This window comes from Calypte anna, chromosome 14, assembly GCF_003957555.1.
Source record: "Calypte anna isolate BGI_N300 chromosome 14, bCalAnn1_v1.p, whole genome shotgun sequence".
NCBI classification, from domain to species: Eukaryota; Metazoa; Chordata; class Aves; order Apodiformes; family Trochilidae; genus Calypte; species Calypte anna.
In genome coordinates, this window is record NC_044260.1 from 349,739 (window position 1) to 581,009 (window position 231,271).

General features: G+C 47.5%; 6 protein-coding genes across 30 annotated transcripts; 2 read left to right on the top strand and 4 right to left on the bottom strand.

Annotated features, from left to right (window-relative positions):
* The first annotated feature begins 12,057 nt into the window (after window positions 1–12,057).
* USP22 (ubiquitin specific peptidase 22) lies at window positions 12,058–99,601 on the top strand. Of its 14 annotated transcripts, XM_030459800.1 has the most exons (16): window positions 12,329–12,615; window positions 13,138–13,218; window positions 40,849–40,981; window positions 49,462–49,575; window positions 50,142–50,186; window positions 55,008–55,109; window positions 72,695–72,864; window positions 79,428–79,575; window positions 82,929–83,018; window positions 86,457–86,562; window positions 88,233–88,391; window positions 90,311–90,437; window positions 93,360–93,451; window positions 94,857–94,919; window positions 96,793–96,942; window positions 98,676–99,601. In XM_030459800.1, exons 3-16 carry the CDS (start codon window positions 40,870–40,872, stop codon window positions 98,716–98,718), a joined length of 1,521 nt encoding a protein of 506 aa, XP_030315660.1. In that variant the 5' UTR covers window positions 12,329–12,615; window positions 13,138–13,218; window positions 40,849–40,869; the 3' UTR covers window positions 98,719–99,601. The 14 variants fall into 14 exon arrangements, with proteins under 14 accessions (XP_030315658.1, XP_030315660.1, XP_030315665.1 ...); XM_030459798.1 differs by lacking the exons at window positions 12,329–12,615; window positions 13,138–13,218 and adding an exon at window positions 12,058–12,076; XM_030459805.1 differs by lacking the exon at window positions 13,138–13,218 and having other exon boundaries at window positions 12,599–12,615.
* Window positions 99,602–104,569: 4,968 nt separating this feature from the next.
* On the bottom strand, window positions 104,570–108,178 carry TNFRSF13B (TNF receptor superfamily member 13B). Its single transcript, XM_030459984.1, has 4 exons — window positions 108,070–108,178; window positions 106,660–106,776; window positions 105,775–105,993; window positions 104,570–105,146 (listed from the first exon to the last, which is right to left on the bottom strand). The coding sequence occupies exons 1-4, from the start codon at window positions 108,176–108,178 to the stop codon at window positions 104,872–104,874; spliced, it is 720 nt and encodes a 239-aa protein (XP_030315844.1). The 3' UTR covers window positions 104,570–104,871.
* An 11,303-nt stretch (window positions 108,179–119,481) lies between these two features.
* MPRIP (myosin phosphatase Rho interacting protein) lies at window positions 119,482–195,070 on the top strand. Of its 8 annotated transcripts, none has more exons than XM_030459965.1 (25): window positions 119,482–119,645; window positions 130,481–130,558; window positions 132,554–132,619; window positions 151,022–151,173; window positions 153,658–153,742; window positions 157,905–158,115; window positions 159,111–159,627; window positions 165,372–165,513; window positions 166,021–166,137; window positions 168,145–168,201; window positions 169,553–169,621; window positions 169,879–169,968; window positions 170,236–170,345; window positions 174,500–175,085; window positions 176,014–176,130; window positions 179,149–183,015; window positions 185,927–186,074; window positions 186,721–186,838; window positions 187,693–187,852; window positions 187,945–188,064; window positions 188,565–188,651; window positions 189,310–189,472; window positions 189,916–190,001; window positions 191,164–191,229; window positions 193,874–195,070. In XM_030459965.1, the coding sequence occupies exons 1-24, from the start codon at window positions 119,526–119,528 to the stop codon at window positions 191,194–191,196; spliced, it is 7,299 nt and encodes a 2,432-aa protein (XP_030315825.1). In that variant the 5' UTR covers window positions 119,482–119,525; the 3' UTR covers window positions 191,197–191,229; window positions 193,874–195,070. The 8 variants fall into 8 exon arrangements, with proteins under 8 accessions (XP_030315825.1, XP_030315823.1, XP_030315826.1 ...); XM_030459963.1 differs by having other exon boundaries at window positions 191,164–191,225; XM_030459966.1 differs by lacking the exon at window positions 191,164–191,229 and having other exon boundaries at window positions 159,111–159,270; window positions 159,391–159,627.
* Window positions 195,071–200,864: 5,794 nt separating this feature from the next.
* PLD6 (phospholipase D family member 6) lies at window positions 200,865–202,805 on the bottom strand. Its single transcript, XM_030459985.1, has 2 exons — window positions 202,379–202,805; window positions 200,865–201,867 (listed from the first exon to the last, which is right to left on the bottom strand). The coding sequence occupies exons 1-2, from the start codon at window positions 202,803–202,805 to the stop codon at window positions 201,626–201,628; spliced, it is 669 nt and encodes a 222-aa protein (XP_030315845.1). The 3' UTR covers window positions 200,865–201,625.
* Window positions 202,806–205,318: 2,513 nt separating this feature from the next.
* On the bottom strand, window positions 205,319–216,159 carry FLCN (folliculin). 3 transcript variants are annotated; one of them, XM_030459785.1, is made up of 12 exons: window positions 215,677–215,767; window positions 214,884–215,162; window positions 214,239–214,385; window positions 213,342–213,563; window positions 212,721–212,881; window positions 211,869–211,960; window positions 211,001–211,191; window positions 209,989–210,102; window positions 209,467–209,590; window positions 208,991–209,122; window positions 207,538–207,643; window positions 205,319–206,739 (listed from the first exon to the last, which is right to left on the bottom strand). In XM_030459785.1, the coding sequence occupies exons 2-12, from the start codon at window positions 215,130–215,132 to the stop codon at window positions 206,538–206,540; spliced, it is 1,740 nt and encodes a 579-aa protein (XP_030315645.1). In that variant the 5' UTR covers window positions 215,133–215,162; window positions 215,677–215,767; the 3' UTR covers window positions 205,319–206,537. The 3 variants fall into 3 exon arrangements, with proteins under 3 accessions (XP_030315645.1, XP_030315646.1, XP_030315647.1); XM_030459786.1 differs by lacking the exon at window positions 215,677–215,767 and adding an exon at window positions 216,007–216,159 and having other exon boundaries at window positions 206,333–206,739; XM_030459787.1 differs by lacking the exon at window positions 215,677–215,767 and adding an exon at window positions 215,886–215,970 and having other exon boundaries at window positions 206,333–206,739.
* A 2,822-nt stretch (window positions 216,160–218,981) lies between these two features.
* Window positions 218,982–230,426, bottom strand: COPS3 (COP9 signalosome subunit 3). Of its 3 annotated transcripts, none has more exons than XM_030459790.1 (12): window positions 230,302–230,426; window positions 228,132–228,261; window positions 226,873–226,985; window positions 226,731–226,780; window positions 225,794–225,954; window positions 224,886–225,065; window positions 223,514–223,654; window positions 222,406–222,579; window positions 221,470–221,556; window positions 220,897–221,010; window positions 220,245–220,325; window positions 218,982–220,011 (listed from the first exon to the last, which is right to left on the bottom strand). In XM_030459790.1, the coding sequence occupies exons 5-12, from the start codon at window positions 225,842–225,844 to the stop codon at window positions 219,958–219,960; spliced, it is 882 nt and encodes a 293-aa protein (XP_030315650.1). In that variant the 5' UTR covers window positions 225,845–225,954; window positions 226,731–226,780; window positions 226,873–226,985; window positions 228,132–228,261; window positions 230,302–230,426; the 3' UTR covers window positions 218,982–219,957. The 3 variants fall into 3 exon arrangements, with proteins under 3 accessions (XP_030315650.1, XP_030315648.1, XP_030315649.1); XM_030459788.1 differs by having other exon boundaries at window positions 225,794–225,886; window positions 230,302–230,423; XM_030459789.1 differs by lacking the exon at window positions 223,514–223,654 and having other exon boundaries at window positions 225,794–225,886; window positions 230,302–230,422.
* Window positions 230,427–231,271: the final 845 nt, after the last annotated feature.

Sequence of the window (231,271 nt, forward strand, 5' to 3'; positions counted from 1 at the left end):
GCTCTGAGGTCCCTTCCAACCCAGCCAGTTCTAGGATTCTGTGATTGCTGGTGACCAAACCCTGGCTCTGCAGCACAGAGAAACTCTTGGAAGAAGCAGCCCCAAAACTGCAGGGCTCAAACTTGCGAGAAGTGGGCACAGTGCATTTCCTGACATCCATGAGATCTGGAGAGCAAACCACTCTCCCACTCCCTCCTGCCTGGGAGGGATTTGCACCATCATTTGCACAGATTTTTTTTATTATTATTTTTTTTGTCTGAAATGTGTTTGTTTTCTTGGTTTTGGCTGCTGGAATTTGCCAACGTGTCCCAAGCTGTGTGGTTCTGCAGCTGCAGGCAGCATTACCTGCTCAGGGAGAGGATGAGGGGTTTTCAGTGTGCAGCTTGGCTCTTCCCTCCCCTTTTCCCCACGTCCCCATGTGTTACAGAGCCAGCTGCTCCAGGAATAGTTTGGGAATGAAATGTCACCCTTTGAAACTTGGTGAGTCACACTTTTCTTCTTTGCTTTTTTTGTGGGGGGGGAGGAGAATCTGAAATCCTGTGGTGTGGCAGAGCATCTCCTGGTGAGTCCAGAGAGATTTTTCAGCCCACAGCCTCCCTGAGAAGCAGCTGAGGGGCTGCTGGGTGTGTCCACGCTGCTTTTCTGCAGGAGGATCACAAAACCCTCTGCAAACTTTGTCTCCCTTAAGGTGGCCACTGCAGCTGGAGCCCAGTGCCTCCTCTGACAGGGCTGGGTGATATCTGGCTGACAACACAACTACAGTAACTCTCTTAATTAAGTCTCCCTGCACTGCTGTGAGGTGTGTAATTACAGTGAGACCTGACTTCAGCAACCACCCAAGGGAATAATGAAAAAAAAAAATTCTTTACCAGGGAAGGAAGGAGCAGAATTTACTGAATCCGTTTTCTTGGCTATTTTAGGGGAAGTTTATTACACAAAGGGGGGGTAATTCTGCTGGTTTCTTCTCTATGTACCCCATGATGCCTTTAGTATGCTGTGTGTTAACATAATCAGGGTGGGTTTTTTTTTCCTTCCCAAATGATACTTGAACACTTTTGTCTGCCAACAGAGATTGCTATTAAGAAACAAACAGTGTCAATTAGTGCAAATGGTGGCACTGCTCTTGTGAAATGAACTATTGTTTATCAGGACTCCAGGGCTGTCCCTCCCTGCCCAACCCCTGGCCAGTGGTATCAATATTTAGTCAGAGGGCAACATTCAGGGTTCCAGCTCTGAGGAATTACAAGCACTCATTTTGATGGCTCCACAGGGCAGCTCTGCCTAGGAGGTACCAGGAACTGGGTGTGACATTTCCACAGTAGTTGGGATACTAATGGTGTCTCCTGCACCAGCAGTCCCAGATGGACTGAATTTGGGTGTTGTTGCCCCAGCCTCTTGTCAGGGGTCTCTCTGTTGGGTGCCCAAGGCTGGACTCTGCCTCAGCACTCACAGCCCAGAGCATTCACCTCACCTGCCAGCTGCTCCAGGTTGAACTTTTATCCCCAGAACTGTGGTGGCCACTGAGCAGAGAATGCCACCCATTTTGTAGCTTCTGCTCCAGCAGTAATGATCTCCAGCTGAAGGAGAGGGAGAAGCTGGAAATAGTCAGACCATTAATAATCCCAGGATGGGCTGGCAGCCCTTCCCTTGAGTCCCACCTCCAGTGCCATGCTGAACACAGGCTGGGGAGGAAAACTCCCAAATCCCAAGCCCAGCTATGCAGCCAGCTTGGTGGGGATTTTGCAAGCAAAAGCCCTGAGGGGATTTGATGCCATCTCTGCCTGTTCCATTTGGAAGACTGAGCTAGGAGCAAGATTTTCTGAAATGTGCATTTCTATCTCAAATTTGAGATCGTGTTAACTACAAACCCACATACTCTGTCCTCATTGGATTTGACCAAAATAAACTCTGGATGCAGAGATTTGCTGCAGAGCTGAAGATCTTGTTCAGTCCAATATAAAACAACCTCAGGGACAACCTTGAGGAGTCAAATCAGGCTGACATTCCACGTGGCTTTTCCTCAGCAGCAAAGGCTACTTATCTGCCCCCCTGATTTCTCTTTTTGTGTGTCATCGTTGCCCTTTTTTCTTCCCTCAGACTGTTTCAGAGATTTGGTTTGCCCTGAGGGTCTGCAAGGAGCTGATCCAGCAGCGCTGCAGGAGCTGGAAGTTGCAGGTAAGAAAAGGGTGAAACCCTGTGGGTACCTTCTCTGCCACCACATCTGAACTTTCAGATATTCCTGGACACCAGTGGATCATCAGCTCTAAAACAAAATGACATTATGCTTCAGTATTTTAGTGTTTTTTGTCTTCTGAGCCTCTTTCTTCTTGCCACGGGTGTCTGCCTGGCCTCTTTCCCTCCCCAGATCCCTAATGGAGATTCCTTTAAGGTGCAGTTTCCTGCAGGTAACTCCCCAGGTAACAGTGGCCACCGAATGCTCCCTGTTAAAAAGTGGCTGATTGCTTAGAATGAGGTCGGTGTCATTTCAAATGGAGTAACAAAAGATTAATTTATTGAGTATACAACTCACTGAAGTCCTGAGTTCAGTAAGCTTTGGAAGTTTCAAAGATAGGTGATGATTTGTTCCAAATTCAATGGTTTGTTTCAAATTTAACCAAAAACAAAGGGTTTTCCTTCATCACCTAAGAGGGATTTCCTGGTGTGCCTGAGACCACACATCCTCTTAGACCTTGACAAAAGGGATACATAACATGGGGAAGTCTTCCCAACATAGACAAGCAGTTTAGTTAATTCTGGAAGGCCAGGATTACTACTGGTTTGGTTTGGAGAGAAAAAGACAACCCAAATGATGTTGAACACTCATTAGTGAAGCATTGTCAGAACACAATAGAAGAAGAAGACAAAAGGCAGTTCAGATTCTGTGGTATTTCCTAAAGGGCTCCCTCTTGCACATGGCTATTCCCTGCCAATCCTTTGGTATTGTTTTTGATAATTAATAGAAGCTGAACAGATGATTGTTGCATTGTTCATTAAGTGATTCATTTACATTAAACAGTCCTCAAAAAGTAGGCTCTGGGTTGACTTTTTTAGCCAATTCAGTTATTTATTTGTACGTTTTAATTACCATCTTGTAAGTCTCCACTGTACATAATTGTTTCCTGATTGCTTCAGCTAAATCACCCAGGGTATAACTCCTCTGAAGTCAGGGGGCCAGCAAGCCCTGACATAGAAACAGCATCTCTGTGTTTTCAAAGATGTTTAGTTTTGAATGGCCACTTCTGGAATAACCTGCTTCTGATTCAGGAAGGTGCTGAGCTTCTTAAGCAGCTGCAGGTCCCTGGAATATTCTTGCTCCCTGTCTCTGGAAGCTGGGCCAGGAAGCAGAAACTTTGCTGCAGGAGCCATCAGAGTCCCAGTGATTTCCTCATTAATCTCTCAGCTCCTGCTGCATGTCTGCACCGAGGTTTCTTTATGAACCCAGGGCTCCCATTACAATTTCAGGCTTTTCTTGCAAAGGCCAAAAGTTTTGGGTTGTTTTCTTTTGTATTGTTTGGCAGGGTGTGACAGATGTGAGGTGCTGGAGGGCACACTGACAGACTGCAGTCAGAAGAGCTTCAGTGGAAGTTATTTAGCCCCAAATCCACACCCAGAACTCCGGGTCCACTGTTTGGGATGTCCTGATGGGTGGGGGCAGAAGGACACAGCCTCAAGGGCTTTTTTTGCTGGTCAAGAAGCTAAGGAAATCTGCATTCCAGGCCTGTCCATCTCCAGCTGTCTGAGAAGCTGCATGACTGTGTGTTTGGTGGTTGCCTGCAGTTCCAGCACAAGAGCCCTGATTCCCTGGTTATTCCTTTATCCCTGTCTGGGTTTCCAGGAAGAGAAGTTCCACGTGGGCTTTTGGTTCTGCCTGTGTGAAGAAGCAGAGGCTGGGGCAAGGCAGCAAAAGTGCAGAGCTGCAGAGAGGGGAAGGGAGCAGTCCTGATAGTGCTGAGCTGTTCATGTCCTGGGGCTGAGGTTTAAACCTCCCAGGGCAGAACACAGCAGCCTTCCCAGTCTTTTCTGCCATTTTCTTAGTTCCTTCTCTGCCCAGTTAGGAAAGATGAACTCCACAGTCCTGTGCCTCAATCTAAAAGGAAGAAGTTTGTTTTGAAGAGTTTATACATCTGTCCCTGCCAAGATGAGGCAAGGAAAAGCTTGACTCTCTGCAACCAGTTTCCTGTCAACTCACGAGCCAAATGAACAGGGAGGACACTGGAGCCCCCCAAAACCATGACAGGGATTGCACTGCAGCTCTCTGCCACTCTCTGCAGCTCTGGGCAGAAGCTGCCAGGTGCCTGCCTGAGGTTTGGGTTTCTCTGTGTGCTCTGTGACCCTGCTGCAGAAACTGCCTTTGCCTGGGCTGTGATTAAAACAAAAAACCCAGCCCTGAGGATCTCCCTGAGCTGCTCCTGGGTTCTGTGGCACCTTCACCAACCCAGACAGAACTCAGCAGACACAAACCCAGCCCTCCCTCTGCACCAAGCATTGGAGGTTTCCCCCACTGCCTTCCACTTTAACCCTCCAGTGCTGTTCTCCTCATTTTCTTGCTCTCCCAGGAGCCCACATCCCTCTGTGTTTAGTGGCAGGCAGTGAAATCAAACCCTGCATTAGCAGCTCCATAATAGCTTTGCTCAGTGGAACCCAACTTCCTTCATTAATCCAGAAAATGAGAGTTGTTTTCCTACATTTGAGAAGCTAATTATTTAAGTGCTGGGAATTAAGGCTCATCAGATACTGGAGACTGATTGTGGGTTTGCTTCCCAGGGGATGGAAGATGGAAGGAAGATGGTTTTGCACAGGTGTGCTATCACTGCTTGGAGTGGGCAACAAGAGTGTGCAATCCTTGTCAACCTTTAGCATAAAACCCCCTCTCTTTGTACATCCCTTTGCTTCCAGACATCATCTAATGATTCTTCCCATTCAAGCAGATTTTTTAAAATCACCACTGATCAACCAACTCCACAGTTTTGGGGTTTTTTTTCTACCATAAAAAGATGTACCCCAGTCCAGAATTCTACTGGTGGGTGACCTGGTCTGAATATTTTGCAGTAAATCAATAACCCCTTGACTCAGCTGGGTTATTAGAGAGGGAAACAAGCTCACATCAGATGCCCTCTGGTCAGTTCTGCTTCAGTCTTACTTTTGATCATCATACTCACAGAGGGGTTTAGATAGATCAGCTGCTATGTAACCTCCCAGTGGCTCAGGACACAAGATGAACTGGGTGAAAACCCCCCGTGTCTGTGGGAAACCACAGAGAAAGATAGATCTGTTGTTAGAAACAAAGTTTTCACAACAAAATGGCTTTCAACAGTCAATGGTGCTTTTGACATTCTTCCCAGAAAGTGACAGAGCCCACTGATGCCACTGCCAGTAACTCCATGCTAAGGAACAGGGACTGGTTCTGATAGTGTCACTGGATGGATCTGCTCCTCACTGCAAGCAGCTTGCCAAGAAGAACATTTTCATTTTTCTTGAGGTACCCAACATCCTGTGTTGTCTTCAGAGACTAAGGGAGTGAACTTTTCTCTGTGTTCAGTTGAAGCCAGATGTTGAAGTATTGTCTGGGTATAATTGTCTTGACAAATAGCAGGAGTGACATTTTAGCTCCATGGAAGTCAGTGCAAAAATTCCCTGGAATCTGGGGCCAGGATTTCATCCTTTGACAGTGCTGATGGGAAATCTAACAAATGATCCTCAGAAAAATAAGCACAGGCATTCTGTTTGTCTAGGATTCTTTTCAACCTATGGGCTGGGAATCCTTGGAATTCTGTGCACTAATTTGAAGAGCTCTGCAAAATACCACAAAAGAAGCTTAATTGTCAGAGTTTAATTAGCTGTATAGGGCTCCACCATTCCGAAGGAAAACTTTAGGAGTCAACTACAAAGTTCTAAATCAGCTCAATCCATCGAAACCCCACCTGTCTTGGTATCTTTGTACTCTTTTTACAGGCATCCCTATGGCAGGAGCTGTGGAGCTCAACTATCCCTTTGTCCTTTGTGGATTTCTTGGGGCTGAGCCCTGTGCAAGGCTCCAAGCTGCCACTCCTCAGGGTTTTGTTTTGGTTTTTGCAGTGGATTGGACTGCAAACAACCCCCTTGTTTTAGAGAAGGTGACGTAGCTGAGACTAGACAACCAGTTCAGTTCTGTAGCAAGGTTTTGTCCCTGGGGTGACAGCAGGCACAGAGTGTTCTCCCTGCAGGCTTCCAGGTGTCTGAAGGATCTCAGATGAACTTTACAGGGAGCTAAAGGCAATCAGCTTCTGGCAGAGTCATGGAAGAGATTCTGCCTCTGGTATTTCCAGAGGTTTCAGCCCTGCAGCCAGACACACAACTCAATGTACTGTAAAGGCTTTGGATTAGGTAATGGTAGCACCACTTGGGTGGAAGGTCCTAATGCTTAGATGAAAAAAAAAATAAAAAGGTTTGAGCTAAGGAAAAAAAAACAAACAGAAGATTTAAAATAGTAATTTTAAAGTGTTAAAAGTGTTCTGTTCAGGGTTTCAAAAGGTTTTCCATGTGGGTTTTGGTAAGAAGAGTTGTTCTGGAAGTTCTTTCCTGTTAAACTGTGGGAGAATTTGTCATTTTTAGAGTGCCTGACAAGGTGCTGTCAGTTCAGCGTGCCTGAAGGGGTGCTGAGGAATTTTCATGTATTATTTACTGGTTATTAGCATGGAGAGTCCTTGTCCTTGCAGGAGCAGCCAGGATCTTTGTGATGGGAACAAGATACCCCAGCTGGGCCTGGCACTTCAGCCACATGCACACAAACTTCTCTGTGTCTCTCAGAAAATGAAATGGAGTTTCCTTCCTGGAGAGCTGGGTCCAGGGGGAGCCAGAAAGGGTTCAGTGCCACAGCCCAGCATCCACCACACAATATCCAAGCCATGCTTCTCCCCTCTGTGAGGAGGCATCTCCTAGGGGTCTGCTTTCACTGCTCTACCAGAAGCAGTGTCACAGGATGACACTTCAGGAGTGCTGCTTTATGGCAACAAATTCCTGAGCTCTTTTCTCAGTTCTGCCATGTGCAGTGTCAGGGATTTCTCAGACCATTCAGTCCTTGAGTTTCAAACCCCCAAGCAATGCAAGCTCCTGTAGAGTCCCTTTCAAATCCAGTTTTGGAGCCAGAGTCTTCAGACTCTTGTAGGTCCACACTTAAGGCAGCTTCACTTGGAATCCAAGTTTCTGTGAGGAATCCCAAGTAAATCCTTGCTGTGGCTCATGCACCTGATCTAAGGGAAAGGTTTGTGTTGAGCTGAGGACTGAACTGGGTATCTGAACACATATTATGTGGAAAAGTGTGTCCAAATGATAAAGTATCAATTGATTCATGGCTATCCTGTGAAGTCTGGAAGTGCTGCCTTGGGATGATGTGGATGGAGGATATTTACTCTGCTTTCCAATGTGAAAAACTCTGCTTCTTCCCAGCTGAGCTATCATGTAACATGGATGACTCTCTGGAGGAAGTTTGCTGCACATTTGCAGTATGTTTTAGCTACTATCAACATTTATATTCCATTGTCATTTGGGGGTAAGCACTAATTAGCATAATCATCAATGCTTTAAAATTAAAAATTCCTCCAAGAGATACAGGGGGGATTGAAACAGTTTCCTGCCCCTAGAGGCAAATCCTTTCCCAAGCTATCTGCTTCACCAAAAGGTTTTATTCTAGAAACATTCCCAAGCCATGCCCAAGAGTAAATTAGACAACAGGAAACTTGCAAACTCTTTTGTCTCTGTGTAGCAAGCAGGCCCTGAATTGACAATTATTTTTCACTCCTATTTTGATTTGACTGCTGCTCTGGGCTGGTTTGTCACCTTTGCTGTGTGGGCTGGGGCTGGAGCAAAGATGCTGCAGGGTTTTGTACTTCACAGGCAAGATTCTGGTGATAGAAAGCAAAGGGTTTAATGACACTTCCCTCTTCTCTAGAGCTTGCCTCGAGGTCCCCAAGTCAGGACCTGGAACAAAAAAACAAAACAAAAAAAACAACCCTCAAGAGCTTTTATTTCCTCCAGTATTTAGGATGGATTTTTACTCTGGTTCTAAAATTACTGCCAAGAGATTGGATTTCTGGCTTACAGAGACTCCTCTTTGGGAGGGAGGAGTTTTTAAACTTCAAGTTCAAAAAGGTAATGCTCACACCTTGGGAATGTCCCTTAGATGTCCTTTAATGTCTGGATTCCTGCCTTTGGGAGGTGACAGGTGTGGTCAAGGATGTTTCTCCTACCTGGGGGCTCCTTGTGTCCCAAAGAATGTTTCTCAGACCTCAGCAATCTTCAAGTGGTGGGGCATGAAACCTGAGGGAGCAGAAAGAGGTGAAGGTTGTAATTGTTGTACTTGTTCTTCAGCTGAGCAGGGGGAAAAACTCATGTATTTCTGTGAGAAGGGCTGGGAAATGGAGGTGTTTCTTGAAACAAATGGTACAAACTCACAGTTCTTGTTATTTCTGCATGAAACAACCACCACACCCTACACTGAGTGAACATGGAGACTCTGCAAGAAAGGGTGGCATAGAAACCTCTGTAAACATGTCAGAATCTGCAGGGCACTGAACATGTGCACTGTCTTTTGTGGTGTGCTCTTTTTTTCAGAGAGATGGACTTTAATTTAATTGGCAGAAATTCTCTCTTTCATCTTTATCTCTTGGTTTGATGTGGTAGCTATGGAGAAATGCCCAAGATTAGTAACAGTAGGTTCTTGCAGAATAAGAATAACTCTTTACTTGGATTTAAACTGTACTAGCACTGGGGGGTTTGTTTAGCTGAAAGTGCTCAGCTCACAAAGAAGAATTCCTGGCTGCTCTTAGGACCCTGATTACCCATCCCAATGAGTTTCATCCACCCCTAAATACACTCCCTCTCTTCTGAAGGGTATTTCTGTGGCTTTCCCAGGGTAGGGGGTTGCTTTCTATGCCTGCTGCTTGCACAAACTGTGGTTTGTTCTCCTGAAGGTCAATCTGTTTTTATATTTGTGCCCTGCTAGAGATATCAGGGCACCCAGGCCCTTGGAACTTGCCTCTGTTTGGCTACCACTGAATGGAATGGGCTATGCCCTGAAGCTGGGGGGCCTCAGGCTCCACAAGAAAGCCAGATTTTAAAAGAATATTAATTTAACAGCAGTTTCTAGCAGAGCTTTTTCTCTGTGAGCCTGCAGTGAGGAACCTGAGAGAAAGGGTGGAAGTGGTCCATCTTTTCTCCAAACACCTTGGTGGTGAGGTGGGCTGAGAAGGTGGGAGAGGGGCAGGAACAGAGAGACCACACCTTGCTCTTGGCACAGGAGGCTGTGGGAATGATCAGTGAATTCCTGGCCACAATTCCAGCCTGATATCCCTGCTGGCTGCTCTGGCACTTGCTTGGCCACTCCACAGCACCTCAGTACCCTCATGCACATCCCCAACGTTTCTGGAGGAAAAGGATTTTGTACTTAAAAGCAGAGCTCTTGCAGCATGATGAGGAAGGAAGGATTTGGGAGGGCTTTTGCTGGAGTGACATTCTAGGATGGTAAGAGACACACAGAGATCCTGTCACACAGTTCTAGTGGTCAGTGTGCTTTTACAGCATTTATCTCATTTCCAGATGATCACAGCTCATGGTTTGATCAGGTGGATGGAAACTTGTTGTGGATGAGCAACATCTCATACAGAGAACAGGCAGATTGTCAGAGACAGGGGTCTGCTGGTAGAAATCGTCAGTAGCTTCCTTTGATGGTCCTTTTTCTGGACGAGAAAGATCCAAGAAAACTCATTTTTATTACTTATTTCCCTCCTTATTTTTCTCAGATGATGTCAGAATGCCATCGTGGCTTATGTACATTTTGGTTTTGAGAAGATAAAAGAGTTGTTTGATTAGTAAATGTAAAAGATCTGTATTTTCTGCTGGATTTTCATTGCTAAAGATCTGGTAGATCTTAAGATCAAGGCTATTAAAAACAGTTTGTGACATTTCCTAGCTGAGCCACTTTTCACTATGTCTACTGTCTGTTTGGTCTTAATCAGAATGATATTAAAGAGTGTGGCAGATCATGGCATGTAAGAAGTTTCTTTGGCATTGTCTTTGTGAAGAGATGACAAGTGTGCAGCATTTAGAGTACAATCCTGTGACAACAGAATCAGTAAAGAATATTAACAGTGGCTTAATGAAAGCAGAAAAGGATCATCCCCAAATCTGTGAGGTTGTTTTTTAACACTGGGAGGGCCTCCTCACACCTGAGGTTTCAGTTTAGCTTGGTTATTACCATTTATTATGACACTTAATAACTCCCACCAGTTTGCCCTGGCCAAATAATGAAAAAAAATAAAATAGTCCCTGCTCTTAGCAGTTTAGGAGCTAGGAGGAGATGAAAGGGACATTTTGAGAGCAGCAGAGTTCAGGGAAAACTACTGATCAGGTAGACACTGCTCTTGGTATCTGAGTATTTAGTGAGCCTCAGCTTCTTCCTGTGCACTGCAAGCAAAGGGCTCTAATCAGGGGTTCAAAGAGGAAGCTGGGGAGGTCTCATCAGGGAGCTTGTCCCAAGCATGAGAGAAAACAGCTTAATTGGCTCACACTGTTCCTTATGTTTATAAAGAAGCCATTCAGACTGCAGGGAATGGCTGTTTCAATAAGACATCTTTGCTGCAGGAAATGCTCAGCACTGAGGTCATTAAACTGTACCAGTAGCATCAGGAAGGTGTCATTCATCTGCAGGGATCTTCTCACAGAGGACGAGGGCCCAGGAGTCCTGTGAGGGCTTGGAGTTTCTCTGATGCATTAAATGACTCAAGTGAGGGCTTGGATTCATCTCCTGGCATTTTGGTTTTGGTCCTGTGATCTCCAAACTGTGTGGAAGAGGCACTTGAGAGCACAGCTACAGATGTGGCAGGGCACTTTGTAATCTCAGGGTATCAGCTCAGCTCTTCACTGGACACATGTTCCCTCCTTGCTTTGCCACCAAACTGCTCACTTTCAGCTTCCCTTTCTTTTAAAAAATGTCAGAACCTCTGAAGAAACGGGAAGGGATTCTGTCCTCAGGAGGGAGCTGCAGTTGTCTGTAGGCCAGAGAACTGGACAGGCCTAATGAAAATCTGCCAGGCTGTAACTTAAAGGTCCTGAGAAAGAATGTGAATGGCAGGTAGAGAGATGGCTTGATAAAACTGCAGTGGTGATGAACCACCACCTTCCTGCTGCACTCCTTCCAGGGCTTGTGTAAGAACCTGCCTCTCTGCAAAGCCTCCTGCCTCTTCGTGAGGAACCATGGCAGTACTTCCATTCTTTTCTTTCTGCCTCACTACCCTGTGGGGTGGGACTCAAACCGGCTTCAAAATTCAAAACCTGTTTTGCCCTCTCATTCCCCTGTACAGCCATTTGAAGGAAAAAAGCTGAATTAACACCAGTCCTGGTTATACCCTGCTTTTCCTCCTTCCCTGTGGAACCAGCAGCAGGATGGCAGGACACAGAGACCAAATACGGTCCTCAGGGCAAACCCCAGCACTGCACAGCTCCTTCCCGCAGACCCCGACCCGCGGTGAGGCCCAGGCCTCCCCCCACAAAGCCTCACTCGGCTTTTTGACCCTGAGACAACGAGAAGGAGGGGCCTGCGTCTCGACTTCATGTTCTCCCCCGATCCCAGCAGACCGAGCCGGGGCCGCCCGGGAGGAGGAACCCCGGGAGGCGCTGAGGCGGCTCAGAGCCCTCAGCACAACCGCCCGCCGGAGGCCAAAGTCGCTGGGCCGGGCCTCTGCCTGGCACACAGGGGCAGGGGCAGCACTGCCCGGGGAGGGGGAGCCCGGAGCCCGGCCCCGGGGAGCGGCCCGACCGCCGCCGCCCCTCTCCCCTCAGGAAACCACTGAGGGAGCGGGGAAGGAGCCGGCACCAGCGGATGTGACAGCAGCGCGGCCCCCGCAGCGCAGGATGGTGCTGGGAGGCACCGCCCCCTCAGCCGGCCGGAGCCAATCGCCTGACGGCTCGGGATGTGATTGACGGTGGCTTCAGCCAATGGCGCGTCAACATGCGATACATCGTCCCCGCCCCTTATCCCTATTGGCCGAAAAACCTGTCAATCGGCCGAGTCCTTCCCGCCCCTTTCCGGCAGGGGGAAATGGTAGGTAGGAAGGGAGGGGGGGGAAGGGGGGGGGAGAAGAACGGGAAAGGAACCAATGAGAGGCCGGAGAAGGGCAGCTCGGCGGCTGAGTGACAGGCGGAGCCACCAATTGCCGCGCTCCTTTCCCCCTCCGGCTCCCACCCTCACACGGGTGGCGGGGCAGAGGGGGTTGCACCCACCGCCCCTTCCCCGTTGGTCTGTCCCACTCCGGGCCTGGCGGGCTAGGTTGAGTTAGCGGCTCGGACCATTGCACAGGGCGGGCGGAGGGGGGTGCGGGCGAGGGGGAGGAAGGAGACGGAGAAGGAGGCGGGGGGGGCGGTTTAAAGAGACAAGAGCCGAGCGGGCGGCCGGCTGGGGGAGCAGGAGCGGCGGCGGGCGGGGACTCGCCCCCTTCCCCACACACGCTCGCTCACACCGCGGCCAGGGTCGCCGCCGCCAGCGCCCCCCACCTTCCCCCCCCTCCCTCCTTACCCCCCCCCCTTCTCCGCCTTCTCCTCCCCTTCCCCTCCGCCCGCCGACTCCAGAGCGGCCTCTATGAGGTAGAAGGGAGCGGCGGCCACTCCGGGGGCGGCAGCGGCCGCTACAGCCGCCGCCTCCTCCTCCTCCTCGCCTCAGAGAGCCCCATCTTTGTGTGTGAGGGAGAGGGCGGGCGAGAGGGAGTGCGCGCTGCCCGCCCGCCGCCGCCGCGCTTTGTTCGGAGCCGGGGGGCCGTGGCGGCGCGGAGCCCCGGCTCTATGTGCCAGCCGCTCCCCGCGCCCCCACAGCAGCCGGCGGGGGCGGCGGAGGCCGCGGGGCAGGCGGCGGCGTGAGGGGCCGGAGCCCCCGAGGGCGGGTGCGCGGCGGAGGAGGCGGCGGCGGCGGCGGGGGGGCGGGGGGGGCGCGCGGGCGGGCGCGCGGCCGCCCCGGCCCGTGCCCGCGTCGGTGTCGGTGCGGTTGCTGCGGAGGGGGGGAAGGGGCCGGCTCGCTGCCCGCCGGCCCGGCCCGACTGCGGGCGGATTGATGTGGGGGGGTCTGACATGAGTCCGCCGGCGGCCGGGTGCTGCCATGTGACCGGCTTCAAGGTGGAGAACTGGAAGCAGAACCTGCGGGCGATTTACCAGTGCTTCGTGTGGAGCGGCTCGGCCGAGACCAGGAAGCGCAAGGTACCGGGGGCGGCCCGCATCCACCCCCCTTTTCCCCTCCCGTCCCTTCCCCTCCCTCCCCCGACCCACCCGCCCGCCCTCCCTCCGCCGCTCACACGCACTCCGCCGCCTCGGCCTGGCCGCGGGGAAGGGACGGGTCCCTCTCCTGCCCTCCCTCCCTCGGTTCCCCCCCTCCTTCCTTCCTTCCCTCCCTCCCTCCCTCCCCACGGTGGGCCCGAATTCCCTCCGGTACCGGCACCGGAGGGGCCGGGGCTCCGACACGCGGTGGTGGTGGGGGGGGGGTGAGGGGTGGGTGTGAGGGAGGAGGAAATGCTCGGTGTCGGCCTCCGGGGCGGGGGAGAGGAAAGGGGTGGATGGGGTGGGGGTTGCAGCGGGGCCGGGCACCGGGATGGAGGAGTCGGGGAGTTTCGCCCGCCGCGGTGGGGCCTCCGTGCCTGCCACCTGCCCCGGCGGCGGGGAGGGCTTTCCGCAGCGGGGCCGTTCCGCAGCGCCGCCGCCTCCTCCTCCTCCTTCTCCTCCTCCTCCTCCCGGAGGTGCGGGAGGCACCGAGGGTTTCCCGGAATACGGCGGAGAGGGGGAGGGGAGAGGGGAGGCCCCCGGGGCAAACGGGCACGTCCGGCCTGCGGCGGAGCTTTGTGCCGCCGGGGTGCGGCGGGGGAGACCCCGCGGGGGCGCGGCTGAGCCCCGGGTGGGGGCTGCGGAGGGGCCGCCCGGAGCGGAGCGGAGCTGATCGGATCGGATCGGGTGTGTGCGTGGGGAAAAACGGGGGAAACACAATGGCTGAGAGCCTGTCTGCGGGTCCCGGGGGCGGCAGGGTGTTTCTTTAGTTAGTTTTGCTTTCGAGGGGAAGAAAAAAAGCTAAAAAGAGGGGAAACAAAAAAAGGGGGAAAAATGCTGCTGGTTCTGATAATCCCCTTGGAAAAGGGGGGTTCCTGCTGTAGGGAGGAGAAAAAGGAACTGAGTCGGTCTGAAGTAGGCGGGAGAGGGGAGTTGTGATTGTGTTGGTGCTTGAGGTATGCAAACAGCAGGAAAAAAAAGAGAAATCCCTGCTAATGAGGCAAAACGCGAGGGGAAGAGGACTTTTTCCCACGTAGCTTCCACAGCTGCATCCCCATCCACGTGCAGGTTTTGGGAGGACTTCTCTTTCAGCTATGCAGCTATTACTGCTGTCCCTAGAATCAACTAGTTTCTACTTCAAAGTGACTTGGCAGATTTCTATCAGGCATCATATTCAGGGCTGAGGAGGGGAGTGCAAGAGCTACATGTAGCAAAACTTGTTTTTTTTGGGCAGCACAGATTGTTTTGATCTTGAAGGAACCCGAGAAAACTTTCTGATCCCGGTTACTTTGCATTGAGCAGCTCAGCTTGTTCATAAGAGAACTGGAGAATGAGAGATGTACGTCAGGGGTGAGGTGGTTCACCATGTTTCTGTGCTCAGTGTATGTTCTCAGGACAATCCAGTCTTCCAGGTTTTTACCTAAAGAGGAAAAAAATGGAATCTGAGAAGAAACATATTTTAAATCTATTTAGTTACCTGATAACCCCACAAAATGCAGTCAGACTTGTTTTTGGTGTTTATAATTGCCTACAAGTCAGTGTTATGAAATATATTAGTCAAAGTCTGGTTTTATTTGGCCTTTAGTGTGTGAAAATAGAAACTGGTATTTAGTATGTGGTACTTGTAGCTTGAATGGAAGAAAAAATATACATGTGCTGTGGAAAAAAGCAAACAAACAAGCGAGGTAGGAAGATGTCTCAGATAAATATAAACCAAGCTTTACACGGAAGAATGAAAATAAATTTTCATTAGGAAAATTACCATGTTAGCTACCCCCTGTATGGAGCATCCTTTGTGGCCTGCCTACCATTTGTATGCTGCAACAGCTTGGGTTTTTTCTTCTGAAACCTAATGATAGTGATGTGTTCATCATGGCTTGAAAAAAAACAGCTGGAAATAAATAATATTGCATTGTAATCAATCTGTTCTCACTTCCTCTTAGCCCAGCCAGGCTCATAAAGCAGAACAGGATTGTTGCAAAATTATCTGCCATCTCATGGAAAGCATCAGTGTTCTCAATGCATGCTAAAAATGTTTGGCTTTTTTTCCCCTGCCCCCTTTTTTTGTTTTTTTTTTAAGCAGGTTTTCAGTCTGAAGATAGCTGGGCTCCTGAATTCAGCCAACCCAAAATGGTCACATGCAGGGAACACATATAGGGTAACATTTTGGCAATTGAATTTATGGTACAAAGAATGGATATAAATGACAGTTATGGTACTTAACTCCTGCATATGGACATGAGATCTGCTTCCCTGACATTTTTCTGTACTGAGAAATTCTCTGTCCATATGTATGCCTTGCAATTTCACACATAAAATCTGATAAATGGGCTTTTTTGTTTGGAAGCATATTTATAGTGTAATAACTAGGAACACTCCTTTGTCCTTCAGTGTTATATATGTACATATGCTTTGTATATGTATATATAGATATTTTAGGAGTGTAACTCAAACTGCTTGAGAGCATCTGTTTATTAGTGAGGATTCTTATTAATCCTAATCAAAATGATGAGGTCAAAATAAAGGTTTGTTAAAAGGTGATTTTATGCTGCAAACCAAGGACGTTTATCACAGATAACGTTCAACAACTGGAGTTGATTATTAATGGGAAGTGCTGGGTCAATTTACCTGATAATTAGATGAATCTAGCTGTAAAAAATGTCTGGCATAGCCAGAAGTAAATTGCTAGCTTGCTGGAATGGTAACACTCTCCCTCATGAAGCTGTCTTAAAAATCTTGGTAGTGATGGGAACTGCAGGGGGCAGAAAGTGTCCATTCCTCCTGCTTTCCTTGCACTGCCTGCTGCATTATGCTTCAGAAGACCATTTTAATGCTGTTTGCTGTTCATTTTTAATATGTGCCTTTTCTGTGAATAAGCTTTTATGAGCTTCAGTCTGCTTTACAGCCAGAGTTTTGAGTGGAATAGCTGTAAAGCACAGTTTATAGTTGGAAAGCAATCTACTGAAACCTGGATTTGGATTCTCAGTCAGAAGCAAGAGGCAATTATGCAAGTATCTCTGTGGACAGTGGAATTCTGATGAAGGTTTTAGGAGTATGTTTGCTTCTGAAAGTGTTGTCTACACTGGGGTTTGAGCTGTCTTCACTGTGCATTATTTTATCTGAGGAAGGCTGTGGCTTGCCTCACCTCACTGCGTTTTGGCCAAAATAGTGAAGTGCAGCAGCCAGAGGACGTGATGTTCCAGGCACAGGCTTTGCCAGTGGTGTAAATGTGTTGCTGATGGTAAAGCCCAAGCCAAGACAAAACCTGTCTGTGACACTGTTTGGAGAGTGAAACAGGAAAAGGTAGAGGAAAAATCTAAATAATGGCTCTTGAAATTGTAAGAGTTGTGATTAAAGTTGGATTTAGTTTTCGGGGCTTAAGTTGTAGGTGAAGTGGCACAAAATGAGGGTTTGCCATCTTGCCTTCAGGACTTTGACTTGTAACTCTTGGTTTTTAATTAGTGGTAGTTAGACTCTGTTTAATAAGCTGATGGCAAAGCTCCTGTTTCTGTAGGTCGTGGACTTTCCCTTGAATATTTTGATGTGGAACTTACCTCAGGCTTAATTAAGTAACAATGTGTAAGTGGTCCTTGAATTTGACACCACCACCTCCTGTTGAGGAATTGTGGAAGAGAGAGAGGATGCCTAGAAGTGTCATCTTCTTCCATTTTTCTGTTTTGCTTGTTCCATTGCAGATGAGAAAAATCAGTTTTGCAGTGCTGAATATAGCTTTGGGTTCACATCAGTGCTCAGTTAGATGTGCAGATGCATCTTTGTGTCCAGGAGTTGATAAGTGATGGTTTCAGTGCTTGAAGGGCAGCTGCATTTCCAGCTACATTGCATCTTCCTGGGCTGGACACCTTGGAGGAAAACTGCCTTTCTCTCCCTCAATTGTTCTCCCTGTCACTGCTCTGAAAAGGTTCTGGATGATAAAAGTAATGCTGCTCATCATGACCAGAGTCATGATATGCAGAAGGTCCTATCTGCTATTTCAGAATGTTTGTTCTCTGCTTCTGCCAATAGATCAAAGAATAATTGCCTGTCAGGGGCTGCACACTGGCACTGACAGCGGGTGCATTCTGGCAGATTTCTTCCTGTTTGAGAGCTTCTGTTGTTTTTTCCATTATTCTCTCTTCACATGGACCCTCCAGTCGGATTGATGCTTTCAGATTTGGATATAAATATATTTTTTTAGAGGTATTGACCTTTCTCCAGGTATCCTTCTCCCCCAGTGCTTGTGACCTCAGCCCTTCATTCTTAACACCTGATAGGTGAATCATAAATACTTCACACTAAAATGACTTTGCTTAATTTCCTAACTTTCAAAGTAGAAAAAGCTTAATAATATCTTGGCAAATAAATGCAAGGTCATGGTTTCAGTTGCAAGTATTGTGGTTCATAGTCTTCAATCAGTGTGTAAGTTCTTGCTAAAATGACCTTGCAGTCATAGGGTAGGTTAATGATGGAACTTCTCATGCCATGCCTGTTGAGGCTTGCTTGCTGCTTTGCTTCCTCCCTGTGCAGGAACAGGGAAGTATTGCTCAGGTGATCTGCTTTGTACGGATGGACCCTTCACAAGGCCTCTCCCCTCTCTCAGGCTCAGTGGTTTTGGTTGCTTAAATGAATAAGAAAATTTAGCTTGTTTTCCTTTAACACTTTTAGCATACAAACCATGCTTCTGGATTACAAACCTATGGAAAATTGTGGAACAAGAAGCCCAGGATTGAAGAAGCAGATCTCTTTTTTTCAGCTGCATGCTCTGCTTTGCCTGTCCAGGTGAACTGAGATTGACTCAGGAAGGATGATGTTCTTTGTGTTGTGGGGACCTCCTTTTCCCTGGAAACCCTTAAGCTTCAAAATCAACTGCAAGCTTCATTGTTCAGGACATCTCCAGTTTCCTAAGTTTCATCTTCCTTAGTTCTTAACTTCTAAGGAGCAGGAAGGTCTTAGACCTGCTGAAGGTAATGTTCACTCTTCTCTTGGTGTGAAGATCTTTGGTGTGGGAGATCCAGAGGTGGGGTTTTAGCTCCATGGGTGACATATGTGGGACAAGCCAGAGTGGAAAACCTCCCCTGAGTTTATGTTTGGTGCCAAGGAAGAACATAATAGAAGACTTTCCTCTTCCTAATGGTGTTAATCCCTGTCTTGTATCCTCTGCCCTGTTTTTTATATACATGGTTGCTTTCTGGGCCAAAGGTTAGGAATTAGACAAACAAGCACAATAAATGCAGTTTTCCCTGTGCTTTTGTTTGTTCCCTGCTGCAGAGAAAGAACTTGTATCTTCGTGAGCTGATGAAGGACAAAAATAAGGACATGCTGGACAAGAAGGCTTCTTTTAAATTATTTTCTGTGGTCTTACCAGCAGTCAGAGTTTGTTAACAGCCAGGCTGCTTTTTGGGAGCCATTGTAGCATCTCTGATTTTGTCTGCAGTCAATGACTGTAGTTGTTTGGTGTTGAAAGCTTTCAAACTAGAAAGACATCTTGTAGTGTGAAGGGGAGCAGAGTGGAATGGCTTTGTTTGATATGTTGGACTATCTGTTGAGCTTGAATTAAAGCCATCAAAGCTTGAAACCCCAAACAAAGGTTAGCTGATAGCCTCATTTTTGTCTCAGGCCTTAATCTGTAGCGTTAACATGAAACCAGAGCTGCAAATCGGCTTCAGACCTTCTACTTTCCTTCTTTCATTTGGGGATTTTCTGTCTTAGTAACTGAAGTGTAACAAATGAGCAGGTAAATGCTATTGACTGATAGTGGAGGTTGCCTGATCCTGGACTGCTGACTCCCTGTCTCCTCAGTTACTGCTATTCCAGTCTCAGCCAAATAAAAAAAAGAAAAAAAAAGTGTTTTCTTTTGGGACATGCAGTGGGGATCTTGCTTTGGAACAAATGCTGTTGCAACTGCTTTATTCTCCAAGATGGGTGTGGTGGCTGATTTGTTTTAAACCAGAGAAAGATTAACTCAGTTGAAAATCTTGTGTAAACCAACCACCCATTGGTTTTGCTGTTTGTGATTGACTTGGAACTGTGGTTTCTTGATGTCTTTTTCCTGGTGGATGTAGGGCCTTTTATAAGCCTTACCTTCCCCTCTCATTTGCCTGATAGCTTGAAAAGGTTGGGTTTGACTTCTTTTAATTCTTGTGTTTCCATCTTCTCCAGGTATTTATAATGTACCCCTAGTGCATGGCAGCATCTGAGGTGAGGAGATACATGGGTACTCCTGCTTATATATTAATTACAGTGGCATCACAAGAAAGGCAGTCTGAAGGTGACCTGTATTTGTTTTTCTGGATTCACTAGACCTATAGCTTAAAAAAAAAAGTATAACTTTATTTTATTTTAATACTCAAGAAGCTGTCATTGTTACAACCTTCCCAGACTTGGAGAGAAGGAGGTGCCTGAAGCAGCTATCTCCAATCTCTTGTTATCCTGTGGGCAATGGAGCTAAGTGAGTGAAATGCTATGATGACATTACAGTTTATTATGTTACCCTGGACTGTGTTGTCAGCAAGCAGTGCTGGAGTGTAGGGAGAGCCATATGTTATCTGAGAGGCCTGAATTGGGAACCTTTTCTTAGCAGAAAAGCTGAGAGATCTGTTCTGACTGGGTGAAAGCTCTGTCTTGGTAGTTGTATTCTTTTACATATTGATTTAGCAGTCCTTTATGTAAGCTCTGCTTAATTCAAGATAAGAACTTTGCTGCATTAGCTAGGAATATAATCAATGTTGTAAAGAGTTACTCATTGCCAAATTAACCTGCATTCTGTTGGGTTCAAAACTTGCAGAGGTACCCCAGGAGGATCTGTGCTTTGCTGTAGTGCTGGGACAGCTTCCACCATGTTGATACCTCTCATTTAGGAGAAAGAAAAAAAAAAAAAAAAAAAGTCTGTATTTCAAGATATATTTAATGATCAGTAAAGTGAACTCTTACCAGACACCAGTTGACTCAGAGTAACCTGAGACTCACTTTATCAGCTGGTAACTGATTAGCAGTAAGCATCTGTCTTGTCATAGTCTTTAGTGTAAAATACAGCAAATACTTGACTTTTTCCAGTTCTCTACTAAAGTAGAATGTTAATCAAGGCTTTTTTAAAAACCTCTCAGTTGTATGTAACTCTTATTTAAAATTCTTATTTATTTTTCCTGTCTATCTCTGCTGCTTTTCCAAATTGGTAAAGATAACTTCTTCCCCCTCCTCCTTCTTCCTTTTCTGTGTTTAATGGAGCTTGAAATTAACATGGTTGCTCCTGTCTCCCTTTTGCATGGTATCACTGGTGATCTCAGCATATCCCTGGGAAATATTTCTCTGAAGGTACTAAATCTGTCATTGAATTAAAAAAAAATTGGGGTGTTAGACAAGGTGAGACTCAAGAAAGCAAAGAAGTGGATGTGGTACCAGAAGTTGTTTTCAGTGCACTTTACAAGTCTAGTGTCTTTTTGGTGTAAATATTGGGGTCAGTGGAAGTTCTGATGTCCAGTAACAAATTGTGACATTAAGCATGTAAAATATATTAAATATCTTCATATTAAAAGTAGCAGTGAGCAGCAGGTCACTGAATGTGACACTGCCTTAGTAGTGACTCTGAAAAGAGGACCTGGGTTGAACTGTGCTTAGGTGGTCTTGCTCTCACACCAGTGTCACAGCTGAGTTCTGCACATACATTTAAGATGTAGAAATACAATTATTATAAATTCAGTGAGTTGTATTTATGTTGAATAAAATTGTAGAGATGATTAATCTACATTGTAGTTAAGAGGTTATTACAGTATCTCTTCTTGCTCAAAGCATCTTAATCTGGGGCTTTGTGTTGCAACTCCTGCCTTAATGTATTAAACCAATTGTTTTTGTCCAGATGCATACGTGAAATATTAAAAAAATTAAATCCAAAAAGTAAAAATTATAAAATTAATAATAGGTTTTGTCTAAACACATGAAAGACCCAGTAGTACAAGCATATAGCTAAATGATGGGGATGATGGATTATGATGTGAAACTGAGTTCCATTTGTGGTGATTGCCTCACTTGTCACTCAGAAGTTCATGCATCCAAGTAGCCTTGTTTGAAATAGGATTTGGCTTTGGGTTCATCTTCCTGAACTGGCCACCAGGACTTTTATCTGTATGTTTTGCTTCTGGTTTTCAAGTGCTTTTGTTTTGCATGAGCTACAGACTTAGAATTCTGTTGCTTCAATATGTGTTAGCACAAGGAGAGAGAACAGCAGCCCTAACCTTTACTTTTGCCTTCTTCCACCCCAAAAATTATCTGTTGTGTTTAATCTTTTCTTAAAGATGAATCCTCTTGAGTCTGTGAACCACCTAATGTTCTATCACAAAGTTTGGGGCATAATTTGTACTTGTGCATTCAGGCTTGTGATTGCATGCAAGTCCCATTTTAAGGCAGATTCTTTATACTTGGTAAACAAAGGTAAGATTTATTGCACAGCAGATGTGTGATGGCTTCATAAGTGAAGACAGCTGAGAGAGGTGACTGTTTCAGTACCTCATTTATGTCAGGTGAGGTTTTGTGACCCTGTGCTCTCTCCAGTGACAAATGCAGAATTTGTCTTGAGGCTTTGTTTTTATTTGCAGTGCTTAGTTATCTCCACATTTCTGCCTCCTTTTCTTCTTTAACTGGGTTGCTCTCCTGCTTGGCAGTTAGTAACCAGGGAGAAATTCTCATATAATCTTCTTTTCTGTACATTGCTGGCTTTTGTTTTGTTCTTTTAGGAAGTATCCTCCTCCAAAGCCAATTACTGGATATGTTTACACTATTTCTTTGGTCATTTGGGACTTCGTTTTGTGCTTTTCGTTGTGGGGGGGTCTTGAACAGTGATCTGGAGAACAGAATGAGGAAAATGCAGCAAAAATAGTTTCAAGAGTTATTGCAGTTATTTGCTTAAAGAGAAACAAGTTCTCACTATGAGGTTGTGCCTTAACAAAATTGATCTTAGCTTTGTCCAGCATAATTTTATATTAGTACCCTTAGTGATGTATTTCCTTGTCACACAGTGATTCTGTTTCTTACACCTTTCTTTGTTGCCCCAAGACATTAAATTTTATTTTTACATCTCTGTGATAACTTGCAGAAGAGTGACTGCCAACCACTTGTTTGCTAACTGAAGGGATCTCAATCACTAAGTTGCAGAGGAATGGTACCAGAGTTCATAACCATATGGACTGAATCACTGTGTAACTGAAATAGTGCCAAGTTTGAAAATGAAAAATACACATGGAGCATTAGAGAAATTGCTTTATGATGGTAAGAAGATCTTTTGTTCCCCCATGCAGTTAAATCTCTTGTGAAAAGGAAACTGAAGGGGAGGGATCCTTCGAAGTCTGAGGTCACAGGGACATCTTGGAACTGGAATGGAAGTTTCAGGCCCTTATCCAAGGATTCCAGGCTAGAGGAGGTGGAGGGTGTTTGTCTCTCTGAAGCTGCTTACTACAAAAGTCTCACTGTGGAAAAGCAACTCCAGTGTAGTGGTAACCTGAAGAATGACTTTATTGTAGCAATCCTTTATAAAAGAAGCAGCTGAATTCTGTAAGCACTTTGTACCTGTAGGCTGAAGCTGTTTTGCAGACAAATTGTTTTAAGAACTTGAAAAAAAAAAAAAAAGAAAATTAAGGAGGAAAAGGCAAGTCAGCAAATCTAAGACTTTAAAAGCTGCAATTTATATGTGAAAAGCAGCTGTGTACAGGGGTACCAGTGAGACCAAAGTGTCCAGCACAAAACCCAGCTCTGGCTCTGTGTCTGCCTTTCCACAGCAGCTGAAGGAGCTCCCAGCACTTCATGCCTACATGTTCCTCCTGCTGGGCCATTCCCTGCATTGTGTTGGTGCAACTGTGCTGTGAGCCAAAAGGAACAGATCTGGGTGACAATGATGCTTTTTCTCATATTAATAATTTTTCACCTGACTTGGCTGTAGGGCACGTATGAACTTGGGGCTGAGGAAGCAGCTGTAGTGCTGGGAGCTGGAGGGAAGGGGAGCCTGGGGGATGGCTGAGGACCTGAGTGGAGATGCTTGGAGGCTGTGTAAGGCAGTTTGGGCAACAAATGCTGCCTTCCTCTGGACTTTGCCACTGGCAGATTGACTGAGTTAGTGTTCTCCATGGCATAATGGTTTCTTCTGTAATGTGTTCCTAATGCTTCATTTGAAATATTTAAAATGTGCTGTTAGAGTGGTGTGGTTGGACCTGTGCTGTTGGGAGCAGCTTCACAGAGGTGCCAGTGGGTGCTGAGCCTGCAGTGTGAGATGTCTTATGTTTGCAGTCATTAGAACTTATTCCTGTATGCAAATAATTTGCTTCTACTCCAGTTTCCTTGTGGAAAATAAATGAACCAGAGAGTGTACAATGCCTGTTAATCTGTGATCAGCTATTACAGAAAATCCACTTTTCACATTACAGTTAATTTAATGAAATGAATAGTGTTTTTCTAAGTAATCAAGTTATGAGCCACTTGTTTCACTCTTTAAGCAAGCCTGTCTTGAAGTTAAGATTTCTGTCTTCTGTAACGGAACTCTGTTAAGATATTTTAACTTTGTTTTTGTTGTTTAAGATCATCTTGGCACAGGGCATGTGCTTAGGTCATACACTGCATAGAGCTGAGGATGGTGGGGTAATGGGATTGAAAATCAGCTCTTTATGGTGCTGTTCTTCATCTAACCTCCTCTCTTGGCCAACCCCGAGGCTGTTACGAGCTGTGCCAGCAGCTGTAGCCCCACAGAACTGGTGTGTCAGATGGAAGAGCAGCACTCCAACAAAATCTTGACAGGATGGATAGAGGTGATAGCTCTGCAGGCCCATCAGGGCATCCTTGGGCAGGTGGTTCTGCTGGTACTTGGGAACTTTTGTACTGGTGTAAGCATGGAAAGGACTGGACCAGAGGGTCCTGCTTTATTTTGAGATGCACAATGCAGGATGCAGCTTTTGAAACATTTCAAGTATGTTAGCATCTCCTTTTTCCTAGTTTTGTGCTTCCATACTGTGTCTGTGAAATGTTAACTTATATTAAGCAAGGGTGATTTTTACTAACATGTTGTGCTGCTTTTTTTTTTTCCCCATTACTGAAAAATGCTGCCATCTATAAGATACCCAGACAAGAAAAAACTTGTTAATGCTGATGGCTTTTTTTTGTTTGTTTGTTTTTCATTAAAACTACCAAACTTGATTTTACTGCCCAAGAATAAAATGTGTAAACCTGCTCACAGTGAAAGCCATCAGAAGTTTTAAGCCCTTCATTTGTTGAGGGTCTTAATGGTTTTTACAAGAAGACATCTATCGTTTATTTCTTAGAATACCAGTGAAACCTGTTGGTGTCACTGCAGAAGATTCAGGTAATCCTCCTGGTATCCCTCAGCCCTTTGGTCTTTCTTTGTGTTCAAGAACCAGGTTACTGAGAGGAATCTTCCAGCAGCAGAATAGCCTCATCTGCAGGAAATCTACCCTGCAAAAGCCATGCATTTGAGAATTTCCATTTTGTGGAGATGAGGACAGTGAATGTGTGAAATACCTTGAAGAATCAGGTTGCCTGGTGGCTGCTTGAGCAGCAGACATTTTCTAGAGGAGCTGACATCCCCCAATTTACCTTGGTGTTTCATCACATTCTTGCCACAGAAGACTTTGTTCTCATCGCCCCATTAATGCAGCTCACACTTGTAATCCAGCAGCCCAAAAATAGCTGTCAAGCCTGGATTTTACTGTGGTGGCATTTGCTGCACAGATAGTTGATACAACCCAATATGCTGAACAGTAGCAAAAATCCAAATGTAAAAGAAAAAAATCCCAACTGAGGCACATAAACCTCTTCTAGGGAGATATTTCAAATATCTGATTTAAATAAGCTCAACGTGATGGTATGTAAAAGGCCCCTCTGCTCCTCAGAAGAACAACTTTGCTGCTTTTTAGACAGAAGGTATGTGCCTGAAATAAAGCTTGTCAAGGCTTTAAATTTTTCTTTTGTCATGCAGAGAGCTGTAAACCCATGCTCCTCCTGTGCCTGTTAGACTCTTCTGACACTTTAAGCATACTTAAAGCATATACCCAGCTACTACTAACAGAGAATGATATTGATTTTTATTTTTTTTAAGAGATCAAATGGTTTTTTTCCTGGCTTTCCTCAGTGCTGAATCCCTTAACCTCACCTATTCACATGCTTCAAGTCACACGGCTTGACCTGATAAAGTATTTTCTTCACGTGGCAGAAAGTGGAATCTGTGGAATAATTTTTGTCATTATTAATGTTATTTCTTCTGGTTCACATTAGGGGTGAACCTGATGATGGATGGAACTTCCTAATTGCCTTTCTAGAAAAAAAAAATCTAGCAAACCAGATCAAACAGCAGAAGTCATGCTTTGCAGTCCTATCAACTCTGCAAAGCAGGAGGAGGTCTAAGGATGGTCCATGCAGGAAGGAGGTTCCACTGTGTTTTCCTTGGCTTCACGGCTTGCTTCATCTCCCCCTGAAGGTTCTGTTTGAAGAAACTTGTTGTAAGGAGCTGAGTTTTCAGATTTCTTCTCTTGAGTGGTGGGTTAGCTGGAAAAGTAGAATGGATGTCTCTGAATCTGCCACACAGGAACCCTCCATGGAGCTGGTTTTGATGTAGTCTCATCTCTGACCTTCTCATGACATCAGAGCTGGGTTTGAATCTGCACCTGCCTGGCAGGTAATGGCACAGAGCACTGGGAAACAGGAGATTCTACAAACTGCAGGATGAACAACCCAAGTTGGATTCAGTAGCTTTTTTTTTCCCTACTATTTGCCTATAGCTTTTAGAGTAGCTCATTTCGTGTCAGGTTGGTTTGACTGGATACTCCTGTGTTAAACATGAGAAATCTGGTAGGCTGTTTCCTAATTTTTGTTTCTTTCCTCCTGTCTTTTGGAACACATTCTCCATCACAGGCAGTACCTTGTTTTCTGTAGTTGTGGAGGTGTTTTTTGCTTTGGGTTTTTTTTTTTCTCCACTTTTATTCCTTCCATACCTTGAATTTTCCATGCTGCTTTTACTTGTTTGGCTGTACCCCCCTAGAAATTATCTGTTTGTTTACAGTTCAGGCAAATGTCTGCATTTCTGTGCTCTTAATTTTTTTCAAGTGGGCCCACCCTTTGCAGTCTGATGGAGGAGCACTACTCCTGACACACTATCTGCACAGACTGCTCTTCATGCCAAGGTTGTAAGTGTTAATCTTGCTGCAGACTGGGGTGATAATTCATTGCTGTCACAGCAACACATGCTTAAAGTTGCTTCTTGCCAGATTTGTTGGCTATATGCTACACTAGAGAAAATCATTTCAAGAGTCTTATTGCATAGCCAGATGCTGGAGAAGGAGTGCAATCAACCTCCCCTCCCCCCTTTTTCTGACTGTTCTGACTGGAGAGAGGAAAACTATTATATAGTGAAACACATTCCTGTGGAGCCCTAGGAAAGAGGCAGATGAACTTCAGTTTTTCTGGGTTTTTTAATTTTTTTTTTTTTAGGGAAGTTCTGCTTGGTGTTCTGGTTATAAAGGAAAACTCTGGCAGTGTGAGGGGAATTAATAATAAAAAAAAAAAAAAGCCAGTAATTAAATAGTGTCCCCCTTACTGTTTTCCTTATGTTCTCTGCAATGCTTAAGTGAACTTTTATTTAAGAACATCTGCTAATGGCTGCAGTGATGGGATTCTGAAGAACTGATTTCTCCTTCCATATGTAGGATCTTTCAATAGAAAGAGAAACTTTTGGAACTCTCACTTGCTGCTGGCCAGCATGTCTAGGCACTGGCCTGCAAGATGCTGTTTGTTTTAGTTACAACTCCTTTAGCTGGGCTAGGTGGTTCTAATTTTACCTCACTTGGAATTTTTATTCTGTGCTCTTCTCTAAATGCCTGAGGATACATCTCCTGCTCCTGGAACTTGTCATTTGCCCTCATACATGCTGTAGAAAATTTTAATTTAATTTAATTTTATTTAATGCCTGTCTTCTGAAAAAGCTTCGTTTTGTGCATGTTGGTGTTTGATTACCAGGGAAGTGAGATTTACTGATAGTTTAGTCAGCCATTAACTTGTTATATGCTTTTTCCAGTGTGTTTCCAGCATAAATCTCCCAATGTCCAGTGCAGCCATTGTGTCACCAATAACTTTGTCCCCTCTAATATTTTTAGGAGGACTTGTCACAGAAGTTAGTGCTGTGAATGTGTTCCCACAGGTCAAGATCCCAGGAAAAACATGACGTGGGGAATCTTGCTCTGGCAGCACCCAAATCCCATGAGTCAAGCAGCCTTCCTTACTTTACATTCTTTGTGCCTTAATTATTTGCCTTACTGCATTATAGGAAACTATCTTGAAAACCAGAAATAGGAAGGACTTCCTATAGACCTGAGTAAATCACCTCTTTACTTGGCAGGAATTGCCTTTAAGCAAGTTGAGATGCTCTGAAGGAGGAATCAGGCAGTGCTCTCAAATTCTTTTTTTAATCCCACTGTGAAGTGTGTAGGCCATGAATTTGTCCACAAAGCACTGCATGTATTTTGCAAGCTAGAGAGAAGAAAATCACACGTATTTTTTTTCTTGCAACATAAAACCTGAGCTGGTTTTAAGAATCTGAGGGGATATTTACAAATAACTATTCCTGCTTACTTGCTATCATGGGTATTATTTGGGGAGTTAGTGTCTTTGTTTTCATGAAAGAGTTTAAAGGTTGGAGGACAAGCTGTGCATCTTATGTAAACCTGAAGATCATCTTGTCAGGAGTTGTGAAACCATCCTTGAGCTGCACTAAATGCTTGTGTGTCTGAAATGCAGTAGTTGAACACTGCACACAACTGGATTTAGATAAACTCCATGTTTCTTGTCCCCAGTAATAAAGGAATTGCTTGCAGTAGTGATACCTAGGAGGCTGTGACATTAACTGGAGTTCTTTTTTTCCCCTTTCTCCATAACATTCCCAACCTGTCCACTATGAGAGTTCTTTCCTTTTGTCTCTTTTTAGTGTCATCATTTCACTGCTCTTTAGCAAAAGTATAGTGATGTGTTTGCTGTGCAAAAACACTTGTCCCAAGTCCCCAGGGTCACATGGAATATGAATGTAAGATATATCTTTATATATAAGATACATCTTTATTTTTTCTTAGGTGGTAATTTTCATCTGGGATTGGTCAACTGGGGAATTGTCATGCAGATCTGGGTGTAAATGCATGTGGGTTTGGACTGTTCCCCCACTCCCTCATCAGTTACCTCTGTTTCCATTTGATTCTCAGAAGCAGGCTGTCAGGAAATCTTCCTCTGATTAAATCTTTTGGCACTTTTAATTCCAAGAATTAATTAATTACTCAGAAAGAAATGCCTGGACACGGATTCTCAGTACTGATGAAAAACACTTGAACCTGCCTGCAAACTTTCAGAAAAATTTCCCCTCTCTTAGAAAACCTTTTCTCTGCATGCTTAATTTCTGTGTGATTAATCACAGAATAACTGGAGTAAGTCATTAACTTTGACAGGCAGGTTGTCTTCTACATCAAAGTGCTGTTCTTCTAGCTCTCTGGCACTAGGCAAAATTAAATTTTTAGTAGAAATCTACATCTCTTCACCAGAAAAAAAATGGAAAGTGTTACATGTTATGTGGCATGTTACTTACAGGACACAAACATAATGACTATCAGAGCATCTGAAAGGTGAGAGTGTTTTATTTCAGTGGTTTCACTGATCTGACATGTAGCAGTAGGTGAATCCGTTCGTGTTGCTTTTTAAAACCAGGTTTTTGTCTTTCAGTGAAATATATAAACCTTTTTTTATTTCGGATGTATTTTTAAGATGTTTTTCAGCACCTTTAAACATTGGTGTTTGCTGTCTTGTAACTTGAACTCCAGTATTTTAATTTAAATTAAGAGCATTGCATTGTGAGAATGTTCAGCCTGCATATTAAATGTTCTGAAGTATTGTCAGAAAAATACATTGTAGAATAAAACTCTGGCATTGTGTTGAAAGCATTCTGTCTTGATGGTTCCTGTTCTGTAGAACTCTGAGTAGTTTCAAGAACTGGAATAATTTTGGGATTTTTTTTAAAGTTAGCCTCAGCTTTTCAATGGTTTAAGTAACATCTTGTGTTCCTTGCAAGAGTGCACTGACATCTGGTTGGAGCTGGTTACCAGAAATGGTTCAGAACTCCCCAGTTGCTTTGTAAGATAAATCTTTGACCCATAGAAGTGTTGTGTTGTTGCATGGTTTTGCCATGAGACTTATGGTTTTGTTTGGTCTTGTTTGCTGGTTTTTGTTGGGTTTTTTTACTTTTCACTCTTTTCTGAAGGTTCTTAAAAGGAGACTCAGCATTTGCTGCATTTGGTAGCTTGAGGGTGGATTGGTTTTCATCCTGCCAGGACTGGGTAGTGCTTTGGCTGTGATTTCTTCCTTTCCATCTTTCATATTTTAACAGAGCTATTAGAATGTTATGAAATTTAATTAATTCAGAACGAAACTGATGTTTACACAGACAGATTGTGTAATGCTTCCAGCTCTGGGTATGCTTTCATGCTTGGTATCAAGGAAGCAGGGGATGTTTTAGGTCCTGGAAGTAACAGTATCTGCACTCAGTTATATTTCCAACCTTTCTTCTGCAGCCCTTCCCCAGCTTCCTTTGGAGCAGTAGAGGGTAGGTGAAGTTTTTCTGGGGGACAGGATTCTCTTTAAAACATGGCTAGCAACATGGCAAAAGTGGAGGTGCCTTTTTAAAATTTAGTTTTCATTTTCTTTTGATTATTTCTTTTTTTAAACAGCAAGGAAAAGAGGAAGAAAGATCTATTGTTGATCTGTTGTTGATCTTACCAAATAAACCTTCACTGTAATTAACAGCTTGGGTATTTTTCTGCTTGCTTTTCTTATCCCAGTGTTGCCAAAGCTTGCTGTCCTGCTGGGATTTCCTTTTGGAATGCAGAGGTGTGTTCTAGCTAAAAGCATGTGCTTTGCCTAATAAGCTTTCCTAGCCATTGAGCCCAGCTGGCTGCTGCAGTCTGTGTTTGTTTTGTCTTAACTAATTTTTATACCCATGCTTTAATTTAAACCACCACTTTTTGCATTAAATGACAAGCCAAGCACAATGTCCATAAATGAAACCAAACACTATAATCTACTAATTTTTGTTTTCAATGTGCAGCATCGTGTGATCAAGCCCTGCTAAAAAGGAAGATTGGGAAGTAATACTTGGTGGCATGGAAATGGTGCTAAACTGAAGTGATCCAAGGGAGTGGTTTTTGAGAGTTAAGGGTATAGCACTGAAATAGAGAAGATGAATGAAGAGAGCAGGGTCTTGGTGGTCAGCACAGAATATTCTTGTCAAATCTTCCTATATTTTGCTCCAGGAGATGGTGTATTCAGTCAGCATGTAGCACTTGGTTGAGTCTCCTAAGGGGTTAATTTTCAGGGTTGCTGCAGTCTTGCAGCTCCCTCTGAAGCTGCTGGAAGTTCCAGGTATTTCCTGAAATTCAGCCATGCATCTTTCAAGTTTGCTCTAAATTATGAATGAGCAGAATAAATGTTTGAAGATGAGGGGTGAAATAGCAATTATTTCAGAATTGTCATCAATGAGTGTTTACAAGTCGGCAGCACTGGAACTGCTGCTGCAAGCTTGCTCATGGATCTCCAGAACTTGAAAAATGCTTTGCTTTTTTGTCGTTTTTCTGTTGTTTTTGTTGCTGTGTCTCAGGTTTTGGAGTCCTTAGTGATGGAAGATGTTGTCTCGATAGGAAAACACTGGCCAGTTGGAGAAGGAATTCTTTGTATCTCCTGTGATTGCTCACAGCTCTTGAGACTTATGGATGCTACAGCCTTATCTGTAGACAGAGACTTACTGGGGGTGATCCCTGTAAAAGATTTGTTACTGTAGTCTGGGCTTCAGGCTTGGGAGCCACAGAGCCTCAGCCAGGATCCTGGCTCTGCAGCATCCTCAGGGCTCCTCTGCTGCCTTGGGGGTGACCCAAGAGCTTCTGGCACAGTTCCCCTCACCTCCCCAGCCCCTTCTGCTCCCTTTCCTTTTTCTTTCCTCCAGACTCTCCCTGCCCAGCCCTGGTTTGCAGTTGCCACATTCAGGGCAATTATAAGCATGGGCAAGAGACATAAAGATGCCTCCTCCTTGGCTTTCTTGCTGAATAAGGACATTTTTCATGTAGTTTCAGTCAGATGTACAGAGCTGCCCATCTCCCATCTGCTGTTAGGTACCTGAGCAGTTTGTTGGTTTGGTTTGGTTTGGTTTTTTATAAGATGCAGCAGCTTTTTTGAAGTTAAACTCACACCAACAACAATAACAAGAAAAATACCTATCTTTACCCCTGTTTGGATATTTACTCTCACAAGTAGGAAAGACTTCTTTCTTCTTGTGAATTAGTGTAAAGCTGTTACAAGTAGAAGCTTCTCCCTTTGCTGTGCTGGTGAGGGGCATTTGCCCTGCCCCACAAGTGCTCTCTTGCTTCTCAGTCATTGCAGGCAGAGCTGGGTTAAGTTGAAGATTTGAATCTATTTGGTAATTCTGTGTTGCTCTTTCAAGGCTTGCATTGCAGTGAGGCTCTGGACCCTTTTTTCTTTACACAAATGTCAACAGACAGATTGAGGGCCTGGATGTCAACTCCACTCACTTGCAGGTTTGCCTCGTGTTTATTAAACTCTGACTGATCCGAATCAAAGCAAATTTCCTGAAGTCAAAACTGCTGCTGCTGACACCTCAAAAAGATACAAATAATTGCATCTGTAATTACACTCTTAGAGAGGGGCAAACTTTTGCATGTGGCTGAATAAAAAACATCAAGTATTTTTTTCCTGATAGCATTCCTTCCAGTAATGTACAGAACAGACTACTAACAACATCAGCATGAATTTCTCCCCACAATTAAAAGATCTCAATTCAGAAATTTGTCTTTTTAGGTCCTCTGAACAAAGCAATGACACTAATACATGAAATGTAATCTGTTACTGGTTTACAGGCATCTGTGATAAGAGGATTTTCTTACTTAATGCTGTTGTTTGATACATTAAACAAAACAAAACCAACCAGAATCCACAATGAAATATTATTGAGTGGTTGGATATTGTTGGAGAAAAAAAACCCCAAACAACAAAGTATGGGAAGGAAATCTCTTTAGCTGTAGTCAACAAACTACAGCAAGGAAAGAAATGAGAACTGTTCCTGTGAGGCTGTCATCTGACACTTCTCAGGGGAAGGTTTCAGCATTATAAATAAAACTTCATTAAAGAAATAGGAAGAGTTGTGTCTTTAGCAGTCCTGACAGCAGTGATGGAAATTCGGAAAGTGCTTCTCAGCTCCTGTGACTCTCATGGCATTGAGCCTGTCCAAATTGGTCTGTGGAAGGAGCATCAGCCAGTGTTCTGTAGAGCTCTTGTAAAACAAAAAAGAAATTTTATTGCATTGTTTTGTTATGGTTTTTCTTGTAGGCACTGTGAGGGGACTAGAATTTGTCTTCAGCTCCTGTTAGACAAAGAGAAAGTTTTATTCTTCTAGCAAGAAGTGTTTGGCTTGACTGCCTTATTTTTTTGTTGTATGTATCACCAGTGAAACCCAGTTTTCAGAACAGCTGTAAGAAGTGAGGTTAATTTCTGTACTACTAGTTGGCTTTGCTGCAGTAAATCTAAAAATGTCACGTAAAAACTTCTAAAGCCTTGACAGGATGGTGTGTAACTTGGGAATCTTTTAAAAGCAGGATGTTTTCTACCAGACAGATGCTTTTGGGTTAGGTTCAAGAGTGGATTTACCCCATTTAGTGTGGCATTGGTTTGCTGGTTTATTATTATTATTAAAATAAAAATTGCTGGTAGATGTATGGACTCTGTTACTCTCTTGCAGCTCTTTTCTTACCAGTCTCCTTTTTTGCTGAGAGTACTGGTCTCATAAATAAGTCATGCCCCAGAGAGTCTGTGCTGTAGCATCATCCCATCCATCTTTCCTACAGAATTGCTTTGACTTTGATGTGGACTAATTAAGTTCACATCTTTTTATGGACATCTTAGAGTAGTTAAAGACAAGATAGCTGCAATATCTGAAATAAACGAGGCCATAGGACTGGTTAGGGTTTTGATCCTCTGTATCCTGAAGCTCCTTCTTCCTTTTTTTCCTGGAAGGATGGTGTCTGGAGGATTTCCATCAAAATGATGTGCCCAGCTGTCCAAGTTTACACCTGGTTTCAGGTGAAGAACCTGAAATCTTTGTTTTAGGCAGGACAAAGTACAAGCTCTGCAGCATGGGCAGGGTTTAACAAGGCTCTGCACAGCATCAGGGCTGCTTGGCTTGCTCCTTGAATTCCTTCCTGGGCCACGTGCTGACAGGTTGGATCAATACATTACCTAATAGGACGTTTTAAAACATTTCCAGGATTTGCTGACTGGGGGGGAATGGGGAGGGAAAGTAATAGATTTGGTACCAGATCTTAGAATACACTACTGCAGTATTGGCAAGCCCCTTGTTCTCATGTGGAATTCACTGCTGCAGTGGTGCATTGCAGGAAATAGATAAAAATCAACACACAGAACATATCCACAGATTATATATATATATATATATATATTCAGGGAAAGAGCCAGGGCTTTGAACCTGAAGCAGTTTGTGTTTTCACAAGGTGGAGAAGCTTTCTGCTTTTAAAAGAATCTGACCATAGGAGGACACTGGGCTTCATTTGAGCAAGATCCATTATTTAAATTGCTTAAAAACACAACAGGCCCTAAAATGCATCTTTTATGGAGTACTTGAGAAACCATTTAGATTTGTAGATGTTAGGAGTGGGGATGAGCACCTACCAGAGGAGAAGCAAGTAAGCAATTTCAGCATAGTCATTTGAATGCAGGAGAATTGCTTTGTTTATGTTGAAATCCAAGTTTTTACCAGTGTGACTATATATGGCAAAACCAAAATTGCATCTTTAGAGCATCCTCCTATTTTCTTCTCCAGCTTATGTTGTCTGTCTTTTAAATTGTGCAACTTTATTATTCTCCTGCCAAGTTTCATGTCAGCCTTGGATCTGTTTAGGATTTTGCAGTGAAATAAAAATTTGGAAAAGCTTTGGGTTTTAATTTATTTTTAATTAGAAAGATTTAAAGCCCAGCTCATGGAATAATGTAGCACTAGAATAAGGAGAGCTGGAAAAAAAAGTCTATGTAGAGGTTAAATGATTACTAGTCAGGTCACTGTTTCACCCCCAAATACACCTGTAAATTGGATCTCATTTTAGATGGACTCGGTGCTCTCTTGAGAAGAGCCCTTAAACCAAAGATGCCTTTTTGAAGCTTGAGTTTCGTATGAATGTTACTTTGCTTTGTTGAAAGACAGGTGGTTTGTGCCCTTGCAGCATCTTGAATAAAGTGTAATGAAAAAGTGTTACCAGTTTGCAGGGGGAAAAAGGAAGTTTCTTCAAGTTGGTTCCTAGCATCTTCTGCAGCTTGTTCAGTACTTTCATTTTCCCCTCTTTCACAGCTGTTTAACTTCTAGCAAAAGTAGGATTTGTTGGAAATAGCCTCGGGTGAATTCAGCCTGTGGAAGGACAGCAAGCTGCTCAGATGGTCAGGATGGGATAGTTTTATTTATACTCCCTTTGAGAACTATGGTGTTATTTAACAGTTTGGCTATTTCATCTTTCATCTGTGACATCCTTGTCTTCAAACTTGTGCTTAGCTGGTCAGAGGCCAAAGTCAAGTTCACAGCCCAGAAATCTGGGTGGGCATCTTCTTCTCTCTGCAGTGTGGAACCAGTGAATACACTGGTGCAGAGCAAGTGCCTGAGACTTCATGGTTGCTCTTGAACTGAGCTGAAATAATAAACTTTTTTTTTTACTGCTGCCTAAGCAAAAATCTAGAATAACCTAGTTTAGGAAGTTACCTGCACTTGGGTTTGTTTGTTGTTTTATTTTAAGGTGATTTTCTGAACGCTTGCCAAAGCACAGAGTTCTGTAACTAGTGCAGAGGTTTGCTTGTATTTTACAGTATTGGTGATGTAAATTTTATTTTTAAAGGAATATCTTTCTAATTGGATGCTCTAGTAGTTAAGACTTGGTTGCAGGAAGTGAGTGAACAATACTTAGGTAGGTTTTGGTGTGTTGTTTTTTTTTTTCTTTAAAGATGATGTGTCAGAATTGTGTGCTGACTCAGAGCCACTCTGAATCACCCTACCAGCCTCTGGAGGAGTGATTTATATGGCACCCAGCAGAGAGCTGGGGAATCAATTCCCTCCTTGTTTCTTGAAACCAAGGAACGTGGCTTTGAAGATTTCCATATTTAAATTTGTGGAACATCCCAGCCACTGTGCTAACAGCTGATGGCTCTGTGGCATCCCTGCCTTGGGAGAGCAGTGCAGTCACTCTTGGAGTAGATGGAGATGAAGAAGCACAAGAAATGTTGTAAGGCAGATTTGACCTAAATTTGTTACTCTTAAGGTGCAAAGAGTACTCGAGTAATAAATCTTGTCAGCTGTGATTGAATATTGGCTTCCTCCTCTCACATGGCAGAAGAAACTCAGCTTTTAGAATAGCCACAGGGTGTCCATCTTCAGCAAACCAAACAGCAGTGGTTGGTTGTGTGGCCTTGCATCATTATCTGTCCTTTTTTCTTTCAAAAACAGGCTCAGGGAAGCATCCTGTTGGTGGCTGTACCAAGGTTAACTTTTGAAATAGGTTTGTCCTAGAAGTCCTGCCTCAGAATCCAGCAGCCACGAGTGGGACTCCTCAGTGTCTCCATGTGCCTCGAGTTCCCAGCGTTTCAAGTCCACTTCAATTCTGCTTTGGAAGGAATAGTTTGTCTGAGCTGAAGTCATGTTTCTGCAACTCAAATGTTTGGAGGCAAGGCAGATTATGGTGGCAAAGTTGTGTGGAGGGAGAATTCCCCACATCAACCTGTATTCTGTAGGTAGGCCTGCTTAGAGCTGCACAACAAACACCCTAATCTGTGTAGGATGAAATTAAAGTTCTTTCTGAAGAATTAGAGTTGGTTTAGGGCTGGAAAGTGAAATGTACCCCTTCAGAGACATGAAATACTGGTGATAACACATAAGAAAATTCTTTCTCTGCTTGTTTCTGATGTGTCTAAATGTTATGTCTGTTTTACAGAAAAACTTACTTTAAAAGGTGGGGAAATAGAAGTTGATTCGTATTGGGAAACTTTTGCTTTCCTCAGGCTAAGGATTTGGATGTGGTCAAACACTTGCAGGGATCCATTGCTAGTGTATTTACTTGAAGAGTACCTAAGGAACCTGCTGCTTTGGTTTACTTGTGAACATGTACAGTGTGGTGACAGCTTCCTCGTGATCTTTTAACCCCCAAAAGCCTCCCACTGTCTTGTCAGTGTTCCCTAGTTCATCTTTTCCTGGGAACCTTTGTGGTGAACATGGTTTGCAGACTGTGAAAGGTAGGAGGTCTTGGGCTTATAAGCTCACAGCTGACAGCAGCTCTGTTCTGGAAGTACTTCGATATATTTAGTGTGAGCAGAAGAGGCAAGGCTCCTTGAGTACCCTCGTGGAAAACTTCTTTAAAAAGATGTTTTCCACTTTTGTATAAATAAAAATGGAGTTTCTAAAGCTAGTTCTGAAATAGCTGGAAATACAGAAGGATTGTTTGCAGTAGCTGAAGTCTGTTGTATACCTCTTATTTTTTCTGCACAGTTTGCTTTGCAGGGTTAGTGAATTGCCACTCAAAGCTGCCATTCATTGATTTGAGGAGCCAATATTATGTGAATTTGAAACAGGTTTGTAGGTTTTTGGAACAGTGGATGCTAAATGGTCAGTGTGACTGCCTTGCTTTAGGGAAGCTTGAGCTGGCCCAGGAAAGGAGAGCAGGAGTGGGAAATGTCAGACACAACTAGGGCAGAACACTGCCAGCTGGATGCATTCATTTTCTCCACTGCTGTTTTGGTGGTAGGATGGGTAAACTAATAATAAGCTGTTCTGACAATTTGGGAAGAGATGTGAAGTGTCAGCAGTCCAGTTCACTTGACCTCCTGATGCCTGCTGCTTTCTTTTTGACTCCCTTTGTATCATGGCAATCAACAATGCCAAGAGCCAGGCAGCCTTCAGAAAATGGGACTCATCAGCTGGACCTCAGGTCAACATACAACCAGTTCCCTTTTCTGTGTCAGGCACTAGTTTTTACATCCTTGTTTGCTAGGCTGTTCAAACCTCCTTGGAAAAAGGTACAAAGGAAGTTTGAGTAGCAATAAAGGAGATGAGTAGAGGGGAAAACCCCAGAGAGAGGGAATGAGGGTATCAAATGCTGCTCAGTCCTGCAGGTTTATCAGAAATGTCACTTACTGTCTGTGCACATTTACATTGTGCAGGACCATTCTTTCCAGTTTTCTATCATTTAAAAATTGCTTATAATCTAAAAAGAAAATGTTCAGGACCTCTTCTGGTTTCTGTGTGCAGTTTGATGGAATCTCAAAGCAATATTGAAGGGGTGGACAGAGGTTCAGGATGGACTGAAGGAAAATTGTCTGGGGTCATAAGGTGGGGAGAGAGGATAGGATTAAAGGTGAGGGCAGTAAAGGAGAAAAGCAAGAAGGGGACAGAATAAAACGCTGGAGAGAGCAGGTTAATAGTGGGAGAGGATACAGGCAAAAGAAATTTGTCTTAGGATAAGGAAGTGGTGTTCTTTTTCCTAGGAGAACATAGCAAAGAAAAGCAGAAGTGACAGGTTGATTGTGCAGCTGAAATGCTGTTTGACTTCCTTAAAGTATCTGAACCATAAGCAAGACCTAGGTTGCCTTTTAAAAAAGTTGGATTTTGTGTTAAAGCAGGCTTGTGACTTCAGGGATCCAACTGATTTCTGATAACTCATCTGCAATATTCTGGTTTGTCCCAGACTGTAGCCTCAAGAGATGGGAGCAGGGGTGGGAGTGTTATGAAACAAAGTACTTTGATTATTTGGGGTGGGGTGGGAGGGTGGCAGCTTTCTTTTAACTTAGCAAATTGTTAAGTACAGACATGAGAAGACAGCTCATCTAGTTATGAAAAGCCTCCATGGGTTTTTTGGTACTGATTTCTTTCTTCACTGTCTTGTCTTTTAACCTTGTTTTCTACAAGTTTAGAAGAAATATCTTGAGCTATACTGAACATAGAGGAGGACATGGATAAATAGCTTCCTTTAAGGAGAGCTTGAACTTATCTTGGATAAATAGCTTCCTTTAAAGAGAGTTTGAACTTATCTTTTGATTTACCACTTGTTTTGGTGGTGGTGTTTTGGGGTTTTTGTTTTTACATCCATCCATGTCTCTTGGTTTTCATTGAAATAAAAACTCTTTGAATATGATAATGGCTTACATGCTTGTTATATCATCTGTTTACAATACATTTAATGCTAAAAGATTTATTTTTAGCTGGCTAAGTAAAATAGCTGGTTGTTAGAGTTGTTGTCATAGCAGCAATCTTAACAGATAGGCTGATCCTGTTCAGCTTTTGCAGCCAAAGAGCAGCCGACAGGCAGCAGCTTTTCTGCAGGGTTTTTCTAAAGATGGAAATGATGCTGGTGATGGTGAATTTTTTAGGCCTACTTTAAAATATTTTGCCTGTAGGTGAGTGGAGTTTGATTCAACCCATTCTGTTTTCATCTGACAGAACTTAGCAGAACTCCGAACGCATGGCATGTGAGGTTCAGGATTTAAGTCTTCATTTGCAGAAGCTTGGCAATTACTGACACAGTGCAGCACATTGCAGGCTTCTTTGTTGGTTGATTTATTTTTTTTTTTCTCTTAACAGCCATAAGTGTTCTGAAAGGAAATTGCCAGACTGAAGAACAGGATTGTGTAGTATTTATTCAGCACTAACTTGAAGTTGTGGCAGACTGGGCAAATATTACTGGAGAACTTTGGGGGTTATTTTTGATGAAATGCTCTGCCTGGGTTAGATCATGGCTTAACATTTTAGTAATTATGATTCTTATTTTTTTAATATGCAGAAATGAAAGGTGCTTCTATATTGACAAATGAAGGAATGGTATATTCAGAGTAGTCTGTAAAATGTGTTATATCTCTAACTCTGAGCTGTTCCAAGGCTTCAGTTACTCTTAAACATCCATCTGAATGCAGTTGCTGTTGTCTGAGATGAGGTGGGAATTATTGTGAGGAATTTCTACTGTCTATAGCTTTGAATCAAATGGTATTGAACTTCAGTTGGTTTTGGTCTCATTGAGCAAACACCCCTCAAATTCTTTTAAGTCTCTTACTAGGCAGAGTCATTTTTCAAAAGATTTGTTCAAGTACCTGAGTTTAATGCTAAGAGAAAATTTTATGTGGCATTAGCTGAAAAAGTGCTTCAGATGTGATTAAGAGTAAAAAATGTCCACTTAATCTTCTCATAGCCTGTTAGGTTTTTTTTTCCTCTCCAGAACTGCTTGTTAAAGTGTTGTTACAGGAATGCAAACAGTCACGTTAGGCTGAAATGTCTCTTAGTTTCCAATGAATCCCAGAAGCTTTGATTGCACACCTCCCTTTCTGGTGAACAGACAGCACCTTGCTTTTCCAAACTTGATGCAGAAATGACTTTCAGAGCACTTTGGCTAGTTTGGAGTTGATGTTACCTTTCTATTTTGTTGGTTGGTAGAGAGAAATCCAATGAGTGAGTCTGGCAAAACCTCCCAGCAGAGAAAGGAGGTGCCTTAAACCCACATTTTGATGTTTAAGTTATGCTGCAGCTTTTGAGTGGATCAAGGAGCTCAGTGCTGTGAAACAGCTGAGCTCTTGCTGTGGTCCAACCACCCAAACCTCCTGCTTCCTGACCTCTTTTTACCACCCTGTGAGCCATCTTGCCTTCCCTGAGCTCTGAAGTCTGCCCAACTCCATCCCCCCAAGTCCCCCAAGCTGACTGACCTGACAAAAGAGGAATTTTATTCTGGCTTTACCGTATAAAGCTGAACCAGCTTAGGAGAAGGGGCTGTTGAGAGGCAGAGCCCATTGCTTCAAGGTAGGGACTGGTGAGTTGGGGACCATTCTGAAGAGCTGGTCAACAACAGATACAGAGAGCCCTCTCTTCCCTGGTCCATCAGCCCATGTCCTGCTGTGATGTTCAGCCCAGGCTGCACCAGCTGTAGCACCCATGGGTGCACCAAATGCCTGGATGCCTGACAAGGAGCTGGATGGAGGAACCAGGATGGGTTACTTCGAGGAGGAACATCAGGTTAATTTCAAACAGAGCTGTCTCCCAGCTTGAGCACATGACTGTGGTGGCTGTGTAGGTTGTTCTCTTGGTATCTGGTTGGTGTTGGCAAAGAAATGCCCAGGTGGAGTGAGGGGAGTGGTAGGATTGTGTATCCTGGCAGCCCTGCCTGCCTACCCTGGCTTGAAACATTCAGTAAGCTCCTGGCTGAGAGTCATAAATGGATTTACTGCCGTCTCCTCTCAGATGACATCTGTTCTCCATCAGGACTTGGAGATGGATTGGGTGAATGGAAGAGTTTTCTCCATTATGATGTTTTAATTGGTGTTTGTGTCACGTGAGGGCAGAACTCCTGTTTCCCTCCTGCTCTGCAACACCGAGTTGCAGGCAGTGAGTAAAAGGGAAAGCAGTTTAGATCTGTGCCCATTCAGCTGGACATTTCTGTTGCTCATGTTCTGTTGTCTTTTTCTCTGTTCCAGGCAAAGTCGTGCATTTGTCATATGTGTGGTGCCCACCTGAACAGACTCCACTCTTGCCTCTACTGTGTCTTCTTTGGCTGTTTTACCAAGAAACATATTCACGAGCACGCAAAGACAAAGCGACACAATTTAGGTAAGCTGTCCTCCTGATGGCCTCACTGCTGCTGTTTGACTCACTGTATTATTATCATCCCTGCCAGTTCCAAGCCAGTGAGGTGATATTTCTTGTAGCTGCCTCATTAGACAGGGAGAGCAGTTCCATTTGGGTTTTGGGTTAGTTTAGTGACATTATTTTCAACTTGGTGCTCAAGCTTCCCCTGTGTCATAGATGTTTTGGTTGAAAAAGGTGGAGCCAGGGTCTTTTCAGTTGTGTCCAGTGATTGTACAAGAGGTAGTGAGCACAAAATGAAACATGTGAGGTTCTGTCTCATCACCAGGAAACACGTTTTTACAGTATGGATGAGCAAGGACAGAAAGAGCTTGGCCAAGAGGTTGTGGAGTATCTGTCCTTGGAGACGTTCAGATGCTTTCTGGACATGGTCCTGGGCAACCTGCTCTAGATGGCTCTCCTTGAGCAGGAGGCCTGGGCAAGGTGACCTCCAGAGGTTCCTGCCAAACTCAGCAGTTCTTTGAAAATGTTAAAAATCAAAACATCCCTATATGACAGTGTTTTATTGCTTTTTACAGGGTGTAGTCTCAAAGGGCTTTTGAAGTCAGTTCATTAGCTGAAACTATTTTTACCAAAGCAGAAGTATAAATTACCTTATGTAAACTCTAGCTAAGGATTTCTGGTAAAGTGTGTGTATGTACAAAAATACCCTTTTGTGCCAGTAGAATTCAGTGGCCAGGCTTAAGGTTTAAAAAACTAGAGTGCTAAATTGAGACCACAGACAATATTTGCCTGTTTTTCTGTGGATACCATGTAAACACTGTGATAATTTTACTACTGAGCTTACATTATTCATGGGGACCCTTTTAAAAGAGAAACATAATTGCACATGTTGTGAGCTGCTGTTTAGCTAAATATTTAGGAAGCCTAAATGCTGGAAGTAAATTTTTGTGCAAGAGAGATTTTGCTGTTTTGTGCTGTAGTGTGGAATATCTTCTCTTTCCTTAAAGGAAAAACAAAACTGGACCCAGAAGAGGTTCTTTGAAGATACATTCTTGCTTAAAGGCTGTGTAGTTATTTTCATGGTACTAGACAGTGAAGAACGTGTCAGATAAGGTACTTCCCAAAAGGAATAGCCTTGAGATAAAAAGGGTAAGACTTAATTATACAAGCCAAAGTACAGAACACAGTATGGTATCATCCCAAAGAGGATTTTTGCAGCTAAAAATAATGTACACATTGCACAAATATATGGAATGTGAAGACTGATAACTGACTGCTTGATTTCTAGTTTTGGAGATTTGTCTCTTTTTTTTTTTGTATTGTATGTTTGGTGTTTCATTTCCAGCTGCATGTGAAATGATCTGCAAAAATATTTTTGTAGTTTTGTTAGCACGTTTGGGTGCTTTTACTGCTGCAGTTTTTGTTGGGGAAATAACATCTGATGGGCAAAACTGAGTTAAGTACTTTGAAATTTCAAAACGAGCAGGAATTATTTTAAAACACTTGGTGACTTTTTGCTGAGCCAACATCAGTCTCCATGGAGACTTAACAGAAACTGCACACTTAATCACAGTTCTAAGAAATATCATAGATTTCAGCTGTAGCAGCTGCCTGAGCACTGGAAGTGATGTGTGTGCAGCAAAGTGCTGTGTGTTTTAAGAGCCTTCAGGATTGTAGTCCAGAGTGTTCTTAAAAATACATTCCTTGTTATCTCTGCTTCCCTGAGCAATATAGATGAGACACTCACACTCTGACCTTACAGTGATACCTCTGCTCTTGCATCTGCTTGCCTGCTCAGTTTGTTAGCAATACTCTACTTATTTTAATATATTCCTTGAGCTGTGGATGTAGGTGACAGGTAGGTGAAGCAGCTGCATGAGCTGCTTTCTTTAACTCTCTACATTGCACAGTCTCTGTTAGCTGATCACCATGGGCAGCTGATGCTGCAATTGGTTTGGGAATCATTAATGCAGTGTTAAATCTTCTAAAACAGCTGTGAAAAACCTTTAGAAAGAGGTAGATAAGAGTGACCTTTCCAGGACCTTGAAGACTTGGTACAGTCAGGCTGGCATTCCTCTTCCAGTGCTGTTCATCTTGAAAGCATAGTAGTGATTCTGCTACCAGCTTCCTGATAAAGGGACTGAAATCCCTGAGCAGATACCAAATGAGGGTTTAATAATTCTGTCTCAGGGAAAACTTTCTGTTTGTTGCATAATGATTAACACTTTTTTTGGGGGAAAAAAAGCCCTGATTTTGGCAGTGTTTATGTAAATTTGCTTGGGAGTTTTTTATGCTATGCTTCTGTATATTAGAGGTGCTGTCTTAACACATAAATAGCATCTCTGGAACAGCACATAAGGCAGTTTGTGGTTGAAGTCTTGGTCTGCTGTAAGTGCTATTTTGGACTTCAAGAATAGAGGTGGGTGTCATATAAGGACTGAGGTTCAGTGGTTAAAAGGCTAAATAAGAAATGGTTGAATGAAACACCCCTCACTTTCTAAGGAGACTGGCAAACAGTGGCTTTCAGAATTAGTCCTGTTAGAGTGCATTCATTATTTATTAGGTCAGAAGCTGTTTGTTGAGGAACTGTTTTTCTAAGTATGTGGAGATGTGAGGTTCAGTCCAATAGATACATTTGTGGTGAGAGGATCTGGATGGGTGAGCCTAAGGATAATGCTCATGGATTAAGTAGAGAATTTTTTGTTAGAATTCAGAAAGCTTCTACTTCCCCTAGAAAACAAATGACTGAACTTTTTTCATCTGATTCAGAGGAAACAAGGCAAAAAGCTATTTTCTATACTTAAAGCCAGTCAATGGAAAAAATCTGGTTACTGCTGCTAATACAAACCTGTCTGAAATTTAATATGTAGAAGGAGAACAGTTACATAAAGAAATGACAGTAAAAGTTATTTTCATTTGTGTTGGAAGGTATTGACTGTAGTGTTAATTCACTGTGATGGCAGCAGAGCTGAATTCTTTTGTAAACAGCTAAGACTTTCATTATCCTCTGTGTTGGAAGCAGCAATTAAAGCACTTCCCATACCCTGAATTGCAGTGCTAGACAAGCAGATTGGTTTTGCCTTTTGCAAGATTAAGTATGGGGTGTTTAACAGTTTCTCTCCTTTAAACCTGAATAATATTTTCTGAGATCAAGAAAAAGGTGCTTTATCCAGGAGGATTTAATCCTTTCTACTTTTCAGAGATTTGCTACAAACAAGGGAACTGTTGAAGTTTGTAGGGTCAGGGAAGGGCAGGGAGAAGACTGAAAAATGGAAAACATGGAAGTAATATCTGTGTGTGTGATATTTGTATTTCTGACTGAGGTCAAGGAGCTAATGTGCATATTCTGCTCATAATAAACACAAAATATTTTGACAGATTGATTCATCTAAATTAACAGTTAAGAACATTTTGGTATCTAGATCCACATTTTTCCTTCATCTGTACATCTCTAGCTCCTTGTTTTATTTGAATAGCTTGAGCATGGTACTGGGTCCTTGTCACACTGGGATTGTGAGCAAACCAGTCCCTTCAAACATGCAAATCCTGGGCCTGGATGGGGCCAGTAAACACCTTGAAGACTGCAGAGGACAGCTCACAAAACATTTATCATCTGGGTGCTGGTTTAAAAGAAGAAAAAGGATCACTTAAAGACTAGAATGGTTTTATTTCAGGTATGAAGAGAAGAAAATACAATTGCTCTTAAATATGGAATGTGGGAGTGAAGGATAATGCTTAACTGTGGCCATAATTCTTTATGTGTATTAAAAGTATCTGACACAGCATTTTCTGCTACAAAAGGAAGTTCAGGGTTCTAGGTAGTTTGGATTACCATTTAGCAGGGGTAACCTTTTATTTATATATAAACAAATAAAAACTAGGTGTGCTTGTTTTGCTGCTAGTAGAGATAATATGGTTGTGATTGCCTTGATAGAGAATGAAAGGATAAAAACCTTAAATATGTGAAATGATCAGTGCCTCAGGGGCTGCTAGTATATTTTAGTAGATTTATTGTTATTTTCTTACTGAAATTAGTAAATTTTTCTTAGTCATATCATTAAACCATGTTATCTTGCCAGTTCAGGAATTCTGATCTGTGATGCAGTTTCCAGGTGCCAGTAAACCAGGAAGAATGAAATCAGATACTGGTTTTTACCAATATATCAGGTAGAAGAACAGGTGGGGAGGTGGCTGAAGTTTTGAAAATCACTTTTTGTGGACTTGAGACTATTATCTGAACCTGGTTTAATGATTAATACTTAATGTGAGAAATTAGGGAGTATGAATTAGGTTAGGATGTTGAATTAGAAAATTGGCTAAATTATGAATTTAGTCTTTTCTGTTAAAGCTGAACAAAATGTAGGTGACTTGTACAGAATATGAATGTGTGTTGATCTGGGGTTGATCACACACCAAGATTGACTCACAGAAATTAATTTCAATACAGGTGAAAACTGACCAGAATTCTGTGTTGTGTGTTTCTGTGTACAGCTTTTGTTGTACCTGCAGTAGAACCAGTAGTTTAAGGAGGAAGATACCAAAACCTGGATCACAAGTGTGTCATACCTGATGGCAGGCTGGTGGATAATATGGTGAAGTCTCTTCTTTTCAACTGAGCAAAGTCAGATCTGTTCACCTGGGTTTACCTGGGTGAGATGTGTGTCCCAGCACATCCACACTCAGGAGGCAGCTCACTTCTGATATTTGTTATTTTTTACATCTTGTTGTTATTTTTTACATCTTGTTGTTATGTTCCCATCATCTCAGCTCTCAGCATTTCACAAGGACATCAGTGGAGATGTTTGGCAAAGTAAAGCACTGGAGCTTAAACAAAACACTTCACTTGGCTCCCCAGCAGAGTTTGAAGACCTTTTGCTGCCTAAATTTAAACTTCCCCCCCTGAGCTGTTGTCTTTTGAAACTTACTGTCCCTTGAACCAATAAAGCTGCTCTCATAGCCACGTCATCTCTTGTGGTGCCTCATTGTTTCTCCAGGCTTGCAGCTTTATTTTTAAGTGAGAAATGAGAGATCTTTGGACTTCTTCTCTCCTGTATTGCAGCTGTTTAGAATTCTGTATATGACTCAAAAATAATGGTATCTTCCTGTTAGCATAAAGGTATAAAAGTAAAGAAAAATGTTACGTTCCAAGAGGCCCTTCCATTGCTAAATTCACTTTGTATGTGACCCACAAGAGTGGGTATTTTGAATTGCTGGAAGCTAGACTGATCAAATTTAAGAAAATGACATTATGTGTCTTTAAAATTTCTTCTCATTCTTCCCTATGGAATGAAAAAGGAGACCTTCCTAATGAAAGTATGTTTTATTTCTCAAATGTTACTGATTTTACATGTGTTAAGGTAATGATCAATTCTTCAGATTTATTAAGATAAAACTGAATTAAAGTAGTGATTTCACTCCCCAGTGCCCTCCTAAGATGTGTCATAGTAGTGTTAGGAGAACACCTGGAAGGTAGGAGGAGTAGGATCCATTCTGGAGGAGCCTTATAAAGGGGTGTTTGTCATGAGGAACGTGGGGCATAACGATAGAGTTGGTTGTGGATTAATCTGAAGCATCTAGGTATCATTTTTTGGTTAGTAGTTCCCAAACCTTTTATGAATTTGAGGCTTGTTCTGTTAATTTTGTTACCCAAATACTAATGACTGTTATATTAGTTATGCTCACATTCTTAAACTTCCCTGTCAGAGTATTTCTTACTGAGTTTTCTGATCGTGTGTCTTGAGTGAAACTGTGCAGCAGTTCAAAAGAAAAAAAGGAAAAGTCTTGGCATGTTGCTATTAATGAGGTGAAATTAGTTTCCCAGTCATTTGAGGGAGAAAGTTTTGTCTGGGCTTTGTCCAGTAACTCCAGTTACTGCTAATGAGTTGCTTGCTTTGGAAGAATTCTCTCAAGGAGATGGTCCCTTTGGTGGGTCCTCCTTGGGGACCTCCAGCCCTGTGTCCCCCAGACCCTGCAGACCACAGCTCCCTGGGCATGGCAGCTCACCAGAGTGGCTTGGGAGGGGATAGTTTGCATTTTACCCTAAAAATAAAAACAAATCCTTCTTCGTGTCCAGACAACAAGAACAAGAGTTAGTGTGTTTCAAGGGAAAAATCCTAATCATACAAGTTAGAAACAACTTAAAAATGTCATTAGTGGGCTCCTTCAGGCTCCTGAAACTGAGCAGCTGTGTTTTGGCTTTCATGAGAAACTCCTGCCCTTCCTTTGTGCTGGAATCAGGTCTCTGTGGCTGCCTTCTCACTGGTGCTTGAGGTAATTTGTCCAAAACCTCTTGCAATCTTTTTAATGACATAAAAAGTGTTGGCATATATACAACTGTATTGTTCACTAAGTGCACTGGAGAGGGGACATTTTCTCAAGGGTGCTTAATCAGGCACTGGGCAACTACAGCTTTCACTCCACCACCATTCTGTTAAACTCTCTGATTCTTTACAGCAGAAACTCCTCCTGCTCTGCACAAGTGGTTTGTGTAAGGTGGTCTCTTGTTGGTCTTGATCTTGACATCATCACTGACATGTGTAAATCCAGAAAGCTGAGAAAAAAGTAAGGAGTCCTCTGAGCACAACACGTTCTTTTTAGATGGTAGATTCCCATCCCTGTGGTAGATGGAAAGTATTTAGTGAGTCCTTCTGATTTAGTTTTCTGCCTGTATTTATTATTCTGCCAGCCCTCTGCTAGTATTTGGGGGATCTTTAAAAAAAAAATATGGAGAACAATATTTGATTTTGTGTCTTTAACAATACTTTGGATTTTCAAAAATTCTTTGTTGCAACTGCTTACAGCTGGTGGTGTAATACATATGGAGTAAATACTCTACAACTCTCCTACTCCTTAGCATAATTGTTGGGGTTTTTTTTCCTTTCCCCCAACATGGTATAGTGTTGTTACTGATCTCTACTGCAGCTAAGATTTTTATCCCTTTTTGTGATTTTTTTTTTTTTAACTTTCTGCTAAAGGAGTTTATTAGAACCTCTGGGAGCACCAGGGTGAAAACTGCAAGCAGACCTTACCTTCTTCTGCAAGTTGGTTGAGGTCTAGATGGACAAAACAAAAGAGTAAATAATGAAGCAAGATGACAGGCACTAGATATTGTGCAAACTTGTTTCAAGTAATAGTCCTCTTTATTAAATAATAGGAGAAGTGACAAATAGTTTGACATAATCATGGAAAAAGTGATTTTGGAACTGGAGGCAAAATAGGCTGTGCAGGACTAAAGGAGAAGGGAGTCAGGTTATGAGAGGGGTTGAGGCTTTAAAGGATGGATGAGATGTGGTTCAAAAGAAACGTCACTAATCTTCCCAACCTCACTGAGGAGCCTCACCAGGAGCACTGTCCCACTAATGAGGGAGCACAAAGTCTTTATGAGCAGAGCAGCAGCAGAATTCCTGCTGTGCTGTTTGGCATTTTTATGACTCCAGAGTCATTCAGGGCTGTTTCTTACCAGGCCACCTAATGTGGTAATGGTTTTCTTTGCTTAAAACAAATTTCCACTGTAGTGAGATTATTTTAATAACTCTCTTTAGCTGGAAATACAAAAAATTGGGAAATAAGTTTCAGTCTCCTGTGAAAATGTGTGTTCCTCAGCTCTCTGCTAGGTGCAGATTGCATTTCAGTGGGTGGCTAGGTTTTTCTAGTGCCCACCAGTTTTTTTAAATCCTTTTTTTTTCTATTTTGTGGCTTTTCCCCATATCTACATACTGAGAATCAGCAACTTGCTGATAAGTTTGCCCTTACTTCTCCCTTGCTGTATGGTGAAGCAAATGTCACTTCCCACTTAGCTCATTCATTTAATTTCTTGTGTTTCTTTTGGTAAGGGTTGTGTGAGAAAAGTATTTTTACCACTGGTCAGTGATTAAATGTCCATTTTAAAGGGGGGTGTGAAATGAAAAATTGAGACATGCAACCTGTAGAACAAACTGCTCAGGAAAAGCATTCCCCTGAACAAGTATCCTTCAGCTTTCAGTGTTGTCTTCTGTTTGAGCCTCCATTTGAATTAGGTGCTTTCTAATTATTATTAGGTGATGATATTATTACTATTATTATCTATTAGGTGCTTTGCTAAATTATTTTAATGGCTTTGAATAGAAATACTGAAGTCTTAGACAATTCAAACTTGCATATCAAATCTAACAGCACTTGTTCTGCTTGTATTTAAGTCACTCTAATTATGCCTTTTGGTTACTTATGTCTTTTGAAGGTATATTGTGAATTACAAACAACTTGAAGACAGCTTAGGCTTTGTTGTCTTGCACAATTTTCTTGCTGTGCCAGAAGCAATTGAATAACTCACCCTGTAACTGGAAAAATTTCCCTGTTCTTTGTCTTTTTTTTTTTTTCCCCTCCAGATTCTCAGGTACAGATTTCACTTTGTGGACTGCTGAGAAGAAAGAGAGCCTGACTTGGATGCCTGCTTTTAAAATGTCTTCTGGTTTATAAACTCACATCTTTTTTTCCTCCTCCCCAACTTCCCTTCTGTTTTGCAGCCATAGACCTTTTGTATGGGGGTATATACTGCTTTATGTGTCAAGATTACATATACGACAAAGACATGGAACAAATTGCCAAAGAAGAACAACGAAAAGCTTGGAAATTACAAGGTTTGGTTTCCCTGCCTGAATTTCTTGTTTCTGTTTTTAATCATACCTGTCCCTCCCATTTGTAAATTGCAAAAAAAAAAAAAAATCAAACAAACAGTAAGGGGAAGAAAGAGCTCTTAAGAGATAAAAGTGCAGGCCTTGGGAGAGAGAGATGTGTAGCTGTTGCTTTCCAAGAGTTAAGACTGTTAGTTTAATGTCTGCACCACACCTAACTGTAAAACAAACCCAACAACTTAATTTTTAATTGCAAAAAATATAAAAGTATCTCACATGTATCCTGCAAAATATGCTTGATACCAGAGTTAGGTCTGTACTAGGTAGAAAATGTAACAGTCTGCTCCTTTAGGCTAATCTAGGTGATAGAGGCAGCAAACCTGTTCCCCTCAGGTGCAGTGCCACCTTTGTGATTTTTTTTTTTTTATTTTTTTACTAGAAGAAGCCAGCTTGCTTACACACCTCTGCTTTCACCCTACACGCACAGTGTCTATGTAGAAATATTTACACACAAATATCTGTACACACATTTGTTTTATTCAGTTTGCTTTCCCTAATTTTTTCTTTTTTAGCCTTCACCCCAACAGTGGTTTCTCACTACCAGTGTACAATGACAGGTAAGAGGCGTGGGCTGGCGACGCACTTCACTAACAAGCGTCCCTTTGCTGATGATCCTCCCATTTTAGCCATGAATCCCAGTTAAGAATACCAGTTTGATCGTGCAAATTGTTCTCCTCCTGTTTGGCTATGTTCCAATGATTGAATAATTACAGCAGACTTGATTTCATTTGCCCTTTCCTTGATAGAGCTACTCCAAAAGAAACCTTTTCTCTCTTTTTTTTGTTCTTTTTTTTTGGAAAGGAAAGGAAGTATTGTTGCTTTTAAACTAAGTAGTTTTTAAGCATCAGTTCCAAAAGCTTCTCATCTTCCATTTCCAGTGGCCTCTAGGGGGTTTGTTTTCTTAAAGTGGGGAAGTCTGTATTTGAGGACAGATGACTTCTGCCTAGTAATGTCTCTGACTGAGTCCATGGCATCCTGTTTCAATGTGACAGCCTTAGTCAGGGCTGATATGGCTTCAAACCATTCTTAACCTCATTTCCAATTTTAAAAATAGCAGCTAACATCGTATTAACAAGAGTTTTTCTGATGGCATAGCAAAAGTACAGCTGCTTTTACTCAGTTCCTACTACAGATCCCATTCCACTTTCTGCTCATTCCCTGTTTTGAGGGAGCTGGAGGAAAGGAGGGCAGTGAGATTGTGACTGAGTCCTAGGACAGGCAAATGCAGCTTAAAATGCTCTAGCACAAAGCATTGATTTTCAAACTAAGACCAAATGGAAATATCTTTTCAAACCTTGTGTCTAGCCTATGCACCTCTTTAAAAACTTCTTCAAAGCCTTCTAAACTTTGTGGTGTTTTGGGTAGCAAACTAAACAACTGCAACAACTTCTTGATGTAATGGAAGAGGAAACTTCCCCAGTTTCTTACTTTGGAACATGTAAATTGGACGAGCCATTTTTTAATTGTGTTGTCATTAGCAAGTGATGTATTTGGGTCTTCTGAGCTGAGATGCTGCTGAGCTTTGTCCTGCAGTGGATGTCAGGCTGCTGTAGTTTATATTCTGGGGTAATTACAGGAATAAAATTGTTCATCTTGTTTTCTTGAACCACAAAGTTGTGCAGTGAAGAATCACTGAGAGGAACTGCCAGGCAGAAAACCTTCTCTGTACCTGGTTAACTGACTAATGAATGGCATATTTATATATGTATATGTATATGCATGTTATATGAATATTCACATTGCATCATCTATTCCCAGAGGCCAACTCTTTTAATGACCAATGAAGATATAATTGTAGGAATAGACAACAATAGCTTTAAATTACTTGAGTATACAATATTGAGAGCTTAAAAGACAGGGCCTAGGATCTCTTTTATTTTATGGCTTTGCATTGTGACACCCCATGTGCTTCCCTGAATATTTATACAAGGATTGAGAAAGGGAGATACACAGGAGAAACAATGAAAAATTACATGTGTTCTTTTTCCTTCTTTCTCCATTGTTTCAGTCTGTCTCTTCCTTCCCATAGTGATTTATATTATCTGAAAGATTAAGTAAAAAAGGGGTGGCAAAAAACCTTAAGTGAATCCAGTCTGCAAATACTGAGATGGGCTCAAAAACCTGAAGTGTCTGTTGTGTGTCTTCAAACTTCTGTCCACAGTGCTTGAAGGGTATTAGCACATACTTGAATAGATGCTCACATAACAACATGATGCCTGGAGGAAAAAAAAACTTTAAGAAAACCCCCAAATGTCATGAGATTCATTTCATACTCTTGTGATATTAACTCTTAGTGTGCTGAGTTCCCATGTCCAGCTGTAGTTCAGGGTTATATGGTATAACTCTGAACAAGTTGCAACTCTTACCATTTTTTTCTTTCCTCTGGCATTGAATATTATTCTTTAAAAATAAGAGAAGTGAGAATACGTGGAGCCCTTCATTTATAATTAATGTTTGCATTTTGGGGAGGGAGGAAGTGGGGGCCTGCTAAAATGTAGTGAAGTAAAGAAGCTACATTAATGATTTCTTGCAAAACTGTGACTTGTGTAAACTAGAGCTGTCATTGCCTTTTCCATCACTCATCCATATGTCCCTGATAAATTATCTAAAAAAAAATAATGATTTGTGTATTTGAGAGAATAAAATTAATTCTTGGATGGAGATTTCTCATGCTGACTTGAATCTCTGGCATCATTTTTAGAATTATGAGTGCTCACTCCAATAACACTGCTTTCCTTTACTTGTAAAGGGTAACCTGTGCATGTGTTTAAGTTAGTTTATACTGGAGTTCTTGGCATGTTTGTGGGTGTTATTAAACCTTTTATTAAACCTTTTTCCTTCTTTGGTTTGCTTCTTGTGTTTGTCTTTTGGTTTTATTTTGGGGTTTTTTTGGTTGGTAGGCTTTTGGTTGGTTGGTTATTGATTTTTTTTTTTATTCTTTTAAACACTGAACCATTCCTAAAAATGGTTCAATGGTTCTTTTTCCAAGCTTTGAGTAATAAAACCTCAATATTCTTGTTGAATTATGTAACTGGAACAAAGCACTTTTTAATTTCTGTCTCTGACTTGACTTGGGCTCTTTCTAATGAAAGGCTTCTGTAAGGAAGTGTCCTGTCTGGTTTGTGCTCTGTTTGTTGTGGCATTAACTGTACCTGGTGTTTAGTTTGCTTTCAGTTTTTTTAATTGATCAATATCTGATTCACACAGAATCCTGCAAAGTCATCCAGTTTGTCATGCTTAGCTTGCCTTGAAGAGTTGCTCTTGTGAATTGCTTTGGTCTCCATCCTCTATAAGCATTTCAGCTATGTAATCATATAGATCTATATAAAGATATTCAGAGTCCCACTGACATATGCAGAACTATTGCATGCCCTAACATTGAGTGCACATGTGTTTCCAGGTGTGAATTTTGTTACATGTTGTTTAAATCAGGATTTAAACACACCCAACTTCTGTTGTTGGATTTGGTTTGGGTTTTTTTATTTTTTTTTTTAATTATGAGGCTTCATCCCATTGAGAGATGGGTTATGTTTGGCCATGCACAGTGAACCCCAGTGCATGGATTCACATTTACAGCTGGTCATTGCAATAGCTGCTCCTAACACAATGCTGAAAATTATTTTGAGCTTTTCTGGGAGCCAATGTACAGAAAAAGGGAGTATTACAAATATGAAGTGGGGTGCTGGAGAACTCTAATGCAAAACTTGTTGGAAGCCAATGTTCTGTCATATGTGAACTGTCCATATGTGAGTCTCTGGAGCTGCTTCATTTGTTTGCCTCTGCACAGTGTATTCAAAGCATTGCAGCTGTTTTCTCTGCTTGGTCAGTTTGTTGCACAGTAATTAGTTTCCTTTTCTGTTTTCCTGAGTGTGTAGCTTGATGCTGAACCTTCAGTAAAGGAAAGGGACTATATGCTTCTGGTATTCTTTCTTATGCTTCTTGCATAATCTGTTGCTGAATTAAATTGAGAGCTGGATGCATCCATGTAAATACGAATTTTCTAGTCCTCAAGAATCAAAAAATGAGACTTTTATTGCTAGAACCTGGAGGGTCAGTGGTAACTATGAGTCGAACATTTTTGGGTGGGTAGCTTCTGACAAGCATAGATATTTCTGAAAATGAAGATGAAAGAGCTATTAAAATTTAATGTATATTATGCAGAATGTGTAAGCCTCTAGCTATATTTTCTACTCTCCTTCTTCTAATATATATGATTTATAATTTATTTTCTGTAGCTCAGCACTGCTTCTGCTCCATGCGTTTGGTGAAAAATAACCCTTAATTGACTTTAATCCTCAGTTTTAGAATAGATTGCTTGTCATCTTATTATTCTTTATTTTTAATGCAAAAATGCTTTTGTGAGTCCCTACAATTGACCTTGCATAGTAAATTCTCTGTGCTACATAGAGAGAAGGCTGCAGCAATACTTAGCTGGTCAGCACATGAGTCTTCACTCCTGTGTTTTTCTTGTGTCAGATTTACTCTGAACAAAACTCAGTGCTTACTTCAGATCTGTTCTCCCTTCTTTTACTTGACTCATTTCTACTCTGCTTTACTTTGAACTATAGAAATGGATTAGAAATGCAATGTTGGTGTTTATAGAGAAAAATGACAGATCTTAGCTGCAGCTCATGAGAAAGGGTAGCTAAGTATTCAGAGTTTTGGTTGCTTGGTGGGGGGAGGGTTGTGTTTAAACCTACTGTTAACTGTCTGGTTAGTAAATACTAGATCTGTCAGTAAAATAAACCTCAAGTATCAGAATTTGCTTATTTTTAGTCCTGCATCAGTGTTTACACCATACTCTGTAATGGTGTACCCTACAATCCACATAGTAACTGTTCAGTATATTGAATTACTGCTGTTATCTCTAGAGATTGAGCCTCTGTCTGTCCATTAAGTTGGCTCAGTTTTGGGTTGTTTAACACCTTGTCAGAGTTCACTGAAGTTCTTGGTTATCCTGGATCTTCTCCTAAAATCATATGGTGGTTTTGTCATTGGATCTCCTCTGAGCACAAGGAAATGCATTTTTTGGTAATTATGGATTTATTCTTGTGCTGGAGTTTCTTTGTAACCAAAAAGAGGTTTATAATCCAATAATGAAAAATTTGGCCTAGGTATTTTTAGTAAGAAGGGCTTTTTTTTAAATCTTCCTTCTAGCTATTTGTTGGGAGGTTGGCTGCTGCCTTTCTGAACAGTATTTTGGGGGAAGGGTTGTCCTGGTTAAACCGTGACAAAAGGGTAACAAGAAATCAGTCTCTTGCAGTTGCCCTTACATCGAATCCAACTTAATGGACAGCATGTTGAAAAGTTTTCACTTGAACAGAGGTTTGAATCCTTTTACTAAACAACTCCCTGAAACTTTCTTTTCATCTGCTTAGGCATTGGAGAGAAGTATTCAACCTGGGAGCCAACCAAGCGGGAGTTAGAATTGCTACGACACAACCCCAAGCGGAGAAAAATCACCACAAACTGCACCATAGGTGAGTTCCAGAAATCCTTTCCAAAGCTGATGGATGTTCACAATTCTGTGGTGTTTTTCCATAAATATTTTTACCCTGAGGTAGTGGATTCCCTTAACTGTTAGAATAACAAAGTTAAGTTTATTTTGCACTAGTTTTTTCTCACTGAAGGAGGATACCTGCTCGGTCACTTCAGGTACTGATGATGATTCATCTAACAGCTGCATAACAACATTTTCTATTTTTATTTTTTTACAAATATTCATTTAAAGACTTCAGCAGAAATCAGTGCTGTTACCTCAGCTCAGTCTCTACCAGAGATCCCATGCAGATGTGTGAAGGGAAGTCCTGTAGTTCAGATATTTCCTTATCTCAAGCAGTCTGGTGGAAAATGGGCTTTTAGCAGGCAAAATAAGCACAGTGTTGTCTTTGTGTGTCATGTTTTAAACTCTAAATGGGGCCTCTTCAATTTCATATTGACACTCAGAAGATGTAATTTGTTCTCCATTGTGTGTCAAATAGCAGTTTTGAAATGCACAACAAATGTTTAATGTTTAGAATTCAGTAGTCTGAAGCAAAGAACTCAGAAATGCAGACCTCTCTACTTTCAGCTGGAGAGTAGTTAAGTAAGGGTGATGAAAATAAAATAAAATAAACAGTTCTCTAATTTTTTTCTACTGCCTTTAGGCTGGGGGAGTAGGGAATTAAACCCAGTTTCCTGACAAGCTCTAGTGAAGATTATTGGGCACTTTTCTCTACTGTTAAATGCACGGTGACATTTTAATGGTGAAGGTACAAGGCTGGAGCTGTAGCTATAGACATTGGAAGTTGCAAACTCTTTAAAGGTTTTTTTCCTGGTGTTTCAGCTACTTGCTGCTTTGTGAGAATACATCATGCTTTCAGCACGTTTGTTTTTGTCAAAACACACTGAACATAATCACTAAAACTTTCCAATGTCATGTTTCTAACAGTCATATTTAACCCAAAATCTTACATTTATTTGGAAAAATGGGTGGAGAATTAGAGTAAATTGTAGTGAGCTGAAAATTGGTACAGAATGGTAATTGTACAAAAGGCACCTGTACATCTGCAGTAGTGGAGCTGGAAAGACAGCTGGGAAAACATCTGGACTTCAGAAACTTCAGGTAACCTGGGGAAAAGTAACTAGACAAAAATTGCAACATGTTCACACTGGGGTTTTGTGTTTCATGGAACTCCAGTATCTTTTGTACAGACTGTTACAAATGACTTAAGATAATAGGAACTGTGCAGGGAAAAAAAAGTTTAATGAAATTCTGAAGGTGAATGTGACCTTTCTGAAGAGCTGAAGCACATTTTTGTGTTTCTCGTTCCAGTTTGAAGGAATGCTGTGCCTACTCTTAAAGGATTTTAAATTTTTCAGTCTGTTTTAGAAAGGCCATGTCTGGTTGCATGAGATCTCACACAACACTGCCTGGGTGGGGGAGTGCTCATGAAACACAGGGGATAAGGGAAATGACTGATCTCTTTACTTCTGCAGGCATGCTTTTAATAATTTCTCCTACTGAGCCCTGGAGCTGTCTGTGTGCTGAGATTTAGAAAGAAAAAAAAATCAAAGCACCCAGGAGACATAATGCAGTTTTGGGCTACAGTTAAAAGCAAAAGACTAGCTTTCTTTTACAAAAATACATTGGGGGTTTAGCTAAAGGAAGAAAAGACCTGCCATTGTCCTTGAGCCTTTTCTCTCCATCTAACCTGCTGCTAAATATATATCTGCTTCAGAGTCCTTTTCCCTTCACTTTCCTCACACTGGCTTGTCTGTTTGCAGTTTCAGATCAGTGAAGAGCCTATATGCAGACTGAAGTGCTGCAATTATCTGGACATTGCCATTTCTCTCTTTTTCTAATACTCAATTATTTTGCCATCAAGTTTTTATCAATCCCATAGCAGATAATAGTGAATCCAGTTTATCTTCTGAGGTAGGTAAATGGCTCAGAGAACAGGCATAACATCCAGTTTTATTGGTTCTGAAAATAAAGATGATGTTGATAACCATCTATAATAAGCATTGCAAATTTCTTGCTCTGTCTTGTTTACAAGAGTCTGATAAAACATAACTGGCTGTCTCTTACCTATCAAATGCTCTCTGCAAAGCTGATTTAAGAGGAGGGCTCTGGCTGTTTGCTGCTTTCTGTCTTCCCTCCAGAGGAACACTGGTGTCAGCTGGGAGGCAGCACATGTTTAGCTGCCCTGCCATGACCTCCTGGTGTGGTTACTGTGCCAGTCACAGCTCCCAAAGTTGTGTAAGATGAGTGTAGTGGTGTTACAACTAAAGCAGGTGAGACAGTGCTCTGAACCCTGGACAGGCATGGTCTGGGAAGGTTATACTTAAACGTCAAGGGCTTGCAAATGATTTTGACCTCTAATAATAAAATACATAAAACTTGATGCTGCTCATGTAGAAGTGTTTCCTGTTACCTCTGTGTTATTTGGGTGAATGTTTTATTCTATGGCAGAATCTTCTTTATATGTAGAGGGTTTCTTTTATTCCTGGATTTGTAGCAATCTTGGGATGCTTCTCAAACAGCTGGATGCAGCTGCTGCTTTTGGAGTTGTTTGGACTTCTAAACAGCTGTAAGATCCTTTGTCTTTCATTGGCACCATAAGTGAAATCTAAAGAATACTTAGTGGTGAAATGAATGTGTTGTCATGGAGGGTTGAACTGGTAGTTCATTAAAGGAAATATTGTGTGAACTCCTAGCTTTTGGTTTAGTGAAATGTGACAGTGTTTCCATTTAGGCCACAGTGTGAAATGTGCTGGAGAGGGAACTTTGTGTTCACGTTCTCAAGAAACCAACCAACCAAACCCCCCCTAAACTCAACAAAAAAACCCCACTGAAACCTGTAAGTTTTGCTAGATTCTCTTTTGAAGTGGTGAATGTTTCCATCTCATATTTTTCCAGGTAGTGAGAAGATAAAATAGGTAACTATGATTGAATCACTATTTTGTCATTGAGCAAATTGATCTTCAGATGAAAATCGACACTGGAGACTGCTCCAGGCTATAGGAGCAGGGCTGATCCCAGCCTTCTGGGATATAAACAAAGGGCTGTTCTCAATGTTGCACATAAACATCTTCAGAGTGACTTGGAACACACTGTTAACCAAGTGGAAACACTGAGCTATCTCCATCCTGTTTCTCCATGATGAAAAATCCTCCCACAGTGTGGGGCTTTCACGTGGGGCATTTCATGCTTTGCTGTCCTAGCAGATTTGAAATGTTGATGGAATTCCTGTATTTCAGGACATTCAAGAAGAGTGTATGCTCTGTTCAGACTGTAAGCACGTGCTCCGTGGTAGGAATATCAGCTCAGGACATTCTCAGACCTCCTGATGCCCTTCTCACTGTGCCAGCACAGTTGTTCTCAGGTGAACTCCATCAGGCTGAAGGCATTTTGTGGGGAATGCAGAGGGTGAGTGGAGGGTAGAGAAATGTCATAAGTTTCTGCATGTTGTTCACATCAGCAACACTGAATTGTGGCCTGGATTATTTAATTCATAGAATATTTCAGTTAAGAGAGAGACTTTTCTTGAGTTTGGGTTGAAGTCTGTGTTGTAAGCACCCGATAAACAGCCAAACCTTTATGTGGAAAAATAGATAACAATTATAAAAATAGATTCTAAAAGCATAGGAGCAAAATGTACTATTTTGTGTCAGCCTCTTGTCTGTGGAGAGGCTGCCCTCAGCTAGTCAGGGCAGTAACCAAGCTTCAAGTTGACAAGCAAATTTTTTATTACAGGGTTGGACTAGAAGTGCCAGTGATACAGAATCATTCGGGAGCTGTTTTCCAAAGCTTGTCTTGCTCAGCTATCATTAATACCCCCAGCAGATTAGTTCTCCTGAGTCCATGAAGTATTAGCTTGGGATCAGCTGGTCTCTGATTAGCATATGAAGTGACTTTGTGGCTGAAGATTGGTGTATTAACAATAGGAAGAATTAGACTCCCAAGGCACATGGATAATTAGCAGGAGCCACCTGGGATTCCCATTTGCAGTGTTGCAAAAAGGCAGAGGGGATAGCCTGGAGAGGAGACTGAGCAAATCCTTCCAGAAAGAATGATGAGGTGGGGGGGGGAGGTGGCAAAAACAATAGCTCCAGGGGAGTAGCAGGTGGGTTGTGCAGCTGCACAACACTGAGCAGTGGGATGTGCCAGAGAGCAGCATGACTGAAATAAATATTGCAACAGAGCTGCCATAGAAAGGTGGCAAAGGAAGAGGAACAGTGACCTGGGAAGTATTTTTGGTTCTCCACAAGCTACCAGGACTGTTATCTGCTTCTGCAGAAGCAGCAGTAGCTCAGAGGTGTTTAAGACTGCATCAGTACTTGGAAGTTTTAATGAAGCTTTCTGGTGTGCTTTTTCTGGTTGGATGCTACTTAAGGTAGCTCAAAGGGAAAAGGTGGGATGAAAACATGGCTTGGCACACCATCACGTTCTTAGCTGTAACTTCTGCCTTTAAAAGGCACTGATTTGTAAGGAGTAATACTTCTATATTTGAAATCACAACCACACAAAGTGCATCTTGAATGGAAATCTCTGATTTTTCAAATGAAGGAAAGGCAGGCCTCCTTTAAGACTATTCAGGTGAATGTTTCCTCTGTTATTCTTCAGTTTTTAATCTAATTTCATAATTAGACTGGTTATCTGGTTGGACAACTTCTTCCAAAAGGGTTGGATTAGTAAAATCTATCTATCCTTGTTCTGTCAGGGAGATCCTTCTGTTCCTCTTTTGCCTTGTCATGAGCTCTGACTATTGGTCTGAGTTGTGAAGAAAAATTCTTCTAGAAGCTGGCATCAGTGATAATGTGGCTTAATATTTTTTAAAGTAAATATTACATAATGACATTAATTCCTTCTTGTCTTCCTAGATTCTAAATTCAGTTGTATTTATCAATTTACCTCTTTTTTTTTTTTTTTTTTTTAATTCAATCAGAAGTAAGGCTGAAATCTAAACAACCTTTTTGGCTTATTCCATTTTCTCTTCCTTACGTAGTGTATATGGATAACCTCAAAGTTTGACTCTTTCAGCTTTTGTACACATTCCCCTTACCTAGGAGGAAGAAAAAAAGCATCTCTTTGGAAGTAACTAGTACAAGATGTTGGCCCATCCCCTGCTTGGTGATTGAAGAATAGTTGAAACCTGCAGAGCATATTTTTTGAGCTTGTAAAGATGAATGAAAGAAGGATACCAATTCCCTTTATGAAAAACCTTTTCCTCCCCAAGAGTTTAGTCCTACTTTCAAGTTAAAATGCTGTAACAAGTTCAAGTATAAACCAGTTAACATCTTTTCTCCAAGGAGCATCAGGCAAATAGTGATGGGATAGCTTGGAAAATAAAATCATGCATTTAAGGAAGTCATGGCTAGTCTGGTGTTTGGCTTCGTGGTATTTTTTGGCTGATCTTTTGCAGGAGTTTTGTATGGATTGTGGAAGAAACAACCAGTCCTAAGTTTCTAGATCAGGAGTATTCTTAGCAGTTCTTACAACGACAACACTTTGAGATTATTTGGGGGTTTATTGGCTTTGTTTGGGTTTCTTTTTGGCATTATCTGTGCACAGAATAAATGCCATGCCTTGACTTTGTTTCCAGTAAAAATTAACAAACTGTCAAAAACAGTTCTAAGGAGAAGTTACCTTGAAGCCTGAGCTTGGGGTTGGTTGGCATAGGAAACAGCTTTCCATTGATGTGCTAAATGGATTCTGGAGAAGATCCTTGGGTTCAGGGGTCTGCTTGAGAGGTTCAATTTGTGTGGCTGTATGTGAGTAAGGTTTAGTTTAACAAACAGAAGAGCAAGCTGAACCTTGGGGTATATTTCCTGTCTGAGGAGTTGTGGGTTTTCATACAGATTTTATAATTCCTTTAACAGTATATATAAAAAATTGTGAATAGTTTGACTTCTCTTCTTCCTTCCCTGTAAAGCTTGTTTTGCATGTTTTATTAGTGGGGGAGTAAGAGCAGGGAGAGACCCTGATGTATGGGCATGTGTACAGCTGTGAGAATAGAGACATAAACACCAAAGCTTGGAAAGCTGGAATCCTAATCCAGGGATTCTTACCTGAAGTACAACCCCTGGAGACTGCATGAAGCTGAAACTACATGAATGTCAAGTCAGCAGACTGCAGTTGGGGTTGAACTTTTCTGTTATCCTGGCTTGGAAAATTGCCATTAATATTACTTGCATAGAAAATATTTTAATTTTTGTAACTGTAGGTGGCTCTTGGGGGTTTGAGACAAAGGAAGATGCACACTGTGGGTTCACAATGTGAAATTCCTTAGGAGACAGGGTCCTTAATCCTGGCCTTGCATCATGTTCCAACCTTCTAACTCAAACCTTATTTTCTTTCTCTGCAGCTTTTAAAGTGGATCCACGACTGTTAGTGATCCATACATGTAATTTTTAATTTGCAAATAATGTTTAAATTTGTTGTTTCTAAAATTGTGTTCTGCACTTCTTCAGCTGAAACTTTATAATTTGGATCCAGCTGTGGAGCAGCACAAAAAGGCTTCTCCTCCATTTGTAGCTGCTGATTAAGTTTTCAATTGTAAATTGTTTGCTGACTCACTGACTTTGTCCTACCTATCTCTCTCTGATATTTTTTTCCCTGTGCTTTCTTCACTATATCCTTCACTGCATTATGTAACTCAAATAGGCAGTCAAAACATTAGGCTTTTAACATGAAAAATGCAGTAAATGTTAGTCAGTTGTCACTTGCTTGAACAGGTTTGCATGGGAATGGGTGGTTTCTTCTTAAGAAAAACCCAACAGCAATATAGAGCCAGAATTTCATTTTGACCCTTTAAGCAAGATACTTTTATTTAGACAAAGCATTCCTTGTTTGTTTGTTTAAAATAAAAGAAAAATTATCAGGGCATATCTTTAAAGTGGTGTTTAACTGGCTTCAAGGAAAATAATCAAACCAGTGGATGCTTACAAGAAAATGGATGTGCTTAAAAGTGCTTGGCTGTCTTATCATTCCTCAACAGCAAACCCTGAGGTCAGCAGGTGTGTCTGCTGGTTTCTTGACCACACTACTCCATGCTACAGACAATTGCTATTTTTGTCACCCTTTAGCATGAGAAGCTGCTTCTTATTATTAATAAAACCCAAAACAACACCCAGCCCAAAGAAACAAACTTTGATTTACCATTTCTTTACCTGATTCACTCTGTGTCATTAGAAAGAGCACAACGTTTGTAACAAGGCCACTCATCTCCATCTCAGTTTTGTTCTTTTGTGGATCACTTTTGGACTGTATTTACTATGACCTCCCGTTCTGCTTTCTCATGTCTGCTTCTAGAGTTGGGCTTTGTGTGGACAGAAGGTAGATACAGTATATACTGAAAGTTGGAATATGCATAAACAGCATGTGGCATGGTTTGTGTGTTGTGGATTGTTGGAATCACTGGGTGCCAGTTCACCAGCAATAATTAGTGCACATTAATACGTTTGGATGCAGTTTGTTTCATTGGATGCATTTGATTTCGCTGGCAGTTAGCCTGCTCCTGAAGTTATTAATTTCTGAAATCTGTTTTGAGGATGGGTGAAACCTTGGAGGCAGCATATGGTGTGATATTGGGGGGAATGGAGGGCTGCGGGTGTGAATTTTATTTTGTCAGCTTAGTGGGAGTACCTCTTGTTCTTTAAAGTTGCCATCTGCACAGGATTCTCACTGAAAGTCTTGTGCTTCTGTGCAGATCAGGCAAGATCTCACTGAGCTTGTAAGTTTGGCTGCTTTGGGGGAGGGCAAAGAGAATATTTTATTCTGTGCCACTTTTTGAAGTATTTTATTTTGAATAAATGCTTTTTTTCTTCTTGCTGTATAAAAATGCCTTGAAGAGTCTCAGGGCTGGTTGTCATAATGCTCTGTATCCATCCTGCAGCCAGCTTGACAAACACAATTCCTGCTCTTTGCCTTGCTGCTGTTCTTTTTTGATACTGTTTTCTGTTCTCCCTGACCTTCCTGCAAATACCTCTCTGATTCACAGGACTTTAATGTCTTGAACTTTGCTTTCTAGGCTGTGTGAGACACTACAACTGCTATTTCAGTTCTGCAGTTGCTTTAGCAGCCTCTCCATACCTTTATTCAGTCCTTTAAATTCACAATAGGCACCACAGTTGTGAGGGGTTTGGCTTTGTTGTTAAACCAAGGCATTTTGTGCAGTGCATGTATTTGTAAGTGACATTTCATGCCATGTTTTCTGCTGTACAGAAATAGGCACCTTTTTGTTTCTCTAGCTCTTGATGTCAGACGTGCTTGGGCTCCATGGTGTCTCATCTTTCTCCTTCAGCCAACTTCATGTGCTATGAGGACCAGATAATCAAATCTGCTAAGTTTCAGAGCATTATGTGATTATTTCCAGTGCTGAATATGAAAAATGCCTTCTTCTATTACATGTTCTGGAAACTTGAGATCCAGATTGCATGTGTGTGTTCACTCAGTGCTCAGAGATCCTGACAGGGATTGGATCAGGTTGAAGCACAACAGACAAAATTTGTTCAGTGGGTCTTGATATGCCAAGATAGGAGTTCAGAGAAGTTTGGTACGAGTTCTGCTGCAGAACTTAATGTCTTTTGCAGTCTTATTCATTTCAGATGAGAGAGTTTAATAGAGAGAAATTATATGCTGTACAGCTTTCTGGTTTGGAGAACAGGGTTCATCGGTTTCTTCTTGAGACACCCAAGAGAGAAAAACAATTATACACTGTGGGTGGTCAGCAAAAGTGCTGAAGATAAGAAATTATGGACCAAAAACCCTGACACTGCCTATACTCTTTAAGGAAAAATGTCTTTATTTGCAGAGTGCTCCTGCATCCCCTTCCTGCCCTGGTGACTTCCAGGAGGTTCAAAACTGACCTTGCATGTTGCAGAGATCCTTGGCTGAGGTCCCCTCCCACCCCACATTTATTTTAAGCTTAATATTTTAAACTTAACCTTGGCTATAGGAGACAAATTACACTTATATTGTAACTCCACATTTTAAAGGCCTTTCCCTGTTTTTTTTATTTATTTTTAAATTGCTGGTAATTCTTTACACTTACAGTACAAGGCAGCCCATTGCTTCAGCAGAAAGAAAATTCAGCTTCAGATTTTGGCCAGGAAAAGTTGGTTCTGGGGTTTCTGGGGTATTTTTTTATCTTACCTAGATGAAAACTCAGCTCTTGTCACTTGAAAATTGGTGTGGTTCTATCAGGACTCTTGGCATCCTCTGCAGCTACAAGGGAGTAGAATATTTACTCTTGAGGGAAGTATTTTCACTTGGCTTCTGATCTCTTCCTTTTTACTATTGTGAGCAGTTTGGGGGCACACTGGCTAGAACTGTCCTACAAAAGGCTTCTAACAGCGTGGCCAGCAGGTCCAGGGAAGGGATTCTGCCCCTGTGCTCAGCCCTGGTGAGGCCACAGCTTGAGTCCTGTGTCCAGTTCTGGGCCCCTCAGCTCAGGAAGGAGCTTGAGGTGCTGGAGCAGGTCCAGAGAAGAGCAAGGAGGCTGTGAAGGGATCCAGCAGAATTGCTGTGAGGAAGGGCTGAGGGAGCTGGGGGTGTTGAGGCTGGAGAAGAGGAGGCTCAGGGGAGACCTCATCACTCTCTGCAACTCCCTGAAAGGAGGTTGGAGCCAGGGGGGGGTTGGGCTCTTTTCCCAGGCAACTCTCAGCAAGACAAGAGGGCACAAAGGGTCTCAAGTTGTGCCAGGGGAGGTTTAGGTTGGAGATGAGAAAGAATTTCTTTCTGGAGAGGGTGATCAGGCATTGGAATGGGCTGCCCAGGGAAGTAGTGGATTCTCCGTGTCTGGAGATCTTTCCAAAGAGCCTGGATGTGGCACTGAGTGCCATGGGCTGGGAACCACGGGGGGAGTGGATCAAGGGTTGGAGCTGATGATCTCTGAGGTCCCTTCCAACCCAGCCCTTTCTATGATTCTGTGATTCTATCCTGCTGTTGTTTTTTGTCCTCCAGGGAAGGCAGCATATGGGGAAGTGAAGAGGCTCATCCCACCTGAAATCTCTACTGCAGAAAAGCAGTGATACCACAGTGTCTTGACCAAGTCTCCTCACTCATTCGAGGAGTTTTTATAAAGCTATTTCTATTGGAAATGTTAAAAATGAATTCTAAGTCAGAAGCTCTAATACTACAAGCAGAGGAGCTTCTCTGTAGATGGCAGATTGTGTGTGTGTATCTTCCTTATCAATGTTGTTGCAGTTGTTAAACTGCAGTTTATTTACTGACACTGCAGAATAGAAGAGCACTGAGGATGTTGTGGGGACTCATCACTGCAGGGTTCAAAGAACAATTCAGGCAAACATCTGTCAGGAATAATACTGGAAGCATTGGTTCTGCCTTGAGGTAGAAGGTCAGACCAGGTGAATTCTGAGGATTTTCTACAATCAGGTTTTCTATGATTTTCGTGGGGGATTCAATGCACTTTTCAGTGCATTTTGGTTTTGTTTTGGAAGCATATTTCTTGATTTAAATCCCCAGGGGAAAAAATACTTGTCTTGCTTGAAACAGTTTCTCTGTTTACGTGGGCTATATGCAAAATGAAGCTTGGGAGGTTTATTTGTGTGTATTGTCAGAGATTTTAGGAATGCTGACTCATTTGACCAGGCTGAGGGTGTGCACACATTGTGCCAATGACCAACGAATCAGAAAGATGAAAAATTAAAAGCCATGGAGTGCTTCTACATCCTCTGTGTGCTTGGTCATAACAGGCATAGTTATCCCAAGATAAATGACAGGCTGGAACCTCCCAGCCTGCCTTACCCTGCCCACACCATTAAGGGAGATCAGTTGCCTTTTTTGAAGTACTTTAAGTCTGGAAAAACAGAAATACAGAATCAGCCTCAGTGGTCAGTATTCTGGAGAATCAGGCACATGGTGCTTGCACACCACTGAACCCACAGCATCTGTAAGTAAATGAAGTGATGGGGAGTGTGCTCTGAGGCAAAGACTGGAAGGTTCTCTGGACTTTGGGATATTTTGGCATCATTAGTTGGTGCAATAATTAGTTGGTGAATTGGTTCAAATGTAAATATTTTAAGTACAGTATAGAGAGTACTTTGTCACTTGGGAAGTGTCTGGTTTGGGGGGTTTGTGCCATAATCATATGAAATGCTGCACTACTTGTGTTTGGTCATGCTCCTGGTAACTTGGTTGCTCCATTTGCTCCAAGGATGTGGCTTGTCCTGAGGTGTGGCCAACAACACATGGCAGAGCAGCATGTGTGGAAGGCCCATCTGTTGCTCTGTGGAAGAAGCTCTAGTAAAGCCTTCTTGGGTACTACTTGTGAAGTACTAAAGTGAGTAATGTGCTGAGCCACAAAAAGCTGATATGCCAAATACCTGCCTAGACCAAAACTGACACTGAGGAGTCAGCAGCCCTGATTCCAGCAGCAGCTGCTCCCTGGTTCCTGCATCCTTCTCTCATTCTGGCACAGACCTTCTGGCCTGACCCGTGCTGAGCTGGGTGAACCTGCTCAGAGGGGCCCAAGATCTATCCCTGCTTGCAGGTGGTGAGCTCATACACTCAAGGTGAGACCATTTTTTCCTCTCAGATGAGCAAGGTGAACCATTTCACCATGGAGTCAAGCAGATGCCAGCTCAGTGCAAGGAGAACATCATCAGTGAGCTTTTCCAAGGGGCTTATTTGTCATGTGAAACTCTTCTCACCTTTCCCCTGCCTGTCAAAGACAGTTCCTGGGGTTTGCATTGTGCTGTAACATTAATCTGGATGTGTCATGGGGGTGAAAAAGTGGAGGGGATGTTACACACCTCTTGTGAATCAGGGTCAATGTGCTGAGCTGTTCCTAACAGCTGCCAGAGCTGCTTTTGGAGCTGCTCCAACAACTGGAAGTCCCAAACTCCCCTGTTGCAATGTTTTCTAACTGTGAGACAATTATTTTTAATATCTAATTAAATCTCACTTCTCGTGATATCAGTTTTTTTTTTTTTATTACAGCTTTGGTAGGCCATGAGTTAATTACAGTCCTCTTTGCAGTGGCCTGTAACATCCTTGAAAATCATCAGCCTGGCTGTTCCTCCATCAACACTGTCTTTTTGTAATTAATTAACTCAACTAGTGGGTTCTCCAGTCTCAAATCTTAACTTTCTCCAAATTTTCATTCATGTTCTTGACTACTCTCCAGTTTGCATAGATTGCTCTTAAAAATGGGTGCTCAGTTCCAGATGTCCTCCAGCTGATGTTTTCTGTCACCAGAACAGAGCAGTTACCTCCTGGTCCTTCTTCTAGTCCTCTTAGGTTTTAAAGTGCTGTTTGTCTCAGAACTGCAGCACAGTTTTTAAGTCATTTAAGTTGAGCTGCTGTAGCCATTGCTCCTTATTTTGTCTTTGTCCACTTAATTTTTCTTGTTTCCTACTTCATGATTGGTTTTATTGGATTTAATTGATTTCTGATAGTCTCTCCCATTTAACAAGTTGCTCTTGAATTATTGTTCTATCTTCCCATTATGTTTGAGCTATTTTGATGTAGTTTCTCCCTTCTGCAAGCATGTTGTGTTGTCACTGAAGCTATTGAATAAAAAGAGTGAATGCAATTGATTCCCTTTGAATCAAGAGGGGCTGGGGACAAACTGGGTGCTGGAAAAACATCCTTGGTGTCCTGATCCACACTTAAGTCCATGCAGTTTCAGCTTGGAGCATCAGGAATGTGCAGAGTCTCAGTGTGGCTCTGTAAACACTATGAAGATGTTCACATGGTGCTGTGCCCAAGGTAACCAAGCATTCCAAGAAGGACTGGGAATGCAGTGCAAAAGCATTAAATCTGCATAAAGAATGGAACCACATTTACTTGGTCTGGACTCATACAGAACCAGCTCTGTTGTTTTACATTGTAGTGTGGACATGCTAGGTTGTATGTTTGTATCTGCTGCAAACAGATGCTCAAATATTGCTGGGCATGTATCCTGCCAGTGTAATGTAGGTAAGTTCTGAGCTGTTGGTAACTACTCACAGGTTTTTATATATATATATATTTATATATATTTTAAGAGACAAAAGAAGTAAAACCAGTAAGAGATTCAAATAAAAGCAATAGTAAAACCAAAACAGAGTAAAAAGCAATCCTAACCCAGCATAAAAAATAAGGCTCAATCTATAATAAAGTCTGCTGTGGATGTTGGTCACACAATGTCATGCATTTTCCTATGTAGACTTGTAGTTTCACATGTCTGCATACCACTGCCTTCTGAAATGAATATTTTTAAGTGGTTATTTCAAAGGGGATTATCTTTTGAGAATAATTGCTGTCACTAACCCCATTAGAAGAACTGCTGCAGGTGGAACAGTAGTGTATTGGCCTGGCTGGGCCAGTGTTTCTAACAGGTCCATGCTGGTGATGTGTGTCACAGTCTGCACCTGAAACTGAGAGCTGAGAGCAAATTTGCTGTTAGGTTTAGGTGCTAAGATGTAAGGCATTTATCCCTTGAAACACATTTCCAGAAAGATGCTCTGAAATGATTTTGCAATTGCTGTCGTGATGAGCATAGCATGAGAACCCACAATGGTTCTTGAAATCGTCATTGCCATGCTGCACTGTTGTTTCCAGGGGTTATGTTGAACTCCCTTTAAATAATTCAGTGAGTGCTTCCTCAGCTTGCACTGGCTCTGATACTGTGTGATGGAACTTGGGGGAAACATCAACACCAGATGGGGAACTGGGAGGGCCTGGGGGTAGGGGACAAAAATTTGCTCAAAGGTGTCACCAACCTGTGTTCAATGTGAAAAGGATCTCAAGCTGGCTGTGCTTTAGTGCATCCGAGTGATTTCCTGATGGCCTCTCAGAGTTGCCTTATACAGTGACCTGTGCTCTTGCTTCCAGAACCTTCATTCAAATAAATCACAGGTTTCTGTTTCCTGTGTGGTAATATTTGTTCAGACTGGTTTGTCTCCTGTCTTTCCTATCCCAGCATGAAGCCGAAGTTTAGAGACAAACAGAACCTCTTCCAGGAGAGCAAGATAAGCACCTGCTTGTTTTTTCTGTATTTTGTATTCTTGTGTGGTCCTCTCATTTCCCTGCTTCCCCACCTTTAATAGCTGTACAGTTACATTTCACAGAGAAGTGGAATTTCCTTATCTTGTTTTGGTTTTTTCATCTCTCCTGCGTGGGTGGACTTGCAGAACCAGTGTTCTGGATCTCCCTGCATCACAACAAGTGTTACCCAGTGTTGCAGATTTCTTGCTTTCAGCATTTGAAAAAACAAAACCTGTTCCTGGAAGAAGATGGAAGAACTGAAGCTGACAAAGGTAAGCCAGCTGCTTAGAACCTGGTTTTGAGCCCCAAATGTAAAAAGACTCTCCCAGACAGGTTTAGCTGTGCTCAGAGACATTGCAGAAGTTGATTTCTTGCTGCTTTGCTTGCACCCTGCCTGTCAAGCCTGTGACAGAATTAGAGCAGTGGTCCTACACTATGCCTGGTGATTAAAGGGTATTTTCTTTCTTGACTATACCATGCATGACAATTTTGTCTTGACAGCAATATCAGTTTATTCCAGTAGTTACATTTATATCATCCAGGTTCAGAACCAAAACAGTTCTTTTCTGTTAACTAAACCACAAGAGCACACATCTGTGTATAGAATATATTGAGTCTCACTGTTGCTCTTGTTCATTTCAAGAATAGTTTCTAAGAAACAAATAAAATTATGAAGCACAGCAGAAGTCTGCAAAGTACCCCAGTGTTTATTACTGAGGTAGGATCCTCCTGGCAGTCCTAAACCTGCTCCTCTGTCCAGATGCTCTCGTCCACTGTCAGATGCTCATGGAGACAACTGTTGATGCTAGGAAAAGTGGACTGCTGCATTTGAGGTTTTGTAATACTATATTTCTGTTAATATATGACCCACCTGTTGCAGTGCTTAACTATTCCAGTTAAATATTGCCAGGCTTTATTAATGGGGTGTTGGGCAGACAAAAGTCTTTCACATTCTTAATATTTTATTGACCAGAATGCTGTACAGCCTCTAATTTATAGCCATTTATGGGAGAAAATGAGTTTTGTTGAAAAGTTAAGCACAGGAAGATGTGTTACTCTTAATTCTGTCAGCTCTTTAGTTTATATACATCAAATTTCAGCATTTCCCAGTATGCTACAATTAATTACACAGGATCTTAGCTGTAGCTCAGTGCCTCAGACCTGTTTCAAACATCAGTTTAAGAGACAGTATAGGAGGGCAGCCAGTGCTCCCTGGAGGGTAAGGTTGCTGTTATGTCCTTCACATCTTTCCCTTTTCAGCCAAATAAGTTCTCAGGTTTTGCTACATTCACCACTGTAATTTTTGTCAGGGTTTGGGATATTCATGTTTCAGCCTTGTCTGTTTTGCAGGTTCTTTCCAGTGGAGTCAGAGCCTACGAAGCACTCCAGTTAGAGCCAGGAAAACCTGACATCCAAAGACCAAGCAAGCAGAGTAAACCAAGAGAGCCTCCTGAGTTTGGTGCCTAGAACTATAGCCTTCTGGTGGCAACTTTGAGGAAGATTTGATTCTTGTGGTCACAGGGAAAGAAGGTCCAGCCACAGGCATGTAATAAATGATGCTATCATAATAAATGATTCCAAAAAGCTGCCTTTATGTGTTTGCTTTTACTTGGGATTGCTTAATTAGCTGTGAAGAAGAAAAGTGCTGGGGTGAATGAATCTCTAGATGTTACTCCTGGTTTTCCACTGGTCTGTGTCTGCAGGGTGACTTGGAATTCTGGTGCTAACTAGAAGGACTGAGCTATCCAAAGGGAAATAGGGAAAAGACTCCTCTGCTTCTCAGAATACCCTGGTGCACTCAGACACATCCAGGGAGCCTTCCAGGCTTCTGTTGGCACGGTCTGTGATTTAAATAAGTTTTAAATGGAAAATAAGAGGGGAAAGGTAGGCAAGAAGTACTGAGCAAACATTGATGCTCGCTCAGCATCAACTCCTTTCTGTTGTGTCATTGTTTGCAGAGACATGGAGATGGAGGTTTGCAATAGGCTTGTGTTCAAACCTGAAGCATCACACCATATTTCAAGCTGCTCCAACAAATTAACTATTTAACACTTGGCTAATGGGTGTACACTTGTTGCCTCCCAGCATGAAAACACAGCGAGTAACTGCAGTAAGCTTTCTGCCCAGTAGAAGCAACTGTAATACACTGAGAAACTCCACCCTGCATTATGAGTAAGTGGAAGCAATGGGAAGCTGTGTTGGAAGGGAGTTGGTGTTGCATTAGGTACAGGGGGAAAAAAGAAATAAATTGGAGAGAGCTCTGTGTCCATCGCTGCCAGGTCAGTGCAATCCAAGCTGCCTTTCTCTCTGGTAACATAGCAACCACACCACACCTCCTCCTGCTGAAAGATGCTAAAGAGCCCTTTGAGCACTATCTGGTGTACTGCAAGGGAACTGCACCATTTTTAATTACCACAGCATTGCTAGCTGATACTTTTTTTTTTTTTTCTCTCCTTCACACGGAATGGCAAGGAAATTCTTCATTCTCAGTTGGGTAATCCTGTTTTTTCCTTCATGTCTCTGTAGTAATCCTATTTGTATTACAGAAGAGGACTATGTAAATTTTAAATTAATGCCAGACTTGTATCTATCAGTGCATTTTATCCTGTTTCAAAGTATGTTTTTGATTAAAAATTAGCATTCTTGTCCACCTGATGCTCTTCTTTAGCACTCCTGTAGGGTGGTATTATGTTAACGCTTTGGAAGAATACTCAAGGATTTGAGCATGTTATTCTTCTCACTTAGACTTTGCAAATGACTGAAAAGCTTTCCCCACTCCTAACCTCTCTTCTGTTGTACAACAAAAGAGCTTTCCCTTAAGCATCTTGGTTTCCAAGCACAAGAAATCATCTCTGGGCATTGCTGTTTGACTTCAGGTGTGATGAATCCTCTTACGCCAAGTTGAATTTTTTGATGTGTAATACAGATTAAGGTTTAACTTAGCTAAAACAGGTGTGGAACTAGTGTTGTTCAGAGTTTCTCTATAAGGTTGTCTTGTTCAGATCTTGGTTTCATACAAAAAAAAAAAAACAACCCCAAAAGGATGTGCCAAGCCTGCATGGGATGTCACAGCCTGGCTTGGTTTTGTTGAGGCTGTTGCCCTTGCTGCCTCTCTCACATGGTTGTTGCACTATAATAGTTCAACAACCTTATTCTGGCTTCATGACCTGCATGAGGGAAAGCCTTTTAAACAATTTGGGAACTCATTTATTGATTTACATAAATGTATTGGTTTATACTAGAGTGGCTTAAGCAGTTGTTGTCATTGCACTAAGGTATCGGCTTGGGGATGGGGTGAGTTTTGATGTCTGGCAGAACAGCCATTGCAGAACAAGGCTCTTGGTGTTGCTGTACTTTGAAGTTTCTTAAAAAAAAAATCAAATCCTAGTGTAGGTCCAGAAGCTTGTGGCAGCTTGTGCCTTGAGTACAACGAAACCAAGAGCTTAAATCAACATAAAACTCTGTACTTGAAACCTCGGAGATTCAGTAAATCTGTGGCAATGTTGTGAAAACTGTATAAAAATGCAAATAAACCGTTTTGTTAACTTGATAATGCTTATGCATCCCTTCCCCCTTCTGTCTTTATAGGTCTACGAGGGCTAATCAATCTTGGGAACACATGTTTTATGAACTGTATTGTCCAGGCACTTACCCACACTCCACTGCTGCGAGATTTCTTCCTCTCCGACAGGCACAAATGTGAAATGCAAAGTCCCAGCTCATGTCTGGTCTGTGAAATGTCTACGCTTTTTCAGGAGGTGAGTGCTGTTTGCTGCAATAGCAGCTCCTTTCCTGGTGCTCTCTTCCCTCAAAAGGGATTGTGTTCTATTTGCAGGCAGATAAGGGAATGCAAATTGTGCTTCCCCTCAAGGTGAAGCAAACCAGAGCAGTAAAAAATGGAGTGAGTGCCTGCAATCAAAAATAGGTTACTGAAAAAGAAACTTTTTGCCTTTTTAAATCCTGTTCTGAGATCATCTTTGTTTAGGCAAAGCTGGTAGTGGAAATAATTAGAGTCCTGCCTGCTCTTGAGACTGATCTGCAAGTCTAGTCTTAAAACTGAATGTGGGCTTTAATTAAAGGTGCAAGTTGTAACTGAAATATATGTCACGGGCTGATAATGGGAATGAGGCAGGTAGCATTGTGGTTTAAGGCACTGGGTTATGTAGGTCTGTATAAATATTTTAAACCTCTTGATCCAGTGCTTTCTAGCTGGGTGAAACATCTTTGCTGTCATCTCCTCTCTGGAAACCCATTAATGGCCAGGAGGCTGGAGAAAAGTGAATGTGTTGATACAACTCCTACCTTGCAAATAGGAGCTGTTCTTTCTCTTTCTCACTCAGGTGGATGGCTTTGCACTGTGCCTTCCTCTGTAGGTCTGTTCTGTGCTGGATGAGAGTCTTTTCCTTAATAAATAGTGAAAGAGCTTTATTAACTTACCTTTTTCACATGAGTAATGGAAGGGCTCTGGCTACACAAGGGCTTCTAGTTTAAAGATAAGTGTTTAGAAACAAACAGAAAAATCCAGTTCTGTGCCTTTCCCTCAGTGATCTGATTTTAAAAAAATAGCCAAACCACCAACAAAACAACCCCAAAAAAACCAACAACAAGAATCTATGGTACATGCTGTCAGGGAGCATTTCAGATTGCTGGAGATGCCTGTGAGCAGAGCAAAGCTTTTGTGTAAATCCTGTCACAGCAGCTCATTCAAACTGAGAGCAACCTAAACGTGTGTTACCTGTATCTTATGATCTTTAATTTGGTTTTACTTCTGTGTCTTTTTCTCTGAGGATTATTCTTTTTGATCATTGCAGGTGAGTTAACCACAGATGGAAAGTAAGGTCTCCCACAGCCATTCCAGTGCAAACTTCTCTGCTTATACCCAGCACTTGTGTGAATTTGCAACTTTTCATGCTGCTTATCAGTCATTAGTTGCAGGTTATACTTCTTAGGTTTTGATTTATTTTTCAATTATTGCTGAGTCTGTCAGGAAAGGAGGTACAAACAAAAGACAGGCATGCCAATAGCTTGCAGCTGCAGGGTTATTGAAAGCAGATGTGCAGTTAAATGGGGAAATACCAGTCTGCCTAGATTTAAAAAAAAAAACACCAAACCAGTCATGGTATAGAAATGCCAGTTTCTGTACATAGGTAATATAGAAACCTGTTTGTTTATTTAAAAAAGGTACTATTATGGTCCTGATACCCTTTCACCAAATTGTGGTATAAATCTCATTTTGATGAATATCACCTCATTCTGTTTACATGTAGGCATTTTTTAAAAACATCCCTTAGGAAAGGGGAAATGAGTATTACCTTGCAGACTGGGGGGCTGGAGAAAAGATTAAGCCTGTCTAGGTAATGGGTTTTATTTCCATTTTTTGTATGTGGAGCCCTGTTGATGAAACCTTTTTGTTAGACTGTGTACAAGCAAGTAACAAAGAGTGGGCTCTGATCCAAAATGGGGCTTAAATGCAGCATTCCCATTAGTTTCAGTTGTAATCAAGTTTAATTTCACACACTTTGGGAATCTCAGCCTTCTTTTCCCTCAGTCAACATTCATGCCTGTGCTTGCATTAGTTCTAATAATTCAAGTTCTGCCACATGGGGCTGATGTGAATGAGGGAAGACCTGAATCTGTGACATCAGACAGAATATAGCAGTGGAGTAGTCTCTGCCTTTATTTCATGTTGAAATATAGCAGTTATGTGCTGTGGAAATACAACTTTTTAGGAACTGCACCACCTTGAAGTAAAACTACAGCTTAGCCCTCCAGAGGCAGAACTGGAATGTCTGCAACCAGCTCAGTAGATTTTAACTTGCAGGCAGTAAATACCACGTTATGTTGATACCTCTGTCATCACTTACTGTAAAATGGTTTCCCAATGAGTTTTAATTTCCCTGCATTCAGGATAAAACCCCAACTCTTGCACTTTTGGATCAGACTGATTATCTTTCATGCCCCAGCTCTCTGCAGTGGTAGTAATGAAGAATCCTTGGCTGTCTCTGCAGAGGTGAGGTCTGAAGGAAGGAACACTAAGCAGTGGAGGTTTGAGTGCTGTGGTTAAGGATTCCTTTGTAGCTGAATTGTTGGGGAAACTTTGGCTCAGGTTCTGTCTTGGTTTTATGTAGTTTTCCCACTGGGATTAACTGATGTGCTTATCCCAAGGTTTCTTACTCTGTGACAAATGATCAGGGTAAGGGTTAACTTCATCTGTCCTCCACCCTTCTTTTCTGGAGGTGTGATCTTAGGCAAATGGAATGCCAGGGGATCTGGTGAATGCCTGCCAGTGAGAACTCTCCAGGAGAGAGACCGTTTTGAACCTTAAGTTAAGCTCCCTATACATAAATAAGCAAGTTTTGCTATTTCACTTCTTAAATAGAAAACACTTGGCCCCCTCTTTTCTTTTTTTTTTTTTTTTTTTAAAGATCACTGAGTTATAAGGGTTGTGTGATTTCTCTGTGATAATAGGAAGCTATGAAGTTCTTCTACCTTGATGTAGGTTGATGGTGAGTAATGAGTGTCAGATGGTTCTCAGAATTTAGGGGTTTTTTTCCTGGTAGCTTTTCTTTCAAACATGCCAGGCATTGAATCTCTGATTTAAAAATATCTAACTGCATCAATTAACATTCTCATTTCTGCTACTTGAAACCTGTTTCTCAATAGAATCATCACAGGAATTACACTGCATAAGAAAAGGAAGGAAGAGGATTTGGGACTAACAGATAGTGGTGAAAATGGACAGAGGGAAGATAAAACACAGGGAATCTGTTCCTTGAGCCTTTTGGCTGAAAGGGTTTGTGCAAGGCTTTTTACCTACTGGTATTTATCTTCTGGTCTTGCTCCTCCAATTCAAATTAATTTCAAGATGGTCCAGACTGCAAGGTTTATCTCAGTCCCTCACAGAGTGTCCATTTGGGATGGCAGGATTAGTGGATCTGTATCTCCATGTACTCTGTGACTGGAATAGCAAGAATACCTGGGAATACAGCAGAATGCAGTGGATGGGAAGAACAAAGCCTCCTTTATTCCCATCATTACTCATCCTTATGAGCACTGCAAAGAGCACTGCACAGCTTCAGGGAGAGCTGAGAAGTCAGGATGGAAAGGAAAAAAGAATGAGATGATTTATGGCTTTGGTACCTCAAGCTGGTGCAGTGTTGAAATGGCTTGGGTGTAAATAAGTTACAGCAAAGGTAGAAGGGAGAAAAAGTAGTTAAGGCTCTTGAGATAACACACAGGGGCCTTGCATTGTGTAATGGGAAATACAGAATTTGTGCTGTTTTCATGAAATCCTTTCTCTGAAATAACTAGAATCTACAGAGTGTGTGCAAACAAGCTGGGTTTTCTGGTTCCTTGAACCACTGCTTTGTTGGGATACCTCCAATAGGTTGTTTTCTTCTGAAAGACACATGTATTACCCTCTCCTTTTATCTGTGGTCAGTTTTCAGGATGTTTAAAACCTTCATTGAGAACCAGTTTCTAAGAAGAAGTTTTAGAGTCTTAAATTGTACTGGAGCCTGGGACAGGGGTTAGCCTTCAAATTCATTATTAATAAGCCTAGAAACTGTTTATTTAATACACATGCAGGATAGATCAAATGTATCTTTTTGTTCAAAGAAATGTCCATGGATGTCTTCTTTTGTTCTGTGGTTTTGTATTTAAAAAAAACAACAAAACAAAAAAGCAACCTTGCTGGTATTTGTGTATTTTGGTAATAATAATGGAAAAAACAAAGCCTTAAAATCTTCTGGGTACCTCTAGATTCTCCATTTAGGATCCAAGAGTAGCTGTTTTAAGTGCAAAAACCAGAAATTACTGTTGCTTGTCTTGTGTGGAAGGATGGAAGATTTGAATTGTGGTTTCCTTTACAGGGTGCATTACCCAACGTTTTCAGATTGTTTGAAGTTGTTCACTCCAACATAAACAATTAATCCTGCTGAACAGAAAACAAATTTAAACAAAAATTGGTTTAAGTCATGTTAGGAAAAACTGTGCCATTGAAGTGTGTTTTAAGGCTGACTTGCAAATACATAAATAATTATGTTTGCACACTTGAATGAAGATTTTTATAGAAGTGTTTGGGATAAGACTTTACATGGAGGGTTTTTCAGTTTTGTGGATTGGAACAGCTCTGGGGCTGCTCTTCCCAGCAACAAGGAAATGACAGAGAGGGGATGGATGTTTTATACATCCCAGTGACACTTTTTCTGTTGATGTGCTCAGATATTTTTGGTTTCATTTTGGATTTCTCAGACCAGTGCATTTCCCACCTCCCCCATATTTATTCAGCAGCACCCACACCAGGTGTACTTCTAATTTCTGTGTTGATAGTAGCTAATAAGTTGATAAAGCTTCTCGTTAGATTCCTCTAATCTTAATGAAGCACTGGAGAAGGTAAAATCTGTTGGCAGGTCTCGTGTCTGCAGTGGAGTAATTATGGAGAGTGTTGTTGGTTGAAATGACTGGAGAGCTCTGGGACTAATTGGAAGGAGTGACAGACCAGAGAAGTTTTATTGCTGCAGTTCCCTGAATTATGTTGAGCAGCAGCTGTGTCAGCAGATTTCAATTACTCTGCTCCTGCTCCAGTCCCTCGGTGTCGTTCTCGTTGGCATCAGAGTTAACTATTGATCTTTTTATTTATAGAAGCATTTTGTATTGTTTGGCTGCAAAGGTAGAGAGCATCTTGTTTGGAAAAAGCAGAGCTTGCAGCAGAGAAATTTCTTTTTAAGGAACAGGCTGAAACCCTTTACAAAACCCCTCCAGATGTGAGGACCAGATGAGAACTTTGGACTCCCTGTCTGTTAAAATCCAGTATGTTTTAGCTTAGGCAGGTTTGTGGCACAAGTGCTTGTGCTTCCACTGATCCATAAAATGCTCAGACTGGATGGGGAGAAACTGGCTAGAGCAGGAAACCCACTTTTGAGAGTGAGAGCTTAGATACTGCTGGGATTTTAAATCTTATTATTGTTCTCTGTGTTTGCTGCCCACTGTCTTCTGTTTGGGAAGAGTAACTGAAAATAAACTGCCATGGGTTTGATAGGATCTTAGCAAAACATAATCTTGGGGTTGCAGGCTGCCTTTACTGGCAAATAGCTTTTGCAATGGTTAGGGAGGGCAAAATGACTGAAATTTTCATGTACTAAACCCCCAAATGTTACCCTGTTGAATACAACCTAAAGCCTAAATGAATAAACTCTTTGGGCCTTTTCTGGCTCCTTGCAGGGACATCCCAAGCATCTCTGCTTTGCTTTTAGAGCTGGTATGGTATAGGGGTTGGTGAAGATAAAGAAGTCAGTTTGCTCAAGAAGGGATTTAGCTTCAGTCTCAGGCTCCCAATGCCAGAATTGGAAGCAGAAGTGAGGACCCAGGAAGATGTAAGTAGAAGAGTTGCAGTAACAGCACTTGGATGGAATTGAGGGGGGCAAATGAAGGAGCAGAACCTCAACCCACAGAAACACACAGACCCTTGGAGTGGGTTTCTTGGGTTCATTTGGTTTTGTTGGGGGGTTGTTTGTTTGTTTTTCTTACTTTGTGTTGGTTGGTTTTTGTTTTGTGGTTGGTTTTTTTCAATTGGGACAGGTGCTTGGTTTTATTTTTAAAAAATCACAACAAAACCAAACCAAACCAGACAGACAGACAAACAAAACCTCACCAAAACAACAGCAACAAAACCCTGCAGGAGCAGTAACAGGCAGCTGACACCGAGGAGAGAGGAATGAAGTTTTGCAGAGAGCTGTGCTGAATAAAGTTCTTTCTAAAGCCTTGTGCTGCTGGAGCTGCTGTCCTGCTTGGAAGCTTTTCCAAAAGGTAGGGTCATGCACAGCCATCAGATGGAGCTCCCCTTGGGTCAGAGGCTCAATGGCACCTGATATCTGATATTCTCATCTTCAGGGTTTGTCCTGATTCGGGTGGGGGGTCTGGGGGGTTGTAATTTGTCAACAAAATCACTGATCTCTTGCATATGTAGGAATTTTTTCTTCCCCTGGGCTATTTTACTCAAAGCCAGTGGTATCAGTAGGGAATTTCTGAGTGTTGCTTGCCCTTTTCTTCTTCTTTTAAAACTTATTTTTTGTTTAGGGCTTCTCTATCACAAACAAAGGAATTTCAAGGGCTAAAATTGAGGTGCTGAGTTCCCAGATCACTCCTTCAGTGTCTGTGACAAAAAGCTCTCTCTGTACTTTATTCTTAAGACCATGGGAACTAAGTGGTGTGAATTTATTTGACTTAATTGCACTCATTTAAGTTTTTTTTTTTTAATAATGAAATGCACTGAGGCTGTGTAACTTGTTAACAGTCATGTCCTTTTCTTTGCTTTGAGCAGTTTTACTCTGGGCACCGATCTCCTCACATTCCATATAGGTTATTGCACCTGGTATGGACTCATGCACGGCATTTAGCAGGGTACGAGCAACAAGATGCACACGAGTTCCTCATTGCTGCATTAGATGTGCTACACAGACACTGCAAAGGTAAGGCTTGTACCAAGTCTTCAGTCAACAAGGAATATTGGATCAGAAAGAGGTAGAAAAATCTCTTCTTAAATCAAGTGTAGCATCTCCTGGTGCAGGGGTCATAGCAAATCCCTTCTGAAATGTTTGGTGGATGTAAAGGAAAAGGTTTAGAAAGAAAGAAAGAAACCATTCCCCCTGTCAGAAATTACCTGGAGTTAGAAACAGACAAGCCTGTACATCGATTTGAATCACCATTGAGTCACTGTCTTTTCTTTTAAGTTGCCATTTTAATTCTATTTATACCTGAGGTAGTTAGAACTCAGTGTGTCATGGGACTGATGAAAATAACATAGGGAAGGCTGTGGCTGTTCTGCTTGAGTATTATTGTACTGTGTTTATTACACCCAACTGCATACAGAAATGTGAATAAGAAAAAAGAGTATTTAGGTTTGGTATCTTCTGTTAGTCTGTGTATAGAAATGCATAACTGTACAATGCAGTGAAAATACTCAGTGACATGTTTTTCGAGGTGAATTACCTAAGTCTTGAACTGGATTGGTAACATATGAAATGATGTACATCATGTTAGTTAATTGAACTACATCTGAACTGAAAAATTCCCAGTCTACCAATGTTGGATCTAGCTTAGTTCATTTAAGCACAGCTATTTTTACTATTCTTTGGGGTTGATACTGGCAGAACAAACAAACAAACCCTTACTCACTAAATACAAGTTTTAAGGCACTCAACTTTCCTCCAGTGCTCTTGGGAAAGGCACTTAGAGGTCCATTTTTTGGTTTATCAGAGGACTGTCAAAGGGAAGGCTGCTGGTGCTTCCTTGAAACATTCAAAGTCTTGCTTTTATCTTTCAGATAGTCTTATGTGCTTGTTCAGATTCATAATAGGTGTCCTCCAAAAGAGTCTGCTTCAGAAAGAGTATTTCTCAGAACTGAAGTACACAGAACACTTCTTCTGTAATGATTAATATCTGTCATTTGGCAGTCACTAACTGGACCTCAATAAAGTCCATAAGCCTGATGAAACCAGTGCTCTGTGAGGAGCAGTCTCTCCAAACACTGACCTCTTGCTTCTTAACACTGGCTAAACTCAGCTGCAAACAGCGTTCATGCTTCCTGTAAAGTTTCTGAGTCACTGATTTTACAAATCCTGAAGCTTTTTCATCATCTTCAATACAAAATTCGTTTGCATTTCTTGTATACTTCCCAATTAGTTTCTGAAGGAGAACTGTTGTCTTCTAGAATCGTAAAGAAGAAACTTCCAACAATAAAGGACCCACACTCTTTTCACTGATAAAGAATCTGATTTTTTTTTTTAAAGTGTGGTTTAGGTTTAAATGAAGAATCTATCTGATGTATCTTCTGCAATTACCAACAAAATGAAGCTTTCCCAACAATTTTTTTTTTTTTTTTTTTGGCTCTCTTGGGTCTGTCTATCCTAAATCAAACAGTGAGCTGTCCTGAAACTTTGAAATAATCTGCTAGAGGTTTTTTGGAAAGAGCACTTGCATGTGTGTAGATTCTTTTACTACTGGTTGGTTATCACAGACGTGTTGGAAACACTGGCTTTTGAATTGCTCTGAAGGTTCATGATGGTTTTAGCTTGCTTGTGTTGAACTTGGGGTTTTTGCACCTTCAGTTCTGAGCCCGTTGGGGTTGTGGCAGAGGTTCCATTTATACTGAATACAAGAACTGAAATTCAGTTATTTAATGGATAGCATTAAGTTTGAGCTACTTGCAAGGACCTAAGCTACCACAGCACTACTAGTGGGAAAGCTTCTACAGGTCCTTCACAGGCTTTTGAATTTCTGTCTCTGAATAGACTGACTTTTATTAAACTGCAGTAAATTATCTGTACCACATCAAGGTGATTTAAAAGAAGTGGTTGTGCAGTTGTGTGGGAACCAAACAGCTCATTTAAACCAGAATTTCAAGTACAGTTGTGATAACCCACTTTTGGAATAACTAGTTTGCTGTGTAATGAGAAAGGTTCCCCACTTACATGCTTTTCTGCACGCACAAACACACATGAAGCATTACATATGTAAAAATATTATTACTAATAATGAGAATATGTTCTAAAGCTACAAATAAGCAAATAATGCCTCCCCTGCCAATACTGAATATGTATTTTACTGAATCAAAAAAAAAAAAAAAAGCTTTTAAAGCTTCCAGTCAGTAGTCATGAAGTTTAACAACACACAGTGAAGTAAAATAAAGTATAGGGAAGTTTTTTCCAAAAGTCCTGGCTTTGGAGTGTTACTCATGATCTCCAAAGCTTCAGACACCAAAGTAAATGAAAATGTTCATTATGCTAAGAACTGTATAAATATCCAGTGATGTTTGTTTAGCTGACATTGGTAATTTGTCCTTTCTCCATAACATTTACTCTGCTTTCTAGGAATGCAAGTCAGGGAAGTCTGTCAGTGCTCATTTTTCTGTCATTCCCAAAGTCAGGAAAAACAAATTACTTTGGTGGGCATTTAGTGCTGAGCTTGGAACACTGCATCGTGCCAAGTGTGAAATTGGAGAGAATCATTTATAGGCTTGCCCATCATTGTTTTTTACATTCTGTTTGCACAGATCTGTGAAGTTTTGGAAGCCAGGAAGCATCCAGGATACCTGGATGGTTACCCAGACAGATGAGGTCTCCTTGTGCCAGAGATGCTGTGATGAGCTGTGGCATCTGGAGGGCTCACTCTGCACACAGAGCAGGGCTCCTCTGCTGCTGGAGTAATAGGAAATGGTTCTGAAGAAAAGGAAACTAATGTGTCATGCCTCTGCTTCACTGTTTTTCATTCCAGCAGCTGGAGAAATATTGACTAACTGCAAAGGAGTATTGGGGGAGAGAAGTTAAGCTGTAAATCACTTCTCTTCCTCTACTGCTCACCCAAAATGGGCACAAGTTGTGTCCTTAAATGCATTACTCCAACTGAAAAAAAAAATCTTGAATTGGAATTCTTTCTCTAACATCACTCCTATAAATGACATTTAAAGGTGTAACTGCATTTTGTGCTGTTTCCATCTCTCTTGCTGGTTTGACAGAGTTCTGCAGCATCATTGTACCCTGGCATTTGTGGTCTGTCTCTCCACAAAAGCTTCTGAATGAGATGCAGAGCTCACTCTACACCATAAATTAGCTTTTTTCACCAGAGTAATGCTATGAACAGCCTCAGTGTTTAGGTAATGGCCACCTTTTTTTGTTCTGAAATCTAGCCTGTCCTTTGGCATGTATTGACTTTGCTCTTTAAAATGCAGGATGACTCTGCTTTTCAGTCTCTGAGTATGTTTGGATTATAGAAGATGCTGAAAATGATCAGACATTGATCTCTTGCTTCTTGCATGTTTTCTTAGACTCTTCTATCAAGAACAAGTGCAAAGCATACCTCAGTCTTCGTGTGAGATCCTTCAGGAGTTCCAGGGCTCTCCATTTCTTAGAGAAATGTAAATAATAGGTATTTCTGCCTAGTATGTAAAGCATTAGGTCAGCATTTTAGTCAACATACATCTTAATTGTCAGTGCTCTGAAGAAATTCAGGGTTCTAATTCTGCAGACTCCCATGACAGTGAGGTTCCATCATCCAAACACTTTGTAGTTCACTAACTTTGTCTCAAATATACTCAGCCTGGGAGAAACTTAGGCCAGAGTTGTTATTTTCTTCTATGGAGCAAGGCAGCCATTTGAAAGTTATTATTCAGCCCAGTGAACTCCCTGCCTGTGAGGTTTGATTTGGGTTTTTTGTTAATTGCAAGAGCAGCAGCAGTCAAGTGGCAGAGATGGGCATTTGTCCACAGAGGTTCAAAAAGCAAAACAATAATAATAATAAATTTAGTCCTGCATTTTCATCCTAAGCTTTATTTCAGCCAATGTTGTTGTCTAACAAAGAGTAATATTTCAAACCTGATTCTTCAGCTATCTTGTTTTTATGAAACATTTGTGTTCATCTTCAACAAGGGTTGCTACAAAGAGGATTTGAAACTTGGTGCTGAGTGTCCTGCCAAGAAAGAATGCTGGGCTGAGCTTTGGGAGCAAACCAGGGCCCTGCTCTGTGCATTCTGCACACTACTCTTAGAGTTACACTCCACTATTTTGTCATACACTGGGGCCCCAAGTAAAGCAGAAAAGTCAACATTAGTGTCATTTTGATAAATGCCCCTTTTAAACTCCAGAAGTCCTGAAATTCCTTTTCCTCATTTAAAATGCATAATGGAAGTTAGTGGCAAGGCTGCCCGATTTTTATTTCAAAGAAATGCTAAAAAGTAATTGATAGCTGTTCTTAAAGTTACTACATTTGATTTGCCTTTAGTAGTATGTTAAATGCATATATCTGAATACAAGTTAATATGTGTGGTGCAGTAGTAGTAAATTCTTTTTTTCAGTTGCATTTAATTTGAATCCAAACTTTTAAACTCCATTTTCTGCACTCTTATGATTTCATTGGTGTTTACATTGATGTGTTTTGAAGTTTTCCTCTTGGTCTCGTGCTGACCAGTCTCTTTCAAGAAGCTTCTACTTTTCCCAAGTGGGAATAATGAACAGCTTGAAAAACAAAAATGCATAAAAATTAAAACCTACTTTGTAAGACAGAAATGTAGAAGGGAACCTTAACTTGAGCACAGCAATCTAGCAGCTTCTAGTTCTCAGCTGCATAATATACCTCCTCTCAGCATCTGTTACACATTGACAAGTGTGAGTAGGTGGTAATCTTTCTTTTTTTTCTCCTCCTCTCCAACCAAATGCCATGGGAAATAACACTGAGTGGGTAATGCCCTTCTGTTTTGCTGGGATCAAGCTTGCAGAAGAATATTCTTTTGAGACCCTCTTGTCTAATTGAACAGGGAGGGTTTGGTCCCTCCTGTAGGGCAGAACTGGCCTGGAAAAGGTGTCCAAGAGGGGTGGTACCTGTGGTCCAGTGAAAAACCTCTGGACACTTTCTTTGCTTCTTAAAAGAGAGGGAGATAACATTTCAAATGGTGAGATGTACAGGGCTGTGGCAGCAGTGTGCTGCTGCTTTGAAAAAGGGAAAGTGGAGTTTTAAAAACAAGGGTAAAAAACCCTTTAAATTCCTTTTGGAAAACCCACGTGTAGTCCTCAAAGCTCAGAAGTGATCTTTTCTGTAAAGGTGAAGAATATCTTGTTAGAGTCTCAATACTCCATGCTCCATTCATTAGCTTAGCGTAATTGAGACCTTAAAAAGATCACAAGTTCAAGTAAGATTTAGCTAAAACATCAAGAAAAGCCTGAGCCTGGGTCTGATAACCCCCAGCTTGAACTTGGGACATTGGAAATCTAATTTTAGGGTGTTTTGTTCAGGAGCCATTTTAAGGAAACAATGTGCTCTTCTTGACAAGTCAAACAAAAAGTTCCCAAAGCAGGCAGCCGAAGTGAGAGCTCTTCTGAGGCATTTAGGATCCAATTAACTGGAGTGGCTCATTGCAGCTCAGTAGGTATCACCCATGTCTATTTTTCCATGCTTAGTTTTGGGTGGAACCTTTCTCACTTTACACAGGATTTTCCAACAAACTTCTAAAGGAAGAAAAAATCATTCCTTTCTTCTGCAAGAAGGCTCCAGCCAGAACACCTTAGGCACAAGAATAGTGCTGTGGTTTTGCTCTGTTTTTACCTGGGTGGGTTTTTTTTGACATTCTTGACTAGAAATCAATTATTTTTCAGTAATAGTTCTGATTTGAGTAGACAGCATCTTAAGAATTAATTTCTAAAGGTGAAATACTCACTAGTAAGTTAAAGATACCAGGAAACCATGATTCTGGCTTAGCAGTTTCTGTCAGTCACAAGATAATTAGCCTGGTTCTTGCTGGGAAGATGATTTGCATCTGCATCTCTGTTTACAGAGCAAAACCAATTTCATCCATCCTACCCAAAGAAAATAAACAGCAGGGTCTTGGAAACCAAAGAAAAAGTGTTTCACTCCCAGCTTACCTGGTGGGAATGGGAGGAGGAGTGTGCTTTAAAGCTGAGAACTGTGCCAAGAAGTTTTTTGGTTGTTTTAATGCTCTGGTTAGTCTCAGGAAGCTGAATTGGCCTCATCTCAGCACTCAGATGATAGAAATGAATTCCTCTGCTCCTGAGCTCTGCAGTGACAGCTGATTATACCTAAAAGATGGGGATGCATTCCCTGTGCCCCTTGGGAACCCAGAGGCTTTGCTGTGTCTCTGCAGAGGCTGGGGAAGACACAGCACTTATCTTCCCCTTCAGATAAGAACATCTTTCATTTTCTCACCACTGAAAACTTGAAGGGAAGGTAAAATGTTTGTGTTGAAAGGACAGGCTGCAGGCTTGGGGGTTAATGGGGCTGAACAGACCTCCTCCCCTCACCCTACTCTCAGAAGTTGACTGGGGAGGGAATTAAAAAGTAGGAACTGCTGAGGTTTCTCCTCTTGTGTTCATTGGGAAAAGGGAGGTGGTATTGAACACTGCCTAAGCATAAATTAAGCTCTGCTGTGGTAAAGACATGGCTGGTTTCTCAGAGACAAATACTGCCTGGTGGCACTCTTAAGTGAAGCTGAAATGGTCTTTTTCATGAACTACCTTGGCAACTGAACTGATCTTTACACCAGATAGTGCAGAGCAGGATCTGTAAAGGGAGATGAGGCTGTACCCAGAGGAAGGGGCTGGCTGGCAGCTGGTATGGCTTCAAGCTTCCCCTCTCCAGGCATCAACTGCCTTCAGTCCCCTTCAGATCATATCCTGGGTATTGCCAGGAGTTATTTTTACCTTGTTTTTGTTCAGTATTTTCAGTGTGAGCTCGTAGTACATTTATAGATTTATGTTACAAAGAGTTACTGGAGACACAGTCCAAGACAAACCACTGTTCCCTCAGAGGATTTTTGACTTCTGAGCCTGTGTTTGCATTCCTCCAGGTGATGATAATGGGAAGAAGGCCAACAACCCCAACCACTGTAACTGCATCATAGACCAAATCTTCACAGGCGGGCTGCAGTCTGATGTTACCTGTCAAGTCTGCCAGTAAGTCCTTTTTTTCTGGTTCTGCACTTTGATTTCAAGTTGTACAGCCCCCACTGCAGCTGTGTACTGACTTGTTTCTTTCTTGACTTCTGATAAAACACCAGCAACATTCCAGCAAGACAGGAACTGTTTAAATGTGGCATCAGCTAAAGGCAGTCAGTTGCTGGTTACCTGGGATACAGATTTAGGCATGCTAAAAAAGCTACCTGGAAAGGACCACAGGCTTATGGACAGAAGGTTTTTAGTTGCCTACAAAAGGCTGTTCTTTTCCAAGTTCATGAGGAAAAGACTCCCAGAAACTTCCCTGGTTTTGAATTTATATAATTGCCACTACATTTGAGGAACATTCTGATAGGCAACCATGTTTTCTTCCAGTTAGGAGCCTCATGTATCATCAGGAGACTTTTCAAAGAGGCTAACACTAATATAATCTCAGGTACCAGCAAGTGAATGTTTTACAAGAGTAAGGAAAAATGTATTTGTTGTACTCCATGTGCTGGAGCAAGTTGATTTCTCTTTCAAGATGTGTAGTGTTGCCATAGTGCAGAAGTCAGAGTTCTTGTTTTTTGTTCTGTCCTGCATACTTTATAATTCCACAAGCTGTCCTGCAGACAGGCTGTTGTGCTGTGCTTGTTGAATCTGCTTTTATTCTCCTTCTCCTGGAGAGATTTGCAGAAGATCTGCTGTAGGGAAAATTTGGGAATTTATGTTCTTTGCCTCACGGAGCCAAAGAAACCTTGCATGATAATAAAAAGCTTGGTCCTGGCCTGGCTCAAACCAGGACAATGTGTTATGACACAATATTAGCATTGATGAAACTTAAACAAAAGAAGTTTTCTTTTGAAAATTGACAACTTCTGCTCAAATGAAGCTGGAGAAAAGGCAGAATATTCTGGGCTTAATGAGATTGCAGAATGAAAGACATTGGTTTTAGAGGGAGAGAGAACTCAAAAACTAAGTGTAATAACTACAAACAGAAAATGCTTCCAGATGAGGAGCTTAGACCTCTGAAGTTCTTGACTCCTCTTAAAAATGTAAATGCTGGAAGAAAAGATTTGAGTCACATACAAGGTAAGATTTTAGAAGCTTTTTCCATAGTCTGGCTTTTGGCTTCTCTTCAGCTGTTTTGTAGAGAAATCTGATTGAGAACATACACTGCTACTTAATCCAGTTATTCTTTGGCCTCATCAAATGCTGGATGAGATGTGAATACAAACTTGAAAGCTTAATTCAGTGCAGTATTGTATAGCCAAAATATTTGGCTCCCTTTATCAAAGAAGCCTTAAGCACCATCTTCCATGTCTTGACCAGAGCACCAGCTGGGGATGCAGGTAGCTCTCATCATGGATGTTAAACTGGTTTATAGTGGTCAGTTCCTCTGTCTCCGCTTGTTCACTCCGAGTCACAGATCTTCAGAGGGTGGGAGGTTGTAGTAAATGAATGTATTTTGCATTTGGTACTTAACATGAGTGTCCCAAACCATGCTGCTTTTACATATCCAGAAAGACAGTGGGGGGAAAACATTCCAGAGCAACTGTGTTTTCTGTCAGCTTTGAGTGCCCTCTAGGGGTGATGTAGATCCCAAAGCTCTAAGAGTGTCAGTGCCCCTTCAAGTGGGAGGGACTCTTCACTTCTTTTTAACATTCCTGAAACTCTTTGCTTTCTCCTAGTGGCGTTTCCACAACGATAGACCCCTTCTGGGACATCAGTTTGGATTTGCCAGGCTCCTCCACCCCGTTCTGGCCCCTGAGTCCAGGCAGTGATGGCAGTGTTGTGAATGGGGAAAGCCATGTGTCAGGCACCACCACGCTCACAGACTGCTTGCGAAGGTATGGGACAAAAGAAATAACCCTTTGGGTGGGATAATAAAGAATTTGGCTTCATTCTCTTCTTCAGGTGGCACTGGACAGTTGAGGGAAATGGTTGAAACCACTGGTGGCTGACTCCATAGTCTTGGTTGTGTCTGCTGAGCAAGCACGTGGAAAAAGTTCACAATTCACTGAATATTGCTTTAAATTACAACCCCAAGTATGGATTTTGCCCTAAGCAGAGCTGAGGGTCAGCCACTGTCAGCTTAGTTGCAGGGATGGCATTCAGAAATACAAGAATAGAGCTTTCAGAAAGATGAAGGTAATTCTGAGCAGGAAACTTGGGCATCTTGGAAACAAGTCACTGGAGTGGATGTGATGGCTTCATGTAATGTTAACTTGGGTCTCTTAGCAGATCTGCAAGTCATTCACATGGGGCAAATGCAGATATCTGTCAAATGTATTTGAGGAAGAGGTTACCTGGAGCCTGGGGCAAAGCTCATCCTCCTGAAATAAAAATTCATAGCCTCCAACATCTGATTTCCAAGGTTCTGGACACTTTTTAAGATCATCAATTATAAGAAAACAAGGGAATTAGTACAAATGAGAAAATGCTGATGCAAGAATATATCAGGAGGCAAAGCTGGTCAAATTTTGGTGATTTTCTTCAGCATGGGAATTACTGGAATCAGAGAGAGATGATAAGGGAAGGAGAAATGTCCAGGTTTGAAGAGAACCTCAAAGAGTATGGGTTCTGGGAAGAAGTTGAACTCTTAATGTCTCAAGAGGATGGATCTAGGGTTTTACCCCAAAATTAGCAGAGAGGTTGAATATTTTGCATTCAAATAAGGAGGGGATGTGTTAGTCTGTGTGGCCATGCAACCTGAAGGTGGCTTGAAGAAGGAAGGATTGAGCAGGAATATGTCATTAATGAATAAAAAAGAAAAAAAACAAGCCCAGAAAGGAAATTTTGTTAATTAAACAAGAGGGGAGACCATAAGCCTGTGATGATCATTTAATGCTGGAGGCAGCACTGGCCCTAAACAGAATGAGGCAAAGCAGTTTTAGTGACCAGCTGACCCCATGTTGCCCTCACCTGCTTAATGTGTGCATTGGTGAAAAATGTTCACTTATAATTCAAAATGTTTCATCTCAAAAGCCCTACTTGTAAAGAAGCCTCTGGGGAGATGATTTATTTGCCCCATGGAAGTCTAAATTTGGAGGAAGGGACTTAGCAGTCCATCCTCCTGGCCTTTTCTGTGCTGGCAGCTTCAGAAAAAGGGGGAGATGTTTTGCTTTAGTGTGCTGTGAGAAGACAGAGGTGTTTTCTCTAAGCAGTTCCCTGTTCTGTAATGGCCTCTTCCCACAGCTCCCTTGAGTAGTTCTGTCTGAAAATTTTGAAAGAGATTTTTCTAGTTGTCAACACTTGGGTTTTCATGGAAGTTATCTGTGTTTTGAAAAGAGCTTTGTGTTTACAGCCCTTTCCATCTCAGAGCTTTGATCCTAACCCTGGAGGGCTACAAGCTAGAGGAGCATCCTGTGGATAGCAATGCAGCTGAGCACAGAAGTTGTCATCTTGCTTTGGCACTTCCACATCAATTTTTTTTTCAGTTCTGAAAAGATCTTTGCTTTCTATCTGGAAATGAGCTGTCCTGTTGAAGGAGGTGAACCCACATTTAGCTCTTTTCTCAGACACTGAAGCATTTTGGGTGCAATGTTGTGCAGTAGAGTAGTGATAAATGTCAGATTTGGATATCTGAACCAGAGCACTTCACATTATTATAGGTGTTGAGTTTCTTCAAAATGAGATTTAAATGCCATGAGCTCTGTTGTGGTGCCAGTGGACCCACAAGTTAAAGCAGAAGAAGTGCTTTCAGCAGATGTAGAAAATCATCTGATTGTTTTGTGCATCCCTTATGCTTGTTGATATTTTTTTTCAGGTTTACAAGGCCAGAACATCTAGGAAGCAGTGCCAAAATCAAATGTAGTGGTTGCCATAGCTACCAGGAATCTACCAAACAACTCACTATGAAGAAGTTACCCATTGTGGCCTGTTTTCATCTCAAAGTAAGTTCATAGGGGGCAGGCAGAGCAGAGGATGTGTATTCCTCTCTGGGAGGATAAGTTAAATCTCTGGACATATCATCTGCCTTTCAGTGACTAATCTTTTGTGATATAAATTAATATAAAGAACAACTTGCATGCCCACCTAGATTTCCTATTAAGATATTTTATTATCTATAATACAGGTTTGCAGTATGTCTGGGGGAACCCAGCTAATCAGACTCTAGAAACAAAATTGAAAACTGGTGCAGAACCTGAACCAGCACAGAAACCAATTTCCATTTGCTCCTCCTGCATGGTAAAATTTTGACCCTACCCTTCTACTTGAAGATTGCCACAGAGGAATTCTGTGTTGAAGAAAAAGCATGCAAAAGTAACTGATTGCAATGGAGAAGGCTTCTTTTTATCTTCCCAGTTGTGATGTGATGCTCAACATTTCCAATCCAGATTGTGCCAGATGCAGCACTGGGAGATAATGTCATAGGTGGTGTCCTCAGAGTTCAGTCCTGGGTGCCTAAAAAGAGCTGAGTGTGGTGCAGGAGGAAGCTGAAGGTCATTCTGTGTCAAGAGGGAAGGGGTCCTTGAAACGTGATGGCCCAGACCTTTGTGGGAGCAGCCACCACAGTCATTTAACTGCATCTTTGATCTGCTTGAGCTTTCCAGATGCAGCCCTCTCAGGCCTTGAGTGTCTCCTGAGCCAGAATGCCAGAATCCCCCCAGTGCTGGGCAGCAGCTGGTGATCACTGGCCTCTTGCTGTGACCACTGATTCAATAAACTGCTTGGCTGCTGATGATACTGGTGCCACTTGAGCTACTAAAGAAGAACAGCACTTTATTGGTGACCATGGTGACTGGAAACAGATATTAAAATGCAGCCAGCATGCTGTGTACAAATGGGAGCTTGTATTGGGTAGTGGAAAATGCAACAGGTTGCCCAGGGAGGTGGTTGAGGCCCCATCCCTGGAGATGCTCAAGGTGTGAGGCTTGAGGCTCTGAGCATCCTCATCTAGATGAGAGTGTCCCTGCTGACTGCAGAGGGGTTGGGCTAGGTGACCTTTTTTGGTCCCTTCCAACCCAAATCATTCTATGAAACTGCTTCTCTTCCAGCTGGGGAATGGTGAATTGAATGAACACACACTCCAGGATTTTCCTCCAGGGACTTGAGTTGTTTTGTTTCTTACATGGTTTCTAAGCTTTGAACTTTGATAAAACACCTGGGTAACTTTAATACTGGTGGAATTAGACTTTTATCTTGTAGCTGTCATGACAAAACACTTGCTGAACTTTGCTGTAGCATGCAGGCAGTTGTGGTTTATTTTCCAATAGCCCTGTAAGCTGGGTCAGTACATTCAGACTGGAAAATCTAATAATCTGTGTAGCTGGAGTGTCATGGTCTCATTGAGCAAGTCATGGGCTGGATTCAAGACACGATTATAGTTTGGCATTTTTAAATTACATAGCAGCTCCGTGTCCAGCATAGCAGCAAGTTAAAATTTATTTTCAAAATCTGGCTTGTTCAGAGGCTTGTTAAGGAAATGGAGAGGTCTTGACACCAAAATAGAATGCCATAAGAAGGTGTATTTGGGAGAAAAAATTGATTCTGCTTTCTACCAGAAAAAGGTGTTAGCAGGTGGAAAGAATTTCCTCTTCTGTAATTCACAAGCTTTTTCAGACTGGGACAACCATCCCTTCAGCTGGTCACCCCCTTGGACCAGCAGTTCTTCAAGTGCATCTTGAGTGGCATAAATAAAATCTCACATGCCACAGATATTAGCCTGGCTGGAACACAGTTGTGCAATCCCTTTCTTCTCTGGCTGTTGTGGTATTCCTAAAGAGTGTTCTTGAGGTCTCAGGGTTGTTGACATTTTTTGAAACTTGAGTTTTGGGGGTGTTGAGCTCTTGTTTTTCTTTTTAGTTGCTTGTTGCAGAGTAGTTAGCAAGATACACCTAGGTAATTCTGCTCTTTGGGCAAGGAGCCTGAAGGTGCTCAGCCCCACACTCACTTCAGTATTCAGTATCTGTGTTACCTGGAACAATGGCACATTTTTTGAAAATAAATTGCTTTTTCTAAGTGATAGTATTGTCCTGTCCATGCAAATTGCAAATTTCATTTTGTGTATTAAAGCAAAAAGGAAACACAAAAGATAAGAATTACAGAGTTCTCAGCTTGTCGTGTCTGGATCTGTTGCTAGGGAATTGTTATGGCACCACAATTGGAAAATAATTAACTTTAAGTGTAAATAGAGCAGAATTTCTGAGAAATGGGGAGAGAAGCTGCCTTTAAATAGAAACTCATTCATCTCTTTCTGGTATTTGTTCCTGTTTCCATTTAATGTTCAGTTGAGAAGATGAGGAGAGGCTGGTGGGTATTGCAGGCTCCTTTTGGCAGAGGGAAGAGGCTTTTCCTTTATCATATTCCATTTTTGCCCTGATTTGAATTGGTATTCCTGTGTGGGCTTGGATCCTGTCACTTGAGGTGACTGGATGGGTGGATGAAGTGTTGTGAACTTATGGCAAGCTCTCTTTGTCACCAGGTTTGTGTGCTGGTGTAGGCAGCAAGCATCTATTTGAGCAGAGTGTAGTACAAATGAGCAATGATTGGGGTAATGGCTGAGTGTTCCCTCTCTGTTGAATAATTTTTTTTTAATGTGAGTTGGGAATAAGTTTATATGTATAGCTGTTAAGGTAAGTAATGTAATTAGTGCAGGATTTTCCCTCCACAAACTCTGCTTCATTTTCCTGCTAGAAATGTGTTAGTATTTATTACGGGGCTCCACGCCCAGGTAGCTGGTGGTAAAAGATCCCTGGGTGCTTACTGCTAATGTGCTTTTGTGTTCTTGTTCCTAAGCTCAGCACGCTGATAAAAGACAGAAAATGTAGCCTTTCTCTGAAGAAATAAATAAACTTTTTCCTCTTTGTCTGCAGCGGTTTGAACACTCAGCCAAACTGAGGCGAAAGATCACTACGTACGTCTCCTTCCCACTGGAGCTGGACATGACACCATTCATGGCTTCCAGGTCTGTACCAAGTCCCAGATCCCCCAAAGACCTGGACAGAACTGTTTGCCAGTTCATCCACGTGCATCATGCAAGATGGGTGTAAGCTGCCCCTTGAAACATGGGTTTTTCTAAATGAATTTTTAGATAAAGTATTGGATTTTGTGTAGCAGAAAAGGCTTTTTATTGAAACGTTTTTTTTTCTTAATCTGTGTTAAATTTCTGGTTGTATGCTAAATTTATAGACTGAGATCCATCATGCCTTCACATACCTACTTTGGCCCCATTACCTGAGCACCCCTATCAGTCATCCTGTGTAATTAGGCAGAATACACATAACCCAATGCCCAGCCCAGTTGTCCTGAAGTTATTAAAATCCTTCCTTTTTATTCCTGCACACATGCAAATCTGGGGGGTTTTGTTTTGCAACTTCTGTTTCAAGAATGCAAGAAGGAAAAAAATAAACCAATCCAGGTTAAAACAGGTATTTCTAATTGGCATTTAAACAGAAACAGTAAGACTTCTCCCACCTCCCAGGTTTGTGAAAGACATGACATTTATACAAATACACCTTTTTGAAAGGAATTTAATCAGCTTGGTTAATGAGTATTTGTCAGGTGTTCCATTCAAATATGCAAGAGGTGATTCAGATTTAATTTGTAGCTGAAAGCCTCCAAACATGGCAGCTTTTAACACAGGGGCTCTACTTGGTGCTAGAATGTTAGTAGTAATTTCAAGCTTCACCCACCCTGCCCCTCCTCCCTCAGAGAAAAGTAGATGATTCTGCCAGGAGAGAAAGGAGAACCCTGAAGCTTTGTTAAATAGTTTTCTATTAAGAATATATGGTTTATTCCAGTATATTCTGGGAGATTTTGAGACTTCTCTGTTCATCTGTGGTGAATTCTTCCTGGATAGAACAGGCTGTGCTGATAAAAGGTATCAAGTATGACAGAACAGAGATTGGATAATCAGCAGGCATAACTCAGTAATCTGAATTTCATCAGCTATGAAGTCAACAGCATAATCCTGTTGCTGTTGTCAAAATACAAAATGAATTTACAAATCAGAGCCAGGTCAATGGCTTGATGGAATGAGATATTTTTCCAGTTTCAAAATACACATCCTCACCTATTTTTAAGCTTTTGGGATAGGACATTTGATGTGAACAGATCTGTATTTGCAGCCCTGGAGCCCTGACCAGGAGGAGAAGTGGTGTTTGCTTCTGTAGCACTGCTGCAGAGAAACAAATGAACAAATAAACCCAGAACAAATAAAGCACCTTTAGCATCCTAATCAGCAGCCCTGCTCAGCAGTGCTGTGCTGCTGGTGAATAAGGGCCTGGATTCAGCCAGCAGGCTGTGTCATGTAAAACCTGTTTCCTTGCCTTGGGAAGCTTTAAGTGACTGGATTTTTGTGTGTGTTGCAGTAAAGAGAGCAGAATGAACGGGCAGTACCAGCAGCCGACGGATAGTCTAAACAATGATAATAAGTAAGTGGTACATTCCATGACTCCTATTGGGAAAGGTAGTTGGCTTTTGGAGGAGAGATGCAGTCTGCTCTGTATCCTGCAGGGCCCTATTTTTGACAGCACAGTAAGTCTGAACTGTTGTCATATAAAGGTTCCTTCCCTCCTGTTGCTTGCCCCTCTGGGGGCTTTGTGGCAGCTGACTTGCAGACTGGAAGGTGATAACCCCAGCAGTCAGTCTGTGAGCAAAACTAAAAGCTGTGGTTACAGTATGAAAAGGGATGGGTGTTGCCTTTAAATAATCCAGTTTCTCTTGCAAAAGCAAAGGGAGCTCAGAGGACTGAAAGAAAGTTTACATGACACTGACACTCCAAGTCCCCAGGAGGAATGAACCCAGTAATTCTGGGGTCTCTTGGTCAGCTGTTGGTTCCATCAGAATAAATGATGGGCTGGTGGGATTTGCTCATGATTGTAAAGGCAGTGTAATTGAAACCAGTATCTAGAGCTTTATGGGAATGGAGATGGCCACAAACCCTATTTTTTTTTTTTAATTTTATTTAAACAAGGTCACAAGTTTGGTTGCTACAGTCATGTGCTGATGTTGTGTATTTAAATTCTTCAAGGCACTTCCTTCAGCACTAAGATAAGAAAGTAAAATAACCAGGGCTTAGTTGCAGGTACCAGGCAGTGTTACACATGGTCCTGTAGCAGCTGATTTGTTAAATGTCTGATGTTCAGTGGTGTTAGCAGAGATCAGAAGGGAAACACAACTGATCAGAGTTGTGGCTTGCACATGATTGAAGCTGGAGAAGTTGTCAGCAAATAAGAGGGTCAGGTAATGAATGGGGCATCTGGGCTGCTTGGTAAACTGGGTGCCAGTTTGGAGCAATCTCAGAATCCTCCAGGCTGGGGGGTGGTGTCCACCCCAGCTGGATTGAAGTTCTCTACTAGGAAGAGAGAGACTTCATAAATCCAGGAGCTCTGCAGACAATCAGCTGATCAGTGCCTTGCTGCAGCAGCGTTGTGTAAAAAGAGCTCTGTGGATTTTGAACATGATTAGAACAACATCAAGTGAGAGCAGAGATGCTGTGTTACCATTCTGCAGCTGTGCTTGCATCCCAGTTTGAGGAGGGCATTTTAAGAAAGAGTTAAAGAGAGTGGAGAACATCAGAAAAAGATCTGCAAGTCTATTTAAAGCTGGAAACAAAATCTTACCTTAGAACAAAAGCACCCAGGACTCCAGTCTTCTCCTTTTTAAGAAAAGAAAAGGAAAAATGTTAGGAGCAACTTGATCAGTCTGTCAGTATCTTTGGAACAGAGATATGGCTGCTATTTTTCAGGCTCTCAGGCAAATGAACAGCAGCATCTGAAAGCTGGAAATAAAGGCTTGAAGGTGTTTGGTATTTCAAAGCAGGTTCAGACTTTGTAGATCAGGGCAATTAATCAGTGCAGCAGGTTGTCACTAGGAGTAGTTCAGATTAGCTCTATTTAGGATTAGCTTCTTCCCCATCCCTGTACCTCAGATTAATTTTTCTGATTCACTAGAGTAACTAAGTCAGGGAAAGAGCAGGTCAGACCAGATAATCAGTGGTCCTCTTCAGAAATGCAGCAATATTGATCTGGTTTAGAATAAAAATATTTGGAAGCCAATATTGATAAAGCTGATGGCTGTCACCAGGCTGGAATCTTGCAGTAAAAGCAAGACAGACAAAAAAAAAAGTGATTCTTTTCCCTGGGTAAGGATGTCCCCTTCCCAGTTAATGTTAATGTTTTATTGATGGATCAGATCCTTTACTATTTTGATAACATGTTTAGGAACACAAGCTTCTGCCTGTTTAACACAGGAGTTGGTTTTCTCCTTTTGACCCACTTATTCATTAACTCTTTTCCATCCCAGGTATTCCTTGTTTGCAGTAGTTAATCACCAGGGAACCTTGGAGAGTGGGCACTATACCAGCTTTATCCGGCAGCACAAGGACCAGTGGTTCAAGTGTGATGATGCCATTATCACCAAGGCTAGCATTAAGGATGTGCTAGACAGTGAAGGGTAAGTTGTGAGCTGGACTGGGGAGAGGAATCTTTTTACCTTTGTTGGGATTTCCTGGCTTTACATTAAATACTCTTTCCTCAGAGAGAAGACTTAATTTCTCTTGTGGAATATCCAGAGTCTGTGTATGAATCAGGGCTTTGGAATCCTGTATTTGCTGAAGGGAGAAGAGAGGGAAGAGGATGAGGGACATCATCTGCCTCAGCAGTGCCTGTAGCTGCTGTGCTCATGTCCAAACCTTTGCTTGCCAATGGAAGGGACTCTAAAAACCAAAGTGATGCAGGCTCCCAGTGTAGGAACCTGGGGTGTTCCAAGTGTTGACCTCCAGGACACAAGCCAGTCCTTGCTGCAGAACCTGGGGATTACTACGAGTGTAAAAGGTTTGAAGAACAGCCATTACTCAGAGTGTGGTGTGTGGCATCATGAGCTGTATCTGAGCTCATGGCACTAAGTGGGTTTCAGATTTGACATTATAGTTTCAGCTGTTTGCAGTAGGCAGGTATTGGGAGTGCAGAGCAGGAGTTTGCAAGGGAAGCATCTTGGGGTTCCTCATTCAAGGGCAGCACTGGTGTGACTGGTGTATGCTTCAAGAATAAGGTAGCTTAAAATCTGAAGTCTTCATTTTGCATTTTCAGCTCTGGACTTGGTACTAGAAAGATAAGCCTGTCTTCTTCTTTTAATTATTACTGACATTTCCATGATTGCTGCAGGCACAGATGTTCAGCTCATAATTTTTTTGACAGATTTTCCCATTTTTTCATTTTTTGAACTTTAAGGGTGGAAGTAAAAAAGATATACCTGATAATATCTGAATTTAAGTGTTAAGTGATTTGACAAGAGAACTTCTACTTTGAGGTCAGCAGAAAGACTACTTTGTTTTTATTCCATAACAAGTGGCTGGCTCTGGTCCTCAGGTGAAGCATGGCTGAGAAAGAAACTGCCACAGGCAAGGACAGAATGTGTGATGGAACTGCTGCCCATCCCTGTCCCTAAAGGCTGGTTTGATCTCTGATCCATTTTGCCTGAGATCAACACTGTGTAAGGGAAGCTCCACAGGGTGTGGGATGGAACAGTAATAACTGGAAACTCTCAGCAGTGCTTTGAAGCATTTTGGAAGTCGTGTGGTGACCTGGTCAGTGTGTGGCACCTGAAGAGTTGACAGAGATGAATCCCCTTCCCTCTGATCTGTCCCTGCTGCCTTAGGTAGCAGCTACATGTAATTAAAAATAAAACAGGAAGAATTTCATCCTGTTACAGCATCAGAGATGAGTACATTAGATATTGGAGTTGTATTTGGTAGGGACAGAAGTGTTCACCCCCATGCCTGGTTCTTCATTTTGCTGCTTTAGCAGTAAACTGCAGAGGATTTGCAAAAATCCCAAGTGTCTGATGCTTTGGCAATAGAACCCTAAAGCAACAGTTGTACCTGAAAGCACCTCAGTTGTGTTTTGTGCCCCTCTGGGACCAGTGCTCCAGAGCTTTCAAGCTCTGGATGGTCCAAGAAGTTTTGACTGATGTGGAACTGTTCAGTTTCCTAAGTTGTTGGTAAAATAATTTCATCTGGCTTCCTTGCTCTTCCTCCATGGTTATTGTAGGGAACAGGCATGTCCCTGGAAATGCTTCAGAAGGAAAAAAATGAATAGTTCACACATTTTCTGGTCACATCAGTGGGAATAATCCTCTGCTCCGAGGCACTGGCAGGAAGCTGAATCTGTACCTCTGCTTTCTTACAGATATTTGCTGTTCTATCACAAACAGTTCCTGGAGTATGAATAGCCTTATCCAGCAGCTTGTCAGAAATAAACAAGGAAGAAAATAAGCAAGCCTTCTGAATCGACACACAAACCTACCTGAAATGAAAAGACCCTTTAAAAACCAACTAGCACTGAGCTGTAACAGGACCTACTTGACACTGACTCAAAGCCTGGTGGAGTAAGAAATGAACAATGTCCAACGTGTTTGTGGTCCTGCAAGGACAGAAAAGGGGCAAAAAAGAGGCTGCAGTCAGTCACTTACCAGAGGAAATATAAAATGAAAGGAATGCTCTGGGTGGGGGAAATGGGAGCAGAGGAGTCCGGGCGCTGGTACATCTCCTGAGTTTCTCCAAAATGTGTGTGGGAAGGCAAGGGGTGATACCCTCATCTCCATAAAGCATCTTCTCCATTTGGTGCTTCAGCTCCAATGACCAATCATATAACAGTTACAATTAAAAAACAAAACAAAAAAAAAATCCAAGCCCATTTTTTTATGCATATGGGTCTGAAAGCAGTAGAGTGGAGGAGGAGGGGATGACACAACTAAAGGACTTTGCAAGTATCTTTTTATTTGTGAATTTTAGTTATTAAATAAATACAGTATGAAACTATTAGGCTCTTTTTTTTCCAACAACCATGAAAGAAATCCTGGATTGTGGAACTGAAGCTACAGTACTGACAGGTTTTCAAGCATGCCTGCTTGCACAGGTAATGTTTAATGCCATCGGACTGCTCATCAAAAGCATCAGCACAGATTCTTTTCTGTTTGAGCCCTTTTTTTTGTTTTGTTTTCTATAAATAGCTATTTTCTTAATTTTTTTTCCTTTTATTCCTTTTTTTTCACGAGAATGAAACTCATAAATGCAACCATCAGTAAAAATGAATGAATTGGTGTGTTTATACTGTAAGAGTGGTCTTGGTTCCTTTTTTTTTTTTCTGTTTTTTTTTTAAATCTTGTGAATAAGGCTGAATTTCTCAAAATCGCTTGTTTGGTTGTTGCTGGTTTTTTGTTGATTTTGTTGGTCTGGGTTGGGGTTCGTTTTTTTTGTGGTTTTTTTTTCCCTGTTGCCTTCCCATGGCAAATCGGTGACACTGGGAAGAACCTCGGTGGTGAATGATGTACCATCTGCTGGAGGCTGCTGCTGCTGGGGGCAGCACTGAGCGACAGATCTTGCTGCTATTGAGCACTTCTGCAGTGCACTCGGTTTTTAAGTAAACAACACATTTTCCTGCTATGTGCCAGGCTGGTATTGGTTCCTTGTATCCTCCCTCATGGATTAACTCCTCTCGTACTCCTCTTTTCCTTGCAGAATCACAGCTTTGGGCCTCAGCTTGCAGCACTTGGTGCATCAGCTGGGGGAACAAATGTGGGTTTGCTCCTTTTCTCCCCCTCCACCTTGTAAAAGCAGCTCCTTGGCTTGGTGAGCTGGGGGTTGAATTGCAGCCTGGGAGAGAAACCACTCAGAACACAAGAGCTGACAGGAGCAAAAATAGCTTTGTTTTCCCCTATGGAATCTATAGGGAGCTGTGTGTAAGAGTTTGGCACTGTATAGATTGCTATGAGCCACACCAAGAAAGTAGTGAAGCTCTGCAGGTGTATCCAGACAACTGGTCTTGGAATTTCCCCATGGGTGGGCCTGACCATTTAGGTTCTGGTGCTCGAGAGATGAGTTCCAGGTGTCTCACCTGCCTGGGGAGAGGTGGAAAAGGGGCTGAGAAACAGGGGGAAGATTGGAGGAGTTGGGTTTGTAAATGAGCATCGTAAAGAGCAGCTGAACAAAAGGAAGGTGGATCCTGCTTGGTTTGTACATCAAGTGGAAGAGCACAATGCAGCTGTGTCCATCAGGAGATGCCTGGGACACTTGGACCTCTCCACAGCACCTCGAATCCCAGATCCCCCCGAGCAGCGTGGGAGTTCCCCAGGCAGCTGGATCCCTGCAGGAGGGAGAGCACCCTCTGCTTGTGTAACCTCTCGGCCCTTCTCCTTTGTGCTTGAATGAATTTTCAGCCGTAATCGGGTGCAGCAAGATAAAACCTCAGCCTTTTTGTGGCAAATGAAAAAAACCAGCGGAGCAGAGCAGCCCAAGGTCTCTCCCGCAGGCTCCTCCTTCCCTTCCCTCCCTCCTCCCCGGGCTGAGCAAGGAAACGCCGCTTTCTGCTGCCTTTTAGTGATGCAGCAAGCTTGCAGGGGAAGGCAAAAAGCAGCTCTTCATTATTCCCAGGGCTGCTGCAGTCGTGTCCCGTGGCTGGAGGAGGAGCAGTGCCACCGCGCGGTGATGCGCTCCGGCCGCCTTTCTGCTTTTTGGAGTTTTCTTTTGATGCTGGAGCCTCAACAAATGAATTCTGTTTGCCACCAGCACAGGCTCGGCCACCCGGGCTAATGCAGGCTGTGTGGTTAATCCTTGGGAAACAAGTTGCTTAGGGAAGAGGCCAGCCCTATCAATCAGCCTTAATTTTGATTTTTGTTGTGTTTTTTTCCCCACCCTCCCAGCCCGGAGCAGAGCTGAGCTCTGTGCAGCTGCACTGCTGCAGATGCTTCCAGTGGGAGGTTTCAGTCCTCTGCCTTCGGGATTGAAAAGCAAAATTCCTGGTGTATAAAATGCTCTCCTGCCATCTCACCCCCCTGTGTCCCTCCCTGAATTGTACCATTTATTACAGCACCATAATCGTTTTATTTCCAGCCCAGGTTGCTGGAGGAGGAGGAGGAGGGAGTGTTTGCCCTCTTCCTATAAAAATGGAAGAGCTGCTCCCCCTCTCCCTGCTTTCTCTCAGCCACAACCCTTCCCTCACCTTTCATCTCTTCAGAAGCAGCCACACAGCTCCTGCACTGGGTTTCTTCCCTGCAGAACCAGGAGGTTTCTCTGTGCAGAGCTCTCCTGGCAGTGCAGCAACCCAGCAGCTGATGAAATTCCACCTCCCTGATGCTTCTCCCCTGAGGGATGATTCTGCTGCTCCAGCTGCCAACCCCCCCTCCATTTCGGGGAGCAGTTTGGGGTTGGTTTGTGCATTTTGAGGTCTGTTGTGAGGAAGCACCTGCAGAAATGCCTGGAAACAGATCCTGGTGTGGGGATGATGCAGCCTGACATTGCAGCATGTGTTCTGTTATCTGTCAGCAAGGAACACAGCTCTGGGTGAGGCACAAAAACAGCCAGAAAGTGGCTGTCAGGGGAATATTTTCTCCTCCCTCAGCTGCTTGACTAAAGATGAAGATTTACCTGGTGCTGGTACCTAATGAACACCTGAGCAAAAGCAGAAATGTGAGTGTGGGTTAAACCTCCAGGTGGATGCTCTGGCTCAAAATTTGGTGTCATTAGTACCATGTAATCTGTCACTGCTGTCACTTCTTGTGTCCCAAAGTGTCCCTCTGGCCTTCAGAGAAGGCTCCAGGTAAGGTTCAGCCTCTGTTGTTGGCCAACAGCTGCAGAAGTGACGCCGAAGCCATTGATTTCCTCCTGGTTCTCCAGCACCCAAGGGCTGTACTGAGGAACCTGTGTTTTGTTCTCACTGCTGATCTGTTCAAGTTGCTCCCTGTAGCCTTTTATAATTGATAAATCACCTCCCCTGATGGAGGGGAGGGGTGAGGAATGCTCCCCTCTTGTGTGTTGGTGGTGGAGGGAAGGACTTGGCTCCTGAGGAGGATTTTGTGGCACACAACCCAACAGCTCTGGCTGCTGCGGGGGCTGCAGCTTCCTCTGTTCTGCAGCAAGGGCTGGAGAAGCCAGAGCAGCAGCAGCCTGGGCAGTCTGGTGGCAGGAGGGACAGTCCCAGCTTTCCCTCCGACTGAGAGAGAGGGCAAGTGGCCACCAGGGCCACCAGGGCCAGGCTGGGTAAGCTCTTGTGTTGAGCTGGCTTTAACTCTTCCCTGAAAGCTCTTGTGTTTGAATAATTGATGCTGCTCGATCCTCCAGAGATGCCCTAATTGCTGAACTGGTGCCACACATTCAGGTGTTGCTGTCCTGGGTTTAAATAAGGCTCTGAATCTCCTCACACAAACCATGTGGCTGGGGGTTCCCACGGGTGACAAGTGGCTGTCCCTGGAGGTGACACTTGAATGTCCACAGGGCACCAGAGCTGGGCTGAAGGTGGTGTCCCTGTGCTGGGAAGGGGCAGTGGGATGAGATGCTCCTTCTGCTGAGGAAGATTCTCCTCCTCCTCCTGCTTCTCCTGCAGCCCCTGTCCTCACTTGGGCAGAGCTTGGACATGGGACCAGGGGGTCTGGGCTGGTGCTGCCCCAGGGTAAGTGCAAAACCCTTTCCTTCACCTTGGGGAAGCTGAGAAGGGGAGGTTGTGGGGAGGGGAAGCTGGGAAGAGGAAGAGGAACAGCACTTCTGGTGCTTGTGGAGGATGTGATGGTGCAAGAGGCCACAGAGGGAGCAGGACAGGGAGAAGAGGGACAGGGCAAGAGGCTGAGGAAGGTGGGAGAGGATGAGGATGAGCAGAGGGTGAGGAAGAACGCAAGTGGGGACTCTAGGGGAGACTAAAGGGAGAGCAACAGCAAATAGACAGTGGGTGGACAAGGAAGAGTTGAGGCCAAGGTGGGATGGAAACCAAGAGACTGGGGGATGGTGGTGCAGAGATTGGTCTGCAGTGAGGTGCAGAGCAAGGAGACATTTGAGGCTGAGAGGGGCTGGGAGGCTGAGGAAGAGCTGAGGATGAGAAGGTGTAGGACAAGGTGTCTTCTGGGGCTGAAACACCTGGGAGGTTGAGAGGAATGGGGTCACCACTGATGCTGTGGTATTTGGGGCCATGGAGACTACAGGAGCTGAGGCCATGGGAGCTGCTGCTGGGAGTCCAGAGGCCACTGGAGCAGATTCTGCTGCAGGGAAACAACAGATGGAAATGAAGCACAACAGAAAACTGGGGTGAGTTGTCAGGTTGGTTCCTGAAGCAATTCAAGAAAGCAAAACTTTGCCTCATGCTGGACGAAGGGGTGGGCTCTTAGTCCTCACCTTAAACCACCTTTTGCACTTTGTTTCCAATGGGGTTTATGTGCTTGGTGCCCAGACACACTCGTGGTGCCTTCGTTAGTGATAAGAAAGCACAGACATCTAAAGTACACGATAGGGAGGGGACAGGGTTATAACCCTGTGCTCATGTTTCTCTCAGTCTGTCCCCTTTGCAAACACCAACTTGTACATCTATTGACTCAGATTTATTTTTCCAAGTTGGAAGCTCTGGTTTGAGAGTGTGGAGGGGATGAGCTCCTACCAGAAGTGATTTCTCACCGAGCAAAAAATTCCCATGCTCTCCTTTAGTGAAAATGAGAACTTAAGTGAGGTGTTTAAAGCCACAGGTTCCCACAGTAGCTTTCAAAGCCAGATCAGATGACAATTTTTCCCCCAAAGCAGCTGTGTCTCTAGCTGGTTCATCATTTCCACCAGCTAGTTTGAGTAACCCAGAGCAAGCATACAAAAATTCAGTCTTTCAGAAAAGTTCTCAGACTTGGAAGAGCTTTCACATTTAAACCCAATTGCATCAGGGATTTTGGTGCCTGTCCCAGCTCCCCGTGTCCCGTCACAAGAAAAATCTTTGCCATCACCATCATGTGTCCCCCCCCTCTCAGGCAGTGTTGAAAGTGGAGCTTTCCATGTTGGTTCTTACCACATATTCTGTCCTGTAAAGAAGCTTCTGTTAAATTCAGAAAATACTCCAGTCTTGAGAGCAGCAACCTGTGGGCACTGTAACTCCCACGAGTAACTTCCTGGGTCTGAATCCATGTTTAAGATGCTTACACCTCTGTTTCTGTTCCATGGTGGGGTTTTCCCAGCAGGTTCAAGGTGTGCTCTGCATGGGGACCCCTGAACACCCCAGCCTGGTCCTGGCCCTGCACCAACACCCTGTGCAGGAACAAAGTGTGGCTGATGCTGGAACCAGGATAAAAACCCCCAGAGGAACATCAGTCCCAGTGACACAGGAAGGAGTCAGCAGACATGAAGTGCAGTGATGGAGGCTCTGCTAAGTGGGAGGTGAGTTCTGTCACTGGGAATGTACAAGAATAACAAAAAGTTTGACTCCCTGAGTGGAAGAAAACGATGTTGTCTGTAACCTGCAGCCTTCAGGCAGAGATGGTGCCAAGTGCACCAGTCCTGGTAGAACCTGAGAGTCACTGGATGGAGAAGGTGAAGCAACTGTGGTCTGAGGGCACAGCCTCCCTCTTCCTGTGTAGGAGCTGCAGTCATGGCATGGGGGTCTTCTCTTGTGAAGGAGAGCAAATGATTTTGAAGTGGCCGTCGTCAGGGCTGGGGATGGCCCCGGCGCTTCCCGTGTTGCACATCCTGGTGTGACAGGCAGCAGCCCTTTCCCCCGGGTGACAGCAGCTGCTGTGGAATGATTTGGTTTCTTGTACAGCAGAACCATGTCCAGGGAAGCAGAAGCCACAGGTTTCCACTGGCTCTGGGACCCTGCCACCAGCAGATCCATCAGCATCACTGCCTGCTTCCACCAGCCGATCTGCAAACACACTGTGTTAGCTCAGAGCATGGTTAGGAGCACCTTTTACCCAAGAAATGTTTTGCAGAGCTCCAGTTACAGCCTATGACCTGAACCTGGAGAGGAGATGCACCTGCCAGCACCTTGCTGAAGCTCATGGCAGTGTATGGAATACATACATCACCTCGACCTCACACCTGGTCCTGCAGCCCTGGGAGGAAAACTGGAAAGTGCTGGGACAGGAAGGCAGCAGGTGATTCATTTTGGAAGAGGCTTTTTGCAACAACTCTTCCCCAGGTTCAGCCTCTGTACGGAGGCTGAAGAGTTGCTGGCTGAGGATGCAGGTCCAGCCCTCAGCCCAGCCCTTGCATGGAGGTGAGGGAGTGATGGGGAAGGGGCTTATGATGGAAAATCAGCATGGGAAGTCAGTCCTGCTCCTCTTCCAGGCTCAGACCGAATCCATTGCATGTCATTTCCTTTCTCTCCCTACCTCCCTTAGGAGCTCCCTTAGGTTAACAGTTGGACTCCATGATCTTGAAGGTCTTTTCCAACAAAGGTGATTCTGTGAACTTCATTTTTTCCCTCCCAGCCCTACCTGGGAGCTTCCCACGAGCTCCCCATCCTCTCCCAGCCCCCCCCCAGCACTCACCCTTGGAGGAATCCTCCCTGCAGTGGCAGGTCCCAGTGCTGGCTTGGCAGGAGACCACCTCCCCCTTCCTCCTCAGGTGGGTCCAGCCCAGGAGCAGGGAGCAGATGAGGGCACAGAGGCAGAGCCCCAGCAGCAGATAAACCACCAGCCATGGCTCCAGCTCCACACACGACTTCTGCTCCAGCACAGCCACAGGGGGGGTGGCCCCCAGGGCACCTGCTGTGGGACAGGCAGAAAATGGGTGTGCTTAGAAACCCCTGAGGTACCCACTTCATGTGAATGAGTTCTTGATAGGGGAAGAGCCTTGCTGGAGGATGCAATCTGCTTGGAGAGGGTTTGAATGCTGCTATGCACCACTGCTGCTTGCATTTCTCTTTCAGAGAGAGGTAAAGGAGACCCCTTCCCCCCCCCCCCCCCATTCTCCCTTTTCTCTTTTGGTCACATCTCAAATCAGTGCAGGATTTGCAGATGTCAGAAAATAATCTGTCCCCTCCCTGAGAGCTGGAAGGTGGAAAACGTGACTGTAGATGCTGGCCCTGGCTGGTAGATCCAAAGGATGGGACTGGAAAACACTTAACAGGCAAATGGGGAACCTCACCATGTGCTGGGGTTGTATGATGGAGAAAAGGGGAGACAGAGACATGTCCTGGCTTACTTTTCCCTGGTCCCAGTGGGCTGGAAGCACCCACACAACCTCCCAGCATGAAGAGAAAGGGGGGGTTTGCTGCCCCTTCCCAGTGTTTGCTGCCCCTTCCCAGGGTTTGCAGCCCCTTCCCAGGGTCTGCTGCCTCTTCCCTGGCTTTGCTCCCATAACGTGGCTCCTGCTCCAGCCCAGCCCTGGGGGTCCTGCCCCACATCCCCCCCATCCCTCTGGGGCAGCCTGACCTTCACAGGAGGGTGCACACTGCTTGGGGTGCTGCCCACAGAGGGTGCTGCAGTCGATGCATTCTTTCAGGAGCTCGTCGTAGTAGAATCCCTCTCTCCTGTTGCAGTCCATGGACTCTGCAGGGATGGAGGGAGGGGGATGTCTGGTTCTGTCCTTCACCCTCCTGTCATTTGAGCAGGAGATTCCCAAACTTCTGCCCTCCCACCACTCCCCAGGTCTGGGTTCATGTGAGGACAAGGCTGTGGCTGAGCTCCTGGCTGCAGTGGGTGCCAGGCAAGCCCTGCTCTAAGTGTTGAGAACCTCTCCAGGACTGGCAGGGGGACAAATCCACAGGGATGAAGGAGGTGTTTGGCTGGATGATGGATCCTGGGGGAAGGAACCTGCTGGCACCTGCACAGGGAGGGGATGGGATGGATGCAACCAGATGTGTGCAGCAATACCCAGGAGCTCCTGCTCCCTTCTCTTAGAGCTGCTGCTGCCACGGGACTTTCAGGGGCTTTTTGGGACACACCAAAACCTGCCTGAGCACTGGTTTGGGACTCTGGGGATGGCATCCCACAGGAGAGACATTGCTGGTCACTGCATGCAGGGCTGGGTCCCCTGGGTGCAGCCATCCCAGGGGATGGGGAGGGAAGGGACCATGGACGGGGTTGTTTGGGTGCAAAGTGCACCTGTCCCTCTTCCTCCTCCTCTCTTGCTGTCACTGCACCTTGTAGAGAGACATTGTCAACCAGGTGCCTCGAATTGCCAGTGAGTGGGTGTGAGTCCACCTGTGCCTGATTAGGACAGGCCCCTATTGGGCATGAGCAAGGCCAGGGGGCCAATAAAGGTGGAACACACACCCACAGAGAAAACCTCAGCTCCCTCTGGTGCAAGGCATGGAGAGGCCAGCAGCTCGTCGAGCCTCTGGAGCAAGAAAGGCTCTTCCTGCTACACTTCTACCCTGGAAGCGCTGTGTGGTGGCTGGAGTCCTGGAAGAGACCAGCAGCTCGTCGAGCTTCAGGAGCAAGAATGGCTCCTCCCGCAACAGCACCTCCCTACCAGGGCTCTGGTACAACCCTGCAAACCCAGAGCTTGAGTTCATCCACATGGACTGAAACTGATGGACCTCCAGGGTGGAGAGGGGACTTTGGAGGGTGAGTTGTCACCTATGGAGGGATGTGAGTGCTCACACAGCTCTGGGAAGACTCTCTGTGACCCCAGGAAGGTGAGGTACAGAGACAGGGACAAATGGCTCCTGCACATCACTGGGAAGCTGTCCCCTTCCCCAGAGCTTTTGGCCTGAAGCTCTGTGAAGCTGAGCTGGCTCAGAGCCTTACCTGGTGGTTCATCCCATGACCCACCCACCCTCCTAGCCCTGCCCCACGGCCACCTTCTGGGTCCAAGGACAGCCCCACAGCAGCACTCACCACAGAGCTCAGCACACCTCCTGGCCAGGGGCTGCCCACACACCATGCTGCAGGGGATGCACTGGCAAACCAGGGTGTCCCAGTACTGCTGGTCGGTGCAGTTGTTCATGGTGTCCCATCCATGGCTGCAGAACGGGAGGTGAGAACAGGGGTGGCCACCAGGAGACTGCCCTGTGGCCACCTCGTCCCTTTGCCAGGGCTGGGACCTCTTGCAGGGGGATGCCCCAGCCCTCTCTGGCCTCGGGTGTGGGTAAAACATGCACAAAAAATCTGCTTAAGACCCAATAAGTGAAGCTGTGGCTGCCCTATCCCTGGAAGTGTTGGAGCAGCCTGGGCTGGTGAGAGGTGTCCCTGACCATGGCTGGGGTTGGGACTGGAGGAGCTTTAAGGTCCCTTCCAACCCAAACCACTCTGGGATCCTGTGATAAATCTGTTTGCAGCCTCACCTCCACCACCTCAGGGTTCAGCCTTGGGGTGGCCTCAGCCCCAGTGCTCAGTGCCATGCCATGCCATGCTGTGCCACCTCTGTGCAGGCTGTGCCACAAGGGTGACCAAGCCACTGCAGGATGCACTCACCCAGCACAGGGATGGCAGCAGTGGCCATGTCCCATTTGCTGAGCAAGAAGGTTCCTGGGTGACCACATCCCCCCATGGAGCCCTGCTGGGAGCCCCAGCTCTTTCCTGCCCATGCTGCCAGGACCCAAAAGGTTTAAAACTCCCCAGTGCCCCAGCACAGTGTTGGCCTCCAGCACCCAGAGCATCACAGCCTTATCAGGGCCAAACTGTGAGTTTTATACAGAAACTCCCTGTACCCTGGTGGGGATCTCTCCTCTCTGGTACTTCCCATGTCTGTCTGTCTGTCCTGCCAGTGCCTGCTCTGAACTGGCTCCTGCCTGGGGCTGCAGGTGTCCAACCCTCCTGCTCTCAGGGTTAGATCCCCCCTGCACAGCAATGCTGCCCTCGGAGTCCCAGCTGCTCAATTAATATTGCTATAAAATTAAATAATTACTTTCCATTGAGCTGACTGAAGGTGTTCCCCAGGGCAGAGCAAGGCTCGGGCTGGTGCTCTCCTCAGATGCTCTTTGAAGATGTTTTTTACCCAAAGAGAAGAAAGAGAAGACTTCTACAGATCGTGGTGAGCACTGAAGGTGTTGGTGAGCCCTAAAGGTGTTGGTGAGCCTGTCCATCCTTCAGCTACATCTGGGGATCAAGCTGCAGGTTGGGCAGCTCCTTCCCCTCTGCTGCTCAGGTAGGTCTAAGCTGGGTGTTTGGCCCCATCTAGGAGAAGTCCTGCCTGGTGGGTGAGCTCCTCTCCCTGGGGAGCCCCTGGTTCTATGGGGTTCTCCCTGCACCCAGGTTTGCAGCCACGCAGTTCCTGCAGAACTGGTTGCATCTCCTCCTCTACACCCCCCAAAGTCCAACACCTTGAACTCCCCTGGGCACACCTCATCCAAAGCATTAAGCAACCATTTCATCTCCAGCCCCACAGCAGGGTGGAAGCCCCTTTTTTTTTTTTTTTTTTTTTTTGGTGAAAGCCTGGGGAGACTGCTGCTCCCTGCCAGCACTCTGCTAATGTCCCTGTGTCCCCGAGCCCTGCCAGGGACAAGCCCCTCACCCCCCCCCTCCCCACACAGCCCCTCCATGGGGTAACTCACGTTTGCCTCCCCGTGGTGTTTACTCCCCCTCAGCTCCTGCCATGGCACTGCCAGCTCCTGCCCCTCACCCGTGCATCACTCGAGAGGTTTATTATTAGAGAGAGATTTGATTAATGCCTGGGCCACGCGTTTCCTGGGGGTTCCCCTTTTCCCTTCGATGCAAATCACCTGCATGCACCACACCTTGGATTGGCTCAGCCTGGGGGGGCAAGGGAAGGGTGTCCTGGGCCAGGCAGCCACGTGGCAGAGGGGCTTGGAGGGCTGGAGGTTCTGCACCCCCTGCCCATGCACTGTCTGGCTGCAAGGGGATGTTTTGGGCTGCAAGGGGATGTTCTGGGCTGCAGGGATTCTGTCCCACAGAGCAGACAACCTCTGTGGGGTGGGAGAGCCCTGGGTGACCCCATGGGTCAGTGCTGTCCTGGGTTTTGCTGAGAAAGAGCAGCAATGTCAGGGCCATGGAGCCATGGGGGATGTCACTGCCTGGGGCTGCAGGTGGGAAGGAGAGAATCCTCCTTGCTGGGGCTCTGTGTCACAGCCCCACAGGTGACATCGCATCAATGTCACACAGCACTGAGGCCACGCTTGCTGCTGGAGCAGCCACTGGATGGGGCTGAGCATCATCTGTGCACCCATCCTTTCCCTGCTGCCCAGGGTGGGGGGTGAATCCCCATCCCTGGAGGTGTTTAAAAGCTGTATAGACATGGTGCTGAGGGACATGGCTTAAACACTTTGTAGAAGTAGGGTAAGGACTTGGTAGGGTTGGGCTATGGTTGCACTTGATGATCTTAGAGGGTTTTTTTTCCAGCCAGGACGATTCTGTGATTCTGTCCTCAGGGTGGTCAGCCCACACCACTGCCTTGTCCCCTGCTCATGGCATGTAGAGCATCTCATGAGCCCCAGTAAGATGCTTTAAACACTGCTTGTCTCCAGTTCATCTCAGAGGCAAGAGGGCTGCAGGAGGGCTGTGCCATCCTGTGCTGCCCTGTGTGGTCAGCAGAGATCCTGGTGTGGCTGAAGGCACAAAGCATTACCAGTACAGCTTGGTTTGCCCAGAGGGAAGGAGCAGCCCCTGCACTGCTGGCAGCCTCCAGGGATACAGCTGGGGCTTTGGTTTTAGATCCCACCTCACCCTGCAAGTGGAATGGGCTCCATCAGCAAACCCGTGACTGAGAGGGATCCCTGGACCTGCCAGGACCCCCAGAGCTGCCTCAGCAGTGGGATCCAGACCACGCTGTGGAGCTGAGAGCATCTGCCCTGCCTCTGCTCTGCTGCCTCCAGCCAGCAAAATACCCTCAGGAGATCCATCCAGCAGCACACTGCTCCGTAAGGTATGTCCAGGGAAAGCAAAGCCAGCTGTGTGTTTCCTGCCTTCCCACTTTCCCGCTGGCAGTGCATTCATTTTTGGGGGGTTTATCCCCCTTTCTCACAGGTGCTGGGCAGAGCTGTGCCCTGGCTGTGACGGTGCCAGCAGAAGGGGTGAGGAGCATGGCAGGACAGTGACTCAGCTTGATGTGCTGGGACTGCTCTGCAGAAGCAGCTGAAAGAGGAAGGAAGAAGCAATAATACCTGGTACTTTCTATAAACATCAGCATCAAGGCTTTTTCCCTTCACTTCAAAAACTCCTGTTTTGTGTTTACCACAGTGACCTGCAACTGAGAGATGGCCTCTGGCAGGATTCAAGGCTCTGCATCCCCAGCAGTTCAACTGGAGGTTGAACTGGCTCATAGGAACAAAACCCAAAGAAGAGAGAAACCCAGCCCTGCATGGCTGCTCAGCCCCCGTGCCCCACCATGTCCCAGCACCCACGAGAGGGAAGGAACCAGCACCAGCACCATATGACAGACCACAGGGCTCGGAAGATCCAGTACATTATGGTCACAGGGCCACCACAGCACCATGGTGCTGTGCTGTGTGTGCCACGTGCATCTGATGCAAAGGATGAGAATGTTGTTGGGCATGAGTCTTCTTTGCTGGAAAAACCTGTGGAGGGTCCCAGGAGGGAGCAGAAAGGCAGAGGCATGGCTGGAAAAGGAGGCTTGGAAGGGAAATGCACCTTTGAGTGCACAGAGCTGGTGGCCATCCATGGGCAGACTCATCCCATTTGGGCCCATGGGCCATTTGTTGGTAGAGCTGAAGCTGATGGAAAAAGGAAACCATGGTTTTGGCATTGCCTGCTCTGCTTGAGCGTGGTCCTGGAGTGATGGCCCCAGCCCTGCCCGATGGCTCTCGGGGTTTTGCAGGGGAAATCTGCCTCTGAAAATAGCAGTGAGACACTTGCAGTTTCTACCCTGGTGGAAACTGAGGACTCAAGAGGGAAGTGAGAAGCACTTGGGGGTGGTTTGTGCCTCCTCACCGAGCAGAGATCAGGCAGTGTGATTTCATCTTGAAAAGTCCTGGTGTGTGCTGTGAGCAGAGCTCTTGGTGGTGTCCCCCAGCCACACCACTCCTTCCCACAGCCTCTGAGGACCTTGTGTGCCTCTCAGGTGCCTCCAAACATGGTCCCCTCTAAGCTGCCATCTCACAGCCAAGGTGATGGCTGCCAGCCTGCCCTGGCTGGGGTCATTCCTGTGCTCTGGGGCACAGGGAGGAATCTGCAGGACCCTGTTCTGGGTTCCTGGGTTAAACCCTTCTTTTGTTGTGCTGGTGGGAGAGCAGCAATCAGGAGTTCCCTGTGCAGCCTCCAAGCGTGGTGCATCCCCTTGGCACCCTCCCCACATCATTTTTCATCCTTCAGCACCCATCTGCATATGGCTCCAGAGGTTCCCTGGTCTCTTTGGGGTGATTGAGCCCTGTTTTGTCCCAACACTAAAATCTTCACTTCCTCTGAGCTCTTCCCCGGGGGTATTGCTGTAAGGGGAGGTGGAGGTAACAGGCAGGGTGGGTGGTGTTTGGCTCGGAAGTCTTTGGGGGGGACGTTTTGCCTTCCCTTTTTGTGCTTTGCTGGGGTCTTTCCCCCCCAGGATCCCCTCAGCCCACCTGCAGTTTTCAGTCCCTGTGCTGAGACAGAGCTCAGGCATTTTCTCATGCAGGTGCTGCCTTTGGGACCTGAAAGAAGAGGCTGAGGGGGGAGGGAAGGGGACGAGGAGTCATTTTGGGTTGCAACCAGCAACTGAGAGCTGGGCTGAGCACAGGTGGCTCTGAGAGCAGCTGCTGGGGACTCCCTCACCCCTGTTCCCTGTGGATGTCTGCTCTTGAAGGTGCTGGGGTCAGGATGGGCCCATCCCACCCTGGGTAGATGGGTAGATTTAGACTGGAAGTTAGGAAGAAGTTCTTCCCCATGAGGCTGGTGAGACACTGGAAGAGGTTGCCCAGAGAGGTGGTGGAAGCTCCTGGAAGTTTTTAAGGCCAGGCTGGATGGAGCTCTGAGCATCCCGATCTGGTGGGAGGTGTCCCTGCCCATGGCAGGGGGGTTGGAAGTGGATGAACCTAAAGGTCTCTTCTAACCCTGAAAACTCTATGATTCTCCTGCCTATCCCCTTGTCCTGTCACCACCTTTTGTTCCTTTTCCTCCTGGCCAAGCCCGCAGCTCCAATGTGACCAAGGTTGTGGAGCTGCTGGCTGCTGCTGCCTTGTTTTTTGGGGTGGGCAAGGTGCACATGGCAACCCCATGAAGAACCCCCCTTGAAGAACCCCCGACCATCCTTGCCTGTCCCGCCATGGCCCAGCCGGCAGCGAGGGCTCAGCCGGGGGGGTCCCGGGGAGCAGCTGCAGCCCCGCAGAGCGGGATGTGACCCAGGGACCAGCCCTGCTCTGGCTGTTCGGGACTCTCCCCAGGAGATGGCACCCTTGGCCAGCCCAGCCGGGAGCTGGGTGCTCCGGACGCCGTGGCAGGTCCGACACCTTCTCCTCCAGCCCGGCCTCTGGAACACGGGGCGAGCTCCTGCCTGCTCCCCGGTGCCAGCCGGGACACAGCCCCTCGAATGAGGTGAGGTTCAGAGCCCCTCCTACACCCCACACTGCTCCATCCCCCCCTTGGCACCACAGCATCATCCTACCACTGCCCCACGGGGCTGCATCCCAAGGATCATGGAATCCCAGACTGGGCTGGGCTGGAAGGGACCTTAAAGCTCGTCCAGTTCCAACCCCCTGCCATGGGCAGGGACACCTCCCGCCAGCCCAGGCTGCTCCAAGCCCCATCCAACCTGACCTGAGACACTGCCAGGGATGGGGCAGCCACAGCTTCTCTGGGATACCTGGGACAGGGGCTCAGCACCCTCACAGGGAAGAATTTCTTCGTAAGATCTCATCTCAATCTCCCCTCTGTTCCTCCTCTTCCCACCCCTCCATGTCCTTGTCCCAAGTCCCTCCCCAGCTTTCCAGGAGCCCCTTCAGGCACTGGAAGGTGCTCTAAGGTCTCCCCTTCTCTTCTCCAGGCTGAACAACCCCAAATCCCTCAGCCTGGCTCCAGACCTGCCCCAGATCACCTCTGAGGGGGACATTGCAAGAGGCACCTTGGCAAAACCCAGCACAGCTCAGGAGAGGGAAGCACGGCTGGAAACCCAGAGGTGATCCTGAGCCCCAGACCCATGGAGAGCCGGATGGAATGGAGCTGGCTTGGCTGAGGACTGGCATGGAAACCAGCATAAAACCCTATAAATTCATGGTGAAGGAGCAGGGAAAAGTGTCTTCAGCTCCTGGGCTGTGTGCTGAGGTGTAAAGCGTGGGTGGCAGATAAGGGAGATGAGTCAAAGAACGATCTTTGGCCGGTGCAGATAATTGGATACTGTGGTGTTTTTTACCTGTTTTTAATAAGTCCCCATCCCCACCTCTGACGTGGCTGGGTTTTTTTTCAGGACAAGAACAATTTCTGGTCAGACCCTCATGGGAAGGGGCTTACAGACTGCTGAGGAGCTCTGCTGTTAATTTTTAACGCTTTAAAACCCTGGGGAAATTCCAGAAAGCTGGAGGGAGGCTAGTGGGAGCCTAATATTTAAAAGGAATAAAAGGGCTGACCCTGGGAATTACAGACCAGGTAGGCTCATCACAGTCCCTGGGAAAATTATGGGCTGGGTAACTGGGGATACTGTCAGCCAAAAATTAGAAGCTAAAAATATAATTAAGGTCGTTAGCTTGGTTTCATGGATGGCAGCTCCTGTCAAGTGAGTCGGCTTTGGTTTTTGGCATGACTCTGGGCTGGCTGATAAAGCTAATTGTGTTGCTGCATTATAATGGGTTTCTCCAAAGTATTTCATTTTACGGCCATGTGACATTTTCATTTCTAAAACTGCCTTTATATGGAGTCAGCAGAGCAGACATCTGAGGGCTGTGGCTGGCAGCTCAGGGGTGGTGGCCAAGGGGGCTGGTGATGGAAGAACCTGCAGGGAGCTGGTTTTGCACGGGGTGATGTTTTTTTCAGGAATAGAAGCTGAGGCTCCAAGTGAGGAGGGAGTGGGTAGGTCAGGCAGCTCTTCTCCTCACAGGGGGTTCCTCTGGCACGGCCCAGCCAAAAGGCAAAGGGGGGGACATGTGTGGGAACAAAAGAGATGGATTTTCCTTGCTAAAGCACAGCCAGGTCCAATGGCAGGAAGCAGCCATGGGACCTGGTCCCCGATAACCCAGCTGGGAATGTAATTAACCATTGGCCCAGTTTTAGGGGAGGGGTATGAACTTGCAGGCGTTTGGCATCTCTGGACAAGAGGAAATCTCTGCTTGGTGGGACAGGGTTTAATGAGGCTTCTGGGACAAGCTCGAGCCTCTGTGTGTGGCTACGTGTGCGTCTGTGAGCTCTGGAAAAGATCCTCGTGATCTTTTCCAGCTCTGTGGAAGCTCCATCCTCCTCTCCATGCTGCAGCTGAGCTGCACTTGAGTGCTGTGGATTTCTTCCAGTGGATAATTTGTGTCCTTTTATTTTTCCCAGAGGGGACAATTTGGCACAGGTAGGGCAGAGTACAGAGAATACCCAGGACAGCCTGGGGGACTTTGCCTCCACCCATAAGGGTGTTTTTCATCCCCATATGGATTTCTAACCTATATATTTCACTCCTACCAGACACAGGGTGGCTTGAGGGCTCACCTGCCAAATATTCCCCAGGCAAGTCTGGGTAGGGGGCTCTGGACCCCCACACAGCCAGCCTGGCTGGCTTGAGGGACCACATCCAGGTGCAGGGCAGGAGGAGGTGGGGAGCCCTTGTGGGTGCCTCTTGGTCCCAGCCTTGATCTAGTGGGGATCCCAAGGTTTGTCAGCTTTTAACCCTGAATCCTGCCCTCTCCCCTGGGCATCCATCCGTCTGGCTCCACCATAATGAGGGTGAGTTGGCGGCACAGAGAGATTAAATGACTTGCCCAAGGTCCTGCAGGGAGCAATGGCCATCCCAGGAGGAGCACATTGCCATCTTCTTCCTGCCCTGGCAGTGCCCAGCCCCATGGAAATATGTGCCACGTCTCCTGGAAAACGAGGCACAGCCACATGTCCCCTGTCCCCATCCCAGTGACATCTCTGTGGACTGTGGATGGCCTCGGAGGGACCTCCACACACAGTGGGGAGTGGGTGTTACTGTCCTGTCTTCCCAGGCTGGGGCTGGTGGAGCCAGAACCAGTGACTAACACCTCCTGGTTTGCAGCTTGTTTACCTGGCACTGGGGCTTTGGTTTGGATCACTGACTCACCACAGCACCTTCCCCCTCTGCCAGTGCAGCTCCCTGACAAATACTTTCCATTTTCCCATTACTTTAACTGCTCTCATTTGAGAAAAACTGCTCTGGGCTGGCTCTGGGCTGAAGAGACCTGTTACACATGGCTGCCCCAACCGGGCATCCTGGGGTGATGTGAGGTGTGGACACACAGGGAGGACCTCCATGCCACGGCCACACCAGGGCCTGGGGCACGTGGGGAGAGTCCTCAGCAGTGATTTTTGGGCCACCCCACCAGCTGCACCCGTTGAAGGCAGCACCCGGGTGGCTGGTGGCGCGTGGACGCCGGCTCCGGCGCAGCTGAATGCAGCCCGACAGGTTTGTGGGGAGCCCAGTCCCGTTCAGCTGGATTTTTGGAGAGGCTGGATGGAGCCAACTCCGGCACCAGCCGCTTCCCGCGAGGCGCTGCCGGCTCCAGTGGGGCCGTGCGTGGTGCCAGGTCGTGGCCCCGAGCCACGGTGCAGCTCGGCCACATCTCGGAAGAGGTGCAGCCCGTGGCGTGGGAGACGCCGGCCCTGGCTCCCTGATTTCTGGGAGGACCCTGTGGGGATGGGGAAAGAGCAGCCCCTGCACTCCCCTCAGCTGTGGGGTCCCTGCCCTGTGCCTGTCTACATCAGTTTGGGGGGTTTATGCACAGTCACCCCCGTTGCCCTCTCCCCCAGCCCCCCACCCAAAGCTCTTTTGGAGGCCGTGTCACCCCGCACCTCCTGGAGCATGGGGGATGCTGTGTGCAGGATGTTGGCCATGAGGACTGTGCCAGAAGGAGCCCCGGGAAGGTGGCTGGGAACTATGAGGAGAGAACCTAGAGGTGTCCAGAAGTTGCTTTTTGTTGGAAAAAAAAAAAATGCTGGGCATCTCTGGGACCCATGGGGTGCAGGGCATGGCAGGTCATAGGCAAGGGATGTGACAGCAGGGAATAATCCAACAGCATTGGGAAGGGAGGAAGAAAAGGGGGGTCAGGGTAGAAGAGCTGGTCAGGAAAATCATCTGCCCTTCTCCAAAGAGCAGGAGCTCTGGAGTTCTGTGCCAGGTGAACCCTGGACCCATGGCGAGGGCATCAGGGTCTGTAAATCCCAAAGGAGGGGAAAAGTCTTCCTCCCTGGGGAAGGGCTGTGGTGCTTTGCAGCATTAAGGGGAAGGCAAGAAAATCCATGAAAACCAGAGATCTGGACGGGACTGGTGGTCACCCCTCAGCCTGCGTGTCCTTCCAAGGACATCCCGTGGGCTTGGGTGACCCGGGCAGTGGGTGTGGGGCCGGGCAAGGGTGTGGGGCTGCCACTGGTGCCTCTGGTGCAGGAGTGGGGTCAGTCCCAGAGCTCTGCTGCCCCGTCCCAATCTGTGGCACAACAGCACCGTGCCTGTTGTGAGTGGTGGTGGCAGGAGGGAGAGAGATGATTAAAGCAGCCTTTGATGATGCAAAAAAAATTAATAAACAAGCAGGCAATTGTGCTGGTCTTTATTTACTCCAGGATGACAGCGTGGAGCCAGCATGGTGAGGCCGCCAAGGACGGGCCCCACATCAAACAGTGGGGCAGTGCTGGGTGCAAGGGGACCGTCCCTCTTCCCCGACGGGTTTTTCCTGGTCCCAATGAACCCAGGATGCTCCATGTGGCTGTTCCTAACAGCAGGGCCCCATCCCACACTGGCAGGGGACACCGCGGTGTCCTAGCACGGCAGGACATGCCAGGCTGGGACATTTTGTAGTTCACTCCTGCCCCAGCGATGCTCTGAGGTCCATGCTGGCCCTTGGCTGACTGATGTGCAGAGTTAGGGCAGGGAAGGCAAAACCAGAGCTGGTGTGTCCCCACGGGTTGGTCCCTCTGTCACCCCACGGGCCCCGGGTCCTTATCACCCGGCCGGGTGTATTTACCTGCCCGTGCTGCGGGTTTTCCACTGGATAAAAATGCACTGGGCAAACAGAGGAGTTCCCTGCTGGCCCCGGGTCCCTTTGTCCCAGTGGGTCCCCAGCTGCAGAGGGGCACAAGGCTGTGTCGCTCCTCTCCGAATTTGGGTCTTGCCCCCCCATTTGCCAACCCGGACCAGGGCTGGGGCTGTGCCCGAGGTTGGGGACAGGGTCAGGGTTCATGGGGCTTTGTCACCCAGGGCTGTGCTACCCGAGGGGTCCCGGTTCGGGGGGCAGCAGCCCAGGACACCGCTCTGCCCGTGCGGGGGGGGCAAACCCCACAAGTGCCCCGTGTGTCCCCATTGCTGTGCGGGCAGAAAGGGCCTGGGCTGTGCGTGGGGCTGTGCGGTGAGCGGTTACTGCAGAGGGGGCGGCTGTGAGCAGCGCAGCCGAGCAGAACCGGGCCAAGCTGAACAGAGCAGAGCCGTGCCGAGCCGGGCCGGGCCAAGCCAAGTGGAGTAGAGCCGAGCCGAGCTGAGCCGGGCCGGGCCGTGCCGAGCCGGGCCGAGCCGGGCCGAGCCGTGCCGAGCCGAGCCGAGCCGAGCCGTGCCGTGCCGTGCCGAGCCGAGCCGAGCCGAGCCGAGCCGAGCCGAGCCGAGCCGAGCCGAGCCGAGCCGAGCCGAGCCGAGCCGAACCCATTGGGGCCCCGCCCCCAGCTGTCAGCGCACCGCCCCTCCCCCACACCCGAGGGGGCCTGGGCCCCGCTGCGCCCTCCCCTCTCCTTGCCTCCCATTGGCCAGCGAGGCCTTTTGTCCGCGGCGGATGCCCGCTCCCATTGGCTAACAGAAATGTCCGTCTGCGCTGAGACCCCGCCCCCTTTTCCGCCTGGCTCCGCGGCGCTGGAAACTTTGCGGGCAGCGCAGTCGGCAGCGGCGGTCGCAGTGCCGAGCACCCAGCTCCGCACCCGGCCCGCACCGCCCCGCACCGCCGGGCACCGCCCAGCCCAGCCCCGCAGGGCGGGGGAACCGCTGCCTTTGCTTTCCGCGCCGCCCGGCCATGCGCGCCCGCTGAGCCGCAGCGGAGGCGGCCGCCTTGCAGTTTCCTCCCGTCCCCGCCGCTTTTAGTTTTATCCATTTATCGTAGGTTGGGTTTTGGTGGCTTTTGCTTTTTTGCTTTTGGTTTGGGGTTTTTTTGTGGGCTTTTTTTTTTTGTGACTCTCGGCAGGCGGCGGGCGGAGGCCGCGGCCCGCGGGGCGGCGATGGGCGCGGCGGCGGCGGGCGGGCGCTCCGCGGGGCGCTGAGCGGGCGCTGAGCGGGCGCGGGACGCGCCATGGCCGCCAAGGACAATCCCTGCAGGAAGTTCCAGGCCAATATCTTCAACAAGAGCAAGTGCCAGAACTGCTTCAAGCCTCGCGAGTCCCACCTGCTCAACGACGAGGACCTCAACCAGGTGGGAACTTCTGCCCCTTCTCCCCCCCACCCTCGTTGTTTTCACCCCAAAAATCCACCCCCGGGGTTCCACCCCCTGCCCGCCCCCCACGCCCGGAGGTGCCTGCTGGCCCTGTGGGTAACCCGGGGTCCCCTTGGAACCTAAGCTTCCCATGTGCCCTTATGGATAGGACAGGTTCCTATGGATAGTGTAGGGTCCCAGGGATGTCCTGGGGTCCCACGGATAGCACAGGGTCCCGTGGGTGCCTGCTGGCCCCATGGTTAGGATGGGTTCCCGTGGGATCTCCAGAGGTCATGAAGACTTCGTAGGGCCCCCCGGGTGCCTGCTGCTGCCATGAGCAGTGTGGGATGTCAGGGGTGGTGTAGGGTCTCAGGGGGTGCCAGCTGGCCCCATGGATAGCACAGGGACCAACAGGTATCTCGTGGGGTGTTCAGGAGCCCCATAGGCTCTCTTTGGTGCCATAGGATCCCATCCAAAGCTCGCTGATCCCATGGGTGTTGTGAGGTTCAGTGAGGTGTCTGTTGACTCCATAGGTATCACGAATCCTGTGGGGTGTTCAGGAGCCCCAGAGGTGCTTCTGGTCTTGTAAGATGTCCAGGTGTCCCATGAGCTACCTGCTGACCCTATGGGTAATGTGGTGTTCCATGGGGTACTTGTTGACCCCACGGATAGCACACAGACCCACAGGTATCCATGAATCCCATGTGGTGTTTGGAGCCCCACGGGTGCTCTGTGGTCCCAAATGGTGTCCAGGGGTCCCATGTGGTGACTGTTTACCCCATGAGTGGAGTGGGATCTCTGACCCCACAGACACCCAACTGTTCCACAGAGCACCCAACATCCCCACAATGCCCAGTAGTCCCTTGGGCCATGGCCCATCCCAGTGCCCCCTCCCCTGGGATCACCCGGGGCTTCACCCCTTCCCTGAGGCCGTTTGGTGACCGTCACCTGTGCTTGGGGTGATCTCAGCTCCTCTTGGGGTGGGTAAACCTGGGGGCTCCATGGAGAGATCCCTAAACTCTAGGGAAAAACTCCAAACAAACCATCCCCTGAGCATGACCCCCACCCTATAATTCCTCTGTTTTCCTGGGGGGATGAGGACCCTCGTCCCTTCCTGGTGAGGGCCTGGTGTGGTCAGGCAGAGGGGCAGCCAGGGCTTGGCCTTCTTCCCCGTCCTCCTCCTCCTCCTCCCAGGCCTAACGCAGACCCAGCACCCACAGTGGTGGTGGTGGAGGGGGGTGTTTGGGGCATGGGGGACCCCATCTGTGGTGTTGGGGTGTGGGGTAGCGGGGCTGCCCTCCTTCCTCCCACACCTTTCAGGGCCGGGGCTGACATCCCTGCTCCCGATCCTATTATGGCAATGAGATCAGACATGTTGCTGTGCTCACTCTGGGGTGAGGGGGGGCTGGAGGGGAGTGGGGGTGGGTAGGGAAAAGGGGGGGGGGGTTGCATCGTGAAATCTGAGGGCTAATATGGAAAAAATGTAACCGGAAAAAAAGCCGTGGTGTGTGTGCGGGAAGGGGCGGCTGGCGGGGAGCGTCGTGGCCATGCCCAGACAAAGGAGCCATCCCAGAGGGGGCTTGAGAAGAACCCCCCACTCCCAGCCGGACCCTTCCCACAGCCCTTCCCAGGGTTTTGTTGCATCCTGGCTCCAAGGCAGTTTTATATTTGTTTGGGGGGGGGGTTCAAAGCATTGCATGCTCCCCCCTGTAGCACCCGCCTGCCCCCACCGTGGGGGGCCTGCCACCCTCCCTGGGGACCCAGAGCCGTGTTTTGGGCAGCCCCTTGTTCATTTCTTTCCCGTTGGGGTAGTGGGTGGCCTGGGAGGGGGCTGCCATCCCACCCGGCCCCTGTGAGGACAGGGTCAGCTCCGCAGCCTGATCCAAGGCCCTGCGTGGGGGCTCCGGTTGGGAAAACGGCACAATCCTGCTGGGTTTCTCCGTGCAGCTGGGGTGAAGTAATCCCGCTTCCCAGATAAGATGGTGGCTCTGGTAGCGTGGTGCAGGCCCTCACCCTCCCACCCCAACACGCAGACCCCCGGCCCAGTGCTTCCCCAGCACCCTGCCCACCCCCCCGTCCTCTGGATCCGTACCCCGTGTTGGAGGAGGAGGAGGCTCCGTGCTGGCAGGATGTGGGGGTGTGATCGTTCCGAAGCACACCCAGGAATAACGGTTCATTTAACAGCTCTGAATAATTTTTTTTGCTTTTTTAATTTTTGATTTTTTATTTTTCTTTAAGCTTGGGTAAGGGGGGAGGTCCCACACCATGGCCTGGGGGCTGTGTTCAGTGTGTCCCACTCACCCCGCGGACAGGGACCGTGTTGGTGATTACCTAGAGTCAGGCTGGAAAAGTCCTTTTGAGTCATCTGACCTTTCTACTTGGCTTGCAGGAAAGGTGAAGGTACTTCACACTTACGCACTCGTGTCTTTTTTGGATTTTTATTACATAAAAATACCTGCGTGGGTGTTAGGAGCCACCCCTCTTGCTTCCCGGGGTGCTCTGGGGCACAGGAGCCGCTCGGGGCAGAGAACAGTGCGTGCGTTCAAAGAGTCACAAATATTTAGTGGCAGTAGTGAATTCGTGTTGTACTCGGGAACCAGATTAGGAACGGAGCTGGGAAGGGGGGAATCCAGCCCCAAACATCAGGATTAATGAGCTGGAGTTCTCTAATAATAATCAGACTTAGCGCTTCCAACTTCAAAGGGCTGCGCGGACGCTAAGTCCCTAATCCCGGGAGCGCTGCGTTCACGAGTTGTTTTTGTGCGTAGCTGTGTTGCTGGCTGGGGGTTGGTGTGACTTGAGGTAGCTACGTGTGGTCCCACCATCTGCTGGAGGCCTGGCCATCCCCCTCCAGGGGTTTAGGCTGGAGGTGATGTGTCCTAGACTCCCTCACCCCTACTCTGAGGTTGACCTTCTAGGGTGTCCACCTGGCATGGGACAAACTGGGTCAGTCGCTGTGTCAGCTCCCCCCTTGGGAAAATCTGTTGCTGTGTGTCTGCCCTGATGGACCTGAGCTCTGATGTGGGTGCTCAGAGCCCTGTGGTGCTGTGTGATGGCAGGACCTGGCCCATGGTCCCTGGCAGACATAGTTTTGATGGTTCTGTCCTGGCTGCTCCACCTACCTGTCACCAGCTCCCCTGATGCTGCCCCCTTCCTGGCAAGGAAGAGTTCCCTTTTCGTGGGAATTCCCTCTTTCCTGGCAGGGTGTGCCTGGAATGGCACCAAACAGTCCCCTTTAACCTCCTGCAAACCTTGTGTGGAGGTCTGCTCAGCTTCCCAGAGTCCAGATTCCCAGCTGGTGGGATCCTTTTCCTAAGGAAGCCACCCAGAGCTGTGAGGGTGTCCCAGTCAGGTCCCTGTTCCCCACACTGGCTGGTCTGGACTGAGCTGTTCTCTGCACAAACACCATTGGTTCATGAGGAAGATGAAGACCTCCTAGACAGGAACAGGCTGGGAATTAACCTCAAAAGTACAGTTGGCCTGAATTGGAAGAAGAGCAGAGTGCTTTTAATTTTCTCCATGTGTGTGCTCTCCTGGGGCATGGGGACTGGCACAGATAGAGGAATTTCAGGACGTCTTTCCAGCTGCCAGTGCTTTTTTTTTTTTTTTTTTCCCCTCTCTTTTCTTTTTTGTGAGACCATGGCATGGATGCCCAGAGGACCACCCAGTTAGAAAATGGAGCTCGCAGACTTTTCCCAGTGCCTCCTCCCACCCTGGCCTGTGACTCCACAACCCAGCAGTGTAGGGTGATGGTTATTTCCATCTCTCCTCCTTTGGACATTATCACTTTCCTACTGTTCTGGATGCTGAGCAGCTGGAGGGTGTCAGGGTTGGGTCACAACCTTGGCTTTGCTCTGGAGCATTGCTTCAGTGCCCTGGTCCTGGGTCTGGTTCTCACTCCACATTGTCCAAAGGGTGCCAGGGTGAGGGATCATGTCCTGGGCATGCTTTTGCCTCCACCCTTTGTTCCTTGGGGAAGGAAAAGTCCCCTATTCCCTGGAAAGCAACCCTTGCTTCCAGCTGCTTGTATCATGCTGCAAAAATCTGCCTGTGCTTGACTGATTATTAGGACTGAACAGGGGGAGATTTGACTCTGCAAATGTCAAACCCGCCTCTGCTGGTGGTTGTGCTGGGCAGGGACTTGGGGTCATGGTGGCTGTCCCCCATGGGCAGCATCCCATCCTAGGAGAGTGGCATACAGGCAGTGAGGGCAGCGGGTGCTCAAGAGAGACGTGGTTGGGCACTGGAGTCCCCTTTGGGTGCACTTGACCCAAGTGAGCCATCTGTGTGGCTCGCGGGAAGGAGCACGGTGGTGCCAGCAGAACTGTCCCCTTTGCACACTTATTTGCTGCTGGGTTTTTTTGCATGGCGCCTCACCTTATCTGCTCTGGCACCCGAGGAAGTGATAAATCCCCTCTCCAGAGCTCTGGAGAGATGTTGTGGCTTCTCCCAGGCACCGAGGAAGCCCCGATGTGGGAGGTGGTTAGATACGCCTGCTCGCTGTGGGGCTGCCCGGGCTTTGGGGCTGCTCGAGGGAGGGAGCTGGGGTTGTGAAGCCTGTTCTTTCCCACTTCCATTTTGCTGCTGCTTGACAAATTGCCCGTGCAAACTGCAGCTGGCCTCTTCCAGCTCTTGCTCCAGCTACCCAAGCTGATGGCAGCTGACGGACCTGAGCGCTGGCCTGGGGCCAAGGCCAAGGTATTTGCAGAAAGAGCCTGGATTCAACCTTTCCCCTTCCTGTTCCTCCGGTCGGTCGGTCACTCCTGCTGCCCACGCAGCAAACTACCTGGGAAGCTCCTTTTGATGGGGTTTGCTGGTGGCTGGGTCAGGGCTGCTGGTGTGCTGGGAGGGCTGGGCTATTGCCCCCAGCTGCCCCACAGTGCTCCTCACTTCTGTGTCTGGTCTGTCTGGTCTGGTTTTTCCTCTTCGGGCACTTTGAGATGGAAGCTTGGCCTTGGTGATGTGCAGCTGTGGAAGCAGCCAGCTCATGCCTGCACCCGTGCTGTGCAAATGTGTTTTTGCAGGAGAGTAGGAGGTGGATGGAGAATCTGTCCCCGTGTGTCCACGGCTGTCTCGGAGAGCTGCTTCTTGGGTGTTGGGCTGTGGTGAAAGCTGAGCTTGGACCAAACTTAGGAGCAGTGAGTGGCTGCCTGGATGCAGAGCTGGGGGATGGAGATTGCTTTCATGCCAGAAGCAGTTGTGGAAGCTCACAGCAGTCTCCTGCTCTGGGGTTTGGCTTTGCTCCACTGCCCATCACAAAGTGACAGTGGAGGGGAAATGCTGTACAGGCAGGGAAACCGAGATGTAAGCGGCTTAACCGCTGTGGCTGGGCTGTGTCCCCGGCCCTTGGGATTGCCCCTGGAGCACGAGTTTGCACAGTGGTGTTTGCAGAACCTCTCATGAGCCAGGGTTGCAGGTCTCCAGTGGTCCATGGGGCATCCCACTGGGAGCATGCAAAATATTAAGTGATGCTTTCTCTCTGTCCCTAGAAGCCATGCTGTGGGCAGGAAAGCAGGGTTATTACATCCCATTCCCTCCCCAAAGACTCTGTCATCTTCCCTGTTCCTCCTGGGTGATGGCTGCTCCCACTCACCCATCAGTGATGTTCTCTCAGGCTCCAAGGTGTGCAAAAACCAGGAGGGGAGTGGAGCTGAAACCACCCAGATTTCCTCTTTTGAGGTTGCAGTCACAATAGTTTGTGGTGACTTTCCCCTGGAGCTGTGCCAGAAATGGGTTCCTGCCTCTAGGGAGCCCTGAGCTGTTCAGGGCTTGGTGCGCAGGGGATGAGGATGGTGTTTGCCCCTGCTCTGGGAGTGTGGTCTCCTGTGGGTCCAACTGAGAGCTGTGACCCTATTACTGAGTACTCAGAGATGCAGTCAGGGAGCAGCAGGTGCTGCTGTCAGAGAGGGTCACCCTTTGGTGAATATTGGGTTTAAAACCGTAAGGCGGTGGGACAGGAGGTACCATGGGTTCACCCACAGCCTGGGGCTGCTGGAAGCCCTGGCACAGCTTCCTCGGTGCTCAGGCCTCTGGGCATTCAAAGTAGGAGGCAGAGGCTAAAGCTCTGCTGCATCAGTCCAGTTTTTTTTCCCCCCTTTCCTCTCAGTTGCCAAGCCTGAACAAAACAAGCCCTGCCTCCACCCGAGACAGGCTGATTACGTCTGCCAGCAGCCTAAACAGATTATCCCTCCCGCCACGCGCTGGGAGCCAGGAGGCTCTCCCACTGATGGATTCGAACTTCCCTCACACCACGTTGGGGTGGGGACTGGCTGTGGGGTCACCTCCAGCCCATCTGAGGGTGAGCCTAATGAGGATGTGGGTGCTCTGCCCTGGGGTTGAGTCCAGGCCTTCTGAGGAGATGTGGGTGTCAACAGAGCTCTCCCCTTCCAACCTTGTGTGCTGAGCTCCTGCTCGGCTGGTTGGTCCTCATGGAAGAGGGAGGAGGTGAAGGTACAGCTGACAAACACTGCAGGAGGGGAAGCCTGTCCAATGGGAATGCTGGTCGTTGTCACAGGCCACCTCTGGTCACTTCTGTGACCTGACTCTTCATGGGCTGTCACACTTCTGTGACCCGTCCTGCTGGCTGGAAGTGGGTGACTGTGCCCTCTCTGCCCCGCAGCCCTGGGGATGTGCAGGGATTCCTTTATCACCCCTTGCTTTGGAAAGTGCTGAGTGGCTCTGCATATCCTTCCAGCCCAGTCTCTCCAGCTGCTGGGAATTGTGTTTCTGGTGCTGGTGGAGCTGGTTGGGGTGGGGTGGTTTGTCTGTGCCTGGGCAGCATCAGCTCAGCAGCTTGACAGCTTCATGTAAACCGAGCTGGGGCCGCTTCCTTCTCCGCTTCCTCCCACCCGCCGTGCGGCAGCGTCTTCCCTCTGGATGTGATCCAGGCAGAGGGGATGGGGGCAGCGACCCGAGAGGCAGGTGAGGGGCTGCAGAAGACCCACAGCATGGATCCACTGGCAGCGAGGCTGGGCAGAGTCAGGTGGGATGGGAGACCTGGGTGTCCCCAGAGGTGTGACAGGAAGCGGAGCGGTGACACCGGGGGTGTTTCTGCCTGAATCAGCCTCCACGGGACCGGACGCCGTGGACCCTTGACCCTGCTGCACCTCCCATGTGGGGGTGCCCCTGGAAGGCACTGTGGACGTGCCACTTTTTTCTGGGTGACAAGGTGTACCCAGATCTCTCCTGGGGCGGGGAGGCAGCGGCTTTGGCACCTCTCAGCTGAGGTCCTGGTGGGTGGTTGGCTTCGTCACCGTGAGCTGTGCCGGAGGAACCGGCTCTCCTCTTCCTGCCTGCCCTGGCAGTGTTGTCCCACCCCACCCCAGATGTGGATACCTCTCACTGCCAGCAGCTGCTCTCCACTCTCCTTTCCGCATCGTCTTGTGGCTCATTCTTGGGTATTGTTTGAATAAAAGCCAAGCTGCCCAGCACCCAAGCATCCCTTGTGGCTGCTACCTGCAAAGAAACCACCCAGGGCTGCTCTTTGGGCATTGCAGGAGTTCACAGGCTCTGTGTGCTCAAAGCATCCTGGGGACCCCATGATTGCTCCAATGCCATTAGCGTGAGGTTGGACAGATCTGCTCGGATGAAGGAAGCTTTTTCTCCAAGCTGTTGGTGCTGGGTGTTGCATTTTCCTCCTCTTGCTGAGCTCTCTGGAGGAAGCTGAGGTGGTGTGAAGTGACGTGTGGCTCCAGCTCCAGCCTGGTGCAGTAACATTTCCCTGGACCTGCCTCCTGCAGCAGCATCAAGCAGCTTTATTTTAAACCTCTCCTCAGCAGGGCTGTTCTGATGCAGGTGTGGTGGGTTTATTTCAGGCACTTTGTACACCAATTCTTATCCCTTTTATTTAGGCTTGTACCTCTCTGGGCATTGCTTGGTTTTAGCAGTAGCTTGTTTCAGTTTGGCTTTAAAAAGTGCTTCTGTATGTTCATCTGTTGGTGGGTGGAACTGGGCTGCCCACGCTGGCTGGCTCTAATTCATACCTTTCAGCTATTTTGGTTTCAGTATCTGGAATTGGACGCCTCTGCTGAAATATCTATAGCCCACTGGTGCTTTTTTATGATGCTGGTGAAGAAATGACTGTGCTCTATGTTAAGGGCATGTATTTCAGGTGTTCAGTGTTTTATATACAGTCAGTTGAGCCAAAAATGGAGTGTTTGAGGGCAAAAAAAGTCTGCTGAGAGGTGTGAGCCGGGCTGAGGTAGGGCAGGGCTCTATGACAGTGATACTGGGTTAAGGCTGCTCATTCCTGACCCTGGTGATGATGTCTCCTGTTTGGGTTTCATGGTTACTCACCCCCAGTGTGACACTTGATGTGCCTGCTGCCTGTCACACCGGGGCTCTGGTGCAGCACTGGGTGCTGCTGGGGTGCAGTGGGGTGCTTTGGGTGGCATGGGGCTGTGCTGCTGGGCTGAGGCTTGTGTTGGGGAGAGATTTTGCTCTTGGGGCTTTGCTGGGTTGAGTGCTTGGCTGTCCCTAGGGACTGTGCTGGAGGTGAAAATCGTGGGGTGGAGAAAGGCTTGAGTTCAGCAGACGGCTCTGCTACCCATAGCATCACCACCCAGAGCTCCTTAGGGTGGAGACCCCACATCCTTCCCTCCCTGTCATCCTCTTCCTTCTTTCTGTCTTCTGGAGGCTACTCCCAGTATCTTCCCAAGCACCCCGAGAGTCTCTTGTGGGGCTTTGGGAACCTTTCTCCTGCCCCAGTAGCCCACGGAAGACAAATCCTCTCTCTGGTGGATCACCTTCAGGCGCTCGCCATTTTTTCTAAAACAAGACAAGTTTGGGAAAGGCCTTCACCAGCCATGGTTGCCCTCAGCTCCAAAGTCCTCCCCTCGCGTGGGCAGGGGTGCGTCACGGGTGCCTTTGGGTGGGGGCACGGGGCGGGCCAGGGGTGTGGCAGAGCTGGGATCTCCCTGCCCGGTGCTGGCAGCGTGGGTGCTGCGGGGCCGGCGCTGAGCGGCTGTGCCACGGCCAGGGGGTGGCATGGGGGCCATGGGCGAGCCTGGGGCCAGCACCCAGGTGAGTGGGCTAGGGGGGGGGATTGAGGGGCTCCTTGCTGAAGATAGGTTGGGGGGGCTGGGGGGGTCGTTCTGTGCCAGCTCATGGTGGTTGTTGGAACAAGGGGATGTGTGGGTTCCATCCCAGGAGGCAGGGAAGCATCTCCCCAGAATTGGGTCCTACTCCCAGCATTCCTGTTTTCCTTGCTTTTAATTGCCTTTAAAGAGAGGGGGTAGGAAGGAAAGTCTTCTTCAGCCATGTTTTCCCAGCTGCTGGGAGAGCAACAGCCAGAGCTGATATGTCATGTTTTGGGGGGGGGTGGCAAGAGATTTTGTTTGGTGGTTTTTTTCACTTTATAAACAGTACAAGGGCTCCTCCAGCTTGTTTCTAGTTTGCTTACTCAGTGCTTCATACGTTTGACAGTTTTTGGTGCATAGGCAGTTTCTTCTATTGTTTGCAGGGATTTTTCCAGAGGGGAAACTTTTTTTTAACATTACAAAACCACAGAAACTGGCAGGGTGAATCTAGGGGAGGTACTGAATTGGAAACAGTTTTAAGCTTTCAGGAAAAAAGAAAGGGGGGGGGGGAAGGAAAGAAAAGAACGAAAGCAACAAGATTAACCAAATAATTACTAAAATAATTACTAGAGGTTCTGGGAGTGATTGTCCTTGTCACTGGGCTGGGTGTGCACAGGATGTTTCATGGTGGAAAGAAGCGTCCCTGTACTCATGGGCTCCTGAAGTTGGATCTGCCCTGGGTTTCCACCCTTCTCGCCTGTCCCAGTACCTCTGTGGAGCTGCCTCACTGGTGTGGCAATGCCTTGCTGCTCTTGCACCAGGATTTGGCCCCAGCCCTTGCCAGGAATGGTGTTGGCTAACAGCTTGGAGCTTGACAGCAGGAGCGGTGCCCCTAGGACTTTGGGAGGGAGGACGTGCCCAGTGCCCATCCCCACCACTCACCATGGTGTGGGTGTGCTTCACGTCTGCACCCAAACCACCAATGAAAAGAACATGGATTTGTTGTGTTCATTTTCTTTTTTCCCCTCCCACTGATAACTGGCAGTGCTGGAAGGCATTTTCTTTCCAGGTATTCTTACCCTTTCTCTTCCCAGCCAGCTGAATGAGCTGTTTCCATAGAATCCCCCTGTAGAATGCCTTCGATTGGAAGGGATCTTAGAGGTCATCTACTCCAACTTTCCTGCCATGGGCAGGGATGCCTCTCCACTTTTCCCTCTGCCTGTGTGCTTGGCCATGGGCTGCTGGGAGCTGCTGCTGGGGAGGAGCAGTCTGGCCCTGCGGGGAAACGGGAGTTGGATGTGCACAGCACGGGAAGCGGCTGCGAGCTGGAGAGCTGCCAGCACTGGGTAGTTTTTCCTCTCTTAATTAACAAAAGGCAAACATCGAGCTCTCCTTTGGAGTATGTTTTTGCTTTGGAGTAGCTAAGGCACGCTGCTGATGGCAAGGGGAAGGGCTGTGGGTGAGGATTGGGCTCTGCAGCTTGGCAGAACCCAGGGGGGTTGGTTGGTGCTCTCGGCGCCATGCTGTGAAGAAGCAGATGAGTTTGGGGTTTGTGGCTGGGATTTTACCTCCTCAGTCCCATATGCACACAGTGTGTGTATGTGTGGATGTATATATATATATATATATATATATATGTATGTAACACCACAGACTGCCTTTGAGCATCATGTTCCCTGTGCTGGCATGACTGAGTTTGCCTGTGTGCAGAGCCTGAACTTGTGCAGTTGCCTTTGGTCCCTGAGCATCCATCCCTCATGGGCTGTGGTGAGCTCCTTTCCTCTGCTCCTGATGTGTTTCTCTGCTGTTTCTTTGCAGGCCAAACCCATTTATGGTGGCTGGCTGCTGCTGGCCCCAGAAGGAACGGACTTTGACAACCCTGTCCATCGCTCTCGGGTAAGTGAAACTGAGGGTGCTATGGGTGGGGGTGGCAGGAGGAGTGACAAGGGACTGCCCCTGACCTTGACCCCAGAGGCAGCTGTGGCTCCAGGAGTGCTGCAGACACCTCAATGGACCCATCCCCTTGTGCAAAGCAGGAAGCTGTGAGAGGTTTCCTACAAAAGGGCTTGGATGTCTTCTTTGGAATGTGAGGTCTCCTATGCTGGGGTAGCAGGCTGGGGCATTTCAGGTGCTGGTCAGGCTCAGTGAGTGCAGTTTTATTGCTTGCTGCTGTTGCTTTTTGATGCCTTGCTGCTCCTCTGGTTGAGGTGTGGTTGGCCTGACACATGCCAGGCTGACAGGAAGGCTCTCAGGCTGATGGGGTGTGGGTGTGTGGCTCTAAGCTGTCAGCAAAGCCCTGGATTTCACTTTGGTTGTGCATGGAAACAGCTATTTAATTTTCTATGGCTCACCATGGGCATGCCCAGAGCCCTGAAGGGAGGCTGCACGCCATCCCCTAATGCTGATACCTCAGTGTCAGGCAGCTCCTGAAGCAAGGAAAAGACTGAGAAATGATTCCTGGAACCTCATGGAGCTCTGAAGCCAAGTGTGTTGGCAGCAGAGCCCTGCAGACAGAGCAGGGCACGCTCAGCCTCTGCCCAAGGGGGGTTTGCTCAAGTCTTGCAGAAACAGCAGCATCCTGTGAGTTTGGAGCATCCCCCACTTTCCTACCCTGGGGGGTGTGAAGCCCAGAAGGACGTTGCTAAGCTGATGTCCTTTCACTGCTGGCTTGTGATGAGGGCTCCCAGCCTGTCCTCAAGCTGCTTTTCCAGGGAACTTGCTGCTGAGGCTGCCAGGACTGGGCTGCCTTGTGCGTGGGAGGGATGGCAATCGTCCGTGAGCCCTCTGTCACGCAGCCAAAATGCTCTCAGAGCTGCTAGTAATAAAAAAAAAGTCTCTCCCGAGTGAATAGGAATCAGGTTCTGAGTTCAGCCTTGGGTATATGGGTCATTATTTGGAGTCACAGCTGGTCTGAGGCTTGCTGGCCCAGCGTTGTGGGGACACGGGACTTGGGGGCCCCCCTGGAGCAGAGGCTGCCTGCTAAGCTGGGGCATGTGGAGGTCCACGGGATCCTCAGTAGTTTTACTTGTCCCTGAGCACCTTGGACTTTGCCCAAAGGGCTGAGAAAAACGAGATAAGAATTGCTGCATTGGGGCTATGAATCTAGGACCTTTTTTATTTCAGCCTGCTCAACCAGTTTTTGCTCCTGGCTGAAAACAACCTGGCACACACACACACACACACACACACACACACAAAAAGGAAGTTTTCCAGCCAGATCTGTTCTCCAATCTCCAATCTGGTTTGCTGTGCAGCTGCAGAAGCAGCAGTGCCAGGGGAGGCAGGACCACCTGGGCAGTGCCACCCCTGGAAGTGCAGCCACCATCCAAGCTGAGCTTATGCACTCCTGGGGAGTGGTTATTGTGACATCCTGACACCCTGCAGGGTGAAGCTGAGGGCTGGGGGCACTTGGTTGGGGGATCTTTCTGATGTCCTGCAGGTCTTGGGTCTCTTGGAGAGCAATGATGGGTTGTGGGTATCCTTCAGCAGAGGAGGAAAGACCTGGTTCTAGCTTGGGAGCGTTTGTCTCTGGTTATTTGTTGTCTTCTGTGTGGTTAAATCAGGCCAACTTGGGGTCTGTCTGAATTCAGAGAGGGGTGGGTGGGGAAGCAACTCTAAAACCATCCTTTTGGATGCTCACAAAGCCAGGAAATAGAGCAGCATGGGTGGGTGAGAGCAGACTTCTGGCAGAGCCAAACCCACAGCACCCCAGACGACTGGGTTTGGGGTGTGAGGGGCTGAGCAGAAACACTTCTACAACATTCATCACCCATTCAGAACAGTCCCCATGGGGCTGGCGAGTCCTCTTTACTGTTTTTTTGGCAGCTGGGGGCCATCTGCTCAGCCAGACCTGGGCACTGCTGTCACAAACCTCGTTGTCTTCTCTTGCAGAAATGGCAGCGTCGGTTCTTCATCCTCTACGAGCACGGGCTGCTGCGCTACGCCCTCGACGAGATGGTGAGTGCTGCTGGGTCTGGGTGGTGGGGATGGGGCTGCCCACATCTCAGAGCCAGAGCCACCTCTGCTGTTTGCAGAGGATGCTCCCAAGATGTGGCATGGGGAGGCCTCTGCCAAACCAGCGTAGAGTTTTGGTCTCTGAGTGCAACTTTTTGCTGGGCTGGGAGTTTGGTGGGCGGTCTGAGGGAGGAGCTTGGTGGGAGTGAGGGAGCTTGGTGGACGGTCTGAGGAGGATGGTGGGTGCTTTGTGGGTCCCACCTCACGTAGGGCTGGTCTGCTGCCAGCAGATCCCACGTTGGGAGTGCTGTGGGGGATCCTTAGAGTCCCCTCTGCTCCTTTCTTTTCTGTTCCTCTGTGACAAAGGGGAGACAAAAGGAAGGGAAGCCCTCTCATCTGCTGTGAGCTGCAAAGTGGGGCTGTGACCACCTGGATTTATCCTGGATTTATCCTCCTGGCTACAGCAAGGCCCTGGGAAGGTTGAGTGTGCCAGCACAGCCCAGTGAGTGCCCACCTGCTGGCATCTGCCTGGCTGGGAGGCTCAGGGTGCCGGGCACGCCGGGGTGCACACGTGGGGCTGGAACACAGGGGACACACAGGGACTCGTGTCTGTGGTGGAGAAAGCTCCCTGTGAGGGTCCATATCTTGGTCCTGTGCTGATATCTCCAGCAAGGGCACTGTGCAGCGGGGGGCACAGCAGCACAGTGAGCTTTGCTCTCGAGTTTCATGCCTGGTTTGCTTGTATTTTTTTCTTGGGATTTAGCCAAGTGCCCTAAATAATTTAAACACCTGAGGAGTGGTGGAGGCTTTCAGTGTGGTTTTAGTGTCTCGGCAGCCTGGCTGTGCACTGGGCTGGTGTTTGGTGTCCTACAGTGACAGGAGAGCAGCGTGCAGCTGGTTGGTGGTAGGGAGATGCCCTCATCTGAGGGGAGATGGGAAGGATGGTGGGAAATCACATTTTTAGTGTTGGGGTTTTTTTTGTTTGGTTTTTTTTTTCCATGCTGAGCAGCACCAAGCACTGCTGTATCTGGGCAGGAGCACCTGGGGTGGCTCTGAGGCTCTGATGGGCCTTGCTCTCTCTGTGGCCCTTCATGGTAGGATGGAGAACAGGAGGGCTTGGTCCAGCCTTGCCATGGCCATAGGTGGAGGATGTGGTTGCAGCTCCCTCTCTTCATCAGGGTCTGACATATGCTATAAAAATACCTTTCTGAACTTTGTGAAGCTGAGCCACCTTCTTCCCGAGTGTCCATTCTTCATCTGCCAAATTTTCACTCTGAAAGCCCAAACCAGTTTTGTTTTGCACCATGTCTGCATGGAGAGCATGGGATCTATGGACCTCCATCCCCTTGAACCTTAGCTGAGCCACTACTCTCTCTGGGGTCTCCCCCTTTCCCTCTGGGAGCCATTCCTGCCAGCAGCCCCAGCCTCATGCCAGCACCCAGAACCTTCCTGGCCTCTGGGAACACCAAGCAGAGCACATCCTCTTCCCTTCTGCAAGGAGGTTGCCAACAGCCCCTCCTGGCTGAGCTGAGCTGAGCCTCCTCAGATGTGCAGAAATTCCTCCCTCCCAGCTGCGGGTGGATGTGGAGGCTGTGGGATTGCTTGGGGTTGCCTTCCCATGCTGTGATTACCCCTTGGTGCTGCCTTGTTCCTGCTGTTTGATATCCCCCATGCTGGGCTGGATTATGTGCAGGGGCTGTCATTTCTCTGCAGCAGCTGGAGGGTGGTGAAACCACTCTTAGGTTGAGTTGAGAAAAGGCAGCAAAGAGGGTGACAGGGAGCAGGGGACAGGCTGGTGGCTGAACCACTGCATTACAGGTGTCTGAGGTCCCTTTGTGCTTCCCAGTCCTGAGGCACTTCCTTGGTTTTCCTAAATGATACGTTCCCTGATTCCCCACTGCACGAAGTACAAGACTAAAGCCAGCCAAAAAACCCTCAGCCAAAGCAAATGCATCCAGAGACTTGTTTTGGAGGTGGGAAAGCCACTCGGAGAGCTTAGACCTTTGGTACTTCAGGATATTTGAAACTAGACAGGATAAAGTCCTCAACCAGGGGGGAAACAGCCCTGCCAGGGTTAGGGGGGATCTCGAGCTCCATCACTAGAGGGGACGAGGAGGAACTTGTGCTGGACAGTGAGGAAAACTTCATCCCTCTCCACGGAGGGGATGCTCAAGCTGGTGCTGGTGGCTGCACCCTCTGGCATTGTCTAATGCTGTGCAAGGCCTGGGTCCTTTTGGTAGAAAACCCCATGGTTGGGCCCCAGTGAAACCCCAGCTGCTGCTGCAGGGGGGGAGCAGCCCAGCACCTCCGGGCCGGGGCGGTTCGACAGGTTCTGATGGAGCTATGAGAGCTGCCATAAAAATAGTGCTGGGGTAAGGGGCTGGAGCCAGAGAGTGGCAAGTGCAGAGTGTTTGCTTCCTTTTGTTTTGATTTCTGTAATGTATAATTAGTGGCTGAGGTCTCTATAAATAGAGCCCTGCTGCGTGGGAATGTATGAGAGGCGGTGGGTGTGCAGGAGGGGAGGGATCCAGCCCTCTGGCTAGAGCAGGGTGGAGAAGAGGGTCTGGCTCTCCAGCCCAGCTTCTTAGTGACTCATTATGTATTCGTGGGCCAGGCCTAAGCTCTGTGCCTCAGTTTACCCCTCTGCCACTTCCCTTAGGTTGGGGTTTATACTAGGTTGGTTTTTGTGCCACTGCTTTGCCCCGTGCAGGAGCTGCATCCTCCCTGGAGGTGTTCTCCCATCACACCAGGCCTCCTTTCAGTGGCTGCCTGAGACCATTAATTGTGATTTATTATTTTCTTTTTTTTTCCTCTGGATGTACTGGTTTGAAAGTAGGACAAAACTCAGGCTCACCTGGGAGTGTCTCAGACTTGCTGGTGTTGTGAATAACTAATGCCAAGGTGAGAGCATCTTCTGGCTCCCTTGGTGGGACCTGGAGGAGCATCCCTGTCCTCCCAACAAACCTCCCTCTCTTCATATCTGGCACCTTACAGCATGAGGATGGGGTCTGAGCCCTGCCTCTCTGCCCTGCCCTTTATTTGCTGGATTCAAGTTCCTTTCTAAAATTCAGACTGTTGGTGGGAGTGGGTGTCTAAGAGGCCATCTTTGTGCCAGAGTTTGTGTGCGGAGTTGGGTTGCTGCATCAGGTGAGATTTTAGGAAAAATGTCTTCATTGAAAGAGTGGTGAAGCACTGGAACAGGTTGCCCAGGGAGGTGATGGAGTCACCATCCTTGGAGCTATTCAAAAAACGGGTAGATGTGATGTTTTGGGAGGTGATTTAGTGGTTAAAGTGTTGTAGGACTAACGGTTGGACTTGGTGACCATGAAGGTTCTTCCAGCTGTGGTGATTCTATGATTCTCTCCTCCATGGTGGCATTGCAGACCCTTCCTGGGCTCACGGCATTTTTCCTGCTCCTAAATCAGGAATTCGGGCAGATCCTGGTAGCTTTACCCTCGGATATCCTTGCTCCAGCTCACAGTGGCTGGGAGGAGGGAGGTCAGGAGGGAGCCAGGAGCTGATGGGACCAGGGCAGGATGAAGAAGGAGGCCAGCCCAGCATCTGGCAATGGTTAGGGGAGCACCAGGAGCCCTGCACCGGGTGTATAAATAGGAGAAGAGAGGCCAGCTCAGAGGTGGGAGGTCTGGCACCGTGTTGGGGGCTGCTGGGTCACATCTGGAACCCTGCACAGCCCCAGGCCCTGCTCCTGCCTGCGGAAACCAAAGGATTTGATAAACGGGTGAAAAAGGAGAGTGGTGTAAGTGTTGGTGGCTGCTGGGGGGATGAGAGGGAGGGAGGGAGGGCTGCGTGCCCGATGATGCTGCGATGCGTAGATGTGTGTAATCACTGTTTCCTAATCAACCCCCCACCAAAATCCTCTTTATTTGGAAGAAAGGGGCATTTTAAAATGTCCCTGTCAGCAGAGCTGAGCCGTGTTAATTTTCATCGCAGTTCCCTCCTTTGTCATCTATATTGTTTTAAGAAGCCAAGAATCTGCGTGTGTGTTTTTCTCCTCCTTTTCAGATCAAAGCAGTTTACTTCAGTCTTGGCACAGAATGGAAATTCATTGGCAGGGATTAAAAACAAACCTTAAACATCCTGGCCTCTCTGTCCTTACTTTTTCCACACGTTTCTCCATTTAAGTGTTTCCAAGCTCTCCCTGATCCACAGGAGCACCAGGCTTTACAAACCCCCTTTCCCCTCATCCCTGGCGTTTCCTCCCATGGACACGATTTTGCCAGTGCCTCTGTTTGCCAGATCATCCAAGACTTTCAGTTTCTGTTTAGCATAAAAAGCTTTTGGCTTGGATCAAAAGCATGTTTCAAATTTAAAGAAAGCTGAAACAGAAAGGCTGGAGGGGAGCAGCTGTGTGAGGTTTGGATGGTGGCAGGGACCCCCCACTCCAGATTTTTTCCAGGATGTGGTTCTGACTTTGTCTTGCAATGGGAGAACTTTTTTCCTGGCTCCTCTGGTTTTCAGTTTGACCCCAATGGAGGGGCAAAGTGACCCCTTGCACTGCTGCATCCTAGGACAGTCCAGGGGTGATGTGTCACCTGAGTGAATGGTGGTGATGGTGCCCTTCCAGTCCCACCAGTTTACACACTGGGAAGGGAAATGGCTCCATCCAGGTCACGGTGTGGATGGGAAATCAAGGCAGGATGTGAGCTGGTTGGAATGGGAGTGGTGGGCAGCTGTGGGCAGCAGAGCCTGGGAAATAACTGGTGTTGTGGGGAGTGGGGTGGGAGGTGGTCCTTGGGGCAATTTCACCTGGGATGTTCAGTGCATATCTCAAAGATGATGCAGTAGAAATAAGGAAATGTTTGTAGTAATTGGAGAGCAGCAATCCTTTTTCCTTCAGGAGAGCTAGGCAGGAGGGGGACACCTGAAGTCAGGATGCAGGGGAGAGGGGACAAAACAGATCTTTGTGATTGCTCTACAGGAGATGTAGAGACAGCAGAAGTTCTGGTGTTTCCTGGCAGAGCTCGGAGATCTTGGATTGATTTGTGTTTTAATTTTCAATACTGCTTTTGGAGAACAAAATCCATGAACCTACAGGGAGCCCTGGGAACTCTTTCCCCAGGACACTGCTGGGAGGATACACAGATATTAATTTGTGATCTTTCTAATATTATTGTCTTTCTTGATCCAGTGTTACTTTGTGTTACTGGGGTTGGGTGTGGGGACCCCATAATGGTGGCTTCAGGGGGGTTCATGTTTTGCCTTTTCTGTCTGCTTGAAGTGTCTGGCCCCATGTGGGTCCTGCTGTCAGGACAACTGAGGGCACCTCTGAATGTCTCTCTACCCTCTTCCATTTTACCCCTTTTAGCGTGGGTAGCCTCTAGGGTAATTTTTAGGATAGTTTTTAGCATGTTTTTGGGAAGGTGAAAGTGCTGAGCTGCAGAGGGCAGTTTCTGAGGGCTGAGAGAAGAAGAGGGAAAGTCTCCTTCTAGGGATGGGTCCGTGGCCAGGAGCCCCACAAGTGCCTGGGTTAGCTGTGAGCTTAGGTGGATCAATCTGTCTGGTTTTACTTCATGTCTTCTTAATTGTGAGTGGAAGATGCTGATCTCCACATCCAAGCCCCCCCAAAAAGGCATTTAGTGCCTGCAGGATCCCCTCAGGAGAGCCCCAGTGTGAAGCAGCCCATGGTGGGAGGTTTGGGAGTTAACAGGAGGTGAGAGGATGAAAGCAGAGTTGGGAAATCTGAACACAGGCAGTGACCTCCTAATGAAGGAGCAGCTTTGATGACCTGGCCCAGGTGCTTCCTTCCTGGAAACAACACAGCCCCTATTGTCTTCTGCAGGGCAAGCTGCAAAGCTGGAATTGCTCTTATGCTGAGCAACGAGAATGGGTTCAAGTGGCTCTGTCCCTTCTGCTTTTTTCCTACTCCCATCTCTTGGGACCCAGCAAAGACTTTTGTGTAGGAGATGTTTGCAAGAGCACTGAGGGAAATGAGCTGGATTTTAAATTGCATCTATCCAGCTTGTGGGAGGCAAAGTGGTGGAGGCACTTGTGGCAGCTGGAGTTTCTTCTGGAAACCTGGCTTCCATACCCATGGCCTCCAGCCTGGCTGCAGGCTCTCAGAGAAAGAAAAGTTGTGACACACTATCAAGTGATAATGCAGAAATCAAACCCACCTGTACTGGTGATCAGCAGTGAAGATGTTGGAGCAGGTAGTGGGATGACACAGCTGATTGCTGAGCACACCATTGCCCTCACCAGAGCCCTTTGGCTGATGTTCCTACCCCTGCCTGGAATGGTGGCCTGGGACCTGCCTTTCCCCTGGGTCCCACCATCCCATAGATGTCTAACAACAGCCCCTGATGCCTTGGTGGTGGGTGACAGATGGTAGCACTGGTGTTTACTACAGGCAGTTGCTCCTGTTGTTTTTTTCTTTCCCCTTTTTGGTGGGGTGATTGAAGTGAGAGCAGGAGGATCTCTGCGGCAGTGGATGCCTGATCCCAGCTCTCTGCAAGCTGGGCTTCCAAGCAAGCATCCCATGGTCCCTGGGTGGCCATGCCCACCCGTGAAGGACCAGCCCACCCGAGGAACCAACAAAACCACAATTTTTTTTGCCTTGCTGTTGCTTGATGCTGGGGAGGGAGTGTGACATGAGCTGCCAGCAGCACGGCCCTGTACCTGCCATCTCTGCTGTGTGGAGGTGGGGATGGGGGTGGGTTTTAATTCTTTCCAGCCTTGTCGTGGGCCACCAGCTGAGGTTGGCAAGGACCACCAGTGGGCTGTGGGTTAGGTAACACTGGGCGATAGAACCCCTTTTCCTGTTGCATAAAGGAATCCCTAGAAGAATTGTCATCCTGCTGGCTGGCATGTCCCTGTTCCCAGCGAATGTCCCATCTCTGCTGGGTGGCTTGGAGCATCCTGGCCTCAGTGACAGCTCAGAGAGGAGGACAAGGACCTGAATCGAGCAAGGCAACAAAGTCACTCCAAAAAATCAAAGCATGTCCCCTTTTTTTCCCTGGCAGAAATCCTGTATTCATTGATTGTTGACATGACGTGGGTTAGAGAAAGGCAGCGGTGGCTTCTGGCAAGGGAGGAAGGGGCCAGGGGGGGAATAGAGAGGGGGGGGTTGTGCAAGCTGAGATTCTGATTACCAGGGGCAGCAAATAGCTTGCAGCTGCCTCTGCTCAACACGCTCTTTGTGGCTCTTGCAGCCACTCTTTGGACCCAGCTATTTTTAATTTCCCCAAGCCTGCGCACAAAGCAAAGGGGTGGGCGATGCCGCCGGCGTCCCCTTCCCTTCCAGCCCCCCACTTCCACCCCTTCCCGGCCAGCCCTGTGCTTCCCGGTTTCCTCCTAGCCTCTGGGGAATGGGAGGGGGGGGGAGATGCACTTATTGCCCCCCCCCTTCCATATTTTTGGTGTCTGCCTTGGGAGCCAGGCTTGGCTTCCCCACACCAGTGTGTGCGGGGAGCTGGGAAAATGCAGAAATAAATAAATACGCAATTAGGCAGGCGTCCAGCCGTGGAGGAGCTGGGGAAGAGGGGGGGGGGATGTGCTGAAAAAAAGAGGTTTAGGCCAGGTTTTGGAATGCCTGAGAAAGCAGCCGGAGCCACGGGCGAGCACGGGGTTGTGGGCTTCCCACCATCGATGAGTAGCCCCCGAGGAGGAGGAGGAGGAGGAAGGGTGGCAGGTCCCAGCCTTGATCTCAGGGGGAGTTTTTCATCCCCTTGGCATCTTAGAGTCCAGGACAAGGCATGTCTGTGTTGGAGGTGTGAGGAGAGCTGGGGGGGTCTCAGCCAGCCCTTAACATATTCCTGCCACAGCTCAAACCCAAACTTTCTGCTTGTTGTGTTTTTGGGGCTGAAAGCCGAGGTGTGCCCTCTGTTCAAGCAGCAACACGGTCTGGGGTTAATAAATTACTTATTTGCAGTCCTTGTTTCTCTGTTAAGGGAAGCATTAGTGAATATTATATTTCTGGTTTATCCCAGACATGCATTATTCATCAGGTTTTGGAGTCTGTAAAAGGGACATTGTCAGGTTAAAACTTGTGTGGAGACAAGCTGAGGTCTTCAGTGAGGTTTTGTAAATGGCTTTTCTCAGGGCTGCTGAATGCAGGGTTTTTGCAGAAGTCTCCCACCTTTTGTCTGTGCTGTTTTGAGGCATTTCTGGTGGAAAAGGAAAATTCCCAGGCAAGTTGTATTATTGGTCTTGCTTATGGATTGTCATGGGCTGCAAGATATTTACAGTAGGACAAAAAGAATTGCTAGCAAAACACTGCTTGTCCCTCGTGCCAGGTAGCAGGGAGTGAATCTGCTTTTGCTAATATAAATTTTTTAAGACCTTTTCATTTTACCCCATCCCTTCAAAGCTGTGGAAGAGACTCTTTTCCCTGCAGTCACTAAAGTCTGACTGCAAGCAGGCAAATAGGAGAGCCAGGCAGCCTTGCTGCAAGTTTTTTGAAAATTACTGTAGGTAAATCACACGTGCAGCAACTTGACATGGCCCTTCACCTCCTCCCTGCAGGATCCAGGAGCTGCTCTCTCTCTGGGTGTGTATTAACAGAGCTGGCACTCTGCTGCCCCGGGGCACAGCTCCTCTGCCACCTCTGCTGCTTCGGAGGGGAAGGCAGAGGTGCTGCATGGGGGCTTGTGCTGCTCTGGGGAGAGCTGGGAAAAGCTCCCACTTACCAGAGATTTTTTTTTCCTGTTTTTTTTTTTGTTAATCACACACCCCAGGGCCATGCCACGTCCCTGTTGCTGTCACACCCCTCACCACGGGGCTGCAGATTTGTGATCCTAGTGGTCCTTGCTCTTGCACGTCCCATGCCATGGGTGCTGTGGCTCCAGGTGCTGTCACTGTGGTTCATTCTCCGTGGTTTTATGGCCAAACAGCTCCCTGGAGACCTGCAGTGAGGCCAAGGGCTGCTCTCCTGCTGTGTCCCATGGTTGTCACCACTCCCTTTCTGGTCCCCATACAGTGGAGCTTGCAGGGTTTCCTTTGCCATGGGTCCCTGGGGAGAGGAGGCAGAAGGGTTGGGTGCTCTGGTTGGTTTTAGACATGTCCCAGCAGCACCCTAAGCTTACACAGGATTTCCACTCCTTGTGATGCTGCAGCTGGGGAGAAAGGGTGGGTTTTTTTGGAGCATGCCCAGCCTTGGCCCTTTTCTCCTCATTTCATCAGCCCTGTTGTAACCATGTCGATAAAGTCACAGCAGATCACCAGGGTGCTGGGAAGCTACTGGGATATAATTAGGGTTTTGGTTTGCTTTTCTGGCTGCTTTCCCATTAGGGGAGGGACAGTGAGGATTATGGATGGAGCAGATGTGTGGAGGAAGGGGAAGTTTTGCTTGCATGGGCAGCTAATGCTGTGCACAGGCCATTGCTGGAAGGGTGAAGATCATCATCCCAGGCAAAGGGGATGGAGAAACCTCCTTGAGCTCATCCCTCTTGGGTGCACCAACCCCACGTAGCTTCTCTCTGCTAGGAGCAAACAGCAGCTCCTGATGGAGAGAGTGCAGGGAGTGCTCCTGGGAGGAGCTCACGGCCATGAACTTGCTCCTCTCCCTGAACTCCTCTGCAAGTGCAGGAGCCAGATGGGAGCAGCAGGTTTAGGGAGAAAACACTGCTCCCCTGGGACACAAGGGTCAGCTCTGGCAGCCTGGTGTGTTATTCCCAGCCTTCATCCCTGCCTCTTGCAGGTGTTCAGAACACTTTTTCCCCCGGGTGACACTTGCCTTTGAACCTAGAGGTTCCTGCCCAGCCAGGACAGCAATTTGCCACCTGCACCAGTGCCTCCACCTCACCAGCTCGAGTTGTTGCTGGGCTGTCTCCTTCCCCCGTGACTGCCATGTGTGGTGTTTGGGAGCTTTTCTCCTTGGAGCTGCCTTTCTTAGCTCAAAACTCCCATTTTGTGCCATTCGGTGGGATAGCCAAAGGCTGGGAAACGCTGCCCAACCATCACCTTGGCTTTTGGGAAGGTCTGCAGAGTCCAAGCTTGTCTGGAATGACACAGAGCTGCTGGGAATGACACAGAGCAGGTATGGGGTTTTCTGTAGGGGTGAGGTGTGGGGTGCTGGACACAACTGCTGCTTGGACAGCCAACCTAACCACCCAACCTCTTCTGCTAGGGTTGACCCTTGCACCTCCATCTGCAGACTCTGGGCGCCCTGGGAGCCTGACTGTGTGGTATTCCCAGCCTGGCAGGAAGCTCTGCAAAGCTCATAAGAGCAGTGCTGGGGAGTAATGAGATTTCCAGGCTAATTTGGCCGGATTCAAGAACTTCCACTGAAGTATTTGTGCCCGTGGGAGTTGCCTGAGCCTCCGGTGGATCTGGGGCTGGTGGTCTCTGGGGTTGTCCTCACCTCGTTTGGAGTTATTGAGCATTGGTGCAAGATGTTGTTTTGACAGTTCTGGGGGTGAAGGTTGAGGGGAAACCCCACCACAGCAGCAGCAGCACCATAGTGCGTGGCAGGGTGGGACATCACCCACTGCTGCTTTGCTGCAGCCAGAGCAGACCCTGCTGCTTCCCTGCAGAAGGGAGAGCACGGTGTGATCTGTGCACACCTGATGGGGTGGGAAGTGTGTTGACCACAAGCCTGTAGCCACTGTAAGGCAAAATCTGCTGAGGAAATTTTCAGGTCAGCTCAGCCCGAAAGAAGCCAAACCAGGGGGAAACCACAGCCCTGAGCCTGCAGGAGGGTGTTGGGCCAGCTGGTCAGATGGGGTTGGCTGGAGTTGGTCTAATCCTGTGGTTTGTGAGAGTGTTCAGCAGAGCTTTGCTGAGAGGCTTCTGCTGACTTTGTTGTTTGCAAGGTGGTGCTTTCCTTCTTTTGTGTCTTAGTGAAAAAATGCAAAGGTCTGATTCACCTGGAACTGGAAGCTTTTTCTTTTCTTTTTCTTCTACTGGGACAGCAGGAAATGTCTGGCCATTTCATTCACTCTTGTATTATGGGATGCACTTGCCATTTTCCACCCTGCTCTGTCTGCAGTTCACTGTGTTTCCTGAGCTGGAGTAATCCAGGGCCTTGATTTACCCAGTGCTCAAGATGCTGGCTGCCAGAGGTGGCTTCACGTGGCCATGATGGTGATGATGACTCCATCTGATGACTCCTCATGGAGTCCTGCTATGGCACCTTGGTTTCTGAAGTTTTGGTCAAGTCCTTTGCTCCTGGGGTAGGACATGTGAACCAGAGTGCCCGGAGGTGGTGGTGAGCACCTGAACCTGTGAGCCTGGCAGTGTGCAGTGCACACCTGGGACCACCTGGGACTTGTCACCTACACCGAGGGGGTGGAGAATGAAGTTGACAAGGCCAATTTCAGAAATCAAGATGTAAATGAAGCCCACCTTTTCTTTTCACCCCCAAATGACTGTGTTTCTTTCTCCAGGCAACTCATCCACCATGGTTCCTGCACCAAGTTCTGGTCCCTCACTGTGGGTACCATCCTGGTTCATGGGCTCACCAGGTTTTTGCCATTGAGCTGATTACCATGACAACTCACCTGAATGCTGCAGATATTTGCTGTTCCTTGGTTGGGTGGCTGTTGTGCCTGTGTGTGGGGAAGAGGGGAAGATGCCACGCTGGCAGCTCTGAACAGATACGATCAGATCCATTATCATGTATTCCTCCCACCCCTCTCCTAGGAGGGGAGCAGGATATTTTGCATTTAAAATGTATTTAAATCCCAGAGAGCGGGAGGGAAAAATAACTTGGGATTCTAGGGCTGCAAGATGGTACTTTCAGCATGGTGGGGCTGGTAAGTGCCTGTGCAATGCTGGGCTTTTGCTTTGGTCCCCAAAGAGCTGGGATATCAGCTCAGAGCTGTCCCTCCACCCCCATCCTGCTGGGACCTTGCTGTTATTCCCATCATGATGACCATGTTCTCTGCATCTTCTGTCCCTCTTTCCCTCCAGCAGCATTGGATGTGGAGGGATGTGCAGGCTCCCCTGAACTACTCCCTGGATTGGGGGGATGCTTCTGAGGACCCAAAGGAGGTTGCACCAACTCGGTGACCACCACCAGCTTTGCTGCCCCTCCCTGCCTGCTGCGGGTGGTTGTGTCAGGACAGGATGTGGCCATCCCCATCGTTCACAGACCCCTCGGAGTCCTTTCAGCAGGAAAGAGGTTAACAGGAAGGAGGCAGGCGAGATGCTGGCTGCCAGCTCCCGACCCTGCTTTGGGGTGGGGAGCAGCTGGGAGCTGCAAAAGCGGCGTGAAAATCGCCATATAAGGCCAAGAAGAGCCGGTTCCAGGCTCCTGCACAGCCCCAGCCCGGCTCACTCTGCTCCAACGAGCTCTCCCCGGATGGGTGCCCATGAGGTCGGGGATGTAGATGGGATGTATGACCCCAAACTTGCTGCCCGGGCCCCCCTGGGATGGGTCCTGCTGAGGCGGGAGAGGAGCCTGAGGGTGCTCACAGCCAGCTTGGTGCCTCTCTCAGTGTTTAGACTTGCTGTCTGTGGACATAAACACCAACTCTGCTTAAAAATGGCCCCTGGCTGAACTCTCCTGCCCAGCCCCTGCACTTCACCCCCTCCCCAAACTGCTCCCAGGGATGAAAATTCCTTCCCCCTGGCGAAAGTAGAGCTGGATGTTGGTTTATCTCCTGGTAGAGGCTTGGGTGGGCTGTAGAGGGGCCTGGCATGCAGGGACAGGCTTGCTTGGGGCTTGCTAACCTCTCCTCCAAACCCACCTCCCCGAGCCGGTTCCTCGGGGTGGGTGACCTGGGGCTGTGGGGAGTTCCTCTGGTAAAAGGGATTTCAGGAGCTGGCTGTCAGTGCCTGTGATGAACAAGCAGGGGCCAGCGGTGGGGGAAGGTGTGATGGGGCTGGAGGAAGTGTTGTGGCATTTCTCCAGCTAGGTGGGTGTTTCTGTATCACTGGCTGCACACCAGGGCAGGTGTCCTGTCCCCTCCTTCTGCCTTCTGGTTTGTGCCAAGGCCACATCTACAAAGCACTTCTTGTGCTTCTCCACCTCTGATGGCTTCTGCCTGGCTGGAGAGTGGGATTTGGGAGTATCATCCCATTTCTTGCACAGGGGCATGTGGTGAGAATGCAGAGCTGCAGGAGGAGATGATTTGTTTGATATCTGTGGAATTCCTTTGCCCATGGTAAAAGTCTGCTTTTCTCTTGCCTGGTGCATGGGCTGAGCAAGATGGAGGGTTCTCTGTGGCTTATATTTTCTCTGGGAGAGAGATGTTGACAGTTGGACGTGGTGATCTGAGGGGTCTTTTCCAGCCATGACAATTCTGTGATTCACTGAGCAGTAGCTGCTGTTAGGGGAAGGCTGCAGATGGGAAGGGTGCTGGGGTGGCCATGAAAAGATAGAGCCTCCTGTGAGCAGGGATCTGCCGTGGGGACAGTGGGGATGAGGGAGTGCTCCTGCTTGCAGAGAGGAGTGAGATGGAGGAGCACAAACCTTCTGCTCCTCTTTGATGGGTGACTGCTCCAGTCCATCCTTTCCCAGAGGTCGTTTTCAAGAGCCTTTGTCTAATTTAATAAATCCAAGATGCTCAGCCTGTTAGGCGATCCATAAGGGTAATAAAATCCGCCCGACGCTGAGCTCCGGTTGCATTGTGGCGGCATCGATAGCCTCGTGCCTGGTGGCAGGAAGCCTAAAGTGCTCATTAAAGCCCTGCTGCTCTGCCAGCCCTGCTCGCCTGGTGCCTGGCCAGCTCAGGGCACACCGTGGCCACCCCACCAGCACCAGCAGAGCCAGCCCTGGTGCCTGCAGGGTGCATCCCCAGCTGGCGTTTTGGGAAGCCGTGCGTAGCCTCACGTGGCTGAAAAGAGAGCTGCCTGTGGCTTCCCAGGGAGCTGGTGCTTTCTTGATGTTGGCCTCTGGGTAGGGATGGTGGAGGTGGTGCTGGTGTGGGCTCTCTGTACCACACAGGTGCCAGCACCTGCCTGTCCAAGCTGTGCTGCTGCCCTTGCCCAAGGCACCGTTGTCTCCGTGTGGCTCTGCTGTTCCTGTGGCGATGGGACAGCAGAGTCTTGCTCCTTCCTGTGCCACAACACAGCTGAGATCCTGACTGCATCCTGCCCTGAGCACCAGGATCAGCCCAGCTCGGGCACCAGGGATGGGTGAAGTTTTTAGCAGCCACAGCAGCTGCTTTTGCAGTGTACTCAGAGTGCTGCAAATGAGCAGCTCTCCTCGGCAGCCACCCTCATGAATATTTTAGCTTGGAGAATTAACATTTGTCAAGAAACATTTATGGAGGCAGTGTGGATGTCTCCTCTCCAGGCACCTCAGGCTCATTGCTGTTGTGGTGTGGTGCTTGGAACCAGGGCAGAGCCCAGGCAGAGCCATCCAGAGCCCAAGCCCTTCCCATGCAGCATCGTGGTGGAGCAGGACAGCAGAGCCACCATCTCCCCCCCTGGGATGCCTGATGCCAAGGCAACCAGCCCGCCATGTGAGATAGACAAATGGTTGTGGGGTTTTTTGTTGGTCCTTTTTTTTTCTTTTTTTTTTTTTTTTTTCCTTCCCCTCCTGGTTCTTGGCAGAAAGTAAAATGTCCCTTTTGTTTCGTTTCCTCCTCCCCCTGACCCATCGCCTTTCTCTAAAGGTTGTGTTCCAGATTTCATCAACCCACGTTGTGTAATAGCCCTGGAGAATGGCGTGGGCATTGGCCGTGTCCCACTGAGGCCGTGGCAGAGCCACTCCTCAGGAGCTTGACCATGGGTTACCTGGGTTGAAAAGATCTTGCTGAGCAAAGCTCTGTTGTATTTTGGATCAAGTTTATGCAGTGCACATGTGCTAGAAATGATGGGGATAGTATTTGGAGAAAACTTGGAAAATTTTGAACCTAAATAATCCTGTATTTTTTACCTCAGCCTGCAGAACAGAATAGAAATGAGGGACTCCTGCAGATAAACCCTGGTCACTTAGAGCATCAGCCCCTGTGCCTTGGACTTCATCATCCACAGAGCATCCAGCACTGTGCTTCCTCCTGCCACAGCACCTGGATCTCTCCATTGATGCCTCACTGTGATTTCTTCCTTTGGGTTTTTAAGAGGTCCTCATGCTTTTTTTCCCTCCTTTCCACTACCCAAGGCTGGGGATGCTGCAGTTGCTGGGCTCTGCATCCTAAGGGCATCCATCCAAAGGTCCCTGCCTGTCCAGAGGCTGCTGGGGCCATGGATATGGAGAACGTGGTGTGACTCATGTCCTGTGCAGTCAGGAAGGGAGAGGAGGAGGAGGAGGAGGAGGAGGAGGAGAGAGTACTATAGGCTTTGTGTGGTATGGAGGGGGATGCTACGAGCACGTGTGTGTGTAAATACAGATCTGTCATACCAGAGGGAAACAGCAACACAATTGTTTCTTGGCTTGGGTTCCTCTGCTGATACTGACAGCGTGGAGAGCTGTAGCTGCTCACACAAGGTGGGTGCTGCCTTCCCTGCACCAGCACCCAGTGGGAGCTGTGGCTGCTGGCACCAAGGAGAGCTGCAGCTTGTGCTGGTGCCAGTAGTGGTGTTCTCTGTGCCTTGCTGCCTTGCTTTCTCTCCTCTCCCCAGTTAAAAAACTTACCCGTGTGCTGCATCCCGTGGACAGCAGCATGGGAAATGGCAAAGGCAGGGCCAGCATCTGGGGATGGGGCTGTCCCCAAGGCAGGGACTGGCAGGTGGCAGCAGCTGAAGCCAGAGCTGAGCCTGAGTGTCTGCTCCTGCCTCACCTGGATGTGAAGCCTCCCCTGGCCCTGGGGTCTGACGCTGGGTTCAACCTTGTATCAAAGCCTCTGCTCTTCAAAGGGCTGCTTGAAGTCCCAGCCTTGTCATTGTTTTGGTGTCTTTGCCATGTCACCCCTCCCTGCTTTTACATTTATTAATTCCCTTTCAGTTGCTGGAGCCACCCAGTCCTCACCTGGCCTGGGGACCAGCTCCACTCATCCATCCCCAGGGATTCCCAGCCCTGAGAGACCCCCAGCACAGGAATGGGTGCTGAGAGGTGGGGAAGGGGTCTGTGTGTCCCTGTCCTGTCTCCCACACCTCCTCCCTGCCACTTTGGCAACAGAGGACTGTCCCTCTTCTGCTTCCTTGAAAGATTGGCTGTGTTGCCATGGCCAGCTCCTCCACCAGGGATCCCGGGCAGATCTTGAGGTGTTCCTGGGGTGCAGTGCTGCCCCTGCCCTATCCTTTTCCTGTCCTGTGTCTGGGTGCAGGCGTTTCCACCTGGCACAGTTTGCATTTCACTTTTGCTTCATAGAAGGGAAATAAAACTGTGTCAAGGGATTTGTGTCCCGAGCAAGGTTGGCTCCTGGTTCCTCAGGTTTCCTCTGCTGCTGAGAGTTGTAGGGCTGCTGTGGGGTGGGGGATTTGTCCCTGGTGTGTGTCCTGTCCCTGGTGGCAGGTACAGAGGGGACACAGTCCCAGCTTTGCTGGCAGCCCCTCTCCAGGTGTGCTGGCTCAGTGGGGATGTCCTGTGTGTCAGGCTGCACGAGATGCCAGCGCTCAGCCTGGCGAGGAGGGGTGCAGGGAAAAACCACTTCAGAGGCCCAGCCCTGTGGTATGGGGGCCCCAAAACCGGCTCCTCTGCTCCGGGTGAGCTTGGGTTGGGGCTGGGTGTGAGCAGTGGGGGAAACCGCCCTGAACGCTGCCGTGGGGTAAAGAGGGAGGAGAGCAGGCGGGTTGTGCAGGGAGCTGTCTGCTCCCCTCCTCTGCCAGCTCCCTGCCAAATCCCTGCAGGGAGTCGGGGGGTGCCTGTGGCAAGAGGGATAGAGTGGCCCAAGGTCCCCATGAGGGGCTGGGGCTTCCTCCTGGAGCCACTTTTCTCCCCCATCCTGATTTTATTCCCTGGTGGAAAAATGCTGTGGGTGGGGAGGGAGATTGGACATGAACCTCGCAGTCCTGGCGGCCTTGGCTGTGCTGAAGGCCAGTGAAACAAAAAAGTTTCTAAGACTCCACTTGGAGCAGGAGAAAGTTTTTCCGTTGGGTTTTTATAGCTCCCGGAAAGCGAGGTTTTATTTTTGTTGTCCAAGACAAAAAAATCCCCCTGGGAGCCAACTACCCGTGGCAGTGCGGGGTGGGTGGCTGCATGGGCCATGCCACAGGTCTGGGCTTGGTTTTGCTTTCCCTCCCTCCATCCTCTGAGCTCTGTGGATGCTGATGATGGTTTCCACGAAGGAAAAGAGGAGGTTTTGGTGTCCCTGGTGTATGACCAATCCCATTTGTGTGCCCATGCTGAGCACTGATGCTGCAGCACCCGTGATGTCTCCCTGCCACCCCTCGGCTGTTGTAGGATGCTCCTGCCTGGTGACACAGCTGCAGGGAAAGCCCTTTTCTTGGGGAAGGGGGCTGTTTCCCACAGCCTGCAGATGGATAAGCCAGGGGCCTCAGGGGGGGCTGATCTGAATTTCCTGGGGTCGTAGGGTGGGTCCATTGAGCTCTTTGCAGTTGCTTCTCCTTTGCATGGCACAGGCTGCTTTTGGAGGGGTGTTACTGGCAGGGAGCTGGTTTCCATGGTAAAAACCTCAACAGCATTTGCCAAAATATCTGTCTCCCTGTTAGCCCAGCCATCTGGAGGGCACAAGGAGGCTTTGGCAGAGTGAGGAGGTGGCTATGGGCTGCTTTGGGTGTTTGTTCGTTGCTGTTGGCAGCTCAGAACTGTCCCTCCACCCAATCATTTGTGCCCTGGCTGTGGGGTCACACTGGGGTGCAGGGGGACCCTGTAGTTCCTGAGCTTGGTGGGGCACAGGCAGGCTGGAGGTGGGGCAGACATGGCATTGCTGCTCAGGGAGGGGATGCTGTGGGTGCATCAGGAGTGGTTGTAATTGGATGAGCTGGTGCCACTTTAGACAGACTTGTCAGCTCTTGTCAGTGCTGAGACCCCTCTGGGTCCCCATGTGTCCCCTGAGGCCAGAGGGGCCACTGCTGGTCCCACTTGGCTGTGTCTGCTTGGAGCAAGAGGGCTGGGGCACTGTTTGCTAAGCGTGTCAGACAAACGAAGTCCCTTCCATGCTGTGGTCTTTCCCTGGCAATCTCCATCTTTTGTAACTTTAAAGAGAAAAACTTGGCATGTCTGTCTGTCTGTCTGTCTGTCTATAGTGCCTGAGCCATCCTGTGCCAGGGGCCTTGGCACCTGACTGCTTTGCCACCTCAAGTCACCCGGTGCTGCCCCACCACCCCAGATGTTTTGCAGCTGCAAGCCCCAAAGCTGGGCACTTGATGCCTCTCCTTGGTGTCTCCGTGCTGCAGCAGGGCAGCCATCCTTCCCTGGGGGTTCAGCACAGGGGAAGCTTCTTGCTGGCAGCAGTGGACTTGGCTGGGCTGGTGGGAGTTGTGCCTCCTGGTCTGTGTCCCCAGATGTGCAGCACATGGCTGGTCTGGGTGCTCGTGGGCAGAGCATTTTGGTGTATAGGGTGTCCTGGTGTCCAACCAGAGAGGTTTTAGGACTCAGCTCTGCACTCGTCTGCTTTTCTCTCCTTAACCATGACTCGTTTCTCCTTCTCCCCACAGCCAACGACCCTCCCACAGGGCACTATCAACATGAACCAGTGCACGGACGTGGTGGATGGGGAGAGCAGGACAGGGCAGAAATTCTCCTTGTGCATCCTGACACCAGAGAAGGAGCACTTCATCCGAGCTGAGAACAAGGAGATCATCAGTGGGTGAGTACAACCCAGGGCCAAGCTGCCACGGGGCTCTTCCTTAAGCCAGGAGGAAGAAGAGGGTGGGTAGGACCTTGTCCAAAGCTGGGTGCTGTGGCAGTGTGTACCCAAGCTGATTCCTGGGTGACAGTCACAGCCTGCTGTAGGGACAGTCCTAGGGGCTGGGCACAGCTGCTGCCTCACAGTCAGCTCTGGTTTCTCCACCATTTTTGCAGGAAGGGGCTTTGTTTCCCCTTCCCTGCTCTCCTACCTGGCAGACCCCTGCCATTGCCTGGTGCTCTGCAGCAGAGTGAGGGCCTGAGCTCCCCTGAGCCATCAGATTTATGTTGTGAGTGTGAGCACTGACTTCAGCAGAGACCTCTGTGGCAGTGGATGATTTAAATCCTTCCTCTGCACTCAGCCACGCTGGGCTGGAGCCGGAGGCTTCCCAACATGGGGAACACCTTTCAGAGCCAGTGCTCAAGGAACTCAGCATCTGCTGGAAGCCTTGGCCAGGCTCCAGAATTGAAATGCTCTTGAGTCACTCATTACTTATGAAGGCTACTGTTTTCAGGTCAATTTTGTTGTCTGCCATTGGGCAATATCCTGCTCCCTGCTTCAGAACAACATTCCCAGTGGCATTTATCCCCGGGAGCAAGCTGAGTGGGATGCTAAGAGGGTGTATTTGATGCCAAGGTGCTCCTGGGCCAGCTGTGGCACCTTCAGGCCCATCAGAAAGCAGCTATTCACTGGTCAGGGGAAGAGGCTTGGCCACAGGGTGACCATCAAGATGGGGCTGGAGCTGATGGGTGACCCCATGGTGCTTTTAGAAGAGCATCTGCATCGTAGATTTTCTGACTCCAGGTGCTGGATGGTGACCTGGAAATGTCCTCACCACTCATGTACCACCTCAGGTTGAACCCAGGACTGGTGAGGGTGCAGAGCCATGGGAGAGCCAAGCCACCAGCACGCAGCAGCTCACCTGCAGGCATTTCCCACGTGGTTGCCTGGAGCTCAGCACTTCCCTCCCAAAATTCATTGATATTTGAAACTAGAGCAGAAGGCTGAAGGGATGAAGCAGAAGGGATGCTTTCCCCCTCTTCCCAAGGCATGGTGTCTCCTGCTTGCCCAAGCCTTGCCAGCAGCAGAATCAGTGATGGTTTCCATTTCCAAGCATTTCTTTAGTTTTGACTCCCCCTGTATTGGTAAATCTCAGTTGAAATAGGTCTTTTTCCACCAAGAGCTTGGCATTTTGGTCAAATCATGCTTTAGAACTTCCTTGCTCTAGTGAGACATGAGTGTGGGTTATTGCCCCTCCATCCACCCCCTCAAGCTGCCAAACCTGTCCCTTGGGATGCAGAGACATGAGGAATTGTGGCAGAGGGGAGCTGATTCCCCTCCTCCAGCCAAGGTAGGATCAATGGCTGTGCCCCAAAACATGGCCAACCCCTGTGCCCTGCTCTCTTCTCTCTCTCCCCACACTTGAGTTGGAAGCTTAGCCTTTTGTTGCCAGTCCTGCCTGCCACACGGGAGAGGCATTGCAGAGCAAGGTGGGGCTGATTTATTGTTCATTGGCCTGGTGCTGGATTTTGAAGCAGTGCATTTGCTCCTGACTGCTCGCATTAATCATCCCAAAACAGTCCTGCTCTGGGTTGGAGCCAGGAGGGTTTCATTTGCAGTTGCAGCACGACAGGAAGATTTCCCCAGCCGAGGGAGAATTTGTTGTACGTTTGTTGCATGCTTCTGGCACTTATTGCTTAACCAAAACCCACTTGATGTGGTCATCTCAAAACCCTTGACAGCAGCAGCGTGCGAAGTGGGGGGAACAGGAGAGGGGAGCAGGGACATCCAAAGTGGGAACCTTTTCCCAGCCATCCACGGATCCCTGTGGAGTTCACAGAGATGCATGGAAAGGTCATCAGGCCACCCTGGGAGGGCACAGGAAGGTCCCCCAAACAAGTGCCTTGTGCAGGGCTGGACTTCTCAATGCCAAGTTCATGCTGCTCTTTTGTGGACAAAAGTGCTTTGTGTGCAGTGTGCGGGTGTTGGCATCACTGAAGGGGGAAGGTCCAGCTGGAGGCTCTGTCCTTCTCAGCTGTCTTTCAGGATTCTTGAATCCCTTGGCTGTGGTCTTGCTGTTCCAGCGAGTGGGAGCTGAGCCAAAGCACACCAGGGTCATCTGTCCTCCCCTCCTATCATGCATCAGTTTTCCCCCAGGAGCTGGTTGGGATAGTTTCTGGGGACTACTTACTACGTTGACCCTGACTCGGTTGGAGAACCTGAGCTCCTCCATGTGCTCCAGCCTGGGGTTGTGCTTATGGGCAAGTTGAAACCTGGAAGGCTGGAGTTAATGGTTAAATGCTTTGAGGGGAACAGCTCTGTGGCCCGTGGGAAGCTGTGTTACATCCCAGGGCGGGATGTGAACATTGCTTGTGTCCCTGTGTGCTTGTGTCCCTGTGTGCTCCCCCTGGCACAGACCTCAGCTTCTGCTTTCTCTGTTTGCAGGTGGTTGGAGATGCTGATAGTCTATCCGAGGACAAACAAGCAGAATCAGAAAAAGAAGAGGAAGGTGGAACCCCCAACCCCCCAGGTAACCCCAGGGGCACGCACACTGTCCCCCAGTCCTTTGTCTCCATCTTGGGGCCACGACATTCCTCTGTTCCCCATGAAGATTCCCCCAAACCAGCTGCAGGGTCACACCAGGGCTGCAGGGCAGTGGGAATTAATTCCCAATCATCACTTCCCAGGGTCACATGCTGCTGCTGCTGCTGCTTTAGGACCACATTTCACCCCCCAGGTGCTGCCCTGTGGCACCACACTGTCCCAGGAGCTGCTGCAAAGCCGTGTGGTCCCTGTGAGAGACCAGGGAGAGGTGCTGGCCCTTCACAGGCCATTTCGGCAGAAACAAGATGAAATTCCATCAGGCTCCAGTTACCCCCTTTGAGATGACCCCAGAGATAATGGGAACGAAAGGAAAACAGTAAAGGCCAGGGCCAGACTGGGAGCTCCGGGGGCCGGAGCTGGGCTCTCCAGGGACCCGGCGGTGGCTTCGTGCTCACTTTGACTATAAATGGTAAAAAGCAGGGATGGCCGTGACTCACTCGTTCCTGCTGGGCTCCCACGTGGCCAGAGTGGGGGAAAATCCCACAGATGGGGAACGTGACCCCGAGGCCACTCTCGTCCCTCGCTGGGGCTGAGAACAGCCGTGTCCCTGTGGCTGTGTGACCTCTGGTCACTCGTCCCACCACTGCAGGGGACTGGCTGGGAGGGCTCCTCCATCCGAGCCAGCCCGTGGCATCAGGGGACTGAAAACAATATCAGGGCTCCCCAGAGCCCCAGTTTTCAGGTCCTCTTCAATGAAGTCCCCAGGAGGGTCCTCGAGCAAACTGGGGTTTGTATAGTGTTTGTTTGAGTCAAGCTTCCACCACACCACCAGTTAAAAAGGGTCTGGGCAATGGGAGAAAAAAACATTCAGGGGAAAAAGATGCTTTTTTTGGACACCAAGCCACCCCCTGCCAAAGGCTGGGGTTGTTACACTCCTTGAGTGCTGGCTCTGGTGATGCTCCAAGGAAGATGTCTTCTCCCTCCATGGCCAAGAGCTGACACGTTACGAGTTGCCTGTCCTCAGGCCCCAGAGAAGGGTGGGGTGCCACATTCGGGGCACCCCAGGAAGCTGTTGAAACAGGGCAGGGATGCTTATCCCATCCCTGGCACAAGACTAAATCCAGGCTGGGTTCAAGAGGGGGACGGGGCAGAGAGGAGAAGGAGGCACAGAGCCAGAAAAACATCACTCTGGGTTACATTTCATCACCATGGCAACTTCTTGGAAACCTTACAGGATCCAAGCTCCTGAGCACCAAATAAGGGAAGTGGTTGCAGGAGGGATGCTGGCTCCCTGTGGGAGGACGGGCTCCCCAGGTGCTTGGGGATGGGGTGAGCATGGAGCCTGGTGGCACTTTTGAACCCCTTGTTTAGGGGCAGACCACCCTGCTTGCTACCTTCCTTCCATCCTCTCCATGCCATCACTCCCATCCCCATGGCAACAGAAAAAGACTCAAATTCACTTCTGCAAAACCAGGCTCCATGTAGGACCTGCTGCCAGGCAGATGCTGTGGAGCACTCAACAGCATAGGCAGAAACAGCACCTTTCCTCTGTCTTCCAAATGGTGTCAATGCAGGCAGCTGATCCAGGGAAGGAGAGAGGATGCTGGGGAGAAAATCAGCAGCAAATCCTCCTCTGTGAAATGGCTTCTCCTGAAGTTGGCTGCTGTTCAGCTTGCTCTCTGTGTGCCAGTGGAGAAAGCTTGATTTCTTTCTAAAGGCAGCTGCCCACTAATCCAGAAGCAGATCATGTCTAAGAGCCACTTGGGAAGGGATGGTCACCTTTGTGATTTTAAAAGAAAAAAAAAAAAGAAATTGATATTTCTACTTTTTCTGCTTGCCATCTAGTTTTTCCTTGTCTGTGCTAGAGCAGAGCTCAGCTGCAGCCAAGTGCTTCTGGGGCATCAGGGCTGTTTTCAGCTCCCCCCATCATCTTGTATCTTCTCCATCCAGGAGCAACACAGGCAAAAATGGGAATATTGCTCCAGCTGCAGATTTTTGGAGCTCTTGGGTGCAGTCCTAGAGGTATTTTTGCCATTGCCTTGCAAGCAAGTCTTGGGGTAAGAAGGGCAAGTTCCTCTTGCAGCTTTTGCCATGCTCCAGCGGGCAGGGCTGCTCTTCCTCCATCCCTGGGAAATTGAGACCAGATTTGGGGCTGAAATCTGGGATTCGAGGCACTGCCCTCTGCTGCAGGATGGGTTTGCAGAGGGGTGTGGCAGCTCGGGTGAGCAGAGCATGCCCAGACATACTCCATGCAACTGGAAGCAGATTTTGCTGATTTTGGTGCTTGCTCTTTTTTGGGTCTGTTTGTAACACTGAGTAGGAAAGAGTTAATTTCTCTGGTTGCTTACAGACTGTTTTTTGGCCCTCATCTCTCTGTCTAATTAAATACATATCTACAAATAATTATATGGGGGTGTCTGTAAGGAATTGTATAAAAATATATATCCTGAGCTGGCAGTTCACTTTGGGCTTCTGGATCAGTGAATGTGAGAGTGGTTTGAGGTTGGAAGGGCCTTTGGAAGTTGGCTGCTCCCACCCCCTGCTCAAGCAGCATCCCCTTGAGCAGGATGCTGGTGAACTCTGAATCGTTTACCTCCAGCACTGCATTCCTTGACAGTGAAATTTCCAAGGGGACTTTTTAATTTTGTTTTTGTTTAAATTGAGGTCATTTGCTGCTTGTGCTCAGAGCCAGGACCTTCTTCCTGGGAGACCCCCCCGGTAGAGATCCCTCCTGAAAATGACAATTTCCAGGTGCAGGGCCAAAAACCCACCAGTGGCTCTGCTGGCATGGGAGAGGGAGACAGAGGGGATGCTCTTTGCAGCCCCTATCCCCAGCCTGTAACTGCTGCTTTGGGTGCTCCTGGATTCTCCCAGCCCTGTGGAAAGGGAAGAAGCAGCTGGGAAATTTTCCACAATCCAGAGACTTTGGAGGGGAGGTTAATTGTCATTGATTTATTGGTGGCTTTAAGGAAAATAATCTCCTAATGTTGAAGTTTTAATATGGCAGCAGCAAAACATCTGCTAGTGAACAAAACCAAGCCCTAAATGAGTTTTGAAAGCTGCTGCCTCTTCTGCGGCGTGAGCTGAACCTGGGCTGGGACCACCAAAATGGCATCATCATCCGATGGACTCTAGAGCCCTTGTTAGCTAGAGAAACATTTCAGATCTTGGGTAAAAGTCAAGGCAGTTGTTGTATTTTCTCTAAAAGAGAGCCTGCTAGCACCAGGAGGAGTGCAGCTCTGGATGGGGTTTATTTTCATCAGTGGCCCACAGCAAACCAGCTGTGACAAACAAACCACGTAGCTGCTGGTGGCAGGGAATTCCTTTTCTCCTCCATCCCCTGTCCTTTAGCTTGATTTCTTTTTCTTTTTTTTTTTTTTTTTTTTTTTTCTTTTGACATTAGTTTGTAACACTGAGAAAAATCAATCCTGGCAAATGGGACTCAGGAGAAGCTGGGTCTTGGCTTGTATTTCAGAAAGGCAGTGGCTGCTCAGGAGCCAGCCCACAGAGGGATCAAGGATGCACAGATGGACCTGGGACATGTAGAAGGACCAGGGGACATGCAGAGGGAACAAGGGGTGCTGTGTTTATGTGCATCAGTTGCAGAGGATGCAATGTCAGGACCAACAGACCTGTTTCTCTGGAAGAAATGAGATCTAGAGATGAGCTTTTCACTGCTGCTGGCCACAGTGTCCTGTGTGCTGCAGCAGGAGGGGCAGCTCCTGTCTAAAACCAAAGCCTAGTAAGTTCCTCCACTGCCAAAGGTCTCCTTCTCCAGCTTGCCTGTGCTCTGGATCTTTTCCTAGCTGGATGTGTGGGGACATGCAACTGGTTTTAGGATCCTTCCTGGGGAGGGACAGTGAGGGATGTTTCCTATCTGACTGCAAGAGCAGCATTGTCCCTTTGGCTAAGGAAGCCTTGAACCATTACCCCAGCACTCTGCCCTGAGGAAGGGTTTCCACCTGCAACCTTGTCTCCTTGGGAAGGTGGTGATGGCACATGGCTGAGCAGCCCTGTCCTGTCAGGGCAGCACCCAAGCTGTCCCACCTCCCAAGAACCCACACCTCCAGGAATGGTACCACATGGACCTAGGGTGTGGAGCTGGACCTAAACCCCTCTAACCCTGCTCTCTCTCCTGTTCTCTTTAGGAGCCTGGTCCTGCTAAGATGGCTGTGACCAGCAGCAACATCCCCAGTGCAGAGAAGGTCCCTGCCACCAAGTCCACACTTTGGCAGGAAGAAATGAGGGGCAAAGACCAAGCGGATGGGGGCAGTGGCATCAGCTCGACGCAGAGCCCAGTGCAAGGCCAGGCTGGGTCTGCCAGCTCCCTGAAGGATCCTGTCCTGGACAGCAAAGAAGGTGAGGGATGGGGTGCCAGCACTGATGTGACACTCCAATAACCTGGTTCAGGTAGCTGAGCCAGCAAAAAAACATTCTAGAGGGGAAAGTTTTCCATGGGTTTGGTTCGTGGAGTATCCCAGTATGGAGGGGGAGGCAGCTTCTGTCCCTGTTGTGTTGTCCAAGGACCCAAGTGAGACCTTACAGGCTGGAGGTAGGGCAAAAAATTTGCATCACATGCTGGAAAACTATACAGGATGGGGCCTAATCCTGGCCCAGGTGAATGCCTGGCCTCACAGGCAGGGTTTGCCCTCGTGCTGGGGGAAAAACGAGGGGGAAAATGACTTTTCTATCCCCTCCACATCCCCTTTTCAGACACTCTGAGGGTGTGGGGCCACCCTGCACTCAGCGTGGCTGTTGAGGCTGCCAAGCCCTGATCATTGCTTCCTCCTGCAGCCCCTGTATCAGGGCCTTGTTTACATTTGGTCTCCCTGATGAGTCCCTGGAAGGCACCAGAACTGTGGCATTGTTCTCCCTGAAGCAATAGGGGCTGGGGACTTTTCCTGCTGGGCTGGCACTACAGCCATTTCCTTTACTGCCCACTTGTATGGGGAATGTTTTCCACCTGCTCCTCACTACCAGGAGTGAGGTGTCCATCATCTTGTGCCTGCAAAGCTGTGGCCCACACCTGGTGGGGAAGAACAGGGATGGAATTGAATGCAGAATGGTGACTGCAGCCATCCATTTCTTGGTTTGAAGGTTTGGGTCTTTCAGTGGTGCAAGACCAGCCCAAGGGGGTTGGACTGGAGTCCCCAGCTCCCTGCACATGGTGTCACCATCTCCATGGACATGATGGGTGGTCAGAGTGGAAAAGCCTGGGGTGCAAGAGATGACAGCATGGGGCTGAGGCCCAGACCATCTCTGTTCCCGTTTTCTTCTTCTTTCCTGGATGGAATCAGGGTGTTTTTCATTAAAAGAAGAACTTGCACATGGTGACTTTTCTGTGTGTTCTTTAGAGGAGAGCTCCATGAACGGAGACCGGATAGACTGTGGGCGGAAGACTCGAGTGGAGAGTGGGTACTTTTCCTTGGAGAAGACCAAGCAAGACTCGAAGCTGGAAGAACAGCAGCTGCCACCCCCCCCGAGCCCACCCAGCCCCAGCACCCCAAACAACAGGTACAGTTATCCCAAATCGCCCTCGCAGGAGCATGCCCAGCCCTTTCCTTCCCCAGGTACCCGATCAGGCGACCGAATGATTCACAGCTTCTCTCTGAACTCCTTGGACTCGAAGAGCAGTAGCTCCATGCACAAGGACTCCAGCAGCAGAGATGTAGGAAGGGGAGCTGAAAAATCGGGGCGTCCCCTTTCTTTTAAAGCCAGCCGGCAGTACACCACCCTGGCCGACGTCCCCAAGGCCATTAGGATCAGTAATCGTGAGGCCTTCCAGGTGGAGAGGAAGCGGCTAGAACGGAAAACCCGGGCCCGTAGCCCTGGGAGAGAAGAAGTGGCCCGGCTCTTTGGCAATGAGAGAAGGTAAGGGATGGGTGGCTCATCTCCTCCTTGCATGCTTGAAGCACCAGCGAGTCCCTGCCGCAGCCCTGGATGGAGCAGGCTGGGTGAAACCCCTTTGTGTGACACCCCTCCCAGCTTGAGGGATGCCCGAGCACTCCAACCAGGCAACGGGATGTCCTTAGTAGTGCCAGCGGGCAGGTGTCACCCTGCCTGGCTGTTCTGGGGACAGCCAGCTGGGGTGGGTGATGTTTGGTGGCCGTGTTTGTGAGCAAGGCCGCCGTCCCTACCCCGGGTGGCACACGCTGGCAGCTGGCACCATTAATTAGGTTTGCTCTCTCAACGGTGTGAGATCCATCTGGGTGTGTTATGCAACTGCCTAATGAGCTGAGAGAGGTTTCAAAATGTCAGGGCATTAATCTGGGAGAGGAGAGGCGGGTGCAGTGCCGAGGCAAGGCTGAAAAACAGCTTTAGTGTGGAGGAGGACGGGAAGGGTGTCCGCCCCGGCGTGCTGGGTGCTCACTGGGCGAGGCAAAGGATGGGCTCGACTTGCCCTGGGAGAGAGACATTTGTGCTGGGAGGGCAGCAGAGCAAACCAGGAGACGAGCCCCGGGCAAGAGGGCCGCCTGCCAGTCTGATTTTCTTGCCCTGGTTTTCCTCCAGGCATGTTCTCTCTCGCACGGTTTCAGCAGGTGCTTCTTCTCTCTTCCTTCCCGGCCCCTAAAGGATTGTTTTCCAGCCTGGCTTCCTCACACTGGGAGCTGGGCTGGGGAGGGTGGCACAGGTTTGTGGCTGTGCCACCACTTGGCAGGAGGATGCCAAACCCAGCCCTGCCTCGGCAGCATGCGCAGCGAGTGCCAGGCTCTGGGGATGAAGGAGAAGAAGATGGGTTTGGCTTTCTGTGCCTCAGGAGTTGGGTGGGAGGAGAAGGATGCCACGCAGGTCCCCTCAGCCTGGGGATAAGGCTGGTGGCTGCTGGTTTGCAGGCTGAGCTGGTGTGTGTTGTCTCGTGTATGGGTTTAGATTGGGTCCCCAGTCTGGGTTTTCTTGCACGGGGTGCCCTGGCCAGCACCTTCTCCACGTGAGAGGACAGCACATTCCTCCAGTGCTTGACCATCGTTTCCTCCAGCCCCAGGGTTATCATGCAGCACCTGGGGCTGCACTGAGCTGGGATGTGCCAGGATAGGGAGGAGAAACAGATTTACAGCCAGATAACAGAGCCTGGGAGAGGATGCTGCTGCCAGAGACTGACCCTTTTTAATGTCAGCCCCACTCCTTGCCTGCTGACAGGTGCCTTTTTCCAGGGAAAAACAGTTTTTCCCAGCCCAGCTGTGCTTCTGGGGCTGCTAGCAGGTTTTTATTGCTTTATCAGTACTGGCACAAATTCTCCCATGTCAGCAGGGCCTTTATCAGAGCAGGATGGGTGCAGGGAGGGGAGCGGGTGCTGCACCAGGCACAGAGCTCTTGCTGCATGCAGGGCTGACCCCAGTGCAGTGTTTGGGAGATGGCAGAGGGCAAGGGGTCCCCACCTGATCAGTAAATCAGTGTGCCCTGAGCAGGGGCAGCTCAGTGGCAGTCTTTAGGGACAGGCACGTTCATGGTCTCCTCTGGTAACCTGGGAATTGGTCTGTGTGGGTGGGAAGGTGGACTTGGCAAGGCACAGAGAGGCAGTCCAGCATCACCCCAGAGAATGTAACATTCACCAGCACCCTGCTCAACTTGGCTGCTTTTTATATTTTAGTTTACCTAGTCCTACTCCACTCTTGGTTTTCTCCTCCAAGCTTGGGCTGTGCTGTTGGAGGTTGAGCAAATACCAGAACTCATTTCCATGCTGTGGGGTCAGCTTTTTCCCTTGGGTTTAACACTGTTTCTAATAATCTTTCTCAGTAACCCACTAACATGTCTGGGAACACTTGCCTGAAACTGCTTGCCTACATGCCATCCCCGTAGGTTCCAGCCTGGCATGGTTCAGATCAGCCCTTCCATCTCAGTGCAGCCAGACCAACTTGCTCAGATTCTGTTGGTATTTTCAGCTCTTCCTCCTGTTTTCTGTATACCCACCATGAATAAGTGTGAATGTCAGGGCTGGGGATGGAAAAAGAATTATTTTAGGTAGCCAGTGCTGCCTCTTGAGTGACACACCTGTGGATTTAGCTCCAGATGAAGCTATTTTTCAGGCTTCTTGGTGTTTCCTTATACTAAGAGAGATGACATGACTTATGCCCAGGACTGTGCAGGAAGTTTTCCGTAATGACCATTCATACCTGACACTGGCTCCACACCCCATGCCGGTGTCTGAGCTCACAGCTGCTCAGAGACATGAATCAGAAAGCAGGGGATAATCTCCCTGATTTTGGCACAGGAGTGGAGGAGTGCGAGTTCCCTCTGCTGGCACGTGGCAGGACAGGGCTGCCAGCACCACACAAGGAGGCTCCACCAGGTCTGTGTCCAGAGAGCTTGAGCTGTGGCTCTGATCTCCTATCTCAGACCCATCCCACGGGCAAAAAAGCAGGAGTGGCTCTTTGGGAACAACATGGAAAAATCTGGAACCTTGTTTTGCACACAGAATCACAGAGGAGTGGGCTGCAGGGACAACCTTGGAGGCTGCTCCACATATCCCAGTGGAGCTCTGCAGCTGCAGGGGTAAATCCTGACATCTCAGGAAGGTGTCAGCACTTGTGGGAAGGAGGCAACCTTGGTGGGGAGTCCTTGGGGTGCAGAGACCTGGATCCCCTTTGTCCAGCTGCAGGCATACCTACCTCCAGCAGCTCCCTGGGAAACATTGGGATTTCTGATTGAAAACCTTTTGCCTTTTCTTGCCCGATTCCAGGGATGCAGCCTCTAAAACCACAGCTCTCCTGGTTGACCCCATGTTCTGCTCACACTGGCAAGAGTCCCTTATGGTGTCTGCCGGATCAGCTGTACGAGGGGCTGAGGGGTGTTTCTGTCCCAAATAAATAGCAGAGCTGCCTGAAATCACTTAAAAGACTTCTCTGTTTCAAATTCCTTCTCTGGAGCTTCTTGAGATGTAAGGCTCTGCTCTGAATGCTGCTTCTACCCCTAGAGAGGAGTGCCTGCTCCCTGCTCTCCCAAGTATAGCTTGTTTTTTTTTCTTGTAAGACTATCCTCTTTGTTTTTGTGGGCCTTTTGGGGGAAATTCTTCCTTTTCCTGATACTGTCTTGTCTTCCTGCTAAACAATTAATGAATCCAATAAAACCGAGCCCTTTCTTCCAATCAAAGAAAATCACTTTAACCATAGCTCGTGCTGGTCTTGAGAGCTTTTCTTCCCACCGCACACACCCTCCACCTAACAGCTGAGATCTGCAGCTTGGATTTAGTGGCCTGGAAAAGATTAACAGCCTGCATGGCCAAGGAGCTCCTTGGGATGAGCTTGGTAGCTGAGAAAGCACTAAATGGCACTGCAGCTTTTAAAATGCTTCTTCATCTGCAGCCTGATTTTGCCAAGACAGAGCTGCTGTTTGGAGGGAGCAGCTCTCTCCTCAGCACGTTGGGGAAGGAGAGGAGAGCCCTTCCCCTCCTCACCCTCCCCAGGATCTTTAGCAGTTATTTCTCTGAAATGTTGAGCTAATGAGAAAAAAAAATGATTCTTTCCTGTAATCTGGATGATATTAACCCTTGGGGCTGTGATTTGGTTGCAGTGATTTGTTTTTCTCCTCCCTTTTCCAATGACGAATGACTGGAATGATTTTGATTTTGTTTTGTATGTAGGTGCAGATATATAATTTCCTCTTCTGTTCATTCATTTTCCAGCCTTGTTTTCTTCCAGGTCTTGTTGCTCTCCACCTTCTCCTGCTGTGTTGCTGTGTGACGTGTCCGCCTTTACCTCGCCTGCTTCGCTACCATCTCATCTCAATCTCAAGCCGTAGAACAACCTGGTGGTGCAGCCCCTTTCATGAGAAATCAACTTTTGATTTTGTCTTATGTTTCTTTGGTTGGGTTGGTTGTTTTGCTTTTGGTTTTTTGGTTTTTTGTTTTGGTTTTTTTTTAATTTCTCCTGATTTGTTTTCCTTCAGGCCTTCACCTAATGGGTCACAGACAATGTTAATTCATGGACCTCTTACTCCATCCTAAACTGAGACTCAGAGAAGGCTGGGCCAGTGGAAAAAGGGTTAAAAAATTGAAAGTCCAAAACAGTTCCATGTCTGCTGGTGAACAGAGGATGTGGATTTATTCTCCATCAGTTGGCTGAAGTGAATGGACATCTCATGAGCAGAACATCCCAGAGGGACTGGGAGCTCTGCATGAGCCTGGGATCTGCCTGCTCCCACTCTGCAGACTGGGAGGCAGCCCGGGATGAACAGATGTCCCACAAAAACATTAGACACATTTGAATTTCCAAAGCAAAGTCTTCCCCACTGATTTTGTCCCTTCCTCTTTGGTTATGGGCTTCAGTGCCTGGTCCTGGCAGCCTGGCTCTGAGTAGCAGTGGGGGGCCCTCAGCCCGCCAGGGGATGTGATGTGCCCAGACTGTTTGTCTCATTTATGGAATTTGGTGCAAATGTTGGTTGAAAACTGAACATCTCATGTTTTTTTGAGTTCTTAACCTGCTGTTCCTTTCTGTGGGAAGTGTTAAAATTATGGTTTTTTTCTTTGGATAACCTGTTTCCCCTCATGTGGTTGCCATTGTGATTTTCATACAGATTCGAGGCTCACACAGCGTGAGCAGCTCCCAGTTTTGATGCATCACATGCAGATCCAAATTTTCTGTCAGGAACCCACCCAGACTGAGCTTCTGTGGGAATTTGGAAACTGAGCTTTAAACCTCTCAGCTTGGAGCTCAGCTGATGTGTGTGTTGGTGATGGGTTATTGCTTCACATTGCCAGGTTGTGATTAAGGACCTGATGTTGATAATTGCCCAAACCCCCAGGAATTCAAATTTAGACACCAGCAGGTCCTTTGAAAATTCCAGTACTCCCTCACCTGTGGTCAGTGAGCAGCTTTTTATGCTGAAATAGTGCTTTTAATTCACCTGCAAAGGATTAATTCTTAGGAACATCCCATTTGGGTTTGGTCTGAGGTTAGCTCCTGCTCCATCCATGTTTCTTCTGCCCTGGTGTGGTGGGCCACCAAGGAGGTGTCTGAGAGCCCAGGCTGTGCTCCCTGGTGGCCATAGGGGATTTGCAGACCTGTTTGAAAGGAGGGGCAGAGCCCCAAGGTTTTGCACAGCCTTCAATCCAGACCTGTTGTCTGGAGGCACCCGTGGGTTCTTCTCACTTGGTGCAATACTGTGGAGGTTTCCCATGTGGGGCTGAGTTTTTACAGGGTGTCTATGGCAGTGAACACTCTGGGTGACCCTCAGGTATCTGTTACCTCTGTACTCAGCTTGGTCTGATGTGTCTGGGGAGGCCATCAGCAGCAGCTGCAGTGCTAGAAAATAAAGATTAAGTTCAAGACAAAGGTACTCAATCCCAAAAGGCTGTAGAATTCCCAACTATAAAGTTATTGCTGGATTTTCAGGAGTTTTCTAGATATTTAAACAGTTATTATTTGTAGGGTTGAGCAGTATGAGGTTGTTTCCCCCACTTTGACTGCAGGTAAAAATGGTCCATGTCAGATTTGGGGCGTTTTGCCCTGGACTTGGGCACACTGGAGGTTCCAGAGAAACCAGGACTGAAAGCCAGGTGTGCGTGAACACTGGGTCGAGCGATTCTGCAGACTTAGATTTGTGGGTTTATTCAGCTCGACACAGTTGCTTGTTCTTGTGTTTTAACTGGCTCTGGTTTCCCCTTTCTCTCTCTTTTCCAGGCGATCCCAGGTAATTGAAAAATTTGAGGCATTAGATATTGAGAACGCAGAGCACATGGAAACCAACACGTCAGGCGGCGCGTCCCTTTCCAGCGAGACGCGGCAGGGCAGGAGTGAGAAGAGGGTTTTCCCTCGGAAACGGGTGAGCTGCTCAGCCAAGGTCTGGTGGTGGCATTTGGAGGATGGCATCTGGGATCCTGCAGCCTGGGACTGAGGGTTTGCAGGGGATCTGGAGTCACAGGCAGGCTCGTGGAGGAGCCAAAACGCTGTGTGTGCTCACTCAAGGCAGGTTTGCTGCCTGCTGCTCTGCTTCCTTGGCCTGGCTGCAGATCAGAGGAGAAAATCAGGTTGTCTTTTCTCCTCCCTCCAAAAAAGAAAGAGAGAAACTTCAGATCTGTCGTGGCAGGACAGATCAGGATGGGGTGAAGTAACAAAAGAAAGAGGCGGTCTTGAGAGTCCCAGATACACTTAGATATATTGGGAACAAGTTAATGCTTGAGAGGACAAAGAAAATGTATTGGCAGTGAAATGACACTTGTTCTGAGCCTGACATGCCCCTTCAATATTTGGATTTTTATGCCACGAGCCAAGAGAGTGGGACCAGCTGTCCTAGTTCCTGCACTGATCTGGGCTATCACTGTTTACACAGGACTTCACTTCTGAAGGTGCAGCTGTGGGCTCCATCCTGGATGTCTCTGCATCTCCTCTGTCCCCACACCGCCGGGCAAAGTCACTGGACAGGAGGTCCACGGAGTCCTCTATGACGGTGAGCAAGCAGGGCTGTGTCCTCTGCCTTGGGGCAGGATGGAAGAGGCTCTTCCCAGGCAGGTTTTGGTGAAAACTTTCCCTGTAGCCAGCACATAGGATACGCTTGGATTTGGAGCAGGGTTCAGTGACTTGGCTTCACACTTGGTGTGTGTAAGGGAAGTTAACACATGGCCTAGTTTTTTAATGACACTTCTGGATGTTTATGCAGTTGCAAGTGGGTGTGAGTGGGATGAAGGCTGCGAGGAAGGGCTGAACCAGCTCTCCCTGGCTTTTCCTCCCTTTGCATATTTCAAATGCTCACCAGACCTGGAGGCAAACAGTACAAAACAAACACAAAATGCTCTCCTTTCACTCACCACCCTTCTGTAGGAACAAAATAAATACACTTGCTAATCTCTCAAAAAGATTACACAGACATTGTAAATACGAGCTGCATTTTTCATGGATGGACAGCTTCTGTTGAAGGACTTTTCAGGAGGATGCAGTAGCTTAGCCTTTCTGTAGTAGCTTTTCCTGTAGGTCTGTGCAGCCACAAGAGTGACTTTTAAATCCTTGGTGGTAATAAAAAGGTGCAAAAAGTGCACGTTATCTGGTGAAGGCAAGAAAATCATGCAGTCAGTGGGACGAAAACCTTTTCCTTGCTTTAAAAATGCCTTTATTGTGCCACTCCTGCTATAAAAGTAGCAATACAGTAAAACCTGCAGACCTGCTGGCTTGAGACTCTTATTGCAAGACTCTCCCCTTTGCCGTGGGGTTTGCTGTGTCAGATCCCATGAGGATAAAATTGAGGGAGAGTTCATCCCTTGTTAGGCTTGGTGAGTTACAGCAGAGCTGTGGCTTATGCTGCAAGAGTATCTCTTCCATCAACTGCTTCATCTATTTTTGATTTCTGATGTCTGCACCGATCAGTGGCAGCGGGTCCCAAGCTTCATGTGCTTCAGCAGATTTACAGCTTCAGTAAAAAAGAAGCAGCAGGCTGGTGGTGCTGTTGTTCTGTGAGGGTGAATTAGGGCTGAGATGAGGGTGCCCAGCTCTCATAGCCTGCTGCAGAGATGGATGGAGCCATTGCAAATGCCATTTTCTCTATAATTTGTTCAGGGTTTATCTCTGCCTCCTCAGCAGGTCCTGGGGAGGGAGCTTGGCGGGTTTGTTGCCTGCAGCCACATCACAGCCAGGGCTGGACAGGCTGGCATCTGGCTGCTCCCTCCTCCAGTTCCCTAGGGATTCAGGAAAGGCAAGGTGGCGTGTGTTTATGTGGAGCAGGGATGGGTTCCCACTGCTGTGGGAGCACTCAAATGTGAGGTGTGCCACCTCACAGCATAGATTTGATTGAAATGGGCTTTCAGACCCCAGTTTTCCATTTCTTCCCTCTCTATAGCCTGTTTCAGATACTACAGCTGTGTTTCACACACTGCTGTCCTTTCCTCCTCCACTCTGCAGCACGTGGAGCAGCTGGAGGAGCTCAGCCTCCAGGGAGCAAAAGCATTTCCACCACATCCTTTCCTGTGCACGGGCAGGGCTGGGAGGAAGGGCTGGCAGGAGTTGTCCCACGCTGTCTCAGAGCTTCAACATCCCAGTAGTGCACCCCACGTTGGAGAAAAGAGAAGGTGTCATTTGGGGCAGTGCTGGGTTTCCCTCCATTTCCAGCCTTGGGAACTCAGTCTTATTTTAAACCCTGCAGCCTTGTATCAATGGCACATAGTTTGTCCTTTGTAATGTATAATAGAGGGACAAAAGTCTTGCTAATCCCTTGCTTTTCCTTCTTCTCTAATGCTGGTGTAACAGAAATCGCAAGAGAAGTGCTAGGAGGAAAACAACCCAAATAAACCACACAGCAAGTCTGTTCCTCCTGGGAGGAAATGTTTATCCACCCTGCAGTGTAATCCAATTGAAGTGTTGCTGGTCTCTGTGACTGCTGCCCTGTGTTTTATCAAGCTGCTGCCATTGCCTTCTGAGCACAGATACCTCTTCCCTCCCTTCTGATCGCCTCTCTCCTTTCTTGCAGCCTGATCTGCTGAACTTCAAGAAGGGCTGGTTGACAAAGCAGTATGAGGATGGGCAGGTGAGTCTGGAGGAAGCTCTGTCCTTCATACTGGTCTTTGGTGCCACCAGCAGTCACAGTTTGTAGCAGACAACACTCATTCCAACCTCCCAGCTATGCAAACTGACAAAGCCCTGATGTCCTTGAAGGGCAGATCAGTCTTGGGCCATGGGAGAAACCAGATGTAGGCACTTGGGCAAGAGCAGCAACAGGGGGTTTGTACAACTCTGGAGCCCAGGCAGCAATGGTTGTGAGAGAGCCCTGTGCAAACAGTGTTTGTCTTGAAGCAGGAATAGCTGGTGCTTGGTCCTTTGGAGGTTTCAAAGCCCAGCAGCTGGGTGTTGTGGTGTGGGTTTCTGGGGAGCTCTGGGGCAGCTTGAATAGCAGTGCTGGTTTCGTGTTCCTGTTCTCAATTAGTCTCATCTCCCTTGCGACCCAGCAACCTCTTTGGCATCAGTAATGAGGCTCAGATAAGGTCTCTTGAGCACCTTGGCAAGGCCAATAAATAAATAAATGCCTCTGGGTTGGCACTGAGGGAAGCAGCTACTGACACTTTCCTCCTGTCCATCCCCAGAGGGATGCAGGACATGCTGCTCTGCTGGAGCCTTAGAGACAGGTGCTGATGCTCAGGCAGCGTGGGTGCCCTGGCTGGTGGCAGACCACTCCTTCCATGGATTTCTTTCCCTCCTGCTCAGCCTGTTGAGGGAATATGAGGGCAACTCACCCATGGCTGTAAGTGCCATGGCCTGGGCTCTGCTGCGGGTACCCACTGGTGTGCTGGGGCTGAGGGCACATCTGTAGGCAGCTGGAGGAGGATTTGGCTGCTGGAGCAATGTTGTATTGATTGAAAACTGCCTCGGGTACACTTGTGCCTCACTGGGAGCATGCAGGAGGAGTATTTGGATAGCACAAGGGCCAGGAATAGGCTGCCACTCAATTTCTAGCTACTGCAGATAAAACATGAATGTTTTACTGCCTTTTTCTCTTTCTTGAAAGAGTGATTTCCCTTCAAGGCTTTAAGAGCAGCCACTAGAAGCATTGTCTTGCCAGTGGAGCTAATGGAAAGGCTCTGACTGCATCCATGGCTCCTGCTGTGTTTCACCATCACATGCAGGGCTGGTTCCAGCACTCTGCCAGTGTGCTGGAGTAATCAGGGTCCTGGTGCTACAAACCATCACCGTGTCCCTTGAGTTCCTGCCTGTTCAGGTCATCCCTTCATCCTCGGAGAGCCTCTCAGCAAAACTGTGACAGGAGAGGCTGTGAGCTGCCTCCCCATGGGGCATCTCTGCCGGGCGACCTGTGAAAAGCAGCCCAGGCTCTGCTAGTGGAGAAAGAACAGGATTGTCACTGCCCTGTCTTGGTTGTTTTCTAGTGGAAAAAGCATTGGTTTGTGCTGACTGACCAGAGCCTGAGATACTACCGGGATTCAGTGGCAGAGGAGGTGAGTGTCCTGCCTTGTGTCCTCCCCATCAGCGTTGGACCCATTGCTCTGCACCCAGGGAGCCCCAGGTGCTCCCAGACTGACCCTGGGCAGGCTGCATTCCCATGGATTCCCATGCATTCCCAGATGCTGAGGTCCTGGAGCATCGCTCCTCAGGGCTTTGTGCTTCTCAAGCACCTTCTGCGTGGCTCCTTCTGAGCCCACCAAGCTTTGGGGTTGCAGAGCATTCTGGCTGATTTGCCCTCTTCCCTCCCCAGGCAGCTGACCTGGATGGAGAAATCGATTTATCCACCTGCTATGATGTTACTGAGTACCCAGTGCAGCGCAACTACGGCTTCCAGATCCACGTAAGGAAAATGTAGGGAGGAGGAGGAGTCCAGCTGGGGGATGGCCAACAGGGCTTCTCATGCTGTGCCACTACCTGGGGATGTTCATCTGTGGCAAGAGAAACATCTCCCCAAACACCTAAAAGACCCTCCAGCATCCCCTGCAGTACTCCAGAGAGCTCTGGCTTTGGGTTTGAGAGCCATTTGTTTTGTTGGTGGTGTTGGCAGGGTGGGAAAGTGCTGGTGGGTGCAATCAGCTGCTCTGAGCCCATCCTCCTCTTTCCCTAGACAAAGGAAGGGGAATTCACCCTCTCTGCCATGACATCGGGCATTCGCCGCAACTGGATCCAGACCATCATGAAGCACGTTCGCCCCACTACTGCTCCTGATGTCACAAGGTAAAGGAGAGAGTTTAGCAGCCCCTGCAGATGTCTGGCTTCCTGTGCAGGAGTAACTCTTCCCTTGTCACCTTTCTTTCTTCTTTCTGAGCCTGTCCATTCCTGGAAGCTCTTTCTCACGTCATTCTCTCTGGGCTTAATCTGGTTACACTTTGTAAGGAAGCTGTTATGCTGAGTTACTCTTACACGTCCAGGTTTCAAAGAGAGTTGAAAATGTGGCTTTAATTTGTGCATAGGAGTATGAAATACTGTTTCTATATCAAGGCTCCTCTGGATTCCTACCAGGTATTGTGAAACCACTTGGATTCAGTTGTGCTGGGTTCCCCCTTTCCTCTGGCTACTGTTCAGCACGAGCTGCCCATCCCCTCCACGGGTCATGGCAGCACGAGCCCAGGGTTCAATTTAGAAGCTGTTTGGCTCTGATATATTTAAAACTCCAGCCAGCAAATCATCTTCCCTCTTCTTTTGATCTCAGATAGCTGCTGCAGCTCATTCCCCTTACTTGTTAGTACTGCTGGCCTCTCCTCCTGCCCTCAGTGCCAGAGGAAGGGACACCCTTCTTCACAGAGTACTTTTTGTGAGTGCTTGTGGCTGGGGATAAAGGGTGTTCGACCTCCTCACAGCTAACCATGCCAGCCACACTCCTACAGGCCACCTCTTACAGGCTTTGTGGACACAGCCTCACCATTAACTTAATCTCCTGTCCTTACTGTAGCTGCAGTGATCAGGTTTTTGCCAGGTTTGTCCCTGCATTGGTGGAATGGCTCTTCTCACCTGGTACTGTTGGCCTGGGGATGCTCCAGCCTCTCCTTCCCCATCATGCTTGGCACTCAGCCACCATTTCTCAGCCCTGCCCAAGCGCTGGTGGATCTCATGAGGTTTCTGGGGAACCCACCTTTCTCCTCACTCCTGTGTGTGTTTGATTTCCATGCAATCCCAGGAAAAACTTCTCTTTGAAACTATCCGTGCTGAAGCCCAGGTTGGAAAACTGTGTTCTCTCCTGTATTAACGTTTTGTGGTTTGTATATCTTGTGATTCACTGCATGCTCCTCCTTTTCTGCACCTCGGATGGGAAGTCCTGCAGTTTCCATTTATTTTCCTTTCTTTTTTTTCCCCCTCTTTTTTTTTTTTTCTTTTTCTTTTTTTCCCTTTAAATAAAAGCCAGAGAGAAGGGACGAAGCAACCTGATCTTGACACTTGATTTCCCTACACTGGTATCTTCCGATGTGACTAAATGTGAAGATGAAGACCAAGGAAATTTGAAGGGACCTCTCTGCCTTTAAAGAGCCAGATACTTTTATAGCCTCACAGGTTACTGCAGCACCATAGTCATGTGCACTGTATCTGCTCTGAGCCCACACAAAGGGGTTTGACTTGGGTTACCCCAGGGAGAGGGGTCCAAGCACAGGTATTGGTTGGGCAGTAACTTGCTACACTGCATAAATAGAGTGGGAATCACAATCTGGAGCTGGGGAAGAAGGAATTATAAGTGCACTTCTGTCCTTTTCTGTAAAGCTGGTTTTGGGTGGTATAGAATCTGGCATGGATTGGTCACATTGCTGAGATGTAGCTGTGAGCTGAAGGGCCATGCCACAGCACGTGGGGTATCCCAGCCTGTCCTGCCTGCACCTTGTTAGCATCCGTGGTTTGTTGGGTGGAGCTGCTGGAAAACTGAAGGACAAACTACTGAAGGCTTGTGATGGAGAGGTGGCAAACATCTGCACTGTGTGGCTGGGATGTGGGAGAGATGTCAGTCTGGGTGCTCAGCTGTGCTGGGAGGGCAGCAGTGTTCACACCATCCTTGGGCTGATCTGAGTCCACACATTTCTGCAGCCATGTCTCCTTACCTCTCTGCTCTGTCTCCACCAAGCCAAACACACATTTTCTCAGTTACTCAAGTCCTAATTGCTCTTTATACTGCTGTGTGTGTCAGCACCCAGGGAGGGGGCAGTGCCCTGCAGTCTGCAGAGGCACTAATTACACTCTGCTAACGATGACCATGCAGATAGAAAATACCTACAAGGAAGAAGATGGCTGCTTCAGCACTGAGTCCTTGTCCATCTTGGTGAGGTTGGGTTCCCCAGTGTCCCCCCAGGTCCCTGCAGCCTTCCTGTTCTTCTTGCACTCTGGGGCAGCACGCTTGGCTCATACCTTGCCAGTATCAAAACAACCCCACTTTTTGCTTTAACCTATAAATATCATTGCAAGGCAGAGACACACACACACCCCTGAGATGGAGGAGATGTGAAATGCTTCAGCAGAGTTAATAGCCATGAGGTACTTGTGGGAGATGAAACGAGGAACTTCAGGTCAGTCTTTTGAGTCTCTTTGCTCTGTTCCCAGCGGCCATCCCTCTGCTCCCTGACACGCATCCCATGCCTTGTGGAAAGCAGCAGAGGAGAAACGAGCTCACGAGAGATGTCACCTCTAGAAATGCCCAGATCCTTCCACGTGGTATTTAGAGCAGTGTAATTTCTGTCCCTCAACAATATCTGAGGACCCCCTTTTTCCCTAGCCATCTTCTCCATTTTAAGGGTCCACCTCATCCTGCTTTTTCTTACTTTAATGCAGCTGTAGTCACTAACTGACCCCAGACAGTGCCTGGCTTTGGAGCCATGCAGTATCTTCTAATGGCTGAGGAGCACAGACTTTTCATCCTGGTGCCTTTTGGCTTTTACTTTATGAGCTGCAAGGGACAGAGCTGAAGAAGGGCATTCTCTCCGAGCTGGTTTTAACTTGTAGCTGCCAGAATTTCTTGAGACCCAGCTCTACCAAGCCTGCAGTTTTATCATGGATGAAAGTGCATCGGAAGATACTAGCCCTGGACCCATGCAGAGTCATCTCTTCTGCTCCATGCTTTGTTTTGGGCACATGCACATACGTGAGGTTGTTGGCTGTGGGAGCTGGGGTTTGTTTCCAAGGGTGGAGGAGAATCTGGGGAGATGCTTCCCAGTCTCTTCCTACTGTGCCCGTTTGGAAATCTTGTTGAGGCTTTGCTGGAGGCAGGAGCCCAGGGGGAAACTGTGGTTGTACTGCAAGGAGGGAGGGCCAGGAGTCAGCCTGAGGAGCAGGGCTTTGCCTTGAGAGGCATCTCAGGGGCTTCTGATAGCAAAGAGGGCTCAGCAAACACCTGCTACTCCATCAAGATGGGCTTCCTCTGCAAACAGCATACTGCTATTTTCCTTTTTAGTTTGATCTGCATGTTAACGAGGCTGGCATGTCTACGTTTATTAAGCTAATACTGCATTATGGATTATCCATAGGCTGGAAACAGTATTGCCTTCCCCTGTTAACTTTCCCTGCTTGACAAGTTTATGCCTCCCCTCTCAACCCACCACGCTCTAACTCAGCACTAAAAATCCTTCCTTGCTTGAGAAATCAGCTTTTTCAGTGACTTCTGTATTGAATTAACTTGCTCTCCTTGCTGCATTGACAACTGCACACATGGCACACAGCCCCGTGCTGGGGTGGCTGCCTGCAAGGCTGGTTTCCCCAGGGGAGATCAGTGCCTTCAGTGCAGGTGGTGGCACGGAGAAGTTTTCAACCTATTTATACCCTGACTTTGCCAAGCTCGAGGAAAACCTTCCCCCTGTTCTTATCCAAGACCTTTGGGAGCTGCTCGGTGCTTCTTCACCCTGCAGCTCTGAAGCCAGACTGACTTTGGTGGCCCTGGTGACATCCTCTCTGCAAGCATGTGATTATGGATGGCCCTGTCTACCCGTGTGTGTGTGCACGGAGCCCCACAGTTGGTGTCAGAGGAGCTTTCAAAGCCTCTTCCCAACCTGACAGGACAGTTTGAGATCACTGCCTTCTCCATGGGCTACTGCTGGGTCATGGTCACCATCCCCAGGGTGGCTGTCAAGGAGATGCAAGGTTGGGATCTGTTGCTCTTGGGGTGCTGGGGGGTGCCCAGGAGAAGCTGGAGCCACTTGCACCAAGGCTTTGCGCACCAGCACGACCCCAGGGAAGGGCAGCAGTGACTCCTGTGCCTGAGAGGTGACAGGAGATGGAGGAACAAGGGGGGGCACCCACATGGCATTGGCTTGGGCTTCCAGCAGCCCCTTTCCACCCGGCTCTTGGAGGCATGCGTGGGAGCGCCTAGGTGTCTCCAGCACCCACTGACACTTTCCTTCACCCTCTCTCTGTCCTCACAGCTCCTTGCCGGAAGAGAAAAGCAAAACAAGCTCTTCCTTCGAGACCGCTCCAAAGCCAAGTGAGAAGCCAGATGCAGAGCAAGCCGAGCTGGACCCGGAGCAGAAGCGGAGCCGTGCCCGGGAACGCCGGCGAGAAGGACGCTCCAAGACCTTTGACTGGGCTGAATTCCGCCCCATCCAGCAAGCCCTGGCGCAGGAGCGTGCGAACGCTGCGGACTCCTCCAGGAACACCTCTGCCACCTTCTCCAGGGACACCGGTGCCACCGACGCCGACTCGGGAGAGCTGGAGCGGGAGCGGGCCCGGCGGCGGGAGGAGCGGCGGAAGCGTTTCGAGATGATCGATACCGTGGACGGAGCAGGCACGGAAGAGGCACTAAGGATGGAAGTGGACCGGATCCTGCCCGTCCCGGGGGACATCAAACCCCAGAACGTCCACGTGGAGATCGAGCAGCGCTGGCACCAGGTGGAGACCACCCCGCTGCGGGAGGAGAAGCAGATCCCCATCACACCCCTGCACCTCGCCCACGCCGAGGAGCGGGAGGAGGGGCTGGCCAAGCAGCACTTGACCACACTGCTGGAGAAGGAGGTAAAGCAGGGGGTGCGGGGCACAGGCTGCCTGCCAGAACAGCCTTCAGGCCACTGCGGGAACTGGAGGAAGCCTCAATAAGGCTTAAAAATCTGCCTTTAAAGATGTTTTGCAATCGCAACAAGTCGGGATGCTGCAGGGTCCCCTGGGAGGCTGGCAGAGCCACAGGTCTGTGTCCTTTCCCCTTCAGCTCTGCTTGCAGCTTTCACATTCCCACAGCTATAGAAAGAACTGGTTTTGCAAGGGTGGCATTTTGTTACCCCTGCCATTTAGCACAGCCCACCCTTTTGTTGTTTGTTAGCCAGCCTGCCCCCTGATGAGGTGGGTACAACTGATGTGTATCAACCAGGCTCTGAAATGAAGCTGATCCTTCTGTGAGGATTATCCTGCAGCTGTAGAAGTTGGTGCCTGCAGTTTATCTACAAGGCTATAAACTGGTTGGAATTCCTGTGCACGCCACAGAGGTTCCTTTTCTGTGGAGCCTTCTTTAAGCACTCTTAAGATTTTAGGGAAAGAAAGGTGGAGACTCAGCTCACTTGGAAGAGGTCCATGCCTGGGATAACAGGGGTTGTTGTTGGTTGGGATTAAGGTGTATTAGCAGGAATGAAAGGGGTGCAGGCGTGGAGTAACCAGGAGTATCGCCAGGCTGAACCAGGCTGGGATTTGCCTGGGTCATGCCTGGCACGAGCTGGTGCTGTTCATCCTTTGCTGCAGTGAGCTTTATGAGTTAAACTATTGCCCAATTTAGTTGTTTCAGGGGGGAGGGATTTCTCCTGGCAAAATGAAATCCAGATCCCAGAGGAGAACAAAGCAGCGGTGGCATCAAAAGCCCTGTTCATTCTGCTCTACGTCCCCTCTAAGCCACTTCCTCCTTATGGCTGACCCTCTGCTCACTCCCTGGGCACTGTCTCTGTTCATCTCCCCCCAGCTGGAGCAAAAGCAGAAGGAGGCCCTGGATCTCCTGGAGCAGAACCGGCACCTGCAGGACCAGCTGAAAGTGGCACTGGGCCGGGAGCAGAGCGCCCGGGAGGGCTACGTGTTGCAGGTAGGAGAGCAGGGAGGAGAGAGAAACCCATCTTCCTCCATGCCCAAGGGGGACCCTGGTGGGCTTCAGTCCAGGCTGGTTTTGGGAGCATCCTGGTTGCCTCAGAAAGGAGTGAGCTCCAAGAGATTTGACCTTCTTGCAAATATTGCTAATTCAAATAGACTTATCAGGATCATCTGCTTAACAAAACCTTTGGTGTGGGGTGCAGTAGGCAGAAAATAGCATTACATAGTGGTGTCCCTGAGGAGAAACATAAACACAGCCATGGTAGACAGGTGGGACCTCAGTAAGATCCACCTCTGATCCACCCTATACTGTGTTTGCCTATGCAACAGCTATTTCCCCCTTTCTGTGCCCCAGATATTCCCCTCAGACAGTGGGGCTGCACATAAGGCTTTCTAAGCACCAAGTAGCCCAGCAGTTGCTCCTGGCTGGGCAGTTTGAGTGGCAGTGACATGGGCAAACACAGCACACACAAAGAAATGTATCTCCCAGGGCTTGTTCCTTGCAGCCAAAGCAGGAGTTGCATGGGGACACAACCTATTGGCTTGGATCACTTTGGTGGATTCTTCTGTTACAAGATGCCTTTCCTCAGCAAAGCCTTAAAGTGTGTTTTGGAGGTTCTGGCAAAAGAGATGGGAGAGTCTCTTGGAAAGCCTTTCCTCCCCTCCTCCAAACAAAGCTTCCTATGGAAGCTTTTCACCCCCCCTTTATTCCTGGAGGAGCTGTGGCACCTGCAGGACAGCTTCTGGCTGCTGTCATGGGTCCAATAGTCCTGTTTTGTACAGAGGCAGCATTTTGGCCAGATGGGGTCTGGATTGAAATGGCCACAAGCTCTGCTCCCATAGCAGCAACCCCATGTCAAGGCTGAACCTTGCATCCTTACTTCTCCTGGGAGAAGCTCCCCAAAGAAGCTGCCCAGGCAGGGGTGGCAGCCCAGGTAGGAGGGCATCTTGCCTTCTTTGTTGATGGTCTCCTTGGAGGAGTTACTAATTCATTTATTTCTGGAGTCCCCGAGCTGACAGTGCTTGCTTGGAGGAATTCCATTTCCACTTGGCAGTGTTGGAAGAGAAAATAACTCCCATTTCCCTGGGGCAAAGGCATCTGACTTCCTTAAATGCTGAAAGCTGGATGTTGAATCCACTGTCAGATTGGCTGTGTTGAAGTTGGCCCTGGTGTCTTGATAACAGGAAGAGGGGAAGCCTGCAGAAGGGTTGAGCAAGTCATGGCTGCAGTGAGAAGTGATACAAACTTTAGAAGTTGGGGAGGGTTTTTGGGAAGGGTTGGAGGATGATCCTTGCTCCAGTCGATTGTTCTGGGGATTTCCCTTAATCCCTCAACTCCCAGGGAAACATAAAGTCCTGTTGCAGACGGGAGTAACCCCACCAAAGCCTGCTGGGGTGGAGGGAGTGGAATCACCTGGGGCCATGTTCTGCAGCCCCAGACTTCAGGCAAACATCACAGCATTTTTTTGAGCTGACCCTCTGAATTTCATGTGCCCTCCACCTCCACCACGCCTAATGTCGGAGAGGTTCCTACATTGCCCATGGGGAGGGACAAAGGAGGAGCCAGACTGCTGCCAGCCCATCCCTCCTGAGCTTCCTGGGGGACACCAACCTCTCCTTGGCAGCATGAAAGGTCCCAAAGGGACCCCCCAGATGCTGCCCCAACATAAAAGATGCTGCACGTTTCGTAAGGCAGCTGCTGAGATAGCCACCCCCATGCATGTGCCATGCACTGAAGCCTCTCTGGCCTTGTGTAACCCCTCTCTTGCTCTGAGCTTCCTTGGGGATGGGACACCCCAATTTTAAACCCTACCAGGAGAAACACGGGGGGCTCCTGCCCCTTGCAAACGGAGCAGAGACATCCCCCAGCTCCGGACACGGTGGGTGGGAGGGGTCACGTACTAACCTGTCCTGGGCAGATGTTCTTGCATGTTTTTTGGTGTAAAGCATGAAATTTAACTTAACATAACTGAGTGTCACATCTGTGGGCTTTCCTTATCAGCAACCAGAGTACAGCAAGGCAGGCCAAATTCCTAGGCTTAACGCTGTGCTTCTCTCACCTCTTCCTCTCTGTGTATTTTTTTTTAAAGATACATAATTTCTGTCGCCTTTTGCATGACTCTTTCTGTGAGTTTTCTCTTTGCATGCTACATTGCTTTGGTTTGAAACTCACAAAGGTTGGTTTCTTTTATTTTACATCCTCATCACACCTTTCCCCCTCCCTTCACTTGTCGGGCTTTTTATTTTGTCCTTTGTTTGGGTCTGTTTTATTTATTTATTTATTTTGCAGGTAGAGAAATTAGATCCTCCCTAGTCTTTAAACTTTTTGCATAACCACACCTCTTTAATGTGATCAGCAGCCACTAAGTCCTGTTTGGCAGTCACAGAAATGACATCGCCACGCCGGCTGTCCTGTCTCCCTGCGTTTGGGTGGGATGTGATGTCATTTGCTGTTACCTCACTTTCTGTTGTTGCTTTTGGTCGGTAGGACTGTGTTACCTGAACTGTGCACTTTTTGTTTCATGACAAAATGAACAAACCTGCTAAAACAAGCAGTTGCTTTCTCTTCGACCCCTCCCCACTCCTTCCTCCTTCTCACCTTTCCCGTTCCGCTCTTGTCTGTCGGTCTCTGTTTTACTGCTGGTGTTTCTTTTTCATTGTTTTGGTTTTCTTTTTGGTTCTGTTTGAGTTTGGTTTGGTTTTTTTTTTTCCTTTTAGCCTGTTACTGTACAGCTGTTTTGATGTTGTGGTCCATGTTTTCTGTTACTGGAAAGCAGTTGTTGCTCATTCAAAAACCAAAAACCAAAAACATCAAAAAAAAAAAAAAAAAGTTGGTTAAAATGTACTAAAAAAAAAAAAAAAAGTGCTGAGAACAAATCATCCCAATTGGAGCATGTGGGTAGCAGCCAAATCGCTGTGAGGAGCTTTTCCATGGCCTGTCTGGCCAGAGGTGTGACACTCAGCAGGGAGAGCCAAGAGTGTTACTAATTAGTATTTAATCGATTTTTTTAAGACCGAGGTGGCCGCCTCGCCATCAGGTGCCTGGCAGAGGCTCCACAAAGTCAACCAAGACCTCCAAAGCGAGCTGGAAGCCCAATGCCAGCGTCAAGAGCTGATCAATCAGCAGATTCAGTCTCTGAAGCGCAGCTACGCCGAGGCCAAGGACGTGATCCGGCACCACGAGGCCGAGATTCAGAGCCTGCAGGCGAGGCTCAGTAACGCGGCTGCCGAGCTCTCCATCAAGGAGCAGACCCTGGCCAAGCTCAAGAACGACCTGAGGAGTGAAAAGGTGAAAGCCAAAGAGCAGCTGGAGGAGTGGCAGCACGGCGAGGCCGCCCTCAGCTCCCAGCTGAAGGCCAGCGAGCAGAAGCTGAAGAACGCGGAGGCTCTGCTCCTGGAGAAGACCCAGGAGCTGAGGAACCTGGAGATGCAGCAGGCACTGCAGAGGGACCATCAGAAGGAGGTGCAGAGGCTCCAAGACAGGATTGCAGACCTGGGCAGGCAGCTGAATGCTAGCGAGCAAACACGGATCCTCATGGAGGAGAAGCTGCAGAAGAATTACGAGGCTCTGCTGGAGAGCTGCGAGAGGGAAAAGCAGGTTTTGTTACGGAGTCTGAAGGAGGTGGAGGATAAGGCCAACGAGTATGAGAACCAGCTGCAAAATAACGAGCAGCAAATGGAGATCCTGCAGAAGGAGAAGCTGAGTGCGAAGTTTGAAGGGAGTGAGCTTGTCCACCAGCTGGAGGAGCAGCTGGTGATGAAGGAGGCCAGCATCCAGAAACTCGCAGAGCACATCAAGGAGCTGGAAAGAGAGAGAGATCAGATCAAGTGTCGGTTCCATGAGCTCATGAATCAGGTTGCTGAGTCGGATAACGAAGTCGCAAAGCTGCAGGCAAAGTTGAAGATGGAGGAGGCCAACTACCACAATCTGGAGCAGTCGTTCGAGGAGGTGTCAGATCAGTTCCAGGGCGTGCAGAAGGTGCTGAAAGAAAAAGAAGAAGAGCTGAGACACGTTAAGGAAATGCACTTGAGAATTGTGGAGAAGAAAGATCAAGATCTCAGTGAGGCTTTGGTTAAAATGGTTGCTTTAGATAGCAGTTTAGAGGAGGCTAAAGTAAAGCTAAAGGCCAAGGAGGAGGCTTTAAAGAAATTATCTTGTGCAGGTACAGGTCCTTGTGCTGAGGAGGCAGAAGACCTTGGCCTCAATCTCGAGGCTGACGAAAATCAACTGGGGCAGCCTCTGCAAACTCAGGATGTCCTCCCAGCTCTGACTTATGCACTGAAGGAGGAGGAGGAGGAGGAAGAGGAGGTTCTTGAGCCCAGCCAGAGACAAGCAGAGGAGTTTGGGTCCCCATCCAAAGGTGTAGAGCTCCAGGACCAAGAGTTAGTTCAGAAAGCCTTAGCAAAGCCTGATGTAGGCATCATGGGGGCCAAGAGGCAAAGAATCCGTTTCTCGAGCATCCAGTGCCAAAAATACATCCACCCAGATGGATCAGAGAAAAACTGGACAAGCAGCACCTCTTCAGACACGAGCCAGGACAGATCGCTGTCTGAAGAAAGCATGTCCTCAGAGCCAGCTCCTGGTTACCCCTCAACAGGGACGAGTGACTCTGAGACCTATCTCTCAATCATCCATTCTCTGGAAACCAAGCTTTATATTACAGAGGAAAAACTCAAAGATGTAACGATGAAGCTGGAAAGCCAACACGGCCATAATCAGGAGACACTCATTGCCCTCCACCACCAGTGGGCCAGCACAGAGTCTCAGCTGCGGGAACAGCTTCAAACCAGCTTGTCCCAAGTCAGTGCTTTGATCTCACAGCTGGAGAGTGAGAGGCAGGAAAAGTTCAAGCTCATAGAAAATCACGTTAGCGAGTTGGGAGGTTTCCAAATGAAAAATGATCAAGCGCTGACTTGCTTAGAGAAGTGCAGGGAGCAACTGAGATCTTTGCCCAAATCAGACGAGGAGAAAGAGGGTGATTTGTTCCTTGTTACTCTCTCCAGCATGGAAACAACCTTATCAAATGCAATCCAAGCCTTGAGAGGGGCGCCAGACCCGTCGGAGTATCAGCAGAGTGAAAGTCTTATCTCAGAAAGCCCCACTCCAGAAGGAGGTTTTTTAGGAGAAGAGGAGCACGTCTCCAAGGAGCAGCAAGCAGAAGGGTTTGATGCTGGCCAGCTGAGATGGCTTTCTGAGAGAGTGGCATTTGAGGCCTCTCTCATCAACCAAATAGCAGAGTCTTTGAAAAATGCGAGCTCTGAGATATCTCAGCTTCTGAGAGAGATCCAGGGAACGGCTGAGATGGCTTTGTTGGAGCCAGCAAATGTTTCTCCTACAGCAGTCGACTTGGCCAGTGTCCTATCTAAGAAGCTGCTGCTGGAAGGGGAGTTCTGGAGCCAGGTGGAGGAGCTGAGAGTGCACTTGAGCACCAGAGAAGGAGAAGCTGAGGGTAAAACAGAAACCACAGGTTTGGGCTTTTCTCCGTGTTTTCTCAGTACTGTGGCAGACGCTACGCTGATCAAGGCAGAACTTGGTTTTGTTGCACAGAAAATGAGAGAATCTTTCCATCAGAGATTGAAAACAATTGAAGAAGACCTCCATAATACCAAAACAGCTCTCCAGCAGCATAAATGCATGCTGGAGGAGATCATCAAAGTGTACAGAACTCCCGATTTTGACAGAGTTATGCACCAGATTTCTGAAGCTCTTGAAATTCAGAAAGATGCTTCAGAAAGAACCCAAATCTCCTGGGACAGGAGCCATCTCCAGGTGGTGCCAGGTCAGGAGTTAGCCAAGACAGAGGAGATTGGCAGCCTGCCGGACAGTAGTAGTGAAGCTCTTGTTTCCATTCAGGAAGACCTTGCCCAACAACTGAAGGACAAATCGAATGTTCTGAAGGAGATATCTGTTGCCTTACTCTCTCTGCCTCCTGAGGAGGCGATGAGGGACTGTCAGAAGCTCCTGAAGATATCTCAGAGTCTTTCATACCACGCGTGCATGGGAGATCTTGAACGCTATTCCTCCTTGTTAGTCCAAGATGCAATTATTCAGGCTCAGGTTTGTTACGCTGCTTGCAAAGTCCGCCTGGAGTACGAGAGGGAGCTGAAGTCCTACAGGGAGTCCCTGCAGAGCATGGATGTGCTGTGCCAGGAGCGTGTGAAGACGGTGTCTCTGCTTCGGGATGAGTACGAAGAGTTGCTGAGGAAGCAGCAGGGTGAGTACGGGGAGGTGATCGCCATGCTGGAGAGGGAGAACGCCGACCTCAAAGCCAAGGTCTCCCAGCTTGAGAGTCAGCGAAGGCTCTTGGAGGAAGAAGAGCACAAACACAGCAAGAGCTTGAGTGAGCTGCAAGGACGGTACGAGGAGGAGATTCGCAACGTGATAGAGCAGCTAAACAGGACGGAGGATGCTCTGAAGGCCGAGAGGACCGAGGGCCTCAACCAGCTGGATGCCATCGTCCGTGACAAGCAGAACATGGAGCAGTATCACCTGGAGCAGATGCAAATGCTGGAGGACAAGTTCCAGGCCAAGATCAAGGAGCTGCAGGTCATCCACGGCGAGGAGCTGCAGGCTCTGCAGGAGCACTACAGCCAGAACCTACAGCACCTGCAGGAGACTCTGGACGAGTACCAGAGGCAGCACCCTGAGGTGTCCCCCGCGGCAGGGCCAGGTGGTGGGGACACCTGGGTGGCCGATGAGGCAGATGGCACTGGGCAGGGTCCTGGTGGTGACCTGGACTCCATGCACGGCCTGAGGGAGCGCATCCAGGAGCTGGAGGCCCAGATGAATGTCATGAGGGATGAGCTGGAGAACAAACATCTGGAGGGGAACGCTTCCACCTTGAGGGAAAAATACCAGAAAGACTTTGAAAACTTAAAGGTCTTGATACATTTAATGCTTTCCACTTTTCTGCTGCTGAGTGTTTGGGAGGGTGTGTTTGGGTCTGGGCTTTGCTTGCTGAGCTAAGGGCTGTCCCCTGAAAGAGCCAGCACACCGCAGCGAGCCCCAAGGTGTTAGCAAGGACCTCTTTGCAGCATGGCAATTCCCTGCTCTCCAGACTGGGGTGTTCTAAATGCATTGCTGAGGCTGGGGCTCAGCGGGAGGGTTGATTGTTGCAAGCAATCTCCAGGTGTAGAGGGAGGGAAGGTTTGGATTTAGCTGGATAACGTCACAGTATCCTTCACTATGGAGCCTCATACCCCAGGCGTTCGTTTTGTTCCTGACTTCCGTTCGAAAGCGTTCCTCAACTCTCTGTCTTTCCCAGTCTGATCAAACCTCCAGTCTGTCTCTGCTGACCTCAGAAATGTTAGATGAAATGGAAACTTGATGCTCCCAAAATGTACATTCCCAGGGAAAGTAGCTGCAAATGGAGCCAAATTCCCTTGGAAAGCCAAGCTCCTCTGCACGGGGCTGCGGGGGGAACCACCCTGGTGTTGAACACCAATGATTCTTCACACAACAAACAGTGCACAGTTGTAGGAAACCCAGGTGAGGTGCAGGACACCCCAGTGGCAATAAGATGCCATCGTTCAGATTGCTCCACTGGCCAGGACTGGCTGTGAAATTAGCCTGAGGTGGTACAGAGTGTGAAAAAAAAAAACAAAAACCAAAACCGAAAACCACAACCGACCAATCTCTTGGGTCTGGTGTTTTCCTTTTGATCAGAGAGAATTTAGGAAGTTAGTGTAGGGCAGGAGAGGGCTCCTGGCAGCACCCCAGGGGGATTCCAGGGTGACTTGGCCAGGCTTTCTTGGAGCAGTTGTTTTCCAGAGTCGGCAAAGATGTGGGAAAGATTCCTTCTATCCGTGAGATCCTTGGCACACATTTGGGCTGAGGGTAAAGTGACACAACACAAGCCAAGAGCTGGTTTTAGCCTGGGGAGAGCAATGGTTCTGCTGTGTCCCATCATGTGAACCAAGTGTCCAGGGAAAGGAGGGGTGCAGGGGAGGTGGTTGTGATGGATTGACGTTCAGTGAATGCTATCTCCTCCATCTGAATGCTTCAGGAAGGAAAAATCCTTGAACCTCCTGTCCAGGTAACACCTTGCCCTGTGAGTGGGCAGCAAACAGGGGTTGCTCCTACCAGAGGATGTTCCTCTTTGGAAGAAACAAAAGCTCCAGAACCAAAACAGAGGCTGAAAAATACCAGCAAGCAGTGAGCCTGACCTCCTGCCTCTGTTTTTAGCTCTGCTTTGCCAAAACTTGTTTTCCTGGTGGGAAGTCAAGCAGCATCTTTTGGGCAGAGATCTGGGAGAGCAGGGTGATCTGAGCTCTCTCTGCACCTCTGTAGGAAGGAGAGGGACAGACAACAAAGTAAGACACTTCCCTGGGTGAGAAAGCTGAGCAGGCAGTTGCAGACCTGTCTGATTGCCAGGTTGAAATGTGCTCAATTCCTTTCTTCTGAACCTGATGGAAAATGTAACGTCAGTAACACGAGCTGCTGGTTTGTACATGTTCACATGTCCTGGATTTATGGCAATCCATTTACAATGCATTAACTACTGAATCTACAGCCAGACCTCTGGAGGAGCAGTCACCATTTTCTTCCAGCCTTCGAGGTGTAATGAAGAATCCTGCAAGGCTGCTTCATGCCTCTCCATAGTCAGCCAAGTCTGGACAGGTTCTGGCACTGAGTTTCACACACACACACACACAAAAAAAAGAAGAAAAAAAAAAAAAGGCTGAGAAAACTGAGAGTGCCTCAGGATTCAGACTTAAAGGGGAGGAATGAAAGCACCAGAGCTGAAAATTGGGAATGTGAGTGGCCCAGGTTAAAGAGCATTAGACAAGGATGTGATGCTGTGGAATGAGGGTAGGTCAGCAGGTGTTAGACTGCCATGAGCATTATTGTCACAGGGGAGTGAGTTTGTTCCTCTTAAATTTCCCATGGGGTCCCTGTGGTCCCTGGGTGACATTTCTCACTTCCCGTGGTAAACCTGCGTGGGAATCAAGAAGAAATATGTTGAAATCAAGGAAAAAAACCAAACCCGAAACAGCTTGTACCATTAAGAGGGAGATAACCTGGGTGCAGTGCATCAGGGTTGCCCCCAGATGTCTGATGGGGTTTGTGCATCCCTGGTGCATTCCCCTTCCTGGTCATGGCTCGAGCCTGCCTGTGGGTTTGCTGTCCTGCCTCTGTCCTCCAGCCTTGTATCCATCTGGGATCTTGAGGTGCTTGGTGGGGTGGCTGGGCTGGTGGCTGAATTGTAAACAGGCGTTTGGATTTGTCCCACTGCAGAGGCAGGGGCAGGTGCTGTGCCTGGGGCAGGACTGAGCTGGAATTCAGGATCTCACTAGTGGTGACTCCTGAATCCCCAGAGCTCTGCTCCCATCTCCTGGCCTAAGTTCACTCCTAGTAATTAAATTTTCAAATACTTGCTTGTGCAGCATTTGAAGCAATAATACCCAGTTGGAAATTCAGGTCCTGTTGCTGTCACGAGTCATCTACCTTCCACCCCAGAGGCAGCCACATAAAATCAGGCATTGTTCAAGAGAGCAGAAGGGGGACTGGAAACTTTTTTTTCTGGTTGTTTTCAACATATATGTGCACTGCTCAGTCAGGTCTGACCCTAGACCTACCCTGTCCTTTTCACTGGAGCTGTCAGGAGTCAAGCAACTGCAGGACAAGCTCTGACTTTATGAGGTCCATCCTTGTCCATGGCTCCTCCATGGCTGGGGAGGCAGAAGATCCCCATGATGGAAGCTCAGCACCCACCTACCTGCTGGCACATGGCTTCTGGCAGGCTCACCACTGCTTCTGGGTCAACCCCTTCCCCTCATCCCTTTTGCAGGCAACATGTGAAAGGGGCTTTGCAGCCATGGAGGAGACACACCAGAAAAAGATCGAGGACCTGCAGAGGCAGCACCAGCGGGAGCTGGAGAAGCTGCGGGAGGAGAAAGATCGCCTGCTGGCAGAAGAAACAGCTGCCACCATTTCAGGTATGGAGACAATGCCAGTGGGTTCCTGGTGCTGGGGCAGCTCCGTGTTGATGGCGATGGTGTTTGCTCCGGTGTGGAAGAGCAGAGCATGGATGGGATGAAGGCTTGGTGGGGATCACAGGGAAATGGGGAGAGGGTGGTTGAGTTACGATTGGACTTGATCTCAAAGGTCTTTTGCAACCTTAATTTCTCTTCATGATTTTGTGGTGGAACATACATTTTGGGTTGAGGTCCATCTTGGGGATCTTCCTTCGAATTTGGTACCCCTCTCCTTGGCTGAAACATGGTCTGATCTGTTTTCAGTTCCATCTCAGGCTTTAGTCATTCTTGTGGTTAATTGATTGCCAATTCCACACTGAATTCATTCCTCAGTGCCCCAGGGAGTTTTAAAGTGCTGGAGCCGGGGTCTCTGCATTAGGAGTCCCACAAGCCAGGAAGCAGCATGTGAACTGGGCAATCGTTTGGACTTTACTAAAAGCTGGGATTTGCAGCAGCCCCTTTGCTGCTTTGCAGCCGGGACACCGGCTGGCGGGGCTGTGAAGCAGTGTGAGGTTTGCTGGGATGACTTCAGACTAAACAAAAACTCAAAAAACCTTGCCCTTGGGTGGAGCAGGGCTGGGTGCTAATCCTGTGCTGTCCCACACAGCCATTGAAGCCATGAAGAACGCACACCGGGAGGAGCTGGAGCGGGAGCTGGAGAAGTCCCAGCGCTCCCAGATCAGCAGCGTCAACGCCGACATCGAGGCCCTCCGAAGGCAATACCTGTAAGATCATTGTCATCTTCCATCTGCCACTGCATCTCACAGGGATGTCACACGTGTGGGAGACCGTTTTCCCCTTTGGTTTCAGCAATATGTTAGGGGCAGACCTGTCACTGTAGGGTCCTTTTGGTCCTGACCCAGCTGCGCCCATTGGAGGCTCCTCGGTGCCTCTGATTTTTCAGGCTCCAGGTCAGTGAACTCCACTGCTGGAGTTCAGCTGCTTTATGGTCACCAGAAGGAGCAAACGTGCAAATACAGTGCTGCTTTTCTTGCAGCTGCAGCAGGAGAGTTGCTCAACCAAATCTAACCAGGCAAGGAGAAAGCTTTTTGTGGCGAGGCTATCATAGAATTACAGAATTCCAGACTGGTTTGGGTTGGAAGGGACCTTAAAGATCTACTGCTAGCATCCTGCCATGGGCAGGGACACCTTCCACTAGACCATGTTGTTTAAAGCTCCATCCACATGGAACCTGAGCAAAACAGCTTTATTAACTTGGATGAAGCTGTGTAAGATGTGTAGGTGTGCAAATACACCTGGTCCTGAGTGTCCAGAGCAAATTTGATAGAGCTCAGCTCAGATTTTGGAAACCTGAGGAAATCCTGCCATTAATCCTCCTAGAGAACGACCTCTCCTCCCCTTTGGTACCCAGGAGATGGAAGGGCTGACTGACTGTACCTGAGGCTTTTCCCAAAGGGACTGTGTGATTCTTTCCCTTCGGTTGTCCTGGGGGGGCTGAAGAAAAGAGTGGGCACAGGGGGTGTCACAGTCCACCAAGTCCCTTTGTCCTCTTCATCTGCTGAGAGGGGCTGGAAGTTGAAACCAGGAGGAGGTCACTCCCCAGTGTGTGTCTCTCCAGGGAGGAGCTGCAGTCAGTGCAGAGGGAGCTGGAGGTGCTTTCAGAGCAGTATTCCCAGAAATGTTTGGAGAACGCGCACCTGGCGCAGGCGCTGGAGGCTGAGAGGCAGGCCCTCCGCCAGTGCCAGCGGGAGAACCAGGAGCTCAACGCCCACAACCAGGTGAGGGTCCCCCCCCAGTGGCCAAGGGGCACCCAGGGTGGGGGTGAGTGGTGTGGTTGCCCCTTCCCCAACATCTCTCCTCCCTTTCCCAGGAGCTGAATAACCGCCTGGCTGCGGAGATCACGCGATTGCGGACCCTGCTGACCGGGGAGGGCGGGGGAGAGGCTGCTGGGTCGCCTCTCACGCAGGGCAAGGATGCCTACGAGCTGGAGGTGAGCTCTGCCCTGCTGTAGGGGCAGCACTGATGGGCACAAGGGCCTGTGGAGCCCAGGAGCATGTCACAGCCACCCATCCCTCCACACGTTGGGGCTGGTCAGCACTGTGCAGCAGCCTTGGGTGCAGTGGGGTCAGGAGCTTTCAGAGTCCTAATTTCTTGCTGTGTCTAGTTGGGCATCTGCTCTTCCTTCTCCATCCCCTGCTTGTCCCCTGGGATCCAGTCCCCACCAAGCAGTGGGGATAAGCAGAAACCAAGGGGGTGTGGAGGGAGCACATGTCAGCTGTGGCAGCTTAGGCAAGATCCCACCAGACCCAGGAAGCATTTGCTTGCATGAACCAGGAGACACAAACCAGCAGCTCTGTGGTGCTGGTGTGGAGCTGGTGGAGGGCTGAGCCTCCAGCCCTGGCTCAGTTGTCAGTGGGTGCAGTGGGTGAGCATCTCGGGATCAAGCTGCACCTGCTCAGGTATGAACACTCACTGCTTCTGTTCCCACAGGTCCTGCTGCGGGTCAAGGAATCAGAAATCCAGTACCTGAAGCAGGAAATCAGCTCCCTCAAAGATGAGCTGCAGACAGCACTGAGGGTAATGCCCAGGGACACTTCTGCAAATCCTCGCACAGGCTGTGCTCTGCTCCTCTGTGTGTGTGTGTGTGTGTGGAGCTTAGGTTTCAGCTCTCTCATCCCCACATTTGAAACAAGATTTGAAATTTCACCCACAATGGAATTGAATACCCAGTTGGGGGTCCTCAGTAAAGCACTCCACGACTGTATCAGCCCAGGAATTACCCCTTCTTGTGGGAAAACATGCCCTTCAATCTTTTTCCCTGTTCCTTGTCATTTCAGATCAGGTTTGAAGTAGCAAAAGTTGGTAAGAGATCTCTGAAGTTAAGAGATCTGCCCAGCCTCCCAGCATCAGATCTGGTTTGATCCAGAAAGCTTCTTTGCCAGGGCAGTTTCTGGGAATTCTGCTTGAATTTCATGTCTTTGCTAAAATGAGGCCCCCACACAAGCACTCCTGTAAGGAAGGGGCTGTGTGCTCAGTGCTGGGCTCACACCTCACGTCTCATCCTGCTGTCAGACCCAACTTTGGGAGCCTGTACCAAATGTGAGCCTTGCCCCAGCATTCCTCCCCGGATATTCTTCCAGCAGTGTTTGCCAAGCTCCTCTTTACCTGCATTCTCCACCTCCTCAGCTCCAGCTGTTTCTCTGACTCTGTTGGGTTGTTCTTCTTCCTTTGCCAGGATAAGAAATACGCCAGTGACAAGTACAAAGACATCTACACAGAGCTGAGCATCGTGAAGGCCAAGGCAGACTGTGATATCAGCAGGTTGAAAGAGCAGCTGAAAGCAGCCACAGAAGCTCAGGGAGAGAAATCCCCTGTGAACACCACTGTATCAGGATATGGTCAGTCCTCCTCCAGCAGCTCTGATCAAACGTGGGGTTCCTGAGCTAATGTGTGCATCCTGGCCCACGAGCCCTTGCACAGTAACTTGACTGATTGGTGCTTTTTTAGCTCGTTTCCTACTGCTTCCCACCTCTGCTCCATGCAGACAGACTCCTCGGAGATAGCAGGGACCAAGCAGACCCCAACTGCCCTCCCATAGCAGTTTCTCCTTCCAGCCCCACAGATGGGAAGCTGGTGGGCTTTGAAAGCTTTCTGGCATTGGGAAAACTTCTGCTACATGTGGTGTGGGAAAGCAGAGACCCCCAAAAGTCCCCTCTGCCCCTCATCCCTGGCTCATCAGGCAGTTTGTCCAGGCTGGGAGAGCAGGAAGAGCCCCAGCCCAGCTTTGTCCAGGAAGACAATGGGCACCACACTTAATACAGTTTCTTTTGCTTCTCCCCAGATATTATGAAATCAAAAAGCAACCCTGACTTCTTGAAGAAAGACAGATCCAGTGTTAGCCGGCAACTAAGGAATATCAGGTCAAAGGTGAGCTCAGACCTCCTTTCCCCCATGATGAAAATGCCCAGCATTGCTTTCCAGGAGGGGATCCAAGTGGGAAAAAAATTGGTAGGAGAAGAAAATTTCCTGGTCAGTATTGCTGATCTGAGGGTGCTGGAGAGAAAAGTTGAATTTTCAGTGGTGCACCAAAGGACCTGCTCCCCCCGCCATGCCCAATGGGGCTAACACCCTCCTAACCATGCTGAGATCCAGGCATCAAGCTGCTCTCCACTTAAAAAAAGGATGAGGTTCACCCTGTTCTTTGGTCTTCCACAGGAGGACTCTCCCAGAAGTGCCTCCCTGTTTTCAGTTGAAATTTCCCTGGTGTCAATAAGTGGGAGTGTGCAGGTCATGCTGGGTTTTACAGTGTTCATCACTGCATGATTTTTAGTCTTTATGTGGAGCAGTGGTGTCTTGGTCCTGGGCATATTTAACATATTTCTGTGTGTTAACATGGTGCAGATGGCTCGTGTTTGTCCAGCCTTTCTGTACTTTCTCTTGGTCCCAAAGTCCAGTGGTGCTGTGCCAAGCTCACTTGCTTGGCCTGCTGACCACCACGTTACACGTGGGCTGTTCCTGTGGGACCACAGGGATAAAAAGAGCAAAGAAAGCTTCTGGGAAGTCACCATGTGACACAGGTCAGCTGGAAGGATGAGCAGCATGGGCAAGACCTGCTTTGCCTCTCACCACTGGTTACCTGGTGTCTCATGCTGATGTTTGAAGTGGTTGGGACTTTGGGCAGAGCAAGAAGCTGAGCAGGCAGAAGGCTTCTAGCTCAGTGGCCATGCTGGAGAAACAGTCACCATCTTGGGTGGTGTGGTCAGGTCATCAGCTTGGGTGTCCATGCTGCTCCCAGTAAATACAGAGAGCATTTCAGGGACAGCCCAGACCTGCTGGGTCAGGTCTGATGTTGGGTTTCCCTTCACCACTTCAACCCAGACCATTTATTGTGTGGTCCCTCGTGTGTGTTGCTTGGTGGGGAAGGAGGAGAGGAGAGGAGAGGAGAGCAAGCATGAGCTCTGCCTGCTCACATCACTGCTGGGATGGGGGGACTGGGGCTGTGCAAACACCAGTGCATTTAGGATTTATGAGCTTCTTGTTTTGTTTTGTTTTGTTTTGTTTTTCTTTATTTTGCTTTTTCCTCCAACAGTCCGTTATTGAGCAGGTCTCATGGGATAACTGAAATGAACCCGTGTCCAGGTTCCCTGCCACGTAGGTAAACAAACCAGCACCCACCAAGCGAGGCAGCTGCCCCCTGGAGCACCCACTTTTGCATGCACTGCTCACCCCTCCGTGGCAAACGAGAGCCTTTCTTCTTCTTAATGACTGACTGGTTTATTTGTGGCTAATTATTTCACTGGGGGAAGGGCAGGGGAGAAGTCAGCGTACCCAAGATCCATGTGAAATGCAGTCTCTGTGGCCTCTTCCCTGAGGAATATGACTTTCTTGTCTTCCTGTTCCTCCCACCCTTCCCAACACAGCTAACCGTGGCTGAGAGGATTGGGACACAGTGGGGAGATGTTTTCCTGCTTGCTGTGTTGGGAGTGTGGGACACTGAGTGTGTGTGTGCTTGACTGACTCTGCATGCCTCAGACTAAACTGCAGCAGCAGCCAAGGTCTTGTAGGAAAAACAGCCCTTTTGCTCCTAGCCAGGCTGAGGATTGGGTCAGTGATGCCTGAAAATGCAATTCCCACAATGGCCTCTGGCATCTAAAATGGTGGGGGCCCCATCTCAGCTGCAGAGGGGATGCCCTAAATGTCCTTTACCCATAATTGCTGCTTCTTTAGTTTGGTCCATGCTTGAGCAAGTCCTCCTTGCCCAGTAACCTCCTCCAGGCTTCTTCCAGCTCCCCGGTGTCCTCCCTGCTGCTCTCCATCCTTTGGCACTGTGTCTCCATTCCACACACTGGCCTGAGGCTTCTGAGCTCAGCCAGCAAAAAGGAGGGAGCTGATGAGAAACGAGGCCCATCCTAATGACCCAAATATCTGGAGTGACTGGAGCAATAGGTAATTTACTGACCTGTGGAAAGACTGAGGTTGGAGCACCTTGCAGATTAGTGAACTCCCCAGAATTATGGCAGAGAGGTGACTGGAGAGCCCCAGGAAGACTTGACCACAGATTTCATCCTACATTAGTCTGTCTTCATCAGGCACCCCTCATCAGGACCTCCATTGGGTTGTGAGACTTCCTGTGGGGTGAATTTGCTGGAATTTGTACTGCCAGGCAGAACAGTTTAATGATTTCTGTTGTCTCCTTGCATCTGATGAGGAATGGGATGTCCAAACTGGAGTGCATGGGTTGCTGCCCATTTAAAGAGGCCCAAAGTAAACTTCCTGGAGGAAGTGTATGCTCAGAGGCTCTCATCCCAAGAGACTCTGCTGCCCACTGAAAGACAAGCATCCAGCACTTGTAAATTCAAACCCATCCCTCGTAGTGCTTTCATTTCCGTGCTGCTTTGCAAAGCTGGGCTGTGTTTGTGGCTCTGTGGGAGGAGGAGAAACATTTGAAGAAATCCAATAACCGTGGGAGTCTGCACAGCCTCAGGGCAAGTTTATCATGGAATCCTGCCTCGAGAAACATGCCTTAAAGAAAACCCAGCCCAAAAATCTAATGTGCTGCTGTGGTTGTACAGTCCTCTGGCACCACGCTCAGGGTCAAAGCAAAAGGGGGATGGCTGCTTGTTCAGAGGCTTTGTGGTCAGGTCTGTGCCTTTTGAAGCTGCCACATCTTGATCTGCAAAGCAAAAGAATGTTCCAGCTGCAGAATGAATTCATTGCAAGGGATTCCTCACAGGGCTGCCTGGCCCAGAGTCCTACAGCTGAGCAGTGACAACTGTCCCTGCCCAGGGACAGAGCCACCAGTGCCTTGGTTAGGGAGATGTTGGTGCCTCTTCAGCAGCAGCAAGCAGGGACATCTCACTGCTGTCCTGCTTCCTTAAAGCTCTTAGAGCACAGCTTTGGGGCTGCAGGCAGGAGGGAAGGCTGGCTTGAGGCTCATGTTTCTCTTTGGGCTGGTTTCAGGTTAAAGCTGTCATACAGGGGGCAAGCAATTTGCTTCTGGGTTTGTACCCCTCAAGCTGCTGTTCTTCTGGTTCCCCACGTGTAGGTGAGAGATTTCACAAATCCAAATGCCAAGGGCTAGCAGGGTGGGCTTTTCTGCTGGCCAGCTGTGTGTCGTGCCTTGAAATCTGGATGCTGCATCTGAATTGGATCAGCCATCAGATCCTGCTGGACCTGCAGCAAGCATTTAGCCAGTCCTCTGTCTAACCCTGTGCAGTAGAGGCAGCTTTGGCTTGGGAGAGCCCCCAGGCTGGGGTTAGAGACAGGGTGGGATTGTCTCTGGCAACAAAAAAAGGCAGTTTACAGAGCTGTTTGAGCAAAGCCTGCACATTGCCCGAAGCTGGGAACATCCCAGATGTTCAGTCATGTTCAGTCAGGCGAGGAGGACCAGCATGGAGGTCCTGCTCATCAGCGTGGTGCTTTAGTATAGCACATCTGAGCTGACCTGGCCAGGGCTCCTGCATTGCTGGAGCTCCCCTGAAGTTGCCACCACTGCACTGCAGGCTCTGGGGATCATTTTCCAAGTCGAGCTCATCCCGCTTGCCGCATGGGTGTGCCTCTCATTTGCTTCTGGTACGTCTCCTGGTTTGTTTGCAATCTCACCCTCTCTCTAGGCACCATTCACCAGTAACCACCTTCCATAACCATGTGTTTTCTCTTAGCATGTCCCACTAATCTCCCCACCAAGGAGCCCATCTTCCCGCTGACCTCGTCTCCTTTGCCTGAGCATCTTCACCCCCTCCCGTGTGCGCCGCGCTCGCCTCCCTGTCCGACCCTCTCTGTCTTTTTCTCTCTCCCAGAGTCTGAAGGAAGGCCTGACTGTGCAAGAACGCCTGAAGCTTTTTGAATCCAGGGACTTGAAGAATGAGTAGTTCTCCCCGCTCCGCTTGACCACGCGCACCTCCCAGCTTGAGGCAGCACAGCACCAGCACCGTTTGTCTCTCGTTCCTCACCACTGTCCTTGCTGTCGTTCGTCTTGACGCCCCCTCTGGGACCCGGTGCCTCCCCTTCACCTCCCCAGCACCTTTCCCTGCTTGTGAGATGCTCCAGAGACTCTGAAAAGGAGAGGAAGGGATTGGGGTGGGGTTGTTTGGTTTTTTTTTCCCTCCCCCCCCCTTCTCTTTGGCGCTTTGTAGGAGAATCCTTCCTTTACTGTAAACCATTACACTAAGTGTCAGTATTAAGGCTCAGTAGCCTGTCAATAAGCTAGCTCTGCGTACCAACCCTTTTGGTATGCAAGCAGGGCCTGGGTGGTATCAACCATACCGAGCTTTTACTGCTGTCAAGAGACCCAGTGCTCAGAGCACGCCAGGAGCCTAATTAACCATTGATCTGATTGCATTACTTGCACCTGCAAGGGGGGGAGGAAGAACCTGGGGGAAGCTATCGGGGAGCGCGAGTCCGCGCCGGCGTACGCAGCCTGGAGGTACAACACTGATAACTTGCTGGAGAAGGATGCAAGAAATGATTCTCCTGCCCCGGGACTGTGCTGTATCCTGAATGTAGGTGATCCCAGAGCCCGGTGAGCTCTGGGGGCTGCCCAGGTGGTTATGGATAGGGAGCTGTGGATACTCTCACAGGCACCATCGAGCCCGGCCCATCGGGGCCTTTGCCTCCGGTCTTGGTGGTGGTCGGAGTTGGTGTTTTGGGGGCTGAGTTGTAAGATCACTTTCTTGCCACTGAAAGATCAAGCCCAGCACTCTCTTTGTTTTTGTTTTTTTTTGTTTTGGTTTTTGTTTTGGTTTGTTTTTGCTGTTACTCCCTTCCTCTCATTGAGTCCCGTGTAATCCCAGGGTCTGTGCGCATGTGAAACTCCCTTTTCCTAGTCAAAGGAAAGTAGAGTAGAAAGTAGAGCCAATATTGACTGAAAATGCACAGTGCTCAATGCATATAATGCTCCTTTTTTATCAGCTTCTTGAATTCAACTCTTCTTGTCAGCAGGGCAGCTCCTATTTTAATTCTTTAATCTTTTCCTGAAATAAAGATCTCAAAACCAGTATGTGCTTCAGACCTTCTCAGTCCTAACAGCTTTGGTATTTAAAGCATACGATGTTAGCACCATGAGGAAAAGAAACAAACTAAAACTGAGGTGAGGGAGCTGGTAGCACTAGGTGCAGCACACAGCAGCTGAGCTCTCTTCCTAGAAGAAGCCTGTGCTGCTTCTGAGCCCCAAGGCTCGCAGGCATGGTGCCTTCATCCTGGGCTAAATGTCAAGATGCTGCCTGTATAGACCCCAGATCCTGCTTCCCGGATGGCCCTGGCTGGGAGCAGGGCTGAAGCAGCTCTCCAGCACATTCCCAGCCCTGTTTAGCCACCAAGTGACCCGTCTGGGCTGTTAAAAATGGCCTTCATGTGGAGTAAAGCTTCCTCTTTTCTTTCGGGTGCCTCACACATGGCTGAAGCAGGCAGCTCTGTGCTTTCGTGGCTGAGTTAGGCAGCTCTGGAGTGGTGAGCACCAGGGCCTGGTGACAATCAGCTCCAGTCCTGCCAGGCTGGACCAGAGCGGGTGATGGAGTTCACCCTCATCCTCCTGCTTGGAACATCAAATCTGTTTGAGCCACCAGACCCCCAGGAGGAGGTGACATCTTCTAACCACAGCGTGAATCAGCCTCTCACCCAGCTTGGGTGGCTTTGTCATGGCCAAGTGCTCAGCTGGACACCTGCCCGGGCCCTTGCAGCAGTGCTTGGTGCCCGTCCTGTCCTGCCTCTTGGAGCCCCACTCGTCTCAGCCAAGATGCCAGCACCATGCAGTGGGCAGAGCCCACACAGGGATGTTCTGTGACCTGTTCCTGGGAGTACAAGGAAGTCCTGGAGATACAAAAGATGGACAACTGCTCGGATACAGAGGCTTTTCCCTCATCAGCAGGCTCATGGTTTCTAAGATGTTTTGTTGTGAACTTATCCCTGGCTGCTCCCCGTCCGTGGTGAGCTCTGCTCTCTGGCAGCTGTGATGTGGCAGGGGCCTTGGGACACAGCATTAGGATGGTACAGAGGCCTTGTCGCTGTCATTGCTCTTATTTTAGAAGACTTCAGGGGTTCCAGGAGAACACCCTCCTCCTCCTCTTCTCTCAAGACATATCCTGGGGCTTTGTCCTTTTTAGCCAGCCAAGCAGAACGCCCGCTGGGCTCCTCACCGGGTGGACCCTGAGTGGACCCTGACCTTTCTTACACACCCCAGCAAACCCTGCTTGTTCTTTGCTTGCTTCATTCACTCAGGAGCACTAAAGTTATGTACGTTGCTGTCTGCATTGTTGTGTTGGTGGTGTAAAGGACACAAGATGGACCCTTCCTGAGACCAGATCATCCCTCTGAGCATCTCGAGGCTCCCCAGGGAGGGATGTTTTTGCTGTGTGCTTGATTATACCAAGAAATCTTCTCTTGCAGCTTGTTGTTCTGCCTGGGACATGGTACTGAGCTTGGCAAGTAAGAGCATTTGATGTCTTTGCCAGTGCCACTGCTTCCAGCCTTACTTCTTCTTGTAGAGGACAGCTGCATAAGTAGAGGAGACACCCAGGAGCAAACGGGTGAGGATCAGCCTCAGCACTTGTGAACAAGTTAACGTTTGGTTGTTTTTTATCTAAAAAGGGGTGAGGCTGGGCAGAAAAGCACTGCAGTGTGGTGGCAGAGGTGGCAGCACTTTGGTGGTGGGTAGAAGAAGGTGTGATAAACATGCAGTGGCATGGGGTGCTGTGAGGATGTGAGGACAGGGAGGGCCCAGAGATTTGCTTTCTGTTTGCCTTTGGCTCCAAATGACCTGTGAAGAGAGGCTGGGGAGGGGGAATATTCTTATTTATACACACATAATAAATTTACTGGTGCTTAGTGGTGGGGAAAAGTTACCCAGGAACATCTGCAGAGCTCTGGCTCCTTTTCTGTAGCCCATGTGCTGGGCAAGGGATTGGAAATAACTTCTGGGCCACCCCTGGCAGTTCCCTGCCCTCAGCAATGCACAGGGTTTGCTTCTCTCCAGTGAGGCACTGCCAGGGGGTGCAGCACAAATGAGGCTGGATTTTCTTCTCCTTTCTTCTAATTCGTTTTTTTACTTGATTGTACAGAAAATGTCAGTGCTGGCATCACCCCCCCTTTTAGGGGGAAGGAGGGGATGGAGATTTTTCATTGAGGTTCAGGATCAGCCCCAGGGATTGGCTGCTCAGAGGTTTGCTAGCAGGGAGCTTTCATTTAACAGATATTGAGCATCTTCTCTGGGCCTTCAAATAGCTGAGGAAAGCAAAACAGGCAGGTTTGCTATGGGGGAAAAAAATAATTAAAAAAATAGAACCCTGGCACTAACTAGAGGTGTAGCTGAAATCAAACGTGTTGGCTGGCAGAAGGACAGAGCAGGAACACAGTGTGCAGAGGGATGGGTGGGCCTGGCCACCCTTGGCATGGCTTCATAAGCCAAACCAGTTCACCTGAGTGCTGAGCTTTTGTGAAAGTATTTCTGGCTAAGCAAAGAAGTTTTTCCTGAACTTAGTGGTGGTGGTGAGCTCCTATGCTGTAGCCTGCAGGAGCAGCCATCTGCCACCAGGGAGTTAAGGGTCCTCTGAACATGAAAACCAAGACACACCTCTTGGCATCCTCAGGATCAGCCTCAGCCTTTGGGTCAGCAATTCACTGAGTGGGAACACTGAAGATGGTGTCCTAATGGGCCCTGAATTAAAAGGTATCTTAATGAGCCATAGCTCTGAGTTCTGGAGGACCAGGAGGAGGAGGGAAGATGCTGTGGAATACTGACAGCTGGTCCAGGCTTTGCTTGGAGTATCCTTGCAGCTATCCCACATCAGACCCTTTCCAGGGCTCCATATGGGCACGGTGTAACACAAGCTGCTGCCTTTCACACAGTCCTGGCAGAACTGAAATGTGAGGTCTGGGAAAAGCCAAGTGCCACAAAGGTGCAGACACAGCTGCCTGCTAATTGGCTCCAAGTATCAGTTCTCTTCCTGCATAAAATTTTCCTGCCATTTGGACCCTGAATCCTTCTTTAAATGTGACCTTTGCTTTATCTGCATAGATAAAAAGAATCAAATTGTGTTCATTTGCCTCAAAACTAGAATTTTTTTCTCTACCAGATGCAGTAACATTGCTGCCCCCACGTCTTCAAATGTGGCACTTTGTACCAACTCTGTACTTGATGCACTTCCACTACACCCTTACGTTTTTTTCACAGTCTGAACACAATACTGAGTTAGCTTTTGGGGTTGGTTTTTGGGTTATACTTTCTTATTCTCTTTTAAAAAAAATGTAATTTAAAACTTGTATAGTATTCAAAGCACGCAATGTAAATATTTATTACTCAGAAATTAGTGGAGAGTTGTCTTTTTGTGACTGAGTTGTGGGTTTGATTTTTTTTTTAAATCTTATTCTAACACAGATGTCCCAGGTGGGGGCTGGGAGAGCAGTGCTGAGTATAAAGTGTCCTCCCCTCCTCTGCCCTGATAAACGCTTCTGTTGGTTTTGGTAACACTTATAAATCTATTTCCAAACCTTTTCTGCTGACCTAAAAACCTTTAGTTTTGAAGACACCTGTCCAGAGATTGTTCACAGTCTGATTGAGATCTGTAACCTCACTGTGCTATCAACTTGGGGTTGTCGGGGGTTTTATCCACCTGGAGAACTCAGTAATTCTGGGTTTGTTGGTGGCATTAACCCCGAGTGTGTGCAGACTGCTGCCTGTGCTTACACAGAGCATCCTGTGAACACACAGCATGGGGGGGTCGGGGCTGTTGCAGAGCAGTGAGCAGAAACTCACTCGTGCAGCACATTTAAGATGCTCGTGGACTTTACAAGGGAACTACAGACCCTGCTCTACATCCTACAGGATGCTGTACCACAGAGCAGATAATTGCTTCATCATAGCTTCCACTACAACGTAGTTACCACCACGTTGAGGTTGGATGAGCCTGTAGTACGAAGTATTTCTTACAGGAGGATATAAAGGTTTGGCTGAAGAGCAGGGAGCACCAGGCTGGGAACAGTGCAGGGGTTGGGCCCAGCTGTCCCTGCTGTAGTTTGAGGGGTTGGGATTTCCTAGCAGAAAGCTGACGAGCTGGACGAGTGGGTACCAAGAGGAGGAAGCCAGCTGAGCTCGTAAATAATGAGTGCAATCACAATTGCTCTCCTCGTGCTTCCTTCACACGCTGCCTGCATGCAAGGCTGGCAAGAACACTTGATCTTTGTTCTGAACCAGAGACAGCAAAGTATGTTGTAAAATACTACAGATGATGTAAGTAGGAAGCAAGACACAAATGCGCTGCCTTTGACCCGTGTCCAACCTCCTGGGAGAGGGAGCTCTGGATGACTCCAGATTTTAAAGAATTGTTTCTTTGAAAGGTGAAGTTTGGGGGAGAAAGAAGGAAGCTCTGCCAGCCTCTGGGTGGTGTCTGAAGAGGCTGTGCAGGTGCTAATGGTCAGCTTTCCTCCACTGTCCTAACGAGACCAGAAGCTCTGCCTTAATTATCTGGCACACCTTTAGCTGAGGACTGACCTGTAACCAAAGGGACTTGTTCTGAATTAAACCCACTTGTACTCAGGACATGACCCAAAGGAATTGTGAGAAATGAGGCTGCAGGAGTTGGTTGGTTTGGGTTTTTTTTCTTTCCCAGCCCTCCTCCTCCAACCTGAGTGGCCAAGCAGCAGTGGGGCAGGGACAGGGCTGGGATGCTGCAGCCTCCAGGGACTGGAAGTCCCTGCAGCTCAAAGCCAGGAATGATCCCAGAGGGGTGGTGGGAAGGAGGAGGAGGAGGAGGCAGCACAGCTGTCCTCAAGCCCTCTCCATCCATAGGGCAGAAGAGCCTCTTCTGAGGAGTGTTTTCATAGAAATTAATTGAGGAAATGATGTCTCACTTGATTTTCCCCTCTGCGAAGGGGAATGGGTATTGGAGGCTCCTGTTTCTCAGTACGTGCAAGTTCCTCTCTCCTTCCCTTCTCCCTCCCACTCCACTTTATTTCTGTGCTTATTTTAAGAGCCACCATTCCCAATCAAATGCTCACTGTACTAGAAGCATCACCTTTTCTCACAGTATTTATTCCTTACAAAACCTTGTGTGACATGCTAGGTTCCCATGGATGTAGCTGATCGTTTTTATTTTGTAAATATAATTACCTAACTTTACATTAACTATATGGTAATAAACTATTTTTGCACCACCCTTTGCATGCTGTGTGGCCAGCTGGTTCTTTCAGCACAGACTTTGCTTACAGGAAGAATGGAGCCTGAAGCCCAGGAAGCCCTTTGCTTTTATTGTCACAATTCACAAAGAAAATGCAACAGGTCCCATTTTAATGGCAATAACGTGGTGGAAATTGTTTAGTGCTACTGAACACTATTTCCTGGAGAATAACCTTCAAAATAACAAAAATGCTGGGTTTTTTTTCCCCAGATCCATGCCAACTTTCTCAAACAGGACAGAGTGAATCTGCAATCTGTTGATGCTGCTCCATGCATCCTAAATAACACCTAAAGATCTACAGGAGTTTTTAATGATGTGGATCTTGGGAACAACCAACCCATGAGGGCTGCCTGGAATGAAGAACACAGACCATGATGTTAAGCTTTTCTGTGAAAAGGTTTTATTTAGTAGTGGCAATCAGAGCACTACTGCATCAAGCAAAACTGGTAAAAAAATGCAAAGACCTTTTTTCATTTTGCAGCACTTTATACTCAATAGAAAGTAATTCTTACACAGCCACTATTTAGACTTCTGAAAATCTTAAGCTGGAACCCATCTTTTTTTTTCCCCCCCCTCTGAGCTGTAGGAACAGATCTTACCTCCCTCCTGCTTTTCATCCCTCACCCCACTGCTGCCAACACAGGCAGCCACCAAACCAGGACTGGGAACTGGGGTTTCCTTCCACCACTGCACTCTGAAGTTGGTGACTTGGCCATTCTGCTCTCTAGATAAGACCAACTGATCCCAAAGAACAGTTTCTCTCATTTTCCAGACTTCCCTACTCCTGCTAGCTGGAAGATGAGCTGTCATTAGTGTCTGTGCTCATGCTGGAAATCTGCTTCTCTTCAACAAAAGGAACTATGTACACAACCAAAACATCTGCCTTCTTATTTCCTTTTGCAAACTTTCAACAATTAATGCCAACAAGAACCATAACTAAGGGTCTGAGTCTCTCTATACACACTGTAGCTTTGCTGTATCTCTTAGCTTTTAAGGCTCACAGATGGAAAGGAGTCAGGGGGCTGCAATTCCATTCTGCACTATCCCAAGTTGGGAAAACATCTGTTTCTCCACTGAACACCCACCATAAATGTATCTCATCTGCATCAGGACACTGCAACGAGCCTGCCCATTGTTTAAAGATCTAGGAATCCAGTCCTATCACAGCTGCCCCCACAAAACAAAGTCACCAAACAGGTGGGTTATTCCCTCTAGCATGGGAATGACCCACGGCACAGGACCTGTGGCACTCTGGGGTAGAGAGCATTTTGCTTCTCCAGAAGAGCTTGTCTAAATTACACCCAGATGGACAATTCGACCACTTCTACACATGTCCATGAATGCTGCTGTTAAGTGTTCTACCAGCCCTGTGGGGCAGCTCAATCATTTACTATCTCTGGAAAAAAATTTGTAGTTGATGGGATTGTACTCTTCCCAAATCCTTTCAAACTCATCCAGAAAAGGCTTCACATACTCAGCATCTTCCATGACCAGCAAGTTCTCCCGGTTGTTCTGGATAGCTTGGGTGGTCCAGTTGAGGGAGCCTGTGATGAGAATCCTCTGGTCCACAATAGCAAATTTGTGGTGCATGTAACCTGTGTCCTGGTCATGGCGCACCTGGATCCCTACAAAGACACAATTGTAATAGAATCCAACTGGTTTGGGTTGGAAGAGACCTTAAAGCTCATCCAGTGCCACTCCCTGCCATGGGCAGGGACACCTCCCACCAGCCCAGGGGGCTCCAAGCCCCATCCAACCTGGAGCAACACTGCCAGGGATGGGGCAGCCACAGCTTCTTTGGGCAACCTGGGCAACCAGTGGCTCAGCACCCTCACAGGGAAGAATGTCTTCCTAAAATCTCACCTCAACCTTCTCTATTTCAGTCTAAAGCCATTCCCCCTCATCCCATCCCTCCCTGCCCTTGTCCCCAGTCCCTCCCCAGCTTTCCTGGAGCCCCTTCAGGCACTGGAAGGTGCTCTGAGGTCTCCCCATTGCACCCTTCTCTTCTCCAGCCTGAACACCCCCAACTCCCTCAGCCTGGCTCCAGTCTCCTATCTCCATGGCCTCCTCTGGACCCAGCAGTGCCCATGGTTGCCCCCCAGGCCACCACCACCGGCCCCGGGGCAGCCGCCTCACCGGCGTGCCGGAGGAACCCGATCTGGGAGCCCCGCAGCCCCATGTACTGCTCGTCGGTGATAACGCGGACGCGGACACCGCGGCGGTGGAGGAGCTGAACGGCTCGGCCCAGCTGCGGGTTGGAGAAGGAGAAGAGGCAGAGATCGAGGGAGCGGCGGGCGGAGAGCAGGAGCCGCAGGAGGCGGCTGAGGGAGCAGTCCCGCTGCGGCAGCGGGCAGGGGCAGGGCCGGGCCGCCGCCTCGGGCCCCGCCGCCTGGGCCAGGAGCCCCTCGGTGCAGCTGGGCAGCGAGGGGAAGAAAAGCACCTCCCGCATCGGCCGCCGCCGCCTCCGCCACGCCGCCAGCGCCAGCACCAGCACCAGTCCCGCAGAACCCAGCGCCAGACCCAGCGCCACTCCCGCCCGCCCCGGCCCGCCCGCCGCACCCATGGCCCCGCAGAGCCGCCCCGCGCATGCGCAGCGGCTCCGGGCGGGAGAGAGCGGGGGCGGTGGGGTCTGTCAGGGCGGGGAGCCCCGCAGAACCGAACGGAACGGAACGGAACGGAACGGAACGGAACGGAACGGAACGGAACGGAACGGAGCCAAACCGAACCGAACCGAGCCGAACGGAACGGAACGGAACGGAACGTGAACCAAACCGAGCCGACCCGAACGGAGCCAAACCGAACCGAACCGAACCGAACGGAGCCAAACCGAACCGAACTGAACCGAACGGAACAGAACGGAACGGAACTGAACCGAACCGAACCAAGATGAGCCGAACCGAACCGCCTTTTAGACCCCCGAGCCGCCCCCTTCTCGGTTAGGGCTGCCTGGGGAGGAGTTCGGGCTGGTTCGGGTCGCTCCCCTCACCTGGGTCAAACTCTGCTGAAAATGAAAATGAAAACAAAATCCTCCTCGGGGTTCTGGGAAGCGGCGGGAGCTGCGCTGAGCAGAGCCTGCAACCCACCCCTGCCTGCTCCTGGGCTGCCAGCACTGGCACCAGCTGGGCCAGGGCAGTGCTGGGGTCCCCACAGAACCATTTGGGACAGAGAAAAGGAGGATGAAGCCTCAAGCGTGACCTGGTGAGCACCCTTTTGGTGTTCTGGAAGAAACCACCGTTTTGTTCAGAAACAGAACTATTCATAACGTTCATTAACGGTTCTGATGTGCTGCTGTGGCTGGACATTGCTCCGGCACCACGGTCAGGGAGGTCAGGATGAGAGGAGGTTTTAATGTGGGATTGCTTGGGAGAGCTCTCCTTTAAAAGATAAAAACAGTTCAGTGACTGAGAAGATCTAATACATGTCTTACCTGGTGTTTCACACAGGAATATATTGGACCAGAAGAGCTTTCAAGTAGAAAAATAGAAGTCATTTAGTCCACACAATCCCCCCTGCAGCAAGCAGGGAGACCCTCAGCTAGATCAGGTTGCTCACAGCCTCCTCAATCCTCACCTCAAATATCCCCAGGGTTGGGGCCTCAACCACCTCCCTGGGACACCTCTTCCATTTTCCCCTGGAGGGATTGAAAAGCCACGTGGATGTGGTGCTGCAGGATGTGGTTTAGTGGTGGAAGGTTAAGAGATGGACTTGGTGATCATAAAAAGGTCTTTTTCCAGCTCCAATGAGCCTGTACTGCTGAAAAAAGCCTTTCTGCATCCCCAGCAGCGGGGCTCTGCCAGGTTGCAGCTCTTGCTGCACACACTGCTCAGCCACAAGGAAAAGGGAATCACAGCAGAAAAAAGAACCATCCTGCTTGAATCAGTTTGTCCAGGGTTCAGGGGAAGGCAGGTGGTGAAAGATGTCTGCAGACATGGGTTTTTTTGTTAATTAAGATGTGCTAAGAGCACTCGGTGCATTCCAGCTATGGCTGGAAGCAAACTGTGGAAACCTGCCCAGGCAATAATTTGGTAATCCCACGCAGGGATCTGTCCTGACAGGAAAGCACAATCTGGTTTTATGGGGTCACAGCCTTCAGCAACTCTCCTCTCCCCCTTCTTTCCTGTGGGTATTTTAAAGGTGTTAAATTAGTGGTTTCCTTGCTCAAAAACACATTATATCCGGGGTCTGGTTGTCTGTGACACAGCCCAGTTTCAGATGAGGACAGAACAAAGCACAAAGAGGAAGAAGCCTCAAGCTTGATCTGGTGACCACTCTCTGGCTGTTTTGCAAGGAACCAGAGTTTGGAAGAAACATGGGCTTTGCTAGCAGGTGCTCATGCACCAACTGCAGGTTAGACTGAGAGGAGGTTTTAATGTGGGATTGCTTGGGAGAGCTCTCCTTTAAAAGATAAAAACGGTTCAGTGACTGAGAAGATCTAAATGCTAATTAATGTCTTACCTGGTGTTTCATGCATGAATATACTGGGCCAGAAGGGCTTTCAGGTAGAAAAATAAAAGGGTACAAGAGCAAGCACAGACCTAGCACTGGAAATTCTGACTCACCAGTCCCTGCTTTTCTAAGTACTTCTGTCACTTTTATCTGCCACCACCACTGGGCTTTGTTTTTCCCTCATGACAAGCACCAAGCACATAGGAAGCAAGATGCACTCATTATTGAATGCTCCCTTTCCTGTGGATAGAGCTCAAGCACCTCTTCAGTCTCCTGTTTGAGAATTGGGAAAGCCAAGCCTGTTTGCAAGCCCTGAAATTAAAGAAATTCTCTGGTTTTTGAAGTGACAGAGTGCTGCCTTTCTCCAGGCATGTTTGCTCTTTGAATCTCCTGTGGCTGTTTATATCCAGTGAAGCAGTTCCAATTAATATATCTAAACAGCTCTTGCTCCATGTGTACAATAAACTAATGCACACAAAGTTGAAGAAAAGACCTGTTAAATGGTGTAAACTATGAGCAAGGCTAAGCTGCAGGAATTACCTCGTGGATCAACTGCTGTTTCCCCCACCCCAGCACAATGGGCATGTTTTTAAATAAAACCAACACAAAATCAGGCTTTGTCCATTTTACAAAAATAGCTCTTGAGATTTAATGCCTGTCACCATTTTACAGATGTTCCAAGACAAAAACCAACCTGCATACTTTATACAGAAGAACAGAACTCGTGACAAGCTGGAACATCCCCTTCTGAGCTTGAGTCTTGTTTGAATGAGTGTAGAAGGTCACCTGGGTAAAACCTGCCTCAAGCTTGTTAAAAACGTCCACGGTAGCATCAAGTCTTCCCAACAATGATCCAGAAAAAAGACTTCACAACAAACAGGAATTCCTTACAATACAGGTAAGGAATGTCTGTTCAGGTAATTAAAAAAATGCACCAATGTTTCCATTAACTATTAAGCAAAAATGGCTACTAGAGAGTTAGATAAGAAGGGAGCACCTACAGGTTGGATCTTTTCTGCTTAACTTAATTAGGAAGCTAGAAAATTATTTCTGAAGACCAAGGAACACTTATCCTGGTGAGGTTGTCTTCATCACCTTCAAGTTTTGCAGCCACAGGCAAAACAAGGTGAGCATTTTACCTTCTCTCTTGAGAGGCAAGCAGGATGCACTTTGAGACTTCTTACATTTACAATTCTCCCTCCCAAGACAAGATTTCCAAAGCTAATGCTAAAACTGTCTCAAGTTAGGATATAAATAAATAAAGTGGAGTGACAGGACTCTGATAGGATATCCTGTCATATGCTACAGCAGAAAACAGTCTCTTAAATCCGAGTGTAAAGTGGTTTGAAATAATTTACAGGTGATCCATACCCTGACATGTCACTTGGTTTTGGTGCTTATTCTCTCAAGCACCTGGATGACTTCGTGTGGGATTTGGTAACCGTATCAGCTCCTAGGAGTTCCAGATGTTGCCACCAGGTATTTGAGTCTTGCCAATGAAATCTAAAACTGAGGTGTCCTGCCACACCATCATGCTTAATGAGGACAGGATGGGACTTCAATTATTTCACACGGATTCTTTGAGCATTGCTGTATTTTAGTCTTGAGTGTGGAGGTCTAGATTTAGAGCTGAGTTTCAGGACAGACAGCAGCACTATTGATTAGCACTTATTAGTCCAGTCTCACAGCAATTAGAAAAGACTCAAGTCACTCTTCAAGTTAGTCTGAGGACCAGAAGAACAGTGATGATGTTTCACTATCCTCCTAAAGCACATGCTGCAGGCTCAGCAGTGGTAACTCGGGGTTCCCTGTGGTTATCTGAAGGCAGAAAGTGAGGTTTGGGCACCTTTTAGTTCCGGGACTCCGAGGAGGTTGGGCTGCGAACTGTTGACATCAGGTGGGATTTGTAAGTCTTGCTCAGCCCAGTCATCCAGAACTTGAGCAGCTTGACATTGTCCTCCTCTGCAGCCCCCAGAATGCTCAGCAGTTTCTGGGTGTCCTCCTTGGGTCTGCTGTCCACTTTAGTGAATTTAAAGAGGACCTTCACTTTGCTGCAGAAACAAGAAACTCCCATCACTACTACAACGGACTTGCACACATCAAACAGGGAATGAGCAGTGCCTGTAGCTTCTCTTGACACCTACTGCAACTAAATGTTAATGAAACCTTGCAAAATCATCCTGTGGAAACTGTTCTCATGCTTTGAATGAAGAAGGTGGAGGGAATAAGAAGAAAAGAAAAGGGGAAGGGGTAATTAGGGGCATTACTCATTTTTAGTAGTCATATCCATAACTCTAACCTGGTTTTTTTCATTCTAGCAAAAAATGTGAAACAATTAATTGTGACAGCTGGGCAACTCCCTGCAAGACACATCTAATGCCCACCTGGCCTGCAGGTAAATTCACAAAACCCCAACATCCCATGAATGATTTCACATGACTGATTTGTCTTTCTTCAGAACTACTTGCACCTTTGAAATGCAGTGCCTGAAGGCACAACCATGACATCCACTTGGCATGTTACCTGCACTGGGACACAGCACACCCTGACAGCCACAGAGGTATTTGCATACTTAATCCTCATCATGTCTATAATGCACACAAGTATTGTCATGTAGGTAACCTACAGCTGCCTGAACTCAAGCAAAAAGGTTAAGAACTGCTGAAAGTAAAAAAGAGAGTTAGGACCAGTGCAGCAGACTCTGACATTCTTAGCTCTCAACAGCAAAGCCAAATGCTGACAGTACCACAGCAGCTGTGTGCTGCAGTCTGTCCTGTAGTATGCTGTAACTGTGCCAGGATTCATGCCAGAGCTGTTTGTTCCTGTGAAAGCAAGGCAGTCAGACTTACTTCATCCACTCCTCCTTCAGGCAGACAAGGCACTGATCCACAACATCTACAGAAAGGTTCTGGTTGGTCAGGGCTGCTTCAATTTTGTTCAAGATTGTGGGGCCAACTACAGGATGAGAAAAAGATCACTATCAGTAACAGCACAGCCAATTTCAACGTAGAATTTGGCTTCATTAGTTCACAGACAAGAATCTTACCTGAAAGAAACCTACCTATTCTACAAGATGGAAAAATATCCCCCCCAGTGGCCTGCCTTGATGTCCCTCTCATGGAAGAGGAGCTAAAGATCAGCCCACTAGGAAAATATCTGATGCAAGAAGCAACATGGCATTTTGTGAAGGATTCCAGGACAGGCCCACAGGCTCAGGGGGCTTTGCTTTCTTCAGACCCACTTCTAAACCAAAGTTGTTTAGATTCTGTTGTTTCTAGTCGCATATCAAAAGCTCATTAAAAATACAAAGTTATGGAAAACCTTCATGTTTTGTACAATATAAAAATATTTATATGAAAAATATACTGCAAAGTTTATTTTGCAACATATTTTGCAATAAATTGCACAGTCTCTTGATTTAATGTACCTCTTGCTAAGGGCAGTTCCAGGATATAGTATGAAAACAAACTGACAACCTGCCCAAGGCATTCCTTTCCTGGATCACTTTTTGGGATATATTCCCTGTAGTCCATGGCCTAATAAGTTTGATGCTGTGGTGGAAAAGACACCTTTCCAGGACTATTTTTGCCACTGGTTGGATGAAACGTAGATTACTGCAATTACTCATATGGGACCTAAAACAAGAACACTACAGTGTGAGTAAGTCTCTGGTTTGCTTTGCACTTCTATCTTCAGAGGGCAGAGCAGGAAGCAGTAACCATCAGCCAAGTGTTTTGAGACAGTCAGTGAGGCCAATTCACTTAAAATAAGGGTTTCCCTAAACATGACACTGACAGACCTGGCTAAAACCACACCTAGGTGCAAGTGTTCAAGCCCTAGAGCAAAGCAGGCAGAATAAAATAAAATATACAATAAAGCATCTGGGCATTTCTGTATCATTCCTGTTTGTTTATCAGGAGGAACATGGAGGATGAGCAATGTCTTGGTCCTTTTAAGCTAGACTTACTCAAAACAAACACACAGGTATTGCAGGATAGAAAATGTTCACTGTGGGTTCCAAAAGAATTTCCCTGCAATTGCTACTACACCCATGTACCAGAATTCTTTTCTCATTTCTGAAAGTTAAAAAGCAAAAGACTGATGAGGTAAAGCAAACCCTTTCTATTTAAACAGACTGTAGGTAGCTTCACCTCAGAAAGCAGCACCCCAGTTGTAGACTGACCTTGCTTTCTACTCAGACTTCCTTAAGGGCCAGTACAGAAACAGCATGAAAATGAGTTAAAGACAAGATGCTCCTTCAGCCTCAGTGACACAGGTTCTTTCTGCTTTCAAATCACCCACCTCTGTCTGCTGCAACAGGGCTACCACTGGTGACAACAAACTCATACTTGTTGAGGGACTGCTCATCATCAAACAGAGTTGGGTAGAGACTGGAGCGGGCAGCAGCACGAACTTCCACAAGCACTGCAAACTCTAGAGCAAAAGGAGGCCAAAACCCAACATTAATTGTACTAGCCCAGGTTCTAAAATGCAGCTACACACCCTGCTCCAAGAAAGAAGAGATCTGGCAGCTTACAAAATCTGGCTGAGCTTTAACAGTTCCTCAGTAGAAAGCAGGAGTGTCAGCTCAAGCAGGTGTCACACCTTGCAACTACTGATGGGGAAGGGTATGTGGAAAAAAACCCCAAAGTGGTATAGGTTTGAGTTCATGTAGCACTGTTAGACTACCTGCCAATACTTAATAATGATGATAATTAGAAAATCTTCTGTCCTTTAACAGAGGAGGGAAAGGAGAGGATTCTGTAACAGGTTCTTACCAGATGATAATATGTGGGATGGGATCTGGACGTGTGGGCTAAGCCCCAGGAAGTTACACCGGTAGGCCTCTTCATACTGCTCACTGTAGGGGATGATCCTCACACAACCAACAGGCAGCATGGTCTAAAGAAGGAAGGAAACATGTCAAGAAACACACCAGAGCTAAACCAGTGAAGCACAATCTTCTCCCTGAGTTCCAGGGAGCACGAGACTTGGAGCACGGCTCAGGCAGATGCTTCTGATTTAGGGGAGCAAAAGTATCTTATTCAGCTTGGAAAACTATGTGGTTACTGAGGACAATTAAGACATCCAAAAGCTGGTTTGGTTTGTTGTTTTTTGTGGGGTTTTGTTGTGTGGGGTTTTTTTGTGTGTGTGTGTCTGTCTCCCTGCCACAAAAGCATGTCTTTTAACATGCATTCTCCACAAGATTACATGTCAGAGGCAGCCTGGGCTACTACAGGGAATAGATGTAAAACAATACATGGAAAAGATGTAAAAAATACAAAGGAAAAGATTTCTACCCGTAGCACATCAAAAGCTGACTGGACAAGATCCATGTCTCTAGCTTTCCAAATAACCTGGTTCCCCATCAGAACATGCCAGGCCAGCATGCGGAATGCTGATGCCCCCAGAACCTGAGAAAAAAACAAACAAAAAAACCAGACATTGCATTGGGTATGAAAACCAGTGAGAGGTCCACTTTGCCATGTCAAAACCATGCCTGCCACACAGGAAAATGGCTACAACACCACAGCAGAAATGAGCATGAAAACTGAGCAGGTCTTGTGCACAGAGCAGTAACTCCAAACCACAGCACCAAGCTCCAGTATTTCTTTGACAGGTGTGAAAGGCATTGCCCTGCCACCCAAATCTGTATTTGCCCCCATTTATGGTTTCAAGAACAGCAGCAAATTTCCATGCCTAATCGATGATCTCATTTGGTATCAAGCACACTAAAAGAACAATAGTTTCATTTCTAGGTTGCTCCAAATTCTTCAGTGCCAGACAGCATCCACCAGCCCACTCACTGGCCAAATCAGTGGTTTTGTTAAGATGGACCCACACAGGGAACCTTCCCCCTCAACCAGGTCACTGGAGACACTGGATAAAAGCTGGATCTGTACAGAACCCTTTGCTTTGCTTATAAATTATTTTTTTCCCCTTCTGAAACACTTTTGTTTTAAGGAAATAATATTCAGCTTTGAAGATGCTTCACGACCTCTGTATTAAATTACTCTCGGTGCTCTTGGGAAGAAGAAAAAGTGCAGGATTTGAGAGAAATTGCATGATCCCACCCCACATGACAGATGATCACCACCAGAGGCTCTGTGATCTCAGAGGGAGTGTCCTCAGAGCTGCAGTTAACTCCTCGTTACTGGGTGCAGAGAACACAACCAGGAAAGAAATGCAGACTGCAGGAAATAATCATGTCTTTTTTAAAAAACAAAACAAAACAAAACCCCAACATTATCAGGAGAAAAGAACTTAATAGCTTGTGAATTCAGCAACAGAGGAGCTGTGCTCCTCCCTTACCTGTCTCATGTGCCTGAGAGAGCGAAAGACTGACAACCTTCTGTGAGCTACATTCCAGCTGTTGCAGTCTGGCATCAAAGATGTTTCAGGAGAGCATTTAGACAGCTCCTGCCCTTCCACAACATCTGGCTGGGAAGAAGGCTTCACTTCCTCCTCAGAACCATCCCAGCCTTCTGACTCTTCTTTCAGGTCTAGCAAAAAAAAAAAAGGTTATGGTCACAAAAACTGCTGCTCTCTAGACTGGGAACTTCCTAAGTCCCTACACACTGCAGCCAACTGACTTTGGTGCTAAGTGGGGAGATAAGAGTTCAAAATACAGAATATGCAAGTGTCAGAGTCACAGACACACTGGAGGTGTGAATCATGTTTCTTAATTCAAATACACAATAACCACTGAAGAGTCATGAAGGAGTTTTTGTCTTCTCCAGGACACAAAGTCACATCTTTTGACCAGCTACATGGTCTCAGTTCATGGTTTAAAGGTCGTGGCCAAAGCTTTGGGGCAGGTTTTGTACATTCATCTAAATGGATGAAAAAAATGAATTGAATATAAAATAATTATTTTAGAAATTCTGTAGCAAAAGGAGCAAGAAGCCCATATACTGTGAGTGCAAACCCAGACAGAGAGAACAGTAATCATGATGATGCAACACTCCTACAAACAAACAAACACCACATGTGTGTGCAGAGAGCCTGCAAGGCCAAGGGCCTTCATTTCACATTCTTGTCCCAGTCACCTTCACATGGGAGAGCACATGGGCAGCTACTGCAGAGACTGCCACCGAGGTGAAGTCCAAGTGCTGACTTGGTGCTTCACCACCCAAACACTGTTCAGAGGCTCTTCCAACTCTGGAAGCTTCTATCTCACCTGCAAGTTTTTCCATCTGAACAAGAGTGTCTTCTGTTGGTGCTCCCTCCAGAAGCTTCTCTGTAAGTCGGCTGCCACAAGCTTTCAAAAGCCTGGAGACATGGGAAGAAACAGAAGCAGCACTCATAAAGTCTGCTTGCTAGGGACAAGAATCAAGTTAGAAATTTGGTGCAATGAGCTGAACAAAAAAAAAATCCAACTACTAATCAATCTGTGTTTCCTTTCAGCACATCTCCACACTTTCCTCCACGTGATAACTATCAACACATCTTACAGCTGCTGCCACTCAGTCACCAAAAGGATTATTGTTTTGCAACTGCTTTCTGCAACACACTTGTGCCCCCATCCAAGTCACGTGCCAGTGTTGCAACCCTCTCAGTGGCACCTTTCCAGGGAAGTCTGATGACCCAGTCAGGCACTGGACTGGAACTGGACTCCCACAGCCAGACCATGGTGCCAAATGGTTGCACTTCCCACGCTGCCTGTCACAACACACCAGCACTTCCAGGTGAACAACCACCCTACTGAAGTGTGAATCTGAGGTACAAGCTGGAGACAGGAACATCTTTTCTTGCTTTCTTCCATACCTACTTTCATACTGCAGAGCCTTTCCATCTAGGTAGGGATGGTTTCCATTAGCAGACACTTGAATAGTTTATTTTAGAGCAGCAAGAAGCCTTTCTGTCCTAAAGCCATCAGCTGTCTTTCTGTGCTGATGCTCAGAGCCTACTCAGCAAAGCCCAACTCAATATCCAAAAACTCAAACCACGTTCCCACCCGTTCAGAACATGAGAATGTTTTCTCTTCATGAAGGAGCTGTAGAAGCTGGAGACGAGACACAAGTGGCATTACCAAGCAAAGGAAGTGTGCAAACATGCCCAGAGGTTTTCATCATTGGTGAGGGAGGTCAGGGAGCGCGCGGCGTTGCCGTTCCGCTGGTGCAGGAAGGGGGTGAAGGCCGTGTTCATCCGCTGGGCACGCTGAGGGCACCCATACTGCTCTGCTTCAAACACCTGCACCACAGGAGAAGAGCAGTGTAAGGAAAAAAAGGTACCCCTGAAAAGGGTAAAACACTTACATAAAGCTGAGACAAGGAGAAAAAAAAAAACCAACAAAACCAGAAGAAGAGCGCATCACGCAATCAGCCAAAACGCAGCAGAACTTACAGGAAAAGAGAGGAAAGGGACAGCATGAGATTGAATCAAATGACCATTAAGGAACACTTGCTTCCCAATACCACTGTCCTCCACAGCTTCAGTTTCTTAACTTTCCAACAGAGCTCCTGTTTAGCAGTTAGGTCTTCAAGTGAGAGAGGCAGCCTGATCCTCCTCTCCTACACACTCAGACGAGCACTGTCCTAACCTCAGTGACCACCCCCCTGCAAGGGTCTGGATCAGCTTCTTGGCTCAGCTGTACACCAACTCTCACAGTGACTCTCACAGTCAAACAGACTCACTCTGTGCACTGACCTACCTTAAGAGCTTTGCCCTGAAGCTCATCAATGATGCCTCTGATTTTTCCCAACAAGAAAGGCCAGGAGTTGATGAGGTAAATCCGGTCCATCATGATAGTGATGATGCTGTACCAGCGCTGGAAGCCTCGAGCCAGGCTGTCTTTGATGAAGAAAGTGTGGCTGAACACAAATCCATGCTGTTCATCTCCAAAAAATATAGGGCCCTCACGTCCTGGGCAGACCTGAAGGGGTGGGACACACACACCAAAGGAGCTAAGCACATCACACAGAACAGTAATAAACTGAACAAAGCTCCCAGCTCTTCAATGCACACCTGGTGAATAAAACAAGACTACTTAAAGCTACCAAAACCCAGGGTCAAACAGACCTCAAGAGGTATTCTACAAACACTACAAAACCTTTATTTTAAAGTATTTGAAGACTGTGGCTCAATTCAGCTACAATACTGTTGAGAATGCCCAAAGGATTTTGCTGATCCTGGCACTCAAGTACTCATTAATGTGTAAGGTTCTCCCTTTGCTTCCATGAGATGCTGAATATTAATGGTCTGAAAAGATCAAATGTTTCTTGGCACTAAACAACAGATTTAAATGATAAACTGTTTTTGCAAAAACACTGATCTTACAAAGAAAAACAGTAAACACTTAAGAGCAGAAACAAGAAAGGGAAATTTCTGGTGCCACAAGGTGAGAGGAAGGAACCCTGAAGGTCACCAAAACACAACCTTAAAAGTTCCCACCAAACCTGGACTGAACAGACTCGTGTATCTGCCTTTCCACCTTCACTCCCTGCCTTTTTTCCAGCAGCCAGGATCAGCAAGGCACTGCCTTGGGATTTGAAATGATGCATAAATGAGGCCACGAGCTGTTTTTCTCACCCTGCTCCCAGGCAGTTACCTCACAGCTCAGGCTGCGGACACAGGCCTGGCGCACGATGCTGAAGAGCTGGGGGTGGTTGGGGTGTTGGTGACTGACATACTTGATGGATGTCTCCTTGTCGTGGCTGACATACCCAGGGTGTCCTCCTGCAAGAGAGCGGCAACCCTGAAGACAGAAAAGCAAATCCAGCCATAAATGAGCATGCAGTTACCTAAAGTTTCCACAGGTCATCTCATATTCCCTTCAAAAACCTTATTATAGACTTATAGACAAGAACAGAAATATTCAGAAAACAAGAAGTAAGAGCCGGGGTCAGCTCCTCCCATAAAACTCTGTCTGATGTATTTCCTCTGCTCTTATGTTCACTTTCCACCACTTGATTTGATTTTGAACCTGCTGCTGGCTCTGCAACTGGTAAAAATCAATTAAGAGCATCAGGGAAACCAACTGGCCTCAAAAATGTGGTCCTAGCATAAAGAGAAGAGAATAACAAGTATCTCAGAACAAGTACTGAAGCAGACAAGCACAAGAACACACATTTCCTCCACTGGTTTGCAACCTTTAGCATATTTTCCTGGATTCCTAATCAATACTGCTCTTAAAATTACTAAGTGACCAGAGCTGATGTAAATGAAATAAATGAGGGGAGATCTCCACACTTGCCTCACACATGTCTGACTTCTTTGGCCCTGGGCTGCTGGAGTCAGCACTGGCACCTTCTGCTGGGCTGTGCGAGCGGATCCGGCTGCTCATCTGGATGCCACCTTCCTCCTCTTCTGCCTGCTCATTCTGCCCGGAGATGTCCCCGCTGCTGGCGCCTTGGGGAAGCGGCGAATGCAGAACCTCAGTGCAAAAGAGGGTGCGAGGACCGTGGAGCTCACAGAAATGGCAGAGGGCAACAATAGCGTTCATAGTGAGAGCTCAGGACATCCGTCAGGGCTCCTGCAGGCAAGGGAGGAAGCACCGGGGATCAGCACGACGGGAATTAAAGCGTTCTGGGGGCCTGACGGGTGCGAGTCCTGCTCTGGATCCCGCCAGGAGAAGCTCAGCCTGAGGGACCCGCAGAACCTTGCTGTGGGGTGACGGACAAGGACCGACCCTTCGTGCCCTGACGGGACCGGAGCGGATCCACCCCGTGACTGAACCGGGACACCTCAGGCCCCCCGAGCTGCAACGGGACTGGACCGGGCACCTCCGGTCTCACCAAGGCTGGGGGCTGCCAGACCTGACCCCCGGACACCCGGGGCCCTGCCGGGCCTGGCGCAGCTTCCCCGGAGGCGTCAGACCGGGACGGTTCCGGACCGGCCCTGCTCAGCGCCCCCGGACCCGAACTCCTCAGGCCCTGCCGGACCCGGGCCTGCCCACCCCTCCGGATCCCGGAATCCCCGTTCCGAGAACGGCCCATCCCGTGTTCCCTGGTCTCGGTCCCCCCGCTGCCCGTCCCAACCCCGCTCACCGCGGCTCCGGGCACCCCCGCCCCGGCCCGTCCCGTGTCAGCGGGCGCCTGACACAGACTGACCCACGGGCCAGCACCATCCCTACCGGCACCTGGGGGGGAAGTGCTGGCGGGGTGGGGACAGACACCTTCCCGGCTGCCCAACCCCGCCGCCGCGGCGAGAAGAAGGAGACGAAAGCTACAGAGAGGGAGCAGGCGGCCGTTCGTACCGCGGTACCGAGCCGGTCCTTCCCGCCGCTCTCCAGCGGATCCGCAGCCTCCCCCTCCCCGGGTGAGGCAATGAGTCGGCCCACGGCCGCCCTGTCCACAGGGGCTGGGCAGAGCCATTACCTCAGCACGAGAGGGGGAAGATGAGAAGGTCCGGAAGACACCTCCTTCTTTCGTTCCCTCTCTATCCTTGTGCCACCTCCGAGAGCGAACAACTGGGGTCTATCGGAGAGCCGACAGCGGACGCGCCGCCACCTGCGACCCGCAGGCGCTGCAGGCGGGACGGGCTCCGCTCCGTTCCCCCCCATCCCGGAGGTGGTGCTGGCCGCACTGCGAGTCACGTGATCAGGAGGAGAGCCTTGCGCAGGCGCCGTGCGCGGGTGGGGCAGCGGGGACCCAGCGGGGACCTCGTGCTTGGTAACCTCACTCCGTGTGGTTTCCAGGCCTTTCCGGCTTCAGAGCAACAAAGCACTGGGTTCCTCTCTCCCCTGCACCCCTTTACACGGGAGTTGACCCTTCTAGAGTTAAAAATACCCCAAAAGTAGTAAAGTTCTCCCCAGGGTACCAGCACAGATCATGGGAGTAGAGTTTGTGCAGAATGGATACCACTGTAATACCTGAGCAGGTTTAATGACACCTCTGCACAACACGATACTCAGAGGGTGAGACACAATTACTGTAACACAAAGACCAGGTGTGAACACACGCGTTTGATCCAAAGCCCTGGATCTCATTTAATCCTGGAACTTACTCAGACATCGACTCTCAGCAGCACTTTCCAAGGAAGACAAGAGTTTGTGTGACAAAAGAACGATTTCTACTCGAGGTGGTTCAGAAGAGCTCCAAGGAGGCACCAGCAGAGTTTGGAACCAACTCCAGCACTGCCACATGCAGCAGCCAACCACCAGCCAGCCAGATTTCCCTTCCCCCCCCTCCAATAATAATAAATAATAATAATTATTATTGTTAAATTAAAAAACAACTAAGAAAAAGCCAAACACAACAGCCTTACCATCTCATTTAAGACAAACTAAGAACAACTCGTTTCTCATCTTTATTTTCCAACAGTACATTGAAACAACTTCTCAGGACCAACCTCCTCAGCGGGTCTGGCCATGCAGAAAGCATTCCCAAGGTTACACCACAGGTCGCTGGTGACAACACACACCAGGAGTCACAGTGCAGGCTGTAGAGGAGGCAGCTGGAGTCACACAGAAGCAGGTGACACAATGGCAGTGCCACTGGTGAGGGAAAGGGGCACAGACCCAGGAGGGGAGGGTGGACACAAGCAGCTTCCAACCCTTCCTCCTTGGAAATGTTTTTAATACTTGTTAATAACTGAACTCGAGGCCCCTCCTGTGGCTAAGCAGTGCAGCTGCACCTCTACTGCTGCCTCCAGAACTGCGGTTTGGGTCTTTGCTAATTGAGAGGCATGGAAATAGGAGTGAGATTTCCAAGCAGCAGGTGAACACATCTTGTGGCCATGCGTGAGAGGAGAAGTCACCACAGGACCTCACAGAACCCGAGTCTGGAGGAGCAGAGCAGGCAGCATTCTGGTATTTTGCTCAGAAGTCCTCCCTCCCATGCAGGAGATCCATAGAAACCAGAAAGCTCAGAGCTGCTCAGCTGAGCACAGCCCATGCAATTATTTCCAAGACTTGAAGGAGCTACTTCATTAAAAATCTGGCTCCAACAGTATCTCAAGACATGCAGATGCCAGACTCTAGGTATTCATCAAATTATTACATGGAAGTCCTTCCCTGAGGCCCTCTCAGTGAACACCTGATCTCTGTATGATGCTACGGGTGGGACACGACTTTAAATATTCAACAGCAAACTGGAGTTCAACAGCACAGCCATCCACATCAGAACAGGAACCTTAGCAGCTCTTCTAAAGCATCTGCCCTCTTCAAAATCAGATTATGAGAAGCAGTGTATTTACATCACTTAGAACACAGCTATTTCCACCATCCTTTTGATGTGTAGCATGGATTTGTTTTATCTACTTTAGGCCAAAGAGGAGAGAAAACGTAGCTGTTTGCCTGCTGCACCTGTGTGTTTCCAACCCTAGGGATACAAAACCATCCTGCAGCTCCCAGCAGTCAAGTCCACAATCCCCCGTGGTGTGAAAGCTCAGCCACTGTGAAACAGAACCTCTGGTTCTTCTCCAGCTTCATGAAAGCATCCTGCACACACTCCCCTCTCAGCAAGGAAAGGCAAGCCAGCCACATTTCTGCAGAGGTGGCAGTTTGGGGTTACTCATTTCAGTCACAAATGGCTGTGAACACTTGGACAGCCCAGCTTTGTGCCTGAGCCCACAGCACTGCTGAGCTACTGCTGAAACACTTCCACAGAACCAGAGGAAAACACATTCAGCATTGAAATCACTGCAGGATTAGCTAGGGGAAAAAAACGTCTTTAATGACAAGAGTGCTAAGGCAAGTTATGGAAAAAATAAAGGAAACAACAACAAAACCCTCAGGATTTTGCTGTGAGATCGGGTGTAAAAGTTGCCTGCAGATCTGGAAGTCTCTGAGAGGAAGCACAAACACTCAGTGGTGAAATACCAACACTATGGACCTGTGTCCAACACAACTGATTTATACATCTAAAGATGTCACTCACCACCTGGAGAACAACCTGGAGACACTTCCCTCCTCCTAGAAAGCACAGTGCTGTCACAGGAGAATCAAGACACCAATCTGAAGTGAAAACACCAGCAGCTCTGTAACCAGCACTGGAAGCACAAATGGAGAATTTTCAGCTGACCTCAACACGTACAAACTGGACACAGAAAGAGCCAGAAACACAACTCCCACCTAGGCTCCTGAAGAAAAGCTGCCAGGTTGGCAGCAGCAAGCAGCTCCTGGTCAGGTGTTTAAGTAGGAAGCACTGAATGCTGAGCTTCTTGCATTCTGACTCCAGAACAGGATTATTTATGCCTGATAGCAACAGATTTGCATTGACATGAAGTGTTTCAAAGGTGTTTGAACAGTGAGAATCTTCAGGTACATGAGAGTTACAGGAAAAAAATTAAAGAGCCCATTGGATTCAAGGAGTGAAGCACTGAAAAAAAAAAAATAAATCCAACAACACAGTTTTTATGTTTAAAATAGTGAATTAAAACCCAGGCAGCATTCCAGCACATTGTCTCCAAATAAAGTCCTGCATTTTGATAGCTGTACAGAATTCTACTTATGTTTCATGTTGAATTATTTGCTTCAGAAACCAAATTCTATAGCATGGCCTTCACTTAAACTGATTTCCACCACAGAAGAGTATTAGCCTGTTGAACACTTCATGCCAGTTATAGAAGGACAAATATTAACATTTCTTTCAGTGTAAACAACCTCCTATCTAGGACTCTCCAGAATACTATGATCTTCCAAATAACCTTTTATTTAGGTCTACTCAACTTTTGATCTAATAGCAAATGTTACTAGGCAATATTTTGTACCAGAAACTTAAAATAATAAATAGCTGTCACATATGGATTCCCTACAGTGATTTCTGCTTTTCAGCAGAGCTGCTCATCCTTCTGGGAAGGGCAGAGTTCTCATTTCATTAGTTAATGGGCATATGCAAATCAGAATTTACTGACACTCCACCCCTCTCCTTGCACCACACATATGATAAATCTGCACTGTGAGCCAACTTTAAACACACAATAATGAACCAGTAATTATCCTTTGAGTGAACCAACTCTCGTTTGTACTCTTCCCTGAATAACACTTTTGTTTTTGCAGAAAAGAAAAAAGGACTGCTACAGAAACACAGCAACATTCAAACCCTTCAGAACAAAAGGTAGATTATTTAATGCCTTAACGATGTTAATCTGAAGATAAATAAATCCACAACAGACTTAAGTTTCTTTTGAGATTTCCTTTTTCTTTGCAGAGAATATTTCTGATATTATACAGTACTGAGAGGGTGTTCTTTTATTTTCTTAATGTCCAGGTGAAAAGCAAAGCTCAGTTCTCTCTGCTCTCTTCGTGGAACTCCTCAATGCCCTGTTCCAGGCGTGACTCTTTCGTAAGCTTTTACTTGAAAGCGGAGTGGTGAACAACATAAATTTCAGGAATAACTGGATGGTTTGGTCCCTGAGTCATCTTCTTGAGAGCCCATACTCTGTAAGGGAGAGAGTTAGTTCTTTTCAAAAGCAGGTTTACCTTTGAGACAGTTCTTTGAAGCTAGCAAGTAGGAAAATCAAGTGCATATGGAATCACATGCACTTCCTTTTGGGTTTAGAGCATGTCTGTGCATGTACTGCACCACCATGCAGTTGTTAAGTGTGAATACTGACAGGCAGTGCAACACATCCTCACCCCACTGGATCTCCTACAAGACACTGAACCACCCACCTTCTGCACAAACTGAGGGTTCACAGTGATCTCCTGATCCATGGCTTTCAGTCGTTCATCAAGCTCTATACATTTCAGCATCTTAAAAACAGAGATGAAATTGATTACTTTGTCCAGCTTGAACCTGATCTTCAGTGTATTTCACAGCTGTGCTACATAGAACCTGTAACTTCTCCCATCACAAATGTTCTCTTCCCTCATCTCCCAAGCAGAAGTGTCAGACCATTCTTTTATTTCCTTATCTGCATCCATGTCTTCCTAAGAACCCTCTCATGTCACCAACAGACAGTCCCATGTGGAACAAACACCTCCAGCTACAGGCAGGTTACTGACAGACAGTGGAAGTGAACCTCAAGCCCAAAACCCAGAGCTGCTCATTCAAGGAACCTCCCCATCATCATCATCATCATCATCATCATCATCACCATCATCATCATCATCATCATCCTCAAGCAGTCATTCCAGTGAAAGATCTCAAGCTGTACAGAAGATACTAAAACCTTTAAATACCAGGACTGTGAAACAATTCAATAATGATTCATAGTCCTAAATCTCTACATTTGCATTCTCTGTACTGGCTTCTCCCAGCACCTCTCTGATTACAGACTGAGGTAGGAATTCCAAATGCAGTTAATATCTTTAAAAAATGTACCTCCTGATCAATGTTATGAAGCATAGCTGGATTGTTGTATTTTTCAGGATTATCATGGAAACAGACCATACCATCTTTCTGATTAATACTTGCAAAGATCTCACCATCTTCTATCTGCAATGAAAGAAGATTTAATGTAAAGAATCACTGAGAAGAGAATTTCAGGTAACTACAACACAGACTCCTCGTGGAATCATCTTTGTTTGCCTTTTATTTCCTAACAGCTTCCCAAAGACAAATGACCACAGAATCACAGGATGGTTTGGGCTGGAAGGCACCTTAAAGATCACCTAGTTCCAACCCCATCCAATCTGGTCTTCAACACTTCCAGGGCTGAGGCAACCATAACCTCTCTGGGCAAGCTGTTCCAGGATGCCTTATTGCAGGCAGAGAATATCCTTTAAGATTTCTTTTTCTGAGGACAGCCTAAACACCAAACCAGAGTGACAGTACCTCCAAACAATTCTTCAGCCATTCAGAACACGCAGTGCCAACCCCAGAACTCCAGAGAGGCTCAGCTGGGTCAGTTACACTGTGTCAGGTTTTAAATTAGGACAGTTTAGCAAATCTTACCATGTGAAGGACATATTTTTCTGCTTCTTGGGGCCCAGATAACTGCACTCGACTCGCCATGTCTTGTAATGACAATGTTAAAAATGTCTGAAATTTAGAAAGTATTCAACAATTAAGACCAGATGCCAGGAACTTTCCCCATCAGCCCTACATGACCTATGCACTCTTAATTTTGGAGTCCAACAGGAAGACACAAGCAGAACACTTGCTTCTTACTTATAACAGCAGCATGACAGTGGAGTCAGTTCTTCCTCCACAGACACTGATTTGTTACACTGCACATCTGCTCCCCTTCTGCAAATGCCTTTTTTACCCCCAAAACAGACCTGTGTCCAACTTTTCCCCCCACCTTTGTACACTAATAAGATGACCTCAAATTCCTTGAGTTTCCTTCAGGAGATGGATGTCCTGCATTCTTTCTAAGGTTGGTTCTGCTGCAACAGATATAATTCGAGCTTGCCAAAAAAGAGCTTCCCACTGATGATCTTTAAGGATTACACTGAAACTCTCAGCTGAAGGAGCAAGTCAGTCCACTGCTTCTGGTTTTCCTCTTTCTTCAGACACTTGCAAAACCTGCCCTACTCACTCTTCTCTGATGAAGAAGCCTGTAAAGTTCAGGTCTCTTGTTTTCTGAATGAAAAATGAAGATCATTGGGCAGCCCTGCTAACAACTTTGACCATGAAGGAAAACCTCCCAGGCAAACCCCTCTGACAGACAGAGGTATTGATCCACCTTTTAAACAATGCAGAAGTAGCCAACTGAGTTGGTTTTCTGTACAGAGCATTTGAGTCTCACTTGTTTCAGGGAGACAAATCTCAGCTTCAGGCATTTCTCTGTGACATGGTTTTGCACTGAACTGCATCCACTTCAGAGACACTCTTTGGAGAAAAAACTCATCCCAGTTTCTCAGCAAAACAAGCCCCTGACACTCTTACCTTGGTTAGCCTCTGAATATTCTTTTTGTAGAGAGATGACAAGCACTGCTTCACCAGCCCCATGTTGTTATCCCTTGTGAATGTTTCACTGTGTTTGTTCACCAGATTTCGAAGCTCTGAAGGTTTATTGGTTGAATAAACTTGTGCTAATTCATGGTAGGCATTGCTAAGGGGCTGCAAGCAGAAAAATGAGAACCCTTTTTAAAGAACACAGTGTTCAACCAGCCTCACTAATCCTATTCACCATGTCAATATTAAAAGCTGCAGATTTGAGTAGCTCAAGCATTTCTCATAAAAAATTCCGTGATGCCCACACAGCAATGGTGACCAGTTCAGCCAAACTGGTTTAAAATGGCCATGTCTGAGTTTGCCTGTTGCTATGGGAAACTGTAAGATTTTTTTTTTGATTCTTAAAGATCTTCATCACAAATCAACAAACTCTGTGTGAAGTTAGAACTTTTAAAAGTGTGTTATTTACCTAGGAGCAGAACTCTAGCCAGCAGTTTTATCTCCCAGCCCACACTTCCTAATCACAATGCCTGTGGACTCCAAACTTGCAGCTTTTCCAGAAACTTTTATTCTTTACCAAGCCAGAGTTTGTTCCAAAACAATTTAGCATTTTGTATTTCAACTAAATGAAGTTACAGGTTGAATGTTTTTACAAAGGGTCACAGTTTAATACAAATGACAGATGCTGTCTACTAATCTCCCTCCCTGATAAAGAAGGACACTGCATGTGGGAAGCCATGGGGAGATGTGAGTTTTGCTTGATTTCTAAAATAAAATTCTGTCAAGAGATGTGCAGGATCAATGAACAGAAAATACTGGTCAGCACTAATTAGCCCTGAAGGGTTTTTTCAAATTTAATTTTAAAAATCTTTGTCTCCAGTCTTAAAAATCCAGTTTGTTTGTCAGAGATGCAGAAGTTGCCACACAATCTTCAGCTATTGTACACCAGAAAGGCAGCAAGAGATTTGCACTCTGACACATTGTGCATTATTCCCCAGGATCTGCAGTGTTAAACAGTACCACTGAGTGAGAGTACAACAAAACAACTTACAAATTCTGCTTTGTTCTTCTGTTGTTTAGCTGTGTACACAAGACTTACCTTAATGAATCTACCAACTATCTGGGAAGTGTATTTTGGTAGCTGCTGGACTTTGCCAAGTAGTATCAAAGAAACTAGAATATATTTTTTATAGGATTCCAACATAATGTGACTGACTGCCATGGCTGGAGTAGTTATTGCCTGAGCAAGAAAGAAATGGAACAGAAATTTAGTATACTTACTTGTAGCTCCTGGTAGCTACTGCATTAACAAAATTCTCAGTCTACATCTGCATGCAGAAATGATACAATGACACCTGAAACTCACCTGTGAGCATCTAAAGCTTACCTAACTTGTGTCAAAATGAATTATGAAAAAAGGTCCTAAAAAATAAACTCTATGCAAGCTACTCAAAACACATCCTGTAACAGTGACATCTTCCTTAAAATAACCCTGTTAAGATCAAAACTTCTTTCCTTGGTATATATCAAAAGTTGTGCTAGAAAGCACCTCTACCCACTTGTTACCAGGAATGATTATACAGCTCTGTAGAACCTGGATTTATACAGATCCTTAAAGAGATTTTATAAAGCTACTACATCATCAGATCCAGGATTTAAGTATGCTGAAATGGGTCTGCAGAACAGGGCAGAGGAATGTTTGTTTACTGTGATACCACTTGTTACTCAAGAGGTCAGGTTTGGTTAAAGAAAACAAAAAAGCTGCAGCAGTTTTTCTGCACTTTTGACACCATTTCTCCTCCTATAAAGTTCTCCCAATTTTGCAATCTTCTTCCACAGAGAAAGTAAAAGCAGTAAATATTGTCATGAACTCGAGGGAGTGTAACCTCTCTCATCAAATCAGCAAAGGTCTTTGCAAAACCACTGAGTTTTTTTCTTGAAGGACACCCAGTGTGTGAGTACCAGCCTGCAGACTGTTTCTAGGCCAGCAGTAATCAGCAGGCATCTGAAAAATATTTATAGCCAGATAAATTTAACATCAACCTTTGCATTGCACAGCTTCATGATCCAACAGTTACAGATATTCTTAAAGGAAAACACCTCTAAAGATTGCTGGCTTCCTATTTCACTTCATACACTAAGGAGCAGCGTTCAGGCTGCACCTTTCATAGAAGAGCAAATCCAGAACACAAATCAGGTTTTAAGTATCACCATGCTGAACATGTGCTAAAGCAAAACCTCCAGGAATGATGAGCAGCCCTGAAGGTCTGTTAGGAGAGTGATATCAGGAGAATTACACAGTTAAGGATGAAAATAATTGGAGGCTGTCTGTACTTGGTTAGTTGCACAGCATTTAGTGCTACCCTTGGTGGCAATTCCAAGCTGAGATAGATGTTCTCCAAGCACTGTCACACATTATTGTGGCCTTTCAACTGACCACACTTCAGAGTTACTGTTTTATTTCAAGTTACCTGTTCATAAAAGTAGAGTGCTCTTTCAAAGTTCTTTAGCCCAGTGTATATCATCCCACCATAGTAGTAGTAACATAAAAAGTGCTTTGCATCATATGCCCCATTCTCTTTACAAATATCCATCATGTCCACGTCTAGATAGGGGAGGGCAGGTTTAAAGCATTTTGCTAACAAACAGAGCTGCAAGAAAATCAAGAAAATAAACCAAATTGTCATAAATTAGCCACTTGCATTTGCATTTCCATCATGAAGTTGAAACTAAGTACATCCAGCACTATTCACACACCTCCCTCCCCCAGAGGAAACAAACAAACAAACAAACAACCAGTGGATGCCAGCAGTGCTGTAACAAGGATTGTTTGTTGTATAATGATGTTTGGAAAACCTTTATCACTGATTGCAAAGTGTTGTAAGTTATCTGAACCCTACAGAAATGAGGTTCTGACAAAGCTGCTGGGAACTCCAGACCTTCCACACTACTGTGCTGGCAGAACTAAATAACATTGCACTAACATTCCTGTCCAGCCCGAACTCCCAGGAGCCAAGAACGAGACAGAAGTGCAAGATCAGGCCAAAGACACTGAGACAAACTTGCCTTTTGTCAAACTTGAGCAAACAGTGTCTGGACATTACACTCAGACTGCCTAAGAGAAGCTGTGTGTGACTTTCAGCCCAGAGAGAAGGGATGTCAAAGGACTTTGAGAAGTCATCAACAAAACCAAAGATCTGGGGACATGCACCAAGCCTTTACAATCATCAGGAGAGGCTTTCACTTCAGTCTATGTTATTACTTTAAAAAACAGCTAAAACCATGTCCACACTGCAAGGTGAATCTGCATTTCCTCAAAGGGTTATAGGTGTTTTATAAGCTTTTTTCTCTCATATAAAAGTCCTTCTGCTCCTCTTACCTGGCAGAGATCTGCGTGTATTGAGGTCAGCTGGTTTGTGTTCATCTGCATCTTGTCTATGGCTTGTCTGAGAATGCTAATTCCTCGCAGGGGCTGTCAGAAATTACATCTCTTTCAGATAATTTCTCATAGATGGCAGCACATTGGATCTTATGTTGACACTTACAAATGAAAAATAACACTAATTGACAGGTTCCATTAAGTAATGGTTAACTTGAGGTTCCCTTTTTGCAGGATGTTGCAGTCCCTCAGAAAACCAAATTACCCTTGGCTATACATTTCCTCCTGATAATCTAAATAAAGTTATCAATGCTGCTGCACAAAGCCAGCCTGCTCAGGAATCTGTATCAACATGAAAACCTTCTTGGCTCCATGAGGCCATTTAAACTCCCACCAAACAAAGTTCTCACCTTCCTCTACTTAGACCAGACTTGAGCTCTATTTCTATTTCAGGCTGGATTTCACTAAAATGGCCTGAAAAAGTCAGTGTCTTAGGAACAAAAAGATTGGTCAAATATTTTACATTTTAAAGCAGTTCATGAAGAACGTTATATAAGACTGGTGAGAATAACACTGAAATTAGTATCACTGACTCATCAGAGCTAGTAACTTTCTGCAGCTCTCTCCTCCTCACACACACATTGCCTGAAGAACACTCCTGGTACTACAGATTTTCTAGGCTGTGTGAGAGAGCACATTTCCAGGTGACTCTCCTCCCAGTGAATTTATCTTCCTTACATTTGCCTTAAAGAAATCTTAAGATCTTGGTTTAGGTACATTACCTGTCAGTAAATTTAAAAAGTAAGAAGCTGCACAAAAATACCTAACTTGAAGTTAGTGGCAAATATTTACAAAGTGAGTAAGAGCCTGGATATGTCCCCCTTTTAAGAGCATGAATATGCAGGGAGCTCATTTGTGCTAGATGGCACTTGCTTACCTGTTTTCTCTCCACAAGGGCATTTGTTAACTGGTGGCACAGGCCAGCAACTAAAGGAAGTAAAAAACAGCACAATGAAAACTCAATATCAAATTATTAAAAAAACCCCAGACCATAAATTCTGATCATAAGCTGAACTTACAAGTGTCTGTTGCATATCTAATGTGTTCCCCATTACAAGTGCTGATAAAGAGCTGCACCTGTGAGAATAACGTTTCGAAGTCAGGGATGCTGGGCATGGAAAACTTCACAAACCTAAAACAAAAAAAGCCAAACAAACAAAAGGTTTAGCACTTAACATTTGGGGTTTAATAAAAAAGCTCCATCTTTATTGGGAAGTCTCTGCAGATTTGTGTGGATGCTTGCAAACAAACCTGATGTGTTTATGACAGATGGTGTGCAGTTTCCTCAGGAGCTGCACAACATTTGGAAATATTCCTTCCCTCCACACTCTCACTCAAGTGCAAAGCTCCATTTAGAACCATCTATGACTAAAGATCATTTCATCTGATACAACAGTTACAAGCATAACAGAAACACTGGCTAACAAGGATAACACTCAGCTACACACCTTCTCTGGACACTGTCACCCCTCCTGCAGCCACCTTTTGCTGGAATGTGCTCGAGTTTTGTCAGCCATTAATTCAACCATTAATTAAATTCTCAGACTTGCATCTCATGACAGGAGACATCCCACCCAGATCAGGAGCTGTCCTTACCCTCTAGGCTTGGTTCTGCCCAAGTGCTGCCAGCACCTCCTTCTCTCCTCAGAGTCTTTCTCTGCCAGTGTAAGAGTTTGCCAGGCCACGTTTCAGTCAGGAGAATTTTCCTGTATACTCCACTGGTAACATCCTCTCAAATAATACATTTTACATGTAATTTCCTATAAAGTTAACTTCCTTCCTTCACCTGTTAGAATGACTGCTTTCATGTACCCCATGATAGGATTCTCCTGCTAACACAGTACTGATGCCCTGCTTTTTGCAAATTCCACACTGCTTTCTCATGAGATGCTAGAGAATCATAGTATGAAGTCCCTTATATATTAGTTTGGTGGGGTTTTTTCCCAAAAGAGTAGGAGAACAAATAGTAGAACTCTAGTATCTCCTCCAAAGGAGAACTTTAAAGTAACAGCAGAACCTGTGGACTCTTAACTTGGGGTTAGGTACAAGCTAGAAACAAGTCTGAGCCTCAGGGCCAAATCTCCTGCCCCTACCTAGGCAGTTCTGTATTATCTGTATTATACCCAACAACCACAATAAGGATATGAAGAAAATTACTCATCAACCTAAGAAATGCAGATTGAAAACATTTATGTCCAAAAGAAAAACATCTGGTTGACAATTCAGCACGCTGCCTGAAGTATTAACTAACATTTAATTAAAAGAAAGCAACACTTACAAGACAGCAAGAACACCTAAGGAGTGTTCCTGCACATCCAGGGCTCCGAGCACTGTATCCAGATGGGAAAGATTTTTTGCTAGGAGTTCTCCACTTTTATTGATCAGCTCACAAAGCTGGGTCATTTGCCCTGAAATACAAAACAGGGTTGGCAATCCCTCAGTAGAGAACACTCCTGCATTCCCACACTTCATAATCTGAGGAAAAAAGTTGTATCATCCAGAGAATTTACCTCTCTGCTGCATTTCAAGTGTCTTGTCCACTTTTCAGGTCTCCTTGTATGTATTTTTTTAAGATGACATTTTAAGGATTTTTAAAAGGATTTTTAAAATCTGCTTTTAAATTTACTTGGTGCAACCAGAACTCCCACGTTATTCTCCTTGTCATGAGCCATGAACACAGCATGAAAAGCACCTATCTTGAATTACAAACACACAGTAAGGCCAAAAAGCCTTAAAGAAAGCAGACTGATTAGCACAAACTGCTTTCAAAGTCTTCCCTCTGCAATTACTTTAATTAAAACTATGTCCTTCTGACACAGAGTATTGGTTTGATGTTCAATCCTTGCAGGTTAGAGGGAAACCCAACAGAGGTTCTCTCAGCCTCACAAAAATCTTCAGAAAATGAAAACCTGTGGCTCTGATCACCACTACTCCAACTCTCTGACCTTTGCCTTTGAAAAAAAGAAGCCTTGAAATGAAACTTTAGCTTGGAAGTAACAGCAGCATCACAAGCTCCAAATGGGGAACTCCAGAAACCTGTCCCCAAAACTGTTCTCTCCACACAGAATTAAAGCTCTAGGTGGAAAGCAAACAGACTTGTAAAATCATCTGTGGTTTGATTCAAGCACTGCAATCCCTTTTGTCAAGAAATCCATCCACTGTCCAGCTACCACTTAGCAATCCCCCCCCAAAATAGTGCAAAATCCCCCCCAAACAACCCCACAAACCCCACTGAACAGCCTAAACTCGAAGTAGAAAAGCCCCCCTGAGGACCAACTAAATGTCCATTTGTGTAACCTCCCACGCAGCCAGATTCTGATCCTCAGAGACCAGCACCACCACCACGTGCTCTCCCAACCTCCAGCAGTCTGTCTGGTGTCTGGATTTCTTTTCCCACAGAAAATGTCTGGCTGGCTCTTCCCTAAAGGGAGAATTTCCACGAAGTCACCCAGTCTCCCCTTCAACCTTCTGCAATCACAAAACCATGTAATAAAAAGGTTCTCCAGCTTGACATGCATACAAAGAGTCACCTTTCATCTGGTTGGAACCCACACCTTGCAGGTGTAATTTGTCTCCTGTATCTGCTACCTCCAGTAAAAATACTCTGGATTTACTAAGTTGAACCATAGCAAGCTGCAACTTCACCCAAAATTAACTGCCAGAGATAAAGCCTGGAGCCACAGAGAAAAACATCAACTTCTTATCAGTTCCAGGGAGTGAACATCCCATGCAGAGAAACACTCATGACACATTTTAAGGAGCATCACGGTAGAAAGTCCAAGAACTGGGAAATCCTGTGGCCACACACGGGAAAATTAAGAGCTTGGCAATGAAAGTGAGAAATCCTAAATTTCGTTATTAAAACACTCGGTTCTGACAGCTCAGGTCTCCCATCACACACTTCCACGGTAAGGCAGGACTCTTCTGCCTCTGGTCTACTCTGTCCCCAAGAACCAGCATTTCTGAAACGTATTTTAAAACACCCATGCCACAACTTGCAGGCTCGTCAGTCAGGGGACAGGCAGAGCTCTGTAACGCCAGTTCAGGTCCCTGTGATGCCCGCTCCTCCCCTCTCATTTCCAAGGCTCAGATTTTGGCCGGCTTCACTCCACTGACCCGAGAAACCCACTCCCTGGCCTCTGCCCTGCGGGATGAAGCGAGGAGCACCGTGAAGGGCACAGCCACCCCATGACCCCGTCAGCCCAGCGGTAGCCAAACCCCAACCGAGAAAGCCCACTACGAGCCCCAAACCGGCGCCCCAGGACTCGCAGAACCCGCGCCTGAGGGAGAGCGCTATGAGGGGGCAGGCCCCGGCCCGCCCTCCCCAGCCGCACGGCTGGCCTTCCGCCCTCGCCCCGGCCGCCTCCCCTTCAAACCCCGCTGTCTCCCCAACCACCGCCCGGCCCTTGGACGCCGTTCTCCCTTTGTCTCCTTTCCCTCACGGTCACCTTGGGCCGAGAGCTGCCGGACGCTGTTGACGAACTGCTCCAGGGCCGACGCCATCTTGGCGGCTGGCGCCGCGGCCGCGCGCGCTGAGGGGCGGGGCGAGAGGTGGGAGGGGCGGTGCGCGGGAAACATCCCGCCAGCCAATCAGGAGGCCCCCTCCTCCTCCTCCTCTCGCGAGAAGAGCCGCCCGTCGCTATGGTAACCGCCGCAGCCCTCCCGGAAGCAGCGCTGCCTCCCGCGTTTACAGCGCGCAAGCGGAGGGGCCCTCTCGGAGAGAGCGGGAGAAGCGGTGACTCAGCAGGGTTTGAGGAGTAAGGGGAGGCTCTGATGGTGTCATGAGAACGTCATCGCACAGCCCCGCCCCATAGGGCCCCGAAGGGCTGCGTTGTACGAGGCTTCAGTCCTTTTATTCCCCTTGGAAGGGGATGGTAAAGTGGCCGGACCGTATTCTGTGTCATATCCGCCCTAATCTCAAGGAATAGGATTTGCATCCTTCACTCACCTGAAGTGGCTTTAAATAAATAGCAGCGTTTATTTGAGGTGAATTTATAAAGTGGGGAGAAATTCACTGCTGCTGCAGTCCGAGAATTGATCAATAAATCATGAAAAGAAGGAAACGTTTCTGCCTCTCGCATGAATGTGATGGCTTTACTCCCTTGCTGTGGGTGGGAAGCGTCAAGTTCCTCTGAATTCCCAATCCTGCCTCCAGTGCACCTCAAAGCACACTACAGGCTCGCAACTTCACAGCTTTTTCCCTCCTCACATCACTTTTACATTTCCCATCACGTAGAGCCTGGGCTGCCAGCTCTGCTCCTTCCTCCAGACCCCCTCCAAATCACCACATCTCCACTTGCCCTTTGGGTGAACACAAGGACGATACGTATTCAACTGCAAAACATCCTGGAAGGGAAAGATGAAGTATTTTGGTACCCAGAAAGACGTATTTATTACTGTCGAGCAAAAGTCTGCTCT

Excerpts from the sequence above, each read along its gene's own strand:
- FLCN (XM_030459785.1), bottom strand. The coding sequence starts at position 215,132 with ATGAACGCTATTGTTGCCCTCTGCCATTTCTGTGAGCTCCACGGTCCT. Across the intron at positions 213,564-214,238 it reads TCCGCAGCCTGAGCTGTGAG|GTCTGCCCAGGACGTGAGGG; the intron begins GTAACTGCCTGG and ends CCACCCCTTCAG. Across the intron at positions 211,192-211,868 it reads TCAGATGGAAAAACTTGCAG|ACCTGAAAGAAGAGTCAGAA; the intron begins GTGAGATAGAAG and ends TTTTTTTGCTAG.
- TNFRSF13B (XM_030459984.1), bottom strand. The coding sequence starts at position 108,178 with ATGAACAACTGCACCGACCAGCAGTACTGGGACACCCTGGTTTGCCAG. Across the intron at positions 106,777-108,069 it reads GAGGTGTGCTGAGCTCTGTG|AGTCCATGGACTGCAACAGG; the intron begins GTGAGTGCTGCT and ends CCATCCCTGCAG. Across the intron at positions 105,994-106,659 it reads GTGTGCACCCTCCTGTGAAG|CAGGTGCCCTGGGGGCCACC; the intron begins GTCAGGCTGCCC and ends CCTGTCCCACAG.
- USP22 (XM_030459793.1), top strand. The coding sequence starts at position 13,093 with ATGAGTCCGCCGGCGGCCGGGTGCTGCCATGTGACCGGCTTCAAGGTG. Across the intron at positions 49,576-50,141 it reads AAAAGCTTGGAAATTACAAG|CCTTCACCCCAACAGTGGTT; the intron begins GTTTGGTTTCCC and ends TTTCTTTTTTAG. Across the intron at positions 90,438-93,359 it reads TGGCCTGTTTTCATCTCAAA|CGGTTTGAACACTCAGCCAA; the intron begins GTAAGTTCATAG and ends CTTTGTCTGCAG.
- MPRIP (XM_030459962.1), top strand. The coding sequence starts at position 119,526 with ATGGCCGCCAAGGACAATCCCTGCAGGAAGTTCCAGGCCAATATCTTC. Across the intron at positions 159,628-165,371 it reads CTCTTTGGCAATGAGAGAAG|GCGATCCCAGGTAATTGAAA; the intron begins GTAAGGGATGGG and ends TCTCTTTTCCAG. Across the intron at positions 187,853-187,944 it reads AGCTCAACGCCCACAACCAG|GAGCTGAATAACCGCCTGGC; the intron begins GTGAGGGTCCCC and ends TCCCTTTCCCAG.
- PLD6 (XM_030459985.1), bottom strand. The coding sequence starts at position 202,805 with ATGGGTGCGGCGGGCGGGCCGGGGCGGGCGGGAGTGGCGCTGGGTCTG. Across the intron at positions 201,868-202,378 it reads CGGGTTCCTCCGGCACGCCG|GGATCCAGGTGCGCCATGAC; the intron begins GTGAGGCGGCTG and ends GTGTCTTTGTAG.
- COPS3 (XM_030459788.1), bottom strand. The coding sequence starts at position 230,356 with ATGGCGTCGGCCCTGGAGCAGTTCGTCAACAGCGTCCGGCAGCTCTCG. Across the intron at positions 222,580-223,513 it reads TAGTTGGTAGATTCATTAAG|CCCCTTAGCAATGCCTACCA; the intron begins GTAAGTCTTGTG and ends TTCTGCTTGCAG. Across the intron at positions 220,326-220,896 it reads TTCATAACATTGATCAGGAG|ATGCTGAAATGTATAGAGCT; the intron begins GTACATTTTTTA and ends TCTGTTTTTAAG.